Source organism: Bactrocera neohumeralis, chromosome 4, assembly GCF_024586455.1.
Source record: "Bactrocera neohumeralis isolate Rockhampton chromosome 4, APGP_CSIRO_Bneo_wtdbg2-racon-allhic-juicebox.fasta_v2, whole genome shotgun sequence".
NCBI classification, from domain to species: Eukaryota; Metazoa; Arthropoda; class Insecta; order Diptera; family Tephritidae; genus Bactrocera; species Bactrocera neohumeralis.
The window spans coordinates 74,239,443-74,487,276 of NC_065921.1; the positions used below are offsets into that span (position 1 = coordinate 74,239,443).

Genomic DNA, 247,834 nt, shown 5'->3' on the forward strand with positions numbered 1-247,834 from the left:
GTTGGGTCCCTAGTACGCCTTACACATGTCTCAATAATAACGCGCTTGAATATGCAAAACGTTCGTCAATATCATTACAAGCCAGTGAGGCGAAAGAAAATTGGTTGAACTTCCATATTTTACATATTTTATTTTGTTATTTTGTTAGCTACCTTTCCAGCTTTTCTGTGACTCTTATGCATATCAAATATACACGTTTGTTAGAAATGCGAAAAAGCATTAAAATTGGCATAAATATAAGTCAAATAGTTGAATGTCTAGACAGGCGTAGAGCGTTGTCAGCAGTAGAGCTAATGTAACACACCCACTGTAAAGTGTCAAACTCAGCTGAAGCACCATCCAAAATCGCACATGTATGAGAATACTCCCGCTCCTACTTACGTGAAAAGCCGGTTTTCTCAAAAGTCACACGTGTACTCGAAAGAAATGGCGTAGCGTAACCAGCAGTTTTACGTAAGAAAAAAAAAGAAAAGGAATAAAGTAAGAAGGCGCTAAGTTCGGGTGTAACCGAAAATTTCAAACTTTCAGAATATGGGAGGCTCATGGGCTCGTGAGCTTTTCAATGACAATACTTTCTTCGGAGTTAGTCCTTTTGATAGCTGTTACTCGATTTATACTTAGTGTGGTTTCTTCTTTACCGGCGTAGACACCGGTTAAGCGGTTATAGCCGAGCTGACAACAGCGCGCCAGTCGTTCGTTTTCACCTCTAGGCGCCAATTAGAGATTCCAAGTGTAGCCAGGTGCTTCTCAATCTGGACTGCAGTGGAGGTACTTCGCTTCCTCTGCCTCACCCGGCGGATGTTGCGTTCAATATGCCCAGAGCAGGAGTGTTTTCATCCATTCGGACAACATGATCAAGCAACATTAGCGCAGCCGCTGTCTCTTGATTCGTTGGACTATGGCAATGTCGCCGTGTATCTCATACAGCTCACCGTCCCATCGACTGCGGTATTCGCCGTTGCCAATACGCAAAGAACCATAAATCTTCCAAAGAATTTCTTTCGAAAACTCGTAAAGCCGATTTATCAGATGTTGTGTTCGTCCATCCGTACCTCTGCAACTTATAGCAGAACGTGAATGATGGGTGACTTGTAGCATTTGGTCTTTGTGCGTCGAGTGAGGACTTTACCTCTCAATTGCCTACTTAGTCTGAAGCAACACCTGTTGGCAAGAGTTATTCTGTGTTGGAGTTCAAGGCTGACGTTGTTGTTGGTGATAATGCTGGTTCCAAGATAAATGAAAACCATTTACGACTACGAAGTTAAGTCAACAGTGACGTGGGAGCCAAGTCGCGAGTGCGACGACTGTGTGTTTGATGACTGAAGATATTTCGTCTTGCCCTCGTTCACTACCAGAACCATTTGCTTCAGTTTGGTTTGTTATTTCCAAACGAACAGACTTACTCCGAAGCGATTTAGAAGGAAGCTGTTGCTGCTATGGGTAAAGTAACGAAGCAGAGCCGAATGAGTCCATCCACCGACGCGTGGATCACACTAGTTGCACGTTTGGTGAATGGGCTCCAAACGAGATAACCGTCGATCCCAATATTCGCACGAAAATTTTGTTCAGCGATGAAGCTCTCTTTGGTTGAATGGGTATGATCAAAAAAAAATTCACCAGCCATTGTTGAGATGCCGTTTCGTAATCAAAAAGTCCTTGCTTGATGAGTTCTACGGACAAAGAGGTGCTTGGTCTATATTTCATTAAAATTAAACCAGCGGTAATGTTACAGTAAATGCGGAAGGCCATAGAGCCATGCTTAATTCCTGTCCATGCTTGAATTGGAAGTTGTTGATGGGAACGACTTTTGGTTCAAAGAATGTAGGTTGTCATACAGCCAACGGAATCATAAAAATATTGAAGAAAACTTTTGGTCGTGGCTTCCAAGGCCATGTAATTGCCGCATTCGAAGATAATATTCGACGTGTTATTGCTGACGGCCTTAAGTGCTGTAAGTAGTGGTCAGCGTGGGAAAGAACTTCTCTAGTGATCTCAGTTTTCGGTTACATCGGGTGGGCATGATATTTTATCACTGTGTGCAGCTTCTTTCCCATCTGCGCAGCTTTTGTGGCCATCGAGAGAAAATCTGCAACAGTTCAAACTGGTTCTGGCGGTTAATGAGTTCATTTTCTTTGGGACGGTCATCAACAGCAATAATAATGCCAGCCGATAGTACTCGGCTTTTGTATGGAGATATTTAAAAGTAATGAGCTGGAATGTTCAAGAGAAAAGTCCTGCAAAAGATATTTAGCTCTTTATGAGTTGACAATTACTATCCGTTCATCCGAACAAACAAGGATCTGTGCTGGCTTGGTCATGTTGCGAGAATGGATCATGAAGCTCCATCCTTTACGAGGCTGGAAAAGGCGCAATGCCAGCAGGAGCGCCTGGAAGGCATCATTACTTTATATGTGAATACATATTTTGACATACATAATTCATAAATATCTATTAGGTTTAGGTGTCAGAATCAACCGTTCGCGAACAAAACTATTAGCCTTTATTGCAACATGTTGTGTTAGGATAAAAAAGTGCCGTCGCCTAGGCACTTGGCATCTTCAGGTTACATTATTTAATAGCAAATTCCGCTGAGTACTTTTGTATGGCCAATAACTTGTTTGATGTATGAAAATTGACAGAACTTTATATAAAATATTCGATGTTAGCTAAAGTGGGTTCAAGTGCTACACATATTTATTTAATTTATTTCCTCTAAAAGGCAAAGCAATATTTAAAAAAACAAATGCTCTCCATGAATGCGGGATCGGAATTCGCATGGTCAAACAAGTTCAGAAAGCCCTGTACTTTTTTTTGAAGATAATTCAGCTTTATCAAGCTTTGAAGTCGAGCAGGTAAGCTTTTCATACCCAAAATATTCACCAAACTCATACGAACGGCCTCGCAAGAGATTCGAGCTCTCTTGCCATCTCGTCTAACATTTGCCTGACAATTTTCCAGCACTATATCCTTCACTTTTTTAATATTTTCATCAGTTGAAGAGGTCGAAGGTTGTCCAGAACGTGGCAGCTCCTGTAAAAAAACTGGTTGAAAGATCGCGAACAGTCTTACCAACGTATTATAGCAAAATATTGTTCTTTGAAATCTCATTTACCTGGGAAATTTAATTACAATTTCCGGATGCTTTTCACACAATGTATAATTAGTCTGTCGGGGTCGATTTTGGATCGAGCTCTTGGACTGCAATGGGTGATGGTTTGACTAGAAGTACGATATTCACTGAGAAGGCGTCGGTGAAGGTATTGATCGCTTCATCGCAAATGGTGGTCTGTGTATGCCAGAAAGCCGTTGTCTTCATGGATACCCAGGTTGCTTGCTTGGGACAACAAGTGAAACCGTGAATTCACAAAACGGTATGATGCTGTGTCAACGCAATCCAATTGAATTTATGCAGAGTTTCGTGGCGACGAAAGATGAATCCATTAGTAAAGAACAGATGCTAAGGAACAGTCAAAAAAATGTTCATATATAGGTTTGATGTGCCAGTTGTACGATAGTTATATGATATAGTGGTTCGATAAATAATATGTTCAAAGATTGCAACGTCTTAAACAATAATCTATGCAAACTTTCATGTGGATATCTTATCAAATATATAAGATTTCCGTACAAGCACTTGGTTTTGACCGATCAGTTTATAAGACAGTTACACGTGGATCAATAAGTCCCGGGACTAAATAAGAAAAACACATTTTTTTGGCGAAACTCGACTTTATTCATTAACATAGTCTCCTTCAAGAGCAACACAATCAGTCCAGCGCTTCTCTAACATTTCAATACCTTTCTTATAGAACGACTTATCTTTGGCCTCGAAATATTTAAGCGTTCGTTTCGGCGGTGACTTCCTCGTTGGAGTAGAATTCTCTTTCCTTGGAGCATTTTTTTCAGGTCTGCAAACAGGTAATAGTCGCTGGGGGCCAGATCCGTTGAATATGGTGGGTGCGGAAGCAATTCGAAGCCGAATTCATGCAATTTCGCCATTGTAGCGAGCGACTTGTGACACGGCGCATTGATCCACCGTGAGCAAACGCGGCACCCACTTTGACAACAGCTTCTTCATAGACAAATGTTCATGCAAAATAGAGTACACACTGCCGTATGATATCTTTAAGGTGTCAGCTATTTCACGCAATTTCAATTTACGGTTTTCAAAAACGATTTGGTGGACTTTTTGGATGGTTTCCTGTGTGATTGCCTCATTTAGCGTTCAGCATCTTCAGTGTCTGTACGACCACGTTTAAAGTCGGCATACCACCGACAAATGGTTGTTTTTGATGGAGTAGATTTCCCGTAGCACCTTTCAAGCCATTGCTGAGCTTGCACTGTGTTGTTCTTCATCAAAAAGCAATGATAAATCAACACATGAAACTTTTTCGAATCCATTGTTTTGAGAATATCAAGACAAGCGTCACTTAAATTACTGGAACTCGTGAACCAAACATCAGAATGACATGAAATTTTGACAGGTATCTTTTGAAGGTTGGTACTTATGAAAAATCATACAGAACTTTTGTTGGCAACGCCATCTATGCGTCAGTCCCGGGACTTATTGATTCACGTGTTATAACCTATGGTATAGCGGTCCGAGAATTAAGTAGCTTCTTGGAGAAAACACGACGGGTGCATTCGTCACGATGTTCATTTATATACTTTATACGGTCTCCAATGTTTCCCTCTGGGTTTGACAAATAAACTTCATGACAAACACAATATCTCCTTTAGAATGTAAAAGGTGGACTTCACTCGACGAACTTTCACCGAAGAAAACTAAGACTGGGGTTTCGATCGAAAAGCTGAGGGCCACAGTTTAGACTATATCAACTACCTGGAACATACAGAGCTGTGGCCAGGTCCTTCTCCACCAGCTTGCTATGGTATTGAAATCTTATTAACAACAAGCACACACAAATTTAATATGTTTAATGTTTAGTCGCCAATTCATTACCTAAATGGTGCCATATAATGTTGGCGGATTCTAAGTTTAATCCTTAATTACCGTGTATTTCCTATTCAGTGCATTCAGCAAGCGAAAATTAACATGCGCCCAGCCGGTCCACAATTGTGTGGGCGTGTACGTGCTGGCAGCTAAATTCTACGTGACATAGCATCCATTCGAAACAATAATACAATAACGTATTCTCATTCATTAAATTCGTGTTAACAAGACACGCTGCGAGAGAGTACATGACATGAAGTTGTGTGTGTGCGTATGCGTGGGTGTGTGTTTGTGTGTGCGTAAATACAGCTAAAATGTCTTTCATTTGCATATTTTAACACCACAAACAAACATGCAGAGGAGTGCCTCATTAGCGTACCTTACGAGTTAAGCCATTCAGCTCAACCGTTATGCGGATAAGCAGCCACCATTTGCTTTTACATATGTATTTATGACGTATTTGCGCTATTGCCACGCAGCTTCCAGCTGCTCTTAGCTGGCCGCTTTGGCACTCGGCTTCAGTTCAATTATTATAGATTAATTTTCACGTTTGTGTGTGACGACAGCAACATTTATGACAGCTCAATGTTGCTTAATTCCGCTTACGAATTTCATACCTGCCTGCACTTGGAACGCATTCATTATAAGGTGCAGGCACCCGAATTGCACATTATCGAATATGGTGTGAGCATCTCTCTGTCACTGTGACATATTTGCTGATGACAGCTAGCAAATTGCAACATAAGCACCGACTAATTTGCAACAAATTGTGGCTTAATATATTCACAGGAACCACCAGCGGAACTTTTAACAACTGCACCGATGTATCGAAAATAGCAAATGGAGTGGAGGCTGGGATCTATTACGTGGAACAAGATCTCTGGTGACTCTTCAAGTTGCTGGAATATTAAAGTATACTCCAGTCAGTCTTTGTAGTCAGGAAAGCTGTAGCGTTAGCTTACAACGCAGGAATTGAAGTAAAGAATACCAATAAGTACTATATATACCGTTAGCTAAGCAGTTAGAGCAATAGTCTCACATTACATTGGCACAGAGAATGTCCTTAGAAGTAGGGAGATGGTAGATATAGTAGCTGTCGGAAAGCGGTTGCATATATATTGGGTTCCAGGTCTTAAGAGCATTCCGCGAGACAGATGAGATTGTCAAAAGTGCCAACCATTTGTCTACCGAACCAGAATCAGTTCAGGAAAACACAAGTGGGAAATCGTAAGTCGCCAAAAACGATACACAACGAAATTTTCGTAAGTGCTTACAGACGGATCAGAGTAAGCTGTAATGCTTTAAGGCATGCAGAATTGCCTAGATCATGTGAAATGGATCGGAAGAAAACACGCAAGCTTTCTACTCATACTATCTTGAAAGCACTGCTCTGTCCTAGTCACAATTCGAAACTTAAGTGCATCACAAGCGAGCCGTAACTATGACACATGTAGAAATTGAAGGAAGCTAAGCATGAGAGAGTCACTGAAGCAGCTCCTCCTGTTATAACCGGTCCGATCTAGAACTTGGCATAGATATCTAGGAGCTTCGCCGTTCAAGAAATTGGTTGAAAAAACAGAATTAGATATCAAGGTTTTAGTAAACTTCGCAAAGAGCGTTGATGTGCTACCGACGACAACTTTGGCTTTATTAATAATGAATCTTCAACTGACATAGATTAGTTCCCCAAATATGCAGACAGGCAGACAGACGAAAATGGCTAAATCGACCGCGCTCAACATGCTGATAACTCACATATTTTTTACTTTGTGGGGTGTTCGACGTCTCCTTCTGAATTTTAAGTGCATAACACTTCCTGTAAAACCTGCTATATCCTGTTCAGCGTATGATATGAAAATAAATGAGAGGATGAGGCTCTAGCTATGAGCTCTAGATGTTGACTTTTGAAAATGTAGTCAGTAAATTATGTTTGAAAGATTGGTAGATATAAAAATGCTTGTAAAATATGCTAAATAGAAAAAAAGAACTCTTGAACTTGTGGAACACCTTTGAAAGCTTCGAATGGTCACTGTTTTATATGTTGAACTTGTGGAACACCTTTGAAAGCTTCGAATGGTCACTGTTTTATATGTTGAACTTGCGGAACACTTTTAGAAATCTTGAATGTGGCATTGCTCGAGGTGGTTTGAGAAGCTAGAATGATCTACAAGGCATACAAATACCACGAACGAAAATGGAAGACCACAAAAGTATTACTAATTTCATCACATATTTAAATTTTTAGATAGTCGTGCGCATGTGAGCAAACGTAAAAGATCAAAAGCCGCTTTGCTTCAACACTTCCTTCCTGAATACAACTAAAAGTGTATATGTATGTTTTTGGAATGTTGATGGAATGAATATATCGTATACGAGGTTGGTTCAATAAGTATTTAGCCTTACCGGCCGATGGCGTTAGCCGAAATGAACTAGTAGTTTTGCATTGATCGCGTTTAGAAGAAGTTGAGTATGCAGACGCAGAAAAATAGTAAAGCTACAATATTGGTTAGTGATTTGATCATTGAAGGGGAATCAAAAAACGCAGTGAAATCAAAGAGTGTGTGTAGTTCCACTCCATCGATTGAGACCGCCAAAAACTGGTCGATTTGTAATGAGCCGCACACACGGTGCCTCAAAAGCGGCTGTCACGTAGGGCAAAGTGGAAAGATCTCATACTTTCAGATGGTCGTTTCAAGGTACGTGTCATAGTTTAGACAGATAGGGTCTTGAAACATCATTTGAGACATTTCCTGCAAGAAATATTGGGCTGCAGAAAGATGTTTTCGCGATTGTTGCCGCGTTCCAGAGAACAAGTATGGTATTTGGTTGGTATTTTCGTAGGTGGTTTCGTGATCATCAATGTAACATGGATTGACACTAGAGTCCAATGTACAGTCAAATCAGCTAACATCTTTCCGCCCACCTATTCTGTAAAAAGCAAGTACTCTTCGTTCGGCGGAAAAGCGGTTAGCGACCGTTATCGTGAACTTACAACACTTCGTCTCAGTCTTTTACTTGCAGTAGACCAAAACGGACAAGTTGTTGTTGTAGCCGCAGAGATCTGTCAAGTTGACAGCCCTTGGCTGGATAAAAATCGCGGTCCGTCCAGGTTACCTAGACCCCACAGAGTGGGAATGGACCAAAGCGGTCACAATGCACTACTATACCAAAATATTGGTTCGTATTGCACAAAACCCGGCACCATTTGTCGAAAAGAAAAGTGCTCTTGCACCAATGCACCAAATCGGCTTACACCTTCGCCGTCTCCACTGTCAAACTGCTTGAAGTAAAGTATGAAATTCAATTATAATCATCGCTCTTTCTGTTTCCAATATTGACATTCTCTGGTAAGAAAATTGAATTGAATGAGCAGGCTCACTGAAGGTCTCCACTTTGAAGAATCATTAGATCAAGTGTTTCAGACTAAAAAAATTCAAAAAAATTTTTTGGTAGTTCAAGTACTTATTCGCCCTCACTTGTAGAATTTAGTCACATGCATTCATGTGTACGCGCATATAAACTAATTCCAAGGCTGCCATGGCGTATAAGTAACGCATATTTAATTTCTGAGATTTCATGTGAACGCGGCTAAAAATAGCACACAAAAGTATATTTTATTAGCTTCTAAATATTTTTGACAACGCAGGCTAAATATAGATAACTGTCAAAATATATGCAAACATATATACCGTTATACGAACAAGCATAAGCGCCGGTAGACTGGTAAGCTAGAAATATATTGATGAGCAGCAAGGAAAAGGAAAGGCGTCGGACAGGCAGGAGAGTGTAGCTTGAAGAGCTGCGTGTGTAGAATTATGTATGTATGTTTGCGTATGTACATACATATGTATTTATGTATTTAACGTACATTACAGACATGTGTGTATGTTTGGCATATTGTGCGTGCCAAAGGCAACAAAAGTCGAGTTGAGTCGAGTCAAGTCGAGCAAAGGCTATGAAAATGATACAAAATTCTGCGTATGTGTGCGTGCGCTGTGTGACATCAAATCAGGTCACATGTAAACGCACAAAAATTACACACAACAGCAAAAAAAACAAAAAAAAACAGAGAAAATTACAAATCGTGTGTCATTTGAAAAATCGTAAGCCAAATGTAAAGAGATCGTATCAACACACACGCATCAGCGTATATACATACCTAACTGTAAACATTACCATGCAGAGAAAGCCATATTTCAAAGCTAAAATAATATTTTAAACCAATTTTGTCAAATTCCTAAGCAATGACTTTCCTACAAGGCAACTACTGAGTCATTTGGTGCGTGGCTTTGTTGCTGCTTCTGATGCTTGCGCTGCTATTGAGTGCTCAACTGTAGAAAATGTAACTGTGCATACATCTATATATACTTACATATATACATATATACATTCATATCATACATACATACAGAACGCTGCCAATTTGTGTGTTATTTATAGCTAGTTCGATTTTAAGGTCAAGTTGGTAAGTTATATTTTACCCTTTCTCTGTTGAGCTGCTTCCCAGAAAATTGTCAAATCAAACGCAAGGCTCTCGCTTTCGCCTGAATTTCGTTACCAAAAGATAGCCATCAAGCGGCATTGTACATGTAGCGACCCTAAATAAACGTAGCTATTTTAGAAAATTGCAGCAAGATGGGACGCTGCCGATTGTATGGGTACAAGCGCCTTTGTTTCGGCAAAATCGAAAGTAACTAAAGTAAAAAATGCTTGACAAAATTGAAATGTGTGTCTCGTTGCTCATGGCTCGTCTTTCAATTTTTATTTGTTTCAAAGAAAGTGAGAGAAGAAGAAGAAACAAGAGTTTTGGTTAAAGTGATAATGCAATATTTAACCGAAAGTTTAACTAAAAGTAGGCAATACTCCGAAAAACTAACAGATACTTAAATTAGTATATCAAATAAGAAGATTCCGATATTCTTCAATCAACGAAAAAAAAAGAACAACCGTTAACTTCGTTGCACAAATAAAAGCAGTGTTGAACTTGTGGAACACTTTTAGAAACTTTGAATGGCGACTATTTCATACGATAAAGGAAGGAATGCTATAATAGGCCGATCTAAACCATTTGTCTGGAGATTGCCAAATTTCGTGACGAAACCTAATTGATTAAAAAACTGTTCTTTTCAAACACGTTAGTTTGATCGGTCAGTTCGTATGGCAGCTTTATGCTATAGTTGTCCGATTTGATCAATTTCTTCGAAGATTGTAGCGAAGCATAGAATAATAAACCATGCGAAATTTTTCGAAAGTATATCGTCAAAGAGAAAACTTTTTCATCTAAGAACTTGTTTCTGATCGTTCAGTTTTTGTGACAGCTATAACCTATAGTGTTCCGATATTGGTGGTTTCGATCTTTGAGTAACTTCTTGGGGAGAAGAGAACGTGCGCAAAATTTCAGATTGATATCTCAAAAACTGAGGACTACTTCGCGTATATACAGACAGGTAGACATGGCTAAGTCGACTCAGCTTATCTCGCTGATCACTTATAACGGGAAATCCAAATAAAGGTACTTTTTTCACTAGCCTTTTTTGATAGATTAAGCTTGAGTCCTGTCAAGTCGTCAACTTATGGTCAACATAATCGGCCTACTAAGAGTAATATTTGCAATAAAATTATCCATCTTGAGACACAGCATTTATTATTGGATAATATTTTCCAAATAGATGTCCATGTCCAGTCGACGTGGAGAGTAGATTCGGCGCCGGTCGCAGCAACTTGGACTGACGTTTGGAACGACTTGGATTTTTCGTCGAAATGAAGTTAAGCTTAGTGAGAGAGTTAAGCTTAGTAAAAGAGGTGTTGTTTCTTCAGCGGACTTGCCTTGGTGCTGAGTTCAGAGAAGAAGACTAGTGAAGCAGGTTGTCAGAAGAGGAATCGAAAAATGATAGGGGCGGATATTGTAAATAGTATTTCTGGTTCAGTCAGGGTACAGGGTGGTGACTCGCTAAAAGCTTCAGGAGCTTGGTGCAAAGGCTCTTATATGGTATATTCGTCTTGGGTTGGTTATTAGTGATGAAAGTGGGCCAATGTTAGCATCAGGCAAAAACGGTTGTGGTCAGTCCGAGCAAACTGTGGTCAGTTTTGGCCCTTTCTGACCGTGTTTGCTATGATTTTGACCAGATTTGCAGGAAATCATCTATTATGAGTTATGCCCATATGACCAAACTCTTATTTCGGGAATGTACTGTCAACAATTAGATCATATGAAGCAAGTAATCGCTCAGAAGCGACCAGTTTTGTTCAATAAGAGAGAAATTGTTTTCCATTAGGACAATGCCAAGCTACTTGTACATACATCGATAGTGACTCGCCAGAGTCGTCTGAAGCGTGGTAATGTGGTTTTTATATATCCATCTTATAGTGCGGACCTATCACTAAGTGGTTACTACTGCGTATGATTCTGCAGATGACAAAATCGCTTCAAGAGGAGCTTGTGAAATACGACTGTCCCAAACGTTTGCAAGTAGGTACGAGGGTTTCTACGAGAATACATCGATAGCGACTCGCCAGAGGCTCCTGTTGCTTGATACCGTGGTTCCTATGTATTTATCTTATAGTCCGGATCTGTCACCAAGTAATTACTACTGTGTGTGAAGTGTCATATTCAAGAGGAGCTTGCGAAAATCGACTGTATCGAAATGTTTGCCAGTAGGTTTGAGGGTATATATGAGAACGGATTTTTTAAGCAAAAATGTCAAGCAAATTGCAGTGAGCCGGCGACGATGGTGTTCGAGCCATGATTGACGGCCAGAAAGACCGTCGGCCAGCTTTGACCAAGAGGAGAGGAATGATTTACAACAACAGTACTTCGCCACAAGCTCCGTGAGCTTGGTACAGAGGTTCCTTTGCATCCAAGTTTGTGAAAATCGGTTGTCCGAATTGTTTGCCAGTAGGTACGAGTGTTATGAGTCTATGAGAATGGCTTTTTGAAATATCATTTAGGAAGTCGTCAATCGAAAACAGTGGCAGTCGAATTGCAGTAAGCCGGCAACGAAGGTAGTCGAATTTTTATTGAGGACCAGGAAGACCGTCTGAAGGAAACAATCGTCCAAAAGCGCCCAGGCTTGGTAGTCAACATATCGATATTGGCTCACCACAAGCTCGATACAGAAGCTCATTTGCTCCCAACTTATTGTACGGATCTGTCACCAAGTGATTGCTAGATATTCCAGACTATAGCTCATAGTTTTACAAGTGAAAAATTTGCCTAAAAAAAAGCTTGTGCAAGTCGATTGTTCTAGTGTGTTGCCAAAAGGGATGAATATGTCTAAGGGTAGTGTTATGAAACTACATTCAATATCACTAGCATTTGTAGAACAAAACGCTGCATGTTTCACCTCAATTTGTTGTTGTTAAACTAATTACATCGCTCAACTTTTATTTTGAGTTTGACAGGCGTACGCAAAGGGAACAAGCTTTCGTGTTGGAATTATTTCGGATGCTCAACACTTCAGCAACAGCAACCTCATTATTATTTTGCTACCAGCACCAAAAACAAAAATAATAATAAAACAAACAAATAATAAAGACCAGAGCTGAAGCTGACCAAATAATTTGCAGACCAATAAAGATGGTAGACCAAAATTATTTAGGGTAAAAATACACAAAAATTATTTCAAACCCACAACAGAACAACAACAAAACCAATGATATTAAAAGTAAATGTAAATCGATGAAGGCGCAGAGGAATGGTGTGGCAGAAAGGCAGAGAGAAAATGAAGAAAAAAAGAAAAACAAAGATGAAGCCAGTGAAAGTACGCAGAACACGCAAATGTGCAAAGCAAAAATGGAACGAAGTAGAGATAGAACAACAACAAATTGCGAAATTAGTGAAAAGTGCAAAAGGACAAAATTCCTTTGACACCGCAAGCGCCGCGCTGAGAGGATGAGACGGCCAACACAATTGTGACGCATGGTGTGGAAAGAAAGAATATTGGGAGAGTAAAGGAAAATATGTGTATAAAACTAGAAAAATATGGCAATAAATGCTGGCAGTGAAAACAATTACGACAACGACAATGAATGGACCACGCACACACACACACACACACACACACACACATCCACTCATCATATGTACGCGAACGAATTTGGTCTGGTAAAAAATGGCTGGCCAAACGAGAGTACAGAGTACATAAACGAAAAGTAATAGAAAAGCGCGACGCGGAAAGTGAAGAGGCGGTTGAAGACAGGCGGTTGAAGGCAGGCAGTCGTTGAGCGTTTGAAGCTGCTACAAACTGCTGGTCAGATGAGTCGCGCACAAGGCGTATAAGCATGCTGCGGAAGATGATGATGACAGTGATGACGACTCAAGGACGAGTGGGCAACGCGAAAAGCGACAGCAACAATAGGGAAAGTTGGGCAAAAAGAGTGGTGGGGTTTAAGTAAAGATAGTAGATTAAAATAGCAAGCAGGACACTTTAGGAAGCGCCAAAGTAGCAGGGAAATCACGCGCTGTAGCCAGCTGAAACGGCAGTTAATGCCTAGGCTTGAGTGACTGCAGAAGCGACTCGAAGGGTATTAAAAAGCATTGACAAAGTGAGAAGTGTTTGCGTGTATGTGTGTGTGTGTGAGTGTGAAAAGATACACCAAAGCGTGGCAACGGATAAAAGCCACTAAGTATACAGTGGCAATCCTATTTGTTGAAGGACGAAATCTCAACAAATCGCGTCATCAAGCAACACTCCATGAAGACAACTTTTTCGCGCCTGCCTGTCTAACACCGTATGACGGAAGACAGACTACAGTGTGGCTCTGCACAAACAACCGCATACATACATACATACATACATGCAGTTATATACGTCATCATCAAGGCAGCAGCCGAGCGCGGTAGTTGGTGGAGAGCGGTTGTGCGTAACATGAATGAAAAATAGTGCGGGCGCTATGACAAGCGCGTAAGACCTAGGACACTGCGTGAGCAGAGGAGTTGGTAATGTAAAAGGTAAATAGTGGTTGAGCCGCCCTCAATATCCATGACAACTAAGCTGCTACAAAAATAAATTGAATTTGCATAAAAGCAACAATGTCAAGCCAATCATATTGCACATGTTTGTTGTAAAACTACATGTGTATATGCATATATTTGATTTGAAATATATATGTGCACGTGTGTGGAGTGTGTACTGAGCCGTGCTCTCATTTTTCATATCAACATAAATATTTACTTAATTCCAGCAAACAAAATGATGGTTCTACCATTATACATAGTGTTGATGGCATGCAAGGCAGCAGCACATATTAAAAATCAGAGGAATATGAAATGAATTGTGAATAGTTGCTTTACTGTGCAGAATATGCCAAAAAATGATATGTAGCAACATTCGCCTTTACCGAGGCCGTAACACCCTGTATAAATAAAAAAAATTTACACACGAAAACTTGATTTAGTTCTGTCAGTTTGTATGGTAGCTCTATGCTCTAGTGGATATTGCCGCTCACGACAAATCCCGTTTGATAGAAAAGACAATTTCTAACTGATATCTCAAAATCTGTGAAACTAGTCCACGTATATACAGACGGAGATGCCAAAATCGACTCAGATCGTTACCCAGATCATTTAAAGGGTAATCAATTTCAAGGTTTCCTACTTTTTTAAAAGAAAACAAGTAAGGAAGGCTAAGTTCGGGTGTCACCGAACATTTTATACTCTCGCATGATAAAGTGATAATCGAGATTTCATTATCCGTCAATTACATATTTTTTTATTTTGCTGTAAAATTAATTAGATTAGTATTTGTGTAAATTAATTAGTATTTTCATTTTCCTAATGTATATATTATTCATAGAAGGCATCAAATGGAATTCAAAATAGCGTTATATTGGAAGAAGGCGTGGCTGTGAACCGATTTCCCCCATATTTCGTACATGCCATCAGGGTGTTAAGAAAATATTATATACCGAATTTCATTGAAATCGGTAGAGTAGTTCCTGAGATATGGTTTTTGGTCCATAAGTGGGCGAGGCCACGCCCATTTTCAATTTTTGAAAAAGGCCTGCGTGCAGCTTCTTTCTGCCATTTCTTCCGTAAAATTTAGTGTTTCTGACGTTTTTTGTTAGTCGGTTAACGCACTTTTAGTGTTTTTCAACATAACCTTTGTATGGGAGGTGGGCGTGGTTATTATTCGATTTCTTCCATTTTTGAACTGTATATGGAAATGCCTGAAGGAAACGACTCCATAGAGTTTGGTTGACATAGCTATAGTAGTTTCCGAGATATATACAAAAAACTTAGTAGGGGGCGGGGCCACGCCCACTTTTCCAAAAAAATTACGTACAAATATGCCCCTCCCTAATGCGATCCTTTGCGCCAAATTTCATTTTAATATCTTTATTTATGGCTTAGTTATGACACTTTATAGGTTTCCGGTTTTCGCCATTTTGTGGGCGTGGTAGTTGGCCGATTTTGCCCATCTTCGAACTTAAGCTTCTTATGGAGCCAAGAAATACGTGTACCTAGTTTCTTCATGATATCTCAAGTTTTACTCAAGTTACAGCTTGCACGGACGGACGGACAGACGGACGGACGGACAGACAGACATCCGGATTTCAACTCTACTCGTCACCCTGATCACTTTGGTATATATAACCCTATATCTGACTCTTTTAGTTTTAGGACTTACAAACAACCGTTATGTGAACAAAACTATATTACTCTCCTTAGCAACTTTGTTGCGAGAGTATAAAAATACAGAAACATCAAGTTTGTTATTATCAACATTCTCTGGTAAGCGACGCCGCTTGGAGAGGTCGAGCGACTTCGGATCTTACACAAGCTGTATTTTCTGTACTTTCAAAAGATTCCGACGTAAAATGCAACTAGTCGTTCCATACGATAGTCCGAGTTGTTGCCAATGGCGCCGATTGGACTCTCCACCTTCTTTGTGTATACTTTCAGCTATGGCGGCTAGAAGTGAAGTCCACTCGCGACGAAAAAAGACCAAAGCCATGACAACATCTGATGAGTCCGCGTTACGAGTTTTCGAGAGAAAGGTTCTGCGGAAGATTTATGGTGCTTTGCGCATTGGCAATGGCGAATACCGCAGTCAAGATATACGGCTGCATTGCATAGTTCAACGAATTAAGAGACAGCGGCTACTCTGGCAAGGTCATATAGTACGAAGGAATGAAAACACTCGAACTCTGAGAGTATTCGACGCAGTACCCGTCAGTTCAAGCAGAGGAAGACCTCCACTCAGTTGAAAAAAAGAGGTAAAGAAGGACCTTGCTACACGTGGAATCTCTAATAGGCGCCAAAGAGAGAAAAGGAAGAACGGCTGGTGATCTATTGTAAACTTGGCTATAACTAATAAAAAAGAAGAAGAAAATATATGCAAGAAGTCTTTAGTTTATCACAAATCTAAGACTGCTAACATCAATTTCAGCCACTTAGCCTGGTTTGTAGGATATATGATTAAAAGTAGTAGCTTCAACCTTCGTTTAGACAATGTATGAGCATGTTTGTAGATGTTTCCACCTCACTTTACTTCATGCAACTTCGGTAGTCTGCCTCCTCCAAATTTTTGCGTTCACTGTATGAGTACCAATAGAACAGTCTAGTTGGGAGTCTTATCACTGCGACGAGATGAATCTTACTAAGAGCAAGTAATTCAATGGAACCATTACGCTCCACTCTCCAGCAAAACTATCATCCTGTCGTACAATTACTGATTACTTACCAATACTTACTGAGCTCACACGAGCTCCACAGTTCCAGAGAACAAATACATATTTAATAAAGTCTGTATGCGCGAACAATTCGATTTCTTAATATTTCATATTACAAAACTGTGCCGCCGCAGAAGCAGCGGCTGCTGTCTTCCTAACATCTTGCGTGCTCAACTCAATCACCGTTCCGATTTCCATAATAAAAGTGTATAATCTCAGAAAATCACAATCGCATAAGTTTGCACAATGCGCATAACGGTACATGCATGCGTGTCAAAGTAGATATGAAATACTTACGGTATATGATAATGTAACGGTATATGTTATGCGATATTATGCCAGTGCAGCTGCAATCAGGCCAAAAATACACACTTGTCTGCCGCTTGTTGTGTAAAATTTTGTCATATGCTTCATTGGATTAGCCTGTGGTAAGACCTACATATGTGCACGAGCACAAACACACATACATATATGCAGAAAAAATATTAAAATTGTTGTGTGTGTGAGGCGTGGAGCGCAGTGTATGCCTGGTGATCAAGCTGTGTCTATACAACGGCTTGTATGTGTGCGTGCACTTGACACATTTCAGCGCTAAAGGCGGAAGTGAATACATAAGTGAATGTTAAACAGATATGTATATGTGGTTGTGGTTGTGTTTGTGTGTAAAGCGTTGTATATTTGTTTATGTGTGTAAGTATGTGAGTAGCAAAGAGTTTGTGGCTTTGCTGGCATGTTTTAAAGTCTTTACTGAAAAATCTCCAACTCTGTTTGTGTGTGTAAGTCTCTACTTATACTAGTGTTTGTAGCACAGCGCAGTAGCGGTTGTTTTCAAGCGGCTTGCCAACGTCTAAATTGAGGCGACAGTGATGAGCACATGTCTATGCGATAGAGCGGAGCACTAGAAGCTGAAAAGCAAAGCAGTTGATATGCAAATAATAACAGGACATATGCGCCAGATTCGTTGTAAGAAGAGAAATATATATATTTACATAAGAAAAAATACAAAGATTGCAGCTTACATGAACTGAACTGAAAAAACCCGCGAAAAACCGAATCTTCAACTTGGTTTTGAATGATCAGTTTGTATGGCAGCTATATGCTATAGTGGTCTGATTTGAGCAATATGTTCGTATATTGTAGTTTTGCTTTAAATAATAATCCATGCCAAATTTCGTGAAAATATCTTGTCAAATAAAAAAGTTTTCCATACAAACACTTGTTTTTGAACGATCATTTTGTATGACAGCTATATGCTATAGTGTTCGGTTCTAAACAATTTCATCGAAGGTTATACCCTTGCTTTTGGAGATAATTCGTGTTAAGTTTGGTGAAGATATCTAGCCAAATAAAAAAGTTTTCCATACAAAAACTTGTTTTTGAACGTTCAATTTGTATGGCAGCTATATGCTAATGTGAACGGTTTCGAACAATTTCTTCTGGCATTATGCCGTTTCTTTTAAGAGTTATTTTTCTCAAATTTCGTGAAGATATGTTATCAAATAAAAAAGTTTTCCATACAAAAACTTGTTTTTGAACCATCAGTTTGTATGACAGCTGTAAGCTATAGTGTTCGGTTCTTAACAATTTCTTCAGATAATATACCATTGCTTTCAAAAATAACCTGCGCCAAATCTCATGAAGATATGTTATCAAATAAAAAAGTTTTCCATACAAAAACTTGTTTTTGAACAATCAGTTTGTATAGCAGCTGTAAGCTATAGTGTTCAGTTCTGAACAATTTCTTCAGATAATGTACCATTGCTTTCGAAAATAACTTGTGCCAAATCTCATGAAGATATGTTATCAAATAAAAAAGTTTTCCATACAAAAACTTATTTTTGAACGATCAGTTTGTATGACAGCTTTTTGTTCTAGTTGTCCGATATCACCAGCTCAGGCAAAGCAGCAAGCTCTTGGGAATAAAATTAAGTACGTGAAATTTTAGACCAATATCGCTAAAATAGAGGGACTACTTCGCTCATTTTCTGTCAGCTAAAGGGACATGACTTAAGCGACTCACATCGGAGCCACGGCGAAAGTATCCAAAAATCCAGTTGTGTTGCCAACAACATGATACCGGGTCACTTCAACCACTTCGAAAGTAACGGTAATAACCAGAGCTTACAGCAAAGACTACACAAGCTGTTGGAGAGCTATAGCGTAAGCATTTGAGCAGCCGAGCAGCTGAGCAAGCGGCAAAACGGCAAGTGTCTGCAAAACATTTCATTTCATCTCGTTTGCCAATTTGTTCGCTTTCAGCATTTATGTTTATTTTGTTCTGCCTTTCGACGCGTTCCCTATCTCGTATATCCTGACTGCCGTTCTGCGCTCTCGTGCCACTCACTGGCCAAGCTGATGTGCGCTCACCAACAATAGCTGCCTGTTTGCCAGCCAGTCTGCCTGTCTGTGTGTGTGCACCAAGCAGCTCGCTGTTCGCCGTCACTCATACTCGCCGCTTGCCTCGGTGCTTACGTCACAGATACGCGTAGGCGTCATACTAGTGGCGCACCCACTGCACCGACAAAAACAACAACACAAACGATACTATAAACGAGCCACATTATAAGCCAACGAAAGCCGAGTTGTGTGCTAACATCAGTCGACTAGGCTCAACGAGTATTATTACTCGGTAGGGAGATTAGAAAATGTGTGAGTAGAGCAACATGTTGTTGTTGTTGTGGCATTGCAAGAAACTTCCCCTACATGGCGAATGTTCAATGAACAGCAGCTTATTGCCAGCTTGGCCGGGAGCAAAGTCTCCACAGTGAAGTCAGTTTGTAGCAACGTATGAGTTGCGGGCACATCACAGAGTTGGCGCATGCGCTTCAAATGCGACTACTCTTTTTGATACTAAGCAGTAAATTGTAAAATGTTTCGTTGCTCGTTAGCTTCCTGTCGTCAATTGTACTCATTTACTCGCCGTATACGCGCTCTCTGCTGCTCGGCTGCTTTTGTGTACTTGTTGTTATCAGCGCTTGTTTTGTCACGGGTCGAAAGGAATTTCGCTTGCGGTAGGCTGTCTGCGGACGGCGAGTGAATGAAGGCAATTTTACTATGCAATTTTTGTTTACCAACAACCAAACAGCGCTTCTCACCCGTTTTCGGCAGTTTTCACCATTCATGCGACAGCGCTTATTCAGCCTCAAACGAAAAAATAGTGGGTAACACCCGTACACCAGCACACCGTTATGTTGTTGCATTTTTTCATCGATTTCTGTGTTTTGTTGTTTTTGTCGTTATTTGCTTTGCTCACTGTCATCCTTTTCGTATCAGCTGTTGGCCTTTGGCTTTGGAGACTTTCATACACTTGTGACGATTGGTGGAGCAAGTAATATTTGCGTTAAGCCGGCATTTGTCGAACAGTTTGTGACAGGGTTGTATGTATGTCGTTTGAGTTGAAGTTGTTTATGTCAAATAATGAGATTAAAAAAATATATATTCTTTATTTATAGATATTTTTTTAGATTAATTATAATTTTTTTTGATTGACCACCACCACCGCTAAGTCAGAAGACTACGACCAACGATCGATTTACCGTGGATCCGAAAACGCGAATATCTTCATCTTTTTTATTGGCGTAGACACTGTCGTTCTTCCTCTTCGCTTTTAGGCGCCAGTTGGAGATTCCAAGTGTCCGGTCCTTCTCCATCTGTTCTTCCCAACGGAGTGGAGGTCCTCCTCTTCCTCTGTTTCCCCCTGCGGTTATTGGGTCGAATACTTTCAGAGCTGGAGTGCTTTCATCTATTCGGTTGATATGACCTAGCCAGCGTAGTCGTTGCCTCTTAATCCGGTGAACTATGTCAATGTCATCGTATATCTTATACAGCTCATCGTTCCATCAAACGCGATGTTCGCCACAAAATCGAAGTTAACTTCAAAATCTAACGAATAGCTTAGAAATCTTCAACTAATATTCGAAAATAAGTGAAAATTCAAGGCTTTAACCGACTTTGTCAGGGTCCGAGGTTTCAATTCCTTTCAATCAGTAGTTCAAGATCCTTAGCTTCTCGACGACGAGCTTTGGAATCCATGGGATGTGCTAAGTAAACGGAAATCTCTCAGATCATTCTCTCTTCTTATCCGCAAGGGTTCACCGTGTTCATATTCACGAACTGGATTAAGGATTATAGACTGGACCTTAACATTACAGATGGTAACATTAAAGTTCTGACTGTTAATAATACTGACCTTTTAGTTATCATAACTGTACGCGATAATTTCAAAGTACAAAGCCGCTACAAAATCCTCAAGTGGCTAGCAGAAGGCTCAAGTGGAATAGACAAAGAATAGTTGTTGGAAACATACGGCGCAATCGGCCGGCTGGTCTTGAACTACGCCGCAGTGATATGGTCGCTGGATATAGGGAAACGCAGACGAAGAAGCTTTAAACGTGCAGAACACTGCACTTTGGACTATAACAGGATGTCACTCGATCACTCCGGCCGAATACTTACACCCGAGATCCGATACATCCGATTAAGAAACATAACGAACTTCTCATCAAGCATGGTTTTCACTGAAACCCTACCTACAGTCGTCTGCTTGAAGCGGAGCCGCCTCGTAAGAACATGAAGGGGTCTTTCCATGTCTAGTAAGCCGACTACACTTTGGGCGCAACTCACTTCAGACACGCACAGATCGCTATTCACAGTGGATCTACTAACAACTTCACCGACACCCTCTCAGTGAATGGCGAACTTGGAGTCAAACCACCACCCATTTCAGACGAAGAGATCGAGCGATCGGAGGAATCTCGTATAAACCTTATGCAATTTCGTTCTGGATAGGTAGGAGTTTAACCTGCTAACGTATCGATTCCGACATTTAAATGGAACGAGTCTCCGCATGACTCTAACTACCACTTTGCAAGAACAACAAACTCCACTCATCTAATATATCCTTTAACCTAAGGTCCGACCCCGTCGAAACAGCACGTTTTCTGAATCTACTTTTAGACAAGCAAGCTGCACTTTACCACCCAAGCGGGGATTAGCTAACCGCAAAACATTGTCAGCTTAAAGCTTTAACATTTACCCATATTTCTGTCAATTAATGGATTCCATCCCTCAAGAATTCCGCCGGCTTGGCGACCAAGAATGAATGAAGCCAATTTTTAATAAATCGATCTGATGAGTACCTTATTCCAGTAAGAACGTTCTCCATCGACTGAAACAAATGACAGTTAGAAGATGCAAGGTCTGGACTATGAAGCGTGTGGGTCAGAATTCCCAGCTGCTATTTTTCAAATAGCTTTTAAGCGTTTTTGTAGCGTTCAACAGCAGTTCTGACACGAAAAGTCGTCTTTTAACGTCCAAGTGATATGGCACCTGATTTTCTAGTCTTAATTGTATCCGGTTGTTTTTAAACATTGTGAATTGCCCTGAGTGACACTCAAAGATTTTGCGATCTTTTCTTGTGTTTGACAACAATGTTTATTGAATAATGCTTCCAGTTCTTCATAGTCAAACTTTTCTAGCCACAGAGGACTTATCGTCTCCCAAGCCAAATTCACCACCTAAAGATCTTGCAGTGTCAGAATATGCCAAGGTGCTAGGAATATTTTGGAAGACGGTTGCAAATTTGTAGGATCATCTATACATTACTCATATGAGAGAAAAACCAGTTCTCTTCTACACATTTCTTACTTTGCCGACAGTTAAAATCTAGACTTTGCTTTCACACGGTTTTTATCTAAGATTGAGCTACCTTTACTGACGCTCTTTCTCATATGTTTGTCGAAATAAATAACTTCGTTTGCGCTCTGAAAATTGTAAACGCCTTTGTGTCCAACGCAGACAAGCAGACGCTTCTTTTGAGAGTTACAAACTCATTTTGGCGCACAGCATCGATATGAGGTGTGATAAAATCCAAATAAATCGGAGAACTTATAGCTTCATATGAGCGGACTCTCTGTGACTCACTGTTTACTGAGCGCTCGTTTACACCCACAACGTTGGCGCTTAAAGTATGCGCGCGGATGACGGAGCTCGGCTCCTTTGGTGGTGATGGGGGTAACAAGCTCGTACAGGAAGAAACTACCTACTCACGTACTGACAACCAAACAATGGTGCTGTTGTTGTTGTCACTTTGAGTTGATGTTGTTGTGTGCTACTGTGGTTATTGCCTTCCATACGCACTTGTTATGCCTTTCAACCGGCACACGAAGCAACACGAAAGTGAGCATACGACCAAACCAGCTGAATGACTGATGACGGCTATGCCGACGAAGTGCTGCGCCGAAGCTAAAGCTCTGCGACTGCGGCAGGTGGGCGGAAGGTGACATGCACACGAGACCAAAGGCAAAAAGGAAACTCTACACAAGCATTCTACAAAACTGCAAATCGAACGAAAACATGTGGAGAGACGACGGACGACAGCGTCACAGCGTTGTGAAAGCCGGGCAACCGGGAGGGCGAAAGCGATTACTTTCAAAACAAGTGGTTGACGTAGGGTTCTGTGAGCGGCTACGGAGCGCTCAGCGCACAAACGTGAACGAACCGTTCGAGTGTGGCATACGCGAGTTGTAGCGGACGGCGAAACAAATTAAGTACGCAACGGTGCGACGACAGTGCAAAAGAGAGTTGATGCCAACAAACAACAACAACCGACAGTGCAACAACAAGAGTTTGCCTTACTGACGACACTGGCGACCGTACCAAAGCAGCAGCAGCAGCAACAGTAGCTGCAGAAATTCAGTCCGACCAAGTAGGGACGCCAAAGTCTGTGGAACACGACGATAAAGAAACACACGAAACATAACAACAGAGTTGGCAACAACAACGCGGCGCACAATAGCTGTAAGTCTCCGAAACGGACCGTAGGCGCTTAAAGCGCGCAACACCGTTGACAAACCCAACCAACAATTGCGACGCGCGGCAGCAAGAGCAATTGTTGTGTGAAACGGAACAAAAACGCGACAGCAGCGAATAGCTTTCGGCACAACCAACACTACACACTATATGTGGCACGAGAAAAATAACGACTACAACGACTCCGACGACGAGCACCAAACGAATCGAATGTAGAGAGGCGCAGCACAGCGCAAAGAAGGCAAGAAGGCAAAGCGGATGTCGGACGCCGCTAATACACAAACAGCCAGCCAACGGGCCAACCTTAGCGCAGGCAACGGCTCAGCCAAACGTTTAGTAGACAAACAGGCGATTCCTGCTAAGAACACATGACAAGTCCTCGCTTGTCGCTGCTAACGTTAAGAAGGACAACATTTCACTACTCAGCCTTTACACAAAAGTGCAGTGAGATTTTTCCAGCTGAAAATTTTAAGTGAAAAACTAAAGTACAACTTCGCGGCAGGTGCACAACAAAAACTTAAACATAACGGCACAACGAAAGTGCAAAGTGCTGCTTTTAAGGTTTTGTGTGTAAGTGTGAAAAATTATAATTTTTATTGAAAAATTTTTTTGTGAATGAATTTGGCAAACTTGGCTGTGACTGCTCACAGTGACGAAATAAGCAGTGCGTATAAGCCATTGAGAGCGAATTGGCCGAAAAGCAAAAACCAAAAAAAAATAATTTTAGTAAATCAAATTAAATATTGTGATTAAAATTGTTTTTAAGTTTTGTGCTTGCGTTATGCTTTGAAAATTCAAAAATTTAACGTGAATTTTGAGAAAAAAAATTTGTTTGATGCTCGTCATGCAATAACAAATATGCAGCGTTTCGCATAACAGTTACTGCTATTGTGATATATAAAAGTGTTTGTGCAGCGGTGAAGGCAGTCAGTACGCGATTGAAAGTGCAAGCGCAAGGAAACGGCAAACTTAATGCCCGAAACAAAAACAAGCGCAACTTAAGGAGAAAAATGCATAAAGTATTAAGTTCAAAAGAAAATAAGTTAAAATAAAAAATAAATAGTACTAAAAATTAAATAATTAGTAAATACTACAAAAATTAAAATAAACAAATAATTAACAATTAATACGCGAAATTATATTAAAAATGTAATTAAATATCAAACAAAAAAATTAAATTTATAGAAAACATTAAGTAATAATTAAAAAAAATAGTAAATAAAATATTAAGTAATAATTAAAACAAAAATAATAAATAAAATTAAAAAATATGCCAAACAAAAAAAAAAATCAACTTTGAAATTAATATTAATAAATAAATAAAAATTAAATAAATAAGAAACATTTTTTACTGCATTAGAAAAATAAATATATAACAATTAAAAAGTGAAATAATAATTAAATAAATAAAAGCGTTATAAAAAATAGTAATGAAATACCAAAGATAGTTAAATAAATAAAAAATATTAAATAAAATATTCATTTAAAATAAAACATATATTAAAAAACAGAAATAAGCTAATAAAAAATTTAAAATGGTAATTAAATAAAAAAATAATAACACTAAATAAAAAAATTAAATAAATAAAAAATATAATATAACATAAAAAAAAAAAATTATTAAAAACAGAAAAAATAAAAAAAAACAATAATACATAAAAAAACAAAAAAAATTATTAATAAAAAAAATTAGTAATTAAATAAAAAAATAATAATACTAAATAAAAAAAAACGAAAAAATTAAAAAATAACTTAAGTAAATACAAAATTTTTAAATAGTAAACAATTTAAAAATTATAAATAAAAAATAAAAAAAATAATAAATAAAAAAAAATAAAAATAAATGAAAAACAAAAAAATTTATTAATAAAAAAAATTGGTAATTAAATAAAAAAATTATAATACTAAATAAAAAAACAAAAAAATTAAAAAAATAATATAAGTAAATAAAAAAATTTTAAATAGTAAATAATTTAAAAATTATAAGTAAAAAATAAAAAAAACAATAATAAATAAAAGAATATAAATAAATAAAATAACAAAAAAATGTTATAAATAAAAAAATTAGTAGTTAAATAAAAAAATAATAATACTAAATAAAAAAAAATAAAAAATAATTTAATTAAATAAAAAATTTTTAAATAGTAAATAATTTAAAAATTATAAGTAAAAAATGAAAAAAACAATATTAAATAAAAAATAAAAAAAAAAACAGTAATAAATATTAAAACAAAAAAAATGAATTAATAAAAAAAATATTTAGTGCATAGAAAAATAATATTACTGCAATTTTTGTGCGAAAGCGCGCTGCCAAGTGTATTGCGCTTGGAAAACTTGCTAAGAGTAAACATAACAATAAATGTGAAAGTTTTCGAAATAAGCCGCAAACACAGACAAAAGAATTGCTTGGCAGTTAATGGCAAATTATGTGAATTTAGTGGTGAAATGTGTTTAAAAATATATGAAAATAAAACAAAATAATAATAAACTTGCGGATTACTGGCTACTAGCACTACGACAGTGATGTGTATTGAAATAATTGCGAAAATGTTGATATAAAAATCGAAATTCGCCACAACACAGTTCGCAGCAAAAGCAAAATTCATCGTGATAAGCAATAATTTAGTTTATAGTAATAATAATGTGTATAGATGTATATACTATATATAGTGTAGAACTCAATAAATCTGATGGAAAAATTTGCAACTCATTAGCTGAGCGATATGTGGAGTATTTGAGGTGCCCTCTTACAGACTTGAGTTAATTTTCCATTAAGTACAGCTATTTTTGCCACCTTAGTAAATAGTGGGCGTTTGACCTCTACAAACCTTGACTAGAACACCAAATATTTTACGTATTACGAAATTTGTATTATCATTTTCGGTTTTAGTAACTCAAAATGAGCAAGAAACAGCCTCTAACATCACAGTCGCAAAATTCGCAAAATGTTTCGCAACTAGTGTAGTTAGCGCTAGAAAATTTAAAGTTCCGGACACTCAGAATTTTGTAGTATAACTGTTTAGTTGAATATTATTAAATACATGTCAATTTTATGCCAAGTTCTTAGCAAAAAAATACTTAAATACCCAATGAGGTTCAAAAGAGCAATAGGTCTCATATTTCAATAATTCAAGCAATTACTTAATACTCGATTCTAAACATCAAACGTAAGGAAAAAATGTTTGAAAATAATTGCAGAATGTACATTTTTCTGAAACAGTATAAAGCAATTTTATTTCAAAGCAAATTTTCTGTTTTCCAAGTAGCAAAAAACTTTCCTTCTAAGCACTTTGATCATAAAGTTTGTATGATAATTGCAGCATGAAGCCTTACTCGATTTGAGCAATTTCTTCGGCGTGAACACTGTTGTTTTGGACAGTAACCCATGCCAAATTTCATGAAGATAGCTCATAAAATGAAAAGGTTTTCCATACAAGCACTTCAATTCGATCAATCAGTTTGATTGGTAGCTAGATGCTATACTGCGTCGATATCGGCCGTTGCCTAACATGAGCAGCGCCTTTATTTCAAAAACTGCGGCGGTACAAGTTTGTATATGTACCGACGGACGAACAGACAAACTTATACAGCTAACTCGACACAGCTCGTTACGCTGTTCATGCTTTAAAGAGTCTCTGGCATTTCCTTTTGCATGCTACAAGCATGGTGGCAAGCTTAATATACCCTGTTCAGGGCACAATGCGGATAAGCATAATTAAGTCCACTGCTTAAATTATTTTGATTTGCGACAACTGTTGATCTGATTTTTTTTTGTGCACAGACATCTTCGATTCGCTACTTTTTGGCTCGACTTTAATGGAAAATTTCTCACTTGTAAAATATAGGGATACAAGATAACAATCTTCTACTTCTTAAGCATTTGCTTAACCCAGTCGCTTACTTTTATACCAGTTGCTTGTTCTGTTCGTCATGCTACAGGCTTAGAGGCTAGAATATTATTTAGATATTATTAGAGAAAACGTTTATATTCAATATTGGTATAAAAGTTGTACCAAGGCAATACAACTTAATAGCTCATATTGGCACAATAGACCTAAGGTCGTGGTGCAATACTTTTATATCTAGCTCACTTCTTGTAAAAACTAAGTTTTACATAGTTTTTATTCAAAACTAAACTAATACTAAGATATTTAATATTTAATATGAAATTAAGCCATAATCGTCTAGAATTTCCAAATAGCAAAAAAAAATTAATTTTGTTCCAGAAGTGAACTCTATAGTTATAGTCTATTGCTTTTATACCAGTTGTTTGTGCTATTCGCTCCCTTAGAATCCTCAAATAACTAAAAACTTTGAGTTAGACATAGTCCATTGTTTTGATACGAGATTTTTGTTTCTAATATTTCCAAATAAATAAAAAAAAATCAAGTTAGCTCTGCAATGTCAGTAATATCTACTTAAGTACTGAAGAGTTTTTCGTCATATAAAAGATCTTAAAATTTTTCGTGAACTCCCTGATTTATCTTATTAAGGGCTTTTTTATGATTTGTTATGGTTTTTAAGTTCCTCGAAACTACGGCTTTTAATTTTCGTGTGCAATATTACAACTTCAAGGCAAACTTTAAAGTGGTTATCAATAAATTAAGCTTTATTTTCAAAGTCCAGGGTTTCAATTATGTCGCTTATTATATATTTTTCTAAATAACTTATCAACTCAGAAAACTTGTGGGGGGTTCAAGAGGCTTTGTCAACACTAGAGTTTCAATTTTAAGGTTTTTCTGGCATCGCAAAAGAAATGCAGTCCTACCTATCCAAGTGTGTCCATTTCTCGGTGCTTACGGATGAACTTAGTCTAAAGTAACTTAAACAAATATAACTTAATCTAAACTTGCAACAAAAATTTTTATTATATATTTTGAAGTTTGAGAAATGACTCATGACCATGAGTCAGGGTTAATGTAAAATATCAGAACAAATATTTTATAATATTTAAATATATTTGCTATAAATAAACCTAACATACCGCGAAGCCTGCTCGCAGTCGGAAAGCTTAGGTTTTTTTGGGTTTGAGTGGTGTGTACTCTAAACATTTGGTTTTAGTTTTCTTCATGCTTGCTTAGTCAATGCACTCAGATCAAATTTGACCAGGACTGGTTCAGTTAAACTGAATCGATAAATATTTTTTTTATAGCTTAGGAAAACGTTTCTTATGTTTGGTAATGATTTCCATATCTTAATTATTTTTACTTTTTTTTTGGTTTAGTGCAAAGGGCTTTCATTTGCTTTGCTGTGAACTGCCACGGATTATCTTATAAAAAAATTAAACATAAAAATAACAAAAAAAAATTAATACATAAATATAAATTAAAAATTTTAAAAATAATAAAATAAATAAAATTATAAAATTAAAAACGAAAATGAAAAATTAAATTAAAAAAAAAATTAAAATTAATTTTCAAAAGTTAAAACAAAAATTAAAAAAAAATAATAAATTTAAATATTAAAAAACGAAAAAAAAATTAATATTAAATATAAAAATATTAGAAATTTAAAAAAAAAATTAATAATTAAGAAAAACCAAATTAAAAGAAAAACTAAAAAACAGTTAAAAATTAAAAATGTTAAAAAATATTGAAAAATTAAGACGAATGAATGTAAAAAAATTATAAATATTAAAAAAATTATAATTAAAAAATTAAAAAAAATTATAATTAAAAAATTAAAAAAAAACTAATATAATTTAAAAGAATTTAAAAATATAAGATTATAAAATTAAAAAAATAATTATTAAAAAAAGTTTATAAATATTAAAAAAATATAATTTAAAAAAGAAGTTAAAAAAATTCTAATTGCGAAAAATAAAATTAAAAAATATAGAAAAATTTAAGCAAAAAATTAAAAAAAAATTAAATATTTTAAAAAATAATAAATGCTTAAAACCCTAAAAAACAATATATAAATATTAAGAAGAAGTTTTAAAAAATAATAAAAAAATTAAAATTAAAAAAATTACATCAAAATTAATATAATTTAAAAAATTTTTAAATATTATAAGATTATAAAATTAAATAAAAAATTATGGAAAAAAATTTATAAATATTAAAGAATATAATTTAAAAAAGAAGTTAAAAAAATTTTAATTGAGAAAAATAAAATTAAAAAATATAGAAAAATAAAAAAATTAAAATAATTAAAAAATTTAAATTAATGAAAAAAATTAAAATAATTAAAAAAATAAATGCTTAAAACCCTCAAAAATAATATATAAATATTAAGAAGAAGTTTTAAAAACCAACATCGTTGCACTAACATGGATACCTCGCCAAAATATCAATATACCGTTAATAGCCGAAACTTAAAACTCCGAAATACGATAATTCACCCAACCACTTCCCTTAAGTTTTCAAAAGAAAATATTTTTTTTCTAAATAATCTGTTATTCCAGATAACTGCAAGTGCTTACCAAAGTGCGACGGACACAGAGATATCAAAGAACAGTGATAAGTGTTATAAATAAATGAAGAAACAAAAGTGACGGAACTCCGAACAAAGTTCAACACAACTCTGAAAACAAACGCAGTAGTGACAGGCGCAGAAAAATTTTCCACCAACCGAAAACTTGCAATACTGCGTTGTCATCATAAGCAGGAAGTGCTGGAGCTCGCAGCTCGGTTTTCAGCTGATAAGTGCGCAACAAAAACAAAGTGCAAAGAACCAAAAATAGAAGATTTCGAAATAAAGTGCAAAGAAAAGGAAAATTGCAACAAAACAAGAAAGCTAAGTGAAAAAGTGAGTTCGACACTTAACAACAACAACAACAACAACAAAAACGCGACATAAGGATAACAGTGAGCGCAGGTAGGAGTAGGCAGTCTACAAGCGCGTCAAGTCTCAAGCAGCGCACAAGCAACTTGACAAGTGGACAGACAGACAGACAGCAAGGCGAAATACAGACGGACACACAGCCAGACAGACAGCGCCAGCAGTGAGCGTGATTGTGCGAACGAAAGGAGGCAAATTACCACTGCAAACTCGAATTCAGTGCACAGCAAAAGCAAGGCGACGCCATACCAGCAGCAGTGAGGAAAAGAAGCAAAGAAAGGACAAAAGCCAAGGCAAGTAAGACACAAGTGAAGCAAGTGCGGCAAGTGAAGCAACTGCAGCAGCAAGACAGTACGGTTAAGGGGTGTAGAGAAATTGTCTGTAAGCAGCAAGCGACAGGTGAAAGAAGATCCTAACTAGCAGCATAGCCACACTTACACACACCCACACACACACAAACGCATATACAGAGAACGCGTGCGCATACACCACTACACAGGCTGCCCAGGAGCCGAAGACACGCAACAGAATAAAAGAAAACGTGAAAAGCATATAAAATATATATGCGAGAATAAAGCTAAAAATAGCCTACCAGCCAGCCAGGCAGTCGACCTAAAAGCGCTGTAAGTCAGGGCGCACACACACACACGCGCGCACAGCGAGCGAGCAGTGGGCGCGGCGACGGTGTGCCACAGTGTCGCAGTGGTTTGGCAATTTTAGTGGCAACAAAAAAAAACCAAGTGGCAACTAAATTGGCGGAAAGGCAATATAAGTCGCGAGACTTTACTGCGTAGCTTTGGTGAAATATTAAAAGGAAAGCCAAGCAAAGAAAGCAAATAAAAGTAACGAAAAGAAAAGCAAAACTAGTGAGTGTGTTAGTGTGCTAAAAAAGCAAGAAAAAAACAAAAAAAAAAACCAAAAAAAGTGAAGTGTGGTGACTAAAAGTCGTTGAGCCTTAGACGTGCAGATATTAACGGTATTCAAAAAAATCCAGACAACAACAACAAAACGTCGGCTTAGTGAAAACACACGAAGCTGCGTTCGAAAATCAGAAAAATCCGAAAATAGCCAGCAATCGCACACTGAAAACTAATAAATTCGAGCTCAAAGCCGCGCAGCACTATCCCCGTGTGTTCCGCAAGCCAGTTGAACCACATAAACGACGGCGCTGAGGTCAAAAGTCTGCGAGTTAGCTAAGCGTGGTGACATAGAGCCAACAACGCAAAGGATCAGCAGCGCAAAGCTTTTCATAGCCGCAACACAAACACACAAAAGCAACAGTTTGCGTGTGGCAATTCGATTTTCGCCACAACAACAACGCTTAAGCGTGGTGAAAGTAAGTAAGCGGATTAAAAATAAATCTGTACGTCGTCCATGTGTGAGTAGTGCGTGTCGTGCCACGCTAATATATACATACATACATAGCATCTACACGCACACGAAGTCTAAAACAATCGCACGAAGACAACAAAAATAAAGCGACTGCCATAGAACACGAAAAGGCAATTAGTTGGAAGCTAAAGTTAGACGAGACGTAGATTGAAGTGTGTGTAGCCAAAGGCGAAACTAAACATTTAGGCACGACTTGAAACGATAACTACAAAAACAAAGGCAAGTGAGCAGCATAAATTTGTAAGACGGCGAGTGCTAGCGCAGCGATCGGGCATAGGTAGCAACGAGTAAAGTGCGAAAGCAAAGCACATAAGCGCTGATAAGGCTGAATAGTTCCTCAAAGCAACAGCGAAACATTATAACGGTACTAAAAACTGTGAAGATTAATTAAAAAGTGAAGAAAAAATATGCGTAGAAAATAAAATTGAAAAAAAAAAAACTGTGAAAAAAATAAAAAAAATATTTTGCGAAGAAAATAAACGTGGAAAATATAATTGAAAAATATTCCAAAAAAATTCAAAATATACAGCCATGGTCACGCAAATAGCACACTTAGTCGTAAGAAGCAATAAGCGCTTATACAATTGACAAAATTTTTTTAAAGAGCAAAAGGGCTTAAAATTTTTCGAAAAAAAAATGTTTGGAAAATAAAATTGAAAAATATTTCAGAAAAATTTAAAATATATGTAAAATAATTTTCCGAAAAATTTTTTAGAAAAAATTTTCGAAAAAAAATGTTTGAAAAATAAAATTGAAAAATATTCTATAAAAATTTACAATATACATACATACATACATATGTATGTATGTGAAATAATTTTCCAAAAAATTTTGCTAAAAAAAACCTGGAAAACATATGTATGTGAAAAATTTTCCAGAAAAATTTTAAATATACAAATGTATGTTAAATAATTAAAAAAAGAATAGACCCGAAAAATGAAATTGAAAAATATTCCAGAAAAATTTATGGAAAAAAATAAAAGTGGAAAATATAATTGAAAAATATTTCAGAACAATTTAATAAAATTTTCGTAAATTTTTTCTAAAAGAATGTGTGTGAAAAAAATAAAAATTGAAAAATTTTCCAAAAAAATGTAAAATACATATATGTATGTTAAATAATTTTTCGAAAATTTTTTTTTCAAAAATTTTTTTCGAAAAAAATAAACGTGGAAATTGAAAAATGTTCCAGAAAAAATTTTGCGAAAAAAACGTGGAAAAAATAACATACATATGTATACTCTGTGAACTAATTTTCCGAAAAATTTTTGCAAAAAAACAAAGGTGAAAAATAAAATTGACAAATATTTCAGATAAACTTATGAAAAAGAAATAAACTTGGAAAATATAAATGAAAAATATGCCAGAAAAATTTGTGGAAAAAGATATAAGTGAAAACTATAACTGAAAAAAAACTAAGTGAAGCGTCTCTACAGGCAATTTGCTGTACTAAGTTCCTCAAAAACTCGTAAGCTATAGGCGTGTGCGTTAGTACAACTACAACGCACGAAAGCGCTAAGACGAGAGAAAGAACCCTATATATCTACATACATATATACATATATAAACACGACCCCAACAACATAAGCTGCATAGCCGCAGTTACACGCGACAGAGACAAACTGGAGTTGCTAACGGTAAACGCGAACCGGCCAACAAGTCGATTATCGATTTTGTCTCCACTGACATATAACAAGATTGCTGCGTGCTAGAAAAAGCTAGCAAAAGACGAACCAGCAAGTGAACATAAAAACTAATAATAAAAGAAAAACTAATAATAAAAGGCCATAAAATAGACTAAAAGAAAAGAAAAAATCGACTATACAAACAACACGAAAGCGCTACGAGCAAATACTGGCAGACAGACAGCGCAACAGACAGACGGAAGACACTAACTGAAGTCTAGTTGCGCGAGCCAAGTGAGCAGGCGTTTGCAATAGAGCCCAAAAAACTATAAAAAAAAAAAAAACAACAACACAAACAACCAATACGGGGTGTTGGTAATGAAACCGGCCGCATACTAAGGGCGAACGAACGAACGTCTACGAGAAACAAGCGAATTGCAGCAACGACCCCCCAAACCCTAAACACAAACGTAGAAACAAACAACACAAATATTATTGTAATCGGTTGAGGGATTACAGTAACAACGAGTGTATGCGCGACTGGCGAGCCAAGCGCAAACGAACAGACAATTGAAGTCGGCGAAATTGCCATTTCAACGGCGTGTTATACAACGTTGGCAGTTGAGCCAACGCTGAAAGGCGAAACCGACAAATAATAGCCAGCGATGAAAACAAAGCGCACAGCGCAAAAGTAGCGAAAACCATAAAAAAAAATAAAAATAAAAAACAAGTGGCAACTGTGGCAACAGAAATCAGGCAACGAACGGAAACAGTTGAACATAAAAGCCAGTTGCACAACAAACACACCAAAATCACAGAGAAATCAACGACGCAACGAGACGTGTAACGTGTAAGAGGAAATCGAGGCGCAGGAAACACACACACACACACAGGCACACAACAGTAGCGGAAACGTACTTTTGGCAAAAGATCAAAAACACGTCCTGTACGAAAGCAGGGACTAGGCGGGCACTACACACACGGCAAGCCGGCAAGCACACAAAGCGGCAGGCAACATAAGGCAGCAATCAACAATTTCGGCAAACAACGGAAAAAGTTGGTGAATAGGCGCCGACAGCGACAAGACGCCATAAACGCCACGATAAGAAAGCTCGTTTTGCCTTTGCTGGAAACTAACGAGTTTCATTGGCGGCATAAGGGCCAGCACTAGTTGACAAACACAAAGTAACAAAAAAACCAAAAACAAAACAAAAAAAAAAACACAAATCAACAGTGAAATTAACGAGTGCAACGGTGGCAAGCAAAAGCACTTGCATATAAACCATTAAAACCGAAAGACTGTTAGAGAATGAAGACTTTTGTGTGCAAGCGTATGGCCGCTTAGACTTCGACGTACGCGCCCTAGTATCATAATACCCAAAAACGAAGCCAAAAAACAGTCTTACGCGTTAGTTAGACTAGCTAGAGATTCCCACACAACAAGCAAAGCGGCATTTAAACTAAAATCCCTCCCAAAAACCAAGAAAAAAAGAAAGTAAAAAGAGCAACCTTTTGTCAGACCGAAACCACTTCGTCTACAATTGCAAACACCTAGTCATCTATATATATATATAATCCCCGGCAAGTAGTTACGCGAAAATCCCCAAAAATAGCACGTCTACTTGAGCGTTTGCGTCGCATCAACAAAAAGAAAATGTTCTACTCGCTCGTGCAGACCATCGTTTGTGTGCTGCTCATTCAAGCCGGCATTTATGCGCTACACTTGAATGGACCAAGCGCCAACAGCAATGGCGCGAGCTTGGGTAGCGTCGGCGGCGGCGGCGGCGGCGTCAATGCGCCAACGAGTCATGGCGGTAGCGGCGCCGCACAGCTCAATGCCGCCGTCAATACAAATCAAATGCTGAACATACTCTCCGCCAATCAGCATGCACAACATCTGCATGCCGGCGGCAGCGGTAGTGGCAGTGGCGGCGGCGGCGGCGGTGGTGGCGATATTGGGCGCTCGCGTACGCTTAGCAATTCCGCTGTCAATCCGTTGGGTAATGCCGGCCGCTTGTCACAGGAATTAGCCGATAGAGCACAGCTCGAACGCGAACGTCTCATGTTACTCGGACTGGCGAAGCAGACAGCGCTGGCAAGTGGCGGTGGTACCGGTCATCATGGACGTCCCATTATTACCGGTCGCATACAAATGAGTCCCGTCGACGATGTGGAGAGCGACTATACGTCGCTGTTGTTGCCACAGACACGTGGTCCGTTGTATGGCAGTGTTGTTAAAGAGCCGGCGGCCGTGGAGGATGATGAGTATGTCGATGAGGAGCAGCGTGAATACGATAGAGCACGTTTGGCTAGCGGTGCACATAGGAAGTATGAGTATGGTCGTATAGTCGAGCCAGCTGAACGTGAAGAGTATGCGGAGCCGCAGCCCATCGATGAGTTGGATGAGCTAATTGAAGCTGAACCGGAGATGGACGATGTGCTCTCCGATTTAGAGAGCTATCAGTATTTGGATGAGCTGTTGCCGCCAGAGCATCGCAGTTTGTGGGGTGATGACGGTTTGGGTTATGGCATTGCCGGCGGCAATAGTCGTCCGCATCATCTGAATGACGGTTTTCCATTGCTGTTGAATCCATATCGCACGCTTGAAGAGTTGGAGAATAGTCCGTCGCACACCTTGCAAGAAATATTCGAAAAGGAGTCGCATGACAAAGCCGAGACGAAAGCCCACCGCCAACATGCGTTACACCCGACACGCGAGCAGCAGAAGCAGCAGCAGCAGTACGAACAACAACAACAACAAGCACGTCATCAACAGTCAACGCAGCCACAGCAGCAATATACATTCAGCGGCGGCGTTAAGCACCGCAACGGTGGCTACGGCGTTGACTACAACAACAACATGCAGCAGAAGTGGCAGCGTAAGCGTTCGCAGCAACAACAACAGCAACGTCAATTACAGCAATGGCAACGCAATATATTCGGCCAGCAACTAAAACAACAACAATTACATCATTTCGGCGCGCAGCCACAGCGCCACAGCAAACTGTCGCTGGCCAACTCAGAAGCCACCGCCACTAAACATATACCGTTAAATGACAGCACCAATGACCTCAACAACAATAACAGCAATAACAAATTGTCAAGCGCTTTGAACGCATTGGCAACGCAACAACAAAGTTCCTCCGCACCTATAATAACCAGCGGCGATGCGGCTATGAAGAGTGATCAGCTGCAGCAACAACAACGACAACAACAACAACAGCAAGAACCAGATGAGCCAAGACAGGTTGGCAAGGTTAGCACTGCTGATGATGCCAGTCCAGCAACGGGCTTATCAAAGGCTGCTGCCAAATTGAAGGCACAGCAGCAGCAGCAACAACAACAACACAAAAAACAGCAGACGCCGTCACAAAAGCAAGATTCTTTCTTGCATCCCAACCATAAGCGCTCCGGCAGCGTTGGTGGCGTCGGTGCCGCCAATGGCATGTCGGCAGCGGCTGCTGCGGCGGCGACTAACGGTTACTCCTCCATCGCCAGCCAGCTGATGTTGCGTACGGCGCGAGGGCAGCGGCAGTATGACGTGCCACAAATAGGTGAGTGCGATAGAATTTTGCCTTAAATCAATATTAATTTGTAAATACTATCAAAGTACGAGTATATGAGTTGTAGTTGCTTGAAGGCAACGTAGAAGAGCTTTGGCTTACAAACCTTGCAACAATTTTAGGTTATGTGTCGGATACTTAAAAAAATTATTTATAGTATTTTTTGTGAACAAAATTTTAAAGCCAAAATGCTTCGAAAATCAAAAGAAGACATCAAAAAAGAAATGAAATATTTTAGTATGTTGTTGTAATAGTCGAAAAATATTTTCCTAGAACTCACGAATGTCCACGATGTTGTGAACTCATCGACTCTATCAAAGGCAGATGCCCTCAGCAGATTGTTTGTGGTAAAAAAAAACAAATACTTGGGGCCCACAATGCAAAATCTTATAAAGAATTGTGATTGAAACTTTCCAAATTTACCAGATTAGGTAACCCGCAAGATCGAAATTGCCGGAACGAAATTTTGTAAACAAATTTTGGAATTGGCGTTCAGTCAACACATCTTCTTACTGTACTAAGATGAGCAAAAACTAATAAGAGACTTTGTTAATAATTTTAAAATTATTAATTTATTCTTCAAAACCTATGCCATCCCGCTCAAAGTAATTCCTTGGGCCGCAATACACTTTTGCGAAACATTTTTTCCGATTCTCGCAACAGTTGTGAAAGTCAATTTACGGAATAACCTTTAATGCGCGTAGCGCTTCACGTTAAATGTCTTCAATTGGCTCAAAACGGTTTCCGTGGAACGGTTGTTTGACTTTTCTGAATAACCAGAAATCACACGGAGATAACTCAAGCTAATACGGTGGTCACGGCGCGATATTGATTGAAAGTTTGGTGAAAAACTCACGAAGAATCAGTGCAGTATGCGACGTTGCCTTATCAAGGTGCAAAAACCAAGAGTTGTCGGCCCATAGTTCCGGTCTCTTTTTAGGTATAGCTTCGCGCAAACGACGCATAACACTCCAATAGTATCCACTGTTGATAGTTTGGCCGAACGGAAGAAATACGGAGTGCACGTCATATCGATAATCGAAGAAGACCTGCTTTAACGTGTTCGGCTCACCTTTGCCACGATATTCGGCCGTTTGATCGTCTGTTGCCGAGTCTTAAGCAGTCGGAAAGCATAGTTTCACAGTTTTTGGAAGCAAACGTGCTTCACTTTTCGTAGGACCAAATTATCTCTTAAATGGTTTTCACTGATACTTCCAATATTCCAACGATGCTTGTAAGATCGTTTAGATCGTACGATGTATTAATCAAAAGCACTTGCTTGCGACAAACAATTATCACCGTATGTCTTTTCCAACATTCTGAACGTTTCGGCACCAGAAATTTGATTCCCCAAACACAATTTAATGAATGTTTGGCCCACAGCAGTATGTGCAATTTGTAGTTAACTAAAAACTGTTGTCCACCATGGAACTGCTTTGGGCTTTCTTCGTGGTGGTGTTCTATATTTCTCGCTTTAGAACTTACGTTTTTTTCTGAAGTCCCGCTTTATTAACCAGAGAACATTTTCTATAGTATTCTTCACGTTCTTTCAGTTTTCTTCGTTTTGAAGCACTGATTGCCTGCGTTTGCATTTGACATAATTGTGTTCGACGCCGTCCTGGTTTGCGTCGTTGTATATAGGGTATGTGACGCCTCTTCGTCTATCCGTGCCCGGATAACATCTGTGGAGTATACTCATAATAATCCACTTCGCCATGTTTTCTGTGGGACTTTTGATATTGGAATCTTTGATATATTTGATCAGCCTAGCCGCCCATATGCAATGACGTTCTTGCTCCTAACGATTTTCCAAGGTGTCAGTCTTTACTTTCTCTTTCGTGTTGATGGCATTTGTTCCTTGTTTCTTTAATGTCTACATTTTCTTTCCTTGAAATGCTAGTAAGCCGATGGGCATGCTTCTGTTTACTACCGTTACAGATACGCCTGAAACTATGCGGTATGCCGATCCTACCGTTAGTGTAGCTTTGTGATACACTTTTTCTTTCTTTGCGTCGGTTACTTTTCTTCATTGAGTCTGCCCATAACTCTGTATTGCATGTTCTCCCGTAGAACAAGACAATAGTGTGATCGACATTAGCAGCTTTCTTTTATACTGAGTCAGTTCTTCGATGTTGTTCATAAGTTGGATTTGTGTTCAGTTGGTAAGCATAGAGTCTAGTCATACACATAGGTAATACCAGCTCAAGTTTTTCTATGATTAAGGGAAGTTTAAGTCCCCGTGTCGTCTTCTTAGCTGACTAGGTATGTATCGTCAGGCATTTCGAGGCTTCATATGCCGTTATAGCAGAAGTTCCAGAGATCTGGGCCGAGAATTGATCTCTTCGCAGTAGCTCACCTTTAAGTGACGTGGTCCTTCAGGGGTACAGCAAAGCAAGGCTCTGTCTTTCAAGTAGCTTCTCACCATTCTTCTTCTTTATTGGCATACACATGCGTAAGCCGAATTTTCAACAGCGCGCCAGTCTTCCTCTGCTTCCTCCGGCGAATACTGCGTCGAATACTCTCAGAGCTAAAGCTTTTTCGTCCATTCGGACGACATGACCTAGCCAGCATAACCGCTGTCTCTTAATTCGTTGAACTATGTCAATGTCGTCGTATATCTCGTACAGTTCATCGTTCCATCGAATGCGATATTCACCGTTGCCAATGCACAAAGGCCTATCAAATCTTTCGCAGAACCTTTCTCTCGAAAACTAGCAACGTCGACTCATCAGTTGTTGTCATCGCCTATGCCGCTGCACTATACTCGTATTGCAGGTCGGGGATGAGGAGTGACTTGTAGGATTTGGTCTTTGCTCGTCGAGAGAGGACTTCACTTTTGAATTGCCTACTCAGTCCGAAGTAGCACCTGTTGGCAAGAGTTATCCTGCGTTGGATTTCCAGGCAGACTGGTTCCGAGGTAGACGAAATTATTTACGATTTCAAAATTATGACTGTTAATAGTGACGTGGGAGCCAAGTCGCGAATGCGATGACTGTTTGTTTGATGACAGGAGATATTTCGTCTTGTCCTCATTCACTACCAGACCCATTTGCTTCGCTTTCTTAACGAATCCGGCGCGGTTGTTGAGGCCAATTACATTAATAGCATCGGAGGACGGAGATTGTACCTACTCTATTCAGCTCTGCTGCTCGAATTATTTAATATTTAAAGAGTATAAATGTACGGCTAGAACCGAACTTAACTCTTCCTTCCTTCTTTAATATAAATTTCAAATATTTGCTCAGATTTAATTTTTCTATTTCGTAACTCAATTTGATCACAGGCGGAAATTTGAGCGCTAATTCTCCTACAACACTAAAAACATTTAAACTTACATAATCCTTGTAACGGCATATCTATGCGTCGCCTTGCATCTACCTCTCACTGTCTCTCCCACAGCGACAACTTGCTTATCCTACTGCACGGCGGCGCGCTGACTCCTTTTCGCCAGCACACACTTGACTTCAACGAGCGCACAATTAGTATGTGCGCCGCAGGATATTCATATGAGTATGAGCGCGTGTGTGTGTGTGAATGTGTGCATACACACTTGTTAAGTACTAGCTACTAATCTAATGCCACAGCAGGCGATTAGCATTTTACTTGCAGTCACACACTTCGATTGAGTTGCCACTGGCGTTGCTGAGCGCGACATCGTCGTAGTCTAAGGATTTCACATTGAGAGCGACCGACTCCTTGTGAAAGTATGTCATACGCTAAAGTGTCAACCTTATCTATGCAAGTGTGCGTGCGTGCGCTGGCTTGCATGCTTAGCTGTTAATCCATTCATCCTTTATGCAACACTTACACACTAATACACATGCATATATGTACATATGTATAATTTATATATATATTAGCTACTTGCTGTCGTTGCACGCCGTCGTGGTGTTCCTTGTGATTCCGGGAATGTCACGGTGGGCGGCCATACGGAAGCGCGCCTTTGAAGTGAAGCTGCGAGCCACTTCACATTGTTTGTTTAATTTTTCTGGTTATTTTTTTTTTGTTTTTGTTTTCGTTTTTTTCTTACATAATTTATTTTCGTGTGACTGCAGCGCTAGTGGCTGGCAAGGATGCTGCTCTATAGATGTGTATGTGCGTATGTATGCATATAGTTGCGTGTCTTGTAGTTTGTTGTGTGTGTCTGCGCTATTGGCATAATGAGCGCTGCCACTAATTGCATCATCTTTGTTAACATTGGCGACAATTAGTCTGGGCTGTCGGTGCGTCGTGGTAAGATGTGAGACTTAGGTGTGTGTGTTTTATCGGTCGGTAGTCGATTTGTGCGAAATTTCGTGATTTTTTGTTTTTATTGTATAAGAAACATAAAATTAAAAATTATTGAATAAATAAGTCAAATTGCGCGTGTGAATCTGGAACTAATCAAAAAGAAAAATAATTAATAAATTTTAAAAAAATATTTAATTATATTTACAAAAAATTTTAATGAAATAAATTATAATAATTTGATAAACTTACGATTATATAAAAACAATAATTAAAATTAAATCGGACAAAAATTGCGAATAAAAATATGAAATTATTTAAAAATTATAAAAAAATATTTTATATACAACACAGAAATAAAAAACATATAATGAGAAAAATAACATCATAAATTTAATTTATTAATATTACAACAAAAAACAGAAAAAAATAAATTAAGAAAATTAATTAAAATTAAAATTTAACAAAAATTACGATTTAAAACAAATAGTTAAAACTAAAATTAGCAAAAATTGCGAATAAGGATAAGCAATTAATTTAAAAAAATCATAAAAAATATAATACATATTAATTAGCATACAAAAAATATTTTAAATAAAACATACATATATGATATAATGAACTTATTACTAAAAAAGTAAAAAAATTGTTAAATTTGACAAAAAATTAAATTAATTAAAATAAAAATTAAAAAAATTTAATTAACTAAAATTTAAATTTAATAAAAATTACGATTATATAAAAAAAAATTAAATTAAAATTTGCAAAAATTGTCAATAAAAATATGAAATTAGTTTAAAAAAAATCATAAAAAATTTAATTAATATAAATTAAAATACCAAAAAAGTTATAAATGAAACACATATGATATAATGAATTTTATATTAATATTACTAAAGAAAAATTTAAAAAGAAATTAATGAGACTTTAATAAAAATTAATTTAATTAAAATTAAAATTAAACAAAAATTAAATTAACTAAAATTAAATTTTAACAAAAATTACGATTATACATATAATACAACTAAAGTTGGTCAAAAAGTGCGACTAAAGATATGTAATTAATTATAAAAATCATAAAAAATATAATACATACATATACATACATACATATGTATGTAAATGAGAAAACAAAAAATTTATGTGGAACATACATATATGAAAAAATTAACTTAATATATTTATTAAAATTACTAAAAAAATAAATTAAATTTGACAAAAAATTTAATTAATTTAAATATAAATTAAAGAAATTTAATGAACTAAAATTAAAAAAAAATTAATTTTATTAAATTAAATTTCACAAGAAATGAAATTAATTAAAAAAAAAATTGAAAATTAATAAAATATTAAAGAAATCAAATAAATTAATTAAAATCATTAAACGTATTAAAATAAAAAACTAGAAATAAAATAAATTAAGAAAAAATAAAAAAAATAAATTAAAAAAATTAAAAAAAAAATTAAAAAAATAAAATAAATTAAAAAAAAATAAAATAAATTAAAAAAAAAAAAAAAATAAAACAAAAAATAAAATTAAAAAAATAAAATAAAAAAATGAAATAAAAAAAAAATTAAATTAAAAATTTAAAATAAATTAAAAAAATTAAGAAAAATTAAAAAAAAATTAAAACATTAAATAAATTAATTAAAATCATTAAAACATATTAAAACGTATTAAAGTAAAAAAATAAAGTAGATAATATGAAAAGATAAATAAAACAAATGAATTAAAATCATTTAAAACTATTAAGATAAAAATATTAAAGTTAAAGAAAATTATGAAAAACTTAAAAAAATTAAAAAATATCAAATAAATAAATTTAAAATTACTAAAAAATATTATAATAAAAAAATTGGAGGTATTAAAAATTAAGAAAATTAAAAAAAATAAAAAAAAATTAAGACATTAAATAAATTAATTAAAATCATTAAAACGTATCAAAATATAAAAGTTAAAGTTAAAATAAATTAAGAAAAATTTTAAAAATAAATTAAATTAAGTAAAATTATTAAAACATATTATAATAAAAATATTGAAGTTATTAAAGTTAAAAAAAATTACCAAAAATTATAAAAAAATTAAAAAATATTTTTGATAAGTAATTGTAAAATAATTGGAAATTAATTTATTAAAATTATAAAAACATACACTAATTAAAAACAAAAAATATTATTAAAAACCTTAATGAAAATTGCAAATAAATAAAACAATAATTATTTGGGCAAAAAATAATAAATAAAAATTAATTAAACATTGAAACAAAAGCATAACAGTGAATGGTTTTTTTACTTTTTTTTTTTTTTTTTAATTTTATTTTTGTGCTAAAATTATTTGTTGCTAAAAACAGTTAAAATATTTACTTCTTGAATTACTCGAATTTCTTTGCAAATAAGTGCCTTCGAAATAAACTACCATTGAGTCACTCTAACTCACCACTGTAAATCGAACAAACCTCTCACCACAACCCCTTTCCAACACAAAAATGTCCACTTACACCCCTGCAAAACTGTTCATCACGTTGCTGTTGTTGCTGCTACTCACTAGCAAACAGCATGCAATGCGTCTAATGGCCGGACATAGTTCGCCGACGCGTACACAAAACCTACACGAAGCCGAACTGTCAACGCTTGTTGACCTACTGCCAGCCTCCGACGACTATTTAACTGACGGTGGCGGCGGCGGTGGCGACGCTGCTGAAGCGGGCGAATGGAATTATCTGCAAGATGTGAACGCGCCTTATGGCAGCTTGAGTGAAACATTTCAATTGGAAGCAGATTTGTTGCGTTTACAAAAGTGGCGTCAAACGAAGCAACAACAACAACAACGGCAGCAGTTGTGGTTGCAGCAAATGCTGCAGCAATATTTGATGAAGCCACAACAGCAGTTGAGTGGTGTACAACAACAACAACAAATGCCCTTCAAGCAACAAAAGCAGCAGCAACAGCAACCGCCACTGAGAAAGCAACAACAACAGCCACACATTATAGCACAAGCAACCACGCCGAAACCACAGCAATCAGAAACACATACTCAGCAGGTGACCCATGACCTCTTCAATGAGCATTATGTAGTAGGCGAGGAGGTGACGGTTGACAAACCGGATAGAGCTTCTACGATACCGCAAATCAGTGAGTTCAAATGTTAATTTTTTACACTCCACAGATAAAATAGATTCAAACACTAATTTGATTTTGATCGGTCAGCTTGTATGGCAGCTATATGCCATAGTGGTCCGATCTGAGAAAATTCTTTGGAGATTGCGTCACTCTTTAAGACAATGATTTAGTTTCGTGAAGATATATTTCCGAACAGAAAAAATTCCCATACTAGGTTAGTTGATCGCTCATTTTATATGACGGCTATACAGAAATCCCGGAAAGGACCCCAAAAAGGGTCTGTCCATAATTTTGGATCCATATGTCAAAAACAGTTAGACTAGTTCGTGTTTATACAAAAGAACGTTCAGATGAACGTGGCTAAATCGACTCGGCTTGTCATGTTGTTTATATACTAAAGGATCCATATTCGAGGTTCCCTACTTTTTTTAAATAAGGAGCACATAAACTTCAAATTCAATGGGGAATGTTTTTTATCAGTCGAAAGAACATTCCTTGGCATTTATTTTTTGAAGATTATCTTTTTCAAATGTTGGCCGTGGATACGACTCAGATGGTTCAACCGTTGAGACCAATTTTCAATGACTCGTTCGAGCATTTCTGATAACTGGCGAACGACACGAGGCCTGAATCGAAGCGAGATTGTCCGCATAGACTTCAGACTTTACATATACTCACAGGAAAAAGCCTAACGGTGTGATATCACACGATCTTGGCGGCCAATCGACAGGCCCAAAACGTGAAATTACTTTCTCACCGAAGAGTTCTCTCAATAAATCCATTGATTGACACGATGTGTGGGAAGTGGTGTCGTCTTTTTGAAACCAAATGTCGCCGAGATCACGAGCACGAGCTTCAATTTCAGGCATAAAATAGCCGGTTATCATGGCGCGATAACTTTCGTCATTGACGGTTACGTTCTCACCGGTATTATTTTTGAAGAAATATGGACCGATGATTCCACCAGCCCACAAACCTTTTGAAACTGTTTTTTTTCTTTGGATAAAATTGCAGCTTTTGGATCTCTTCAGGTTGCTCTTTGTCACAAATGCGGAAATTTAGTTTTGTCTGCTAAATAAAATTTTGCTCGAAAACATGTGATCTTTTTGGAACTTTTCAGGAGCCCATAAAGCGTAGCATTGTCGCTTGAACAAGCTTTATTTATTTTGTATGTGTAGTTTAAGATTTTTACGTAAAAAGCTCGAAATCGCTCCATACGTCAGTCTGAACTGGGCCGAATCGACTCTATATGGTCTTCGTGTACACTCTCAGCTACGGCTACTATATTTTCTTCGCCTCGTATCGGACGTGGTCTATTCGGTCGAATATTATCCAATAATGAATGCCAGGTCTCAAGATGGTGTATTGTGTAGCGAATAGTACGCTCAGTGGGCCGATTATGTTGACCCGAAGTTGAGCGAAGCGCGCGAAACACGGTCTTTACAGATCGTAAATTTTCATAGTAAAGTTGTACGATTTGTAGACGCTGCTCAAGCTTAAGTCTTTCCACGATGAATGCTAATCAATGCTAAACAAAAATAACATGACAGCTTGACACGACTCACTCGTGATCTGTCAGAGAAAGGATATTGAAAAAGTACCTTTATTTGGATTACACGTTATAGACACATGTATGTCTTTTATAGGGTCTCCGACATTTTTTTCTGGGAGTTATAAGCTTCGTGACAAACTTACTATACTGAAATGTAAAATTAAAAAAAAAAAAACGTGGCCTACATTTAGGCATCAACTTTTATAATTTAGCAAAGTCATACACCTTTCGTATTGATTAGTGTTGCTCATCTGCTAGCAAGTGATGAAGAAACTTGAATATTTTGAAAGCAATTTTGATTATTTTTTTAAGTTAAAGTATTAAACATGTTGCTGTTGGTTTAGTGGAAAAAAAGAAATCTTTTTGTTGTTTGAATGCCAAAAGAAAATATTCAAAATACTTTTTAAGACGTCCTGTAGTAATAATAATAATATTTTTTTTTAATAAGTTTGTGTTTTTACCCAGTTATTTACTGACAAAAATTTAAGCTTGCCTTTTTTAAATAATTTTTTATTAAACGCATGTAAAATTATTGAATATACATATGTTCAACCTCCTTTTTTGCAAAATGTCCGTTAACATAGCTCGTCAACATGTCCGTTATTGAATGTCAACAATTATTTTTCCATGGAAATCAGTCATTAATGCCATCGGCAAACTATCATATTTTATTAATTAATTTGCACGGTTTATTGACCCTCATAATTTGTGCTCGCCTCTTCATTATGAGCGTATATGTATTAGTACATACATACATACAGTTATGATGTCTGCCTACATTTGGCTGGCATCGTGACACTTTAATTACAAACATATGGCTCATATATATTCACATATACTAGTAAACTAGTGACTGCTCAGTAGGCTTGTGTGTGTTTGGTCAATGAAGTGATGATAAAGAGCAGCGAGCGGCGTCCTTCCGGGAATCCGTTTAGCGCATCCACACGCAGCGTTAGTGCGACGCACAGCCGCACACATACACACGCAGTTGTCGATAAACGCGTCACACTGGGCTCGGTATTTGACTTTGGCGGTGTTGGGTATTTTTAGCACTTACGACAGGATACGCAATAGCCAAGCGTTAGCGAGTTCAAGTAGCTGTGGCAAATAAACAAACAAACAGACAGACAGACAGAGAAGTTGACAGTGCAACACTAATAATTAGTTGTAGGTGAGTGTGTGTGAGTATTTATATGGGTTAAGCGCAGATGCGTCGAATTATGGGAATTTCCTTTGAATTCTGCACGCCTTGTTTGGGAATTTTCGGCATTGTGGCGACACCACATAACGGAAAACTTCTCTTTTCTTTGAAGTTTAGCTAAATAAGTAGCGCGGGAAAGAATTATCCTTTCATTCGCTAGTTCATTTTCTCAGCTAACTTGGTTAGGTGCCTTGGGACTCGATGGTTTCTCTGGAAAAAGTGTCGTATTCTGTTTCTAACTAACCGTGTATAGTGCACTGTTGTTGTAAAATATAATTATTCACATATTAATTATAATTGTAATTAATGAAAGTTTTTACTAATTAATTATTATAATTAAAATTAATTTATAAAATTCTAAGTAATTGAAATTATTTAATTTCAAACTTATAAATAATCAAACAATTTATTAATTTATAATTAATTAAGGAACTAAAGATTTTCAAATTTAAAATTGGATTATTATTATAAGAGAAAAATTAGTTTTCCAATTACTGCTAAATTGATTTGTTACAAAAATAATTTTAAATTAATTATCATAATTTCATATTAATTAGCTAACTAATATTGTTGTTAAATAACTTAATTATTGAAATTAATTTTAAAATTACCACTATATATTAAAAATATAAGAATTATTTCAAATTACTTAATTACACAATTAATTAAAATTAAAATAATTAGCTAAAACTAATTGATATCAAAAATATTTATTTTATAGAATTAAAATTAAAAATGATTATTAAAGTATCAAAGTAATAATAATTATTTAACATAAAAATAAATAATTTTCAATTAATTAAAATTAAAGTAATGAAATATTATAATTAATTAGCTAATTAATAATAAAGTTAAACTTACTAATTATTGCAAGTAAATTTAAAATTATTATTAAATATTAAAAATATAATAATTATTTAAAATTAAAATAAATTAACGACACATTTAACTAAAATTAAAGTAATTAATTAAAAATAATTATTTAAAACCAAAAATAGTTATTTAATAGAAATAAAATTAAAAATGACATTAAAGTAATGATAGGTATTTAATTACAATAATAATATTTTTTACAACTAATTATTTTTAATTATGAAATATTAAAATAAAAAAATATAATTAATTAAAAATAAAATGAATTGATTATTATAAGTACATAAAATTAACTATTTAATTATAAAAGTTCATTATTTAAAATTAAAATTAAGTAAAATTAAAATTTATTATTTACTACTAGAGCAAAAAGGTGTAATTTTGAGTTAAAAATTTTAGTTTTTGTTAAAACTTAATAATTTTAATTGATTATAATCAATTAAATTAATCAATTTAAATTAATTTTATTTTATTTAAAAATTTTTATTTTATAATTATTTAAAACAAGTTGTAATTACTTAAAATTAAAATAATTAAGTATTATAAAATAAATCATTAATTAAAATTAATTAATTTGATGTCATAAGTAAAAGATTAATTTAAATAATTACAAAGAAATAAAGAAATAATAATTCATATAAATTGAAACTGATTAAGGGATATAATTATTTACGCAAAATTAATTTTAATTAAAATTTTGAAATAATTGATTTTAAAATTACGAAATTTAATTAAATCTTTTAATTGACTTAATTAATTGAATTTTAATTTTTCATTAATTTTAATTAATATTAATTAATTATTTTAAAAGCAATAAAGCATCATTTTGTATTATTTTTTTTCACCACCGTTAAATTAGTAAGATTACAATAAAATCAATCAAAATATCCTCAAAAGAAACACACACATTCAATGAGCAACACCTTAAAGTTATTTGACTACCAACATGCCACATTCTTACCGTCTTACTTTGTAGGTATGCATACAAGTATGTAATTATGTGTGTGTGCGTGTGACATTCCCTCAAACTTTTCCTTGCTGACGCGAGAGATAACTGACGTATTTAACATTTGTTTGATGGTTTCAATTTACACACTTCATTCAACACTTTCGGTATTATTAATATTTTCATTGCTGTTGTTATTGTAATTCATATAATGTCTATGGCTCTTGGTAACACAATGCGCCTAATACACACTTGACACTGTTGTTGTTATTGTTTTGTAGTTTTATTGCTGGCCATTGAGTGCGTCTACATGTATGTGTATGTGTATTAGGACCTTTACAATATATGTATATGTGTGTGTGTGTGCTAGGCGTATGTGCGTGTGCGTAAATTTGCTTGTAATACGAGTCAAGTGCCGTCATTAGAGAGGCGAATGTGCTGACGAGCTAAGGTGCGGGTGGGTCATCACACGAAAGTGTACCATAGACACTTGTCCGAGCACTTGCATATACCTATATACAAATGTATGTATATATATATATCAGTATCTGTGTATGTGGGTAGGTCTAATAGACATGTAAGCGGATAAGTGGGTGGTTAAACACCTAAGTTGCTCATTTAACATAGATTATGAAACGATTGTTTCGACTATTCTTTCGTGCTGTGGAATTACCTTGAAAACTGCGCGCTGAATCGAGTTTGTTTCTGAAAATATCCTCTTTTATGATTGAGTAAAGTTTTTCACGTGATTTTATTGAAAATTTGGAATAAAAAATGTTTTTTATTTTCGGTTTTCAAATTTTATTCCGCCTTGCTCTAATTATTATTCAAGGCATCGCTGCTATCCCCGAACATATTGTTCTGATCGGACTACTCTAGCAAATAGCTGTGATTCAAACTGACCGATCAAAATCCAGATAAATATTTATTTAAACCTTCTTAAGCTGTTGATAATGTTATTTTGTTTTTGAAATAACAATTACTTATTGTGGCTAGTTCGACTGGCCTAACTCAAGACTTCGGCTTTAATTTCTTACTCTCTCTCTCTCTTTGTATTTAGTGACCTAATTAACGGTTTGTAGACCATTGTCATTGAAATATAAAAATTTAATTAAGTAAGTAATTAATTACAATATTTTATTTTAATTATAATAACTAATTAGTCAAATTATAATAAAGTGTTTAATTAATTATTATAATTAACATAAAACATTATAATTAAGTACTTACATAAACTATTTTAATTAAATTTTTAACTAATTATTATAATTTAAAAAAAAATATAATTAATTAATTACTATAATTAAAAGTAATTACTAAATTTTAAATAATTGTGATATTATTTAAATAAATAATTAATTAATTATTACAATTAATAAAAATTTAAATTAATGATTTAGTATCAGAACAGTAAATAATAATTTAAAAAAATTAAAATTATTGCCAATTAGATACTCTAATTAATTTACACAATTATTATTAAGATTAAATAATTATATTGATTATTTTAATTAGTTATAATTAACGGTTTGTAGACCATTGTTATGGAAATATAAAAATTTTGTTAAGTAAGTAATTAATTATAATATTTTATTTTACTTATAATAACTAATTAGTTAAATTATAACTAAATGTTTAATTAATTATTATAATTTAAATAAAATTATCATTCATTAATCACTATAGTTAAAATTAATTACTAAATTTTAAATAATTGTGACATTTTTTTAAACAAAAATTATTTAAATATTACATTTAATAAAAATTTAAATTAATGATTTAGTATCAGAACTGTAAATAATAATTTAAAAAATTAAAATTATTGCCAATTAGATACTCGAATTAATTTAAACTAACTATTATTAAGATTAAATAATTATATTGACTATTTTAATTAGTTATAATTTTAATTAATATTTTAATAATTAGTATCCATTTTAGCTATAATAATTAATTAATTTTAACAAAAAAAAAAATTAAAATAATAATGAATAATTTTATTTATAATAATTGATTAATTTTAAATAATAATTATTTTTTAAATATTTTAATAATTAGCATAAAATCAAATAAAATTAAAAATAATTAATTATTAGAAGTAAAATTCAATTCAAATTAATTGATTTAATTAAAATTAATAATAATTATAAAAATTTAAAAAAATAATTATTATTTAAAATTTATTAATTATGATAATTAAAATTAAATTAAAAAAATTATAACTATTTAAAATTATAATGAATTATTTTCGCTCTCTCCCTCTCAATTATAACGCATGTTTTTCGCCCCAAGCATCCATTGTATAACATATAACGAAAAACGAAGACATCATAAAAATTTCTCCTTCTGTGATACTGCACTTTCGTCCTTTCGTCCTCCAAGTGCATTAATTATTTATATACACACTTAAGAAAACAATTTTCGCTTTGCTAAGTAATTATAATGTCCCAGTTCTCCAAAAAACTCTCAACTCCATTGTTGATATAGTATTATATGTGGCATATCTATATACTATATAATTCCGCTCTCTTTCGTTTTCAATTACGTTGTAATTTGATTAGCATTAAAAAGCAATTACATTTTTACATTAATGCCAATGAAATGAATTTGGCAATTTTACTTCAATGCGAGTGCGATTAAGCCGAAATTGAGCTATCTCAGTGGAAATTTACTTGCACACATGTATGTACCTAAATATGTATGTGTATATATATCCATCTATTTTTATGTGCTAATATGTGTGTACAACCGTGTATAAATTTTAGCTGAGCAGCGCTGGTAATGTTTGTGATTTATTTATATGTTTTTTTATGAGCACATTAGGGATGTAATATTATATAATTTTACTTTTTAACTCATTTGAATCAAAATTTCGATATTCGACGTTCGCCGTTAAGATTCTCCAATTTTTAAAGATACATTTGTGAAGAGAAAGGCGTTAATAATATTTTTTCTTCGAAAGCAAAATGTTTATGAAACACTCTTTACTGCTTGTGGCTACTTCGACTGACCTAACTCAAGATTGATTTCGCACTCTCTTTCTGACTGTTTCTCTCTTTCAGTTACATCGTTTGTTAGTCAGCTTAAATATGCCTAGCTAACGCGGATTATTCTTTGACTTTTAAGTAACTCAAGTTTGATTTCGCACTCTTTCTCTGCGTCTGTCTCTCTCTCCCTCAGTTACATCGCTTGTTAGTCACCTTAGTGATGCGTATGCATCGCGAATTATTCTTCGACTATCCTAACTCAAGATTGAGTTTTTGTCCAAGTGCTAGGCCATAGTAAGGAGAATGATACATATTAACATATACTGAACATGTAGCAGTGATCGGATCATTTGTCTCCAAGTAATCAAAGCAGCAAATTTTAGAAATATTGTTACGAGAAAAGACCGAGTTCAAACAGAAGCTAATAGAGCTGATGTTGTTGATGTTATTGTAGCGGTTTCTGCCTGAAGAAATTTCGAGGAAGGGTGCTGAGTTGCCACCCCTTGGCCAGATAAAACTCCGTGTTCGTTCCGGTTACTTAGACCCGACTGTCTTGGGAATAGTATAGAGCTGATTGGGCTATGTGGTTATGTTTAAGAAGGTTTAACTCAAAAACTAATTGAGTTATCAGTTCAGAACTGTTGTGTTTTCTGAAGGTATAAACTCTGGAAATATGAAAAATAGCGATTTTTTAAAAGTTTCCAATGGGAACCTTAAACTTTAACAATTTTTTGTAAAAGTTTTAACATTTTTGGAATATAGTTTTCTACCCATCTACCTTTAAAACTAACGTTTTCTTGTGAAAAGTCGAACATTTTTGGAATATAAAATATCTATATGTTCCTGCTCACCTCTTGCTGAGCTCATCTGTGCCATGAAATTATGATTTTGAGTTACAATATTTGCTTTTCTATAATTCCCAAGTTATCAGACGACTCAAGAAACTGCAGGAGTGGAAAAATATTCCTCAAAAGATAACATCGGATACCCTATAAAATGTATATTTAAATGATCTGCATGACGTGTTGATTCCATTTAGACAGGCCTTTCTCTCTGTCCACCTGTTTCTCTGTATACATATACGAATTAGTCTCTCAGTTTTTAAGCTATCGATCTGGAATTTTGCACACGTCCTTACCTTCCGACAAAGCTCTTTATTTGTCAGAATCGGTGATATCGGCTTACTGTATCATATAGCTGCCATACAAACGGAACCATCGGAATCAAGTTTCTGTATGAAAAACTTTTTTATTTGAAAAGATATCGTCTCGAAATTCGACACGAGTGATTGCCAAAAGCAACGGTACAATCTCCGAAAAAATTATCCACATCGGTCTACTATAGCATATAGCTGCCATACAAACGGAACCATCGGAATCAAGTTTCTGTATGGAATACTTTTTTATTTGACGAAGTAACGTCTCGAAATTCGACACGAGTGATTGCCAGAAGTAACGGTACTATCTCCGAAAAAATTATCCACATCGGTCTACTATAGCATATAGCTGCCATACAAACTGACCGTTGAAATTTTTGTCTTTTTTTTGTAGTATTTTGTAGCTTCGGTGCATCCGAAGTGAAACTTTTTTCTTGTTTTTGTAAATTAAGTACTCTATTGTCATGAGTTTTCTTGCTTTTCTAAATTTAATACCGTAATTTTCATTATTTTTTTTTTTTAATTTCCTTACCTAGCGCACAAAAAGTTACTCCAACATGCTTTGAATTCAAATCCGTGCGTTCATACCACCCTAATAGTCATCTGTGATGAAATGCGCATGCATGTCACCGATTTTAATGCGAGCTTAACGAAAGTAAAACGCATTATATTTATTAAAAGCTGCTCACACTCCGCTCCGCATGCGCGTGGCGACAGTTCGTCAGGCAGCAATCAGTTCAAATGAAATCGCATTTAGCTAACGGTACCTCACCTGCATACGCTGCTCGCCTCGTACCGACCGTAACACACTTACATACAGTTATGCGTGCGTGTGTGTGTGTGCGCGCAAAATTTATATTCTAATGAATTTGTCTGTTTATGGGTATTCAAAGGTGCTCAGCGCCCGTAAGTAATTGCCTCAATTTGTGTGCTGTGTTTGTAACAAAATAACTGATAATATTAAAGTGAACAACAAAACGAAAGTAACGGTATGCTGTTATTTTTTTCGAAAAAATCAACAAAATGAAATCCTTAATTGGGCTCATTAGATTCTTGTTAAAAGGTCTGCAATGCGTGAATGTGTGTGTGTGTGTGTATTCCTCGAGCTGTGTGCCTCGAGACTTTCATGTGCGTCACATAATTGATTGCAATTTCTTTTTACACTTTTTATACTCGAGCAACATGTTGCTACAGAGTATAATGGTATTGGTCACCGAACAGTGATACTGTTAAAGCATCTAGGTACCGAGTATGTGGACTCTAGTACCTATAGTTGACTTCAGATCGAAAATACCGGTCAATGTATGTGATATACAATTGAAATTCAGAGGAAATCCTTTCCTGACAGCAGTAACTCCGTGTATCAAAAATGGGTTAAATCGGGTCAATTCTGCCCTGAGCCCTCACATAACTAATAAAAAGATTTTTAAACATCCTGATGACTTTATACTGCATATGTTGGCCAATATTTGGGTTAAAAATAAAATCGGGTTGATTTTGCAAGAGTCTAGAATATTCGGTTGCACCCGTACTTAGCGCCGCCTTACTTGTTTGATAAATTTTTTATTTTTATATTTTGCCGTTTTGTGCAAATGAGATTTTATAATTGAAATATAAATGACTTGCAGTATTCGCCATGGAATGGAGGCGAAGACACATACATTACATAAATAATATGTTTTTGTGCAATTTATTTTCTGCTAATCACTATAATTAAGAGCCTTATTAGGTATTTGAAATGTATGTTTAGTGAAATACATTATAAAAGAGTTACTGCATCATTCTACTCATTAATTAAACATAAATTGAGGCAATTAACTTTGGCATTATAAGTAGATATCAGAGAGGAATAAAATTCTTGCATCAGGAGTGGAGAGGGATTCCAGAGATCACATAAGGTAGTCAACGGATTTTAATCCCGATGGTTTCTCCACGCTCCATACACTCTGCCTACTTACCTAAGAGTTATTTTCTATTCTGACAACTGCTTACTTTAAACCGACTTGACGAGACACGAAGATTGCGACCTCCAAGTCAACTATCGGTTAAGTAACTGGTTAGCAACCCAATAGCGCTACCATAATATTGCTCACTACAAGCAAATTATCGGTTAAGTCACTGGTTATTTACCCAATAGCGCTACATTAAATCGACTTCAAGCTTATACTGGACTTCATAATTTTTGAGCTGCAGCACAAAATATTCGATAAATGAGAGCAGCCGTTAGTTTAGTAAATGAAAAGACACGAAGATTGCGCCCTGCAAGCCAACTATCGGTTAAGTAACTGGTTAGCAAACCAATAGCGCTACCAGAATATTGCTTACTGCAAGCAAATTATCGGTTAAGTCACTGGTTATTTACCCAAGCAGCGCTATCAGAAATTTCTGTTACAGTTTTTACCAGTTTATTAAGGCCTGATTGACATTTCTAACTGAAAATTTAGTGTACGTGTGGTATTTCTTTCTTGTCTTACCCAAAGGCTTGACCAATCCATTATCTAAATAATGTGCCTGAAACACACAATCACAGCGTGTGTGAGATCTTGTTCAATTATCTACTCATAGCTCAAATTGTTGCTTAACTTTTCTATGCAAGATGCCTATGAAATTGAATCGATTAAACTCAAAGGTTCAGCAAAAATTAAAGTAATTGATTTTTATTTTCATTTTAACTCGCTAGAATACATTGTTACAAAAAAGCGTCCGGAAATAGTAATTAAATCCCCAGGGTAAATAATATTTCAAAATTTTTCTCTAAGTTGATAGGACTGTCCTTAGTTACTGTGCCAAATATTAGCGCGATCTGTTAACCAGTTTGTTTACAGCAGCTGCTTAGATCGATATACCTCAGTAATGCGTTGCGACTTTTACAATGGATAAAAATATCAATGAAAGAATTTTTATCAAATTTTGTATTTCTTAAAAAATTCGTTTGATGAACCATTGAAAATGTTGGAGAAGGCTTACGGTGATTCAGTTCTGGCAAAAACAGAAGTCTACGAATGGTGCAAAGCCTTCAAAGACGGTCGAGAGATCGTTGAAGGCATGCTTCGTTCTGGGCGACCTTCGACCTCTTCCACTGATGAAAATATTAAAAATGTGGAAGATATGGTCCTTGAAAATCTTTAGGTAAGCGTTTGAGAGATGGCAAGAGAGCTCGACATCTCTCGCGAGTCCGTTCGAATGATTTTGGTGGATATTTTGGGTATGAAACGCGTTCTTGCTGGACTCGTTTCGAAAAGCTGATTTTTTTTCAAAAATGGTACCGTAAATATATCTCTTTGGTAATGCTTGATCATGGCAATGCCGATTCCACATTCATGGAGAGCATTATAACTGTCCATAAGATATGGATTTATGAGTTTGACATGCAAAGAAGTCAATAATCAGCGGAATGGAGAAGAAAAAAATGAGCCGAAACTAAAAAAAACACGCCAAAGTCGCACAAAAATTAAGGTGATGCTCATTTTTTTATTATTATATTCGTGGTTTGGTGTTTCGAAGGGACACACGATCAATAATTAGTTCTCCGTGGCCGTACTGAGTCGTTTGCGTCAGAACTTTCGTCAAAATCGGCCGAAATTGTGAAAGAAAAATTCATTGTCTTTACACGATGATAACGCATCATCGCATTGAGCCACGTTTGTGACTGAATTTAATGCCAAAAACACAATGAATACCATCTATCAACCAACGTATTCACCAGATTTGGTTTCGTGTGACTTTTTCTTGTTTCCCAACTTGATATTTCCGCTCCGTGGAACCCATTTTCAGTCGATCGAAGATAAAATAAAATTCGCTGAGGAGGCTGGCCATCCCAGAAAGTGCTTTTCAAAAGTGTTTCGAGGACTGGAAAAATCGTTGGCATAAGCGTATTACTTCTGGTGGAGATTACTTTGAAGGCGACAATATTGATTTTACAATTTTCGGGTAGTTTTTTGTCACAATGTATATACAAAAAATTAATAATAATAAAAATGTACCTTGGTGACTGTTGGTTCACAATAAACCTACAACGCACGACCACGCACCAACCATTTTCGTCATTGTCTCCGCGGTCTACATAACCACACACGACCGCCTCCCGCCCGCTTTCCTGCCAAGTTCGGAATATTTATTTTTTATTTTTTTTCGTGCATTTCACATAATCCTTCCACTCATGCAGCGCATTGAAAATGTACATTTTTCAGCGCACATTTGACACCTTAAATGGTTGAAAGTGAACCCATGTCAATTAGCGACCTCGAGCGTACAATAAATGCCAGGGAGTCGTCGCATCACGACGAAAAAATACATTTCACTCCGCTTTTTGTGGAACACTTGCTGCGTGGGCGGGGCGTGTGTGGTAAGAGCGAAGGAGTGGAAAATCGAGAAGCGACATACGAGTATGAAAACCTCAAAAAAATACAAGCAAAAATGAAAATTCGGAAAACGGTAAAAATAAATGAGGAGCAACAGTGAAAAATGAGTGCACACAGCGCAAAGGCGGCAAGCCCTGCAACAATTGTTGTGTGAGTGTGTGTGGCACATATTTATATAAAGATATATGTATGTACAACCAATCGTTTTTTTACACGTATTTTTTCGTCGCGCTACCGCAGTGTCCTTTCACTGCCGAGCGGCAGGCGTGTCGAAGGCGTTGAGTGATGGATAACATATGTGCCATCATTGGGATATGAACACACACACGCATACATATAAATGTGACACACTTTTATGTACATATATATATAACTATATATACATATGTTTATGTATATAGCATAACTACATATTTCTTTGTAGCTTTGTTTTTCCCCCTCTCCGTATAATTGCTTGCAACAAATGTTGCGCAATTTCAGCCTGTCATCGCTTTCACTTTTCCACTCAGTTATATATGCGCGCCGACTGGTTTTCATTATAATTCTAATGGGTTCCACGAAATCTTATTAAAACAGCAGCACGGTCTTCTTCTTTCAATGACGGGCACTTTACCACACCATAACCTCACTTTTTCCATTCATGCTTTGCTCTTTAGTATTTAATTAAACAATAAAAATAGTAAATAATCATTATTCAATTTAATTAGGCGTTTAGTTAGCCATTTACCACTGCCATTTTAATATGAGAAAAAGCCATTCAGTGTCATACAAAAATCAGTTTGTTGGCCTTGCTCTATAAAAATTTTATTTTTGAGCGTTTCTGCTCATCATGAGGCTGAGATTAAATATTGCTGCACATATATGATATTGTAAACTAAAGCGATTTGATCTTTAATATCATACTAAGAAGTATTATGGTTATACATATATAAAAAAGTTGAGTAGAGTTGCCACCAGTTTCAAATTTTTTTAATTAATTATAATTGATCAAACCAATCACTTGCTAATATTACATAGAACCGAACGAAATATTACTTCAGGGCTTCTGTATGAAAAAATGTTTGAAAGAGTTGCCACCTATTTTAAATTTTTAAGCAGAGAAAATGCTTGCATAAAAAATTTTAGAATAAGAGATTTAAAAATTTTAAATTGAAAAATATTTTTCAGTAGCGTTGCCACCAGTTTCAAAATTTTAAATTTATTATAATTGATCAAAAAAATCATTTTCTAATATTACATAGCACCGAACTAAAGCAGTATGGCGGGTTTTATATGAAAATTTTTTGAAAGGAGTTGCCACTTATTTAAAATTTTTCAGTAAAAATAATTGCTTGCAAAAAATATTAGTATTTTAAAAAAAGCCTTACGAAATTTTACATTTGAAAATATTTTTCAGTAGCGTTGCCACCAGTTGCAAATCATTAAAGCAATCGAATTGTATTGGTTGAGACCAGTGTTAAAACTTTTGATTAAATATGTGTGAAATATTATTGCCAATATTAGCAGCAAACTAAAGTAGTATCGAAAGCGTTTATATGAATATAAATTTAAGAGGGGTTGCCATCTACTTGAAATTGTGAATTAAAAGAAATGCTTGACTGAAAAATATGGGCATTTAAAAGAGATTTAAGACATTTTACAATGAAGATTTTTTTCAGTAGCGTTGCCACCAGTTTAAAAACTTTTGAATTAATATTATTGATAAAACCAACCAATTGCTAATATTATTATCGAGCTAAAGTAGTATCGCAGGCTTTTATGTGAAAATATGTATGTAAGGAGTTGCCACCCACTTGAAATTTTTAAGCTAAAAAAAATGTTTGCAAAAAAATATTATAATTTCAAAGAGATTTAAGAGATTTAATTTATATTGAAAAATATCTTTCAGTAGCGTTGCCACCAGTTTGAAAACTTTTGATTAACTATTGTTGTTAAAACCAACCAATTGCTAATATTATTATCGAGCTAAAGGTAGTATCGTAGGCTTTTATGTGAAAATATGTATGTAAGGAGTTGCCACCCACTTGAAATTTTTAAGCTTAAAAAAATGTTTGCAAAAAAAATATTATAATTTCAAAGAGATTTAAGAGATTTAATTCATATTGAAAAATATCTTTCAGTAGCGTTGCCACCAATTTAAAACTTTAACTGCAGTCGAATTGGACTTCGAAATTGTTTTTACAATCGAATAATCTTCAAGAAAGGTAAAAAACTACAAGGCAAATGGGGATTTAAAGAAACTTGCATATTTCATAGCATATACACGGGCGCAATACTCATTCATACACGTATTTCAACTATTTCCTTCTATCATAATACATATCTAAGTATGTATTTTTTTACGTTTTTTCGATTTTTTTTTTAATTAATAATAATGTGAAAATATTTTAGAAACAGCTATTAATGCCTATATCAGCTTACTTGTATATTTGTATTACGAAAAAATTTATATGGAATCCATTTAAAGTTTAAAATAACGCCTAAATGTATACTTAATTTTTTGTTCATATACCGCCTAAATGTGTGCTATAATTTTTTTATATGACCTAAATGTATACCAATCAAATAAGAATTTTTCGCATAAACACAAAAATTTCAACCAAGTATTCACTTTTACTGTAATCATATCCAAGTTTGTATACAAAAAATTTTGTGGTAATAATTTTCTCTATTTTTTTTGTCCTTCCGAAATTTCGATCTAATAATTATTTCTTTTAAATTTTAAAAAAAATTTACTTATCCCTATTTAAACATATATGTATTTTCTCAAAAAAAGTTTTAACTCCTTTAAATTAGAAAAAAAAAAGTCGCCTAAATGTATACTAAACAAATTTTAAAATATCTTTTGAAAGTATAAACACATTAATTCTATAGCTCTTTTAAATTTTACAATATTGCCTAGATGTATACTATAAAAAATTACAAAATATCGCTTAAATGTATACTTCATAAATTAAAAAAAAAAAATAACGCCTGAATGTATACTTCACAAATTTTAATATTTCACCTAACTGTATACTATAAAAGTAATTTCATTCATAGAATTCACACTTGCTTAAGCATTGAGTCACATGTTGTCTTAGTCACATGTCTCCTGGCGAAGGCGTACTTCCTAGAAAAGAACTCTTCGTAATTTTTAATTGAATCAACTGTGACAGCGCACCACAATGTATACTGTACATATCAGTATATCGGGCTTATATTAGTCACACAAGCATATCATTCAAGTATTTACATACATATGTAGTATATACATTAATTTTTTTGTTGTTTCAACGCTGCATTGTGGCGTCGCTTGGAGTGGCCTTCAATGAGTCGCTTCATTGACTAAGTTCTCACACATTGGCGTCTGCAACTCAGCACACTAACAAATTAATATAACTTATATATGTAAGTATAGCTTACACATATGTATATGTATGTGTCTGCATCTACATATGTGTGTGTGCGTGTGGTAAATAAACAACAACCACAACTTGTCATACTTTATTCATTATATTAGTCAGTATGGCGCTCGAATTCATAAACGCAAATATGAGCAAAACAAAAATTGAAAGGACCGAGAAAAAAAAATTTATATTGCCAATATTATATTATAACTTATTCATATGTATGGGAGTACATATATGTATATAAATGTGGTTAGGTGTATAAGTGGCTTCATACTTGCAGTGATTTCATAATCAATGAATGAACCTCGTGTGAGCACCATGTTGGGTCATAACGGCTGTATCAAAGGGTGGAAATTTCATTCAGCGGTTTTGTAGGCGAAACATATGCTGATATACATATATATACATATATTTGTATTTACATGTATGTGAGATTTACAAAATAATTTTTAGCGACCCTTGTTTGTAGATAAATTAATTTCCTACAAATACTTGCTACTGTGTGATGAAGTTTTCTTAAGAAAAAATAAAAGAAATCGTATACTGAAAAGCGTAGGACCTTTGTTGTAATATTAAGAGCCCAAAAGTGGAGAGAATTTTTTTAAATACCTATCAACCAAATTTTCAAAATTAAAAAAAAAAAAAAAAAATTACTGAGATATAAAGTTTTATTGGCAAAAATAAGAAAACAATCGGAAAATCGAATGACCTTCCTATTAATATGATGAGCTTAGATTTTTTTGAGGTGTCTATCAGCCAATTTTTCCGAGTATAAAGTGAAAAGGTAAAGTCATGACAGTGGAGCTGATAATGTTGACAATTAACATGAAGCTTGTAATATCCTATATTCTATATTATCTATACTCATTATTGTCGCATACCAGTTTATTTTACACGCGTTTGAATACAAGTTCAATAATTTTTTCAAGAAAATATGAGTCTACTGCAAATAAGATTCCTTCTACATCAGTTTGAGTTGGGCGTGGTCTTGAGCCGTCCATATTTTGACGTTTTCACAGGACGAAGTACAGAATTTGGCTTGATGGCTTAATGTCCAGAATAGGTGATAGATGAGATAGATTGTAGACACATGTTTGATAAAGTGAACGAAGAATAGAGGGAGGCCACAAAATATGTTCGAAGAAGTCAAAGAAAGTAAAGAATAAATTTAAATAAAGGCATGAAGTGTTTTGAAGTGTTCACGTAACATTTAAGCAACGCGCAGTGTTTACACACTGAGCGAACTTTGACTTGAGCATTGAATAGTAGGTTGTAGGCCACAGATACTACAGAACAGGGAACTGACGAGGCTGTGAGTTTTAAAGAAATTTTAAAGAAATTTTAAAGAAAAAGTCATTTTTCAAGTCAAAGAGGCTTGACGTATAAAAAATAAGGATAATTTACGATATCTCAGAATCCAAGTTGGAATTAGATCGCCTAAGTCGTTCATGACGTTCTACTGAAGTACATCACAAACGAAGGAAGTGCGTTTAAGTGTTATTTATTTCGACCGTGTGATACTCAAATGTTAATCTTTTATGAGTGGTATCTTCACATCAGTTGAATGCTTATTTTCCCTAGTTTAAGGTAGCAAAATTTTGACTAAATTTTATATTTTTGATTAGGTTTTCTCAGAGGATTGGATTTATCAACTCACTTAAGAAAAAGTTTTTGCGCGAGTTTGACTTGATATGCTATTTTAAGAAGGCCATGTTCGGGTATTATTGCTAATTCAGGATTAAATTTATTTAGCGCAAAACAAGAAACAAAAAAAAAAAACGAAACCAGAAAAAAAAACACAAACAACAACAAGAAAACGCGTTAACTTCTAATTAAAAATGTTTCCGTACATGATCTATACTTGAATCGATCAGTTTGTATGACACCTATATGTTATAGTTGTTCGATAGCAAAAATATCTTCTATAATTGTAGTGATACTTGAGATTATAATCTATGCCAAATCTAGTGAAGATATCTTCTCAAATATATAAGTTCTCCATACAAGGACTTGGTTTTAAACGATCTGTTTTTATGGCAGCTATATAATATAGTGATCGGTTCTGAACAATTTCTTCAGAGATCATACCATTGCTTCCGAAAATAATTCATGTAAAATTTCGGCATGATATATCGTCAAATGTAAAAGTTCTCTATACAAGGACTTGTTTTTGAACTATCAGTTTGTATGACAGCTATATGCTATAGTCGTTCGATCTGAACGATTTTTTCGGCGTTTGTAGCAATGTTCTGTGTTATTAGCTATGACAAATTTCGTTATGATATCTCGTTCAAGAAAAAAGATTTCCTCACAAGAACTTCAGTTGGATCGATTAGTTTATATGGCAGCTATATGCTATAGTAATCGGTTCTAAATGATTTCTTCAGAAATTGCAGCATTGCTTTCAAAGATAATTCCTGTAAAATTTCGTGAAGATATCTTGTCAAATAAAAAAGTTTTCCATATAAGGACTTCAGTTGGATCGGTTAGTTTATATGGTAGCTATAAGCTCTAGTTGTCCAAAAGCAGTGGTTTCGACACATGAGCAGTTGTTAGTGAAGAAAATTACGTACACAAAATTTCAGACTGATATCTCAAAAACTAACGGCTGATTCTGTATATGCAGGCAGACCCACAGACAAGTAGACGAACATGGTACAATCGACTCAGCTCCAGACGCTGATTAATAATATACATACATACTTTACAGGGTGTTCAACGTATTTTCGTAACCCTTGTTTAGGGTATACAAATATATGTAAAAGGGGAATAGGTATGAAAAATTAGATAAAGAGGCGTTTATTGATTTGAAAATAGTTTAAATATTGAAGAAGAGCTAAGATGAGCCAAACTGATGGAATAAGTGAAAGCGTAAAGGTATACCCAAAAAATAAATGATACTCAGTGGAGCCAATTGATATATAGAGGTATATTGTAAAAGAAACGATACTTAGTAGAGAGAGTACAATAAAAAATAGCAAAAATACCAAAAACATACAGCGCTATAGATAGAAATTAAATCAGAATTCGAAAACTCAGTAAAGAGCTGCAAGAAAATCCTGTTTAAGACACACAAAAATGAAGAATTAATAGCATAATATACATTTTCTTAGCAGTGCTACAAAAATAAACTAGCAACAACAAGTATACGCAACCATTCATAGTGCCAGCAACAACAATAAGCGCAGTGTAAGCTAGTGGCTGAATGACTGACTTACTAAGCCTATAAAAGGCTTCCGCTTAGCTGCCACAAATGTCTTATCAACCAACAACTTATGCCTGTATTAGTGCACACAACTATGCGTGTGTGTGATCCGGGCAGCTTCAGCTACAGCTGTGTGTGGCATGCAGACTGTGAAATATGGCGTTGCGCTTGATTTAAGTGGCTAGCTTAGCTGTATTGGTGCTGCGGCTGCTGGTGACGTCGGTGGTATTGTTGGCTTTGCCACAGGCAACACCGAAGGGCACACACAATGAGCTAGCTGCATAGCAAATAGCCATACTTTTTTGTAAGCTATGTAGTTGAAGCTGTGTGTGTGTTTGTGTGAGTTAGTGGCAGTGTGTATGAGTTAGTGGCAACAACTGCGTGGCAGTGGAAGCAACGGAAAAGTTTTGAATGGCATGCCGCTTTCGTGCAAGTGCTGTCGTCATTGAGTGGCTGCGCACGCCAAATGCATGCAAATGTATACAAGTGTGTGTGTGTGATTGCATGTGTGTATAGGTGTATACATTTGAGTAATGACCTGAGGAGAATATGCTAGTTTGAAAATGATTGGGTTTTCAACTATTCAAAGCCAATACAAAAATCTTCAACTGAGTAGCGTTCTCATACTGGTCCCATATGCACTAGTACTGCACCAGTTCGCCTTCACTTTAGCAGCAATTATTTTCTATATAAGGTAAACAATTATATACTACAAGTATGAATGTATATTACAGCACAGGCGCGTTTTTCTGCCATGAATGGATTTTCTCACGACCCCTCTCCCGACCGCTCTGCGCCCACGCGCCCAGGATCAATTATAAGCGTGCTATATATAGTAGATTGCCTGGCAGACGCGCTGTCTCGGCACACTAACACATAAGTAAACTACTAAAACCCACACACACACACAGACATGCAATTCATGACGGATTTATGCATTTGTGCGGGTTAAAATCTGCTGTTACTAACTTGGTAACTTATTTTTTGTGTTTAGTGTTGTTATTGCCTTAACACTTTGCCAGCGCTATTGTTGCAGTTGTTGTTGTTGTTATTATTAGAGTTACTTTTAGGGCTGCTGATGATCTAATACACATATAGATTGGTGGCAAGATTTTTATTTAGCTCTTCGCAGGCGTCTGCAGACAAGCACAGTCGCTGGTGGCCACACTGGCTGGCGGGTTGGTCGACTGTACAGTGTTGTTGTGGTTGTTGTGATGCTGCCAATCGCATGCTATTGTTGTTCGAGACACAAGTTTCAAGCGCTTATGGCGTTGGCGCGCGATGATGTCATTGTTTATTGATTCCGCAAGCGGAAGTAGATGAAAATAAAATAATACAAACAAATATGACGAAATATGACGAGAACGGTGAATGGAGCGATACACGCGTGTTTTCGTAATTGTGTGTGTATACATGCTTACATACATATATAGTATATGAATGCGTGTGACTTTTAATGTGCTATTTTTGTCTTGCAAAATTAAGAATAATATTAATATTTTTCTTAACATTCTCATTTAACTCAATATGACATAGACATAATATATACATATATGTGCCTATGTATATGTAAAAATATAATAAAAACAAGCATAAACATTAACTTCGGTTGCATAAAAGCTATAATGCCTTTCACAAATAGAAAAATTTTGCATACAAGCGCCTGATTACAAACGAAGAGTTTGCATGGCAGCTATATTATATAGTAGTCCGATCTTTAAAATTTTTTCAGGTAATGTGGCATTATCTTAGGCAATATTCCTTGCCAAATTTTGTAAAGATATATCGTCAAATAAGAAAGTTTTTCATATAAGCACTAGCTTTTGAACGATCAGTTTGTATGACAGCTATGTTATATAATAGTCCGATCTCTAAAATTTCTTCAGATATTATACCAGTGTCTTTGGCAATAATACATGCCAAAATTTTGTGCAGATATCTCAAAAATTAAGAATGTTTACCATATAAGAACTTGATTTTGATCGTTCCGTTTGTATGACAGCTATATGTTATTGTGATCGGATCTAAGCGATTTCTACAGATATTACATAATTATCGTGGATAATTAACTGTACTAAATTTCGTGGCGATATCTTGTCAAATAAAAAAGCTTTCCATACAAAGACTTTATTTTGATCGCTCAATTTGTATGGCGACTATATGCTATACTGACCCGATCTAAATAATTTCTTCGAATGTTATAGCATTACTTTGGAAAAATAATTATACCGAATTTCGTGAAGATACTTCTTCAAATGAGAAAGTTTTCCATACAAGGACTTGTTTTTGAACGATCAGTTTGTATGGCAGCTATATTATAAAATAGTCCGATCTCTAAAATTTCTTCACATATAATAGCGTTATCTTAGAAAATGATCCATGTCAAATTTCGTAAAGATTCCTTGACAAATAAGAAAGTTTTCCATACAAAAACTCGTTTTTGATTAAGTTTAAGCAAGCTTTTATTGCAGCTTCGATATCGGCGGTTCCGACAAACCAGCTGTTGCTTATGTGGAAAAAAAATATGCAAGTACGCAGTTCGCCGCGCTTATTATTTATATACACCTTATACCTTCTAAAAGTCTCCAACATTTCTTTTTCAGCGTTAAAAATTTCGTGACAATCATAATATAACCTGTGAAGGGTATAAAAAGTATCAAAACCAAACGAAACCCGATAAAACATAATGAAGGCTTTATAGGCATACAATTTTCAAAGTAAAATTAACTGAAAATATACATTAAGCGACCAAAAGCGTGATATTCTGTGGGCGTGCGCCTAAATATAGGCAACAACTTTTCAATGAGTACTCAAATAAAAAGTGGCGTGCGCTATATCTGGAACGCGGCTTTATAATTAGCTATCAACTAAAAAAAAACAGCGTTGAACAAACACATACTCTTACTCATACATATGCATATGTATAAGTGAGATGAGATGCGTGAAAAGTGCCTTCACAACTGCCGCTGCGCGCCTTTTTGCCCTAGCAAATAGTTCTAACAGCTTTATGGCACTTATATGCTATGCATATGATGCGTAAAGATTACGTAAGTGCTATAAAATTATGTTGATTTCAACGCAGCATGTGTGGATTTGCTTGCTTGCGCCTAGAAGGCTGCAATGTTATTGATAAAGTGTTGCCGTGCACATGTGTTGTGACCCAGTTTGCTCAGTTATACATATAAGCGCTGGAAAAGTAACAGCATGTGTGCTAAAAAAAGAGTATTTACAGTTATTAATTGACAGTTGAATGTCTAAATTTAAATGATTGTGAATGTGTCAACGAATTTCAGTACGAAGCGCTTTGTGTTAACTTTATTGATAAGTCTATTTTTGTTTCTGTTGCATATTTTTAGCTGTTGCACTTGGCACGTAGCATACTTTTGGTTGCTTGGAAGTTTGATACGGCTTTTGAGCCTAAGTAAAGTTTGTTTATAGGCGCTCGCTGGGAATATGTGCAGCAGGCTGTGTTGAATGGCAATGTAGTGGCCACAGAGCTCATTACCAAATATCGCAAAGTATATATTTTTCTGAAAAAATGTGCATTGCAGTAATTTTCAGTGTATATTTTTAGACACTTTGTTCAGAAAGTCCTTGGAATCACTTGCTGTTATTGTCCAAAATGTATGCTATAAAGCAGACTTATTTTTAACAAATAAAGCTGTGCTAAAAAACTTAATTAGCAGTTGGTATTGCATACTTTTGAGCGCGCAGATTTTTACATTAGTTTGGACATAATATGGAATGACATATACGGCATGAAATGAATAATTAAAAGAGGGTTTAATATACTCAGTTCTTGAAGTAAGTGAGACGTTGACAAATTTTCGGAAATTACTTTTCATTTCAAGGTCTCGTTAAGACCCAGTACAGAAGCCTTAAAAATGGGAACAAGAGGTCACAGTAGCTTAAAACCCATAACAAGCGAAAGATAAAATATGAAACATTAAAGTAATTATTATTTTACTAAAAATATATACGTTCGATGTGATGTCGAGAAGAGGAAAGGGAAGCGCATGGTTGAACTTTTAAGGTGTTACAACCCATGTAAACCCCCATTCCCGGATAAAAACAGCTTTTTTACAACAACTTACAAACAAACACTATTAGCAAAGAAATTTTGAAATTTTTGAAAAAAATAAATTTTTAAACTCGGCCATTGCGACGTCCCGTGACCCCTCGAATAAAAAAATGCGTCGGCGTTGGCAGGATAACTCCTTACAGGATCATCTAAAGTGCAAAAATAGGTGTCTTAGAACTCAGACAGAGGAAAAAGATACTGAAAATTGTATTTTTGGCAGATGTTTTAACAAAAAAGATGTAAACTTTAATGAAAATATCGAGAGTTTTTTGTTTCAAAAAGTTGTAAACGAAAAAAACAACTTCGTTCAAGTCCTTAAGAATTGTATCTTAAAGATCTGTGTAAAATTTCATGAAGATCGGTTGATTAGTTCTAGAGAAGTCTTGCCAACCGATTTCGAAAGCACAGTTTCGAGCAGAACGGGTTTAAAGGCGTCGCACTTAGCTTAACTGGCCTCGAGGGCACAAGTTCTCAAGGCTGTATCTCCGAAATTAGTACTCGGATCAACTTGAAAATTCAAAAGCAATGTTGCTGCCGCCTATGATAATTGAGTATGTTAAATTGTTATAAAGGCATCAACAGCGAGATCGCTTATGAGAGCGATAACAAGTGTACAGCCCAAAAAAGTTGCTACGAAAAGCTCTAAGGCTCTTTTCGCGGTTGTATAAAAAATATAATGCTTTGGATCTATATGAAAGCTATCTTATTTTTGATTTGGACTAAGTGTCGAGCTCAGACTAAAGTTTATAAGAAGGAGCACATAAAGCTTTTTGTGAGCTTTTTTTGAGCATTTTGTTTTATAATTTTTTTTCTAACATGGTAAGCTTTTAAAGACTCCAAATTTGTTGTATGTTGTTTAGCCAGCCAGTCTGATCTAAGCTTAAGGAGGGACCACATAAAGCTTTTTTTGAGCTTTTTGATTTCTTCTAAAGCCTAAAGTTTTAAAAGTTAATCGGTATTGCTTAGACATCTAGTCTGATCTAAGCTTAATTTAGTTTCACAATGCATTAGGTCGAATAAAAAGTTCGAAATATAGCCTTTTCAAGTTGTCATTAAAGGTTTAATAAAAAATTTCGAAAAGTCAGCTTTTTCATGATTGAGTTGTCTTTGCTGGTTTAGAAGTCTCAAAATTTGTCAGTTGGTTACCAAATGCACAATTATATTAAGGTACTGGGTCTTAATCGGTTATAAATTTGGTATATTTCGGTTACAAGTAACCGCTTAAGTGGTAAAAACGGTGTATCTCCATTTTCGACAAAACTAAAAGCCCTATAGTGAAAAGTCATATAGCAAAGTAGTAGGTAATAAAATGAGCTATAACTTTTCTATGCACACTTTTTTCACATAACACAAAATCTTTGTGAAAAATTCAAATATTCTCGGTTTTGGGTTTTTTTATTTTTACATGTTTGAAGTATGTGACGTTTATGGCATATAATGTATGAGCAAATTTCAACTATCGCGCTTAATAACTGAATAAGAAATCTATTTCCAACTACTTTACATGATATTTAGCCGCATATGCGTTTAGCTGGCCTGCTTTTAGGCGCAAGTATGCATTAATTAGTGCACGCTTTGCTGGCGCTTTAATGACAAACCTATATGAATTCTAAGAATTTATAGTGTATTTATATATATACAATGCGTTATTTCGTCATAATTTTAACCACAATTTTTTTAAATTAGAATATAATTGTGTGTAAAGTTGCGGAAACATGTTGATTGCGCTGTGGTTTTGCTTTGACACGTGTCGTTCACAACGGCAATCATTAATTTTCATACAAAAAAACTTTCAAAGCCATGTCCACGTTGAAAGTTTCAACTAAGCGCAAAAATTTCTCAGAAATATCCACAAAAACGACTTTGTCATTCTAACTGTGTTGTCACTTTATCTGCTTTGCATCTCAATGTCTTAACTGACCAATCAATAAGACACGAAATTATGATTGATTGTCAACTCTAACTTGTTTCTCATTCGTGTTGTTTCTTCCTTCAGCATAGTTTGAGCTCAAAACTTTTCCAACTGCATACATACACACAAACATTCATACCATGGCCGCTGACGGTTGCTTGCTTTCTTTATTTAGATACTTTTGCCGCGTGTTAAACGAGTAAAAACTGCTGCAAAGCAAATGTTTCGCTTGCTTTTATCGCTTTACTTACTTGACGATGATTAATGAAGCGCATTTTCGTTGTCATGTCAGGCATATTTTTAGGCGTTTTAACAAAAAATAACGCGAAGTACGTTAACACGCTCTAGGCGGTGAAGACAACGACGTCACGACCCACGCAACTCACTAAGAATTTTTGGTTTAGCGCAGAATTTGTTGTGGGATTTCGTTGTGCAGCATTATGACAACAAAGTGCGCCTAAATGTATGCAAAGTTGTGCTGCATTATATATGCGTGTATTCATTATAATAATTATTAGAGGAGTTTTGTTTTATTATTACTTTTATTTTTGTGTTGTAGAAGGTTAAATGCGTCGTTGTGGGATTTGGCGTGTTATTGATGATTGAGCTGTAGTTTGAGGGAGATATGAGTTGTTGTAGTATGAGCTTTCGCACTACTTAATTAGCGCATAATTTTTGCTTCAAAAGAAAGGTGGAAGTAACAAACCTAAATTTAGTTGATGCAAATAATTCGGCATTAATTTTTTATTAGCTTAGAAAGTGAATTTAACATTTTTTTGTTATGCTATAAGTATATCTTGTATTTTTATAAAAAAAAGGTGGCAACACTGCTAATATTTCTCAAAATTGTTAGTTTTTAGACTATAGCGGTACCTTGAGCAGTAACCGTGCCATATTTCGTGTAGATATCTCTCAAATAAGAAAGTTTTCTATGCAAGCATATGATTTTAATCGTTTAGTTTGTATGGCAGCTATATGCTATAGTAGTCCGATCTACATAGTTTCTTCAGAGATTATACCTTTGTTTTAGAAAATAATGTACATGAGATTTGGTGAAGATACCTTTGCAAATAAGAAAGTTTTTCATACAAGAACTTGCTGCCAAACGTTGAGTTTGTATGGCAGCTATATGGTATAGTGGTTCGATCTGAACAATTTCTTCACAGATCATACTTTGGTTTTGGATGAAGATGTGTGTGAAATTTAGTGAGTATATCTTCACAAATAATAAAACTTTCCATACAAGCATTTAATACGGATCGTTCAGTTGCTATGACAGCTATACGCTATAGTTGTCCGATATCGATGATTCCGATAAATGAGCAGCTGCTTGAAGAGAAAATAACGTGTGCAAAGTTTCAGAGCGATATCTCAACAACTGAGGAAAAAAATCTATTTTTGCCCCTAAAAGCACACATCTAACTAATACTAATAATAGCATCTACAAAAGAAAAAAAGTTTAAAAAGCACTTTGCCACGAATTTTGTGCGCTTTATTTTATAAATATTTTATTCATAATTGCACACCTGCATTTGCATTGCATAATTTAGTTTGTACCCTTTTGCTTATACATACACAAATACATATGGTACATACTTACATATATAATTTGACTATAAAATGCCCACACATGTGAAAGTTGTATAATTTTAGCATAGATACAGCAACTTCTCAACTCTGCAGCAAGACAAACAAATTGCGTTGCAGAGAAGCTTACGCTTACACATGCCAAAAGATGCATACTTACAGGCGCATACACTCGGCTATGCGTTCTAAATATAAAATAGCACAAGTGCAGTTATATTTACATAGTATATGCCTTACTTGCCATGCACAAAAGCAAGCACTTGTGTATTTGCGCCTAGAGTTGCGCTAATATTTTATGCATGCAACGAGTGTAAGTGTAACAATAATCACTTTAGTGGCTTCATATTTTGGCAACATTTTGTGCTTTGGTGCCGTGGCAATTTGTGAAATTCATGCAAGGCTACGGTGGCGGCAAGATCTACGCAGTTTATATAGTTTGCATAGTGGAGTGTTAATATGCGCCTAACGTTATGCTAAGCAAAACTATTATTCAGCACGGGAAGCGAGTAAAGCGGCAGTTAGGCATGTGCGCAGCTGTAGGTTGTGAAAATATGAAAATTTGGGAATGAAGGGTAAATAATGTACCGTTATATGAGTATAAGGTGTGTAGATACTTTGAGTTTTATTGCAATAAAGATGTGTGAGGTGTAAACGATTTGTAACATAACTTTTATTACATGAAATATTAATAACGTGGAAAATAAATTGTTTGACAAAGTCTCTCTTGTAAAAGATGTTGTACTTATATGCTAAATATAAACTGTTAAACAATGAAATGCTTTCTACTAGAGTAGTGTGAGTAATTAATACAATTACCATAACTGCAGGTCTACTACTCATTAAACATGATCATACAATTTGATTTTATTAAATTAATTAATTTTCAGTAATCATTACTAGTAATCATTACTTGTAATCATTACTTGTAATCATTACTAGTAATCATTACTTGTAATCATTACTAGTATTCATTACTTGTAATCTTTAACTGTTATCATTACAAGCAATAAATTAGTTTATAATTAGAAAATACTAGTAATCATTACTTTTGGTCACTATTAGTAATCATTAACTGTAATCGTTACTGATAATCATTACAAGTAAACATACAACTTGCTTCGGTTTAAATAATTAATAATTGGTTAATAGTTTTATGCAGATTTGATAATCATAACTACTTGCCATTACTAGTAACATGTTATAACTCGTCAGTACTTGTGGCCGTTACTCATAATCGTAACAAGTAAATATACAATTCCATTTTATTAAATTAATTAATTTTGCATTTAGTTAAATTAGTTAGTAATTAGTAAATACTATAATCATTACTTTTTGTCACTATTTGTAATCATTACTGATAGTCATTACAAGTAAACTTATAACTTGTTTTTGTTTAAATAATTCATAATTGGTAAATATCAATATTCATCTCTGGTAATCATAACTACTTGCCATTACTAGTAATATGTTGTTGCAATCAATACAAGCCATCATTACTTTTGGCCGTTACTGATAATCGTTACAAGTAAACATACAATTTCCTTTGGCTTAAATTATTAATAACTAGTCAGTACTAGTAATCATTACTTAGATATTATTATCATTACTAGCAATATTTTGATTTAATCATTACTGGTAATCATAACTCGTTATCATTACTAGCAATATTTCAATGTAATCATTACTAGTAATCATTAATTGTATTCATTACTAGTAATCATTACTAATAATAGCAAAGCCATCGGTATCAACTAAATTATTTTCATCGGTGTATTAAGCAATATCAGTGTAGGTGTTTTAGCATTCATTTGAAAGCCACTAGTAGTATCACTTCCAGTAATCGCTAATAAGCCATACTGCAAGTCAAAATGTGCGCTCTTTGTATAGAAAATATTTGAATTAAATCAATGTACATAGATATGAATAGTAATTAATAATATGAATTATTGGTGTTGTGTGCGCAGCATTTTCGTTTATTTTTGGCTTTACTTTATGCAAGTGAGTATGGATAAGTATTTCGTCAGCTAAAATGCAAAATAACATAATAACACATTTCATAAGTTTGCAGGCGACGGAAAAACGATATAATATAAACCAATAATACTGAAACGAAATTTGAGATTTGGTTATAAAATGGTTATGTACTGGTTATCAAATGGTTATGTATTGGTTATCAAGTGGTTATGCACTGGTTATAAAATGGTTATGTATTGGTTATCAAATGGTTATGCACTGGTTATAAAATGGTTATGTAGTGGTTATAAATTGGTTATATCTGAGAGCTGAAACTGAAAATTTGATGCTACATATATGTAATTTGATGTAGTGAATCGTAAACAATAAAAAACTCAATTTCAACTTTTTCGATGATACGTTGTTTTGCATTTTAGGTGATGATTTGTAGTTCCGCCCGGTACTTGACTCATACAGCGAATTACTGTAATCAATTAGGGCTTGTGCGCAAATCATATGAATTTTCATTTTGATTTCACGCGCTTACAGACAGGTATAATTGTGTACAAATATTTTCATGCTTTTATGCTTACTTTATGTACATACATATATACATACATATTGTACCATGCCTCTTACTCTTTTACATATGGCAATATATGTTACATAGATGTATGTATGATAATATTTGTTGTATATTCTGTATTGTCTGTTGCTTGGCATATTACTTGTAAAACTCCGTGTACAATGGTATACCAAAGCGTGTTTGATACCGAAAAAATATTTCACGCGCTATTTCCTTTTTCTTTTCTCCTTTTTTTCCTTTATACCAAATGCTTATAAAGCTGTATTTTTGTGCTACTAATTCAAAGCAAACGCCATATTTCTAGATATATAAGAATGCGTAAAATCATAATGATACTTGTAGCGTGACATTGTGAGGTTCAAGGTCATTAATTTTAGCCGCTTTACGCGCAGCAAGCACAATAATTTCGAAATAAAGTTATAAATATGTATGTAGTTTGTATACGCGACTACTACATTTACTGCTTCGTTATATATTCTCACTATACAGAAGTGTGTATGTACATATATGTACATCAGACAAGGCAAACTCTAGTCATTTTGATATATTATAATAATTATTATAAGTGCAAGGCAGCAATTAATAATTGTTATTTCCTGCTATGTCTGACTCAACTGCTTAAAAAAATAATGGAAAATATATTTCTTTTTTCAGAAAAGTGGTGAAAATAGGTTGGTTAAGTTAAGAGAAATCTGACAGTAAAAAATTTCGATTTTTTGAGATGAAATTTCATAGTAAAGCATGCCCATTTTGTCACAAGTTCTTAGTGGAATATTCGTTACTTTACAGAATGTGTTCCACAAGTTCACTGTACATTTATAACCAGGCTGCTTCAAAATATTTTTAAAAGGCTGCTTGAGTAACTCCCAAAGATTCTATGAGTTCTTTACGTGTTTGTTTCTACAATCTTCTGCAAGTAATGCCTCCAGTTCCATATCATCAAAACTTGTTGGTCGTCCAGATTGCTCTTTATCTTCCAAGCCAAAATCAATGCTTTTAAAGCAATCAAAACACTATTCTCACGTTCGCTCAGCTGTCAGCATAGACTCCATAAACTTCGACCAAAATACGTTAACTTTCAGCTGAGGTTTTTTCCATATTAAAGTAATGTGAAAGAAGTCCTCACAAAAATACTATTTCAGGCTTAAAGCTCTGCATATTTGAGTGGAAAATTAGCATTTTCCTATGCTTCAAATGAATGACACTTACTGAAAAAGACTCACAAAGTCAGTAGCTTGTCAGCAAGCATGGATGATCACACGAATATATAATAGTTATAGACTCAATCATAATCTACAAAACTCTAAGATTTTCCTTTTACAATATTACTTTCATCGAAGTATGTATTTATGCGTTTTACAGAGTGTTTCGTAAGTTCAAACACCGGTTACATTTTTCTATGCATTTGTATAGTTACCGATAGTGTTCCACGAGTTCAATTTGAGTATTTGAGTTTATTAATGTAGGGAGTTTCATAAGTTCAGAAATCTATTACGTTTTTAGATGCTTCATACAAATACCGAAGTTGCTCCATAAGTTTATTTTGAACTTTTTAAAATATCTAAGAAGGCCGTTTCATTGGTTGGCCATATAATTTTACTATAAAAAATATTATTTTGCTAACTTTTACAACTGTTTTAGCTTATTATGTCTACAGCTGATTTTTAGTTGAGAGCGTGTTTCGTAAGTTCAAACAGCTGTTACTTTTTTAAAGCCTTTGAATAGCTACGTTTCAATGTTCCACAAGTTCATTTTAACTGTTTTAATATATTCAAGCAGCGTGTTTCATAAGTTCACTGTACAATTGTAGTGTTCCACAAGTTCACTTTAACTATTTAATATATACAAAGTGAGTGTTTCATAAGTTCACTACACAATTTTACTATAAAAGAATAAAGGTTTGTTCTACAAGTTCATTTTAACCGTAAAATACATTAAATACATACATAAAAGATACATCAAATTCACTTCTACCGTGTCTGTTCATAAATTGGATATATCTTCCTAAAATTGATTGAAGTAATACATAAACCACAACTCATTCTTATTTACTGCTCAACAAATAGGTTTACAAAAACTGGCAATAAATCTTTGACGTTTTATGCTCCGACTAGGCATAAATCTAACTTAATAGCAAGAAAAAAAAATGTCACATTGAAATTTTTTTTCCGAATTATTTAGATGTTTATACCAAATATTTACTTCTATGTATATATATTTGTATATAGCATAGCCATCTTGTTTGTTTGCCAAACATTCCTCAACATTTGACTTCCGAAATCATTTCTAAAATTTGTAAGAAACTAATCAGCTAAATAATATATTAACGCATTAATATTGGCAAATAAGTGTAAATAAATTGGTTAGAATCAAAAATAAACAAGTTTTCTTCTTCTTAAATAACTAAACTCAATTTCAATATGTGTTGTTATAAGCAGTAAATATTAATATAAGCCAAAAAGAATGCAATAACGATTAATTATGAACTTGTGAAACACATGAGACTAACACATTCAAGGTTAGGTTCCTCAAGTTAGTCTGGTAGGCTTATAAGGCACACATAGACCAGTTTTGGTCCTTTGCGATACCAGATGGACTTCCGTTACGAGTTTCATGAGAACTAGTCATGCTTCAGAATGCTAGCGGTTGACATGAATTTCAACAGAATCCTCTTCAAGTGTATGACTAACACAGTAATCATCACCAATTACGCACACTTAGTAAGAGAGCGATTTTTGGCAATTAAAACCAAAATACAATTTAATTTTTTTTAAATAAATAATTTTTATATATTTCAAGAATATATATTTATATATATTTTTTTAATCATACGCGATATCCAACAACGCAAGCAAAGAGTTTTCGCTGCTACAATAATTATGGCCTTTTACGCGGTTGAAACCTTAAGAAGTTTTCCCACTAAAGGATATTGTTCGTATAATAACCTACTTTCGGGAAGCAAAATTCCGAAATTTAAAAATTCTTTTTAAAAAAGTACGCTCAATTCTAATATTTGTTGCTATAAGCAAGAAATATTTATATACGCCTAAAAGTATGAAATAAAAAATAAGTATGAACTTGTGAAACATATGAAACAGAGTCAAATATTGACAAAAAATATTTATGAACTTGTGAAACAGAGTCAAGTATTGACAAAAATGTTCATGAACTTGTGAAACAGAATCAAATATTGACAAAAAATATTTATGAACTCCTGAAACATATGAACCAACATCAAAAATTGACAAAAAATATTTATGAACTTGTGAAACGGAGTCAAATATTGACAAAAAATATTTATGAACTTGTGAAACAGAGTCAAGTATTGGCAAAAATATTCATGAACTTGTGAAACATAGTCAAGTATTGACAAAAAATATTCATGAACTTGTGAAACAGAGGCAAATATTGACAAAAAATATTCATGAACTTGTGAAACAGAGTCAAATATTGAAAAAATATTTATGAACTTCTGAAACAAATGCAGCAAATTCAAAAATTGGCAAAAAATATTTATGAACTTGTGAAACGGAGTCAAATATTGACAAAAAATATTTATGAACTTGTGAAACAACATCAAAAATTGACCAAACATACTTATGAACTTGTGAAACAAAATGAAAAATTGACAAAAAAGTGATGTCTTAAACAATTTTAAATTTTTCTCAATTATTTGAGAAATTGTTTAACAGTTTTACTAAGGTACAACTTAATTAATTATGGACGAGAAATCGATTTTTCTTTTTATGCCGTAAAAACAAACTTTTTATTATTACACATAAAATTAGTTAACACCTTTTTACTTATTTCTTCCACCTCAACTCATATCTCATATGAGTATCTCATATCATTTCTCACGGACAAATATAAAAAAATAGTATAAAAACCAACAAAGTTCTCTTCAGCGACGTGGCATACATGAAGCAGCTTTAAGCCAGTCCAATGAACTATGTACACTTAAATTTATTTAATAAATTATTAATATTATTTGACGGCTAATTTGATGGTATGTTGAACTGACAGCCGACGCTTTTTAATGCTACAAATGTGGAAATGTATATCTTCTACTTTACTGGCGTAGACACCTTATATGTATATATATACAGAAAAGAAAACAAGTTGAACGTGGAGGGGTTGTGCAGCACATACACGAACTAAAAGCATACAATATTTATGTATATACGGTAAATTGTACATATCTACAAATGTGCCATATACATTATGTGTACACGCGCATGAGCGTTTGTATTGACCTCTGTCGGTTTATGTATTTCACCTTTTAGCTGTTGCCAACAGGTTGCTAGACGTGCACATACCTTTCGCTTTCGGCTCATTTTGCGGCAATTCACACAGCCACATACAGTCTGCTACACCCACCTCAGCGTGCAATCAATCCACCAGCACTTGCTACATATAAATAACGCGCAAATATATGCTTAAATGACATGGGGGAGCGTGTGACAGTGAGTGATAAAATTTGAGAAAAAAAAAATACTGAAAAGTGTAAACTTAGTAGCTTGCGAAATGACATATAGACAGCGTTATATAATATAGATAAGTGTTATAGAGCAAGAAGCAGGCGTTACGCTTATCACTTTATTTTATGTATGTATATATAGTAAATACATATATGATTATATGAAGCGATAATAGTTAAAAGAGCAACAGGTGAATAGAGCTATAAGGAGGGCAGCTGTAAGGAGCAGAGCTGAGTTGTTGGTCGAGAAAAATACAATGTAAAATTATATAGAAATGTTTTTTTTTTTTAATATAAGCTGAAATATGTAGCAGCAATCGGGTTAAAAAACGTGTGATAAAATGCAAAAGTAAACTGAAAAGCAAATATTCGCAAGCTTTATAAACGCACCACATGCTGCGCTAGCCTGACGTATCATTATTTATTTCAAAAAATATTTTTCACAGATATTTAAATTTTTTTGGAATTTTTTTCGTATAAAAATATTTCAAATATTTAAAAAAAAAAATTGTTTCGTATGAAAATATGTTAAATATTTTTCGTATAAATTTTAAATTTTCTTTTTTTTATTGGCAAACGTAAATTATCATTATTTATTTAAAAATATTTTTCGTATATATTTTAAGTATTTTTTAAATTTTTTTTCGTATAAAAATATTTTTAAATATTTTTAAAAAAAATTTTCGTAGATATTTTTTTTTCAAATATTTTTCACATATATTTTCTCACATATTTCAAATATTTCTGCAAACCAATTTTATTTTACTGCTATTTTACTGCATTATTTGTTGACGTTTTTCAATGGAAATATCCAACATTAAAGGCGCATGAAAGTATATTAGCAGCAGGTTACGTATACGCAGTGTCGTCTACCAACGCCAGGCGAATGCCTACGCTGACGTGCACTACTATTTAAAAGGGTGTGGCGTTAATTGTTAATTGCGAATTTGCCAACACGCATACAAGTGTTTAAATATATATACAAATATACATATATACAACTATATACAAACATATGTATATACATATGTATACGATTATTTCTTTACATTTCGTGTGTTGTGTGTTGTGCATGGCCTTCAGCCTTTTGGGTGCGATTACCAGCGAGTTAAATGCGACATAAAAATTTCCAGGAATTTCACATTCCACATAACTGTACACGTCATACGTAGTGGAAAAAAGTAAGAAGGCCAAGCAATAAAAATAAATATAACAAGCGCATATGACTACACAAAGCAAGCAATCAAGCGTACAATCAGATAAGTCTACAATTATCCCTGGTGTGCCTTTGACCGAAAAACAAGGAAAAAAAACAAGGAAAAAAAAAAAAAAATAAAAAAAAAAACAAAAAAAACGAAAAAAAACGGAAAAAAAAAAAAAAAAAAAAAAAAAAAAAAAAAAAAAAAAAAAAAAAAAAAAAAAAAAAAAAAAAAAAACAAAAAAAAAAAAAAAAAAAAAAAATACAGAAATGCTTTTGTCCTACCGTGTTAATTTCATTCATATATTCATTTAGTATTTGTGCGCTCATTTGCTGCTGTGCTTATCTCTACATATACTTTTAGTGTTTTTTTTTGTTGTAAAGTCCGCTTGTTTGACATTCTTAATTACTTTTGTGCGTACCTTTGCTTATTTGTGCGCATATTCAAGCGTATATATGCATGCCACATGTGGTTGCCACTGAACTAACAACAGAAATTCTCGACTCGCAAACAGCTCCAACTAGCCAAACACCAAAGGCAGTTGTATATAACTACAGTAAGCAATATATTTATATATATATATCCGTCTCTACAACCTTTACTATCTGCCATTTACTTATTTATTTTAATTATGTTCAGTTCCATATAATTTCATATATACATATCTACGTGTCCTTGTTGTCACTCACTGGCGCTGGTGTTGCTGCCAAGCCGCTTCGTGCTCAACTCTACTGCCTGCCAGCTTTGCTGCGTAATTTTCGTAAATGTCAAGTGTCACTCGGTTGCATGTGAAATTTTCGTTGATGTTGTTGCTGCTTTTCAGTAGTATATTTTATCCTGTCTCAATTCGGCGCTCATTCGGTCTTTCTAGGTCCTTCATTCATTTTATAGTCTATGCAATTATTCACTTGTTTGTAAATACCAGTTAATTTCATTTGATTATTGTCTGCTTGCCATGGCCGAAACTTTTTCAGGTAGCTTGATTTATTACATTTCCCTCCAGTTTGTGCGGGAATTATGTAATTAATTTGAAATTTACTTGCAACTATTTTCTTTTATGTTGATTTAAGGAAATTGTCAGAAATTGAATTATTATTTCAGCACGAGTTGAAGCACTTTGTTGTTGTATTTATTGCTGGCACAAACATTTTGTGTATGTATTTTTATGCAGCCTACTGTTGTACCTTGTAGTCTGCCAATTTAATTGTTTCCAAGAAATTTTTATTATTTGCAAAAATTGAAGAAACGGTAAGGTAAATAAACCAATTGAACTTGTGAAACACAGTGGGTATGCTCAGAGTGTTAAGCAGAATATGTAGGCGAGGCGCTTGAGTTAAAAATATGCAAAAGAAGGAAAATTGTAAATTTTCGTTGTAGGAGATGCGATAATTTGTATGGCAGCTATGTGTTATAGTGGTCCAATCTGAACAATTTTTGCGGAGTTTGCAGCGTTGGCTTAGGTAATAATACGCCTTGAATTTCAGATATATTTCTTTACAAATAAAAAATTTTTCCATATAAGAACTTGATTTTGATGGGTCAGTTTGTATGACAGCTATATGCTATAGTGATGCGATCTGAACAATTTTTTCGGAGATTATAAAGACACTTTAGTTCATCATTAACACCAAATTTCGTGAATATAGCTTTGGACATAAAGAAGTTTTTCATATAAGAACTTGATTTTGATGGGCCATTTTGTATGGCAGCTATATGCTATAGTGTCCGATCTGAACAATTTTTCAAAAGATTATAGAGGTGCTTTGAATAATCATTAATACCAAATTTCATGAATATAGCTCCGATATAAAAAAGTTTTCCATATAAGAATGCGATATTGATGGGTCAGTTTGTATGGCAGCTATATGCTATAGTAATCCGATCTGAATAATTTCTTATAAAATTGTAGAGATACTTTGTATAATTATTAACACAAACTTTCATGAACATAGCCTCCGATATAAAAAAGTTTTCCTTATAAAAACTTGAGATTGATGGGTCAGTTTGTATGGCAGCTATATGCTATAGTGATCCGATCTGATTAATTTCTTAAAAACCTAAAGCTTTGCTTTGGATAATCATCCACACAGAATTTCATTAATATAGCTTGCGACATAAAAAAGTTTTCCATATAAGAACTTGATTTTGATGGGTCAGTTTGTATGGCAGCTATACGCTATAGTTTTCCGATCTGAACAATTTTTTCAGAGATTGTACCGCTGTCTTCAGTAATTATCTGCACTGAATTTGGTGAGTATAGCTTTTGACATAAAAAAGTTTACCATACAAGAACTTGATTCCGATCGTTCCGTTTGTATGACAGCTGTATGTGCTAGTAGTCCGATTTTGGTGTTTCCGACAAATTTGCAGGTTCTCTTTGGGAAAATTATGTGTGCAAAATTTTAGATCATTATTTCAAAAACTGCGGAATTAAGTCAAACAAATACTTAAAGATTCAAGGATTTTGATTTCAGCGAAATTTCTCTAGCTTTTGATTTGAGTTTTGTGCTTTTAGTGAACCCATTGAACCAACAGCATTATTGGTTATAATTTTCAATACTTGCTATGTTAACCAACATTATTAAAATTGAAGAAAATCAAAATTAAAAAGGCTAAAACGTATATATGCGACTGGCTGCGCTCACTGAACTTGTGAAACGTTTGCAAATTCAATTAACTTTTCAACTCAATTTGCTGCGCACAGACGCTGGTTAACTAAAATATTATTTGCTTAAAATTTATTTACATATTCTTAGCAAATCGAACATTTTAAAAGTCATACTAAAAATAAACCGCTTTCTCTCTCTCTTTCTTTATTTACAGGTAAGTGCAAGCTTAACAGCGTAAATATAAAATAAGTACTCAGCACAGCAATATGCACTAAGTGAGTATATTGAAAATGACAGAAAATATGAAAAATATTGAATTTCCTTTCGGAAAAGTACACAAAAAAAAAAAATGCAAAGTGAAAAGTGAAAAGCAGTGCGCTTTCAACACTTGGCGCTTGCATAGCTGCTAAGAAGAGTAGTCCGCAGCTTACTTGGTGCTGTCGTTAAAGCGTGGTTCCATCACTTAAATTTGTACGAATTTATGCTTTTCAATTACCTTACGCCATACTCTTTTGCATTTGCACTTGGCGCACATACTTTTTTTCTGCGATTTTTCTGCTGCACTACCCGTGCTTCATCGTCTGTGGTTGGTCGGTGTGGAGTGCGCTGTGCATCGAAAGCAGGAAATGGCTTCAAGTGAGATTATTTTATCAGCGCTGCTGATTATTCGTGATTTTGTTGCGCTGTGCTGCTTCGTGCGACATACATATGTATGCATGTGTGTGTCGTGCGACTGTCGCCTGTATGCCTATCAGGTACTTACATACAATTACGATTATACCGCTGTCATAAACCGATTTACCGCGTTGCTATTTTTATACACAAGATTTCTTTATTTCGCTTCCTTTTCCTCACTGCAAAAGTCTGCTTTTAATGCTGTACAAATTGAAAGCCAATTTCACAATAATTTTCCACAGTGCCGTATAAAATCTCTGCTTGTGTGCGAGGTATGAGGAAATTAAATAAATGTCGTGTAAATCAAAAGATTCCATTAAGATAACGCTCGATATTGAGAATTCTAATTTCAAGTAAGCTTTAATCACGGCATTCAATATGTTCAACATGTATAGGGATTTTCAATAGGGCACTGCAAAAGTAGGCCGCAGGGGGCAGCAAACGACGCCATATTTTTTCCCGCTCTTTTGACATTACTCTCAAGTAAAGTTTGTAATTTTTTTAGAAAGATATCTGATGCAACAACGTGTAGAAATTACTAAAATTTACGACCGAAATTCGGAGTCAGTGGTCTCAACTTTAAGAGCTCTGTATAGTTGAAGGCTGATGTGGTTCGCTAGTACTAGCTTTCGATTTATTTGGTAACTGATTATCAGCTTTCTTTTCAAAGGACTCACTTAAAGCTGAATCCTATGTAAAAATGAAAATTTCGCATTTTTCGAAGTTAAGCTCCAAAATTTGAGGTATTTTTAACAAGCTCAATACTGCTAGCATCTAAGCACCCGACTACCCATAGTCTAGTACGTAAAAAATGTGGAGAAGGGACTGGTTACAGAGAACTACAAGCATTTTCCAGAGTTAATGAAAGCTAAGTACTAATTTTTAGTCTGTAAGGAGCATGTCCCCTCCGATAGTATAATATAACGAAGTACAAAATACTTTGGACACTCAACGGCTTCGAAGCGTTGAAATCTCCTGATATAGACGTTATTTTCCCTAGCTACGAAGCAAAATGTTTGAACAGTGTTTGTATCAAACCTTATGGCCACATAAGAGAAGTAGAGAAGTATGTTTTACGCTCAATTAACCTCCAAGCCTAACCTTAAAAGAAAGAGGCAGGGGTCATATTCATGCTTAAGGCGGGTAAAAGAGTACACCTTTATTCAAAAGCATATAGACTAATAAATCTAAACTCATATCTTCTCGAAAAGCCTCTAGATGTCTTATAAATCTAACCTTATATCTTCCCGAAAAGTTATTATACATATGTCTAATTTGGGGATAAGATTACAGCGGCTACCCCATCGAAAGCATAGCACGCCTATACGAACGGTAGATCCAATGAGACTGCAGATAATTCATTAACTTTGGATACAGAGATAGCTCTAGAGTATTAAGTTTATTCACTGGGCGTCTTTCTTGACACAAGCGCGACATTAAATAATGTCTCCAATGACGTAATCGTTAATAATCTGGAAGCAGCTGGAATAGAACCCGCCATCATAATATAAATAAAAGGTCTACTAAGCTGCAGGAGAATTAATATAGAATGAAACGAAGCCCGATAGCTTAGTTTGGCGCAAACAGGAATTCTTCAGGTGATATACTGACGCCTCTCCTGTGATCCGAAGATCGTTTGCTTAGTTTGAGGCAAACAGGAACTTTTTCGGTGGTGTACTGTCGCCTCTTTCTTGTAGTAAATGTAGTAAATGAGCTTTTGGGAAAATTTGAGGGCAGAGCGCCCAAACTGATAGGCTACACAGCCGAACTAGCTGGGGAGTAAATCTGGGCAGCAAACTGATGTGAAAACTCAAGGTAGATAACAGGATGAATGCTCTCTTCTTGGCAGTGTTTGACCGATTAAGAAAACCGAGTTCGTTCCAGGTACATAGACCCTACTGTTGTGGAAACATAGTCAAGCCAATCTTGCATAACGGTGTTTAGGTGCATTATTGCCAGCAAAATCTTTGTAGAGCAAAGCATTGGAGTGAATACAGCGGTTCGTTGCTCACTGCATAACAGCAGCACTAAGAACCACTCCCATGGCAGCACTCGTAGGGCTACTCAAGCTACCACTAATTGGTACTGGAGTGGAAAGCTCGGCAGCCAAATCAGTTGCACGATTGGCGGCGTTAGGTGAAATTTCCACAAGAATGTTGTCGTTGTTGTTGTAGCGGATTCACACATTCCTGAAGTAATTTCGAGGAATGGTGCCGATTTGGCAGTCCTTGGCCGGATAAAAACCCGGGTTCGTTTCAGTTACTTAGATCCGACTGCCATGGGAACGGTTTCCTTTAAAAAAATACAAGAATTTTCGGTGATGGTATGACAAACAAGAAGTCGGTGGATAAATTATCGCGGTTCATCTTGGTGATAAGGTTTCAAGTGACATTAAAAGAGGATGGACGGCACAAGGACAAGAAAGGGCTGATAGAAGGAACGAGGTGAGATGGAACAAGCCTCTTTGGGATGCAGTATCTTCAGGATCATAAGCGTGGGTTCACTTGCATGGCATATGTATGGCGTGACAACCAGCCATTGTAACCTAACCTAACAAGTTCAATATCAAAATTCGAAGGCAAATGTTTCGATTTTGGAGGCTAACTTCGGGAAATGGGTAAATCATCGTTTCTTTTGCTGAAAAAAGTTGGTTTGGTCTAATACGCCGAAAAGCTCAATTTTGCAGTATAGTGTTATGGAATCCGTTGACCTTGACCTTGACCTTCACAATCGTTTGAAGTTTTAAAAATATGGCTAAAGATATTAGAGTTCAATTTGAGCAGAGCCTTTAACAATTGCCAGGCAAACTGTATTCACCCTTTAAGATATATTTCAATTTTAATCCACAAGTCGAGAAATGATTGTACTTATTTTCGAAATTTTTCATATTTTTTAAAGCACAGATACATGTAACAGTAATTATTGCCAGAAAATTGAGCACATATGTGCTGCAGGTGCTGTTGTTGTTCTCTTGACTTTTTCGGTGTTTCTAGTGCGTGGGCGCACACACTTTCGCAACTGCTGCAAACACCGATGAATGGTGTTGCTGTGTTTACATAGCACCTACACACACAGTACTCACTTTTCAAAATGCCGCTGTTTGCTTATAACACCTCTCTTGTGCGTGTTTCGCGGCGCCGAACAATACTTCAACATGCTATTTTTCTTTTTTTTTTTTTTTTTTTTTTTGCCAATGTGATGCTGCACCTTCATGCGCTGCCAACACAATTTCATAACTTTTGCCAGCTGCGAAGATTTTTAATTTTTCCGATTTTTCCACTCATTTCGCGCGCGTATTTGTTAATATATGCTTGCCAACCGCAAAGCATAAATCTCGCATTTTGCATATATTTGCATTTAGCAGCTGCAAGCGACCAACGGCAATGACAGCTGTGGCTGCCAAGCGCAGCGCTATGCTAACAGTGTGCCGTAACTCGCTCTCAAGTGGGTGTGCGCTGCAACGCATTTTGATAACGATTTAAATTTACATGTGGAATGTGAAAATGTGCTGCCATGATTTATGATCGCCTGAGATATTGCTTAATTAATATTGTGCCAATATTTAAATTGCGCATTTCAGTTGGCGATTGCCATTGCCAGCGCTGTTTGTTGAGCTGAACTTGTGCAACACTTGCGGCAATTTATAATTAAAATGGAAGTATGCATGTTTTAAATCATGCCCTGGTAAAGTCAGCATTTATCTGTTAAAAAGTGATAGTGAAGTTGGCTTAGAAATATATATTATTATAAATTTTCCAAGAATATTAAAATGTTTAATTAATAATTAAGGTATTAAGGGGTTACATCGGTTTCCTTGGGTAAAAAATTTTTCAACAATTACTTTTTCATTTAAAAAATGAAATATTTTATTAGAATTTTTTTTTGTAAATATACACTATTAACAAAAAAATCTGAAATTTTTGGAAAAAGATTAAGTTAAAAAAATTAAGTTTTCAGTAAACATTTCGCGACATTTTATTTTTTAATAGTTGTAATACAAATAAATTTCTTCGTCAAAGTCTTTAAGAATTGTATCTTAAAGGATTGTTTAAAATTTCATTAACATTGGGTCAGTAGTTCTCGAGAAAACTCGTTAAAGACGGCTTAGTCTAGCTAGCCTCAATCCCACAAGTTCTCAAGGCTGTATCTACGAAACTATTATTCGGATCAACTTGGAAATTTAGGAAAATATTTTGGAGATGTTGTAGAATTTAATAAGACAATAAAAAACAAGAAAAAACGTTTACTTTGGCTGCACCGAAGCTGATATACTCTTCATAGGTGCATTTCTTTTAGTAGCTATGTGTTCAGTTTATATGGCAGCTATATGCTATAGTAAGCCGATCTGAACAATTTCTCCGGAGATTTCATTGTTGCCTTAAAAAACCATCTATACCAAATTTCGTGAATATATCTTGTCAAATGCAAAAGTTTTCATAGGAGAACTTTTGTCCGATCGTTCAGTTTGTGTGGTAGCTATATGCTATAGTAAGCCGATCTGAACAATTTCTTCGGAGATTACATTGTTGCTTTAGAAAATAAACTGTGCCAAATTTCGAGAATATATCTTGTCAAATGTGAAAGCCTTCCATACAAGAACTTGATTCCGATCGTTCAGTTTGTATGGCAGCTATATGTTATAGTGGTCCGATATCAGCAGTTACGACAAATGAGCAGCTTCTTGAAGAGAAAATGACATTTGCAAAATTTCAAAAGGATATCCTAAAAACTGAGGGACTAGTTCGTATATATACAGACGGACGGACGGACAGACAGACAGACGGACATGGCTAAATCGACTCAGCTCAACATACTGATCATTTATATATATACTTTATAGGGTCTCCGACGCTTCCTTCTGGGTGTTACAAACTTCGTGACAAACTTAATATACCCTGTTCAGGGTATAATTAGATTTTTTGAAACCCGCCAACTCATTTAACCCCTGAACGGTTCTTCTTAATGAGAAGTTTCTTGGGGTGGAAAGAACTCAAAAACTGAGACACTGCTTCTCGTACGTACACAGGCGGACATAGACTCGAATCAGCTCGTCGTGCTGATAATTTATATAAGTAGAAAATGAGGACGCACCTAGGCATTTCGTAGGCCCATTGCGAAAATTACGGGACTAAAATTCTTCTGACTCTATTCCTCCTCTCCTCTGAACCTCCCCGTCTTGCTAGTGAAATTCATGAGCACAAAAAGTTGTATCTATGCAGCCACTGGAATATCGTCAAGCAACATTTTAACGATGATTGCGATCCTTTTTCAGCTCACCAGAGGGAGTTTCCACCACCTTGTTCGCTGATGATTGCACGATATTGCACTTAGAGACCTGATCTTGCAATCGATGACGTCCAGATTCAGACTGTCTGTGCTCCTGCCCTCCTTATACAACCGCGATTATCGCCAAAGTACAAAGTCGCAACAAAATCCAGTAGCCGGTAGCACATGGCGGAAGGACAAAGAAACGTTGTTGGCAACATACAAGACAATCGGTCGGCCGGCCCTTAACTACGTCGCCTGGATACAGTGAAACGCAGACGAGGAAGCTCCAGACCTGTCAGAATAATGCAATCCGGACTATGACAACATTCGCAGAAATCATCTGGCAGTCACCTTTGGTCCGACTCCGTCGAAACAGCACATTCCTTGTGTCTTTCGTTGGATGACGTCGACGACAACTTAGCTAATCCTTACCATTCCAACGGGAATCCGGCATCCGTTAAAACAACAACAACATCCTTTTCCAGCTGCATTGGCAGCTCAAATTTTTTATCATTATGCCCGTTACTTTTGAGCTCATTACGAACGCTGCTCTCTTTTGGAAACAATTAGTTCCCTCTGGCTTTTTTCAAGAAGATCCGGACTACTTGTGTTCTTTATTAGTTTCGTTAGATTGGTGCATGTTTTGTATCTACGAGTTGAAAGTAGGTCCGCTTGCGCATAGCGCCTGATACGCAAGTAAGGCAAACATAATACGAAAGGCGTCAGGTATCCGCAAGCTTCATTCGTGACTTGTCTATTTGAGGGCCCACTGTTATGCCTGACTTTAGTGTTGAATGGTTGTTTTCGACAGCTAGTTTCCTCCGCTTTTTCTTTTCAAGAAGACCCATGCCATTTTTTGTTAAATATAGCCTATCAAGGCATCTTTAATTAGTGCCTTGCTGTTGAGTTGTTTATCGAAGAGACCGAAACCCATGTCATTGTTTTGTACTCCCAACCACAGTAAGGCTCTTTATTTGAATGCCGTGCTTTGAGCAGCAACAAGCATCCAACTAAAAAGTCACACCTTAGTCACACCTAGATACCTTCCAACTCCAATAGTGGCGAACTGCTCTCAGTACGTCCTCGCCATTGTCGTGAAATTGTGATATCTTTTAACAGTTGACAGCATTGTGGCGAGTTCAGTCTTGAATATTTAGCAACCTTGACGCTTCCTCTAAGTGATAGTATTAACTTCGTGGAAAATGTAATAGAATGACTGTCATTTGTTTGGTAAAATATTGTAAATGTTGTATTTATTCTCCACTTTGCGAAAATTGTATGTCAACTTGGAAACACACTGGACTTTAGTAGCAAGCCTAACGTAGGAGTAGATGAATATTCCTTTGCAGTTTTTCTTAGTTACCACGAGTTCCTGGAATCAGAACTGTCGCTCTTTGAAAATAATATAAAAATGATTGACACAACGCCACCATTTTGTAAGAAAATGTCTTCATAAAAGTATTTTTTATATCAAATTTATTTTTAATTAAGACTGAGGAGCAGGAATTCAGATATTTTTGCCTTACTCGTAGTTACTCCGTGTATAAAATATCAAAATTAGTTTTTTAGAGGGCCTATAACCCTTAAGTAAATTCAAAGTTCATCTAAGTGGCTTCTGTACAAATATTTATTAACATTACACAACAGTTATTTATAAATTTTTGAATTTGCAAGCATAACTTCATAAATTAATTTTTAAGCGCAAAGTGAACTTGTGAAACAGTCAATCGTCAAAGCAATTTAAACAGCTACGCTTTCTGCCGGCATTTCTTACTTGCGCTTAAGCTATTTATAGCTCAAAACTTTGTCCATAATACATATTATATAATTTCTGCGACTTTTGAGCATTTTTATGCAACACTTTTGTGGCATGCAGCATGCAAATATTTTTTTGAGAAACTCATAAAATATGCTCCGCAAGTTTAGCTTTCAACTTGACGATTGGTTAAACTTTTGATAAACTCGTGTATAATAACTAGTATCAAGAATGTGCTTGAAACGAAACTTTCATAATAAGCAAGTGTTTTGCTTTATAAAGTTCGCGGATTTTCAGTGTGATTCGGTGAAACTTTAGGAGAGCACAAATGTATTTTTTTAAGTACAGATATTTTGTTATGAGGAGCTGAGGGTTTTGAGATTGCGCTGGGATTTCGTTTTGGTTTTTGGTAAAGATTTTTGGGAGAAAGCTCACTTCGAAAGAACATTCCTTGGCATTTGTTTTGTTTAGGATTTTCCCTTTCAAATGTTGGCCGCGGCTACGTTTCAGATGGGCCATCCGTTAAGTCTAATTTTCGATGACTCATTCGAGCATTCCGACTGGTAACTGACGAATGACACGCTTGATGTTTTGCTCTAAGACCTAAATCGAAGAGGGATTGTCCGCATGGATTTTAGGTTTTACATATCCACACAGAAAAGAGTCTAACGGTGTGATATCACTCGAACTAGGTGGCCAATCGACCGACCCAAAACTTGCAATTATCTTCTCAACAAAGTGTTCTCTCAATAAATCCACTGATTAAAGCGTTGTGTGTGAATCGGCGCCGTCTTGTTGAAATAAAATGTCGTTGGGATCACGAGCTTCAATTTTTGGGATCAAATAATCGGTTACCATGGCGCAATAGTGGTCGCCATGGGCGGTTACTTTCTCACCGGCATCATTTTTGAGGAAATATGAATCGATGATTCCAGCGGCCTACAAACCGCACCAAACCGTTGTTTTTTCTGGATGAAGTGTCAGCTCTTGAATCTCTTCAGGTTGCTCTTCGTCGCAAACGCGGGAATTTTACATGTTTACTTATCCATTGAGCCAGTAATGGGTCTTTTCCCTCAACAAAATTGGGCTCGAAAACATCGGATCTTCTTGAAACATTTGTAAAGACCATAGAGCGAAGTAATGTCGCTTGGGAAGGTCAGGCGACTCCTAAATAAATCCTAAAATGCGCCAAGTCGTTCCATACGTCGGCCCGAGTTGCTGCGAGCGGCGCCAAATCGGTTCTCCACGATCTTCGTGTACACTCACAGCGACGGCTGCTATTTTTTCTTCACTGCGAACTGGACGTGGTCTATCCGGTTGAATATTATCCAAAAATTAATGTTGGGTCTGATCAGTAGGCCGTTTATGTTGACCATAAGTTGAGCGAAGTACGCAGAACACATTCTTTACAGAACGTGAAGTCTTACCACGATGAAATGCCAAACAATACTGAACAAAAATAACATGACAGCTTGACACGACACACGCGTGATCTGTCAAAACAAGTCTGCTGAAAAAAATACCTTAACTAGGAACACCCATTGTATGCTGTTCTACACTTTATACCCTGGTTCACGCATTGACCACAAGAAAACTGAGGAAAATTTTCAATTTCCAATAACACCCACAGCTATTCGCTTTGCTAACGATAAAAAGTGGAGCAAAAATGTACTTCAAGCGCTGCTGAAAAATCCATAACAATGTTTAACCCTTAATTGAATTTCCAGCATTTGACATGTGGACGCGCGCGTTTGTGGGCTGCCTGTGTATGATTTTTGGATTATAACTGTAGCAACGGCAATGGTTTAACCCGAAAAAAATGGAACGAAAACAAACGTTTTGTATGTGGCATTGTTTGTTCAAGGTAATAACGGTAGCAAGCAAAACTCAAGTTGTCATGGCAGTCCACACAATCAGCATGTAGAAAAGTACACTCTCTAGCGCTTTGCTTTTCTTGCTGCGGGCAGTGTTCAGTGTTGCCAGCGCAATAGAGATGCTGTTAGCTGGACATTGTGTGCGCGGAAAGCTACCATTGCATTGCAAACACAGCACAATAAAAATTGTGTGGAGGAGTGAAACACGTGCAGGAAGTAATGCCCCTTCCGCATCCGACCTTTTTACGTCGCAACGAGGTCAACTGTGGGCAGGCGAGATAGCGCATATAAATTGTTTTGGGCGGAAAAGTAATTAAATCGTACCTGACCAACCCGGTACTGGGATATCGAAAATTATGGTTGATTAAAAATAGCATGACGGCAAGTTGAGGTGAGAATGTGGCAAGTTTTTTAGCATAATTTTTCAACTTAAGCAAACTACAGCAAAGTGTAGTAAGGCTTGGTATTTGATAGCTCAAATAAGTAGAATCAGTTGGATATGTTAATTTTCATATTGCTATGGTTGCTGTGAGCGTAATTGCTTATTGAACTTGTGGAACACTTTGCATGAGAATTGAGACAGAAAAGACTTTGTATACAGAATATGATTAATTATAATTGTTAAAGTAGATGAACGCGATTTTTTCAAGTATTTTGTGTGTTACGCATATTTTTCAAGTTCTTAACTTTTCACCAAAGTTTTTTCGGTTATATTAGTGACTACTTACTGAACTTGTAGAACACTTTGCATTAATATTGACAAAGAAAAAAAATTTGTATACAAAGTAGGTTTAATTAAATTTAGTAAAAAAGGTAAAGCCGATTTTTTCAAGTAACTTGACTTTTCATCAATCTTTTTTCGTTGATGTACATTAGTAAATACTTATTGAACTTGTGAAACATATTACCAGAGAATTGGTAGCTTTTGAAGTGAGAATAGCTGTAGTTATAATTGGAAAATAAGTATGAGCCGATTTCTTTATAAATTTTGTGTTCAATTCCTTTTTTCTGGTTCTTGATTTTTGCCAAAGATTCATCAGTGTTGCAGTTTTCATTCAGTGTACTTTTTATCTGTTTTTCTGTTGCGAGCTATTATCTCTACATTCCTCTCCAATTTTTACTACCTACACATTTCATCAACATCATTTCCTGTATATCATTATAGAGTGTATTCTCTTTAGACTCAAAAAAAAAAGCCGAGAATTGTTTAAATAAAAGCATATAGAGTTTTGACCACAGATCAGATGACATTGTTGTTTCTGAAGTAGGAAGATAGTTGAAAACCTTATAGGCAGACCATTCTGGCGGATGATCTTTCGTACTACTCATAACTTCTCTGACTGACTCTGACTCATAATTTATGGTCCTATCTCCTCTATATGATAACAAGCTCTATCGAAATCTCTCCACTTTCAACTGAATTCCTGAAAACTATGATCACTGCGTCGTAGAGGCCACTCGTCGAGAGATATTTGAATGGAGAGAAGCCGCTGGAGAAGAGGTGCAGTGATTTATTCACGGATATATCACGAAGAGGAGGTAGAGTTTTACGTAAAAAGATCTTATTGTTTTTCAAGCAGAAGTGGCTCGCAATAAGAGCAGCCTTTTTCAGGAAGGTGCGCATTCACTCCGAAGGCAAAGTAGCAATACTAGCGCTGATATCGCTTACTTTGTGCTCAAAGCTAGTCAAGTTGTGTCTGTCCTTATTAAAATTAGCATCAAGATACTTCAACATCAGACTCTTTTGGGTGTCTAGTCATAGCGGAATCGCTGGCTACTGTAAAACCGATGAGCAAGTGTTCCCTGCTTCACTTAAATCGGAATGAGACCGAGTTGAGTCTAAAATGGCATCTTGCCTTCTTGGACTGGGCTAAAGGACTTCGCTTAGCAGGTGTTGGTCGACTACTAGCTCATGTGTGATTGTAGTATTCTTTTGGCTTGGAGTAAAACACAAGTGATTTACTTGACCTTGGCATAGTTCATCTTGTCGCGGTCGTAAGGGCTTAACGATAAACCTAAAAGTCTTGTTGGACGCTAATTGTCATACCTGAATGGAGAAGAGTAAGGTGGAGACATCCTGATACTTTCTTCTCCATTGTCCAGCATTTGCAAGATTGAGGCTGAAACATCTTGGTAGTCTTATATTTGGCAAATTTGAAGATATAGCCGTTAGTGACATTAGTTGTCTCAACAAATTAGTGATAGCCTCAAAGCGCTGTGAAGATTTGTAAGGGTCTTATAATCTATTATATAGCAATCTTAGTTGCCACAACGGACCGGCGCTCTAAGCTGTCCAAGTGTCCCAAAAAAAAATCGGAAGAGCTTCTCAAGAGTTAGGTTGGATTAGGTTAATCTGGTAAGCCAATAGGGAGGTATAGACCAGTTTTGGTCTTTTGCGATACAAGATGGAGTTCAGTTGCTAGGTACAAGAGGAGTAGTTATCCTTTAAGATGCCTGTGCTTGAGGCGAATTTTAAAAGACACTACGGCCTCACTATCGATAACTCTTCCAGTGTATCATACCAGATGCTTGCAGCGTAGTCTTGCCAAGACAAGTGCACAAGAGATGCTCCATTGTTTCCAGGTGCCCTGCTCTAGACATTTCCTGCAGTCTACTCGATCTGTCAGCTCTTTGAGAAATTGCCCATTTAAAGTTTCATCTGAAAAAAAAATTATAATTAAAGGAACTTCTGTTGAATATTGCGCGCCCAGTTTATATTACACAAAATAAACTTTTCATAAGCAGTAATTAAGTGAAAAAATAACATGATTATCATAGCTATACAGACAGTTGAACATGTGAAACACTTCAAGGCAGAAGCAACGCTGTGCATAACCGCAATTTTCCACGATTACATAAGGCAACAAATACAAAAATGAAATTAATTAAAAATGTAGCGACCCATATTTATATTTCGTTTTTATATATCAACTTCAAAAAATTTTACGCCACGCCGTTAATTTGTTTGTTGCCCCATTTTTTACGCAATTTTGCACATGACATAAAAGCCATGGCCAAACGCGACTGTCTAGACGCCATCCGCTGAGAGCAAAATTGCTTAAATAGCAACTCTGTCAGCGCTGCAGTTATAAATATATATATATATGTATACATATACCCGATAAGTAAACATTGGTGTTGCTCTTGACCCTCGCACTAGCTGGCGCATTCCCTTGAACTGCCTTGACTACGCGCGCATTGCCTTGACTTTCCCTAATTTTACTCGGATTTCCTTGACAATATTTTAAGCGGCTGTGAAAGAATTTCACAATTAGTAAGTTATACATTAAATAAAGAGGGGACGAGCTTTTTTTTTTTACTTCACGCGCCATGCACAGCTAACCCACACTGGCTTGGTAGACAGAATGCGACGCGCAGCAGGAGTACAGCAAAAAAAAGAGGGTTCGCCGTTTGCACGCGTTTTAGCGTCACTTCTGGCGTCTAACTCGAAGATTTGCTGGAAAAGCAAGGGTAAGAAATACATATACCAATATACATATGTAACTAATATAAGGAAGACGGCGTTTTGTAACCCCAATGGCAACAATAAAATGTGCGTCGTCCCCTAGACAAGCGGAAGACAAAGATACTGCCGGCAGTAGGGTTAAATAAGTGGAGTTATAATGTGAATGAATGGAGTTACGTTGCGCTACTTCAATTCCGTGAATTGGTGTGAAAAGGTGTTGCTTGTCACGTAAAGTGAAGTACCGTTACCATTGGGGGAGTGTGTGTGTGTGTGTGTGTATTAATTGGTAGAGCGACACAGTGGAGTACTCAACTGTCAAATGAACGACGACGACGTCGACGAACCCACAATGTACGAATGAGCGGTTCTCGAGTATCTGTTGGCGTGAGTGTCAAAGTTGCTTACACGCAGCCGAAGTGAGGTTAGAGTTGCATTCGCACACGAAAGGCTTGCATTGACTAACTTGATTTGCATACCCCCTGCAGTGCAGCAATTAAACGGGAGAAAATAGCAACTGAACGCAGCCAGAGGGAGACAGCCTAACATATGAATGGCAATTCATTAGATATCTTTCGTTCGGCATTGTGCGGGCGAAGTGTAAGTTTCATTAGCAACAATAACAAATGTAGCGCATGAATAGCAGCAAAGCGTTTGCGAGAAGGGTTAAAAATATGTGTGAGAAAAAAAAAACAGAAAAAAATCAGGAGCAAAGTTGACAACCCGCAGACGGTTGACACTTAAGTGTGCGACCCTCTCGAATGCATAAGCAACATCTTGGGGCGCGTGACACAAGCACAGCGCGCACAGTGGCAAAGGGCAAACTGCTCTTTGATTGCATTATTCCAGCCTATGCTTATGGAATTGGCTTGGAATAATTTAATGTGTGAAGAAATTTATGTACATACATACATATATACTAGGTGGGTAAAAATAAAATCAGGAATATTATTTTGGAATAATTTAATATGTGAAGAAATATATATATATGTCTATATAGATACATATACATATGAAAAAAAAAACTCGAAAATTAGTTTGGCTTGGTAATTGGTAGGTTTACGAAAATTTTAATTTCCTACAAAATCTATGAAACGAGTTGTTTTTTCAAGTAGTTGTATGCAAGCTTTGAATGTTTCTAGCTGGTATTAAAAAATAAATAGAAAACTGAAAGGCGAAGCACCTTCCCGTTACAATTAAGAGCTTATATTTGAAAATATTTGTTTTGTGGAGTCTAAAGAGCTTTTTTAAAAACCAAGCGAAAACTAAAAAAAAATTTTTTTTAACCACCCTAAAGTGTGTTCATAAAAATTGTATATCTATGCATGGTATATCTATAAAACCGCAGCAATCAAGTGACCCACCCTAATGTTATTTATATCTATCAATATCCAGTGCTTACCTTAGAATTGAGGTAAAAATTAAATTTTATTGCTGATTAAAAATTAATTTTTTTTGTCCCACCCTAATGTATATTCATACAAAATTTTTTGTCTATAAATATATGGTGCTTACGTTTAGAATTAAGTATAAAATCAAATTTTATTGCTGATTAAAAACTAATTTTTTTTTTGTCCCACCCTAATGTATGTATGTATATTCATAAAAAAATTTATGTCTATAAATATATGTTGCTTACGTTTAGAATTAAGGATACAATTAAATTTTATTGCTGATTAAAAATTATTTTTCCCGAACTTTACTTAGAAAACCGCAGCAATCAAGTGACCCACCCTAATGTATGTTCATAAAATATATATATCTATCAATATGCGGTGCTTACCTTAGAATTGTGGTAAAAATTAAATTATATTGCTGATTAAAAATTAATTTTTTTTTCCCACCCTAATGCATATTCATAAAAAAATTAAAGAGTATAAATAAATGGCGGCTTCGCTTAGAATTAAGGTTAAAATTAAATATTACTGCTGGTTAAAAATTAATTTCTCCCGAACTTTACTTCGAAAAACGCAGCAATCAAGTGATCCATCCTAATGTTTAGTTATAAAAAATTTATATCTATAAATACATATATGTATGGTGATTACGTTTACAAATGAGATTAAAATTTAATTTTAGTGCTGTTTAAAAATTTGTTTTTTGATCCACCCTAATGCGTATTCATAAAAATATTACATCTATAAATAAATGGTGCTTACGTTTAAAATTAAGGTTAAAACTAAACTTTTTTGCTGATTAAAAATAAATATTGTTTTTGAGCCCCCCTAATGTATGGTCATAAAAAATTTATATCTACAAATACATTAAATTAAGGAAAAATGTAATTTTATTGCTAATTAATTTTTGCCGAATTTTACTTTCAAAACCTCAGCAATCAAGTGACCGCCTTTAAAAACTACAGAAAAGTGATCACATTTTCCAACATTCATTACCTCTTCGATCACCTTATTTGGTAAGCCGTTGATTTCGACAAGAATATTTGCTTCAGTTCGACAGTGGTCAGAGTATTGCTCATGTATTCTGTACTTTTCAAATATCCTTACAAAATGAAGTTAGCGGAAGGCAAACGCTTTAGCAAGTAATTGAACTTGTGAAACACTCTCCTTCTATAACCAATCAGTGAAATGGTGGAACACATCTCTTTCTTTAAACATTTATTGAACTTGTGAAACATTCTCTTTGTGTCACCAACCTTGTGAAACAGTTTCTTTCTATAAACAATAATTGAACTTATGAAACACTTTTTATTGTGTAGTAATAATTTTAAGGCTTGACTGACGAAACGCTTTCTACTAACTGCAGTAAATAATTTGGTGTTAGTCTATAAAAATAAGCATGCTAATTTATTTTCGGATTAATGGCAGGCCACAATTCTTCCTTCTTCAGTTTCCAAAGAAGCCGCTTTAAAAATTGGTTTTCATTTTTTTGAGCTTAGAAATACTTTAGTAAGACCAAGGCCTCAATTTCAGCGTACCCAGTGTAAATGAAAAAAAAAAATTAAGTGAACTTCTGAAACACTATAATTATTAGAGTCTGTTGAAAAATTTCAAACATTTATTACATCATATACGTAAGTATAAATCTTGGAAAATTGCTCAAACATATTAAAACTTTTGCTAAAAAATAATTCCATATCTTGCGGATATCTTTTCGAATACATTTTGATTTGTTACCTTTTTAGCATCAAAGGAATGTATTTTGTTATCAAAATTCCTTTTTGTTTTTCGGTACTTTCAGCTTTCACAGCTTCTTTATATATAATCTTTCATTATCTTCGGCTTTCATAGCTTCTTTATTTAGAATCTTATATCTCTTAGTTTCTTATATTTTTTACTTTACGCCTCTTTATATACAAAAATCTTTCCATGCCTCTGAGGTTCCTCAAAAAGACCATTACAACCACTAAAATATTTCTGCTACAAAAATCCTAAAATAAAATATGATACAAACAACTGAAATCCACAACCTCCAAAAAGTTTTAGTCCCACGCTTGGTGACAGTTAAATGACAGTTGTACATTTCTATGGCTGTGCGCTGTAAACGAAGTCACCATCAGCAACTTTGTGATTAATTTGATGTGACATGCTTTGGGCTGTGTATGTCAGTTGTCGCCGCGGGTGCGTTGCGGAGTGAATAACTGCGTGGACAGTTGTAATTTTGGCAACGGACTTAACTACATTTAGGTGTTCATTTAGCGAGTATATACGCATTTCTCCCCACGTACTTATACTTATATTGTAATTTTATACATTTTTTTATACATTTTATTTGAGGCCTGCCTATTTTGTATGCATTTGTCTTATTTAAGCCCTGGAGAGCATATATTAGATTTTTCAGGATATTTGTAGCACTTAGAAGGAAATGTTAGAGACCGTATAAAGTATCTACGAATATAAAAATGAGCAGTGTGGCGAGCTCGATGTCGACTAATTGATTTAGCTACGACCATCCGTCTGCTTGTCAATCTTGAAGATATCGCTGTAAAATTTTGGCTCCATTATTTTCTGATCAAGAAGCTGCTGATTTGTTGGAATGGCCGATATCGAACAACTATAACTTATAGCTGCCATACATACTGACCGATCAAACTCAAGTCCTTGTATGGAAAACTTTTTTATTTGACGAGATATCATGACGAAATTTGTCACAGTTTAGTAGCCAAAGCATTGCTATAAGCTGCGAAGAAATTATTCAAATCGGGTTACTATAGCATATGGCTGTCATACAAATTGATCGCTCGAACTCAAGTCCTTGTATAGAAAACTTTTTTATTTGACAAGATATCATCACGAAATTTAATACAGTTAATAACCTCAAGCATTGCTACAAGTTCCGAACAAATTATTTAGATCGGTTCAATATAGCGTATAGCTGTCATACAAACTGATCGCTCGAACTCAAGTCGTTGTATGGAAAACTTTTTTATTTGATAAAATATTTTCACTAAATTTGGTTTGGATTATAAACTCAGGCATCTCTGCAATATACAAAGACATTGTTCAAATCGGACCACTATAGCATATGGCTGTCATACGAACTGACCGATCGAAATCAAGCTAGAGCTTCAATAAATATACTTTTTCCTAACTAAGTAATCTTAACTTGACAACAAAGGTTTTATAATACAAAAAAAATACTAATGTATAATATATAGTCAGAGGTTTCATTCTTAACCTACAAAATTATATAGAAACCCAAAATGTTATTTAAATTTTTTTTTTTAATTTCAAGCTCAATATTTTTCACTCTTTACATAAACTACAGACTCTAATTAGCTCATTAATTTGTTTTACACACTTTCACAATCTTTCCACTTACTGCCTGTGCACCTTGTCCTTTCGCTGTCCTTCCAAATACAAAGGAAGGTCAAGTGTGTCTGTCCACTGCCTTCTAATGCCAAAGTTAATATAAAAGTATGACCCTGCTAAAAGCAAAGTGCTTAAGTTAGATAAAGTTGCAGCTTCTTTTGTTTTCCGCGATTTTCAATTACGCTGTTATCGCGCCTTGCGCTGTGCCATCCTCGGCCACTTGTGGGTTCATCCAGCCGACCGTTTGCTATACAAAGCGCTGTCGCGTTAATGCCACTTTCATTGTATAAATATTAAATCTTTGTTAAATTCCACTTTTTGAAATCGACACCTGCTCAATGTCAACAACTGCTTAAAAATAACAAGGAGAAGCAACAACAGCGCCGAGTAGCAACAACAACAATACACTTCAGTTGAAAATAATGAATGAAATAGCGTACTTAAGCAATTACTTACGAAAATAGCGTGGAAAATGTGAAACTCAGCACTTGAACAACTTGTGGCGAACAATAATAAAATGCCATAATAAGTATAACAATAACAATAACAGCAATAACAACAACAACAGAAACAACAGCAGTGTTGGTAGTGGGTACAACCATCAAATAAACTAAAACAACAACAACTGCTATTATATTACAAGCCGCGCTGTATTAATATAGAAAGCGCTCTCACCCCTCTCATTCACTCATTCACTCTCAAATGCAAGCCGCTACGCCGCACACCGTCACGCAAGCGTTCAAGCTATCTATTGAAGGTAAATGGAATCTCAGCACTTGGACTCGAATAAACTCAATTTGAAATTCCTTGAGAAAATATTTGCCACTTAGGAAACGGGACACACACACACTTACACGTAGAAGCGGCAACGCAGCCACATGAAACTGAAGGCGAGAGCAGGAGCAGGAGCGCCGCAGTGAAAAACAAGTAAGGCAGCGCTAAGTTCGCGAGTAACCGTAAATTGCATACTCAGGCGAAACGCAAGCTTGAGAGGTGGCGCAATATTGTCAGCTGCTTATAAAATTAAAAACTTATATACACCCTAATTCTGGTGCTTATGCCGTTTAAGGTGCCAAATATGAGTTTTGTAGCTTTATTTGTTTTTGGCCAATTCAGAGTTTTTTGATTAATGGAAGTTCGTTGCCATGGTAATGGCAGGATTTGGTCTTTCTGCAAAACTCCACTGAAAACCCGCAAAAATTTGTGTCAGAAAATAGAATTTTTTTTGCTTGCATGGACTGTCAGACGAATTTGAACACGGCATCCGCTTGGATATGCTTAATTTTAAATCTACATCTACATCTATACCTAATTTTTTACCGAGCGGACTTGAACTCGTCACCCTCAGCAATTTGATGTACACAATTCTATATCTTTACTTTTATCTTTATTTTTAATCTTTATTTTATCTTTATCTTTATCTTTATCTTTATCTTTATCTTTATCTTTATCTTTATCTTTATCTTTATCTTTATCTTTATCTTTATCTTTATCTTTATCTTTATCTTTATCTTTATCTTTATCTTTATCTTTATCTTTATCTTTATCTTTATCTTTATCTTTATCTTTATCTTTATCTTTATCTTTATCTTTATCTTTATCTTTATCTTTATCTTTATCTTTATCTTTATCTTTATCTTTATCTTTATCTTTATCTTTATCTTTATCTTTATCTTTATCTTTATCTTTTTATCTTTATCTTTATCTTTATCTTTATCTTTATCTTTATCTTTATCTTTATCTTTATCTTTATCATTATTTTTATCGTATCTTTATCTTTATCTTTATCTTTATCTTTATCTTTATCTTTATCTTTATCTTTATCTTTATCTTTATCTTTATCTTTATCTTTATCTTTATCTTTATCTTTATCTTTATCTTTATCTTTATCTTTATCTTTATCTTTATCTTTATCTTTATCTTTATCTTTATCTATATCTATATCTTTATCTAGATCTATACATATATTTTTACTATATCTACATCTATATAGTTTAGTTTCATCTGACAAACAAACGTTATGAACACAAAACCATTATACTCTGTGCAACATTTTCTGCTGGTATAAAAATACACGAAAAGCCGACCTTCACTATGGTCAGTTGGCTACTCCTGTCTATAGCCACAATTTACTCATATATCTCTTTTCGCCTTTATGTGGAATTTTCGCTCTGCGCTGCTTTCTCTCCTGTCGCCTCCACATTTCCCTACACGAAGCTTCACTCCCATATAAAATTTTATACACAAAGCCGTGTCGACTTGATTAAAATGATAGCTGTTTTGTTGTTATTCTAATTGTCATTGTTGCTATATCTATATATGTATGTATATATATATATATATATATATATATGTCTCTAAGTCCCTATGTAAATGTAATTCTTTATCCTACCTGTGAGCGTTTGTGTGGCAAATTGTCATGACTGCGGCTTCGCTTGTTTATATAGCCGTTGACGTAAATCACCAATACATTCAAATGTTAGAGGCTTGTGCGCGGCGCGTAGACCAAATTTATTATAAACGGAAAAAAATGTCGAAAACTTCGGAATATTCTTGCGCGTTCCAACAGACCCGACGAGAAAACTTGGCGTTTAGTAGTGAGTTGTGTTAGTTTTGTAGTATTTTCCTTTTTCCGGTTAGGGACCTTGTTAATAACAGGATTTCGGATGGTGCAAAAGAGGAATAAGCATTTCAGAATGCTGCTGGATACAAAGAGACTATTGGTATCTAGAGTGCGACCACTTGCAGTTCGACGTCTTTTCTGCTTTGTTTTATGACGAATAAGAGAGGATATGTTTTCAAGTGGACTGATTGCATCCTGATCGGACAGTGTCTAACTAGAGTTCTGACAACCATGGAAAGATGATCTTTGAAACTGCAAAGTTGGTGGTAGCTGACCAACGCTTGCCGAGCTCGATCGAACAGTCTCTAACTAGAGTTTCTACAACAATTGAAAGATCAACTTTGAGACTACAAGGTTGGTGGTAGCCGACCAACGCTTTCCGAGCTCACCTAATACCTCAACCAAACTCAACCATCTACAGATAGTGAGACTAAAGTAACTGGAGCTCATCTAAGATCTCAACCAATCTGAACTATCTACTGCTAGTGAGACTAAAGTAACTGGACCTCACCTAAGACCTCAACCAATATTTGTATCTTCTACTAATGAGACTCAAGTACCTGACCTTGCAAGCTCATGAGCTTTGCAGTTTCCTGCAATTCCGGTATGGCCAGGCAACCAAACCAATTTACTCTTAAACTAACTGGTTCCCAGAGATAAGGAGTTCTCTCATTTGTTCAGAGCTCAGGTATCAAGGGATTGCCGCACTACATTAAGATTTATAGCTCCCCGTTCCCTTCCTCTAGCGACACATATCTATCCTTTACCTCTTTCGAAGTTCGAGGGAGCAGTGCAAAGCAATCAGGGAAATCTAAGTAGACTCTAACGCCTTCTATCCACCCTTACTTCTTTCGAAGTTCATCTAGCGACTCCTATCTATTCTTAACCTCTTTCGAAGCTCGAAAGAGCAGTGCAAATAAATCAGGGACTAGAAATGTAAGTAAACTCTAGCGACTCGTATCCGCCCTTACTTCTTTCGAAGTTCGCGAAGTTCCTCTAGCGACTCCTATTCACCCTTACTTCTTTCGAAGTTCACGAGCACAGTGATAAGAAGTCCGGGTCTGGGCACAACGACCTGGCAATCCAAGTAAAGTATTAGTTTAGTTAATTCAAAACCGCAAAGCTAAGCCAAAGTTGAGGAGAATAAACTTGTAGTTCTATTGCTCTGCTCTTTAAGTGCAATTTCCGAAAGAATTTGTACGGTATAAGCTCTCTAGCTGTTAACACCAGGAACAAGTGTAACCGGGCTTTTAGTTTTTTACAATATTTCCCTTATATTTCTATTGTGCCACTATTTTCAAACCAATTATAATACATTGTACCCTCCACTCCACCACTACTCCGGCCTCTTACCAAATGCTAGGGCTATTCGACAGAAAAATCAATGACCAAAGCTTTTACTATTGTATCCTAAAAGTATGCTATAAATATGAAGTGAGAAGACGAAATGCGTTGTATACAAAATCGCGAAAGCAAAAAGGCAAATTTGTGAATTGAATACCTCACGCCCTACGTATAGTCGAACTTCGCTGCCGCAACTTGTGCCGACTATATTTAACGCAATCATGATTATTCTTGTAATAGAATGACTTGTGGTTTATTTACAAGCTGTCGTTATTTAACCTAATTTCTCGTACAACGGTATGCTTTTATTGTGCCTGCAATCAACTTTCGCCGACCACAGCGCCACTATGCCACACATAAACACCACACCATAGGGTCAGCGCACAAGTTGTAGCGCCTAAAAGCTAACAACTTTATGCATGCCAGTAGATAGCTATGTACAACGACACCTTAAGAGAGCACGAGCGGAAGGAAGGTGCGCGCACTTGGAACATGAAAGCAATTTCCGTTACAAGCGCGGAACTACTTATTGGGATATCAAATGGGGAGCGAATGCATGGCGGCGGCAATGGTGGTGTTGTTGTTATTGGTGCTCGTGGCATTTTTGCTGCTTTGTGTAGCCGTCTATTGACTGGTGGGAGCTTTCAGCGCGCGTGTCCCTTAATAAGCCCAAGAATATGCAACGTAATTGCAGACGCGTAAAAATAGCCGCAAATATTGAGCAAGTAAGCAAAATACGAAAATGATGAAAAGAATTGAATGAAGGTAAGGGAAAAAGTTGGACACAGCTGTGGTATTGAGAAATATGGCGGTGGATTTTGTATGGCTGTAGATTTTATATGGCCGTCGATTTAAGGTGGTCGTGAATTTAAGATGATCGTGGATTTAAGATGGCGTTAGATAAGAAAAGTAATATAGAAAGTGCGTGTAAACTTAGAGGCGTAAATTAGGAAGGAGGCAGTGGCACGAGCTGGGTCGTTTAAGCCATGGCCTGTCACGGTATACACGCGCATTAGTTCCGCCGTTTTGGAGATATCGACTTGAAATTTTGTATACCAACTTTACTCCCCAAGAAGCTGCTTATTTGTCGGCGCCGCTGATATCCGATAACTATAGCTTATATAGTATATAGTTGCCATGCAAACTAAATGATCGGAAGTTGAACTTGTAGGGAAAACTTTTCGTATTGACGAGATATCTTTACGAAATTTGGCACAGATTATTAGCAAGAGCAGCTCTATAATCTAGGAAAAAATTATTGAAATCGGACTACTATAGCATGTAGGTGCCATACAAACTGAACGATCGGAAACAAGTTTTTGTATAGAAAACTCCTTTATTTGACAAATTATCTCTTTCATATTTTGCACAGATTATTGGCTAAAGCCATGCTATAATTTCCGAAAAAATCGTTCCGATTGGACTATTATAGCCTAAAGCTGCCATACAAACTGAATGATCCGTATCAAGTGCTTGTACAGAAAACTTTTTTATTTGAAAAGGCATTTCTACGAAATTTTGCAAGGATTATTTTCCAAAGCCGTGCTATAATCTCTAATAAAATTATTCCGATCGGATCACTATATTATATAGCTGCCATACAAACTGAACGACCGTAATCAAGTCCTTGTATGGAAAATGATTTTATTTGACAAGCTATCTCTACGAAATTCGGCATATGTTACTCTTCAAAACAGCGCCACAAGCTCCGCACAAATTGTTCAGATAAGATAACTATATTATATAGCTGTCATAGAAGCTGACCGATAAAAATCCATATTAAGAGCATTTTATACGCTTTCATGTTCTAATAAAGGCATTCGGCAGCTAGATATCCTACTTCAAATTATATTTTTTTATTTTATCATCATTATCCAATATTTTCTGTTCCACGATTAGTGAGAAAAAGTATAAAAAAATAAACTTTTTTCAACCACACTGCTCTTAAAAACGTCCACAAAACCAAAAAAAAAGTAATCAAAACACAAATCAAACTTCTTTCTTTTTGCACATTGAATTTGTTGCTAACGAATTAAAACGTTTATTTATAATGTGGCATTAACAATTGAAATGCTTAACATTGTACAAGCTTTTGCGAACGCCGCCTGGCTCAGCAGCCGCCTGAGACTAACGGTAATGCCATAAAATTGCACAGATAATGGAGACATTTATTATTAATTGAAAGCCTGCCAGGTCTGACTACCTGACATCTTAAAATACATTGACAGCTAAACGGTAGCCACGCCCACTACACGGTGCTTAGGCTACGAAGAGACCTTCGTATTCACTCAGCACTGCCAGTACTGGCAGAGTATGAGTAGATGATTACGCGTATTTGAAGTGCAGCAATTACCCAGACTTGCGCAACGCACCACTGGCGGGCATAAAACTGCAGAAGAGCGGAGTGTTTATATAAAATTGTCTAAGTTGAAAATTAAAAGTAAAGCAAACGCAATTGTATGTGTGTATAAATAATTTTTTGAGTTAATGTGAAAAAATGTGCCATAACTGGCTATTGGCCTACTCAAGTGTGCGTTTGATTGTGGCGCTTGATTGATTGATTTTTAACCACAGAGGGCCTTGTTTAGTTGGGTTATAGTTAACAAGCTGAATTATATTATGACTTGTGCGAACGTGGACTAGCGAGGTTGTGCTTAGTCCAAATGCAGTTGGAAGTAAGAGACAGGCGCTATTTATAAGAACTGTCATTTTAGCTTTTTTTGTAAACAAAATAATTTTTCTTCTTGGAATTGAACTGGTTTATATAACTTACTGTTTGTTAAGTATCATATATGCTATATAAGTAATAGGCCTTTTTCTGAGCTATTGGAGAGCTGAAAATCGATTTCATCCAATTTTTTCATAATATTATTATATGCTCGAGAAAATCTATTCACCTTATATCATGGGTTAAAAAAATCAAGTCGAAGTTTTGAGCCATTATACTCAGCGCAAGTTATTTCGAAAAGGGTTTAGATCGACTTCTTGCACAGAACTGTGTCTGTGGTTGCTTCTTCGCGATCCAACAATGAACCTTAGAAATGGATATCGATCAAATAGGTTATACTATAGATCTTTCACTTCTGTCACTAAAGTTTGCTTGAGATCGATCTCTGGCCTGCAGTCAGCTTCCTGCTGAAGGCACTTAGGGTCATCCAAGCTTATAACAAGTGTATGGATTAAGCGCTGGTATGCTTGTACTTGTATTGGCTTCGGAGCCTATTTTGATGATAATATTTTTTTATTCAAATACATATATGAATAAGGAAGTTTTTTTGTGAGTACGTGTCAAATTGGATGAGACGATATGACCCAGAAATAATAATGTTCCGCAATTTTTTAACATAGCTCACACGTTAAATAATATATTCAGGCTAGAGGCAAGTAGAATAATGAAAATCATTAAAATAAATATGTGGGACTCATTTCATCCATTTTTGGCATTATTAATATTATGTGGATTAGAAATACGAAAAGACTTTTTCGACTTATTTCTCCAATATAATACGGAGATGAACTATATTTAGTATGAAATCTGACAAAATTGCAGATATATATATGGGACAAGCGAAAGATATAAAACATATACTTGTCTGATATTTTCTATATAAATTAAGCTATATGTCCTGATGTCATAACGTTCGGCTTTGAAGGCAAAATAATTATTTATTGAGAACAAAGGTGTTTAGAAGATTGTATAAAAGCACTAAATACTCGCATTATGCACAATGATTGGGTATGGAATAAAAGATTTTTGAATATACAGGTATATGGCGACATTTTTAAATTCATAAACAAGATTTTGATAGTTTCCATATTAAGACAATTTCTAATAATATACTTTTGGCCTTATTTTGATCGCTTCTTCATCTCCCCAACTATAAACTAATTTTCTTTAACTTTAAACACACTACCCAAAACTCTCACCACATCCAATAATGAGAACATTGAACGGCCGTAATTGGGCCGCTATGATTTTTGCTGCCGTTGTTGTCTAAACAAGCGCTTTTTTGCTGTAGATTTGCTTTGCCAATTCACTATTTCTGCTCATGCCAAAAGAAAGTCGCACGTACTAAAGGCAGTTGCTCATACGCAGCGTTGTCTTTGAAGGACACTCTGTGGCAGTAGGTTGAGTATAATTTGTGCCGGATATTAGTACATAGCTGTGCAGTTTTGCTTTCAATTGCAATTATTTTTGCGCTAATAATGGTCGGCAGCTAAAATTAGCACAAATTGCAAACTATTACCGAATAGTAAATTCACTTTCTTTATATTGAATTGAAATTGCAGAAAAAAATTGTAAAACATGAAAAGAGGTTAATGTCGACGACACGGAAGCTTTAATATGCTACACAGCTGTATTTCTAGTAGCATAAAAGTGTATGAAAAGTTCGGTTTATGCATTTTGATGGGTCAGTTTGTATGGCAGCTATATGCTATGGTAGTCCGATTTGAAAAATATCTCCGCAGTTTGTAGAACTTCTTGAAAAAATAACGCGTGCCAAATTTTGTGCAGATAGCTTGTCAAATAAAAAAGTTTTCCATACAAAGACTGATTTTAATCGATCGATTTGCAGGGCAGCTATATGCTATATTAGTTCGATCTAGACAATTTCTTCGCTGACTATAGAGTTGCCTTAGTGTATAACGCCACGCCAATATTTGTGCAGATAGCTTGTCAAATGAAAAAGTTTTCCATACAAGCACTTGTTTTTGACCACTCAGTTTGTATGGCTGCCATATGCTATAGCGGTGTTATCTGAACAATATGTTGATTAATTTTAGCTTTGTTTTCAAAATAAGCTGTGCCAAATTTTGTATAGATATCTTAAAAAATAAAAATAGTTTCCATAGAAGTGCTTGATTTCCCATATTTTGTAAGGTTGTATAGTGGCTTGCGGCAAGTTGTTTCAATAAATTTTCTTTACCCTGAGTTAAACTTCATTTAATTACATTTACTTGAATTATTTGGCACTGCAATATACACCGAAACCTCAAAATAAGCGCGCCTTCGTCTACCAGCTGTTGGTAAATTGTGTAGACCACCACTGCGTATGAGTAACCTAAATGTTATCGCTTCTACATTTATATCAGCTATTTTTTCTCTTTCTCTCTCTCTCTCTGTTTGCTGCTCAAATTTCAAAATTCATTTAGTCACTCACTTTAGGTGCACGGTTAATGATTAAGCGAGTGTCAGCGCAGCTCAAGCATCCTAAAAAAAAAATCCGCTGCTTTGTTATGCAGGTCGCGTCAGCTTCAACCGATTCCAGCTTCATTAATTTTGACTTCTAACAAAGTCACAAAACTTTCTGCTATTACTTAAAACGTAATTTTATATTTTTGCGTGGCTTTCCTTGCGCCCAACTTTTTTACGCATGCATTTAATGAAAATATATATTTTGCGGTTATGTCGCTTTGGCAAGGCGTGGGATTTGCATAGCTCGCGCAAACGTTGCTAATCTTTCTAAAGCCAGCTGGCTTAGTTGTAAAGCAACAGTAAGCCAGCGAGTGAGGTGTAACCACAAGCAGCGGTTGACTTTGACCTTCATATTTAAAGATATCATTTGTTTTCGTTAATTTTTTTTTTTATTCAAGAAAAATTCTTTTTCATCAAAAAATTTTTTTTTTCTATTTTTATTTTTAATTAATTTTTGGTGTCTTTTGGTGAACTTTAAATTTGTTTTTGTGCTTTCTTTTGTTTTTGGTTTTCAGCTTTGCTGTCATAATGTGACCTGTTAATTTCTCACAGCTTTCGCTGGCTTTTGTTTTTAATTTTTTTCATAGCTTGAATTTTTTATAATAAATTTTTAACAGCCGGAGAAAAAATTCGCAGATAAATTATAGCATATTTAACTACTTACTTAAGTCGTCAGCGTGTCGCGCTGAGTCGATTTAGCCAGGCTCGTTCTGCTACTTTCCATTTGTCTCTCTTTATATACGCGAACTAGTCGTAGTAGTTTTCAAGATATAACTCTGATATTTTGCACACGCGCTTTACTCCTTGAGAGGCTGCTCATTTGTCGGAAATGCCGTTATAGAATCCATATAACATATAACCGTCATACAAATTGGCCGATCAAATTCAAGTTCTTGTATGAAAAACCTTTTTATTTGACAAGATATCAGCACGAAATTTTGTACCGATTATTGTCCATGATCACACTACAAACTTCGAAAATATAGCGCCGATCGGTCTACTATAACTCATAGCTGCCATACAAACTGACCGATCTAAATCAGTTTCTTGTATGAGAGACTGTTTTATTTGACAAGATATTAGCACGAATTTTTGCAGGGGTTACTTCTTAAAGCAATTCCATGAATCCCGAAAATATTGCGCCGATCGGTCTACTATAACTCATAGCTGCCATACAAACAGACCGATAAAAATCCTCATAAAGATCATATTTAACCTTTTTTCTTAGAAAATTGCGCCTGTGAAGGGTATTACTTATAACATAGTTGCAGCCTAATTAACATTTTTAATTAATTTTATTATTAAAATTTATTTTATTTTTTTTTTTAATTTTACTATACCTGCCTCGCCTTGTTTAATAAAGCCTTAAACTGCAAGCATTTCAATGTAGTGGTATTTTAATGAGAAAACGAGATTGCTCACTCAACTGTAACTTGCGGAAGACTTTTAATAAACTCTAAGCATGTTTGATGGCATATATTTCATTTGACAAGTGAACATTTCACAGAGATACGCAGTTTCTATAAAAAGAAGCATAAGCAAAAGGCAGTCATTCAGCAAACACTCAGCATGTCTTTCTATATATACATATATTTATACATATATACATACATACATACATACACACGCATATGTAAATACTCACATAAAAAAGCCCTTATTATCATGTCTTCTACTGTCCTTGCCTCAAATTTCTGCAGGCTTGCTCTACCAAGTTTCTTTACTCGTGATTTTTTTTTCTTCTTCTTATAAATATCTTAAAATTGTAGGCTAATGCTTTTGCTTCTTTGGACAATTCCAATCAACGTGTGACATCTAAAATTAGAAACTTTTATAAATAATCGGCGCTGTGAGGCGCGAAACTTCAATTACTTCCTTCAACAAAAGGGTAATGTAAGCAGCGAAAGGTCAAATAGCAAAAAAATATGCTCGGAACTTCAGTGTGTGGGCGAAAAACTTATTTCAGGTTCTGCAACTGCGAGCGCGAATATTTTACAATAACTTTAGAGTTTGTCACTGACTGAAGACACACTTAGATTTGACAAGCAAAACTTTGACAACTTATTTAATAGGAGAGCTATCTATAGATGTATGTATATATGTATGTTATATATGTAGAGATTCTATGTATATATTTAGTATGCATATTTGTAAGTATTTATGTATATAGCGAGTTTTGTTTGTATGTTGCCGAGAGCGTCTAAAACTGCTTGGCTGACTTTTTTTATACATAAACGCTACATGCAAAAGGTGAGAGTTTATGGTTATACTTTATATGGGAACTTCAATTCGGCATCCGGTCTCAATTTGTTCCTTTAGAAACTAGAATATCCATATACAAAGAAGAAATGTTTTGGACAACTTTCTGTGCTGAATTTCGTGAAGATAAATGTCTTTTATCAAATATAAAAGTTTTATATACAAGGACTTGATTTTGATTAGCAATTTTGTGTTGCACCCATACCATAGTGATCCGATATTGTCTAAGTATTTTTGCAGTTTCTTGTTAACGCTTTCAGAACCGCACCTAAACCAACTATCATACATTTTTTTTTTCTTGATTTTCTGATTAAATTACCTCAATTAACTGTCAGTAGGAGCTTTAGCTCTCTAGCTTGATCCGGTCAAAAGATTTGAAAGTTACTTAAAAGCGACTTTGGACGTTTAGAGTGGTATTTGAGTGATATAAATACAGGGTCAGGCACTCGAAGTGTAACTAATTAAAAAAGCCATAAATTTGGTTTGGAAAATTATTTTTATTTATTTTAAAGTACAAAATATGTGAAAATAATCATAAATTCAGGATCAATTCACTTTTGCTCGATATGACTACCTTTTGCCTTAACTATGGCCTTGAGATGGTCAAAAAACGAATCGCAAGCTGCCCGAACGTGACTTGCCGGTATTTTGGCCCACTCACGGACAATGGCTTTCTTCAGCATCTCGAGACTGCTGTATTTTTTACTTTGGACTTTGCTCTTCCAAATGGCCAAGAGGATAATAATCCATTGGATTCGCATCTGGTGAATTCGAGAGCCATTGTGTGGTCGTAATAAAGTTCGGAACGTTGTTTTTCAGCCATTTTTGGTTCATTCGCGCTTTGTGCGACGGTGCTGAGTCTTGTTGAAACGTCCATGGTTTGCGACCGAAATATTTGTTTGCCCACGGCTTCAAAGCAGCCTCCAGAACACTTTCCCGATAATATGTCGCATTTACTTTGACGCCAGGCTCGATGAAAACAATTGGAGAGCGCCCATCTGCGGTGACAGCGGCCAAACCATTATTCTTTATTATAAGCATTATTTTCAATGCTTTGTTGTTCCTCTTCAGGTGGATTGTTGAATTTTTCTTTGATAGTGGACGAATTTTGTATAATTTGTCATAATTATTATCGCTTTTATATGGTTGCTTCAGCTTGTCAGAAAAATGGATAATTTTCTTTATTTTCCAGATTTATTTCTCGGCATCGTATCTGTAATTGCGGTTAGTTTGAGCTCTTGGTATCATGTCATTCTAAAAACCGGCAGCTGGCTTTATTATTTTATTGTAATCTGCTTCAAAACTTCCGCATGACCGACACCAGTCTTCTCATGGTGTTATGCGCTATTTGGCGATATATTTCTATTGCTAAATCTTGAGAAATAACGGAAGTTTTCAGCACAAATGTTTATGTGCTACAAATGCAGCTATGTGCAGTTATACGTTATGTAACACAACAAAAGCAATCTCACATGCAATGCATTTCCCTACTACTTGGTTACTTGGTAATCATCGTTGAGCTGGAGTTTCTGGCGCGTCGGTAGCAATGTTGTTTATGCGCGCCGCCAAGAAAGCGCATATTTTGTGGTTGATTTTTACTTTTATTGAGAGCAGCGCTCAAGTGTTTACCAGTTTACTAATATTTATGACTTTTGGAGTATTTCTGGATTATCACAGTTTTCGCTTTGACTGCTTATTTTATATGATTTTTGTATGTGTACAAATATTTTTTCGGGTTTTTTTTTATTTTACCGTTATTTGTTTGTGACTTGACATTTCTAGTTGTTGTTGCCAGTTTACCAAGTAAATAAAATCTTTCTGGAGTTAAAGTAACTGCAGCATCATAACTATTTGGAGCGTTGAAGCTCATCTTGTGTTTGGAAAAGTAATGTAACTGAAAGTTTTAAATAAGTTCACCGTAACCGTACAGTATTTATGTGTTTACACGTTGACTTCGAGTAAATTTGTGGGCATTAACTTTTGCTATTTTCCAAGTAAACAACTCGTGTGAAAAGCCACTGAGCAGATATGCGCATGTTAGTTTTAATATCGCAGTAAAAGAAAATATTGTTTTTGGAGTTAATAAAATATATTATTGACTGACTTGCGGGTTCCGGTTTGTCCTGTGTTATTGCTTATTAAATATTTTTCGGTATGATTTGGAATTATCAGTTACATCTGCTATAAAATAGTCCTCGTGGCACCTAGGCTCAATTTCATGCTTTAATATTAATGACGGCAGTTATCGGTTATCGAATGGAAACCGCTTATATGTTGGTTAGTAGGTATTAACTGTTGTTTTTCATAGCGATATTTCAATATTTTATATATGTGACTATATATAGAGGAGTTTCACTGATCCGAACGAATTTTAAATTCAGTTCTCTAGTAGCTGCCCCTAAAGCTTATTAATTTATCGCAAAGTGGACTTTTGAATCATTAACTGAAAATTTTTATGAACATGTGAAACACTATTCGAAGATGATTTGTGATCTTATGGAACACAAACTGTATTTATTTTATGAACAAGTGAAACACATTTTTTTGAGAAATGAACTTGTGGAACACTGAAAGAAATTATTTTATGAACAAGTGAAACACATTTTTTTGAGAAATGAACTTGTGGAACACTAAAATGATTTTTGAACTTGGGGAACACCAACTTCAATTATTTTATGAACAAGCGGAACAGCTTTTATTGAGAAATGGACTTGTGGCACATTAACTGAAAATGTTTTATGAACTTGTGAAACACTACCAGTATTTTATGAACAATTAAACACTTTTTCTTGAGAAGTGAACTTCAGAAACAGAAACAAAAAATTTTTTATGAACATGTGAAACACCACCCGCAAATTCTTTGTCAACTTGCGAAACAATAACTACCAATGTTTTACGAACTTTTATTGAGAAGTGGACTTGTGAAAGGCAAACTGAAAATTTTTTTATGAACAAGTGGAACACCACCCGAAATTCCTTTATGAACTATCGAAACGCTAACTTTTTCTGAACAAGTGAAAAACCTTTTATTGAGAAATGAACTTTTGAAACACAAGCGGAAATTTTTTTATGAACATGTGAAACACCTTTTTATTGAGAAATGAACTTCTGAAACACAAATAGAAATGTTTCTATGAACATGCGAAACACTAACTGAAAATTTTCTATGAATAAGTGAAATATATTTTATGAGAAATGAACTTCTGAGAGTATTCTATGAACGAGTGAAACATTTCATAAATATGTGAAGTAGGCTATGAAAGTCACAACAAAGTTAACAAAAAATTTTAATGAAATTTAAAACTTCTCAAATAGATAGTGTGAAAATCGCGACATCCCAATTAAAGGTTACTGAAATAAAAATCAGTCAGCACCTAACTCAAGCACTCATTGTCATATGTATATATGGATATATAAGTGTGTATGTATGTATGCATACCGTTTTAAAAACCAAAAATAAATGCAAAAAAAACTGCAAAGTTAATTGTACGCAGTGAGCTATTAAGCTTTAGGCCGCTAAGCAGCGTTGACGTCATATCGGATAATTATTTGCTCTCGGTTTGTTTTTTTTTTCTCGCTCTCTCTAGTATTTCGTGATTTTCATTCTCACCTTTTACCACCGCTTTTACTTGTGCATTCCAATCTAGCGGTAATTAAGCGTAACATCTAGACAGAGACATTGAGGTTAAGGTGTGCTATACGGAGGTATGAAAAAAAGTTGAAAAACTCGTAAATTCGTCACACCAGCCACTTTGTAAGTGCTTGCATGGCACATTGGACAGCATCAGCAGCCGGAAAGTAGGCCAGGATGACGTCTTAGTACCGCAATTAGTATGTGTTGATGTGGTTATGTATAACTAGAATTGCTTGCTGATTTTTAATGGCAAAACGCTTGTGCTATTTTTGGCACATTCATAATGGCTGACTCATTCACAGCCGACATTGTAGTTGCGATTTCTGGTTTTTAGGTGATTTTGACAAAGTTAAGTGCTATGCAAGTGCTATGGGGTTCAAGGTAGGTTGGTTGTTTTTCAAAAGGAATATTTAGTTAGTAGTTCGATATATGCATACACGGGCCCTTAACTTTATCTTTTTGATATTTTATTGCAGTCTTCTAAGTTGGAAACTATATTGAGATGCTTTTAAACGAAAGTGGCAACACTGTTCGCAAACTCTTTCTGCCATATTCTGTAAGACTATCTACATAAGATCTATTTATAACTGAATAACCGTCTTTTACTTATGACCTTACATGCCTTGTTCCACAGAATTCATCGTTATTGCAAATATTTTCGCTTTTCCTCCAATTCACATCAATATATCAACACATCAGGTGAAGAGCTCGCAAGTAAAGCTTCAATACATTTTTTCCAAGAAATTTTTATCACTTCAAATTTATGTGCAAACGCATGTTGAATATAAAAATAGATTTAAGTCGAAACTTTCAAAAACAAACAAAATAAATTGAAATCAGCAGGTTGTGGCACGTCTGCAATGCAGCACATAATAATAACGGTAATAATATATGCCGATGAGCACAGATGAGGCGCTTCAATTTATAAGCAATGTATGTGTTATCGGCTGCTCAGAGCTTCAATACCCGATGGAGAGCGCAAGTAATGCATGTATGTGCCTAAAATGTAGTCCAAAAGGGTTGAAGAGTGCTCCAAAAAGTATCACCTAGAAAAATAATCACTTCCTATAGAAAGTCGGTAGTGCATATGGTATTGTGGTATTTTGAGACAGCACTGTGTACTGAGAAGCTGGTTGGTTTCTCTTTTCTAACAATTTTGCAATGCATAGTAATCGTGCGTTATGTTCTGCTATGTTACGTTACGTAATGGTATAATTAAGTAGTTTTATGTTACCCTTTATTATTTTACGTTACGTTAAGTTTTGTGTTACGTTAATTATATTATGTTACGTTAAGTTATGTTATGTCAAGTTACGTTAAGTTATATTAAATTATGTCATGTTATGTTACGTTAAGTTATGTTAAGTTATATTCTGTTTTGCAACGTTATGTTATCGTATTTTTTGTTGTTACTTTAAGTTATGGTATATCAAGTTAAATGACTCCTCTTTCACAAACCTTCTTCATCGTATAATAAGTTATGTTATGTCAAGTTACGTTAAGTTATATTAAACTATATCATGTTATGTTACGTTAAGTTATGTTAAGTTATATTCTGTTTTGCAACGTTATGTTATAGTATTTTTTGTTGTTACTTTAAGTTGTGGTATATTAAGTTAAATGGCTCCTCTTTCACAAAACTTCTTCATCGTATAATAAGTTATATTATGTCAAGTTACGTTAAGTTATATTAAATTTTGTTATTTTATGTTACGTTAAGTTATGTTAAGTTAAATCCTGTTTGGCAACGTTATGTTATTTTTTTATGTTACTTCAAGTTATGGTATATTTAGTTAAATGACTCCTCTTTCACAAACCTTCTTCATCGTATAATAAGTTATGTTAGTATCTAATTTTGTAACTACCTTCTATTATTTTAAGTTACGTTAAGTTAAATATATTATGTTTCGTTAAGTTATGTTTTGTTACGTTTAATTATGTTATGTTACGTTAACTTTTGGTATTTCATGTTACTGTACGTTATGTTATGTTACGTTACGTTATGATAGGTCATGTTATGTTATCCTATATTACGTTTTGTAATGAGCTTATATTTTTGCTTGGGGCTTGTGGAAGCTTCTATTGAAGTCTTGCTGAACACCTTTTGGTTTACTTGTATTTATTTTTTTGTCTAATTATTTTACGTTACCTTAAGTTTCATACAACGTTAAATAAAATATGTAATGCTATATTTTAGGTCACGCTAATTTATGATACTTTATGTTACCTTAAGTTGTGTTATGTTACATTAAGTTGTGGTAGTCATGTTTAATTGCTACCCTTTTCCATTTTTTTACATCGTATAATAAGCACGTATCATGTTAGATTATGTTCTGTTACGTTGTGTAATGGTATGATATGTACTTTAATAGTACCCTTTATTTAACCTACGTTACTTTAAGGTTCATATTGGCTTAAGTGTATTAAAGTACTTTAAGTTATGCTTAGTTGCGTCATCTTATGTTACGTTATGTTATGTTACGTTACGTTATGTTACGTTATGTTATATTTTATGTTAGGTTAAGGTTTGTTGTGTTATGTTACGTTACGTTACGTTAAGTTTCTTTATGTTATGTCTTGTTATGTTATGTAACGTATGTTACGTCTCGTTACGTCACTTTAAATTACCTTATGTTTCATCTTCTTGTGTTGTGTTATGTTACGTTAAGTTATGTTATGTTATGTACCGTATGTAACATGGCAATATTTTGCATAGATACTTCCTTAAAAAGGATAATTTTGTAAGTACCCCAATATTGAGCAATCCTTCTTCAACATTTTTTCGGACATAAATACATATACATACATATGTATATGTGTATGTATACTTGTATGTATAGTATAACTAACTACAAATGTCTACAATTACAATAAAAAGGTAACGAACCACAACATAAATAACAGGATGAAAAATTTTAAAATTCTGTGAAGTGTTCAACATACATATCTATGTATGAAAATTAGTGCGGGCCGGTTTTTTTCTATAAAATCGCATATGCGGCGAATGCCCTACGCTTCATTTGTACAACATTTCTTAAGAGGACATGGGTCTAAAACCGGTTTTCCGTAACAAAGAAAAAACCAGAAAAATCTCATGTGCAGGACTTCTTCGTTACAATTAAGGGTTCTTACATGGAGAGACTTTTCTAAAGCCGTCTAGAAATCTATTTTTCAAAGTATTAAGCGAAAAAACCCTTATGATATATATACGAATATGCTAATATCTCTGTATTTGCAACACTATATAGAGCACACACTCATGTCTAAAGTAAAGTGTTAACTGCGTTGCTTTCTAATTTATGTGTTACAAATCACATATTCATATTGAGCAACAGTTACATATACGTAAAACTTCCAGTTATGCCTTAGTGATATACTACTATGAGCAAAAAAAATTAAGACTTTGTTCATAATTTCAAATTTCTTAGCTCACTTATGTATATACATATGTATGTATTATAAGATCCTGATATCAGTTGAAATGACCATGACAATCGGCGGCAAACGAGACAATCAAGCGTCTTTCAAATGTACATACATATGTGCCGTTGATGTTTGGCGCGAACAGTGTGCATACATGTGTAAGTATGTATGTGTGCTCGTTGTTATGTCATTCATTCCATTTCACTTATTTGTGCACTCTCTTATTATTAGATTTTATTAAGTAGCGCACACGCGCCGCTCAAAAGCAAGCACGCGTACAACGCATAAAATGCCAAGCAAATAAACACAAAAATATTGCGTACAAATAAGTGTGTATATATGTATGTTTACTCAACAACATGTATATCTACATATAGCAGCTCAAACACAAACACGAGCACATAAATGCGCTTGCAAAAAGAACGGCGATATATACATAACATACACACATACATAACTCGCATACACTTACACTTGCTCATCTTACTATCAGCTAGGCGCTACCTGTTAATTTATATGTGCTTGGGGAATACTACGTGTTGCCGCTTCGCATGATCATGAGTGTATATATTTCTCACTTATATAAATATTTGTATGATATTTAGTAGCTGTATGTATGTATGCCTGTTGTTTTACGCTTAAATCCATGACTTTTGTGAAGCTCTGGGAATAACTACTCATTTAGTCGGCTAAAATATTGCATTGGCCATATTAAGTGCTCTGGCGCTCTGTTGCTCAAGTGACTTGCGGCGCGAATTGGGATGTTTTCGGCCTAAAAGGCTATGGACTGCTGCGGCAGTAAATAAATCTATAATTACATTTGAGTATCTGCTTTTAAGGCGGGCGAAGTTTTAGGAAGCTGTGGCGATTTGCTGTTGACAAATGCAGTTATCATATAAAATTCAACGTGTAATGCATGCTAGGAGATGAATTTAATGGTTTAGTAGGCATACACATAAGTGAAGAAATTGCAATTTCCGATTTAAAACGTATCAAAATTAATTCATTAAAAGCGAATTAAGAGCTGTGTTATGTGCATAATGTAATAGAAAATAATATGTTATGATTTAATGGGAACAATAAGTAGTGTAACGAAACTTAACTTAACATAGCGTAACATAGTATAACATAACTTAGCCCGACGTAACTTAAGTTAATGCGATTTAACTTAACTTAATTTGACATAACTTCACGCAACGTAACATTACATAACTTAACATAACATAACTTAACTTAATGTGACTTACTTTCACTAAATGTAACATTATATAACTTAACATAACTTAACGAAACTTAATAATAGATAGCATAACTTAAGTTAATATGACATATGTAACTTTACGAAACGTTACATTACATAACTTAGCATAACACAACATAACATATGTAGTTTAACTTAACTTAACATAACATAACATAAAATAACAGAATTTATCGTAACTTTGTGAAACATACCATAACATAGCATAATTCAAAATAACAAAATAAAGCTTCAGTAGAAATTGCATTCATGCGCACATACATATGTACATATGTATGTATATATGTATAGTATGTACATAAGTATGTAAGTGGTATTTACACATGTAAAATAAATATACGCCCTGTGCAACCAATTTTCTCAAAACAATGCGTGCCAATCTTTATAAGACCATAAAAGAAATCATATAACGATAGATAAAAAAATCTAAAATTGGGGAATATAACATAACGTAACTTAACATAATGCAACTTAACGTAACGTAAAATAATAAAACATACCATAACATAATCCATATTTTTTATTTATATAGGATTACTTAACATAGAATAACTTAATGTAACATAACACAACTTAAATTGAATTACTTAACATAGTGTATAACATAGCATAACACTTAATTTTAATTGCTTTACATAACTTAACATAAAAATCGTAGCATAGGTTGACTTAATTTAAAGCAAACTTAATATAACATAACATAACAAAACTTAATTTAGGAGAACTTTATATGGTTATCATAACATAAAAAAACGTATCATAAGAAAACATAACATAGGATAACTTAACATATCATTACACAACATAATTTAAATTCGATAATTTAACATAATATAGCATAATACTTTCATTGGATTCCTTTACAAATTAAGTTAAGTTATGTTATGTTAAGTTTTCTTTAAGTTAAGTCAACCTATGTTAAGTATTAAGTTCTCCTAAATACTTTACATTTTCAGGAAATGTTATAATACGGATAATATAACATAGCTTAACATTACGTAACAAAGAACTCCACGACATATGTATGTACATATGTACACCCAATTTTCTGTGATATTTGTGCAATATAAAATTACATTGCATAACATGACTAAACTTTACATAGCAGCACTTAAAATAACTCACGTATCGTAACATAGGTTGACTTAAAATACTTAACGTAACATAAAAACTTAACATATGATGGCTTAATATGACGCAACATAACATAACTTGGCATAAGACGTTTAATAATTAGAGATAAAAAATCAACATAAGATGATTTAACATGACGTAACATAACATATCTTAACTTAACAAAAAAATTGTAACATAGATTGACTTAAAATACTTAACGTAACATAAAAACTTAACATATGATCGCTTTATATAACGTAACATAACATAACTTAGCATATGACACTAATAATCGGACATAAAAAATTAGCATAAGATGATTTAGCATAACGTAACATAACATAACTGAACGTAACAGAAAATCTAATGTTACACAGATTGACTTAACAAACCTAACGTAACATGAAAACTTAACATATAATGACGTTATATACCGTAACACAACATAACTTAATATAAAACGTTTAATAATTGGAGATAAAAAATTAAAATATAATGATTTAACGTAACGTAACATAACATAACTTAACATAATATAATACAACAATATTGTTTTAAGGCTAACTAAACATAACGTAGCATGTTAGCATACAGCATAACATAGCATAGCATAACAATACATTATATAGCATAAAACGAAACACAAACTTTCAGCAGAAGTTATTTAGTACTAGCACATGTATTACAATATCACTCATACGCACTATACGACCAATTCTCTCAACATTTACCAGGCAATACATTGCCTGTCACGTCATGAACACCTGTAAATAGCACCAACAACAAACTGTTAATAGAAATAATTTCTTTGGCTGAAATTACAAATTAAAACAAAGTTTCAAAGTACTTTAAATTAGTTTCACAGACAACTAACAAACTACTGCAATAAGCAATAAGCAGCTAAAGAAGTTGCTGATGACAGCGGCACAAGGCAAAGAGCACGCCCACACATACTGACACATATTGCGCATTTAATTTCTTTCGTACTTTTTACACTTTTTGTGATGAGTTTTGTATTCCTTTAGTATTTTTTGTACTGAACACAAAACGGATCATTGACCGTAGTCCGTAGCCGTAACATAGACCAACTTAAATTGAGTTAGTTGTGCAAAATAAAGCATAAATAAGTGAATAAGTAAGAAAAGTAAGCGATCAAGTGGGAGAAAAGAACGCAATTTCAAATAAAATATAAAGTTCGCATTAAAAAGCGAAGAACGGGAAACTTAAGCAAGCAGGCAATAATATTTTCAAGGAAAAACTTATTTATGCCAGCAGAAAGTAGGAAAACTTTAAAATAAGCTTTCTTCATATGTGAATTTATTGCGAGCAAAAGTTGTAGCGACATTTTGCCAACTGCTGACTGGATAAAACGGAGACGCAGTACGGTGCGGCAAGTGAGAGAGAGAGAGGTAAAGGGCGATTGAGCAAAGGCGGACCAATTGAGAGGCTACAAACTTTATAAGTTTACCAAATTTTCTAATGGCTACCTGTACCGCTGCAGACGACGACGACAAGTCCCGCGAGAAGCGCATTAGAAGCGGCCAGTAAACCCAATGAAATGCCATAAAGGTAGTAATAAGATAAATGCGACAATTTACCGAAATCCAACTCAACACGCACCACTTCGCCCACGCGCAGCTAAACTTAGAGCGTACGCATGGGAATATATGTATATGCGAGTTTCGCCGTTATATTTTTTTAGTTGTATGTTCGGGGTTTTCAGCTACCTGCCAGTGGCGATGGACGTTGCGAGAAGTAGCGAATTTATAAGGCGGCTATATAAACGACTTATGGTTGGTGTGTATGTGTGTGTGTGTATCTTGGGATTCTTAGCGTTCTCCGTGCAATTTAAAAGCAATAAAATTGAATTATAAAGCTGAAAGGTGCATTCGCTTTTGTACGGGCTTTGCCTTTACTTCATTATTAAGTGAAATAAATTAATTAATTATATAGCAAATGCTGGCGGTCTGGAGCTATAGGACAAATCTTTATTACTTAAAATATATGTATTTTGAAAATATCTGAAAAATTTTTGAAAAACTAAAATATATTAAATTGAACAAAAATTAGTTTGTTTCAATTTCGGATTACATTTGAAATAGGCAGTTGTGGAGTTGAATTGGTCCACGCCAATAAAGAAAAGGAAGAAGATCTACAATAATTTTATTAATTTAACTTAACGTGTTTCTATTTTGTTGTTATAATTGTATATGTTGCAAACGAAAATTATATTAAAATATGTCCGGAGCAACGCTGTTTTTCACTGAATCCAGATTATACACCCTGACGTTGTCTCACTAATGTATAAATAGGTGAACCTAAAAGTTCTATGTAAAACGTTTTCAGTACAGAAATTTAATAACATAATATAACTTAACTTAACTTAACTTTACTTAACTTAACTTAACTTAACTTAACTTAACTTAACTTAACTTAACTTAACTTAACCTAACTTATCTTAACTTGACTTAACCTAACTTAACTTAATATACATATGTAACTTAACGCAATGAACTTAAAAGTTATTACTTCGCTTAATTTTGTTCAACTTAATTAAATTTTACGTAACGTAAGTAACTTAAGTAACTTAAAAGTTAATACTTGGCTTAACTTAATTCAGCTTAACTTAATATTTCATAACTTATAAAAATATAACATAATAAAAGTAACATTATTTAACCTAACATAACGTAAATGCAAACATTACATAACTTATCGTAACATAATATCACTTCATCAAAATATATTTTATTAATAAAAACAATTAACTAAAACAGAAGTATCACTTAAAATAAAATAACGTAACATAACATAACTTAAAGTCAGCAAACTCAGGAAAACTGCAGTTTCTGTTGAAAATGGTTCGAAGTTAGTAGCAAACTAAGCCGTTTGTGGCAGCTCCTCTAAATAACTCACTCATAACGTAATTTAACTTAACAAACATAACATAATATAACATAACATAAAGTAACGTAAGTTAACTTAACTTAAAAGTCAATACTTCGCTTAACTTAATTCAACTTAACTTAATATATCATAGCATATAAAAATATAACATAACAAAAGTAACATCATTTAATCTAGCATAACGTAAGCAAATGTATAACATAACTTATCGAAACATAATATCACTTCCTCAAAAGTATCATACTATTAAAAACAGAAAACTAAAATAGAAGTATCATTTCAAGTAACATAACGGAATTTAACTCATAACATAACATACCTTAAGCAAACCAAAATTCTGAATTTGGCAGCAGAATAAACTGTTTGTGGCATCTTCTCTAAATAACTCTCTCATAACATACAATACACAACATAACATAACATAACATAACATAACATAACATAACATGACATAACATAACATAACATAGCGTAACTTAACATAACATAAAATAACATAACATAACATAACGTTACTTAACATAACATGAGCTAACTTAACTTAACGAATGTAGTATAACATAACATAACTTAACATAACATAACATAGCAAAACTTAACTTTATGTAACATTTAACAACAAGCACAACATAATTTAACGAAAGATAATTACATTTCACCAAACGTAACACACAAAAAATAGCAAACGGTCAGCTACCCTGAATAAGTCCCTCTGCAAGAACAAAAAAAATATAATAAAAGAAAAGTCTTTATCAGCACTTTGTGGCGATTGTTATTATTTACGCGGCCACACCTCAAAAAATCGCCAGCAACATAAAAGCATAGAAACTTTGCTTATATAGTACGTAGAATAACATGACTACGGAATAGGTTCTCGTATAGCGTGGCAAGTGTAGCTTCCTTTTCTGCAGCACACTTGTGGCATACTAAACAAATTGAGGTAGCCATTTAATGTAATCTGTAGCTGAAAGTTGGCTACTTAGTTGAATGTGAAAGCTTTTACAATAGGCAACGCACGAATTACTATACGGACTATCAAACAAAAAAAAAAAAAAACTCAAAAACAAAAAAAAAACTAACAGCGTAATAAATGTTGTTCTATTTTTCACACGTCACTATCATTATTTTGCTGTGTCACACTTACTTGCTAAGTATGCAGGTAATCAGTTAGCTAAATACCTAGGCACACCCATTGTTTTGTGCATATGCGCATTGCCGCTCAAAAGCAATTTGAAGGAAAATACAAACATTTTGCTGAAGCAAAATTTTGACTTAAGAAATATTTATTATACACATCGTCACCTAAAATTCAAAACAAGGTATCATAAAAATATCGAAACTGAGTTTTTATTGCTTGCGATTCATTACATCATGTTACATATATGTATGTGGCTGAAATTTTCGGCTTCTGCTGTTACATATAACCAATATATAACCACTACATAACCTATATGTAACCACTATATAACCTATATATAACATCAAATTTTGTTTCTATATATGCTTCTATTATATGGCTTTTCATCAACTGTAAATTTATATAACCAATATATAACCATTTTATAACCAAAACTCAAATTTTGTTTCAATGTGAGTGGTTTCTCTTACCGTTTTTCCTTCGTCTGTAAACCTAATATATAAAAAGTGACGTTACGATATCTTACATTGCAGCTGACAATATATAAAACCAAAAGTCTATAAATATTAAGAAATTTTGACTATCAATATAGAATAAACTGAGTTTCTTAAAAAGAAAGTGAAGTGAATTTCGCCGATTTTGCAAATATTTAAACTAGCCTCTCAGCTTTGAGATATCAACATAAAATTTTGCATGCGCCCTTTTCTCGCCAAGAAGCTGCAAATCTGTTGGAACCGAAGATATCGGATCACTATAGGCTATAGCTGCCATACAAACTCACTGTTCAAAATCAAGTCCTTGTATGGAAAACTTTTTTATTTATGGAGATATTCTCATGAAATTTAGCAGAAGTTATTCTTGGGAGAAAAGCTATAATCCGCGAACATAAAGTTTGGATCAGATTACTATAGTATATAGCTGCCATACAAACTTACCTCTCCATATGTTGCATAAAAATGTTGTTTTTGTATGGAAAATTTTCTTATATGACTAGATATCCTCACAAAATTTTACATGAATTATTGTCTAGAGCAGCTCTATAATATATGCAGAAATTGTTTTGATCGGGGTACTGTAGCATATAGCTGCCATACAAACCGAATGATCGGAATCAAGCACTTGTATGGAAAACTTTTTTGTTTAAGGAGATATCTTTAGGAAATTTATCATAACATATTTTTAAAAGAAAAGCTATAATCTCCTTTCATAAGGTTCAGATCGGTTTACTATAGCATATAGCTGCCATACAAACTGACCTATCTAGATCACGTTTTTGTATGGAAAACTTTTTCATATGACTAGATATCTTGACGAAACTTAGCACACCTTATTGTCAAAAGCAAAGCTATAATATCTGAAAATATTGCGCAGATCGGTTTTCTATAGCATGTAGCTGCCATACAAGTCGAGAGATCGAAATCAAGACAAAATATTTTTTACACTTTTCTGGCATAATAAACTCACCTTACAAGGTATTAAAGCCTCGATACAGTCTAAGTTAATGCTTCTTCTTGTTTCTACTACGATATTATGCACATTACTTACCGCAAAAGAATGTCTATATATAGCGGCGCATATGTCATTGAGAAAAATATTTAATAAAAATAAAAAAACTTACAATATTTTTGCAAACTAAAAATTAATTATTATAATTACGCTTTGCAACTACAAACTGTGCGAAGAACACAAAGCAAATTATATGCTTTTAATAAATTCCTTTGCCGCTAAACATAGGCCGGGCCAATGTTGCTCATACGCCCCCATCGACACAATGCAGCTGGCCTTTAATTTATAATTTATATGCAGCGCCGCTGGCAAACGCTGCAGAATTACACTTTATTTTGCTCGTTATTTTTCTAACAAATTTCGTATGAAATTGTGCCAATTACAGCGTGTTGCAGCGACACAAAAACAACAATGGCGCAAATGAAAACTATAACCATTATGGCGATTACACCTTTTATGGCCGAGTCAGCGTAAGCGCCGTGCGCCGCCATGCAACAATTATGCAAAGGGCGGGCGTGTGCACTCAAGAGTTGAACACTGGCTGCGCCCATTCAACAAAAAGTGCAACATTTTTAATTGCATTTCGACATGAAAGCGGCACAAAGCGCACAAACACACATACGCACACATATGAACGCACACAGGTGCAGCTGAGCTGCTAAAATCAAAGCACGTGCAAAGCAATAACAATGCAAAAAGGCAAATTGCCGGGAAAGTGTGCTATTAAAAGCGCCAGTGTGTGTATGTATGTATATATTTTGTAGGCTTCGCTCGGCAAAGAGCAGCGCAAACTATTTTTATCCAGCAGCAAATGTGCCCGGCCTCTCTTGTCGCCGGAACTGACGAAGTTACGCCGAAAATAGTTTTATAATTACAACCGAACTAACATTAGAATTTATTTTTGAGTGCGGCTAAGTTTGTTGGCTGCAAAACCGAAGCACACAAAAAATGAACACAGTGTCGGTATGTGTGCACCCATTCACATGCTGGTTGAGCCAAGGCTGTCGGTAGTGATTTTTACCTTCATACATAGCAATTAACATACTTATATACATACTTACATACTTACATATATATCTATATACATACATACACGTACTTAAATACGTATATACATACTTATATACACACATACATATACATATATTGTGCATTGCATGCTTGAAAGCCATTAAATGCACTGCCGAATGAAAAAGCGGCACAAAAGCACAATAACGGTAGCAACGCAATAAAATGTGTGGCAACAAAAAAGCCAATGTGTGTATGTAGGCTGTGGCGGCGACAGTGAAAAGACCAAAAAACGGCTTAAGCTTTTGAGTGTGTAGTATGTGTGTATGTGCATATAAAAGCGATGAAAAAATAGCCGTGCTCTGCCATAATGGTGTCTGGAAGAGCGAACGGAAAGAATGGCGATAAAAATAACAACAATTGTGTTGTGTTAAAAATAGTACGAAATATTTTTGAAATGTTTTTGTAGTTGAAATTGAATAAATAAAAATAATTTAAAGGTTTTAGGGATTAAAGTAAAAAAAGAAACAAAAATTTTTAAGGTTTCTGAAAAAATTTCAAAATTTTTAAAGCTTAAAAGCAAGATTGACAAGAAAACAAATTTTCAAAGCTTACGGCATATGTGCAATGGATCGAAGTCGATTATATTTTAAACCAAAAAAGAAATACTAATAATATTGGGTAGTCGAAAAAGTCTTTTCGTATTTCTAATCAAATGCCATTTTTCCGCTGGAGATTTTATTCCATCAGTGTAAAACGAAATTTCAAAATTTCGAAATTTCCAGAACGGAAGCGAGCAAACCATTGCTGTGTTACACGAATTGTTACAGCATCGTGTCCGTAAACTTCACAAGCTTCATTCATGGCTTTCTTGGCATTCTGCAATTTTTCATACAAAAATTTCAAAGTATACCAAATTTTCTCATTATTTTCACTCATTTTTGAACAGCTGTAACTGTTTTTCAACTTCCTCGAATTTAATTTTTTTGAAGCTTAAAATCTCAACTTTTAAACACTATATCGTATGACACAATGTGATGAGTAGCACTGGATATATACAACTGTAACGACATCTATTGACAAAAGACCAACGCAACTCAAGACTTTGCCGTCCAGGTTCCTATGTTGTCTAGTAATGTCTAGATAAGTCTGTGAATCCACCTTTCTTTGGTTGTGATTTGCCACCATTGCTGCATAATTGTACTCTTGTTTCTCTTCTCGCTCTTTTTGATTTCTGTAATTGGCGCTGATAGCTCACATAATCTCGTGCATTTGTCTCCCTGGATGTCTATAGGCGGCATACTAGCTGGCGCTTCAGCTGTTTCGCTGGTTATAATTCAGAAAATACTTGTTACTCTTATTGCTCTGCGAGACCATGCACCGCATTTATTGGTCTGGCAAACGCTTTTGGGTCTAGTGTCTGTATCCATACTGGAGCAGCATATAGTATTACTGAGCTTATCGCTTTTGTGATTAAAAGTCGACGGCTGGAGCGCTTACAACCTCCATTTGCCATCATTCTTGATAAGGTTACAATGCCTTATTATTAGTTACTTTATTTGATGTGTTTTCCAAGTGTTTCTGAATTTCAGTTTGGAATCCAATATGGGTGATAGTTAATACTTCAACTGTGGCTGTGAAGTAATCGCACACTCTCCTATAGTGAGATTATTTTTTCTTAAATTTTCTTGGTGCTTATGAGCAATACTTCTGTTTTGTGCTCAGCCAGTTCCAAACTGATGGAAGAAAATCATCGGCGCATACCATTTATGCATTAATTACATTTATTTTGGAGGTCAGCCAATTGCTACCACTACAAGATCGTCTTAGCTTAACCTTTTTTTGGTTGTTGTATTCTTAATACCCCCTTCATACACGAGACTCCGTAATATACTGCATAATACTGAACCCTATGGTACTCCACTGGAAATAGGGCAGCACTTGGTGCCTTCGTTGGTGTCGTAATTCATTTTCGATATTTTCGAAATAACTCATAAAAACATTTGTGAGGTACTGAGGAGCGCGCATTTCATATAAAGCATATTCGAAGCTTTGTCCATTTAGTTGGAATATTATAAAATATTCGACTAATAAACAAGATTTTTATAAGATTTCTTAATATTTTTCCGCAGAGCACTTTCGAGTTTAATTTTACTAATAGAAGTATTGGCACCGTACTAATTTATGATCTGAGAGTGAAAATTTGTTGCGGATGACATACAAATTTCATCATAAATCTTAAAAAAACTCACTTTCTCAACAGTCCAATGTGAAATCTTTCAACTCAATCTAGTGCACCACATGTAACGCGTTTCCGTTACGGCTTTTTATTACCACGTTCACCGTTAAAGCGTATTTAATGTACCTCTTATACGGCAATTATGATTTCCTTTAGCCAAATTTTTCTTCCACGAGTTAGTGGGTGGCTAAACGCTCAGCGATTTGTAGGCAGTGCTGCGGAAAGTACGCGCATAGCTTTTAATGCCAAGCCACTTCCGTTCTTAACAGAACGGAAATTTTGTGCTTTTTTATTTTGCCTGCTCCACCGTACGCTTTCATGCCTTTGTTGTGTAGGGTTTTTTTTCATTTTGTTGTTTTAGTCATTTTCAACGCTTGTGATAGCAATAAATTTCAGGCGGCGGCACAATGGCCCACCTGTTGAAGTGTGTGTCAATTGCGTCGTAAATGGTCGGAGTAGCGAAGTAACTGTAAAACTCTAACTAAGGACTACGCATTTGAGGGTAGCATTATGTTTAACTGTAATTACAGTACAGAAACAACAACAATATGATTTATTGGGAAAATAGCAAAGCCTTATGCGAATTATTATTCATTCATATAAAGGTATGGTAATGTTTTGCGCAAAGTAAAACGCAACTTTGCTCAAGTCATTTTGTTTGCAGCTAATTTTTGATAGCTTTTCTACCAAGTAAAAATTATGTGTTATGTTTAGAAAGGTTTGTTGCAGTATTTTGTTTAAACTGATATAATTTTCAATAGCGAAATGCATGTTATACAGTGACCTTAAGGGTGATTTTTCTGAGATATCGATGTAAGATTTTGTACACGTCTTTTTCTCCCTAAGAAGCTGTTCATTTGTGAATATCGTAGTTATTGGACCACTATAGCATATAGCTGCCATACAAATCGATTGTTCAAAAACAAGCTCTTGTATGGAAAACTTTTTTATTCGACAATATATTTTCACAACATTTGGCATGGATTATATACAAAAGCATACCTATAGTCTGCGAAGAAATTGTTCTGATCAGACCACTATAGCATATAGCTGTCATACAAACCGATTGTTCAAAAACAAGCTCTTGTATGGAAAACTTTTTTATTTGACAAGATATTTTCACAAAATTTTGCATAGACTATATACCAAAGCAACCCTACAGTCTCCAAAGAAATTGTTCTGATCAGATTACTATAGCATATAGCTGCCATACAAACCGATTGTTCAAAAACAAGCTCTTGTATGGAAAACTTTTTTATTCGACAATATATTTTCACAAAATTTTGCATAGACTATATACCAAAGCAACCCTACAGTCTCCGAAGAAATTGTTCTGATCGAACGACTATAGCATATAGCTGCCATACAAACCGATTGTTCAAAAACAAGCTATTGTATGGAAAACTTTTTTATTTGACAATATATTCTCATGAAATTTTTCATGTGTTATTGCTCAAGACAATATTACAATCTGCGAAGAAATTGTTCTGATCAGACTACTATAGCATATAGCTGCCATACAAATCGATTGTTCAAAAACAAGCTCTTGTATGGAAAACTTTTTTATTCGACAATATATTTTCACAACATTTCTCATAGACTATTTACCAAAGCAACCCTACAGTCTCCGAAGAAATTGTTTTGATCGGACAATTATAACATATTGTTGCCATACAAACTCAACAATCAAAATCAGCGTGCAAGAAAGACTTGAACCTGTGTAGGCTACTATAACTTCGTTGCAGTCGAAGTTAAATTTTTTTTTAGTTTTTAACTATTTTATGCAATTATCAATAAAGAAGAAGAAGATCTATTTCTAATCTCACTAAAATTCTCTTATTTAACGACGACAACTCTGAAAACCAAAAATTCTTTTTTTTTTCTAAAATCAGCGCGCGAGCTTTCATGCCACATTATTTTTCAGAATTACGACTTGTGACTTATTAGTACATTTTGTTTGGATACATTTTCGCTTGCTTCCATTTGCCTGTTGCGCCAGCGTTTCTGCTTTATTTATAGCAACAAAATAATTAAACTTCAAGGTAAATTGGCCAGAAACAAATATAATTATATAAATGGAACTTTGATGTTGGCATACGACGTGCTGTTTAAAGCTCGTATGTTCCTGTTGTTTTGAAGTTATACACAGCTGTGACTTACCGTTAGCGCCGCGCAAAATGCTGAGAGGCAGAAGTGGGTACAAAGAGTATGCACGAGGATATATATACCCAGCTTAAAATGTGACAAGTCCCAGATGAGTATGCGATTAGTCGCAAGGACACATGTGACCGATGGCATTTTTGAGCATTTTTTATGCATTTTGGCGAGTCATGAAAGGCTTGTGTGATCTAGTGTTGTGCTGATGGAAGACGAAGCATTTTTTGTTGATCATTTCTGGGCATTTTTTTTCCGATTGCTTGCTTCAAATTCATTAGTTGTTGACTGTAAAATGTAGAATCAATCGTTCAATCAGGCTGGGCAGCTCATAGTGGATGATTCCTTTCCAATCCCACCAAACACTCAGCATAGCCTTTCGAGGCGTCAATCCTGGCTTTGCGACCATTTGTTGAGCTTCACCACGCTTGGACCATGCTATTTTTCGCACATTATTGCCGTATTTGATCAACTTTTCGTGTCCTGTTACCATTCGCTTCAAAAATTTCTTCGATCGATTCATTTGGTTTCAGCAAAGAATCGCAGATGTTAATTCGGTTCATTAAATTTTTCACAGACAATTCATATGTATATGTCATGGTGGTCCCATATAGGTGGTTCGAACAAATAAACAACTTCTTAGTGAGGAAAAGGCATGTGTAAGTTTCAGATAAATATCTCACAAACTTCGGCACTTCTTTGATTAAAACCGACTGAGCTTGTCACGCTGTTCATTTATAAATTTACTCTGACAATCAGACTCTGTACTAACAATATCCTCTTGCCAGAAAAAAATGAGTTTTTGCCGAAAAATGGTTTTTGTAGGACCTCCGTACACAGCTGTCTAGCGGTGAGAATGAATTTTCCGGTATTTTCAGCTTATTTCGAACTCCATTACCAAAAAGTATAGTATAGTTTTAGGCACTTCGTACTTGGTTCGTCCAATAGAAACTAATAGAATAATAAACCGTTTAGTGTAGTTCAGTTTCAGGTGCTTAAGCAACATTTTATGTCGAATTTTGTAGGATCTGTGACGTTTTCTTTTGGTCGTTACTCATTTCGTGGCAAATTTAATATAACTAATTTCGGGTATAAATTCAGGTATATACTCAGAAATGAGTTCAGGTATATACTGAAAAATGAATTCAGGTATAAATTCAGATATAATTACAGGTACAAATTCAGCTATAAAATACGGCATAAATTGTTTCTTTTAGCGAGTAATCCGAGTGTACTCTCCTACAAGCTTACTCTAAAATTGTTTGCTTGTTATGTCTTTATGCTACTTTTATACAAAAAGAAACACTTTTTATTTGAAGTTATTAATTTTGGTCTTCGCTTTCGCTTTCATTGCATTACCGCCATTGCGCCCGCCTTCCAGCTGTTTGCCACTACCATGCCGGAAATTAATGGCTTATTTGCGTTTGTTGCACATAATTGAAAATTATAAAGCTTGTGTACATACCTATATATCAACATGTTAGAAAATATATAGCTATACACAGTAACCTGCTGCATATTTGCTTATAATGGCGCTGCCTTTGTGGACCGCGATTAGCTCGCGAAAATAGCTCTTTACAAATTTGCATATCTAAAAATACGCTGGCGCGCTGTTAATGAAATTTAAATTGGTTTTTCTGTTAAAAATGTGTAAAAATAGTTTGCATTAAGCCTTTGAATACATTGTAAATAAATTGAAAGTAGTTATCATATAGCAACTAGGTTGCAACTTACTATGGCCTTGACGCAAAAGTTGGTCCAATAATGAAAAGTCTTAATGTAATACAACTTTTTAGTACCGTGAAGAGCTTTGTACAGGCTGTTAGCGCTAATAAAGGGTGTTGAGTTGAGATTTTCTATAGTGTGAGTAAGTTGTTGAGATAACAGTGACCGAAAAAGCTTAAGCAACATTTTTAGTTTCACTCTTTTTTTGTAGTTTGTGACTCAAAGCATTTTCCCTGTAATGACCTCTTGCAAGAAAAAAATGGATTTTTGTGAAAATTTGTTTGAAGAAACTTTATATATAAAAATACTTCTTTTACGGCATTTATTGTACTTTAGTATGCGGCGGCTCATTTTGCAAAATTGTGGATACCTTTGAAAATGTAGCCGACTTTTGATAGGACCTCCGTAAACAGCTGTCTGGCGGTAGAAAGGATGAATATTCCGTTATTTTCAACTCATTTCGAACCACATTACCAAATAGTATAGTCTAGTTTTAGACACTTCGAACTTGATTCGTCAAATATAAGCTAATATAATAACAAATTGCTTAATGTAGTGCACTTTCAGGCGCTTAAACAAAATTTTATGCCGAACTTAAATAGTAAACAGTATAGCATAGCTTTAGGCGCTTTATAAAAATTTTTAAATGTCAATTTCTTTACTAGACAGTATAGAATAGTGTAAACAGCGCTTTATTTCCAACTTTATTACTAAACAATACAGTATACATACAGTAAAGTATACATTTAGGCGCATTTTCTAATTTCGTATTTCATTACTGTAAAGTATGGCAAAAATTTAGCCTCTGCGCACTTCATTACCATCAAACAAACTGTGCAATTGTGTTGCTAAGAAACGTCAGATCTTCGCCTCACTACTTCAAATCAAAGCTTTTGGAGAGCGCTCTCCCACACAAGCAAGTATGGGCAAGAACATTTACATTTATGTGCACAGGCTGAAGAGCTGTGTTGTGTTGCCTTTTACATTTTCGAAATGAAATTTCGCCACACAAAGTCATCATACAACAAATTCAGCAGCAATCTAAACACTTGCATGGCAGCCATAAAGTCAATGTCACACAAAGTCACACGCACAAAACCTTAACAGTAAATTTCGGAAATTGCTTGTTTGATTGAGAACTTGTAAAATAATGAATATTTGGGATGTCATACTTGCAGAGCGCACCTCGATCTACTTACCCTTTTTCATACTGCCATTTTAACTTTGTAGCATACTTTTGTGCTGCACGCTTCAGTTTTTAATTAAGAGCAATTTTCTTAATTGGAAATGTTCCAGTGAAAATCATCAAACATTGATCTGCTGATTCATTCCATTAATGTTTCGCAGATTCTAAATAAAAGAGGGGACTGGAATATAATACATATATACTACTTTCGTTGCTCTTAAAAGTAGGCTACAAAATTTTTAGGCGGTGTAATAAAAGCGAAAGATTGAAAACTAGTTGACTAGGCGTGCTTCTGTAATATTATTTTTCGAGTATTTTCTATTTTTTTGGACTAACTTTTTTGTTGGAATCTGTTCGAAATTTTATTAATTATGCTGCAATGCATGGCGGAGTTGTATTCAAAAACTAGAGTTCAATCAAAACGTTGTGTTCGTTTCTGAGTGAAACCATCCCTATTTTTAAAAGATATTTCTAGATGAGGCTTGAGTTTTAACGAGTTAACAAATTGGGCAAACATCTGGCAACTTTTCTATGAAAAATCATCAACCACAAAACACTTTCTTTAGTCCGTTCTCCGGCTTTGTGGTAGCATTATAATTCAATATTTTGTCAATTTAGCTGAATAATTTACACAAATGGTAACCCTGTCACTTAGAACAATTCTTTTGTTTTCTTTATAACTTAATAAAAAATAGATGGCAACTCTGTTTTGTATGTCTCAAGTGTTTTACTAATTTTTTAACAATTCCTTTGTTACATTAACTTAATTTAATAATTTTTTGTAGAGAGGTGGCCACTTTGTTGGAATTAATTCACTCAAACATATGGCAACGTTTGAAAAAATGTCTTTCAAGGACACAAGTGTTAAGTCGGATTGATGACTTTATGGCTTTATCTCCATATTTTTTAAACTTAATAAATTAAATAAAAATGTAGTAAAGTGGCAACCCTACCCATCCATATTTGCAACTGCACACTTTTTTTGTGTATCACTAGTTAGTTACTAATTTTGTAATAATTCTGATATATTCTATTAACTTAACTTTTATAAACTTAATTTATTAATTTTTTGTGCAAAGGTGGCAACTTTTTATAATTTTTTCTGAAATTATTTATATAAAGCTTATATAAAACTTTACGAATTACATATTTTATTTATTTTTTTTTGCAGTATATAAAAAAATGAAACAGGTGGCAGCCATCCGCCTTTTTTTTTGCGTGAAGCATATACATAAGTAATATTTTCAATTTGCTGCTGTTTTGTGTATCTCTAATTTAATACTTGTTCTGTCACATTTTTTAGTTTTATTAACTTAATATAACAATTTTTTCATAAAAGGGTGGCAACTCTTAAAAAAAAAAATTAAAATTATCTCCATGTATGTATTCTTTATATGTCTTTTTTTGCTGAAAATAAAAATATTCACACAGGTGGCAGCCTTTCAATTCTTTTGTTTGCGTTAAGCATATCAATAGTATTTTCTATAGCCGTCTTTTTATGTTTCTTTAACAATTCATTTATTTTATTGCCTGAATATAATATTTTCTTTGTTAAGAGGTGGCAACTTTCTTCAAAAAAAAATATTTTAAATTTACTAGACCAATCTTTTTCAAATAAAGAATACACTTGATTAAAGTTTTTTGCAGAAAATATTCATACAGGTGGCAGCCTTGCAACATTTTGCGTTACATCATACTTTTCATTGCACTAATTTTTGTGTATCTCTTATTAGCACACATTCTTCACTAATTCGTTTGTTATTACTTATGGTAATAATTTTTAGTACAGGGTGGCAACTCTTCGACAAAAAATTTTAAATTTGCAATACCAAACTACTGATCGTAGTCATTTAATTAATATATTTGATTTTTTTTGCTGTAAATATACAAACAAGTGGCAGCCTTGTAACATATTTCTTTAAATCATATTTTATTTGACCCCTCTAATTTCTCTAATTTAGTACTCATTCTGTAAAAATTCGTTTGTTTTAGTAACTTAATGTAACAATTTTTAGTAAAGAGTGGCAACTTTCTGCCAAAAAATACTACAAATTTAACAAAAACAACCAATTTAAAACTCTGCGAGTATATATAATGCTGTTTTAATTTTTATTAGATTATTTTTTTTTTGCTGAAAATAAAATTATTTGACAGATGGCAACACCTAAATTTTTTTTCAAATTAGTTGAGTACTGCAGTGCACTATACGAAAGCATAAAATTTTTTTCTAAGAATATGTTAATTTTCTGCTTTCGCAACAGCAATAACCACAAAAATTTCAAACAGGTGGCAGCCTTGTAAAATTTTTGCAACCTTGTTAATCTAGTTAGTAGCACACTACATTATGCGTAAGATTTTCCGAAGAAATATATCTTATACTTTTTTTGCATATTTTTCTGCTTTGCGCAACAACAATAACCACAGAAACATTCAAATACGTGGCAACCTTGTTAATCTAGTTAGTATCACACTACATTATGCGTAAGATTTTCCCCCGAGAAATATATTTTATACTTTTTTTTCTATATTTTTCTGCTTTGCGCAACAACAATAACCACAGAAAATTCAAACAGGTGGCAACCTTGTAAATTTCTTGCTTTAATCTAGCTAGCATAACACTATATTAGATATTTTTCCCGAGAAATATATTTTTTAACTTTTTTTTATTTTGCTGCTTTGCCCAACAGCAATAACATCACCATCAACCGTGTAATCAAACCACGTGCTTGATACTCGAATACCACAGCTGTTATTCAAATAGGCGCCGCTGACTTTATTTCGCGAGAAATAGCGCATTTGAATTTTTCGCGTCAATTTCCCACTCACCAGCGGCAGTTTATTAGAATTCGTTATAACTATATTGGTGTTTGTTTTCTTCTTGTTTTTCGGTTTAGCTGCGCTGCTTGTTTTGCCTTCGCCGCTTTCAGCATAACGAAAAACATGCATTTGAATTAAATCTGCATTGCAAATTTGCGCATTGTGCGCTTGCAAAGTCCGAAACAATAGCTAACCAATAACGGCGAACTAATCGAACTGCCGCCAGCATCGATGCTGGTGTTTTTCCCGCTCTCCCCACGCCCACTTGTTTAGTTATTTATGCAATTTACCGCAGCACACCATTCACTGGCGAATTGTCTGAGTTATTTTTGCAGTATTTCTTGTTTTTTTTTTTTTTTTGTAGCTTGCGCTCAATTGCGCAGCCGTGCCAAGCTATCAGCTTTGCGTTTCGTGGAAATTTTACTGGCAATCTGTCACTCTTATTCATTGGCACTCACGACAGTATAACGTAAAGAGAAAATTACTGCAGCTGTCAGTTGTAAAGCAGATCAAAGCAGCAAAAAACTTATAATTTTTAGGTTAGGTTATTGTAAGGTGTTTCTATCTGTCTAATGTTCAATCAAACCACAGTGGCTTGTAGCTGACAAATTAATTTTGTAGACAGCGCACTTTTAACTCCACTGCTTTTTATTTTGTTGCTCTTAAAGTTGGGGCACTGACTCCGAATTTCGGTGCTGAATTTTAATAATTTCGAGTCGTTGCTGGGTTGTATATTTCTCCATGATAAAATGTCGAACTTTATTGAAAAAAAATTAAAAAAAAAAAAGCGGAAAAATATGACGTCGTTTGCTGTCCCTATTGGTTTACTTTTGTAGTGCCCTATATATGCTTGGCATAATAGCATGCGATAAAATTTCCAAAAAAAATATTGCATGCAAATTTATATCGAAATAGCATTGTGAATACTAAATTTGATTTGTATTGTCGCAACAAATAAATATTGCACCTACTTACATATGTAAAAACAAGTTTGTGGAATTTCGAATTTATTTTGGCCTGAAACGATGGAATAACAAACTAAAAACTTGTATGCCCGTTTTTAACTTCAAGTTTGATTATTTTTGGGAAAATTTTTTATTTCATATGAATTTTATAACTCAATAACAAAAAAAAATCATTATGAATGATGAAACTCATAGGTTTTTGGAGAGGCTTTCTTAGAGGTGTCTAGGAACCTATTTTTCAGAGTACCAAACGAAAAAAAAATTTTTTTTTGATTCACCCTAATATATATTTTTGTATTTGTATATATTGTGTATATATATGTATTAATCATGGTAGTAGCTTTTCAAAAGCAGCCACGTGAGACTGCCAAAAGAACAACCAAAACTACCAATGCAAAAGGTAGATTATGACCTGTACTGGCACTAGCTATATCGAAAATGTAGAACGAATATGTGCAATTTTTCTAATTGTGAAACGCTCAAGCCTACTCATTTCTGCAACCGCTACTACAAAATAATAGGTAAATGAGATAAAAATAGCTGGTTATAATTTTTTCTACATTCTCTAAGATAACCTACCTTAGAAATCTATAAATTTTTTATACCCCGAAAGTATAGACTTCAATAAATAAAAGTTAGGTTACATGAGGTTAATCTGTTAGGTCAATAAGCCACGCATAGATCAGTTTGGTTCTTTGCGATACCAGCTGGAGTTCAGTTGAAGTTCAAGAGGAGTAGTCATCCTTTAGGATGCCTTCAAATTTCAATAGACCCCCGACCTCACTAGCGATACTTTCTTCATTATATTATACGTATATATGATTCATTGATTTTCTGTTGCCCTACAGTAGACATTTCCTACAGTCTCTCATTCTGTTGGCGTGTGTTGCCACCAAAAAGTGAAAGTTATTATTCCCATCAGGTTTCCACAGCCTCTTCTATCGAGTGCTAATCGGAATTTAGTGTACTTTCAGTCTAATGTTTTGCACATGACTTTGGGAGCTTTGCACCCAAGAAGCTCGTTCCAACGGTCTTTATTTTTCTTTACCTTGCTTCCGTCGAGATCGTGGTATAGACAATGCTTGGGTTTTCAATATCGGTCACGTTTTCAGAAGTTAGCCGTACATCATTTTTGACAAAATCGTCCACTTTTATATTGCCTTCGATGACTTTGCGGCCTAGCCCCCCGCAGAAGTGAAGTTGCCTACTTCTGGTAATATTTTCTACTGCTGCCCTGCTTCCTAAGACACTTCTTGCCGATAGCGATACGAGGTTACTGCCTTGTTTGCTGCTTGGCTGGCTACGTGATGATGTTGACTCTGGAATTCCCTACAGGTTCATTAGAGGACAGTTCCACCGTTTTCGTAATATCAAAGACCTCAGCTTAGAATATATTGCAGTGGTCCGGCAACTGCAAAGGTGGTCTTATGTCTAACTCTGGGCAGTATATTCCCGTTCAGCAAACGTAAATTTAACCACATCCCTTCCACCCTTCCTCTTCACGATTTCAGACCGCCTGAAAAATATTTTTCTTGTCACTTATTTTCCATTTCCAAAGCGTGTCATCTTATTATGATTTTTTTTTTGCTTTCGAAAATTACCTACCTTGCTTATTAGGGAGTAGTAGAAGCTCAGACATTTATGTTAATAGTGTGCTTTTCCACTTTGACTCCCCTTTTTCATGTATTAGACAATCTTTCAGCCACCGTAAATAACAGTTTGATCATATTAAATTTCTCCGCAGGACAGGCAATAATTTAATGTTGAGAATGGCAAAGAGCATAGGTGGAGATTTCTGGTGAAGTGAGAGTTAGGTATATATGTATATTAGTAATATATTAGTATATTTGTAATACACACATAAGTGTACATATACATACTAGGGTGTTTTTTTTTTTGAACTATCAACTTTTTTCAATCCCGTCATGAAATTTGCTTGGAAATACCCTAAAAAAAATCTCTGAAAATTTTAGCCCTTAATATTACCATAAAGAACTGGACCAAGGCATGTAAAAATTGTCCATAGAAAATACACTACAATCGTGATTTTTTATCTTTAAATTCCTACAGAGGTATTTAATGGCATCGCTTTGACTTTAGACGCATATTTTTCAGAATTGTTCACTTTATAAAAGTGCCCTGTTACACACTTACAAGCCGTAACTAGACCGGCGAGGTAGTACGGGGCTCTTAACCTGATTTTTCCACAAAATTCGAATTTTTTTTTGTATATATCTCGTAAATGAAAAGAGCTATAGAAAAAATTCTCATGACAAAATTGTAGGAAATTTTATTTGCTACAAAAAAATCCGAGGTCAAAATCGCTATCATTAATGCTCTCGAGATATTCGATCGGCTTTTTTAGTAAGGCTTTATAGAATTTTCATAGATGGTATGTAATAAAAAATACTTACATACAAAGGTTAATTTGAAATTTTTTTCTGTTAATATACCTAAAAACATACTTAGAATAAATAATATATATAATTTAATTTGTTTTCCTATATGTATTTGAGTGGGTGTTGACTTGAATTACTTACGTTGCCAGCAGTTAAGAACTTTTCGTCATCAAGCCGCCATTGCCAAGGCCCCAAAGCTACTTTTAATGCAACGAATAAAGAAAGCTAAAGTGCTCTATGTTGGCATTTTTAAATAAAATTTGTGTAGGCATATACATACATATACATACATATCTACTATATATATAATGATGTATAATTGTATATCTATATATCGTCACCTAAAATGAAAAATGACGTACCATCACTTTTCACAAGTTTACAGGCGAAGGAAAAACGATATATTAGAAAGCACTCATATCGAAAGAAAATTCGAGTTTTGGTAATAAAGTGTTTATAAAATGGTTATATATAGGTTATATATTGATTTTATCTGACAGTGGCAACTGAAAAAACTGAAAAACGATATAATAGAAAGCACTCATAGTGAAAAAAATTTGAGTTTTGGTTATAAAATGGTTATATAGTAGATATATATTGGTTATACATTGGCAACTGAAAATTTTATGCTACTTACACTTAAAATGATGTAGTGAAACGTAAGCAATAAAAACTTAATTTCGCTTTTTTTGGTCAAACGTTGTTTCTTATTTTAGGTGGCTATATGCACTTACATACATATGTACTTACATACATATATATGTCTAAACATTTTCTTTTTCTATTTCCGCTTATGCGGAAAACGTGCTACGGTTCATTCCGAACACTTTTTCCAAGAGACTGTGGGTCCAAAACCGGTTTCGAATGAGCGATTTTTTAGGTGAAGTTTAAAATTTCGGGACTATAAAAATTTCTTCGTTAGTTCTTTTTATATGTATATCTGAATGAAATTAAAACATAGACACAATATTTCCCACATATGCGAATTTTTCGTTTTTTTTGGCACCCAGTAAATCTAGACACTTTAATGTGTATACATATAGTATATATGTACTCGCCGTTACTTTCCGCGTTTGTTATGAATGCCACTAAAGTGTTTGTCCTAAAATAATTATGTAACGTACGCAATATTATTTATTTTCAGTTCATACCGGCCTAAATCATTTTACTTTTCCTTTGAATTTTATATAGGAATTTTTTTATCTTTTTTAATTATTTTTTATATATATATTTTTTTTTAATTTTAAAATTTTTTTTGTAATAAATTTTTTTTATCTCAAAAATTACTTCCTGCCATTTTGTAGATTTAAGATTCGAATAAGAAATTTTCTGTTCCACAAAAGAGCGTTGAATGAATTTTTCATATAAACATTGCTTTAAATGTTTTATGCAGTTAAAATTATACAGCAAATGTACCGCATGCATGTAGTACACCATGCCGTATGAGCAACACAGTATATTGTGGTATAGTACTTGTATGAATGCTCGGCTTTTTTGATGTATAAATTGACGCTATATAACTTTTAAAGAAATGTTTTTATGAAGAAAATGAAAAGTTAGTATAGGAGTATAATTTTTCAAAGGCCGTGGGCTTATTTGCTTTAATGCAAATTATCAAAATATTCCATGGTATTTATGAACATGCGAAAAACTATGATTCAGGCACTATTATAATTAAATTTGAATTGCGAGTGCTTTTTATGTTGGATTTTTTTCTGTCTGTACGCCAACAATCAGTATGAGAAATAATGGATACCCTGATAGATGTACATACAGCTGTTGACAGCTAATTAGAAATGCTCCCGTTTTGTAGGTGGCTGATGAGTATAATGATAAAATGCCTTGCATTGGTTTGTGTTACTCTATTTATTACAAAATTCGCTCAGTTTTGTAGTTGTGCAGTTGAAGTTCTGTTAATTTTTTCCAAATATTAAATGCGTTACGTTGTAGAAGGTGAAATAAGTGCGACAGCTAATTAGAAACAGTAGTTTAAAGAATTAAAATTCCTTCTGGCGCGAATTTTAGTCATAATATTATTGATTTCTGGTAAGGATGTGTTTCAAAGTTGGGCTTTAAAATGTATTAATCAAGTTTTTTAGGGGAGAAAAGCAGCAACTATATACCTGCCCTTCGCAGCTACATTTTTGACCTACGTCGGTCTGGAAAGACCTGCAAAGAAATTTCGAATAAGGTCAAATGCTCAAAAAAAATTCTTTTGAATGTCCTTAAGCATATACAGTATTTTAAAACTATTTTCAATATCACACGCAAAGAAAAAACCCGAGAAACGTCAACAGAAATATACCGCAGAATTACTAGTATCTCTCGAAGAGACCCAAAAAAAGAGTTCCACTCACATTCTATGTGAAATTCAAGACTAATATAATGTCCAAATATCCACGAAAACAATTTACCGGTATTTGGTCATAGCTGAACTTCACGGTGGAACAGCACGCATGAAAACATTTCTGACTAAAATTCAAAGCAAAGAATGCGTAGACTTTGCCAACTCATATTGGTCTTGGACAACAAATCGATGGAAGTATGTCGTTTGGCGCGTTGTAACAAAAATTATTCACAAAGGTATTGATGGTCGAAGGTATGTCCGCCGTACAAACAATCAAGAATGTATCCACGCTATGTTTCGAGGGTAATGAACCATGGTGGAGGATAAATTATGGTGTGGCGATGTTTTATCTGGCATGATGTTGGTCCACGCCATAAGGGTGATTTAATTTTAAACAAGGAGAAATACGTCAATATCCAAAAAAATGTCATGTTGCCATGGGCTGAGGAAAATTTGCCTGTTATATGGAAATTCCAACAAGATAACGTTCCAAAGCATTAGACGATGTTGACACAACTGAAAGTAAGCAAATTTTTGTAATATAATGATTTTTTGCTTATAAAATATTTTCGCTGCTAATTAGTTGTCGCACTCAAATTGTTGACTCCACATATTTTTGTTAAAATTTTCATAACAAAAACGACTTTAATAAAATTTTTACTATTAGAGTTTAAGTTTAATATACCTTTCAATAAATTAGCGAAAAAAAACTGTAAAAAATACGAGATTTATTGGAAAATAACTTCAATTACTTCAAAATGCGTGGCGTTTCTAATTAGCTGACAACAGCTGTATATGATACACTACATACATAAGAAGTAATGTAGTTATACCTTTAAGCGCCTGTCATACTTTCTAGCCATTATATGAAAACACACTTACTAAAACTTCAAAAAAAAAAAAAACTATTTTGAATTTATTTCTGTGTCGCTTATAGTCATGTAAGGTGGTAACCGTGTTTATATACATATATACTAGAGGACCCGCCCATGTTTTACTGTGGCTGATACATAAGTAGTACTACTAATACCATCTATATGATTTCTATTAGTTAGATTATAAGTATTAGTTAAGGAATAATCGCATTTTTGGTGAAGCAACAAAAATTAATCAAAAAGCATTTCGTGCGTTAAGAAAGAATTGGTTTTTGGGGTAAAAATACTATTGAATTTGGGCTGTGCATCAGTGAAATCAATCGAGTCCAATCGATTGTCAGCCTGGTGGACTGCATATTAAGAAACGGTGGAAAGACAAAAAATCGGCTGGCAAGGTTATGGCATCAGTCTTGCAATGCTTCGGAAAGATTTCTGTATATCTTAAATTTTAATAGACCTTTTTATCAGCACTTCAGTTATGCCGCTATTTGTTTATGCCAGATGTATGGCAATTTTAAATTTCCTGTCAAGATACCCCCTCCAATAGTTAGCAGGTATGAAAAAAATGTTATAGCTACCCAAAGATGTATTGAATCACCCAATTTTATACTTAAGAACGAACAACTCTGTCCACGTTATGAAAACTTGTCTACAGATGTCGCCTTTTACTTTGGCATCGTTTTGTTTATTGCATGTTTACGCCAATTTAAGGTTTGAATATTGGATACTGCGATGGTAGCGCAATCTATCGGTCAAACATTCCAAAATTAACAATTGATTAAAAATGAAAAATTAATTTAAAAAGCATTTTCCAGTGGACCAAATTGTGAATCTGAACCATTCTCGAATCTCCTTGAACACACACAAAAAATTTCATCAAAATCGTTCCAGCCGTTTAGGTGCAGTTCACCTACAAACACACGGTCAGAAGATTTATACATATAAAGATTCGTAGAAAAGTATGCATTTGTATACAAAACAACTACATATTTAAACATACTGATTAAAATTTAAAATGTATGACCGTCGTCTGAGTGCTCTTGTTTCGTCTTCTATACCTATTTTTAAAAATCTGCTCCTCTTTGATTGCTTTTAACTTACAATTTCAAGCAACAACAGCAAGTATATACAATTTGTTGTTTGCTAGGGTCTTACTGTAATTTAATCGGCTCATTAAAAATCATTTTCTGAGGACCTTTCTTGTAAGTGCGTGTGCTGGCAAAAGTAGGCACATTTTTGATGATGCTCTTTGTCTACTGGTCCTTCAATTACTGACAAGCGTATTAAAATTGTGAGCTTTTACTAACTAAAATTATAAATAAGAGAATTAATGCTGATATATAAAAAATATTTTGCTAAAAATATCACAATGAATTTTATTGTTTTAGTAATATTATAATTCTCCATATTAGAAATGTGTAATGCAGCTTGCTTTAAGCTTTATAACTTGATGAGTGTGAGTTATTTAAATGAAAAAAAAAAAACAAATCATAATTGTCAATATGACGGCGTTTATAAAGTAAACTGTATATTACCCAAATCATTGAACGTTTTTGGCGAGTAAAAAACTGGTAGGCCATTGTAAGAAGAACCTTATATGGAACAGAAAAGCATTTGAGAGATCTTAATTTGACATTAAAATCAATCGTAATTGCGCCTAAGAAAAATTATTTACCAAAATGTTAGAAAATCAATAAAACCGTTGATCATTCACACTTTTGTTACCCTTCCGATACTTACTTCTTGCTTTCAAATGGAGCAAAGAATTAAAAATTATGTCCAAATCACTTATTTTACGCAAGCTTTGGTAGTAATAGCTTATTCGCTTAAATAAAACACATAACCTCCCGCTTAATTTGGCATTACCTGCGTAACTTACAAGATCTACACAAAAGGATCGAAATGTTTAATGGAGTCTGCGCCGGAATCTATTATTCGGAAATATTCTTTAGACGGCTTTTCGAAGTTCAGGAATACTGTAGTATTTTCCAAGCGGAAAGCCTTGCGGTTGGGAAACGGTTTCGAAAATTAACAACGCATGAAAAAAGCTAATGGAGCAAAATATATTCATCGATACTGGCTACCGGCAATCTCAGCTTACAAATAAGCTACTGTAAAAGAAATAGCTAACGATATTTCAAAAAGTGCTATAAGTCTGGCTATTGATCAAATATAGGAAATATGTAAGTCACTAAAAATGATACACAATGAAATTTCCCAAACAGCTGACACACGTATCAAGGCGAGTTGGAATGCCTTATGGACATGCAATATCGCCAAGATCATGTGAAGAGCACCGAAGATAACACTTTTTTTTGGAATGCTTCAATATATGTACATATATAAAATTTCAAGAAAATATGGGACGATCAATATCATGTGAAGAGCACTGAAAGCAAACACGCATGCATTTTATTCACACGGCCACGTAATGACAGCAGGACAGCGCTTGGCCCAATGACATGTCACAATTTATTGCGTCACAAGCGAGCCAGTTGGGCATAAGTTAGGACGATAGAAGCAGAAAATGCAGCGAAGTAGGTATAGTAGAAACGCTGGTACACCTGTTATGCTTCTATACAGCATTATCTAGAACTCGTCTTAGATATGTAAGAGCTTCATAATTCAAAAGACTACATTAAGTACTCGTATCAAAATTACATATCAATGCGTTATTAATATCCCAAAAAGCATTGATATACTTTATAACAAATCTTTATATATATAAATCTTCTGACCGTGTGTTTGTAATTGAACTGCTCCTAAACGGCTAGACCGATTTTGATGAAATTTTTTGTGTGTGTTCAAGGAGATTCGAGAATGGTTTAGACTCACAATTTGGTCCACTGGAAAATGTTTTTTTTAATTTAATCTTTCATTTGTAATTAATTGCTAATTTTAGAATGTTTGGCCGATAGATGGCGCTACCATCGCAGTATATCATATTCAAACCTTAAATTGACGTAAACGTGCAATAAACAAAACGATGCCAAAGTAAAAGGCGACATCTGTAGACAAGTTTTCATAACGTGGACAGAATTGTTCATTCTTACGTAATAAATTGGGTGATTCAATACATCTATGGGAAGCTATAACATTTTTTTCATACCTGCTAACTATTGGAGAAGGTATCTTGACAGGCAATTTAAAATTGCAAAAGATCTGAATCTTTTCGAAGGATTGCAAAACTGATGCCATAACCTTGCCAGCCGATTTTTTTGTCTTTCCACGCTTGAGAACCGTTTCATAATATGCAGTGCACCAGGCTGACAATCGATTGGACTCGATTGATTTCACTGATGCACAGCCCAAATTCATTAGTATTTTTACCCCAAAAAGCAGCGAAATGCTTTTTGATTCTTTTTTGTTGTTTCACCAAAATGCGATTATTCCTTAACTAATACTTATAATCTAACTAATAGAAATCATATAGATGGTAATAGTAGGTCTATCTATGTATCAGCCACAGTAAAACGTGGGCGGGTCCTCTAGTATAGTATATATCTTTGATACTGTACTTCAAATTCAACAAAAATTGATGATCAGCACGTCAAAAAAGTAAAAGAATTGGTGTTTGAGAGTTGACGTTGAACAAACAGATTTCGTGCTGGCATCGTTGGTATATTAGAAGGATAAGTAAAAAGTATTTTGAAACTTCATTTGAGCCCAAGAAAAGTGAAAGCGCCATTGGTTGCAAAATCACTAAATTTTTTCGAAAAGCAGCGTCGCGTTAATGTCTATAAACAATGCTTTTCAACTATCAGGATGTATGAAACGTCTTATTACTAGCGAAGAGTCTTGGATATATGTTTACAACTAGGCAACAGACGATAAGTCTGCCGAAAATCGTAACAAAGGTGAGCTGAAACCAAAAAAACCACATGAAAACAGTTGGACAATCAAGGTTATGTCGACAGTTTTTTCGCTTAGCGAGGTGTGGGCGCTCCGAATACCTTCCGATTGGCCAAACTGTTAACCAGGAATACTATTTGAGTGTTGTGCGTCATTTGTGTGAAGCTATTCGTAAAAGGAGGGCGGAATTATGCGCAGACAACGCTTGGTTTTGCACCACTATAATGCACCGTCGCATACTGCATTGATTTCTTGAGAGTTTTTCGCCAAATTTTCAACAAATATTGTGCCGCGTTCGCCTGATTTAGCTCTGTGTAACTTCTGGATATTCAGTAAACTCAAAAGTCTACTCCAGGGAAACCGTTTTAGTCAACTTCAAGACATTAAGCGTGAATTGCTAGGGGCATTGAAGATTATTCTGGAAAATGACCTTAACAACGCTAACGAGGATTGAAAAAAAGCTTGGTATAAGTGCTTCGGGGCCAAGTGGGTTTACTTTAATTAAAAACGACAGAGATTTTAAAGAAAAAATTAAGAATTTTGGTATTATGAACAAAGTCTTACTATTTTTTGCCCACAATATTATATACTTTACTAGAAGATCTTCTTTAGATTTAGATATAGTTATAACTATATAGTTTTATTCAGTTAACGCGAGTTTCTGGAGTTTCCGACGCTTGATGAGGCACTCTTGAAAAGCGTGATTCCTCACGTTGATCCAGTAGTCGTCTTCTCGTATCATTGCATATTAGTTACTGAGAAGTTTTTTCACTAAAAATTAACTTCTGAAACTCTCAACCAAACTAAAATTTATATACATGCGTGCTCGTGTGACAAATATGTGACACATGAAAGCGCTTTCACGCTCGTTGATTGCGGTGTGCGATAAGAAACGCAGTAGCACACTTGCAGCTGGCGCATTGTATGCCACATGCGAACACCGCACACAATGGCGCGCTGACCGCATAAAGGCAGCGACAAATTGAAATTCACATATGAAATTATTTTCAATTTTTCCCAAGAATACGGCAAAATCATTGGCATTGGCAGAAAATTGCAGTTGGCGCGTGGCTTGTGGCTTCTAGTCGAACACACAAATGCACACACACACACGCACTTACACATTAATAGCAGCATGAATATGTGTGGCTGTAAGGTGTGCCATGTGCGGCGCGGAAAAACGATTTCCTGTCGGCAAGCACTTGCAGTTGTAATTCTAATCGAAATCGGAAAAATTCAATCACCGCCATGCCACAATAAGCGGCAATATGGCGAAATTGCGGCAGCCTGCGCGTGACAATCGCCACAAATGGTGAACGCCAATGAAGCAGTGTGTGTGCAAGTGAGCGAAATATAAATTAAATTGCATGCGATTTGCTGGAGTTGCGGTGCAAATGGCATATTTCGAGTTGTCGCCGCACATGTGGCACTGACTGTTTAGGGTCACATGACTACTTGCCACTTGAGCGCGCAAAAAGCATAAAAAAAAATAATATTAATAAAAAAAGTGCTTCACCGCCCTGCATGTGGCTGGGGTAAGCTTCAAAATGCAGCTTATTTTTCTACTTTTTTCCTGACGCCACTCATATTTTTAAATGTGTGATGTTCTCCGTCTGTCTAGCCTTGCACTCTCAACACTGCTCGCCCTCTCCATTCACGCTGCCATCTAATAATTTCATTCAATTTTACAGCTTTTCATTCAAATTATAGCCTATGCACTGCCAGCTCGTTGGCAATTTGCTTGTCTGTTTGATATACTGGTTGTTGTTGTTTTTCCCCTTACTCCGGCATGTCTTCAGTCATTCATTCATTGCTGCTGTGCATTCATTCATCACTTATTGATGTTGCGCTGCCAACTTCATTGCCGTCCCATTGAAGTTGCATAATTGCATTAGCCCGTTTGAGTTGGGCGTTTAGTACGTTTGAACGCCTAAATGTAGGCAAGGGAAATGTTGATTGCTCTTAGAAAAGCAAAATGCAAAAAAAAACCAAAATGGCACACTTGTCGGAGATGTTTGCTTGCATTTATTGCAAGTAAAGCATAATTGCATCATATTCTAGGCAGCTGCTGCGTCTCTGACTGCGAGAGAGCCACGGCAGTCAAATGATTCGTGCTCAAGTGCGCAATTGAAGCGTGAAGGTGCTGCTAAACGCTCCTTTTGAAGTGTTTAAATGCTGAAATTCCTTAAAGCAATAATATGAAGATGTAAATAATTTTATTATTGTAGCGGCAAAAAATTGTAAAATAATTGAATTAATTTTTTTTATAAAAAAAATATTTTAAAAACAAAATTTATAAAAAATTTTAGTTTTAAATTTTGATAATATCGCACTTTTTTATGAAACTAATTCTGTTATTGTAGCGATAAAAGGTTGCTAAATATTTTTTTTTATAAAAAAAAAAATTTTATGAAAAAAATATTTTAATAACAAAATTTATAAAAAAAAAATAGTTTTAAATTTAACAAAATTTATTTAAAAAAATTCGTTAATTGTGGCGGTAGTTTTATATATTTTTTTTTAATAAAAATATTTTAATAAAATTCATAGAAAAATTTAGTTTAAAATTTTGTAAATATTTCAAAATATCGCACTTTTTAGAAACTAATTTGTTATTGTAGCGAGTTTGCTAAATATTTTTTTTAATAAAAATATTTTAATAAAATTTATAAAAAAATTTAGTTTAAAAAATAGTAAATATTTAAAAATATCGCACTTTTTATGAAACTAATTCTGTAATTGTAGCGATAAAAGGTGGCTAAATATTTTTTTTAATAAAAATATTTTAATAAAATTTATAAAAAAATTTAGTTTCAAATTTTGTAAAAATTTCAAAATATCGCACTTTTTTATGAAACTAATTCGTTTATTGTAGCGATAAAAGTTTGCTAATTATTTTTTTTTTAATAAAAATATTTTAATAAAATTTATAAAAAAATTTAGTTGTAAAAAATTTTAGTTTTTAATAAATATTTCAAAATATCGCACTTTTTATGAAACTAATTTTGTTATTGTAGCGATAAAAGTTTGCTAAATATTTTTTTTAATAAAAATATTTTAATAAAATTTATAAAAAATTTTAGTTTTGAATTTTGTAAATATTTCAAAATATCGCACTTTTTTATGAAACTAATTTGTTTTTAAATATTTTTAATAAAAAATATTTTAGTTTTAAATGTTGTAAAAAATTTTAGTTTTTAATTTTTATTGTAGCGATAAAAGTTTGCTAAATATTTTTTTTTAATAAAATTGATAAAAAAATTTTGTTTAAAATTTTGTAAAAATTTTAAAATATCGCTCTTTTTTATGAAACTGGTTCTGTTATTGTAGCGATAAAAGTTTGCTAAATATTTTTTTTTTAATAAAAATATTTTAATAAAATTTATAAAAAATTTTAATTTTAAGTTTAGTAAATATTTTAAAACATCGACTTTTTTCACCAACCAAATGTTTATTTAAAAAATATTTTTTTTTTTGTATTATAAACATTTGTACCCCAAAATTTTAAATAAAACATAAAATATTTCATTATTCACGAATTTTGACTCCCTCAAAGTAATCTCCTCCAGATGTAATACGCTTAAGCCAACGATTTTGCAAGTCCTCGAAACACTTTTCATAAGCACTTTTTGGGATGGCCTTCAGCTCCTTCAGATAATTTTGTTTTCTTCTCTTTGATCAAGGGTTCCACGGAGCGGCAATTTTAGTTTCAGGGGAACAAGGAATACTCACTCGGAGCCAAATATAGTGAATACGGTGGTTGATCGAACGTATTCAATGGGCTTTTGGCTTTAAATTCGGTCGCAATCGTAGATCGATACAACATTACATTATCAACGTATAAAATCCATAAATTGTTCTTTCACAATTCCGGTCATTTTTTTGATGGATGTTCTCAGGCAAAGGCTTCAATATAGCAAAATGGAACTCCTTATTGACCGTCTATCCTTCCGCAACAAATTTATGATGCATCAAACCACGAATGTCGAAAAAAACAATAAGCATCGGCTAAATTTTTGAGCGGCTTCGGCGTAGTTTTGGTTGGCTTCAGCACGTTTTTTTGCCCCATTCCGTTGATTGTTGACTTGTTTGCTTGTCAAATTCATAAATTCATGTCTCATTGGCAGTTATAATGCTCTTCGTGTATTTAAGATCGGAATTCGCACAATCAAGCATGTCCAAAGAGACCTGTTTACGGTACTCTTTTTAAAAAAAATCTAGCTTTATAGGCACGAGTCGAGCAAGAACGCGCTTCATATTCAAAATATCCACCAAAATCATTCGAACGGACTTGCAAAAGATGTCGAGCTCTCCTGCCATCTCTCTAACATTTTCCCGATGATTTTCAAACACACTCCCTTTATTCCTCCTTTTTTTAAATATTTTCAACGTTTAAAGAGGTCGACGGTCACCCAGAACGAGGCATGTCTTCAACGATCAGTCGATTGTCTTTGAAGGCTTTGTATCACTCATGGTTTGAAGTCATGCTTGAGCTCACACCTTTTCATCTAGTGAACGGTCAGGTAGCCAAGCACACACTTCTACAAATGATGGCAGAAGGGTCTGACAAAGGCAAGGCAATTTAGTCCCAGCAGATGGAAGAGTAAAGTGGCGGTATACCTTGACCCTTCTCAGAAGATTAAAGATTACTAAAAGAGCTAACTTCAGCAAGAACTTCAAGGTTACCTTTGGCAGCAAGGCTGAATGAAACGATAACACACTCTCGAGCTACTATTTGGGGATAGTACGAACAAGTGGTACACTGACGGCTCGGAAACATTAGATGGAATCCGTGCAGGGACCACAAAGCTCTTCATACTTATGGGAAATTTTCCGATCATTTACCTGCTAATTGATTATTAATACGTTTATGTATATGTATATAGTTATTGGCATATTTATGTGGTAGCTTAAAACTTTTGTTCTCCAACAAAAATACTGAAATACCCACTTCAATGGCCTTACGACTTACTGATTACATTATTCTATTATTATTATTTGCGCCCACATTAAAATCTCTACAAGCCTAAGAAAGTGCACGAAAAATATAATATTTATACATACATATAGGCTAGCTTCCCACTGTCATATTTTGATAATCCAATTTATGTGAAGGCACTGCTGTCATGACCGCAACGCTGAATGCTTTTGCTTGCAGCAAACACAAACTTATCCAAAACATACAAATACATGCACAGAAATATGCATAACTGCACAAAAATTGTTAAGTTAACACACACACACTTCGACACACATGAAACGAAGCGTATTCCGCGACATACGAAAATCTCAGTGCTGCTTGGGAAGCTTTGCTTGCTTTGAAAGTTCGCGGCGTTGTTTATCTTGCGAGAATTATATTTTTCTTCAATTCACGTTGTGCGCTTCGTTTTGCTTTTTATTAGTTTTCCGTTAGCAGTTTGCTTGTCTGTTTGCTTTCTTGTTGTTGTTATGCTATTACTTGTTTGTTTTTGTTTTTGTGTATGTGTGTGCGCGCGGCAAAAATCAAAAATTGCATTGAGTCATCGGCATCTCCAACGCATAAAAATAGCCAGCGGCAACAACAAATCGGCGCTTGTAATGGAGCGTACTGCTGTTGCACCGAAGTCGCCGCCTCGGGCGCTGGCACGGCGAGCGATGCTGCAGTTGACTTTGACGCCAGCAAAATTTCACAGAAGTCAGTTGCATGCGCTGCAAATGCTATATTTCGCTCTCTTTTGCGCTCAGAAGCGCTGCCGTGAATATGTATGTATGTATGTATGTGTGCCTGTATGTGTGTTTAGTGCAGAAAAGTTATTTTTGTCAACGGTTTTGTTATTTTTATGTTTGCTACACTAAAAATGCCACTTGTGCTCTTTTTATGCTTATTTGTTGTTGTTGTGCTTTTGCTATTGTTGTTGTTGCAGCTGCAATTGCTGTTGTTGGCTGGTGTGCTGGCAGCAACACAAATTTTAGGTGGCGCCAAGCTGACGAGACAGCTGTCGCTAGGTAGGCGGTGGTTAGCTAACACAGCTACGGCAGAGCACTCACACACACACATACAAATAAATGTATTAAATATACACACACATATTTATAAAACTATATGGAAATAGCACAATATGCACCTATATGCTTTAGTATAAGTGTGCCGTTATGTCGGTGGGTCGGTGCTGCAAATACACAGGCACACACACACACACACAGTAACTCTCGCACACCCTCACACCGCCGAGTGCATTGCCATTTTTTACTTACGCCGTTTTATGGATAAGTCAAATAAAAGCAGCAAAAAATGTTGTAAACACTTATTTCACATGCATATATGTACATGGCAGCGTATGTGTGTGTGTTATTGAAATAAACTTGTAGGTTACTCATACGTCGCGTCTGCCCGCGCGCAGGGCTCACAAGAGATTTGTTATTTTTAACAGTGGCGCTTAGTAGTTCTATGCGCTTTTTCATGTTGCATTTTGTTATTGTAGTGTGTTGTTGTTGTTGCTGCTGCTGCTTGTTTTCGTTTGTCCGCCACTTGTGCAAACGACAAAGCAGGCTGTTGCAAAACAATAAACAACGCACACATACACACACACGCACATTGCAAATGCCATAAACAAAGTGGACCAGCAAACAGCACGCGACAGAGCATAAGTCAAGCAGTCAGCGGTTGTGTGTGGTATGGCAGTTTTCTTAGCATTGCAAAGGATGGCATTCTCTACTCAGCACGTACGATTATGTTACAGAAGGATTTAAGACGGATTTAAGCTTGAGGACGGTTTAGGCCCTTAGAATATAAGTGTAATGTGGTGGCTGTGATGCTAATTGAATATATGCATTTGCAAAAGTAAATTGCCATCTTTTTGAAACAAAAACAATGATTCCATAAATGAAAACCATTTAAAAACTAATAAAAATTTAACAAAAATTAAAAAAAAAATTTATCAAAAAAATAATTTTCAATTCGTTTCTACTGCAAACAACCAAACGTTATCTAAAATAATTTCAGGAAATTACACTTCTCAAAATTTAACTATTAATTAAATTAATATAATTAAATAAAGCATTTAGGTTATAAAAAAAATTTTAAGTTTTAGAGAAATTAAAAAAAAATAATAATAATCAAAAATATTAAGAAAAGTTATTGCTGAAAATTAATTACTTAATTAAATAATTAATTTTATTTAATTTCTAAAAATAATATTTTTTACAAAAACATCGTTTCTGATATATTGCGATAAATAAAAAGTAATAATATAAATGAAAATCATTTAAAAATTAATAAAAATTTAATAAAAATTAAAAAAAAAATGTATCAAAAAAATATTTTTCAATTCGTTTCTACTGCAAACAACCAAACGTTATCTAAAATAATTTCAGGAAATTACACTTCTCAAAAATTAATTATTAATTAAATTAAGAAAATTAAAACAAGTTAAATAATAGTCTATAAAAAGAAAGTTTAAAAGGTTTTGAGAAATTAAAAAAACTTAATAACAATCAAAAAAATTAAGAAAAATTATTGCTGAAAATTAATTACTTAATTAATTAATTAATTTTATTTAATTGCTAAAAATAATTTTTTTTTACAAAAAATCGTTTTTGATATATTACGACAAATAAAAAAAATAATATAAAATTAAAAAAAAATTTACGCCCTTAAAAAAATTATTTGCTGAAAACTTTTTCTGTAAATAAAAGAATTAAAAAAAATCAAAAACAATTATTTAAAAGATATTTTTTGAATTGTTTTTAATATAAATCTGGCAAAAAAATAGCCAATTTAAAGTTAAATAGTTTTTTAGAAAAATCAAAAAAATTACTGATAAACAAAAAAATTAAAGAAAAATTATTGCTGAAAATTAATTACTTAATTATAATTTTGCTGAAAATAATTTTTTTTTACAAAAACATCGTTTTTGATATATTGCGATAAATAAAAATTAAATTAAATTTAAAAAAATGACCCCTTTAAAAAAAATGAATAGCTGAAAACTTTTTTTTGGAAATAAACAAATTAAAAAAAAATCAAAAACAATGAATCCAAAAATATTTTTTGAATTGCTTTTAATATAAATCTGGCCAAAAATGGTTAATTTGAATTTAAGTGATTTTTTAGGTAAATCAAAAAAATTATTGATAAACAAAAACATTAATTGTTGAAAATAATTTTTTTTAAACAAAAAAATGTTTTTGAGAAATTAAGGTAAATAAAATAAAAAAAATACTTAAATTTTTTCCCGAATTGCCTTTAATATAAAACTTAATAATGTATAATATAAAAATAATGACCGGATATTGTTTCTAAAAATATTCTTAATTAAAGTAAAATAATTTTTTAGTTGAATTAAAAAAAACTTAATAATGATCAAAATGCATTATAAACAAAAATAATAATTAAAAGTTGATTTTTTAAACACAAACATTTATTGGAAAAATTTAGATAAATAGAAAATTCTATAAAATAAAATTAATATGAAAACATTCTTTGAATTTTTTTTAATATAAAGCTGACGTGACTATTTTTCGTCTAATTATACTTTACATTTTACTTTACTAATTATACTTTACAAACTATACAAAAATAGTGCTTAATTAAAGTAAATAATTTAAAAAAAATGAATAAAAAATTATAAAAGAAAAACTGATTGTTTTAAATTGAACTGTTTATTAAACGAAAATTAAAAAAAATAATAATTAAAAAAATTAATTTTGAGTTTTTTAATTATTTAAAACATCTTTTTTAATATCTAAATAATTTCATGAATTTTTTTTAATTAATTTAAATTTTGATTTTTTTAATTTTTAGTAGAGTTGTTAAGACCGCTTTCTGCAGTGATGCTGAATGAAAAATATTTTCAGTATCACAAAAGCAAGTTTCGAGGTTTCAAATTAAAAGCAATTTGAAATTGAAACAGCACATAAATATATGTGGTACTCACAACCCGTCGTAAAGCATCGTAAAATCGTAAAATTATACATTTTTACACTTGTTTAAAAAAAATTGTTGTTGGATTTCATACAAAAATGAGTTTACACATTTACAATTCTCAATGCTATGTTTTCGAATCGTTATAACTTTATGAGACTTATGAAAACCCTAATAGTTTCTTATTGAGGCAATCAGTAATTTCAGGCATAAATGTGTTCTTTGCTTTGAACTCTTGCCAATGAAATAGCAAAAAATAATTTATCAGAGTCCACACTGTCCAAAGACAGCTTTTTTGAAACTATAATTGAAGTTAGAAGAGTTTAATGCACTACTGAGTATATATATATACATAAATCTCAATTACGTAAGCGAATTAATATTACTTTCACTCTATCCGAGTATTTTCTGCATTAGAACCAGCACTTTGTTATATGAAACATATTCCAAATACCTTATTTCGTCCAATATGTGCCTATGGCAAAGTCTACTTGTGAAACACTAACTGAGGGTGACTTAGAAATACGTGGGTTGCCAACTAAAAATAGTTTGTGTACATATGTAGCACTATTTTGTGAACTAGTGAAACATTATGCGAAATATACTGTGAACATGTGGAACACTAACTGAAAATGTTCTTTGAACTTGTGGAACACTAACTGAAATTGTCATTTGAACTTGTGGAACACTAACAGAAAATGTCTTTTGAACTTGTGGAACACTAACTGAAAATTACTTATGAAACACTATTTTAAAATGACTTTTGAAAGTGTCGTTTGCACTTGTAAAATACAAACTGAAAATGTTTTTTTTTTTTTTAACTTTTAGAACACTAACTAAAATTGTACTATGAACTTGTGAAACACTAAATGAAAATGTCTTGTGAACACTGACTGATAATGTTTTTTGAACTTGTGGAACACTAATTGAAAAAAGTTTTGTGAACTTGTGAGACAATTTTAATTGCTAGTATTTCAGTCAGTAGTGATGAGAGTTATCGAAAGGTATGGTTTGTGATACAAAATTTAATATTTGCCTAGACATTTAGTATACATATACACTAATTTCAGGATTATCGAAACTCAAATTTTTTTTTAAACCTATATACGCATTCTACGAGGAACAAACAATATATTAAATTATTTAATTTTTTTAATAATTTTTAGCGGAATTTTTAAATATAAATCAATTGAAAAATAAAAGGGATTTACCACTGCTTGTTGAAGTGTTGTTTTATTTCCGATAAGAGATACAACTTTTTTATTTTATTGAAAATTTTCGAACACTTGGAAAAACAAGTTAGTTAATATTAGATTTCGTGATTTTTTCATGATAATTTTGTGACAAGAAAAGCTGTTTGAATTTTTTCAGGCGCCAGCATAAACATAATTTTTGAGATAGAATATCTAACAATCAGCTAAAAATAAAATAAAAATTTAAAAAATAAATCACTTCGCCATATGCATAATATACATAAGTATATACATAATATGCAAGTATTCCAAAAATGTTTATCTCTTTTATATTTATTACCAAATATAGCCATAAATCCATATGTAATGCTATAAAAAAATCGCTTTTATTGGTTGCAATTGTGTAGGAGGGCACAACAGCGCAAGCATGCGTTTATATTTATACATATATTAACTGAGCAGTAAATAGACATATCGCTTGCCAAATGTCGCAATTCTACACACATGTTGTTGCTAACAATGCACGCACACAGCCAAATAAATATATGTGTAAATATACATAACTAACTTTATGGCAGCGAGGTGACTGCAGTCAACGGACTCACAGCCCAGTTACAACTTGCATAATAGTTGCATATATATGTACATATAGCTGTGTGTTGGCCATGCGATTACTACCACTCATGCAACAACAACGACAGCAACGTATTGTTGCTGGCCGGTTATCAGCGTCAGTTGCACAGCTTGCACAATTACAGCCAGCAACAATTTTATCTTACAACACTTGCAATATTTCTTGCAGCATGTTACACAAACACGCAGCAGCGCCGTTTACAAGCAACTATCAGCACAGCCACGAGTTGTTGCTAAGCAGCAACTTTCCAGCGCAACTACACAGCAGCGCTGTCCGTGCTCAGTTCAGCAGTTGTTTAAGTAACTTTGACACAACTGTACCCGTTGGCAGCGGCATTCGCTGGCGGACTCATGCAATTGCAGGCGACAACAGCAAAAAACAACAATGCGAAGCGCAGTAAAAAAGTTTTCGCTAAGAAAACAGTAGTAAGACAAGTTGCTGCCCACGCAAACAGTATTTTGACACATGTGTGTTTGAGTGTGCATGTGTGTGTGTGTGTGTGTGATACTTTACGACTCGTTGTTGCCAAAAACTGAAACGACTGTGACATGTTGTAGCAAAAAATAATAAATTCAACATAATAATTATGTACTAACATACTTACATTTGTTGTTGTTGTATGCAATTGCTGTTTTTTTGCTTTTGGAAGTTGATGACTTTTATGCAATGCTTAAATTTTGCTATTCAGGAAGATTGCACTTTTGGTTTATAATATGAATGTAAATGTATATGTTGACATATATCTATTTATATAATGAAGAGCTTGTTTACATTGGAATTTTATTTTTAGGGCAAAATCTATATAGATAAAATATATACTTATAATATAATGTAAATATTAGCGTGTCTTGTATTACCCAAACGGAAAGGAGTTTCAGTTTTTGCCCTAAAAATAAGGATTGAATAACCTTTACACTAATTATAAAACTAAATCACGCTACTTTTGCTTTGCCGTGAAAATACCACGTCAAATGCAAAAGTTTTCCATCTAAACGAACGTTCTTTGTATGGAGATTGCATTGTTCGCAGGTTCAGAAAATAATCTGTACCAAATTTCGTGAAGATACCACGTCAAATGCAAAAGTTTTCCATACAAGAACTTTTTCCGAACGTTCAGTTTGTATGGCAGCTATATGCTATAGTTAACCGATCTGAACAATTTCTTCGCAGATTACATTGTTGCTTTAAAAAATAATCTGTACCAAATTTCGTGAATATATCTTTTCAAATGCAAAAGTTTTCCATACAAGAAATTTTTTTCCGAAAGTTCAGCATTTGTATGGCAGCTATATGTTATTATGTTATAGTGGTCCGATATCGGCAGTTCCGACAAATGAGCAGCTTCTTGAAAAAAAAATTTCAAAACCATATCTTGAAAACTGAGGGATTAGTTCGTATACATATATACAGACAGATGGACGGACGGACGGACATGACAGAAAGACGGGCTAAATCGACTCAACTCAACATACTGATCATTTATATATATACTTTATAGGGTCTCCGACGCTTCCTTCTGGGTGTTAAAAACTTCGTGACAAACTTAATATACTCTGTGCAGGGTATATGTATAAATAAAAAAAAATCGAAAACATTTTTCGCGCTACAAAAAAAATCCAATAATTTTTTGAACGAATACATTCCTTTAAAAGTTATACGCTGTTAAATTTATGCAAATGTACTGTATTCATATAGTACACCATGCCGTATGAGTAACATAGAATGTACCATAGCAATCACTTATCTGAGCACTCATAAATGGCTTAACTTTGACCGCGTAGAACTTGTAAAATAATATTTTCATATTATTTTCGCGTATCTCAGGATATATATAAAGTTATTGTATGTTAAAGAATATTTAATTTATATATTTTTGATTTACTTAGATTCTCTAAACAAGTTCTGTAAAGCTGTAGGCTGTGTTAAAGCCTCTATTTACGTTAAATAAAGAAAATCAAAGAACACACAAACATTTTTGTTTATGTTTTTTGGTCCAGTTTCAGAAGTTTTCATAGCCGTTTTAACATTTGCAATGAAAGGAAGCTAAATTTTGAAAATAAAAAAAATGAATTTGCTTTAAAATCGAATTTGTTCACAGTAAACCATAAATAGTGGTTTTTGGAATAAGATTTACAAAAGATTATTATCAGATCTTTCAAACGGAGAGTATATATAGTTTAAAGAATATTAAAGACATATATTTACAAATTTTTTGTGGCTATTCAGAAAATTAATTAATATTTTTTAAAACATTGAAAGAAACCTAAGTTCCATATAAAAATTTTTTTGTAGAAACATTTTTTCAAATACACAAAATTAAAAAATTAAAATTTTCTAAATATTAGATTTTTAATATTTTTTTTAAATTATTTTTAAATACAATTTTTTACCAATATTTAAAAAAAAAAAATTTCCAATATTTTAAAAATAATAATAAAAATTTAATATATTTGAGAAAAAGTGCTTTCCAATATTAAAAAAAAAATTATTTTAAAATTTATATTTTATATTTATAATTTATATTTAATTATTATTTTAAAATAAGTTTTTTTTTAATTTTTCTTTTTTTTAATATATTAAAATCTGTAAAAATATATAATGTATATGTTTGTATTTTTTTAAACAGCATTTACATATATGTATGCACATACTTTTTTGAAAATTACACACTTCTAATTTATTTAATGCTTATGAAAATGGTACAACTTCCACATAACAATGTATTTTTAGAAACATTTGTTTTGAAATATACAAAATTTTTAATTATTTTCAAATAATTTTTGTTTCTAATTTTGAAAAAAAAATATTTAATCGAACCGTTCCTATGTCTAAAGTAATACTTTAAGTATAGAATAATATCGAAAAAAAACTCTGGCACAGTGTTGCCACATTAAATATTGCAAGTAAATAATTTATATTTTTATTGTTTTAAAAAACAAAAAATTTGTTAGAACGAAATTAAATTTATTTTAAAATAAAATTATTAAAAAAAAGTTTTAGGAATTTATTTAGAATTTTTTTCTTTTAATAAAATGTAAAAAAAATTTAGGAACATATTTAAAATTAAAAAAAATAAGTTTTCGGAACATATTTAAAAAAAAAATTTTATACATTTTGAAAAAAAAAAATTTTTTTTGCGAATTTTTCAAAAAATAAAATTAAAAACTATTTACTTTCAATATACAAGGTACTTTCCAAAGTAAACAGCACTTAAAAAAAAACGAAACAAATGGTGTTTTCGGCAAAATCAATTAATTTTAGTCAAAATTGTCTTCTTTTGCTTCAATACAGCTTTTTGCACGGTCTAAAATCATGTCGAAAGAGTATTTTAGCGCGTTGGCCGGTAGGTGCAAGCCTTTTGAATGGCCTCTACGTCTGCATAACGCTTTCCTTGTGCATTTGCCAAATGCATTTTTCCGAAAAGGAAAAAGTCGCACGGTGCCATATCAGGTGAATACGGGGAGTGGTTCAAGGTTAAAATGTGGTTTTTGGTAAAATAATTGTTTTCGAATGTTGGATTCTGAGCAATTTTTGGTCGTCTACCAATTTGTGTGGAACAAACCGTGCACACAGCTTTCGTAAGCCCAAATGTTCGGTCAAAATGCGATAAATCGATATTTTGGAGAGGTTCAATTCCATTTCCATGAATTTCAGTACATACATATGTTATGAAAATTATAGGCAACATTGGTTTTTAGAGTTTTTTTATCAGTAAAAACAGAAAAATAAAATTAAAAATTATTTGCGTACAAAATTCAAAATGGCAGCACTGCTTTTATAGCTCAGTTTGAGTTAACAACTTTTGGCATGAATACTTTTTCAGTTTTATGTAAATATATCCAAATATGTATGTACTTTGTAGAACACAAATTTTTCTCGCCACTTCATTTCTCATTTGAAATGCTCACAGTAAAAGTATTTGATTTCAATTCAAACCATTCACTTACAAAATAGCAAATGCGTGCAGTAAGTATGTAAACATGCATGTTGGTGCTTAGCGATTGTGCACCTTACAGCCATGCGGCAAACAAATGCACGCAATGCCTGAGCAATCAGAGTACAAATGTGTAGAAAATAGGCAAAAAAAGGCATAAAGCAAAAGAAATCAAGACGAAAAAAATGTAAATATATAAGAAATAAATAAAAAAAAGCGACTTGCACATCGAAATTCATCGCATTACGCACGCTTGTACGCACACACTTGCGTGTGCCGGCGCAAGTCGGCATGCACAGCAGGCAAGCTAGACGCTACGCTATGTGGGACACATGCAATCTGAGCGTGGCAGGCTTTTAGGCGCACTTTTTCCGGCTACATTTTATACCGTATATTTATTTTTCCGTGATTTCAACATTCAACACCGAACTGATTGTAGGATAAACGCATTGCATTACTTATGTTGATTTTGCAAATGCAAGATTTACTATTTAAATTGAACTTTAAGCCGTCGCCTTTGTGTGCTTGCGTGTGCTATAGCTTGCGGAAGCCAGGGCGTATGAGTAACCATAATAGGATGTTGTCGGTAAGGCGCTTTAACAATGGCAAATACTCTGCGTTGCATATTTTTGTGGCAAATAAAGTGGAAAACGTTATTTTTGTTGAATTTTGGAATGCAGGAATGCATATAGATCTATTGGACAAATAATTTGAGAAGTTTTTAAAACTTTATTTCTGAGAAATTCTCAAAGTTATTTAATCCAATTGTCTATATATTTATCGGAAATTAACTTTTAAAACAGTGTTGCCATATTGATGAAATTTTTTTTTTTGGATAAATTATGAAAGGAGTTCAAAGGAGATTATTTATTTTTGGAAAATTGTCGATAAAATAACGAAAATATACTCACGCATGCTTTTCGGAAATTAAGCCTTGAAAACAGTGCTACCATATTGAATATTAAAACATTTTAAAAAACAATATTTCATACGTATTTATTTGCTCAAAAATATTTAAGTTATTAAATCAAAGCATACGAAAATATATCGCCAACTAAGTTATGAAACAGTGTTGCCATATCACATATTGAAACTGTTTACATTTAAATCACTTAAAACTTAATTTTTAGAAAATTCTCAAAGTTATTAAATTCAACTGTTCATATATTTTTCGCAAATTAGCTTTTAAAACAGTGTTGCCATATTGAAGAAAAATTTTTTTTTTGAAAAATTATTAAAGGAGTTCAAAAGCAATAATATAATTTTGAAAAAATGTTAAACGAAAAATTTCTAATGTCCCTTGTATATATTCTCTATCCTTTCTAAGAAACATGTTTATTAAAACGCTTTTATGCTTTATTGGTTTAAGTTTTCTTTGTTTTTTTGAACATGTGTATTATTGTTATAAGAAACAAAAGAAAAATAAATATTTTTTCATAATACATAGTTCTGATATGTCTTTCGAAAATTTCCTTATATTAAAATTTCCGGATTAGCTGGGCCTCTACTGTATATGATTTTGAAAATATTACGAAAATAAATATATACTATATCCTTTCCAGAAAATAGGCTTTAAAAACAGTGTTACCAGTGTTTGCATATTGAAAAATTATTAAAATAAATATTTTGTAAGTATTCGTTTTCGAAAAATTATAAAATTTATTTGCTACAGGCACCACAACATTTATCGCAAACTAAGTTGTGGAACAGTGTTGCCATATTGTTTGTTAAATGTTAATAACAATCTTTGCTTTTTTCGAAAATTATTTAAAGGTGTACTATTCCTTTGAACTTATTTTCGAAAAATTATCAAAAAGTTAATGAAATTATGTTCATGTTTATCGTAAACTAAGTTCGAAAACAAGGGTGATGTTTTGAAATTTATTGATTTGAAAGTTATTTTTAATTTCAGTTATTTTGAAATTTATTTTCAAATTAGTGCATTTCATTTTCGCAAAATTTAAAATAGAATTAGCGAAAAAATGTTCAGCAACCAGATTTTGAAAACAGTGTTACCATATCACATGTCCAAGTATTTATTTCTGAAAATAAAATATTCAAAAATTATCTAAAAAAATTCAAATTTATTTTTAATTTTGAAATTTATTTTTAAATTAGCTCATTTTATCTTCGAAAAATTAATAAAAAGTTTGTCATGTTTATCGAAAACCAGGTTTTAAAAACAGTGTTGCCATATTGTATATTCAAGTAATTATTTCTGAAAATATTATATTCAAAAATTATCAAACAAATTTAAAAGAAGACTAATTTATATTAGGCATACTCAGAAACAGTGTTGCCATATTTAATACTCGAAGAAAATATTTCATGTATTTGACATACTCAGAAATAGCGTTGCCATATTAAATACTCGAAGAAAATATTGTTTTGATTTCTTTCCGAAAAATGCTACATATGTTATTTATATTTTTTTAATATTTTATTTTTAATTTTTTGAAGCACTTTTAATTAAAAGCAACCATTACATACATATGTATGTAAATAGCAATTTAATAAAATGTGCAATATATAAGTTCTTCAGCATTCCCTAGTGCAAATACGTTGTGTAGGAGTGCATGAAAATCTACCCAGCGAGTTTATAATCAAACTAACGAGTTATGTTCAAATAGTATATAGTTATTGCTGTTTTTGCATTTGGCGCCAATAGTTGGCGAGTCAAAGCCATGCAAGCATAAAATGCAAATAGTTGAAACGTACAACAAAAAAACAAGCATTTTATGCAATTCAATGCTGGCGTGCCTTAAGCCAATAGTTGGGATAGCATTTATTAGTTAGTCTTACCAATAATGTTGTTGTAAGAAAACCAAAATGTTAACTACAACTTTTTGATAATACTGTTAACTAAAAATAATATTTTTGTTATCTAAACAAAGTACTTTTTTTTATAATTAATGCTTATTTATTGAGTAACCTCCAAATATATAAAGGGAGTTGGTTGGCAACGCTGGCTAACATATTTTGTCTACTAGGTCTAACAAGTTTTCCAACTTCTTTTTAATTAAACCTTTCTAATTCACGGCACGCAATATCGCTAGTCAGTTTGTACTCTCTTTTTTACTTGCTTTTCAGCTCTACTATCGCCTCTCATTCATTTCATAATTTTTCTTTAAATTCCTTTATTATCAACACATTTTCTTTACAATTATCTATACTTTCAGTTCGTCTTTATATCCGTATAAGTTACCTCATTAGCCGTCTTTAAACTCAGATTTCCTCTTATCTGCATTTTTATTCTCTTTTCATTCTGTTGTTCATCGGTTTTTTCTCAGCGTTTCTATTGCTTCTCTGTGCGCCCACAAAGCAGGCGCTTTACTCACACTCACTCATCACTTGGCTGGTGCACCTACCCCCAGCACGTCTGTCTAGAAAACACATAAGCATAAATCACTTGTAGGACAACTTGGCGCCGCCGGTTCACTCGTTTTGGCTTTATACTTATTTTTATTTGTGCAGCATTTTCCAATTTTCCCTTTTTGCATTTCCTCAGCGAATTTCACTTGTTTTGCTCATGCATATGTATATGTGATAATCATATATACATATGTATATATTCGCTATTTTTTTCCTATTCCAAATTTATTTGTTTTAAATACTATTTTTATTTATTTTTGGAGCGAATTATTTTCATCGATCGGTTTGTATGGCGGCTATATGCTGTAATAGTCCGATCTGTAATCGTAGGTAGTATTGTAATCGTCAATCGTTATGCAATCGCAACTTTTACTCTAAACATCCATTTTTCTGCGGATGAAGCGGTTGAAAAAGCCTTCCGCATTATCAGTGCAAGTTGCAAGTCACTAAGAACCCGCCTTCTAAGGAACCGTGGAACACCCTGGAACGCATTTGGTAACGACAACGTCCTCCAATTAAGATAACTAAATATCCAACTTAATTAAGTAGGCAGGTAGATGTGGTGACAACAATTTGTTGTTGTTGAAAAATTAGTTAGGGAGAGGTAGGGTCCAGCCAAGGCTTCTTTGTGAATGAAATGGAAATTTGGGACATTTTTCGGAGGCAAATTCTATGAAAAATTAGTACAGAAGTGGAGAAAATGGAGCCTCTGCTGACATCAAGGCTAAGACTTCACGGAGAAATGGACAAATTGAGAATGTGGATGAGGAAACTAAATTGAGCTTATTTTCCAAGTTTCCAGACTTAGTGGTCTCACTAGAGTCCATCTGATCGTGTAACTTTTGAGCCAGAAAAGAATATATGGTTCATCAACGCAAAGGCTTCACGGAAATACAAAGACAAATTGAAAATATGGACGACGTTGGAAGCAATACTTATTTTTTAAGCTACCAGGTTTAGTGACCCTAGTAAAGATCGGCTAACACTCATGCAACTTATTGGCCAGAAGCGAAAAAATAAATACAAACGTGCAATGTCTAAGAAACTAGGTCGTACATAGAAGAACTGGAGCCGCTACTGACATCAAAGCTAAGACTGCGCAGAAAAACAGACAAACAGAGAATATAAACAAGGTTTGGAACAATATTAGCCTTGTTATTCCAATTTCCGGGCTTAGTGGTCTTAGTAGTGCCCATAGACCTTCATTCAACTTATTTTCTAAAGACGACTATGACACAAAATGACAACGTACGGTAGCAGCGAACTCAATGCCGAAAAGTTCGGTGAAATCTACTTCAAAAGAGTTGAGTTTTGCCGAGTTTATAAATAGTGTGCAGATTCTTCGGAAAAGTGGAGTTAGTATAGTTGTGTTGACTTGAGAGACTTCAAAATAGTAAAGGAATTCAGGAGCTTTTCCAAGCAATCCTAACCGAATGGCAGCCAAATAAGTTTAGCTTCAGTTCAGTTTAGGAATTCTTAAAAAAAAGCTATGAAGATGTATAACTCACAAATAGATATGCACTGTCTGCAGCGACTCTCATTCTGCCATCTTCGTTGCCATGTTGTTATTGTATCTGTCTTTATTTGTTCTATTGCGCTCTTGTTATTTTCGCATATTTTCTTTAGCTCCCACAGCTTTTCCTTTCGTATGCCAGAAGGTTCAATTGGAGCATTACCGCTTATAACTAATATTGCTAAGCCTGACACTGCTTGGTATGCTGATGCAATTCTGAGGGCTGCGGTGCAGTGGCCACTACCTTATGCTACGCCGGTTTTTCTCTTTAAGTACATCTTCTCAGATCTCAGCTCCGTATAATAGGACGCTGTTTATCGCCGGCATTAGGAGCTTTTCGTTTCTTGTCTGTGGTCTTCTATATTGGTCATTAGTCTGCTAAGTTGGCAGGTGATTTTCTCTTGCCTTTCCTGCGGCGTGCTGGATTTGTACCCAGAAGGTTTTCCTGGAGTCTAGTCATGCAACTAGGTAATTTACTGCTTTTTGGTTCTTGAGAACACCCATAGACTTTTGTATACTTATATCGAAGGGTTTTTTTTTTTTTTTTTTTTTTTTTTTTTTTGTTTTCGAAGGGGGAATCTTTCATAGATACTGATACTTAGTGGTATACAGCATGCACGATTCGTACTGCTCGCTAAAGGTGCACCTCATTCGGGACCACGCCTAATAAGTAACATCTTACTATATTGGACTTGCGGAACAGTACGCCTACGTACTAAACCCTTAACTCCGTCATCTGAAGCTTTTTGGAAAGGCCCTGCGGGACCGCCGCTAGGCATTACATCGCAGGGCCAGCTTAGCCTATTGGCTCACGTCATTAGTTCGCTATTTGCGGCTCTAGCTTCACTGCTTCTTTGGTGTTCGGCTCTTCTCAGCTCTTGCAGTATCAGAGCTGTCGTCCTCTCCATGGCATACCATACTCGTCTTTTTTGCAGCATATGATTCACTATGTTATCAGGTGTTACCCGGCCTGCCACTTCTATCTCCAGGGCCTGGCGCTCTGACTTAAATCTCGGGCAGTAGAAAAATATGTGCTCCGTATTTTCACTACTGTTACCACAGAAAGAGCAAGTAACGCCATTGTCATGACCATACCTATGTAGGTACTCTCGGAAACATCCGTGTCCTGTCAGAAACTGCGTCATGTAAAAGTCTGTCTCGCCATGCTTTCGTTCCACCCATTCTTGTACTTTCCCGATTAATCGGTGCGTCCATCTTCCCTTTGTTGTTGTGTCCCAACGATTTTGCCATTCCTCCATGCTTTCTTGTCTTTCCACTTTTCGCTCTGCCAATGTCAGTTTTCTGCCAATACTTTTGCTTTTGTCATAGATCCGCTTCAGTTCCCGTGCCATTATGTCTGGCGGCATTATCCCAGATATAATGCTAGCGGCTTCATGGGATACCGTGCGGAATGCGCTAATAGTTCTAATTGCGCTTAGCCGGAACACTGATTGTGCCGTTCCTGCATATGTTTTTTGCATAAGCGCTGGTCCCCATACAGGCGCGGCGTACATTACGATTGACTGGCTAACCTTGGCCAAGAGTGCTCTGCTGCTTTGTTTTGGACCTCCTATATTGGCCATGATTCTGGTTAGGGCCGCATTTACACGGGCAGCTTTTTCGCAGGCTTTCTCAATGTGAGTTTTGTAGCTCAGTCTTGCGTCAATCATTACACCAAGGTACTTTAGTGCTGCTTGTGTTGTAATGCTGTGTCCGTCAATGTTGAGGGTGATATTCTCTAGTTTTTTTCTGCTTGTGATAAGCACTGCTTCCGTTTTTTGTTCCGCGAGTTGTAGTTTTGAACTATTTAGCCAGAGTTTTATTTTTGGTATCGTCTCACTACATATCCTCTGAATTTGGTGGAGTTCTTTGGCCACTATGGTTACCGCTATATCATCGGCGTATCCGATAATCTGTACTTCCTTAGGCAGCGGGAGGCGCAATATTCCATCATACAGGACATTCCATAAGATTGGACCCAGTACGGAACCTTGTGGCACACCACCAGTTACCGTATACTCTTTTGGACCTTCGTCTGTGTCATAGAGCAGCAGTCTTTCGGACAAATAGCTCTGTATGATGCTCAGCAAGTAGGTTGGTATTTTTTTCGCCTGTAGCGCACGCAGTATGTGGGGCCAGTACGCCGAGTTAAATGCGTTTTTCACATCCAGCGTTATGACCGCGCAGTACTCTTTTTTGCCGTACATCCATCTTTCTCCTTCTATAGCCTTTTCTGCAATACCTGTGAGCTTCTTAATTGCGTCGACAGTTGATCGTTTTTTGCGGAAGCCGTATTGGTTATTTGATAGGGTATTTGATGCCTCTCCTTCTAGGTGACTTTCCAGTCGGACACAGATAATCCACTCCAGCATTTTTCCCATTGTGTCGATCATGCATAATATCGAAGGGTCTGTGCTTATTTGTTTGCAGTAATAGCTTTGTTTTTTCCGTAGCTAACTGGCGTTTGTGTGAGTCGAGCTTTCATCCGTATCATGACCTGATTAAGCTTTCTTCGCGCTTCTTCTGTGCCTCGTGCTGTAATAACTGCTGCAATGTCGTCCGCGTAGCCAACTAAGTACGATTCATCTGGCAGTTTGAGCTTCAGTATAGCGTCATACCAGATATTTTTCACGTCTGTGCCTAAAATGGATACGGTACAGCAGTTTTATGTTGCTAAGTTAGCTCCACACTATGGCTCTAAGGAAAACGAGGATTTTAAAGCTTTCTTTAAGAGCGTCGATCATATCCAACCATCTAGCGCTGTTACAGACGTTTCGAATATCTAAAGTCGCCAGCAAGACTATTATTTTGTATTCTGAGAACATTTTTCTTAAAAGAAATCAGAAATTTCCATAACAAAGCGCCTTTCTACAAATGAAAAAGTTAGGTTAAAACATACAAAAATATATAAGTATACAAAAAAGCTCTTGTACCGTCTTTGTATGTTCAAAAAATTCTATTCCACCTACATACATCAACCACTGTAGTTTTGTTTTTAGTGCCCCATTAGCAGGCTTACAGTCTAACGACTATTTTGGGCAGTTGACCTGCATTAACACAAGCGCAATATATTTAAATAAATACCAACAAAGTAATAAGCACTAAATTTTCAGTCTCAAAAAGTCGATAGCACATTATTGATATACAGTAACCCCGAGTAACACCAATTGACCACTGACCTTGCTCATACGTGCCACAAAACAAAAAACGAAACGAAATAAAACTTAACACTAAAAACACGAAAAATATGACAACAAAAGCGTATATTATTAGCTTTACAACGCCACTGAGTATAGTGAGTGTAATGACGACTACACACACACACATCATATTATTTTACAAATCAACTAAATTACCAAATAAAGGACAACGTACTACATGTACAGGACATGTCATTTTGGCTGCATGTACGTAGCGACTTACGTCAACGGCGTGTATATACGTACAAACGCCAGTAAATGTTGACGTGCGTATGCGTGACTCGTGCTAGGCGCGCCAGACATGGCTACAGATGCAGATCTGGACGGTAGCTGTTAGCTCTAACATGCCGCGAGCTAGCTAGCGTTATGGCTGTGCCACTAGATTTGGCTGAAGTGTGGTCAAGTGGTCGTGCGCGTTTACCACATTTAGCTCAAGGTTAGGCAGTAAATTGCTCGTAGTCTCAGCCTGGGCATACAAGTGACGCTGCGAAGTGGACTTGTGGAACGCCAAATAAAAATCAACTTATGAACATGTGAAACAGCAAATGAAAATAGCTTTTGAACTTGTGAAACGCTAAGCGAAAAGTAACTCATGAACATGTGAAACAGTAACTTTTGCATCACAAGTGAGTATTCTTAAACGCAATAAATCCTTCATAATACAACTAACGATTTTTGTGACAATAAGTATTTTATAATTATTTTACAAAAATAACTACTTCAACATTTAATAACATTTTATTTGCTTTCGTTGACACCTCATAACTAAATGCGATCTTTAACACGAAACTTTTCATGATCGCATGTTTATTGTGCACAGTCACAGGTGCTTGAAACCTAATTTGTGGTGCTATAGTGTGCATTTAGTCATAAAAATAGATAATCTATCCGGTCTCCAGTATGACGGCGCGGCATTAATGGAGGCCAATTAAGTGCTGACGTCAAATGTGAAATTACCGTAATTCACATTGACAAATGTCAATAGATAATTTTACACAAAAATGTATATAAATATATACATATACGAAATATGTCAAACATCTGTTGTGCGAGCAACAGGTCTGTAACTAAGCAAGCTTTTCGCTGTAAATAAATACAGCGCTAGACAGCTAGAGCAAGAGTAAGCGGTTAGCTCGTGGCTATTTTAAAGTATACGACAACTTGTTATTAGAATTTATTATGTGTTTATTGTGTGGTATATTATCAGAGTACAGGATACAGGTCGTGTACTTGTTTGTACGCTGTTATTAAAGCTACAGAGCAACTGTCATTGGTATTACTTTGAAACATATTTTGTTTTGTCTTTAGAAGTTTAGTCACTTTACGACAAAATCGATTATTTTTCTGGATGTGATATTAAACTAATTTCTTCCAGAGGGGAGAGTCAAAAAAATTTCTCTGTTTTTCGAAGTTATACTCCAAAGTCATAAAACATAACTGCTTTCAAAGTTCGAAATTGAGCTTATTTGAAAAAATCATGCATAATCCTAATATGTTTCAATACTTGAAAATTAAAAATATGGTCACCATCTACGTTTTCCCCTTATAACAATAGAGTAAAATATTTTTCTCTGAGGTTTATATGGAAAGGTCAAAAAGAAATATATATATGTATTTGAGAAAAAAGTCAAAAGAGATTGAAACCCACTGAAAATGTGAGATAAATGACGAAAATGAAAGGACAAATAAGTAATTTATAAGCGGTTTGAGGTCTTGAGGAGGGACTTTTTTAAAGTTTATGGGAATTTATTTATGGGTTAGGGGTTAAGATTTATCACGATTTTTTAAAATACCTAATTTTCTTTCTTTAAATATGCTTTATTTAGTTAATCACATTAATGTTTTACAAATTTCTCCTTTTAGAATGCCCTACCGCCATGGATGGCATGGAGCGGTTCGCGTGTCCCACACCTGATGTGCAGGGACGATATCGTTGCATAGACGATCACGTGCTATGCGACGGCTTCATCGATTGTCCGGAAGGTGAAGATGAAGACCGAAGATCGTGTATGTTCTACAAAACGGTAAGTCATGCCACAAATCGCTTTCGAAATAACTTATTTTTTAAGATAATAAAAAACACTTTTATAAAGTATGATAAAGCGAAGAGACTCAGATACTCAAATTTTTATATTATGAGAAGTTAAAGTTAGCTATAGGCTAACGGTTAAAGGCTAATAAGTCATGGTAAACACATACATATGTTATGTATTAATTTTTCGTGAAAACACTAGAATTAGTTACGTCGGAACACTCCGAAAACTTCGAAAATTTTTTTTTCAAAGCGTATATTACCACCATATACCACCACACTCAAAAATGCAAATATAACTTACTCCGAAGGACTCCGAATTTTATTACAAAGTGTGACTGCGTGTGTAATCGTATATAAGGCAAATTTTTTGCAAAAATGCAAATATAAGTTACTCCGAAATATTCCGAATTATTATTTCCAAAGTGGGATTGTGAACGTAAACATATAAGAGGGTAGCTTTAACAAAAACGCAAATATATGTTACTCCGAAAGACTTCAAATAATTTTTAAAAAGTTTGATTGTTTTCGTAAACATACATATGTATGTATGTATATTTCGTATGTATGTATGTATGTATGTATATACATATGTACATATATTGTAGCAGATTTTGCAAACAATGTAAATATGTACATATGTACATACATATGTATGTATATATTTACATACATATATATATGTATATAGTACTCTGAAAGTCTGATTGTGGTCGTAAAGATATATGGAAAAAGTTTTTTGCAAAAAATACAGATACATGTGTATATGACTCCTAATTATATTTTTCAAAGTTTGATAAAAGTGAAAATATACCTATGTATGTTACTCCTAAAGACTCCGAATAATATTTTTAAAAGCGGGATTGTGGTCAAAAGCATATATGTATATGTACATGGAGCTAGCTTCTTTGCAACGCAAATCTATGTTACTCCGAAAGATTCCGAACTATCTTTGTAAAGTGGGATTGTGGTCGCAAACATACACATGTATATGGCGACTGGTTTTTGCAAAATCTTAGATAAACGTGTTACTCCGAAATACTCCGAATTTAATGTTTTAACGTTTTACTAATTTGCATTAAAATATTAAAATTATTTTCAAGTTTTTACTTAGAAAACATTATATTATATTAATATTACTCTTTTTTTAATTTTTTACTTAGAAAATATGTATAATTGGAGCTACTTCTACTTTCTTTAATGCTTTATATACTATATCTACATATTTTCATTTGTACTGTAACCCCAAAGCTATTAACGCACAGATCGAAAAACTTGCAACTTACAAATAGCTCGTTGAAACACCTAGCAAATGGAATTTCTAGCTAAAAAGCTTTTGGCAACAAAAATAACTTCTATTTTTACTCACAACCCGCAGAACTTTTCTAAACTAATCATGCTCTATCTTTCCGCTTCTTTGCAGGTCAAAGCTCACCTAGACGTTTTGGCGGATGCGCTGCTGCGCTGGGCGCGAGGGCGTTAAACAACAACAACATAAACCATACACGTATTAAACACAACATAAACTCGCCTTCCTATGCATGAATGCAAACAGAACATAAAAACAGAAGAAACACTACTCATCCGAAGCAAACACAAATAGATATGTGACTGCTAGCACTCACATGTCCAACACATAAACAACGACCAGCACCACCGCAGCTAAATTGAGAGCGCAAAAGAACACGACAAAACACAAAGCGCCAACAACCGAAAGTCAAATAACTAATTATTCCGCAAAATCATACGGATGGACACTGAGACACACACACACACAAACACAAACTCCGACACGCATGGTCGCATATGAAAGCGCAACAGAATAAAAGAGATAGAGCGACAGTGAGAGGGAGAGAGAGAGATGGCGAGCGAGCGTTATAGTAGTATTGTTTGTAAAAAGCTGTAAAAGTTATGTCAAAATAACAAAGTACTAGAGAAATAAGAAAAAACAAAAAAAAAACAAAAATCACAAAAATAAGTATAACAACTGAAGACATTAACTGTTATTAGCGATATGTGTGGCAAGCATGTGAAATGTTAATCAAAAACAAGAAAAAACAAAAATAAAATTCATAAAGTAGTTGTGAATTGAAATGAGCGTGTGCAAAAACCCCAAATGAATGCCAGCAAATGAAAACTTATGTATGTAGTAGTAAATGTTTAATCAACTAGTAAAAAGCAAGGTGTAAGGAATACTTAATGTTATACATATGAATTATGATTACAATTTTGATTACTTATTACTTACAAACAAAAATTACTATAACTTAACGATTATTAATTATTATTATTATTAACAATTATTATAAATAAAATTATAATTAAAATTATAAACCCAAAAAAGAAACTACCTACTATTATTAATATTTCAACAAAGTGAAATTATTCCAAAAACGAAAAAAGTAAAAGAGCCATAAACGTAAATAAAGTAAATTTAATTAACTGAAATGTGGCAAAATATTTTCGACATTTATGTAATTACTAAATTAAATGATTGTATAAAGAGTGTTAATATTAAAAAAAAATCAAATGTTAATTAAATATACAACAGTTTATAATAAAATAACCGAATACCAAAGAATACGACGGCCATTAGGTGTGAGTGACGCCACGCTTTAGCATTGCAAACGAAATGTATACCCACCCCAAAAGTCATGAGCTTCAACAATTGTGTCAATTGAAGTGATGGTGAACGTTTGTGTAAGTTTGTCGGAAAATTACGAGTAGGTGTAACTGCGAAACACTCCGAATTATTTTTCTCAAAGCTTGATTCTGTTGTTAAAGATTTGATTTGTTCCTAGTTTTTCGCAAAAATGCAAATTTGTGTAACTCCGAAAGTCTCCGAAAGACTCCGAATTATTTCTTTCAAAGTTTGATGATGGTCTTAATCATCTATGTTCTTAACTTTGCATAGAAATTTTTATCCGAAAGTGTCCGTAAACTCCGAAAAGTGTAAACTTCACTGACTCCGAAAATGTTCAAATATTTATATACATTTGCATCAGCCACAAAGTAAACAACAGTACAAGTGTGCACAGAGTTTAATCTGCAAGAATTTGTGCAGTTCTGTTACAATTCGGAGTTATTCTGCTTATAAAAAAATTCAAAATACACAAAAAACAATTATTATCGTTTCTGAAGCCAATAAAATGTTAAAATATGCTATTCCGAATCCTCTCCGAAAAATGTGTATACCAATTCTCAAACTTATACATTAAATTTTTTGCGTGTAGAAAATTTGATGAGGTTTTTGTGGACTGTTTTCGAAGATTACTAAATTTTAATATATGTATGTTGCACCTAATTCACTCCAAAAATTCGGAATAATTTTTTGTTATTCCGAAATTTTTTAATACTTTCAAGACCTTTACCTGTTCCTCAAAAAATTTAAAATAAAAACGTTTTAGTTTCTAAAAATTCACTTCACAAAATTACGCAAAAATTTAAGAACTCCGAAAAGTGTTTCTTTTGTCACGTGTTGCACATGAAAAAAACATAAAAAAATTGGTAATTTCGAAAATTTTTTTAACACTCCGAAACTCAATTTAATTACATTTCGAAAACAAAATTTTACATTTATACATACGCTGAATTAGGTTATGCAAAATTACGCAAAAGTTAAGAACTCCGAAAAGGTTTTGATACCCCGAAAAGTGTTTCTCTTGAATATTTAAAGAGGGCTTCGAAAAGATTTTTTTATTGTGAGAAGGATTTGGTACTTTCAAAAATCTGCCTCCGTTATTTAAAATTTTTAACTTCGAAAAATTTTTTGGCTCTCCTAAACTAAGTTCGCTTACATTTCAAAAATTTCAAATTTATCTATAAGCTGACTTAATATATGCAAAATTATGTCAATTTTTAGCACTCCGAAAAAGTTTTCAGATTCCGAAAAGTGCTTCAGTATAATTCCGAAAACAAAATTTCAATTAGCACTGTACGCTGAATTAACATACGCAAAATTAAGTCAAATTTTAACACTCCGAAAAAGTTTCAGACTCCGAAAGTTGCTTCAGTGGAATTTATAAATATATCGATAATTAAAATCCCTGCAGAGTTCTAACGCTTATAACTATGTTTACATATTTGCAAAATTTTTTATTTACACAAGATTTTTGGGAAAACTATATTTTACGGACTTACTGAAATTTTTAAAACAAACAAGCTTTCAGAAATATTGTTCTTTAACGCCATAGAGTATAAAAAATAACATATTCCATTTATCCAAAATAATTATTTGACTTTCCATTTCTGTTTTCATTTCATTGTACGCGCTATCGCTTCGAAAATATCACCTGCACTAGGCTCATGACTTGTGCTCAAGCGCAACGCATACTCACACCTACCGAAAGTAATACATACATACATACATATGTAGTAGTATTGAAATATGTAAAATTATAAAAATTACAACTCGTTAGCATTGCAGGTGTTATTCTATATACATGTACACATAAATAATCTAAAATAAATACACAACGGCATATACATACATATGTATACATATATAAATATACATGCGAGTATATAGACGAATATGAAAATATATACTACTAAAGCATATATATGAATACTAAGAGTTATGCAAAGAGACAAACAAATATACATACATACATATAAGCAAATAAATAACAATAGCATAAATTGTGTGTGCAATGTATTACAATAAATAAGAATGATAACGAAAATAATATACATACATACAAACAAATATTATATATATATATATAAAATTACAAAACAACTATAAAACACAAAAACATGAAAGACTAAATATTACTAAAAATTATAAGTGAAATTTATGAAATAAATAAAAAAATATATATTATAATAAAATTAATAATACAAAAATATGAAAAAAAACTTCTACATTTATTTGCGAATATTTTCTTTTGCACTGAGAGATTTACTGTTTCGACTTTCAAATTCACAATTTTCGCTTTTAGTTGAAACTTTTGCGTTTTGGTAGTAAATAAAAAGACTTTAAACATATATATTATATATTATAACTGTTTTTCTTTATGTAAAAACTATTTAATTATTGCTCTCAATTAAGGTTTAACACAAAAAAAAGCATAAATACAATTTAAGTAAAGTTTAAAAATTTAAATCATTCATCGACTGGTAATTAGTATAAATATGTATATATATATAAATAAAATTGTGCATTGTTTTTATTAGATGTTATTTTTATTACAAACTACATAAAACCATAAAACTGCATAAACGAATTAAAAACTTTTAGTATTAACATGAAAATGTCGCCTAAAGGTGTGCTAAACTGTCTGAATTAATATGTATAACCCTAAAGGTATGCTAACCTGCGCCTAAAGTTATGCTTAACTGTCTGAACTAATATGCATATGCCTAAAGGTGAGCTAAACTGTCTGCATTAAGCCTAATTCGCCTAAATGTAGGCTAAACTGTCTTGATTAACGTGAATTGTCGAGTTCCACAAGCAACACTGCAATTTCTAAGCACGCATTCCTAACAAATATTTACCGTTAATTACTTTTTTGGTATTTTTTGTTTTTAAATTACAAATTAGGAAATTCTAAAAAAAATTTTGTTAGAAAGAAATTATTTCAAAAATTGTTTAGGCATTTTTTTCAAAACCTCTTTTTTACAAAAATTGTTAAAACATTTTTTTTTTTAACTTTTTATACAAAAATAGCTAATTTCAAAAAAAAAATAACTTTCTCATTATTTTTGTCTTATATGGCCAAAAACACAAAAAAAGTTCCATTACCTTCTCCTTAAAAAACAGTTATTTAAAAAGTGCTTTCAAAATTGTTTTTCGAAATTTTCTTCAAATACCAATTTTTTTTTACAAATTTTCTTTACAAAATTGCAATTTTTCTAGCAAAATATTTTAAAAATTGTTGAAAATTTTTTTTCAAAACATTTTTGTAACAAAATAGCCAATTAAAAAAAAAAAGTTTTGCGTTCTTTTTTTCAAATATGGGCAAAAAAAAAAACAAAAAAGCCTCCGTTACCTTTTCCCTAATAAACAGTTAGTTCAAAAATTCTTTAAAATTTTTTTCACAACTTTTTCTAAAAAATTTCTTTTTAAACAAATTTTCCTTACAAAATAGCAAATTATAAAAAAAAAAATATTTTTTAAATTGTTTTAACATTTTTTTCAAAACTTTTTTTTTTGAAAAATTACTTAGTTAAAAAAAACACGATTTTTTGCATATAAAATATGGCTAAAAAAAAAAAATTCCGTTACTGTCTCCCTAAAACAGGTTACTACAAACATTTTTTGCAAAAATTTTTAAATTTTTATTCGAATTTTTTTTTCAAAAACTGTATTTCCAAAAATTTTTTCAAATTTTTTTTCAAAATTTTTTTTTTCAAAAATTTTATTTTCACAATTTTTTTCAAATTTCTTTTTCAAAATTTTTATTAAAACTCTTTTTCAACCATTTATTAAATTTTAATTGTTTTGAAATGCGGCATATTTCACGAGCATTCAACTCTTCCGTTCCTTTCTCCCCTGCAGTGATAGCGTGCGCTTTAACCCATACATTCACACACTCATTCAACGTTCGTCTTCATATTGTATATGTGTCTATGTGTTCACATTCATTGTATGTATGTATTTGTATTGTACTTGTGTACACCTTTTTTTATAAACATATACATAAATACGTATATTTATATATATACTACTATATATATAAATATATTCTCTCAATACAAATACTACGTAATTTATAAATAAATGACAATTCGCTTTTGAAACATTTTTAACAACAACAACAAAAGAAGAAAAACAATGTAAAACCAAAAAACAAGTATTGAATTAAATTTAAATTAAATGGAAACAATTCTCATGGATATGGCAGCTATTGTAGATAAGTAAACTTATTTAAATTTAAAATAATTAATAAAAGCAAAAACAAAAGCAAATTCAATTAAAGAAGTTAATTGAGAAATAAATGAAAACCACACACACACACACTTAAAAATAACAGTAAAATTATTGCCAACAGAAAAGCAAATTTATAAAAAAAATACGAAAAACAATTATAAATAATGAACAAAGGGCCTAACTGTAATGAGAATGCAACTGAAATGTCAAATGAAATCGTAGGCGAGTTGCAGTATGCACCGCAATAGTATACTATACATACATACATATGCAGTTAAGTGTTGGCAGGGCGGAGCGCGTGTAAAAATGCTTGCAAATATGAAACAAAAATAAATTGAAAATTTCAAAACCAAAATTTAAAAAAAAAAATTATTAAAAATTAAAATCAACACAAATGAAAGTATGTCTGAAATCAAATGCTAAAACCTACATACAAACATACATACATAGTACATATAACATAGAGAGCGGAAAATGCCGAAAGTGTGTAAAATAAAGTGTGAGAACTGTGAAGCCTAAGAGCGTTGTTAGTTTTGTAAATTCCCAATAAGCAAGTGAAATAAGTAAATAAATAAATATAAGCAAAAAAAAAACGAAAAAAACATGAAAACTCAAACCACTCTTGTGTTGCTTTCTTTGGTACTTTTCCTTTGTATAACTGCTTTTTTCCACTTTTCTGATATGTTTGTGCTGAAAAGCGATTTCTGCAAGTTTATATAGTTTTAGCTGGACTGTCACAACAATTTCTTTAAAAATATTTTCTATAATTTCATAGTTTTGAAAAAAGATGTTTAAATATGCTGAGATCGTTCAAAAACAGTAGTGGCGGTTATGTTTCGGGTTTTGCTTCAGGTTATGTTTCAGGTTCCTTTTCCGGTTATGTTTCTGGTTATGTTTCTGATTATGTTTCAGGTTACTTTTCCGGTTATGTTTCTGGTTATGTTTCCAATTTCTTTAAAAATGCTTTCAGCTGAGATCTGTTCAAAAACAGCATTAAGTAGTTGAGGTTATGTTTCAGGTTACTTTACCGGTTATGTTTCAGGTTTGTTTCCAATTTTTTTTTTAAATATTTTCTATAATTTTATGGCTTCGAAAAAAAGTTGTTCAAATATGCTGAGATCTGTTTTTTTAAATATTTTCTATAATTTTATGGCTTCGAAAAAAAGTTGTTCAAATATGCTGAGATCTGTTCAAAAACAGCATAAAGTAGTTGAGGTTATGTTTTAAGTTGTGTTTGAAGTTAGGTTTGTAGTTATTTTTCCGGTTATATTACAGGTTATGTTACCAATTTCTTTACAAATGTTTTATATAATTTCATAGTTAGAAAAAAGTTGCTCAAATATGCTCAGATCTGTTCGAAACACCATTAAGTAGTTGATATTACTTTTTCGGTTATATTTCGGGTTGCGTTTTTAGGTTATTTTTTCGGTTATGTTTCCAATTTCTTTAAACATATTTTCTGTAATTTCATACTTTCGAAGAAAAGTTGTTCAAATATGCAGAGATCTTGTCAAAAACAGCACTAAGAAGTCGAAGTTATGTTTCCGGTTATGTTTTGGGTTTTGTTTCGCGTTATATTTCAGGTTGTGTTTTTGTTATATTTCGGGTTATGTTTCTTCTAAATTGTGTTTCTGTTATATTTCGGCTTATTTTTCATCTAAGCTATTATAGTTTTCAATATGACAGCTAAGAATTAAATTGAAATATTATGAATTTATATGAGAACTACAGTCTCTGAATTTTTGTTGAGGTTATAGTAAAGATAATAAAATATGTACTAAGATAATAACGAGGAGGCTTGAGGCACATAGAGCCACCATTAAAGTCAACATATTTCGAAATACAAGTGAAAAACTGTACACTAAATGCCGTGTTGCTTCTTTTAGAGATTTAAATATTAAATTTTAACAAATTCGAACAAAATGAAACATTAACATAAACAAAAAACTCAAGTCTTCGGGGTTCTAAGCAAGAATATACAATTTCCATAACCTTTTTGTCTACTACGCTTAGAATATATAACTTTTTTCCAATAGACTTTCGAAATTTGAAACTGTTTTGACGAAACAAGAACGCAAAATAAGGTTAGGACCCAAAAGTCAGAGAGCCAGAAAGACAGAGTCAGGCGTCCTAAGATATCATGATAGAAGTAGCGCGCTCAGCAACTTCGCTTGTTAGAGTTTCAAAGCATTTGAGAGAAACATTTTCCAAAATCACTGTATAAAAAACTTTACAACAAACAAAACTAGAAAAAGAACTGCAGCACTTATTTTTATGTCTGAAAGGAATTTCGAATTTTGTATCTCACGATTGTGTCAGCATAGCAGAGATAAAAGAAAAATTAATTTAAAAACCTAAAAAAAAAATATTATAAATTTTCCAAAAAAAATTTTTGATTACACAAATTTTCAAAATTTTTTATTAGAATTTTGCATATTCATTAAAATTATTTATATTCTCATTTTTTCTCAATTTTTCGTTGCAAGATTGAGCGATCTTCAAATCAAAGTGTGAAAATTATGCCTATACTGTTAATGTAACATTAAGCTGTTAGCCGTAACATTAAGCTGTTAGCAGTAACATTAAGCTGAACCGTAGCTGCAAAGTAACCCACCTTCAAGAATCCAGAAAAAAGGAAAAAAAGCAAGAAATAAAATTTACAAAAATAAATGCAACATAAAATGTTATAAAGAAAGCTGTGCAGTTAGTGTTAATAGAAATGGATGCAATATGTGTACATAAATCAAGACTATGCTAATGACAGCTGTACGTAGTGTTAGTAATAATAAGCGCCAGTGTTGGTAAACGCCGTAAGGCAACGTGCTTGATGGTACTATTGGCAATAATCAAACAGTAGTTGGCATAAAGCAAATATAGCATATTAATGGATAAAAGAATTGGTTATAATAAACTGGTAGTAAGCTGATAGAAAACTGGTAATAAACACAAAATGTTAAGTGGTATTGAGGTGTGTGCCGTCTAAAAGAGACAATGAAAAGTTAGTAAATGCAAGCAAGCCAATTAAATAGAGTTTAGCACAGTTTAGAGACAAACAAACCAAAAAATAAAGAAGCAACAGCGAAAACGAAAAGAAAATAAACTTTAGAAATGCAAGCACAAATATCGATAACAAATATATACGTTAGTTTGGTAGCGGTAACTGTTAGTGGTGCAGCTAAGTATTCATACCAGTCAAATGATTATGATCAAGCAAACATTCAAAATCACAAACTAAGCTAACTAAAAAGATAAGTAAAACACACACATACCTATTTTTCGGCCTATTTTTATATGGAGAAATATAACGGACATTTTTTTTTAAAAAAAGCGTTTCAAGACATTTTTGAACTACGCATTTAAAAAAATTACAAATAATTTTTGTTTTAAAGAATTTTCCGTAGGATAAACTTAATGTCTGGAACAGAGTCGATTTTAATAAAAATTAAAAGGGTTAAATAGTTGAGATTAACATATTTGCAGCGCTGTAACAGAGTTTAAATGCAGAAGTAGAAAATTTTATTTACAAACAAAAATCTGATTCGACATTGAGTTCTATTGTTCTATTATTCATTTGGCTATGAGTAAACAATTTAATTTAGATTTTAAAATTTTGTTTTAATATTGATACTTCTAATATTCAAATTATATATATTTAAAAGAATTTTTTTAATTTAGTTTTAATATTAATTAACTAATATTTCTAATTTTAAATTAATATGTATTTAAAACTATTTTTTTAAGCAATAAATAACGACTGCTTAAGTTTTCAAATATAATTTCGGAAAAAAGAAAAAACTTGCTATAAAAATACTAAAAAATATAAAAAAGTCTATATATTTTTATTTTTTGCTTAAATATCACTGCCTTGCTCTTTCATTATCATTTTTGGGCTTAGTTGAGATAGTAATAAAACGTTAATTTATTGCAGCCTTGAAGTAAGAATGATTTTTTAATGATACCTAAGGTCATTTATAATATCTAATTCACATTTTGAGAGAATTTTTAGTAGCTTTAATTTTTAATATTTAAATTAAATTTTCAGAGCAGCTTTTGAGAAAACTTTGGTTTTGAAACATCATTAATATTAAAATATATTTTTAAATAACTAGAAATGTTAGAAAAAAATTTTATAAATAATTATAAAAACCATTAACAAATAATTGAAAAAAAACTGTATTAAAAATTATCTAATAAAAAAAAAATTATAAAAAATATTTGAAAAAACTTAAAGAATAGCAAATAATTGTAATAATAATTATTAAATAACTTTTTAGTTTAAAATAATTATGAGTATAATTTTTGCATAATTTTTGGAAATTTTTTGTTGTTTTAACCATTAAAAATTAGAAAATTTTTTTAAAAATATGTGTTTTGAGTTTTTTTTTACATTAAAATAGTAACTAATTGCACAGAATTTTTTAGTGACTTTTTGTATATAAATAAAAATATTTTGTTTTGGAATAAACACTTATTTACTTTACAAGAATTTTCAATTTTAATTTTAAAATAACAGTAAAACTTATAAAAAAAAACTTTTTTAGCTACGAATTTATAAAAAGTATTCAATAAGCTATGATATTGAATACCTTTTATAAATTCGTAGCGCTAAAAAAATGAAAATAAATTAAAAATAATTTAACAAAATCACTTTTGCAAATAGAAAGTTACAAAATTAACGAAAATTCTGGAGATAATAAATTTCTATTGGTAATATTATAATTAGTTAATCAAGTAATCCACTGGATTTATAGTTCTAAAGTTTTTTCTAATATTTTTCATAAATTTTTTTTATTAGATAATTTTTAATACAGTTTTTTGCAATTATTTTTTAGTGGTACTGTTAATTATTTATACAATTTTTTTCTTAAATTGCTAGTTATTTCAAAATTTATTTTAATTTTTAATTTAAATTTAAATAAAACAAAGTTCATTTAAAATTAAAAAAAAAACTATTATGTTTAATATTTTTTATAAATTTTTTGTGTTTAAAAAATAAAAAGACTTTTCAAAAATAAATAAAATTGTTCTTTAATATTGGTGTTGGAAAACTTGTTGAAAATAGTTGTTTCACAAAATTTGGTTTTTAATGAGAACTTTAGAAATTAATTTTTTGTTAGCTTGCATAAATTTTTAAAGGTGCTCAATTTAATTACTAAATTTTATTAATTATTTATATTTTTTTAAATTATTTTTTAATTTTTCTATAAAAAATTAATTTTTTTTGCGAAAGAAATTTTTTTTTGTTGCCTTTTTTTGCTTATTTTAATTCGATAAAAAATTATTTATTTTTTTTAATTTTCGATAAAAAGTTAATTTTTTTTTGAAAGAAATTAATTTTTTGTCAGCTTGCATAAATTTTAAAAGTTGCTTAATTTAATTATATTTTAATTGTTTTAATTATTTTTTAATTTTCCAAAATTTATTTTTTGTTAGTTATATATATTTAAAAGTTGAGAAATAAATTGAAACCTTTTAATTACTTAATATTATTAATTGTTTATTAATTTTTTAATTTTTTATAATTTTGAGAAAAATGAAAAAATAATTTTTTCATTGCGAAAGAAATTTATTTTTTGTTATCTTGCATAAATTTTTAAACTGCTTAATCCAATTATATTTTACTTATTGTAATTACTACTTATAATGGTGCAACTAATTACGAAAATAGTTATTTTATATATTTTTTTTAATTATTTCTTAATTTATTGATAAATATTATTATTTTGCCGAAAGTTTGGGAAATAAATGAAATTAAACTTTTAAGATCATTATTAAATTTTATTGATTTTTATAATTAAAGTTGCTTAACTTAATTTTCACACAGTTTTACAAAAATAGTAATTTTATAAATTGTTTAAAATATTTTTTAATTTTTTTAATGATTAATTCATATATTTTTTTTTGGCGGATGGTGATCTGACATACATATATATTATTTCTTTTAATTTACCCAAAATTTTTACAGTAACTATTCTTGTTTTTCAAAATTGGAAGTTAAAATTTTAATGAAAATGTTAGAAATTTATTTTTTGTTAATTTAATTATATTTTACAATTTTTTTATTTGTTTCTTAATTTTTGAAGAATATTTTTTTAAATTTTTATTTTATTAATTTTTTTTTTTTGCGCAAAGTTTCTAAAGATGATTAGTGTTTTATTTTTTTTTTTTTTAATTAAATATTTAATTTCATTATTAAAAAAATTCAAAAATTGTATCATTTTGTTAAAAAATTTGATGAAAAAAATTAATTGAATAAAAATTTTAGAAATTTATTTTTTGTTAATTTAATTATATTTTACAATTTTTTTTATTTGTTTCTTAATTTTTTGATTAATAATTTATTAATTTTTTTTTGTTATTTTTTTTAAATTAATTTTCTTTAAATTAACTTAATTAATTTTTTAATTTTTTTATAATTTAGTTAATTGGTTTTAATCAATTTTTTTTTAATTAAATATTTATTTTCATTATTAAAAATATTAAAATTTTTTATCGTTTTGTTAAAAAACAAGCAATTTTAACTATTTTTCTTATTTCATTCCTAATACATTTTTTCAACTCAAAATTTGTAAACGAATTTAACACATTTAGGAAAAATAGCGAAAATATTTATTAGAAATTAAATTTATTTGAGTTTGATCTAATTAAGTTTATTATAAATTCTGTTAAATTTATTTGAGCTTGATTTAATTAAGTTTATTAATTGTGTTATAAATTTTGCGTATAACAGTAATAATATAGTCTTTTATTATAAAATTTTTAAACATATTTTCCACAAAGCATCAAATAAACCTGGCAGTTTAACATCTAAGCAATAATGATAACGGTAATAATTAAATATAAATTAGGCCACATCCTAAATACATATAAACGGCAGCTTATAAGTGTAGTAGTGTTACGTAATATAGCCAAAAGCGCCAGAGCAAGCGAGCAAGAATAGGTTTAACCTCAGCTGAAGCGATTTAGTGAGCAGCCAAGTAATTAAATTAGCATCCACTGTTTGTTGTAAGTTAATCAATACAAAAAAATAATATGCAATTTAAAAAATGAAGAAAGAACGAACAATTAAATTGCAATATATTTTGAAGATCGTTGCGAGTTTAACTAATATTTCATTTTAAAAACTAAATTCAGTGACTTATTTTCATACAAAAAACAAAAATTTATTAATGCTTCAAGTTAACTTTATGTTCGCCACTAATTCTGCACACGCTGCCACAAAAACATATGCATTTTCATAATTTTCCGCTCATGTTATAATCAAACATTGAAGAAAAACAATTAAAAAAATTAACAAGTATTAGATTGAACGCGCTTTTATTGCTCCAACTGTTGTACAAACAAAAAGAAATATATGATAATATGCAAGTGTAAATAAATAATATGTAAAACAAAAAAAAAATCAAATATTAAAAAAATAGAATTTTTTTTTATTTATAACAATAAATTTTTTAAAATGTTATGCCATAAGTTTTTACTATTAAAATTTCATAAAAACAGTTAATATTTCTCGCTGTTTTGAAACGTTGTAGAAGAAAATCTGAGAACACGCAACACTTATGTCCGCCAAACAATATTTATTTAAGTTTATGTGGCAAACCCGAGCAGGCTAAATGCTAAAACGAAAAAAAAAATAAATATATAAATTTATAATTATGTTGAGAACACAGTGAAATTGAATTATTTGGTATAGCATGCGACTAATTTGAGTAGCAAAAATGTACTTACACACACATACACAGGCAAAAAAGCAAAAAGTAGTTATAAATGAAAGCAAAAATTTAAATGGTCGTGTACACCTAAAATGTGTTGACGCGCCGTTTAGTGATCAGGGTAAGCAGGGCGATTTTATAAAAATAATGGCATTATAAGCCGTTTAGAGCGATTAAAAAATTTATATTTTAATACGGCTTATACTTGCAACTACTTCTTTTATTCATGTTACCATATCTTTTCTTTAACTTTATTTCAATATTGAAAAATATTTTTTGGAATTTTTTCAAAATTGGTTTTAATTATATAAAAAATGTCATTACAGCCCAAAAATTAAAGCACTAGATATAAAATTTTAATTTTGATTTACTTGCACAATACATGCAAGGATCTTATAATGATTGAGCAATACTGGCATTTTTAAGGTTGCTTAAATCGTTACCCAAAAATTTATTACAATATTTAATTTTAAAATGTATTTGCCCTTATTTTTGTAATTAAATGCCAAATATTAAATACTATTTTAGCATATTTGACCATTTTTTCAATTAAAAATACAACAATAATATTATATATATATTAAATATAATATTAAATATAATATTAAATATAATATTTTTCAATTATTTTTTTTTTTAATTTTTTTAACTTTAAATACAAAAATTGTTTTTAAATTGAATTAAGAAAAACATTTTTTAATTAATTGTTTTTGCAAACATTAAATAAAATACATATTTGACCTTTTTTTCAATTCAAAATACCACAAAAAAATTATTTTTTAACATGATTTTTGGTAATTTTATTGATATATTATTTTTTAATTATTTTTTTTTATTTTTTTAACTTTAAATACAAACAATTTTTTTTTAATTAAATTTAAAAAACATTTTTTAATTAATTGTTTTTGTAATTTTAAATTTTTAAGTTCTTTTTAATTATTTTCCCATTTTTTTCAACTATAAATATAGAAAAAATAATTTTTCAACTTATCTGCTTTGTCATTTTAAATTTTAGGTTTTTATCGTTCATTTTTTTATTTATTTTGTGACAATTTTTTTAACTTTAATAATTTTATAACAATTTTTTTTACTTTAGATAATTTTATAATAATAAATAATAAAATTTAAAATAATTTTTAACTTAATTTTTTTTGCAACTTTAAATTTTAAGCTTCTATCTTTATATTTGTTATTTATTTTGTGAGAATTTTTTTAACTTTAAAAACAGTAAAAAATAATTTCTTACTATAATTTTTTTGTAATTTGAAATTTTAAAAATTATTTTTTTTAACCATAAATATAAAAAGATTTAAAACAACTTTTTGTAATTTTAAATAAATAACTTTTTAGTTGTTTTATTAGTTTCCATATTTATCTCTACTAGTTAGTAATATTCAATATTTTTAAAACACAAAATTTTATACCCATACTTATTCATCTAATTTGAGAAAAAGGTTACAGTTTTTAAAACTAAATTAAATTATTTCTTTTTGTTCTAACTTTTAATAATGATTTTTTTAATTTTTTTTGTTTTCATTTTATTTAAATTTTTCCTTTTTATGTACACATTTTAAATAATATTTTTAAAACATTTCTAACTTTTAAATTTGGACAAAAAAATTAAAATTTTAATTTTGAATTTTTTTTAATAATTCATCTTTTTTTATAAGTATACTGAATTTTTTTTAGAGTTTTTTTTAATTTTTACGTTATTTTTTTCAGATTATTTTTAAAACACAAAAATAATATTTTTGTATTTTCAATTTTAAATTTAAGTACTCACTAATTTGCAAAAAAAAAGTTAAAATATCAATTTTGAAAATTCGTTAAAATAATTTAAATTTTACAAATAAATTTTATATACTCTTTTTACATTTCCGTTACTTTTTGCTGATAACGAGTTTTCCTCGTTTGCTTCTTAATTATTATCCGAATGTTTTAATTACAAAATTACTTTGGAATATTTGATTTGGAATAAAAAATTATATTACAAAGTTATTAAGTAATAAATTGAAGTTAAAAAAAAGATAATAAAATTTATTAATTTATAGTTTCAATTATTCAATTTTATTATTTTTTTTTTCAATTTCAACTTATATCTTAATAACTTGTAATATAATTTTTTTATTCCAAATTTCATCAAAGCTTTTAGAAACGGGTTCTTAAAATTTGTTCTTAAACTCAATTTTTTAAAAATATTTTTAAACCACAAAAAAAATTTTTGTTTAATAAAAAAATAATTTAAGTAAAAATTTGAACTTTTTAATTACTTCTCTTATTTTAAAAAAATATAAATTTTTTTAATTTATATTAAATTTTTATAAACTATTTTTCATATTTTTTTTTTAGAGTTTTTTTTTAATTTTTTTTTTACAAAATTACGAATATTTGAAAATTTTTTTATAGTTAATTTTTAAAAATTCAATTCATAATTTCAGTCTGAAGTTGTTTAATTTTTTAATTTTTTATATAGTTTTTTGATTTGAATTTACTTTTAAAATTTGTATTATTATAATTTTGTTTAATTTGAATTAAAATTTCTAGAGTGATGCTTTCCGTTATTTGCAAAACAAAATGTTTTAAGTAAGAAATGTTTTTTTATTTTAATTTTTTGAAATTTCATTTATAATTTTAATTAAACGTTGTTTAATTTTTAGAAATTTTTACATAAATTTTAATATTTTCTGTATTCTGAGGTTTGAATTTTCTTTTACAACTTTTATTATTTTTTATTCAATAAAAATTTCTAGAGCGATTTCTTTCTTTATAATATTTTTTTATGTTTTCAAAAAAAAACGAAAACTAAATGGTTTTTTAAAATTTAATTAATTTAATTTATGATTTAACACTATTTTATTTTTTTCTGTATTTTGAGGTTTGTTTTCTTTAATTTTAATTACATTTTATTTTATTTTATTTTATTTTATTTTTTAATTTGTATCAAAATTTCTGGAGCGATTTTTTCATTTATGATATTCTTTTATATTACAAAAAATGGTCTTAATAAAAAAAGTTTTCAGAAATTTTAAATATATTTTGTTTATTAATTTGAGAACTTAAATTTTTGTTTGGTCAATTTTCATATTTATAAATTTTTAAATTTGAAAAATAAGTATTAATGTAAAACTAGTTACAAATAGCTAAAAATTCAAAAAGTTATCGAAAAATAGTTTCTAACTTGTCTTTTTATTTTATTTTATATTTATTAATTTTTTTTTTAAATTTAATTTATTCAAAAATATATTTTTGTTTATATAACAAAAATAAACTTGTCTTTTTTTTTTATTTTATTAAGTTTTTACATTTAAACAATATATGTGTTTTATAAAAATTTTATTTTATTATTTTTTTAACAAAATGCGTTTTGTTAAAATTTTTTTTTATAAAATTTTTTAGTTGTATCTTTTTTAATTATTCAATACCTAAAACATTAAATATATTCAAAAATTCATCATTTTCTTCATAGCTTTAGCTGCTAAAAAATATTCACTGCCGAAAAATGATTTACACTTTTTCGTTATGGTCTTCTGATTTCCAAGCATAACACATCTAAATTAAAATAATTTTTTGCTGTTTGTTCTAATTTTTTTACTATTTGAATATTTCTTTAATATTAAATACTTGACGTTTACTTATTATTATATTTTTTGTCATTTAAATTACTAACATCACTTAAATGTTGACAACAATATTCTTACTAATAGCAATATTCCACAAAAATCGTTGCATCGCGTAATTAATTAGCGAAAGCGTGACCGTTTTACCACTCAGTTCTTCGAATTTTTTTCCTGCTTTATGTAAATATATAATAAATATGTATAAATGTCACTTTTTCTGTAAATAAACAAACATTTCATTTAAGCTGAAGAGCCTCGCTCATTACCACTATCATTTACAACGTCAATAACGGTAAACCACATCAAAGCGTCCACTGAAAAAACGCATTTACATTTAACTGGCATTCACAACACACACACACACACATGTACATGCAATTCTTTTGTCATTTCCATCGAACTAGCGTATTTGCTTATAATTTTTACACATTTAAGCAAACATATTTGTGTATATTTTTATATGATTACCGTTAATTGAAATTTATAGCTCATTTAAGCATAGCAATTAATTGCATAACAGTTATAAGTAAAGTAATTAAATAATTATTTATAATTAAATATATATGAAATTACACCTAAGTCTTTACAGAGAAAACAAATAAACTACACACAATTAATACAAAAACAACAAAACGACAACACATTCATTTCAAATCACATCTGTGTTAGTTCATCGCTTCGTTGGTTTTGCGATTTCCGTTGCTCTATACTTTTTTTTAGTTTTTAGTGCTGATAAAGCATTCGCTCGTTGTTGATATTAGCCGTCTTCGATTCGCCATTCCATTCGTCCCACTTTAGTCATTTGTCCATTAAAGAAAAATCATAGCACATGCGTCAGCAGACACATTAGCACAGCGTTGCAACACAAGTGCTGCTTATTTGATTGACGAACTGCCGTTCGATTCGCTGGCAAGTGACTATTGCCGAATCGAAGCCAGCTATTGTCTTTTCATACTCTTCGGGACCACTATTTGGTTTATAAAGCTATTTTTTACAGTATCAGCCTTCGATATTGTTAATTACGTATATCGTCGCGCATTTCTATGGTTTTCACTTCCGCTGCTGTTTCTGCTATACAGTTAGTTATGTTATGTGTAATGCTGCTGGAAAAGGCTGCCTTGTTAAGAACTTCTGTTGTTGAGCAAGTAATATCAACCTGATATCTTATCCTTTATTCGCCCATTTTATCGGTTAAATAAATAATTTTGTAATTTTAATTTTAATTTCAATAATTTAACCGTTTCCGAGCTCGTTTCCATTAACATATGTTGTGCAGAACTTTCTCGAAAGTTTTGTTGCGCTCAAAAATATTTTTCTTGCATTGTTTCCGTAACTCAGTGCTGACCTAATTGTACCATTTTATAAAATTCGAAAATAAGCTTCATTTCGAAGCTTGAATAGCGTTTTTAATAAATGTTATAATTTGCGTAATATTTTAACTTTCACTAAATAATTAATTATTATTTTTTATAATTTATTTTATTAGTACTAGGTTACTGAAAGCCTGGCCTTTTAAATTTTACATGCCAATTCCTACGAAATATGCCATAAAATTTATTAAAAATTTGTGAGTTTATATTCCCTCTTTTCAATTTTATTAGTTGTTTTATATAAACTTTAAGATATTCCTTAATTTATTTTATTTTTTAATATTGTCCTAATCTTATTTTTTTAATAGTTTTAATAAAAATTATTTCGATTTAAATATAAACACAATAAAGGACATAACAAATTAAATACTTTTTCATAAATTAAATTTTTTTATTAGTTTTAAAGTCTTTCTTTTTAATTTGTTAACTTTAATCAAACATTTTTTTTATATTTTTATTATAATAACTTGATATTAAAAACTTATTTTTCATAAATAAAATTTTTTTAATTAAACTTTTTTTTAAGTTTTGAAGAATTTTTTTTTAATAATCCAACAACAAACATAAATAAAGAAAAACATTTTTACTAATTTCTTTTTAAATAATTTTAATTACAATAATTTAATACTAATTTTGCATAAATAAAATTTTTAATTAATTTTTTTAATTTTAAAGAATTTTTTTTTATATTTTTACTTTAATAAAAAGGGAAAAATTTTTGTATTTTTATTATAACTAAAATTAATTTTAAATGCAATAATTTAAAATTAAATACTATATTTTCATAAAATAAAGTTTTAATTTATTTTTTTTTAGTTTTAAAGAATTTTTTTATCTTTAATAATCCAACAACAAACATTAATTAAAAAAAAACATTTTTACTAATTTCCTTTTAAATAATTTAGTTACAATAATATAATACTGATTTTGCATAAATAAAATTTTAAATAATTTTTTTAATTTTGAAGCATTTTTTTTTTATTTTTTTACTTTAATAAAAAGAAACAACTTTTATATTTTTATTATAACTAAAATTAATAAAAAATATTATTGTTATTTTTTAAATAATTTTAACTACAAAAATTTAAAATTAAATACTAATTTTTCATATAATAAATTATTAATTAATTGTTTTTTTGTTTTAAAGATTTTTTTTAACTTTAACACTTTAATTACAAAATTAATAAAAATAGACTTCCTCTCTTTAATAATTTTATAATTAAAATTACTAAAAATATTAATTTGTCATAAATTATTTTTTTGTATAATAAATACCTTTTTTAAGTTTTCAAATTTTTTATTATTAAAATTCAATACTAATTTTGCATAAATTAAATCTTTTTAAATGTTTTTTACTTTTAAAGATTTTTTTTATTTTTTAACTTTAATAAAAAATATTTTTTATATTTTTTGTTTTTGTTTTAACGTTTTTCTTATATTCTTAACTAAATATAATCTTGATTCTTATGTTTTTTTAGCATTAAAGATTTTTTTTACTTAAAATGTAAAAAAATGTTTTTGAAACTTTTCTTTTTTAATTGTTTTTAAAGTTTTTGATAGACTTTGGAAATAAGTATAATCTTGCACATTTGTGTTATTTAGAAGTCTTAATTTCAATCATTTAAATTAAAATAGGTTTTTTTGTATATTTTTTATTTGTATCTTTATATTTTTTTCCAGTTTTAAAAACTGGAATTTTATTAAATAAAAGAGTGTTTTTACATTAATTTCCTCAATTTTTTTTTATTGTTCTTTATAAATATTTTTTTTAATAATTTTAAGCTTCTACCTGCCGAATTGGATTATAAAATTATTTTCTATTCAACTAATATATACCTTTAGTACATATTATTTTAATTATATTTTTTTTAATTTCTACTTTCTTTATTTATTTTATAACTAATTTAAAATAATTTAAACTTAAGTATTTATTTTTTAATTATATTTTTTTTATTTTAAATTTTTTTTTTGTTTTTTAGCATATTTTTCATACTTTTGTACCCAATACCAAATTTAAGTAATGTTTTTTTATTTTCTTTTTAGTTTTTTTTAATCTTTTGAATGTTTTTCTTTAAATATTTTTTTTTATAAGTTTACTCTTGAACATTTCAAATTGCATTACTCAAATATTCTCATAATGTTCCTTAAAGCAATCTAAGCCAATATCAAATAATCATGCCGTACCCTCTTCGATTTATGCACTCCGAGGTAATTTGCCATAACATAGAGTCATGCTCTTGGATTTTCGTTCCGCGCTTTTGTTTATGTAGTAGTACGTCTAAGAAATCAAAATAAGTTAGCTCGACGAATTCAATATGAGAGTAAGATACTTCAATGTGGAGACTTAACGCTTGCGTTGCTATTCTTCATAGATGACGCCAGTCTGTTAGACTTATGCCATATCATCGGTCAAATAGTTCGTATTTCGAACTAAATAGTTTGCTCGGAGATTGTAGCCTTTCCTTGAACAATAATCTATGTGAAATTTCGTGAAGATATCTTGTCAAATAGAAAAGTTTTCCATAGCTCTGTTATACTTATACCAGTTGTTTGTTCGATACGCTATAATGCAATATTTGATGAATAATTGCCAACTTTTGCCATATTTTCTAAAAAAAAATACATATTAAAGTTTGATAATATAAATCATTTGGAAATAGTTAATTTTATAATGAATCTGTATTACTATGCATTAATAATTATAGCACTGTCTTTTTTCAACTGATACTTAAATACAAGTATACCTAAATACATTCTTTTTCACACATTTTCACAGTTTTAAACCAATAAATCACATGCCGTAAAAATCATCGAACACAAAAAAATTTTAGTGCTTATTTTGACTACTATGCATCACTAGAAATTCATACAAAATCTTGTTTACACATGTCTCAAGTTTTATACGCACACTTCATTACTTTACATAACCTCAAAACAACGTAAACGCGCTGCTGACGCCATGCAAAGTGAACGCCGCAGTTAACGCAAAGAAATCTACAAGTCCCTATCGAAATAAGTAAAAATAGTGAGTGCTCACCACGGAGAACACAAGCGCAAAGCTTTGACAAAAATCCAGTAAACATGGTAATTTGTAGCAGTAAACTAGATATAAATTTGGTAGTCATTTAAGTGGTCCTCAGACAAAAACCTGAAATATTGAAACATTTATTATGACTAAAAAAAATAGCACACTTTAAGGGATAATAACACAAAAAAGCTATGCAGAACAGAAAATTAAAAAAAAAATTGCAAAAAACATGAAAAATTATGAAATTCCAAATAATACAAAAAAATTGTCGATGTTTTTTAGATGTCAGTGTTGCACATTTGTTTCAACATAATTTTCCTTTGTCTCCACAACCAACCAAGTAAACACAAAACAAAAAAAGCAAAAAACAAAGTTAAACGGAGTAATACTAAACAGGGGAGTTAGACAAAACCAAGGAGAGTTTGAAAAAAGGACAGTTAAAAAATAGGAAATTTTAGAGAAAAAAACAGAGTTGAAAACAGAAACAGAGTTTAGCGAAAACAAGCAGAGTTAAACCAAAATAGCAAAGTTTTACGAAAACAGGTGAGTTGAATGAAAAAGCATGACTTAAACAAAAGCAGACAGAGTTTAACTAAGAAAAGAAGAGTTTAACTAAGAAAATAACCAGAAAAGGAGAGTTTAACCAGAAAAGGTTTAACTAGAAAAGGAGAGTTTCACTAAGAAAAGGAGAGTTTAACGAAAACAGTAGAGTTTAATGAAAATATAAGAGTTAAATAAAATAAAGAGAGTTTAACTAAAAAGAGGGAGCTGAACAAAAAAGCAAAACCGCAAGGGAACACTGTGGAAACCCTTAGCAAACCAACCATTTTGTGGGTGCCGCCGAACCCATACTTTAGCTGAGCACTTTAGACGAAGTGAATACCAAATATTTGTAGGTTTTAGTGAGAGCGCATACTTAGTAGTGAAAAATAAAATCGATGCAAATTGCTATCTTGTAGAAGTTACTTGGAGGCGATAGCATAAAAAAGTAGTGGCTTTAGAGACGGTGTAGTGCGTCGTGTCTTTTTACGGTAGATTAGTGTCAACGAACGTTATAAATTTTACTAGCAGCTGCAACAACAATGCAAACTAGATTTGTATGGCCGAAAAACCATAGTTACACGTAGGACTTTTTGCAAGGAATTTTAGGAGAAAGGGATAAGTGGTTAGTCCATGCTGGATTGATGCATGACTTCAAGACAGCTAAGCGCTAACCACTTGAGGAGCGCGCGCTTAATTTGTTTACGCACCGAGCAGCTTTAGTTTCGACGAGAGACAACGCGCGAGCACGACGTTTCATGGCGTCGCTGGCAAAGCGATTTTGTAGTGAGGAACATTTTATTGGCGCACAAAAGCATTAATGCTTGTGGCGAAAAAAGCACATTATGTGTGAGTGATGTTTTTAGCAGCATGTCAACAAGTTTGACGACGATGATTTTTGATTGTGGAATTTTAGGGGTGTTAAAAATTTTACTACACAACCCGGCAAATGAGCATTTTTACATGTTCGATATTTATAGATGGTAGCACCATGCAACAAAGCATAGCTAACAAAAGAAAAAATTAAAAAAAAAAAACACACAATAAAGTAATATGTTTAATTTTGACTAGCGTAAACAACTAAAAATAGCACAACTTGAGATTTACTTATTTGCAATGAAACAGTGAAAAAACACAAAATTACTTTTAATTACACAACAGCAGCGAAGAACACTTTAATAAATTCAGGCAAAAATCTAAATATTACAAAAAAAAAAATAAAAATAAATTTGAACTAGGAAGTGATGAGTACTAAATATGTAGTAATTAGAAAATTGTCTAAATAAAAAATAAATTGATGTTTAAAATACATTTATTAGGGTGTGGATGGGTCTTAAAATTTGTATTTATGTTTGTGCTGAACACTCAAACAGGAATTTGAAAACATTTTCACCGCAAATTCCAAGGCGAAGTAACATTACTTAAATTACTAGCATAATTAAAAATATGTTTGTAGCAATGTAAGGCAGTAGATTTAATTAAAGGGATTTTATAGATTATATGCGTTAACGGCGGACGCTCAGAATGAACGATCTTGTGGTTTATTGAAGGAATTACGAAAGTACTGCACGCATAGGCAATTACATAGGAGGCTGAATGTGAAACTTATTTCAATGAAAGCGGAAAATACGTAATGAAGTAATGAAAAAAATGCATTACTAGTAATGAATAATGAAGGATAATTAAATACTTAATTATGAGTAATTGATAATGACAAAAATTAAATAATGAAAAAATTAAAAAATAAAAATTAAATTTGGATAATAATGGATAATGATTACTAGATAATAATGATTAATGAGTAATTAATAATGAATTACTAAAAATTAATAATGGATCATAGATAATCAATAATGCAAAAATTAATGAATAATGCAGAGTGAGTAATGAGTAATGAATACTGAATAATCAGTAATGATTATTTAATAATTAATAATGAATATATAATAATAATGCAGAATTAATACTGAATAAAAAAAGTAATGCATAATGAGTAATGAATATTGAGTAATGATTAATGAAAAATGAATAAACAGTAATGAATAATAAATTTTGAGCAAAGAATAATAAGTAATGCATAATTAAAACTTAACAACAAACAATGTGTAATGAGTAATGAATAACAAGTAATGAATAATGAAAAATATATCCTGAGTAATTAATAATGACTTAGTATGAATAACTTAAAATTAATAATGAAGAATGAGTAATGAATAATGAATAATGAAAAACGAATAATGTATAATTAATAATGAGTTACTAAAAATGCGTAATGAATAACAAGTAATTAATATTCAATAATAAATTCTGAATAACAAGTAATGAGTAATCAATAATGAGTAATGCATAATGAGTAATGAATAATGAGAAGTGCATAATGAGTAATGAGTAATGAGTAATTAGTAATGAATAACTTAAAATTAATAATGAAGCATGAGTAATGAATAATGATTAATGAAAAATGGTTAATGAATAACATATAATGATTAAAGAAGAATGAGTAATGAACGAATAATGCATAATGAGTAATGAATAAATAGTAATCAATAATGAATAAAGATTATTGAGTAATGAATAATGAGTAATAAATCATTAATAGTGAATAATGAGTAATGAATAAAATAAATCAAAAATAAAAAATGAATAATAAATAATAAATAATGAAAAATTTGTGATGAATAATGAGTAATTATTACTAAATAATGACTAATGACAAAAAATGCAATAATAATAATAATGAATAATAATAATAATAATAATAATAACAAAAATAAATAACAATTGATATTTAGTACTTAAACATCAATACTTAATATCCAATAATGAAAAATTTTTAACAATTACTTAGTGATTAGTAATCAGTAACAAACAGTGTTAACAAATTTCACAAACTACTTCAAACTACAGCAAATTCCTAATGGAATAACACAATCAACAATTGAAGCTGTAAATACTCAAGTCAAGTACTGCTGATTTGGGCTGGGTGATATGCGTTTTCGAACGCCTTTTTTAAACTTCCTCAACAAAAATCCTATTACCAATTTCTATGACAACTTAATTAATTCATGTTAACAATAAATTGCAAAAATAACTTGAAAAAAAAAACAAAATATACAAAAAATAAACACAAAAAAGGCGCGCTTGAAAAGCACATCCGGAGCCACCGGCGCAAGTCTGCAGCACTTAAAAACTGTATAAAAGTAAATGCCAATAAACGCATAAATCAATTTACCAAAGTAGCAATGTTGAAAAATATTTGCAAGTACTTCAAAGTAATTGAAAGCACATGCGTTTATTTGAGCATATACTGTTATAAAAAAAATCAGAAAATTGAAATCTCTCCAAAGGCACTCGAGAGTGAAAGTCGATGTTTTCGCGCACTTTCAAGTGCCATCAAGCCAAGCATTTACAACTTTATATTGTTGAAAAACCAGAACTGAAAAAAACGCCGTTATATGTAAATAAGTTTCACATTCATTTTGTATGCCTATGCGGTCGATACTTGCCACTGAACGCAAAGCAAAAGTTGCGAAAAATATAATGAAGCATACATTTAGGCTTTGGCCAGTCAGCGACAATAAGCCACAAGATTATATTCATGTTTGAAATGCGTGCAGCGTTTTTCATGTGGTTGGGGAGGTGTGGTATTTACATAGCATGTACATACTTTACAAAGCATAAGCAAACATACAACCATACATACTTGTAACAATATCTTCTCACTGTCTTTATGGCTTTCGAGTCATAGCTACTGGAAACTGAAATTTGTGTTTTCACTCGAAGTTTTTTTTATATTTTTTAACCATTTTACATATAAAAACTTCAGCTGTATGTAATATTTATACTAAAATCTGCTCTTTAAGGCAATATTTAAAATTTTTTAATAGCAAAAGCTTTAGTTCGTGACAAATATTAAAGATTTTCGCTAAATTTGGCAGCCGTCGCTTTAATTGTTCATAAAGTAACTTCACCAATGGCATAACACATGTGGGAGCTTAAAAGCTCTAGCACTAAAAATTATTTTTTTAGAAAACTATTGTTATAATTGTAGATCTAGAATTCATTATAGTTTTCAAATATTCCTTGAATTTTTTCTTGTTACTTTTGATATACAAAGGTCTCATTAAACTCGTATACAAAAGTGGTCACACTTCGTTTACTCAAACTACTCATCTATTCTCAAATAAATACATATAAGAAATGCTATTTTAACCAGCAGCAACTCTATAGCAAACAGATCTTTTGGACCGCATTTATATTCATTAAAATAAAATTTTTCACAAAGCTTTCGTAAATTTCTCTCTCTTCTTTTGAAAGAGAAAGCTTTCTCACCGCTCTCCAAAGAAAATGAGATGGAAAAAGCTTTTAGAGCCTTAACAGAGCTTTCACATAACTCTTAAGCTCATATATATTCATATTGCAAATGTTTTTTTAACCAGCAGGATTTACAGAGCTTTCAAACAATACTCGTAGTAGAAAGAAAAAGCTTAAACAGAGCTTTCGTATAACCCTTGAACTACATTCATATTTTTGAAATAGCAAACTTTCACAGCGCTTTCGCACAGACCTCCCAAAAGAAACAAAGAGCTTTTTAAGAGTTTTCGCATAACTCAGACTCCATTTATATTTCCGAAAGAGTTGGCTTTCTTAGCGCTTTCTCACCGTTCTCCAAAGAGCGATTGAAAAAGGTTTTACAGAACTTTCACATAAGCTTAGACTACATTTATATTATTGAAAGAGAAAAGTTTCAGAGAGCTTTTTGACAGCACTAGCTTATCAAATTTTTTAAAAATTAAAACTTCTGAATTTGTAACCTTTTTTTTAAACTTTTTCCTGAATTTCTGGTGGATTATTTTTAATTTTTTAGAATTAATATTTCAAAATTGAAAAAACATTGTTCAAGATTTTTTTCATTTTATGTAATTAATAATTGTTAAATTTTTCATTTTATATTTTAAAATTGTTTCAACTTTTTATATTCTCTCCGTATTAGAAGTTTTTAAAGTGAAGCTTTTACCCAGCTTTCGCATTTACATTTATGCTCTTGAAGGAGCTTTCACGCAACTTACATGACCACATTTACATTCTCGGAGGTGGAGAGGGAGCTTTCACAGAGCTTGCACATAACTCTCACATTACAATTGTATTATTGAAGGAAAAAGCTTTCGCAAAGCTTTCTTTACAGTTATTTCTATTTTAACAAACTCTTTTAAATTTTATTATATACATATGTATATGAACTTGCAAACTTTTTTTAAAACTTAAATTTAATTTAATTTGTTTTACTTTTTGGAGTTAATATGTTCAAATAAAAAAATATTGATTTTGGAATATTAGCTGTGTTTTTATTATTATTATTCAATTAATCAATCATTTTTTCTAAACTTTAATTCATTAAAAACATTTCTTGTTAGTTTGCTTACTTTTTTATTTTATTTATTAAAATTGTGTAAGCTTTTTATAATTTCTTTATTTCTTTTTTAAAAGAAAGCTTTTACAGAGCTTTCGAAGGAGGAAGCTTTTTGGTGATTTTTAACCGATTTTTTTTTTTGTTTTATGTGCTTTATCAAATTTTATTGCTTTTTATTCATGCAGTAGCAGAGCTTTTTTTGAAAAAGCTACTTCTGTTTTTAACAAATTGATATTTGAAAATTGGCAAAACATTGTGCTTCTAACATTTCGACTTCCTATACAATTTATATAAAATTTGTTTAAATTTTAAATAAAAAAGTAAATACTTTTTCAATTATTTAGTTATGTTTTTTGTTTACCTTGTCATTTTTTGCTTAAACTTTTAAAAGCTCTTCTTATTTAATTAAAAATTTTTTAAAAATTTTTTGATTTTTTTTAATTTTTTTTTATTTTTTTCAATTATTTTTTATTATTTAATATTAGAATATATCATATTTCTAAATGAATTTTCTTTTCTCACAAAAACTTGCGAATAATTCGAAATAGAAAACAACAAAAGTAAATAAAAATAAATATATAAATTTTACACTGCACTTTTAATGTGATACTTATATGTATGCAAGTAAATGATCATGTATGCACTTTTTAATAAGGAAAAGCCAACAGTACACCTAGTATAGTTATGTATGTAAGATATGTATGTTCATTAGCAAAAATTACAAAATGCACTGCGCACAATTTTTAAAGCACTGAGCACCAGAGCACACTACTTTGCATAGTTTAATAAATTTTTAACACATTTTTGGCATATATTCCAAAAACTTATATAAAAAAGGATGTAAACAACAACAACATACTCTCAATAATGCCGATAAGGTACAAGTTAAAAGTGAGCTAATTATATACATATGCATATGTATGTGTAATAAATGAATATTGATTTCTAAAATATATTATGCAAAAATACAAACTTAATTCAAAAATATTATTCGAAAATCACACACAAATCCTTTACAGTTCGTATATATTAACAAGAGTACCTTATAAAATCGACTATGTCAATAAGAGAACACGTTATGAATATTCTTCGCAATGAGCTTTTTCAAAGCTTTTTTGTACATCATTTTTTGTTTTCCAATAAATTAAACGAACAAGTCGTTGCATAAATATGGTATTGCTTTTTTATTATTTTTGGAGCTTTTACTGCTTGATTACTTTGAGATTTCACAACTTGCACTTACACATTTTTTTGCCAGAAGCTTCAAATCTGAAAAAAGTTTCAAAGAGCTTAAAAGCTTTTTGCAAAATTATATTCTTAAACTTTAGTGATGGTTTTGCACCTCTCAAATAAGCTTATCCGTACAGCAAAAGCTTCAAAGCTGCAAAAAAGTTCATTAAACTGAAAAGATTTTTCAAAATTATATTCATTAATTTTAACAATAGTTTTGTAACTCTTATATTAACTTAGCCTGCAAAAGTTTCCAAGCTTCAAAAAGCTTAAAAGCTTTTTTTCAAAATTATATTCTTTAATTTTAAAAATAGTTTTTTACTTTCAAATTAGCTTATCCATACAGCAAAAGTTTTAAAGCTAAAAAAAGCTTCAAAGCGCTTAAAAGCTTTTTTCAAAAGTATATATTTTTGACTTTAACAATAGTTTTTAACTTTCAAATTCTCCCTGCTACACAGCCAAAGCTTCAGAGCTTCAAAAAGCTTCCACGAAAATAAAAGCTTTCTTTGAAAATTATATCCTTTAAATTTAAAAATAATTTTGTAACTTAAAAAATACTTGTGCAACTCTCAAATTAGCTTAGCTCTATAGCAAACACTTGAAAGTAAAAAAAAAGCTTCAAAGAACTGAAAAGCTTTTTTCAAAATTAAGTTTATTAACTTAAGAAATAATGTTGTGTATATTTAGTTTTAATCTAATTACTGACTTTTTGACTTTTTTAAGCTTTTATGACATACCAATTTAATATACTTACTTTTAATTTTCTAAGTCAACCACTTTTATCATTTATATAAAATATTTTTGAATATTTTATCGCTTCAACTCATTTTCATAAATCTCGAACTAACTACAAACAATTTGGCCAACAACTGAATATAACAAAATTAATAAATATTTAATATAAAATAGTGAATTAGAAAAAAAGCTCAACTACATTGTTAGTACTTCTGTATACAAAAAAATATATAGAAAACCAAAAGTAAAACCTCTACCGCCTACATGCAACAAATGTGCCGAATTATATATGTATGTATAGAAATAAATAAAAAAACTAAAAATATATATATATATGAAATATTGAAAACTTAAAGTTAAAAACCAAACAGCAATTATGAGCATATTTTTGAAAGCACTTTTCGTGTAACACAAGCTTAGCTTTTAAGTGATTGTTGTGATTTTTTGCACGATGCACCAACTGATTAAGTGTCACTATTTTTATTGAAACTATATATTAGAATTAACAAAACTTATGATATTAAAATGCCTTTGCGTAAAAAACAAAAAAAAAAATCAGAAAAGCAAACAAACAAATATTGAACTTGAAAGCACCAAAGCACTAAAGCACCGTAGCACCTAAGTAACACAGCAGTGAAGTTTCTTATACAACGCACATCCTATAGCGCCTTAAGCGGCAAATGCACTTATAATACTTAAAAAAAGACACTAACAAAAATAAAAAAAAACAAAAGCACATATGCATTAAAGTGCTTTGAAATGCATTGGAAATAAATTTTATGTAGTAATGTAGGCTTATGATTATATTTTTTATTTTTTCACTTAACATGAAATTTACTAATATATTGCTAACTTTATGCTTTTTCAACATTAAACTCGATTTATTTAATAAAAACTAATTTCTATAATAATTATTTCATTTTTATTAATAAAAATTCTTTTGATAAATTTTTTTTTAACTATAATTTTTATTTATTGTATCCATAAATTAAAAAACATATTAATAATATGACAATGTAGAGAAATATTTTTTTTAAATTATTTTTAATTAAATTTCTTAAATTTAATTTGACAAAAAATTGATTGAATTAAAATTGATAACAAATTTTAATTTAACTCGAGCAGAAATTTTAACTAAACTTATTTAAATTCTTTAATTAAAAAAAATTTAATTTTCTAAAATCAATTGTATTATTTTTTTTTTAAATTAATTTAATTTAAATTTAACCAAAATTTTTAAATTAAAATTAACTAAATTCTAATTAATTAATAATATATAAATTTTTTCTATAATAATGCAACTTTTTTTTGTTTTTAATTTTACTAAATTTTTTAAATTAAATTTTTTTAGTATAATTTTCATATTTTATGCCCATAAATTAAAAATAAAGTTATTAAAACTGAAAGTAGAAAAAAAATTACTTGAATTACCTAAATACTTTTTAAATAAATTTCTTAAATTTAAAATTGTTCAATATTTTAATTTAATTTCAGCAAAAGTTTCAAAATAAAATTACTTAATTTTCTTTATATAAAAGCTAACTAAATTTTTTAAAATCCAATGTATTATTTTTTTAATAAAAGAAATTAAATTTAAATAAAGTTAAAAATTATTTAATTTTTTTAATTAAATTTAACTAATTCTTAATCAATTAGAAAATTAAGATTTAAAGCCTTTATGTTTATTAAATATATTTAAAGCCCACATGAAAAACATATAATTTTTTTATAACAAAGCAATTCGTTTTTTTTTAATTTTTATTAAATAATATTTTTTAATTTTTTTAATTATTATTTTTTAATTATTTTTTTTAAGTAATTTTCTTTTTAATAATTACATTAATCAAAACAATGTTAAAATTACTAAGTTGCAAAAAATTTATATTTTACTAGTAATATTTCAATTAAATTTTTTAACTAAAACTGATAAAAGTTTTAAATTAAAAATCAATATTTCTAATTTTAATTAAAATTAAATTTTTAAATAAAAATTAGTAAGCATTTTTTGAACAAAATTAAAAATAAATAGTTGATAAGATTTTGAAATTAAAATTAAATCTAGTAAATTAATTTTATTCCTAACAAAACTAATTTTTTCAATAAAGATTAAAATAAGTTAATTTTTTGGCTACAATTAACTAATTTTTGTTCCAATGGTATTAAATTTTTTAATTAAAAATAATTTTTTTTTTTTTGATAAATTGATAAAATTATTAAATTATAATTAAAAAAAATTATTTAAATTGAATTAGGTTTTTAAACTGAAATTAGTTAATTTGTTTCATAAAAATAAAGTTAAAAAAAGCTAATTTTTTTAATTAAAAATTGATTAAAAATTAAATTTTTTTTTAAGTTTTAATAAAAAATTAAATTAAAAATTAAAATAAATTTTTTAATTTTTTGCTAAGTCAAATAATTTTAATTAAAAATAATTAAATTTGTATCAAGTTAAAAAAGAATTGAATTTTCTTTTCTTAAAATTTAGTTCATTTAATAAGCTTTTTAAATTATAATATATAATTGACTAAAATAGAATTAGTTAAAGTTAAATTAATAAATTTAAGTTAAATTTACTTAAAATTTGATTAATATTTTTTAACTCGAAATTAATTAATTAAATTAGTTAAATGTTATAAAAAACTTATTTAGTTTTTAACTAAAATTGAAGTCCATGCAATTTTTTCAGAATAACACAATTAATTTGTATTAATAAAAATATTTTTAATTTAATTTTTTTTTAAATTAATATTTTACTTAAGCAAGTTTTTTAATTTTTTCAATTAGTTTTTAAGTAAAGTTATTTAATGAGTGTGTTTTTAATGCAATTTATAAAAGATATTTTTTTGTAAACAGCTTTATTCTAATTAATTAATTCTATAAATAAAAATTAATTATATATTATGAATTCAAATTATTTATTGTTTCAAACTTAACAGAAAATATCAATTTACCTTAATTAAAACATAAACTAGGTTAGTAGTATCTTTCGCATCAGCAATCATCCGTTAAGTAATATATCGTTTTTCATTGAAAAAATTAGATAAAGTTTTACTTTGCACAAAAAAACTTATTAATATAATTTTATAAGTAATTATTTTCTTTATATTATTTGTAATGAAATGGTAATTGCAAATTATAATAAAAATAACAGAAAAAAGGAAAAATTTAATTTTAATTTAATTAAAAAATTAACTCTTTTTTTATTAATAAGTTAAAGTTTAATTAATATTTAATTTAATTTTATTTAATAATGAATTGAAATTATTTAGTTTTTCAAACTAAACGTACAATTTTAATTTAATTTAATTAATGTTTTTAATTATTATTTCAAATTAAATTAAATTTAATTAAATTAATATTTTTAATTATTATTTTAAATTCAAACTGCTTATTTAAAATTTATTAATTTTCTTGTAATTAAAATAATTAAATCCTGTTGAGTTAAAATTTTGTCATTATCAAAATTTTTAAATAACAAGCTGGAATTTTAAATTTTTAAAATTAAATTATAATAATAAATAAATTTTTTAATATAAATTATTTTAATTTATTCTTATGCAAATTAATAAAAGTATGACATTTTAATTATTTCATTTATAAAATTAAAATAAATTAATTTTTTTGAATTAAGATTGATTAAATATTAAAAATTTTATTTTTTTTAATTCTTCATCTAAAATTTGTTCAATTTTTATTTTTAATTCAATCTATTTATTTAAATAAACTTTTTTTAATAAAATAAATAAATAAAAAAATTTATTTATTCAAATTATTTAAATTTTCAAACTCGAATATATTTTATTTTTAAAACTAATAATTTTTGAATTGAAATTAAAGAAATGTTCAAACAAAGTTTAACAAAATCTTTTCATTTAAAATTTAAAAAATTAATAAATTGTCGGAAATAAATAGCTCATTAGGCTAAAGATATTTGAGAATAGAAGAAAACTGATAATTTTTCAATGCCAAGAAACAGACGAAGCTAAGCTTAAAACCTGACTAACACGCTATAATTTATAAATTCAAAACCTTTTGTACACTAGTTTCCTTACATTTTCCAAAAAACAACAACAACAAACCTTTTACTACAACAAAAATTAAAGCCGAAAGCGAAAACTTTCAAACCAAAGAATAACAATAGCGTTTAAGAGAGCGTTTACAAGGCAAATAATGCAATTTGGTTGAATTAAGAATTCCACAAATTATTTATAATTCATTACTATAGCATAAAAGATACAAAAAATTAAGCAAATCTCCAACCAATGTTCAATTAAAAGCATTAAAAATCAACTAAAAAAATTATGATAAATACCAATAAATACATAAGTGAACAGACATACAAAGAGAAAGCCCAAACAATTATCATTAAAACATTATTTCAAAAGACACAAAAGAACGGCAAAATGTAGAAAATGAAGCAAATGCGCGCCTAAAACTGTGCAACAGAAACAACAGCATAACGGTGAAAATATTGAATTGTAAAAATATGTATATTGAAAAGCAACAACAAGGCAGACAAATGGCATTTGAGACTATAATAACAGAAAAAAATCTAAAAAAAAAAATAACAAAAACAACAAAGTGAACAGAAAAAACGAAAAAAATATAAAATATTATGTACAAGTAAATAAAAACACGAATGCAAACGCAAGCAAAAGAGTGCAAATGTATAAAGTAGAAAAAGAGGGCAGAACGTGGAGCAGAAGACGAAGAGTTGTTATACTCTTTAACCTAATTTATGAGATTATATATGTAAAATAAATAATTGCCTCAGTCAGTATAAAAAAAAAACACAAAAAAAAAATAAAAATTAAATTGTGTTTTATTTCATTTTTTTTTAGCTAATAATATAGTAGGTACACAGCCATTGCGAAGGTGGTCACCAAAGTCTTTTAATATTGCATAAAATATTTTTATTGCAGGCACTTCGAAATTTTAGGTATACTTTCTAAAAATATATATGTACTAGACATATATATATTTCAGTGGCAGATCCATAATTTGCTTCTCGGATAGTAGAGATTTGCTTTCAACATATTTCTAGTACTTAGTAAAATCATCTGAATTTAAATTAAAATCTCGGATTTTGCGGAGTGAGCGTGCATCCGCCACTGTTACATAAAAACTTACATATATCTTTATTGCATATGAAATGCGCGTGAGTATTATTTATTTTTAATGGGGACATCTCTGGACTATAGGCAATTAGCAAAGCGTTCTTTAGCGCTGCTTGTTAACGAAATGTTGATGAGACATCAGTTGCTTGGGCACTTTCGGTGCAGTCTCAGAAGCACAGACAACGCCTACGCTGTGCCTGATGTAGTTGTGGAAGAAGACAAATTAAATATGCGATTTTTTTTAGAAAGCATACACACTTATTGAGTATTAATGCCTAGATTTAACAAAATATGGAACAACAAGATGCGGTTATGGGTACAATATAAGGATGTACATGTGGACAATGATCCAACATTGCGGTGGCATGGGTGGTATTTAAAGAAAACATTCTACGTAATGGTTTCAACGTTCGAATTCAAATTTTCATGATCCCTTTTCAGATTTCTATTTGTCCCGCAATAATGGCGTTAACCAGAGGATCCGACTCAAAGCAATTATACATATACATTAGGGTGTTTTTTTTTAACTATTAATTTTTTTCAGTCCCGTCACGAAATTTCCTTGGAAATACCTTAAATTCTCTGAAAATTTTAGCCCTTAATATTAAAATTAAGAACTGGACCAAGGCCTGTAAAAATTTTCCATATAAAATACACTACAATCGTGAGTTTTTATCTTTAAATTCCTACAGATCAGAGGTATTTTATGGCATCGCTTTGACTTTGGACGCATATTTCTCAATATTGTTCACTCTACAAAAGTGCCCAGTGCAACAAAGTCGTAACTCACATCAGCGAGGTAGTACGCGGCTCTAAACCCGATTTTTCCAAGAATTGCGCAGAGGTGAAGACCAAGAAGAAGGGCTTTTCCTTCTGTTCCACCTTTACCACAGTGATATCTGCTGTGCTGTAATTAGGACAAAGAAATGCATTTATACTTCTATTGATAAGAATGCATGCCCTAGGTTTACCTCTGTTCCGTGTGTAAAACAGGTTATAGTTGCTGCTGTTTAGCCCTTTAATGGTATCTTCATTGACCCAGGGCTCCTGTACTAGGCCGATGTCGACGCTCCCCTCGTTCACGAGGGTTGTCAGATTCGCGGTCTGCTGTCTGACATCTAGTTTGTCAGAAAAACGAAAATCATTGTACATAAATAGTAAGTGGGAGTTGGGGTAGTATCGATTTTATCTCTTTTGCCAATACCACATACCAAAGTGTTCCCTGAGATTCATTAAGGTATCTCGCATACCATATGGAGTCAAGTCAGCCGGTTGTTCGAAAATCCTGCTATAAGTAATATAGGGACTAAGTCAAGTTTTCGTCCAATTTTAGGCAAAATGATACAATGTTATATGTAAAACACGCTCTCTTATTTTCATTGATATAACTCACATATTATTGTCCGATATATGTGATGTAGTCACCCTGAAGTTCGAAAAACTATATTTTGAGTATATATCGGCTCAGGGAAGTATGGAACCGATTAATCCATTTTTGATACACAGAGATACTATTACCAGGAAAAGATTATCTCTAAAATTCCGATATTTTCGGTCAAAAGTCAACTATAGATACTGGGGTTCACATATTCGGTACCTAGGGGCATGAAATATTTTTAGTCATAAGGCGGCATACACTTTTTATCATGGCAGTGGTCCGATTACGCCTATCTACGAACTCGTTTTTGCAGCTTTCCTGACCAGAAAATAGATAGTGAAGTATTTCAGAAGTTTGAAGAGGTGCCTGAGACCCAGCTCCAATCACTAGATTCCAGCTTACTCCTCTCGCTCCTCTCACGAATAACATGCTCTTGCGTCATCTTTTAGTGTGACTTGAAACTTTTTCTCCCAAAATAAAGAAGTGTTTCCACAACACTATGGTATCGAAATTTACTCCCAGGTACTTGGTGTGCTCTGTAAATTTTAATTTAACCCCGTTTAGCCGAGGGGTTTCTATGTTGGCCGATATTGCCTATTGGATTATAACCCTTAAAGCGTTGCCCATATAAAGTATGTATATAATTGCCCTCGTGACGAGCTGAGCCAATTTAGCCATGTCCATCTGTCTTTCAGTCTGTATATACACAAACTGGACCCTCAGTTTTTGAGATATCGACCTGAAACTTTACACGCATCCAATATGTCGGAACCACCGATATCGGACTATTTTAGCATTATGCTGTCAGACAAGCTGAATCACCGAACAAAAGTATGCATGACTTTTTTATTGCAGAAGTTAACTTCACGAAGTTTGGCAAAAATTTTAACATAGGACATCGCTACAATATTTGAATATATAGCATATAGCCGCCATTTAAACTGGCCAATCATATAAGGATATTTTATACTCCCTTATGCTATAAAAAAATGTACCCTTAAGTGGTATTATAGCTACGGTTTAGCCGAAGTTAACGCTTTTTCTTGTTTTTAATAATTTTTTAAATAAAATACATATATTTTCAAGAAACGGATCATCCCAAACGTCATATTTTTCTGACTTGCAAGAGGTAATCCTTACACCGACATTGCATTCGCATTAAATTTTTCTGCTTTTGACTTTACGCTCTTACTTTTTGTTAAAATTAAAAAAGAAAAAACGTTAACTTCGCCTGCACCGAAGCTGATATACCCTTCACAGGTGCATTTCTTTTAGTAACTATGTGTTCAGTTTATATGGAAGCTGTATACTACGAGTATAGTAATCCGATCTGAGCAATTTCTCCGTATATTACATTATTATCTGAGAAAATAACCTACGCCAACTTTTGTGAAGATATATTGTCAAATGTGAAAGTTTTCCATACAAGAACTTGATTCCGATCGTTCAGTTTATATGGCAGCTATATGTTATAGTGGTCCGATATCGGCCGTTCCGACAAATGAGCAGCTTTTTGAAGAGAAAATGACGTTTGCAAAATTTCAAAAGGATATCTTAAAAACTGAGGGACTAGTTCGTATATATATAGACGGACGGACGGACAGACAGACAGACGGACATGGTTAAATCGACTCAGCTCAACATACTGATCATTTATATATATATACTTTATAGGGTCTCCGACGATTCCTTCTGGGTGTTACAAACTTCGTGACAAACTTAATGCATATGCCCTGTTCAGGGTATAAATACAAGTAATTTACCCGCACTCTGTAGATTTACATTTCTTAATGCATGCTAACACTCAACGCAGTTCTTTATAATTATATAAATATACACACATACATACTGTATTGGATATTATTTTGTCATTAACATCTCTGTTTCTTTCAAGACCCCCTACCAACTCTCTACTACCTACCCTGGCCAATCGCACTTTTATGTTGTTTTTGTTGCATTGCTGCGCAACATTTGTCAGCAGCGCTGAAGCGTTCTTGCGTTCTACATTTATCCCGCCCCTTTGGGAATTAAAAATAAATGCCACGCTGTTTGGGTATTTGGATTTAGACCACTTCCATGTCACTTTTCGTAGTTCTTTTTGTAGTGTTTTTTATTTATGTATTTTTACATTTATCGAACAGGTGAAGACATTCGAAATATTGTGCAATACCATATATTTGCGGTTAATTAAATGGAAGAAAATGCTAATAAATAATCGAATAAAAACTGGCTGAGTATTTCTAATATTTCATATTCATAGTGCAGTGAATTAGACAATTTATATTCTAAATAAAGATTTGCTAAAAATAGAGCAATGCGATGACTAAGTTCGAATAATATTTTCCAAAAAGGTCGTTATAATAAATATTGGGAAAGGAAGTCTATGCGTGAGAGGCAAAAGTACTCAACCGATTCTATCTAAAAAAATTAAACATACGAACACATGATTATAAGGAAAAAGATGTCCACTTTATTTCTTTAAGCCGATTATAGCTTAGCAGATCCTAAAATTCTGTATCTGTAGGCTTGCATAGTTTTCAGCTATTTTAGTTCTAAATCAAAAAATCTTAATACTTAAGGTTTCCCCGGGCTCTTTTCAAAAATGTTTTTTTCATATAAAAAATTTAATATTTTATTAGAATTTTTCCTTGTTACAAAGATACACTATTAACAAAAAAATTTTGATATTTTTGGAGAAAAATATTTTAAACTCGGCCATTGCGACGTCATTTCCGTTGACCCATCGGAAAAAATAAGCACCAGGATAACTCCTTACAGGATCATCTAAAGTGAAAAAAAAATACGTGTTTAAGTCGAAGTCTTAACTCAAAACTTGGACTAAAGAAAAAACTGAAAATTGCATTTTTGCCAGACATTTTTACAAAAAAATTAAAATTTCCAAAAAAAATCCTTCGTCCAAGTCTTTAAGAATTGTATCTCAAAGATCTGTGTAAAATTTCATGAAGATCGGTTGAGTAGTTCTCGAGAAATCTTGCCAACCGACTTCAAAAATACAGTTTCGAGAAAAACGCGAAATTTAGGTCGAAATTCTTTGAGTGGTGTAGAATTTAATAAAACAGTAAAACAAAATTCGATTTTTGAAAGCCGTAAGCCCATATAACTCCCTAAGCCAGCCATTGGTTGGGAGATCCTTGAATAGTTCTCAACCATTTTTAGTTAAAAATCACCAAATCTCAACACTTAATCGTCGATTTTTTGAGAATTTCAAGCGTAAGTTTTCTTTACATAATGTGCAAGTGTCAATCAGATAAAGAAACGCTCGAAGTAAAGAAGATATTGTTGAAGTTTAGGCCAGTGTTGCTGAAGACCGCAATTTGTCGATTCCATAATGTTCTCAAGAATTGGAACTGTCTCATAGCACAACCTGGCTGATTTTTAGAAAGAATTTGGGGTTGCGTCCTATAAAATTGTTTGCACTCTAGAACTGAAGCCACTGGACCAACTCAGACCAAAATTTCTACGGAACTACTTGCAATATATGCGAGCCAATGTTAGCCAGAAGTAAATAAATCTCGTGAAATTGTTGATTTTGCCTTGAAACAACTTGAAAATGTTAACGATTTTTTTAATAAAATCATCTTCTCCTATGAGGCTCACTTTCATCTCAGTGGTGTGCCAAATAAACAAAACTGTCGATTCTGGTGCGAAGCAAATCCACAAATTATTCACTAACAATCATTACATTCACCTAAGTTGACAGTTTGATGTAGTTTTTGGTCTGTTGGAATCATCGGTCCGTACTTCTTTTGAAATGAAGCTGGTGACACCGCTACTGTCAATGAAGAGTGGTATGGATTGATGAGAACCAACTTTTAGTGGCCGCGATCTTTGTCATCTGGCCAGAAGGTGAATGAATGACAATTCTCTTATTACTTTCTGTTGAGCCAACGCGATCCAGACGAGCCACAGCCTGCAGTGACCGGTATAAAAGCTCACTAACTGCCTTAGTTGGTGTCTGGGAAAACCGAATAGTTTCTTGAACCGTCTATCGAACTCTGCCTGAAATAGCCTCACCTGTTTCAGCCCAGACACTTGTTGCCAGTGACGTCTGCTACTAGCTTTTTCCTTTTTCCGTAGCTCCTAACGTATGGTGAAGGACCCACAAACAAAAAACGAACTGGTTAACGCAGCTTTTTTCACCAGGAGGTCGGCTAGCTCATTTCCATTGATGCCTCTATGCCCAGGGATCCATGCTAGTTAGGTATTTTTTTCAGTGGCAACTCAATTAAGCATTCTTGTGCACTTCAATATCATTGATTTGATTTCAATGGGGAAGATGGTCTGAAGTATCACTGAGAATTCGTTTCCCGTGAAATTTCTTCTCTGGAATAAACTCGGCACGTCTCAATAACATAGACCTCTGCTTGGAAACCTACTCATGGGCACTGATACGTAGCTTGGTATGAGTACACCAGCCACAATTCCGTCTGTCGTTTAAGCCGTCCAACGGTAAACTCTATATATCCTCGTAATTCGTAATCATTTCGCCAAAAACTCAACCCATATCGTTCCGCAACAACCGTATTCAACTGATCTGGCGCCGTGCGACTTCTGGCTGTTCACCAAGCTCAAAAGACCGCTCCGGGGACACCGTTTTTATACGATAGAGCCGATCAAGCCGCAGCGAAGACGGAACTGAAGGCCATCCCGGAAAGTGACTACAACCAGTGTTTCGAAGATTGGAAAATCCGTTGCATATAAGTGCATTGCATCGCGAGGGGATTACTTTGAAGGAGATGAAACTGATATGGAAGAATAAATAAATAATTTTCAAAATAAATACAATGTCACCTTATTTTTTGGGCACAGTAGTATAGGTACTCTATTTCAGAGCGGATGCACCCCACAATGATATGAAACGAAGTGAGATCCATTACTTTCCGTTGAACCACCGCGAGCCAGACGGCACTAGCGCAGTACAATTTGTTTGCTGTGATCATTTTCCGTATTTTTCTTTGTAGAAAACTGTCTTTATCTTCACAGCAAAAAATTTTGAGACAGAAATGAAAATTTTCTAAAAATTTAATTTTGCCTTTACCCATTGTAATAACAGTTATTATTACTATGAAGCTTACCGCTAATTTATAGGCACAAACACACATGCATGCCTCGTTAATGCGTAGTCATTAAACATTTTTCGCATTTAATTTCCACACAGTGCTTACATTTCGCTTTATCACGCTGCGAGTCGCGGTTCTTCTACTCTCACTGATAACCCCCAAATTACTACAAAGGAGAACACATTAACAAAAGCCATGGAAATAAAACAAGCTAACTTGCTAGATTACTTACGCTTGGGTAAGTATTCATACTTGTAAGTGTATATGTGAGCACATTGGAGCGTAAGTATTATAGTTGCCCAGCAAAATAGGCGACGAGTTCTGGATAAGTCACCGATTAGTCAGAAAGTAACATGTAACTTATCTCATATTTGATATTTTTATATGGAACGAGCTGTTCGCTTTTATTTGAGCGTGTTCTGTGAGGCGACTAATTGTACCCATTTGTACCTGAGAGTCCACTGAAAGCAACTAATTCTAAAATATCATAGGCAAATTGTAATTTCAAGTAATATATCTAAAATTGTAACCAAAAGATATACCCGAAATATAACTGAATACTAATTCATTCTCAACTATATACTTTTGAGAGTAACCCTGGTCCACTCTCTTTAAAAATTACTCACATAATTTGTGCAGTATTGTTTTTGCATTTACAAATATGTATGTATGTATATGTACGTGTATGTGTATGAACAAAGAATGCATAAATTTGGTTTGAACATTCACCAGTAATTTATGTAGAGCAGCGAGTAACAGGTGTCATAAATTTTAATTAGCATAAAACGAAGCTAATTTCACTCATTATAACGGCGCATGAATGAGCGCATAAGGTCAGGGATGATTAAATACAAGCATATAAATAAATTTCCATTAGACATATATATCGGAAGTTTTATGGTTTCAAATACCTATAATATATTATCAGCCTAGAGTCTTAAGAACAATTTATTCTGGAGGTATATAAGATTTAGAAAAAAAGAATTGAAGTTCGCTCTTTCAAAATTTATTAAACATAACATAATATGAAAATTGTTAGCTACTTAGAAATTTCAGGAATGAATTACGACCTGTTGTCTATTATATACTCCCCTGTTAAAACAAAATTTCCTTAACGCAGTCGCATCAAATAGGCTCAGTAACATTCCTGGATTAATGATTGCAATTTGCGCTCTCACCAAATTTATTTGCCCGATTTGCCTACTTTTTCTTGTGATTGTGGGAAATTCAGTAGTAAGTGCACCGGTGTATCTGCTCTTTGATTACAGAAGCGCATTAGATACGTGAAGAAATACCCTCACCTGTGCAGAGATGACGCCAAAGCCTACAGTGACCAGTATAACAACCCACTAATTACCTTAGTTTGTAACTGGGAATACCGAATAAGTTCTTGAACTTTGTTTGTCAGCCCTGGCGCTTGATGCCAGTGACGTTTTTTCCCGGCTTTTTCCACTTTCCGTAGCTCCTACTTTATAATGAAGGGCCAAGAGCGAAAAACCGTCTCGCTAACATAGCTTCTTTCGCCAGGAGGTCGGCTAGCTCATTTCAATTGATGTTAAGCACTCTTATGCACTCCAGTATCATTGTTGATTTCATTTCAATGAACTAGATGGCCTGAAGTACCGCTTGACTATCACTGAGCATGACATTTCGTTTCCCGTGTTAGTTTGTCACTGGAATAATTACTGCATGTCTCAATAACATAGACCACAGCATGAGAAATGCTTAGTAACCTGCCCGTGGGCTCTGCTTCGTATGAGGTTGTACCATACCAATTCCGTCTGTCGTTTTCAAGTCGTCCAACGGTAGACTCTCTACAATAGAGACTCTATTTCAGAGCTGATGCTGCCATCTCTACAACGATATAGAACGAAGTGGGATCCGGAATTAACTTTAGTGCAATGGATTTAATTTACTAGATAATATAACTTTGAAGACTATGTTATGCTCTTAGAGTGATATCTTTGACAGATAAGAAGTTTCGAGTAACTCAATCAGATTTCTCAGTTTTGGTTTGTTCACCACTTGCTTGATATAACTTCATAAAAACAAGTCTGGTTTCGTTGAGAACCAGCGGAAAGTGAAGTTTCTTGATATTAATTTGTTTTTCTTTCCTCCACAGTAACCGGTCTGGCTATGTATGTAGTTGCTCCATCTCCATCTCCAAGCGCTATTGAAAAGGATACATCTTCGGCGCAGTTCTAGTTAAAAAAGCTCATTAAACATCTTAAAATAACGGTGGCATTGACTCTTACGCCGTTTTATTCAAAAAAGTCAGGCAGCATACCTTCATGAAACTCCGTTCCACACAATGATTCGTTCTGCGTGAAGTTCCATTTCGTGGATTATTTCTAGATTTGATTCACGCCATAAAGGGCAATTTTTCTTGTATACATTTGAGACCAAAACGGGCCTCATCAGACATAAACAGGCAAGTTTTTCAAGTTATAGTCTTCTTTGGCCAATTCAATCAGTTTTTGGCAAAATTCTAGACGAATAGGCAAATCTAGTTGGTTAGTTCTGCTTTCTCTAGGTTGGACAAAGAAGCGAAGCAAATGGGTCTAGTCGTGAACGAGGCCAAGACAAAATATCTCCTGTCATCAGACAAACAGTCGTACCACTCGCGACTGGGCCTCCCACGTCACTGTTGGCAGCCATAACTTTGAAGTTTGAATAGTTTCATATATTTGGGAACCAGCATAAACCCCACCAACATTTTTAGCCTGGAAATCCAACGCAGAATAACTCTTGCCAACAGGTGCTACTTCGGACTGAGTAGGCAATTGATAAGTAAAGTCCTCTCGCGACGAAGAAAGTCCAAATTCTACAAGTCTCTCATCATCCCCGTCCTGCCAAATAGTGCAGTAGCATGGACGATGACAACATCTGATGAGTTGACGTTACGAGTTTTCGAGAGAAAAGTTATGTCTAAGATTTATAGTCCTTTGCGCATTGGCAACGACGAAGATCGCAGTCGATGGAACGTTGATATGTACAAGACATACGACGACATTGACATAATTCAGCGAATTAAGAGACAACGGCTACGCTGACTAGGTCATATCGTCTGATTGGATAAATACATCCCAGCTCTAAGAGTATTCGACGCAGTATCCACTGGGAAAGAAGAGGATGATCTCCACTCCGATTTTAATCTTCTAGTCGTTGTAATTGCTAAACGTCAAACTTACCCGATCTAGTTAACGATCAAATTCGGGTGATGAGGACATGATGGTCAATGGTATTTGCCAACATGGCTTGCTCTCAGTTTTATAAATTAATATCGTGACTGAGCTTTCTTGGAATCTCTAAAGATTCTCGCAAATTTTCATATGTATGGAAAAAACTTTTGAATTTTCTTCAAAACGTGAATTGTCAACCAAATTTCTAATGCCTTACTAAGTCCCTACCATTTGCACATTCATTATGTAAGCAATTAATATTTCATGCTTTTACAAATCGGATGTCTAATTGATTCAGCTACGCTACTAAGTGGAGCTTCTGTTGCTGCCAACCAACCACGTTGAATGCAATCCCCGGCATTTTCAAAGCTGTCGGCCGGCAATGAAATGTCAACGTCAGCACGCTGAGAAAGGCAAGAAATTAAGAGCGCAATGGCGCTGTAGGGGCAGCTGAAGGATAACGGTTGGCCAACCACACCAGCAGCGTCAATGCAGCCAAAGTCACTGCGCAACCATGACATCAGCGTCACCGCATCAACCAACAAAAGTGACTGTGCGTATGGGGGCACGGGGCGTAAGGGTTTTGGTGTTAGGGTGGTGTGCCCCATGCGACGCTCACTTGGCACATTCATTGCTATTTTTAAGGCGTAAATTTAATTTGTGAATTGCGCTCGACATTATGCGTCACTCACTTTCGGTATTTCTTCCAATCTCACTTACGTACTGGCAAGTGTAAGTGTGTGTGTGTGCGAAATTAATTTTTACCAACACTTTTCGACGCTTCCTGCCAGCGTGAGAAGAAGAAGAAGAGTATATACATATGAAATTCATTCGCGGTTCGCTCATCATCAATCATAAGGCCGGCGGCAGCGCGGTTAACAATGAAGAGTAGCAGACAGGTTTAAGCGCAATTTGCTTTATGATTTTCATTTAGCTTATATAGCCATTAAAAAGCTGTGTGTGTATGTTTGTACATTGTATCTTCCGCCCAAATAAATTACGAAAACCCTTCGTGTGGCTATGGAAAGCAGAACGCAGCTTTCGCGGGAATATGATGAGTGTGAAGCGGTGCAAAAATAAATGCTGTTAGACTATAGCGCTGTAGATTTACATACATATGTAAGCCATTTGTTAAGTACAGGGTGGTTCAGTGTGCGCAAAAAATTTAAATAGAAGAGAAAACGTTAACTACAGCTGCATAAGCTAATATTATATCTTTCAGGAAGAGGAATATTTGGTGATCAGCTTGTTTGCCAGCTGTATGCTATAGTGGTCCGATCTGCACAATTTCTTCGGAAATTGTAGCTTTGGCTTGGAAAATACTCCATAACAAATTTCGTGAAGATATATTATCCTTGACCTTCCTTGATATTGAGAGATCTGTCAATAACGTCCTGTCGGAAGCACTCGTAACTGTTCTATATGATCTTGGAGTCGAATGAAACTTCAAACGCCTTATTTTTAGTCTTTTGAGCGTCAGAGTGTTTTAAAATTAATACGGAAAACACGTGCTCGACGAAGTCCACAAGTTTGAGCTCTCTCTCCCCTTCTATGTACCCTGGTTGTTAACGACCTGCTAAAGAAAACTTGAGGATCGTGGCTCTCGGATGATTGCCTAAGCAGACGATATAGTACTTATGGGCAAGAAAAGTTCCTGAGTACCGTATACGACTTGACGCAAGTGTATCTCAGCATCGTAACAAATTGGGCAGTCGGAAGTCGTCTCGCCATCGAGCCAAATAAAACCGAGATGATTTTATTTACCAGAGGATAGAAGGCACCGCTGCCGCAAATGGGAGACATGCGTCTGCAACCGGCGAATACAGTGAAATATCTAGGGCTCAACTTGGATGGAAAGCTTTCAAGGAAGTCGAACATCGAAAAGAGAGCAAGAAATGCATCGATTGCTTTATACTGCCTTAAAGGAGTCGTTAACAAAAAGTGGGGTCTCTCATCCGTGGTGGTCCTCTGGCTCTACGACACTATAGTCAAGCTCATTATGTTTTATGGAGTCTTTATGTGGTGGAGGGCTCTAGAAAAGACCACACTTGCAAAGAAACTCGAGAGCGTTCAACGGGCGGCACTCATCAGCATGTAAGGTGCGCTAAGGTTCCACTTCAACCATGGCACTTAACGCCATCTTGCACATGATACACATGGACAACGTCTGAAGGTGTATGGCTGCGTTATTCGCTATCAGTCTCAGATAATCTGAGCTCCTGAAAGAATACGTGTCTGAACATGGGGAATCCACACACACCTCGACTTCATACTGGTCTTCATATTGGATCACTTGGATCATGAAGTCGCCAATCCTTCTCTGCCCATATGTTGGCAAGGGAGGTGGGTGGGAAGAAGACGTTGGAGTAGAGTGGCAGTGAGTTCTTTTACGGATGGGTCAAACGTTGGGGGGAATGTTGGTGGACTCCAACTTCAGACTTTGCGACTATAGCAATGTTTTCCAAGCCGAGATTGCAGCCATTAAGGTAGCAGTAGATTCACTACACCTTATTCAGAGAGGTGATCATCCACTCAGATAGTAAGGCGGCGATAGTAGCTTGAATTCGAGTGTATTTGTGATAAGACTGGTATGGGTGCCAGGTAACAGCGGAATCGTAGAAAATCATAAAGCTGGTGATACTACATCCTGTGTAGTATTATATGTATTCCTAAGCGCCAGCACACACATTAGTATCAATTTCAAAATGTTAAACAGCTGCGATTATTTCCCCTTTTAATAAAAATAGACTTTCAAAAGAACTATTCAAATGCAAATTTCATTCATTTGTCTTTAATGAACAATTGGGAATTGCAATCAATTAGTTGCAGCGACAGTCAGCCTTAACTCATCCTACACCGCCCACACGGTTTGGCTTTGGCTTTGTTGTCATAAATCTAATATACCACAAAGTGACAGAGCGTAAGCATATTTAGGCGGAAATATGAAAGATGTGGCTTGTAAAAATGTCGACAAATAATACATATGTATATGTATATACACAACATATATAAAGGTTGATTCATTTCCAAGCCTCGCTACTTTTTTTAAAGAAAAACACGGAAACTTCAAATTTATGGGAAATGTTTATTATCATTTGAAATAATATTATTTAGCACTTTCTATTTGAAGATCACCTCTTTGAAATATTGGTTGCGGCTACGACTCAAATGGTCCATCCGTTGAGTCCAATTTTCGATCTTGGTAGCTAATCGACCGGCCAAAGACGTGAAATTATCTGCTCCCCGAAGTGTTCTCTCAATAAATCCATTTAGTGATGCGATGTGTGGAAGCGGTGCCGCTTGTTGAAACCAAATGTCACCGAGAACACGAGCTTCAATTTTAGTCATCAAATAGTTGTTTAACATGACACGATAATGGTCTCCATTGACGGTTACGTTCTCATCGCATTCATTTTTTAAGAAATATGGACCGCTAATTCCACCGGCCCACAAACCATAACAAACCGATGTTTTTTCTGCATGTAATGGCAGTTCTTCAATCTCTTTTGCTTTTTCCCAAATGCGGAAATTTTACTTGTTTACATACCCAATGAGCCAGAAAATGTCGGATCTTCTTTTTATTTGCGATGTATGTGGCCTGCTTCGTTCTCATGGTACAACAAGTCCCTACCTTTTGGTCAAAATTGGCCGCTGCTGGACGAGTGTTTCATTCAGGCGATTGAATTCTTCAACGGTACAAGCTCAAATTAAAAGTTTTCTCATTGTAGACGATTCCCAGCTAATCCCACCAAACACTTCGCAAAACCTGCCTGTACATCATTTCCAGCTTGGTCATCATTTGCGCCGGATCACCGCGATTCGACTACGGCCGCTTTATCTTGACGTTATCCTTTATTCGTTTCGGAAATGGTTCGATTTCCCTGCGATTTACCATCGATACGCAGGTAGAATAATTATTGATTTTTGTAGTCGCTGGTGTTGCTACCATATCCTTTTTGTAGCAAGCTTTATTTACCGTAAATGGTTTCAAACATTTGGTTTTTTTCGCAATTTTTAGCTGCTGTGCTTACCGTTACCCTGTGCTTGGTTGGTTGAAAAGGAAAACCCAAGAGCTCTAGACCGTAGGCAACAGCACTTGAGCCATAATCAAGCCATTTCTGTTCCCGGCTGGTAACCAAATTAAGCCTTTTCCAGCAACTCAGTCGTTTTGGTAAAAAATCGTGGAAAATTAGATTTAGCTGCTCAATATGTCTTAGGTTGGAGGATTGAGAACCGTTGAGTATATCATGTCTCAACCGGTTGAAGTCTGGGCGTTCGCATAGATAATGTTCTGGTGTCTTATTATCCTACGCGCATGCTGTATGAATGTGTGACCTTAAGGGTTGGTGTGAGTACCCCTACAATATTGCTATGTTCTCTTTTGAAAGAAGTCGAAGCTTATTGCTCTTTACACCGTCAACACTATCTCAAAGTAACTTTGTGTTACACCCTGTATAGATATACCCCAAGATCTGAGGTTTTTCAATAAGGTCTATTACTTCAAAATACCCTAAAAGGAGCTGAATGGTCTAGCAGAGCTTAAGAAAATTGCCGCCGTACGCGCCAACTCTCATCTGCCTTTTCACTTCATTCAATTTCTATATGACCGGAAATTACCTACCGAGAGTCCAGTTACAGCTCGCTTTCTTAATCTAACCTTGTATTGGCTTTGCGGATGGCATTAATTGCCGCTTGGCTATCCACTAGTAAGTTTATGGACTTGTAGAAGCGCACTTGGCACCTTCTGTTATGCCAAAAATATCGGAGCTGAATGGAATGGAGTCTGAAACACTGATATAAGTCATTTAGTTTGAGACTGTTTTTTGAATTTGGATTACTATAGATGACGCCCGCTCATGTTCCTATTTCACCCTTGTTCCGTCTTACAGTATGTAGGTTACTCGTACGTCGTTGGAACTGTCTGTTACAGAATCATTAGTCCATTCTTCTTTGCCGGGAAATGAAAACGTTGAGTTTCATTCATCATGGGTCTCCTTTTCTTGGTCATTTTTCTAGTTTATGTACACTAACTTCATTAACAATGTCAACATCCTACTCTTAGAATCACTCTTACTAAAAACTAAAAATTCTTGGGATCTTAGTTTTAATCCCAACTGCCACTCTGTGGTCGGAACTACGATTTCCACAGCTTTGCATTGCATTGGTTTATTCTTCATTACTAGGGAATGAAAATGTTGTTTTTATTTTCTCAAGGAACTACCTTCCGCGATCACATTGGCAATTTATACCGAGTTTGTTAACAAGATCGACATGTAGTGACGCCGAGTCTGGCTCCAATAGCCTAAAATCATTAGTGGGCTGGCCGTAAGCAATTCCTCATATCTCACTTTTATTTGAATAAATTTAAAGGCTTTGTTGACATAGTTTCCATTGCGCCCGTAATCCCCAGCAAACAGGCCCATAAGACCTTTGCAGAGGTTTAATGCGGCACTTTTTCGAAAATGCCATTTACCACAACCTTGTGCCACATGAGTGTGGGAACGACGGCACATGTGTAACCCGAAACCAAACTGAAACACAATTTGTATATTAGTCATTTCCGTTTTATTAATGAAACATTCGAACCAAGGATCACAGCAACGTAAAACAACACAACGATAAGAAAAAAAGTTCGACTTAAAAATAACTATTAAAATTAATGCCAATGAAAGATCACATGAGCAATCATCAAGTATATGGTAACACTCGTCATACACACCAACATAATGGGGAAACCAACCTTGCAATAATAGAGAAATGGGAAGTTGTAGCCATGTTTCTCCGCCAAGCCGGCGCATATGACATTGGCAGAGGTGCCGATTATCGTGCCCATACAACCCAAGCCGGAGCCCAATATTACGGCCCAAATGAGCGGCTGCAGCGGCAGCTGTTCCTCTTCGATATCTTCCACAGCAACGGTGACGGCACGCAACATTAACGAGGTTACCGATGGGTCGGTAAGAAAGGCTGCACAAAATGCTGACCACCAAACGGCTATCAGAATGCCGACAACTAAACGCGCATTCGAACTGCTGTAACTAATAAGATCGCCCGTAAAATTGCTAATCGCATCGAATAAGCCCATCTGTGATGTGGCCTCGGAGAATACAATGACGCAGGCGAGAAAAAGCATTGTCGACCACTCAATGCGGCCGAGAATGCCATCGAAGTCCTCATTGTCGGCCAATATAAGCAGCAGTATGCAGCCGAGCAGCGCGGTCCAAGCCGTGGAAAGGAAATGCAAATTCGGCACGAGATGCAATATGATAAGTGAGAAAACGAAAAACAAGACGATGCAGCATTTGACTAGTAGCGCCTTTTCGGTAATTTTAAATTCAGTTTTGAGTGCCTTCACCGTCTCATTGTAATCCGGCGGTGGTGCCGGCATCTTACCAATACGTTTCAAGCGTCTACGCAAACGGCGTACCTTCGATAAGACTGTATCACGCATAGCCTGCTCATCTTTCGAATATGGACTAATACTCTTGGCGGTGCGTGACCACACCTTAATTACGCGACGCAGACGTTCAATCTCGGCACCATCTTTATAGCGCATCGTATTCGAGTCGTGATAGAGTATGCGCATATATAGGTAAGCGCTGGCGCCCGCAATCAATGTACCGGGTAAAACGTGTTCGATGAACACGTAACCGTCGATGCCCTCGCGCCGTAAGACCTCATGTGCCAAGACATATTCACTCGGTGTCATGCCATTTGGCGTCAAAGTGGCGCCAACATTCGCATAGATAATCAGGCATGAGAGCAATGGCATCGGATTGAGTTGCATGAGCTCGCAGACACGCATCGTAATCGGTGCAATCAATAGCATCATCAGTATGTTATCGAGTAGCGATGAAAACACTAAAGTGATCAGACACAAGCAGTTCAGTATGGGCCAGATGTGACCATTCGAGATCTCGTAGATGCGTACGGTGACATAATCGATAATACCCGTCTCTGCCAGTATGGCAATGATGAGCGTCAAGCCGAATAGCTCCAGTAGTATTTCAAAATCGATCCAATCGATGATGGTACGCAACGAAGGACGTAAGTTTAGCAACGCCAGCATGGCTATAGCGAGCGTACAGAAGACGATTATTGCGAGCGCACGATGCACGATGTCAAGCATCAGCAGGAAATACAAACCAACTATGAGTAATAGCGCAACAACAATGCCAACTTCCAAGTTGATCGGCGACGGCTCGTAAAAGAACTCCAGAGACAGCGGTTGCGGTATATTGGTGATCATGCTGATTTGCAACTTTTTGCTACCCTCGGCGGACATGTATTGCAACGCGAAGAGTTTTTTGCGTTCCACAAGATGTATATCGTCCAAATTCTTTGTGTCTGCCAAATATAATACCCACGGTTTGGTGGCTTCATGTCGCTCTTCACCAATCATTTGTAGCAGCTGTATAGTCAGTGTTTTTTCTTTGCCGGCCAGTTTCTTCAACTGATCCTTGGAGAGCATTATAAATGGTCCGGTGGCGGTAATGAAAAATCCATTCGACAGCGACTCCTCCGGCACATGGAAAACCTTCTCTGTACCATTGTTAACGCATATGAAATTCGATTGTGGATGTTCATGTTCGGGTTGCACTAATAGCAAACCGGTGAATATAAGCCAGATTATAAAGAGCACAACAATTTTGGCGACTTTCACAAATTGCGCGTTCTTTTGCTCCATCGCAGTTCGCAATTCAAGTACCTCATCTTCCTCTGCCGCTGAAGAGAGTGATGTCACACTTGGTTCAGATGGAATATTTGCTGCGCCAGCGTACAAACGCGGCTCGCGTTCTTCCCCAAAAGACACCGCTCTGCGACTGCTGCTTATATTTGGACGGCTATGCAACGCAGTCATTTGAGTTTTGCCTCCAGCTCGCTTAAAAGTGGTGCGTGTGCTATCGGTACGCCATTCAACGTACTCTGCGTCGGATTCCAGCGAGTCATGTTCGTCCGTGTCGAGGCTCCACATCGACGGTTTTGACATATCGTGTCGGCTGTCCAAACAGGAGCGCTGAATTTTTAAGTTTTGAAAGTTTTTAATGATTTTGTAGAAAATTTAAACAACTTTTTTGGTTGATTTTCCGTTGTAAATTTTTGTTTTCACTTTGACAATGAATAAAAAGTATATACGATTGATTATTGAATGAAGGCAATAATGGTGCTCGGAATAAAGTAGTCCACATTTATCATTTAATGAAATAAAACTGACCTTAAGTTCTGCAACACAAAGCATTTTATATGCAAAGGTTATGTTAAATATAAAGGTAGCATTGAGTCTGTCAAGTGACAGAGAGAGAGAAAAAAAGAGAGGGAACGAGAGAGAAGGAAAGAGACATAGAGACTGAGAGAGAGAAAGAGAGACTGAGAGAGAGAAAGCGAGATGTGGGAGACCCTAAAAAATTTCTATATAAAATTCGATTTATCCATGCCGTGCACTAGCTTCTCAGTTTCTGAGTTCTCAATCTGAAACGCACTCCCTATTGATTTGTCGGATTCGCCGGTATTGGATGAATATAGCATATAGCTGCTATACAAACTGATCGATCAGAATCAAGCGCTTGTATGGGAGGCTTTTTCATTGGCAAAATATTTTCAAGACATTTGACATCTATTATTGACTAAGGCAACGTTACAATATCTAAAGAGATTTTCAAATTGGAAGACTATAGCTTTCATACTTTTTTATATTTAATATGTGCTTAAGAAAATGGCAAGAAAAGCTCAATATCTGTAGCATTATAACTGTACCTGTCAACAAATATTGCAACCCACTTGAGTGCATAAAATAAACCGAAAATAAAATGCTTCACACTTTAAAATATTTCACTTGAACACCAACGAAAGACACAGGAAGAAGCAAATCCCCAAATGCTGCATAGCAGGGTTGATCAATTCTCTTTCCATAGTATAGTATGAGCATTAGGTTCGGCTAAAAAAAACTTAAGTAATATTGAATTTAAGGGTAATTTATTTCAACTATATATAGAGAAAAAAATATCCCTGGAAGTGAAGTTTTTGATTTTAAATTTAAAAAAACCATAGCATAGTGTAAAATTTCCCAAAAAAAATTTTTAAGTGGTTTTTTGGCACAAAATTTCCCAAAAAATTTATTTGCGGGAATTATTTGTCAATTCAGAATTTTTTATATTAAAAAGTTTTGAAAAGTAAAAGAATAAATAAATGATATGTGGGCGTATAAATAATTTGAATCACAAATAAAAAAATAATTCATAAAGACAAATACCCTTTTTGAATCAAGATTATAAATTATATAGTTTTTAGTTAAACACTTAACCTGCGGCTTTTAAATATTAGGAATATTTAAATTGACTAAAAAATACACTGAAGAAAATTACCCTGAAGTAAATTTTTTGGGATTATATGCTATGTTGTCAAAATTTTCAATTGATAAAATATCCCTTGATGTAAATTTTCTAGGGAAATTTTATGTTACGTTATGGAATTTTTTAATTGAAAAAAAATCTATTGAAAAAAATAACTTCGAAATAAGTTTTTAAAAGATATTATGTCATAGAATTATTGATTTGTCAGAAAACATTTAAGGTTTGTTTGGAAATTTTTTGCTATGTGATGGTTATTTTTAATGACAAAATATCCCTTGAGGTAATTTTTTTGGGAAATTTTCATAATTTAAAATTTTTGAATTGACCCAAAGGTATATTGCTTAAGAATTTTTTAAATGACAAAAATCTTCTGAAATAAATTTTTTGGGGAAATTTTATACTATGTTAAGAAATTTTTGCAATTGGCCAAATATCCTTAGAAATACATTTTTTTCGAACTTTAATGTTATATTTAGGTATTTTTTATTTCACAAAATATTGCTGAAGAATATTTTTATAGGAGATTTTATACTATATTAAGGAGTTTTTCAATGACAATATATCCCTTGGGGTAAATTTTATTAGAAATTGTATGCTATGTTATAGAATTCCTCAAGTGACAATATATTCTTTGAGGTAAATTTTTTTGGGAAATTCATGTTATGAAATTTTTGAATTGACCCAAAGGCATATTATTTAAGGAGATTTTTTAATTGAAAAAAATTCTTTGAGATATTTTATGCTATGTATCAAATATGATTTGAAATAATTTTTTTAAGGAAGTTTCATGCTATCTTATGAAATTTTTTATTTGACAAATACACCTATGAAGAATATTTTTTTGGAAAATTGCATGCAATGTTAAGGAGCTTTTCAATGCCAATATATTACTTGAGTTAAATTTTTGTGGGAAATTTTATGTTATGGAATTTTTGACAAAATATCTACAAAGGCATATTTTTAAAGGAAATTTTTTAAGCCCCTGAGGTAGATTTTTTGGAAAATTTTCCCGGAAAATATTATAATGTGTTAACGATTTTTTTTAGTAACAATACCATATATTTCTTGAGATAAATTCTTTTGGGGGTATTTTATGTTTGGAATATTTGAATTAACAAAATATCCCCCAAAAGTACGGTTTTAAGGGATTTTTTTTTTAAATTCTCTGGGGTAGATTTTTTTGGGTAATTTTTTGGTATGGTATGAATTTTTTTCAATTGACAAAATTTCCCTTGAAGGAAATTCTTAAGGGATTTTGTAAGCTAGGTTATGGAATTTCTCAAAATATCAATTGAGGTAAAATTTTTTAAATGACAAAATAACACTTGAGGTAAATTTTTTGGGAAATTTTATATTACGCAATTTTTGAAATAAGCAAATATCCCCAAAGGTACATATGTATATTTTCCACTAATATTTTTTCTAGTATTTAGCTCATTTTAATGCATAAATCCGATATTATTTTATTTGTAGCTCACCCTAATATGCACACATGCACTCTTTTATTTTTACATTTTTATCAAATTATATTCCTTACTTCAAATTGCAACACTTCAAGCGCTTGTGATGACACTCTCTGCACCCAACACCTCAAAATAAACTTTGACACTTGTGCGCGCGAAAACACTAAGCGCCAACACGTGTGAATTTTCGTTTCAGTTCACTTGGATCTACTCCACCCCGCCGCCAAACACCTTTCCTTGGTCACTGTGGCGAGCCAAACAGAAGCTGCAGCCGCCACAAATGCTGCCAACCCAAATGGGATATAACTTGAACACCTCAGCTTACACGTGCACTCACACACAAGCACACACATACTAGTACACTTGAATACGCAAACAGCACTTCCGTGAACGCGTCAATTTGCATGCAATCCGAGTGGAGGTATATGTTTGGCTCGGTGTGTGTGTGTGTGTGTGGGCATGTGCCGAAACTCATCTCAGCCAGACTCGCACATTTATCACATTTTTGGGCGCTTTTTTCGACACCCTCTCATATTACTGAGGCACTCTCAGTAAATAAAGTGCTAAGCGCTTCGCTTGAAAAGTGTTTCACAAAGACGGAAGTGGTTGTGTGTTCTCTTCGTTCCTTATGCAAAAATTTGGATACACATCTACATACATATATATTGCGCTTTTATAGAGTCATAAAGCATGGTTTGAGGAACGCTATCAGCATTTTTGTGTATCCGTGGTATTATCAGGCATGTGTCTATTTATATAGATCTGTAGGTGTCTTCAATTTTGATTTTTAATATTGAAGAGAAAGATATTTCCTGGAAACTACGTGCGTTGGTAGAACACTGTCACCAGTAAACCATGTGACACGGGTGGTAAGAAAGAACAAGAGAAAGAGGGAGGCAGATTGCCCCTCAATCAGCAGCTGGTTTGACTGGTGGCCTAGACGACCCTGGCAATTGTTGGCCTAAGCGGTATCTAAGGAACCTTTAGGAGGGAAGAACTCCGGAGAAAGCATACGAAGTTGTCTTGAGACAGGATGAGGGGCAGCAGTTCTAATGCTTTTTCTGCCACTGAGAGATCGTAAGGTGTTAACACCGCGTTCGTTGCTAAACAGACGATTGCGAGACTTCATCTAGTCACAACCCCGACCAAAATGAGATGTAGCGGCTTAAGATGAGCTACATTCCGGTGCCCGGAAAGAGTCCATTGTTGAGAATAACCTGACAAAAATCTACAAGCTCTTACTGAAAGCTTGACCACTGAGCTAATGTGAGCTAAGTGAAATAGTAAACATCTCAATGTTGCATATGCTAACTCTCGGGTACAAGCGCAACCGCGAGTCCACAGTATGTGACGCTGTCTGACCGCAAACCGATTGAGTTTCGGCAAATTGTCGTGACAGTTGAACAAGCATGGATCCAGTAGTACACACTAGGGACCAAGGAATAGTGAAAGTAATGAATTTCACTCGGTGAACAGGCGTAACATGTTCTCTTCTTGGAAATGGTGGTCTGATACTCATATGATTCGCCAAAGATAAGACTGCCGAGAAGAAAAATGTAAAAAAGGTGCCTGGATGTTTTCACATACTACTTACTTATATTCAACAAGATTTTTTAGCCTTACCACATGAATGCCTATTGGACTATGTCCAGTAAGAACACCTACGATTGCGACAAAATGAACTTTGCTAAGAGAAAGTAGATCATCTGCGTTTTGCTCTAGTCTAAACGGATCTTGCAGTCGCACAGAAGCGGATCGTTCATTAGCCCATTGCGATAACGAAAGATTCCAATGGAGACCGTACTCGGAGCCACAGCGTTATGAGTGGGATAAGGGTACCACCTCTGTCTCGCTTGAATCTGAAGATGGAGTAGATTAATAATATTTCTAATGAGGACAGACACTCCTCGACTAGCTTTGTGCGCACAGTTTACAGGGTCAGCGCTAATATTGCCGCTCTGCTGTCAGAGTCAATTTTCACCTCCCAGAAAAGGGGCTGCACAAAGGAACGTCTATTTCCAGCTGAGTAGTATTTTCCAAGACAGTGCCAGAATATCTGCCTGAAAAACACTACAGTGGTCCGGTAGCCTAAAGCTAAGTTTGAAAGTGAGCTCCAACCCATCTGTGAAAATGGTCACTGTAACTTTTAGAGCGATTTCTCCCCATCCACTTATTGTGAGCAGAGTAGTAGTCTCTACGATGTAGTGATTCAAGTTTTCAGAAATGCAGAAAGAGACAACTTTGGCGTGTCCTTGTTTGGACCCCTTCATATACCTAGCTACCCAGAGCCTTAGAGCCTTAGAGCCCACTTCGCAGCCACACCTGCTTGCAATGCCCACGGGTGCTAAGTGTAAGTACTATTTATTGTTGGCGTATTAAACAGTGCTCACCGGAGTTGCCAATGAGAGCCGCTTTTTGGACACGATCAAGCTTTTTAGCATCAGACGCATACACCATAGAACATTATTTGTTTGACTACAGTTTCGTAGAGTCAAACCACAATTATATGCCAAATTAAGCCAGAAATTCATATATCAAGTGCCGCTTTTGAATTTTTATACTTCACTTATAAATAATATTTCTCTTTAATTACTTAATCTGCATACAATTATTAGTATTTCTTCGAATTCTTTTCCTTCACTTTATTTTATATAATTTTTTTTTTTGCTTTGTTTTTGCGAGCCATTAATGCATGCGCAGTTAACTCTCTGGAATGCTCATTACTCACCGAAACCATTCATTATTTTGACAACAACTTGAAAGCAATAAAGGCAGAGATCCCACATTTTGCGCTATAAATAAAACAAAATAAATAAAAAATGCCAGAAAATGCGCCACAAAGCAAAATAAATATTAAAGCTGATAGGAGGTAATTGTGCTCGATTGTATCTTATTTATTGGGAATTTGTTTTTGGGTTAATCTGTCATGGTCGCGCATAAATTTGCGCTTATACTCATATAATCTGACACACATACATGCACACAGACCGTTGGGGATAAATCAAGATATGCATGTAGATATGCGAAAATTCATATTTTAATATTTTCGGTATTTTTGGGCAGTGCTTTGAACTGTGCTAAACATAATTCAGGCATATGTAGCGGCATCAAGGACTTTTCTTGCCGTAAGGAAAGCGACAGCCAAGCAGACCAGCGGCCAAGCGCCGAATCAGCAGTAGAAAGTGAATTTGAAAATATTGAAAATTTGAAATTTGCTGCATCAATGCGCTGTCACGCAGTTGCAATTATTGCCAAAAAAGCGCACACATGCCAACATACCTAGACATACATATGCGGGTTTTGCGATTTGCCAAAGGCATATTTTTATAGAAAGCACATATCGTGTTCGAAAAGCTAAATGCAGTTTTCGAGATATATACCAACAATTTTTTTATTTTTTATTATTGCTAAGAAGCTGCTCATATGTCGGAATTGAGGATATTGCACCACTATAGCGCAAGGTTGCCTTACAAACTAACCGTTCCAACTCAAATCCTTGTATGACAAACTTTTTTATTTGAAAAGATATCTTCACAAAATTTGGTATGGACTATTTTACAAGCCAACGCTACAATTTGCGAAGAAATTGTTCAGATTGGATCGCTATAGCATATAGCTGCCATACAAACTGTTCGATCAAACGCAAGCTTTTGTATGGAAAACTTTTTTATGTAACAAGCTAACTTCATGAAATTTGGTGGAGCTCATTATCAAAATCTTTGCTATAATTTTCATAGATATTGTTCAGATCGGACAACTATAGCGTATAGCTGTCATACAAACAGACTGTTCGAACTCAAGTCCTTGTATGGAAAACTTTCTTATTTGACAAGATAACTTCACAAAATTTAGTATGGAGTATTTTTAAAGCCAACGCTACAATTTTCGAAGCAATTGTTCAGATCGGTGCACTATAGCATATAGCTGCCATACAAAATTATCCATCAAAATCCAGATAAAAGTTTGTTTATATGCTTCTTTACTTAAGAAACGCAGCTATGAAGTGCCTTATAATTATAAAAATATATAAATATTTTTTTAAGAATTTTTTTTTAAGAAAAAATATATTTTCTTAAAATCAAACATTATAGTTTAACAAATTAAAGTATTAAGACTCCAACAAGTTGTTTTCGCAACTTATAGCGCCAGTTCAACTCAGCGAAATTTAAAAATATTTACACACTGTTTATATACATATACCAACCCTGCAACAGTCACTTACAACAGGAATTTTTTAAAAAGTAAAAGAGAAAATAAAATCAACAAATCGAAAATTTCTACTATTGATTGCCGCATCTTTCACATTTTATTAGTCAATTTGCCATTTATGTCAATTAAATTCTGCACTGATGCGTTAATTACGTGCTTTCGACATTAATTGCTGTAATGATATCATCTAATAAACATTTAACAATTTCTAAGCATATCAATTCATGCATTAAATTAATTTCATTAGATTACTCATACGCCATGTACCGCCTGCGAATCACTAATATGCGAGTATGCAAATGAAATGTAATAAATTCTCGTTAAGATGCCAACTCAATTGTGATTTGTGAAGCAAGGCAGCTTGTATTATATGCACACACACACACACGCACACACACACACACATTTTTCTACAGCAGCACAACAATAATTTGTTTATCTAGGCTTAACTTCTTTGATAAAATTGTCTTGTTGATAAAATGAAAAGGAAAAGTTATGAAATTACTCAAGTGCATAAATTTAAGCAAATGAAATTTATTACGTTAAAATTATACATGTTAAATATAGATATAACGTATTTTCACGTCATTGATTAAAAGTGCTAGTTATGCTAAACTCTCATCTGGATTTCTTTCTAGCGAATTGGGATACTGCGAGTGAAGTACAAAGCGAGAGTTTCCATTAGGGCACTCCTAAACGCTGTTTAGTAGATTTCAATGAAATTTATAAAGCTTTTTGAAAACATGAAAAACTAATAGGTTATGTTAGGTTAGAAGGCTGATCTAGAGAGGCTTCACATGGACTGCTTTATATAGCCTTTTGTGAAGCCATAGAAAAATAACTCCTGTGTTCGAACTTAAAAATTAGCTAAACGCTTGGTAGCCAATACAAACTTCCACACGCGTTTAATTTCCATTTCCGCCAGCTCGGTGGGATGCCTGAAGGTATGCGCTCCAAGTGTTTAAGTCTTGACCTCCCAAACGCGGAACAGTTAAGAAGGAAGTGTTGAGTTGTTTCCAGCTCATCTTCTTCAGACAGCTTCTGCAACTCCCGCGAAGCCCAGAAATCTAGTAGTAGAGCATAAGAAGATACGGGAACATCGACCCGCTCCTATTTCACTGATATCGGTTCTAGGGGGCCTTTCCTTGTTGGCTCATCTTTTTAGAATTTCGTGCGATGACATTGTGACCTGGCACTCATACTAGTCTTATCATAAAGACATTCGATGCTATAGATAGCGGGGTTAAGCACTCCTTCACTAACCCTGAACGTACTGTTAATGAGTACAAGGCTAGTATCGTCGCCTTGCTATCTGACTATATGGTCACTTCTCTGAAGGAGGCTGCACTCCAGACTCTATAATCCAAGTGATCCGATATGGAGTCAAAGCGTGTGAGGATTTCCGTGTGTTCAGACACGTGTCTTTTAGGAACCTGAGTCTCATAGTAACTTTCGCAGCTATACACCTTCCGACGATGTGTACGGGCACTATGTGCAAGATGACGTTTAGTGCCATAGTTAGAGTGGATCTTCGTAAACCACACATGCAGATGAGCGCCACCGGTTGAACGCTCTCAAGATTCTTTGTAGAAGTGATATTTTCTGTAGACCTTATCCGGCGGATACAGACTGATGTCTCTTGTACCTTCTAGTAAATAAAACCATCTCTGTGTTATTTGGGTTGATGTCGAAAGCACTTCTGACTGCCCAATTTGTTACAACGCTGAGATACCCTTGCATCAACTCGTACACGGTTCTCAGGAACTTGCCTTTGACCATAAGTGCTACATCGTTTGCATAGCCAATAAGTGACTCTCAAGTTTTTTAAGCAGAAAATCCATAGAAGAGGAGAGAGAACTCTGTCGGGTTCCTCTACTTACATTTCGTTGAGCAAGTGCGTTGCCCGATTCCGTTTAAAAGACTCTGTCGTACAGAAGACAGAAAATAAGGCGTTTAATGTTTGATTCAACCCCAAGATCGTCCAGACCAGTTACGAATGCTTCTAGTTTTTGAAAGCTCCTTCAATATTTTTTTCCTAATGCCTTCCTCAAGCCGTGACACGATAGTATGCATGGCAGTATTCACTGATCTGCCTTTACAATAAGCATGTTGCGCTTTTGATAAATGGTCTCTCGGAATGCGCCTCCTTATGTACCAGTCCATCAGTATCTACAGAGTTTTTAGTAAGAAGGAGGAGAAGCTGTTGGACACGAAGTGCTTGGCCGTAATGTGGGAACCCCTACAAGCCTTTGGGATGAATGTTACTCTGACTCGTCTCAAGGCCCCCTGAATGTAGTCCAATCTTATGATGTTCGTATGGATAGGTGCCTTAACAGTGTTGCTCGGGAAGTAAACATCAAATAGCATCCAAAACGTGTCTACACTGCTTAGAGCCCACTTCACATTTGCGTCCTTAAGATAACCTTGAAACTAGTAACTGATCGAAGAATTTTATCTAAATTTTTTGTAAACAAATATCTGTTGGTTTTTTCCCCGAAAATCTGGAAAAAGTTTTAAATGTGGACCTGCGTCTTCTTTATACTATTGTTTTTTTCTGAATGAAATGGCAACTGTTGAATATCTTCAGGTTGCCCTTCGACGCTGATCATATTTGGCTCGAAAACGTCGGATCTTCTTGGAACTTTTCAAAACCACACGTACATATGCTTCCATTCATTTTCATTTTAAGATCTCGACCAGTCGTTCCATACGTCAGTCCGAGGTGCTACGAATAGCGCCGAATCGACTTACCGCGGTCTCCTTGAAGACTCTCAGCTACGGCTGCTGTATTTACTTCACTGCGTCCTAGACGTGGTGTATTCGGTCGAATATTATACAATAATGAATACTCATTCGCAAGATGGGAGATGGTGTTGCTAATGGTACGCGCAGTAGGCCGATTAAATTCATCATAGTAGGATGAAACCCATCGAAATCGAAGGATACAATAACACACATTAAGGAAAAATAATATGCGGGCGATCTGGGGTTAGGAAAAGTAATGAGAGGGACGTGGCTGAGTATTTAAGATTGGTGTTTAAGTTTGGTTTACCTTGATTTCCAGCAAAACTACCAGTTTTACAGAAAAAAGTTATAACGCAATGTTGTAGGTAATGAAAAAATCTATAACTTTCATAAAGACTTTTTTCACATAACCTAAAAATTTATACTATAAGTTCACGTAAACCAGTTTTTAAGTTTTTATCTTTAAAATATTCTTTTTTTACGAAATATTGTGGAAACATACATAGATACTTATATAGTATGTGCCAAGGGATTTCAACATTGATAAGATTTACTCATATTAAAGAAAAAAAAAAACAATTACTTTCGACTTGATTGACTTTTATTGAAAACTAAGTTTTTTTTTTATATTAGGTCATTGTAATAAGAAAAATTAATTTTAATGTTTTATTTTTCATTTCCAATGACTCTCAACCTCTTAAGAGTCTTTCTTTTCTTTTTTTCATTTTCAAAGGCTTCTGCCTTTGCCATTATGATAAATATGTTTGACAGTTTTAAATAATTAAATAACGAGCTAGACAGCTTATTTATACTTCGCTTTACACATACAAACATGCCTAACTGAAAATATTTTAGCAAAAAGCGCCGTTGTACTTTTAATCTTCAAATTAGCTGTGTTGCCACTTTTCGCCTCACGCTTATTTTCATTTGTTGCTGTTACTGTTATTTTGCAACATTTGTCTTACACAAATAAATTGTCGGTCACAGGCAGCTTAGGCTTTCGCTCAAGTATTTATTACTTAGCAAAGTAGCAAACAATAATTCGCATGTCTTGCTGTCAGGCAGTTAGCCAGTCAGTGACCGCTTGCTTTTCGAAATCAAAACAACAAATACCAAAGCAAGTGGATATGTTCAATCAAAACAAACAAATCACTTTCGGCTAATGACTAAATGCAGATACAAATATATGTATTTACGTATATTTTCTTTAATGTTTTTTTTTTATATTATTGTTTGGAAAATAATTTTCTTTTATTTCTTTTAGCACTCAAATTTTCTCCGCCCAGAGTTATTCGTTTGAACTTAGGTTAGTGCTCTTGATGAAAATGTAGCAAATGTGGCATATTTCGAAAAACTATTTATGTTTCGCTCTCTAAAAATGCTTGGAAATTTTTTGCGGCTAGAAGCTAGTGATATCTAGTATCCATAGTTTAGTGCTTTATACACGATCATACACGTGCTGCGGCCGTGCTCCACGCAGTGAATTATTTTTGGCTTCTGCTGCGTTGACACTACTGAGAGGCGAAAAGACAGCTGCAACAGTGTAAAACTTATGTCGTTTTTCATTTATTCAGGAGACTTTTTTGTGTTCATTAAACATGATTTTATGTTTGAAATTCATTTGGACAAACAAAGAAGTTGATTTGGTTGCACCGAAGCAAGAATACCCTACACAAATAAAAATGTTTATATACAAGATGGGTCGGTTTGTATGGCAGCAATATGTATAGAGTTCCATTGTCAATAATATGTACCCAGATTTTACCTTTGCGTTCAGAATGTTTACATACACGGAACGTCATCCTATAGAATGTAATGAACCCTAAGTAAGTATAATGTGTTGAAAAGAAGTCAAGAAGTTACTTAAACTTGATCCAGAGATTGTATCTGGACTAATATATAAAGTCATTTGTGAAGCCATAAAAATAGAACTCCTGTAGTCGATCTTATAAGACAGAAAAGCACTTAGCGGTCAATACATATTTGCACAGGTACTAAAGTTCGGACCCGTTCCCATTCTACTGATAGCGGTACTAGGGTACCTTTCCTTGCCTTACGGCTACCTGAAGTAGGCTACGCTCCGGAGCAGTAAAAAACTATACCAGGCGTTTAAACAGTGCACTTACGAAGCAACTTTGCCTAACATGTCCGCTGACTACTCCTGGTAAATATTTTCACCAGAGAGCAGCAGCGCTCCAAGCGAGTTGAAATATTGCGAACTGAAGACAGCTAATTAACTTCTACTAAAGGGTGTTTCTGTAGACGTGTCTTTTGAAATGAGATAGCACTTTTTTCGACGTTAGTCTTTTTGACAGAGGATACTTAATTCCGACTCAGTTTGTTTTGCCAATTCATAATGAACAGTCTTACTCCGGAACAACGTTTGGCATATGTTATTGGTCTTATTCCGCTTACCTCAGATTTCGTTAGTCTATCATAAAGCTGTTGATGTGACACATATTGATTTAAAATAATTAGCCTGGTTTATCGACGATATGATACTCAAGATTTGACGTTAAATATGTAGTTTCAACCGCAGTCAGATATTGTCTCCTTTTTTATACTCTCGCAACAAAGTTGCTAAGGAGAGTATTATAGTTTTGTTCACATAACGGTTGTTTGTAAGTCCTAAAAATAAAAGAGTCAGATATAGGGTTATATATACCAAAGTGATCAGGGTGACGAGTAGAGTCGAAATCCGGATGTCTGTCTGTCCGTCCGTCCGTCCGTCTGTCCGTCCGTGCAAGCTGTAACTTGAGTAAAAATTGAGATATCATGATGAATGACTTGGTACACGTATTCCTTGGCTCCATAAGAAGGTTCAGTTCGAAGATGGGCAAAATCGGCCCACTGCCACGCCCACAAAATGGCGAAAACCGAAAACCTATAAAGTGTCATAACTAAGCCATAAATAAAGATATTAAAGTGAAATTTGGCACAAAGGATCGCATTAGGGAGGGGCATATTTGGACGTAATTTTTTTGGAAAAGTGGGCGTGGCCCCGCCCCCTACTAAGTTTTTGTACATATCTCGGAAACTACTATAGCTTTGTCAACCAAACTCAACAGAGTCGTTTCCTTCAGGCATTTCCATTTACAGTTCAAAAATGGAAGAAATCGGATAATAACCACGCCCACCTCCCATACAAAGGTTATGTTGAAAATCACTAAAAGTGCGTTAGCCGACTAACAAAAACGTCAGAAACACTAAATTTTAAGGAAGAAATGGCAGAAGAAAGCTGCACCCAGACTTTTTTTAAAAATTGGAAATGGGCGTGGCGTCGCCGACTTATGGACCAAAAACCATATCTCAGGAACTACTCAACCGATTTCAATGAAATTCGGTATGTAAAATTTTCTTAACACCTTGATGACATGCACGAAATATGCTTAACAACCACGCCTTCTTCCAATATAACGCTATTTTGAATTCCATCTGATGCCTTCTCTGTATAATATATCTAATGTAGTACATTAGGAACCAATGATGATAGCGGAATAAAACTTTACACAAATACGGTATTTGAAAAATATGTAAATGACGGATAATGAAATCTCGATTATCACTTTATCATGCGAGAGTATAAAATGTTCGGTGACACCCGAACTTAGCCCTTCCTTACTTGTTCTAGCTAATTTTGATAATTAGCAGCCATAGCAATGTTGAACCTTTCCGCATATAAAGGGATATGTAAAGTCTAGAGCTTATGCTGATAATCCCGCTTCGTTTCAGACCTTGGAGTAAAACATAACGTGTGTCGTTCGCCAGTTACCTGTCGAAATGCTCGAACAAATCATCAAAAATTGCACTCAATGGAATCAAAATCAAAGAGGTAATCTTCAGAAAGTAAACACGAAAGAATGTTGCTTCTTCCGCTTCATAAACCAGGCTGAGACCTACTTATGTCAAATACCTTTTTTATTAATAATATAATACATCGCTCTTTTCATACATTAATCTTCGGTGGCTTTCCAAAATTTCACTTATGAGTTTCTTATTAATGCTTACGTCGCGTCATGCCGGTTGTTGACCCAATTTCCGGCGGCCTGCGGAGATTTGCATGTATATTTTTAAAAACTTCTTCAGAATTTCTACATAAGTCTGTCTATCATACACAAATATATGTATACATATAAGTATATATAAATATATATATGTGCATATATACAGATAAATATAAGTACATACGAGTATATGTATATATGTACATGCGCTGAAAATTACAACGCTCTCTGTGTAAATGCAGTGTGTTAACACATTTGCACAGCTGTCAACTTGAATAATTCCACAGTGACAATTTATTTTAAATGAAATGAGGTAAATGAGCTTTTTAAGCCATTTAATACAAGTGCGCATAAATATTTTTACAATTTCTGCTTTCCATATATATTTTTTTATTATTTGCAGTTCGTGTTCTTATGTTCCATATTTTGCTTTGCAATGTTGTTGGCAATCCAATATTTTATTTCTCATAATCTTGCATATGCTTTATAGATTCATTAATTTTTTGCATTTTTATATGATAAAGAAATTTCTAGAAATATTTCCAACTTTTTTTCATAAATTTTATTGGAACTAAATTGTTTAAAATCCATTTCAAATTGCTTTTAGATTGATTTTCGTGTATTAAATTTGTATTTATCAATATTTTGCATATTTTCTATTCAATTCTGAAATCTTAATTGAAGCTTTCAACGTCAAATTGCATAAATTTTTGTGGTTTATTGCCTTATAAAATTTAGATAAATGTTTAAGATTTTTACTAAGCGAACAATCTGAAAAACATATACACGTACATACATATGAACACCCACAACATTTTGCAAAGAAATCACAGCACTCGAATAAATACAGCGTGTGACATGCTTTGCTTAAAAAGGTCTTAAATATTTCAAATATTTACGTGCTGAACAAAGCATTTTATTTCTCATACAATTTTTAACAAGTATGGGCAGAAAATAGTAAGACTTTTTTATATAAATTTCACACGAAAACCCAATCGTCGAAATGATAGATGACCAAGTGTCACATCAAAATAATTATTAGTGTTTAGCATACACTTGCCTCTCTGAGGTACATAAAGTGGATTCAGCGGTTTTAACGATCAGTCAAAATATTCAAAAAAAAGTTCCATGAAATTTTGTAAGCGGAATCAAATTTCTGGTGCCAAAAGGTTCAAAATATTAGAAACAATATTTTGGTAAAAACTGTTTGTCGCGACCAAGTGTCTTAGATTAATACAAGTTATTCAAAGAGAGTCGAGAACGCGTTGACAACGAACCACGTTCAGGACGGCCATCAACTGATGATCCACACGACAATAAAATAAAAGAATTACTGCTTGAGAATCGACGATTGACAGTCAGAGGTCTAACTGGCATAGTTGGAAAATCTGAAGGATCAGCAAAAGCCATTTTGAAAGATCATTTGGGCCTAAGAAAAGTGAAAGTTCTAAAATCACTCAGTTTTTTTGAAAAACAGCGTCGTGTTCACGACTGTGGAACAATGCTTTCCGACTACCAGGTTGTCAGGAAACATATTATTACTGGCGATGAGTCTTGTATCTATGCTTACGACACGGAAACAGACGATCAATCGGCCGAATATCGTGGCAAAGGTGAGCCGAAGCCGAAAAAACCACGTCAAAGCTGATCAAAAATCAAGATTATGCTGACAGTATTCATCGACTATCACGTTGTGATGTACTCTGAATTCTTTCCGACCGGCCAAACTGTCAACAAGCAATACAATTTGAGTGTTCTGCGTCGTTCGCTCGAAGCTACTTGTAAAACAAGGCCGGAATTCTTGGCCGACAACTTTTGGTTTTTGCACCGCGATAATGCACCTACACCTGCATTGCATCTTCGTGAGTTTTTTTTACCAAATTTTCGTGCCGCAACCACCGTATTCGCCTGATTTAGCTCCGTGTGACTCTGGGAAACCGTTTTAAGTCAATTGAAATTTACTTTTAGAACTGTTTCGAGGATTGGAAAAAAAAGTTAGCACAAGTGTATTGGAACCAAAGGGGGTTATTTTGAGAGATGACATAGATTTCGAACAATAAATTAAGAATTTTAAAATTATCAAGAAAATCTTACTATTTTTTGGTCATAGTAATATACGTCAATAGCAAGGCGACAATTCAACCAATAATTTCTTATCGCATTACGTAAGGGAATGTACTAAGAAGTAGGGTGCCTGTAAATGTATAGGCTGTTTTGAAAGCGACTTCATATATAATGGGTTCTAGGCCACAAATAAATTGATAAATTGATGAGATTGCCAAAAGTGTTGACTACTGAACTATTTCAGGAAATACGGAAATCAATTAGAATCGCGTATAATGGAATTTCCGCAAGGACTGACAAACGTATAAGGGTGAGACGGAATGTCTTAAGGACATGCAGTGTTGTCAAAATTATGTAAAAGAGACCCGAAAGAAAGCACGCATGCTTTTTACTCAGACGTTCATGAAAGAACTGCAGAACGGTTGCTAGCCTAATAACAGATCACAACTTATTGGCATCACATCCGAGCCAGATTTACATAAGTAACGATGATACGATGAGAAGCGAACCAAAGTTCGAAAATTAGTAAGTTAAACTTTCCAAAGCTTATCTAATCAACTTCACCGGTTAATACAAAATGTATAAGTTATTCTAATTTCCATATAGACATAAAGGATGAGGCACCCTGCACTGCTCAGTAAATGTGTTCAGTAGTATTTATACAGTTTTATCAGGTATTATTTCTGCCAGAATTTTTTTAATCTATGCATACAAAGATATACAATGTATATATATGTATGTATAATAACGTACATACATGAGCATATGAATATGCATATGTTAGAGTGTTAGCTCCGTAAAGCCAAAGCAGATAGAAGAAAGCGAGCAGCCACATGAGTTATGTAAAGTAATATTTTACCAAAGTAAATTCAATAGTGTTTTTATAGCTTGAAGCCTTGTTGTTGCTATGCAATGTGTTGTTGTTTGATGTCGCACATTTACTGTTGCCACTTCGTCAGAATGGTCAATTCATAAATTTTTGATAATTTTTTTCGAAAATCGTATTCATAAATTTACAAGCATACCAATAATAGATATTTGTTCAAATATGTGATGGCACCTTTATATATGTACATCGTGACTGGTAAATCCAAAACATATTTAATTATTCATCAATATTTATTTTGTCTCCTTCAAAGTAATCCCCGTCAGATGTAATACACTTATGCCAGCAATTTTTCCAGTCCTGGAAATGCTTTTCTTAAGCACCTTTTAAGATAGGCTTCAGATCCTTCAGCGAATTTTGTTTTATTTCTTCGATAGAGTAAAAACGGGTTCCACGGAGCGGCAATTTTAGTTTATGTAACAAGAAAAAATCATACGGAGCCAAATCTGGTGACTGCGGTGTTTGATCAATCGTATTCATTGTGTTTTTGGCTTTAAATTCAGTCACAAAATCAGTTTTATCGGGACGAGTAGAGCAAGAACGCGTTTCATTCCCAAAATATCCACCAAAATCATTCAAATGGACTCGCGACAGATGTCGAGCTCTCTTGCCATCTCTCTAACGTTTGCCTGACGATTTCCAAACACCATATCCTTCACTTTTTTTTCGTCCAGAACGAGGCATGTCTTCAACAATCTAACTACTAAGAAAACGGATGAAATGAAGGCTAACGTGATAAGAGTCAAAATCTCATACAAGCAGCCGGTCAGTTGAAGATGCTCCATGCATCTGAAACGGTAGAGATCTCAAAAGACCGCATGTGTCATATAGCAGAAAGGTAAAGTGTGCTGGATGTCTTGTTTGATGCCTCCTGACGATAAGCAAAACGATGACTTCGCAATAGTATTTGAAACTGTCGAAGCGACCGTTCCCACGACAGTCGAGTCAACGTAAACGGAACGGACCCGGTTTTTTTTACTTTCTATAGCGATAGAAGCGACCAGCGGAATCTCAAGATCCTCATACATCGTTGAAGCGTTTGAGCTTACCACAAATTTATTAAGGCAGTCAACATCAATCCCAGCTACTTCAACAGGCTCTCCAAAGGTGTGTGCCGAGATATTTCAAACTCAGTCTGGCAAAAGCCGGACATTAGTGTAGAAAGTGGCTGGATTGTTCCACCTATTAGACAGTGTCCAGTCAGAACACCTACAATTGCAGCGAGATTAGCTTTCCTAAGTGCAAGTAGTTCGGAAGACTTTTTACGGTTCAATTTAGGCCAAACGCAGCTCGCAGTTGCACAAATCCTGCTTATAAACCAGCATTTGCCGTGGCCATTGAATGTCCAAGAGTCCAGCGCTGGAACGCAAGAGGTCATTGGATTATCCGCACACTTGCAATCCTTTTAAAATGGGAGAAGGGCACCCTCATCGGCTTTGCAGTTTCCAACGATTCCGATGTGACCGTGTACACAAAAAAGTCTAATATGGAAAAAGTTTGAAGCTATTGCGAGTGAAGGCATGCAATCCGTGAGCTGTTTTAAACAAACAACTCAAAACCAGTAATATGCTCGGATTTCGAAGTGATGGTATAACTTCTAAAGGAGGCTGCTCTTCTAAGAAGCACATTTACTGCTATCTGTATGGCAGCTATATCCGCTTGAAAGACGCTACAGTAGTCTGGTTGCTAAAATGAGAGTTGATGGCGAGCCACCGGCAGAAGAACCCATATCATACTAAGCTCACTGCACTTCTTCTTCAACGGCTTCAATCCATTAATATCGCTATAATATATGGCTGAAAATTTTCTAAAGCGACTAAAATCCTAAAAATGTATACCAAATATAAAGGTCCAAAGGTCCATTCTAAAATATTTGTTGCCAAGTGCGAAAAGGGTGAACGCTAAGCTTGCCCATAACTCTAGGTTGCGCTTAATAACGAAATAATATACCATACAAGCATAACTAAGGGCACAGTTCACTTAAAAAGAAGTAAGGAAGAGCTAAGTTCGGGTGTAAGCGAACATTTTATACTGTCGAAATCAAAACTTGTGACCAACATAAATGGACTAAAGTCAGGTAGAAATACGAGAATCACTCTATAACGTGACCCGAAATTCAACTCGACTCGTCATCATCTTTTTCTCCTTTATTGGGAGAGACTCGTCACCTCGGTCATACTTTATATCTACCCTGATTTATTTAAGGCGTAACATACAACCGTCAGGTGGAAAAAGAAACTATTATACTCTGTAGCAACATGTTGCGTGAGCATAAAAACTTGCTAGACCAAGCGGACATTAAAATTTCACATTATTATTCTCACATATCTTAATAGTTTGTAGAGCTCATGACCTTTATTCACATGTGGTAATTTGCACACATTTTTAAGGATTTACCCAAAAGTGTTGGAATTCAGCAGTACAAAGTACAACATAAATAAAACCGTAAAGAACTTTGAGCTGCCGGCGGTTGAGTGTAAATGGTTCATGTAAATGGGTTTATTTTACTGTTGCTCCTTTAGTTTAAGGCACTATTTATGGGGTAGCCATTATGGGTACGAAATTTGAAATTCAAACATTAATATGTGGGATGTATGTGTTTGGTGTAAGTATGTGGGCAACAGGGTTGCAAATAATTCATTAACAAGTTTAAAGTAGTACAAATTTCATTTTTTTTTTCTTGCAATCCTGGAAATCTTCGTTAAAAATAATTTTTAAATTCTTAAATACAAATACCAGATTGAATTTTAAACTCCAAGACGGCAATGAAAGAAATGATTCCAAAAACTGGATTGAAAATAGAAACAATTAATTCTAAAAATGGTTTTAGAATTTGAATTTTTTCACCTTTTCGTATATTACAACTTTTATATATTTCGTTATATTAGAATTCTGGCTATTTTGAAATCTAATTCGGAGCTTAACTTTCTCTAGCAGCCACATGCCGAATAACATGATTAACTGCATTTTTTCTCTACTCGTTCTATTACCTCATACGTCTTCATCCTCGAACATTCACACTTCTTCACTGCAAGAAGCCTAAAACTCTGCCCTAACAAATCCACAATCACCCTATTTATAACTGGAAAAAAGAGTACAGAGTGATTGATAACATTTCCGTCGATGATAGTAAAATTCAGAAGGTTAACAACCCACTTGTTTGGTGTTACCTTCGACAGTTTGTACTCTTTCACTCCCCTAACGACCGCAATTGTTACCAAGCTGCAGAGCTGCAAAAAGATTCTCAAGTCGCTAAACAACTTAAACCGTCCCTGCAGTCACCTGCTTCAATTGGGGCCGGGTGCTCCTAGGCAAATACCTCTCAATATGCCGACGAACTGAAATAATATACCGACCAAATGTCGGACGCGACCAACTCCCGACGAGTATTGAACGTCATTCACGGTGGAGCTGTTAACACCTTCATTGACTCCCTCTTAGTGAATGGCATACTTTGAGTGAAGCAACTCTGTTATTGTGGAAAAATGGACAAAAAGGAATCTCTGGTGGTGATAAAATATTGTTTTTTGAAAGGAAAAACAATGTTGAAGAAAACTTGGCTTTACGACAATTTTCCAAACACTGCCTCAGGAAAATTAGCCATCACGGACTGGTATGCTTAGTTTAGACCTGGTGAGGTGAGCAACGAAGACGGTGAATGCAGAGGATGCTCTAAAAAGGTTCTTACCGACTAAAACATCAAAAAGTCCACAAAATAATTTGCATGACCGTAAAGAAAAGTTTTTTAAGATGGCAGGTACTGAACGTGTACGCCACATCATTCACTAATATTTAGGTATGAGAAAACTCTGTGCAAAGTGGGTGCCGCATGAGCCCCCTTTTGACCCAAAACAACGAGGAGTTGATGATTCGAGGCAGTGCTTGGAGCTGTTTAAGCGTAGCAAGCCCGATATGTGACAAAGGATGAAACATGGTTCTATCCTGTCACTCCGCAGTTTAATCGACATTAATCTGAGTGGACTGCATGCGATGAACCCGCTCCAGAGCGTGGAAACACCTAACAGGCGGCTGGCAAGGTTACGCATATGACACGTACATATATATATGAGATGCTCATGGAATAATCTTTGTTGACTACCTTCAAAAAGAAGGGCTCATCAAGAGTGACTAGCATTTTTGAATCGTTCGAAAGACGAAATCGCCGAAAAACTGGCCCATTTGAAGAAAAATAAAGTGGTGTTTCATCGAGACAATGTACCGTGCCACAAGTCAGTGTAAAAGGATGGCAAAAATACGTGGATTGGCCTTTGAACTGCTTTCACATCCATCGTAATCTCAAGATCTAGCCCGCAGCAAAGATTGCCTGTTCTCAAATCTCAAAAAAATGTTCGCTGTGAAGAAATTTTCGTCGAATGAAGTGGCGAACGCCGGAACTGAGGTATATTTTGAAGCAAAGCAAATATCGTACTACAAAGTGGTATCGAAAAGTTGAATAAAAAAACGAATTTTTCATTAAAAAAATGTGTGTTTTCAATGAGTAGACATCTCAACTAATCTGTTACTCTATGCCGTGAATCCCCGCATTTACCCCTCTTCCTAGGAACCGAACTCGTCGAAACAACTCGTTTCCTGGGTCTACCGTTAAGTGATTTCGATGACAGTTAATTTATTGCTTTCTCCCAGACACGATCTAGATAATCGCAGCAACATCGGTTATGATTTAGTTCCAAAGACGAATTCGACCAAAATTAAACTAACCATGGAGCACATATTTATCCATTATAAGACTAGCAAAGCAAAGTGGCGAATACAATATATAGTTTCTAAGAAAGTTAAACTATAAGGTGGTATCGTTATTATGTTCTTTACAAAATTTATAGAATCATTATCACTATTTTACTGAAGAAGTTGTATAGAACAAGTAACTACGAAAACAGGAGAAACAGCGCTTGTATAAAATTCTTCCAACACTTATGAAACATTTGTCACCTAACTTTCGCTAGCTAGAGCAATATGTCTACCTGCAGATAAATTATAAACTTGCAACTACCGAACGCGCCCCTCGAGTTATGCACAGCAGCGTCGCGGAAAAAC

At 33.3% G+C, this 247,834-nt stretch overlaps 2 protein-coding genes and 1 long non-coding RNA gene across 7 annotated transcripts; 1 reads left to right on the top strand and 2 right to left on the bottom strand.

Annotated features, from left to right (window-relative positions):
* Positions 1-22,941: 22,941 nt before the first annotated feature.
* On the top strand, positions 22,942-177,457 carry LOC126756676 (homeotic protein female sterile). 5 transcript variants are annotated; one of them, XM_050469915.1, is made up of 5 exons: positions 22,942-24,456; positions 29,844-32,170; positions 32,926-36,791; positions 172,616-172,776; positions 174,208-177,457. In XM_050469915.1, exons 3-5 carry the CDS (start codon positions 34,892-34,894, stop codon positions 174,265-174,267), a joined length of 2,121 nt encoding a protein of 706 aa, XP_050325872.1. In that variant the 5' UTR covers positions 22,942-24,456; positions 29,844-32,170; positions 32,926-34,891; the 3' UTR covers positions 174,268-177,457. The 5 variants fall into 5 exon arrangements, with proteins under 5 accessions (XP_050325872.1, XP_050325873.1, XP_050325874.1 ...); XM_050469916.1 differs by having other exon boundaries at positions 29,844-31,976; XM_050469917.1 differs by having other exon boundaries at positions 22,943-24,007.
* LOC126756715 (uncharacterized) lies at positions 79,787-175,886 on the bottom strand. The gene is made up of 2 exons (XR_007666630.1): positions 175,794-175,886; positions 79,787-79,895 (listed from the first exon to the last, which is right to left on the bottom strand). It is a non-coding gene; the product is annotated as an uncharacterized LOC126756715 (long non-coding RNA).
* A 46,041-nt stretch (positions 177,458-223,498) lies between the features above and the next one.
* Positions 223,499-226,048, bottom strand: LOC126755848 (P protein-like). The gene is made up of 2 exons (XM_050468565.1): positions 223,782-226,048; positions 223,499-223,589 (listed from the first exon to the last, which is right to left on the bottom strand). The coding sequence occupies exons 1-2, from the start codon at positions 226,046-226,048 to the stop codon at positions 223,499-223,501; spliced, it is 2,358 nt and encodes a 785-aa protein (XP_050324522.1).
* Between the last annotated feature and the right edge of the window lie 21,786 nt (positions 226,049-247,834).

Bases quoted from the DNA above. Each gene is read 5' to 3' on its own strand.
- LOC126756676 (XM_050469915.1), top strand. From the start codon at position 34,892: ATGTTCTACTCGCTCGTGCAGACCATCGTTTGTGTGCTGCTCATTCAA. The intron at 36,792-172,615 runs GTGAGTGCGATA...TTCTCCTTTTAG, and splicing joins GTATGACGTGCCACAAATAG to AATGCCCTACCGCCATGGAT. The intron at 172,777-174,207 runs GTAAGTCATGCC...GCTTCTTTGCAG, and splicing joins CGTGTATGTTCTACAAAACG to GTCAAAGCTCACCTAGACGT.
- LOC126755848 (XM_050468565.1), bottom strand. From the start codon at position 226,048: ATGTCAAAACCGTCGATGTGGAGCCTCGACACGGACGAACATGACTCG. The intron at 223,590-223,781 runs GTTGGTGTGTAT...ATTGTGTTTCAG, and splicing joins AAGGTTGGTTTCCCCATTAT to TTTGGTTTCGGGTTACACAT.